General features: G+C 37.7%; 1 protein-coding gene across 1 annotated transcript; it reads right to left on the bottom strand.

Annotated features, from left to right (window-relative positions):
• Positions 1–37,159: 37,159 nt before the first annotated feature.
• On the bottom strand, positions 37,160–208,737 carry HSD17B12 (hydroxysteroid 17-beta dehydrogenase 12). The gene is made up of 11 exons (XM_077114455.1): positions 208,447–208,737; positions 134,716–134,762; positions 123,305–123,380; positions 89,059–89,166; positions 74,500–74,564; positions 73,518–73,562; positions 58,211–58,245; positions 50,498–50,579; positions 48,859–48,924; positions 38,238–38,387; positions 37,160–37,963 (listed from the first exon to the last, which is right to left on the bottom strand). The coding sequence occupies exons 1-11, from the start codon at positions 208,604–208,606 to the stop codon at positions 37,859–37,861; spliced, it is 939 nt and encodes a 312-aa protein (XP_076970570.1). The 5' UTR covers positions 208,607–208,737; the 3' UTR covers positions 37,160–37,858.
• Positions 208,738–214,562: the final 5,825 nt, after the last annotated feature.

Below are 214,562 nucleotides of genomic sequence, written 5' to 3'. Positions count from 1 at the left end.
TCAACTCCCAAAGTAAATCAATCAAGATATTTACTTGCCACGAAGACAGCAGAAGATCACTAAGCATATCACAATGCAGACAGATATAGCCCCGCCTAATGACCAAATTAAAACACCAGAGGAGACACAGATGTTGGAACAACTAATCAAAGATGTTCATACAACACTACTTAATAAAATAAATAGGATAGCAATTTACATAAAGGAGATCAAGAAGACAGTAGAAGAGCATAAAGAGGGATTTGAAAGAATAAATAGAAAAATAGCAGCTATCAATGAGATTAAAGACTCTGTTGGCCAAATAAAGAACATAGAGCACACAACACCAGATCTGAAGAGACAGAAGAAAGAATAAGTGATGTAGAGGACAGGATAACTGACTTCTAAGTCTTAAAAGAGCAAATGGCAAAAAAGATGGAAAAAATTGAAATGGATCTCAGGGACATGATAAACAAAACAAAGTGCACAAATATAAGAATCATTGGTATCCCAGAAGGAGAAGAGAAAATTAAAGGGCTAGGAAGAGTAGTTGAGGATATAATGGGGGAAACTTCCCAACCCTCCTAAATGACATAAATATACAAGTCAAAGAAGCCAAACGAACTCTAAACAGAATAAATTCAAATAGGCCTTCCTCAAGACACATACTAATCAGTCTGTCAAATGTGGAAGAGAAGCAGAAAATCCTGAAAGCAGCAAGAGAAAAACATTCTACTACATATGAGGGAAACCAAATAAGACTGAGTTCAGACTACTCAACTAGCATCCTGGAGGTGAGAAAGCAGTGGTATGATATATTCAACATCCTGAAAGAGAAAGACTTCTAGCCAAGAATTCTGTATCCAGCCAAACTGTCCATTGAGGGAGAGATTAAAGTTTTCACAGACAAAGAAGTCCGGAAGAATTTGTCAACAAGAGACTGGCCCTACAAGAAATACTTAAAGGAGTTCTGCCAGAAGAGAAAAAAAAAGACAGGAGAGGGAGGTCTGGAGGAGGACACAGAATTGAAGAGTACCATTAAGGATGATTTAAAGAATACAAAGAGAAAGAGGGAAAAGAATATATAGATCTGGCAAATAAAATTAAAAAGATAAGATGGTGGATTCAAGAAATGCCTTTTCAGTAATAACTTTGAATGTTAACAGACTAAATTTACCAATTAAAAGATACAATTTGGCAGAATGGATTAAGAAACATAATCCTGCTATATGCTACTTACAAGAGACTCAGATACAAGGATACAAATAGATGGAAAGTGACAGGATGGAAAAAGATTTTCCACTCAGGTTGTAACCAAAAGAAAGCAGGAGTAGCCCTACTAATATTGGACAAAATAGACTTTAAATATAAAGACATCATAAGAAACAAAGTAGGACACTATGTACTAATTAAAGGGTCAATTCACCAAGAAGATATAACAATCGTAAATGTTTATGCTCCCAATCAAGAAGCTCCAAAGTATGTGAGACAGACATTGACAAACTGAAGGGAGTGATAGATGTTTCAATAATAGTAGGAGCCTTCAATACACCACTCTCCTCTATAGATAGAACAACCAGACAGAACAGCAACAATGAAATAGAGAAGTTAATAACTTGATAAATGAATTAGACCTAACAGACATATATAGGTCATTGCACCCCAAAGCACAAGGATATACATTCTTCTCTAGTGCTCATGGAACAATCTCCAGGATAGATCATATACTGGGGCACAAAACAGATCTTTATAAATTTAAAAGCCTTGAAATTATTCAAGGCACTTTCTCTGATCACAATGGGATGAAGCTGGAACTCAATAACCACCAAAAACCAGGAACATTCACAAATATATGGAGATAAAATAACACACTCTTAAACAAGCAGTGTGTCAAGGGAGAAATTGCTAGAGAAATCGGGAGCTATCCGGAGATGAATGAAAATAAGAATACAACTTACCAGAACTTATGGGATGTGGCAAAGGCTGTGCTGAGAGGAAAATTTATTGCCCAAATGCCTATATTAAAAAAGCAAGAAAGAACAAAAATCGAGGACTTAACAGCACACCTGGAGGATTTCAAGAAAGAACAGCAAACTAACCCCAAAGCAAAGAGAAAAAGAGAACTAAAAAACATTAAAGCAGAGTTAAATGAATGGAAGAACAAAAGAATAATAGAGAGAATCAATAAAACCAAAATAGATTTTTTTGAGAAAATCAATAAAATTGATGGGCTACTAGTAAGACTGACAAAGAAAAAAAGAAAGGATGCAAATAAACAAAATCAGAAATGAGAAGGGGTGTGTTACCGCAGACCCTGAAGAAATAAAAGAAATCATAAGAGGATACTATGAACAACCATATGCCAAGAAACTAGACAACTGAGATGAAATGGACAAATTCCTGGAGACACACAAATAAGCTACACTGACTCAGGAAGAAATAGAAGATCTCAACAAATCAATCACAAGTAAAGAGATTCAATCAGTCATCAAAAATCTTCCTACAAAGAAAAGCCCAAGGTCAGATGGCTTCACAGGAGAATTTTTTTTCAACTTTGTTATGTATAGTATAACATATGTACAAAGCAAAGAAATAAAAAAGCAATAGTTTTCAAAGCACTGTTCAACAAGGAGTTACAGGACAGATCCCAGAGTTTGTCATGGGCTACCATACAATCTCTCCTATTTTTCCTTCTAGTTGCTCCAGAATATAGGAGTCTAGAGGGTTTAAATATTTTTTTTTAATCATCACAATTGAATTTTTTTGTGAAAAATAACATGTATACAAAAAAATCTATAAATTTCAAAGCACAGCACCACATTAGTTGTAAAACATATTTCAGAGTTTGACATAGGTTACAATTCCACAATTAGGTTTTTACTTCTAGGTGTTCTAAAATATTGGAGACTAAAAGAGATATCAATTTAATGATTCAGCATTCATATTCATTTGTTAAATCCTATCTTCTCTGTATAACTCCATCATCACTTTTGATTTTTCCATCCCTCTCTTTAGGGGTGCTTGGGCTGTGGCAATTCTAAATTTTTCATATTAGAAGGGTCTGTCATTAACATGGGGTAGGGAGATGGAATGATCTGATGTTCTGGAGAGGCTGGGCCCTCACATTTCAAGACGTATCTGGGCCAGGGACCCATCTGGAGGTTATAGGTTTCTGGAAAGTTACTCTAGTGCTTGGATCCCTTGTGGAATCTTGTATATTCACAGGTGAATTTTACCAAACATTCCAAAAATAACTAACCCCAATCCTGCTCAAACTTTTCCAAAAAATTGAGGAAAAAGGAACACTACCTAACTCATTTTATGAAGCTAATATCATCTTAATACCAAAACCGGGTAAAGACACTATAAGAAAGGAAAACTACAGGTCAATCTCCTTAATGAATAGATGCAAAAATTCTCAATAAAATATTAGCAAATTGAATCCAACAACACATTAAAAGAATTATATACCATGACTAAGTGGGGCTTATACCAGGAATGTAAAGATGGTTCAATACAAGAAAATCAATTAATGTGATACAACACATTAAGAAATCAAAAGAGAAAAATCACATGATCATCTTGATTGATGCTGAAAAAGCATTAGATAAAATTCAGCATCCTTTTCTGTTAAAAAAAAAACACTCTAAAAGATAGGAATCAAAGATAACTACCTCAATATGATAAAGCTAATATATGAAAAACTGATAGTATTGTGCTCAATGGAGAGAGACTAAAAGTTTCCCCCCTAAGAATAGGAACAAGACAAGGATGCCCACTGTCACCACTATTATTCAACATTGTGCTAGAAGTTCTAGCTAGAGCAATCAGGCAGGACAAAGAAATAAAATTGGAAAGGAAGAAGTAAATCTCTCATTATTTGCAGAAGATATGATACTATAGTTGGAAGATCCTGAGAAATCTACAACAAAGTTACTTGAGCTAGTAAATAAATGCAGCGAGGTGGTGGGATAAAAAAGTAATGTGCATAAATCAGTAACATTTCTATACACAAGTAATGACCTAGCTGAGGAGTCAGTTAAGGAAAAAATTCAATTCAAAATAGCAACTAAAAGAATAAAGTACTTAGGAATGAACTTAACTAGGGACATAAAGGAATTGCACACAGAAAACGACATAACATTGCTAAAATAAATCAAAGGAGATCTAAATAGGTGGAAAGACATTCCCTGCTCATGGATAGGAAGGCTAAATATAGTTAAGATGTCAATTCTCCCCCAAAGTGATCTACAGATTCAACACAATACCAATTAAAATTCCACAACCTACTTTGAAGATTCGAAAACTCTAGTTACCAAATTCATCTGGAAGGTCAAATCTGTGGTCAACTGATTTTTGACAAGGCTCCCAAATCCTCTGAAGTGGGACAAAATAGTCTTTTCAATAATTGGACATGGAAGAACTGCCTATCAATAGCCAAAGAATGAAAGAAGACCCCTATCTTACACCCTACACAAAAATTAACTCAAAGTGGATCAAACACCTAAATATAAGAACTAACACCATTAAGCCTCTAGAATAAAATGTAGGGAAATATCTTCAAGACATAGTAATAGGAGGTAGCTTCCTAAACTTTATACCCAAAGCACAAGCAACAAAAGAAAAAATAGATAAATGGAAATTCCTTAAAATAAAATGCTTCTGCACCTCAAAAGACTTTGTCAAAAAGGTGAAGAGAAAAAAAAAAAAAGGTGAAGAGGGAGCCAACTCAATGGGAGAAAATATTTGGAAATCACATATCGGAGAAAGGTTTGATTTCCTGTATATGCAAAGAATTTATACAACTCAACAACAAAAGGGCAAACAATCCAATTATAATATGGGCTAAAGATATAAATAGGTGCTTTTCTGGAGAACAAATACAGATGGCTCAAAAGCTCATGGAAAGATGCTCATTTTCATTGGCTATAAGGGAAATGCAGATCAAGACTACAATGAGGTTCCAGGCAAGATGGTGGCTTAGCAATATACACGTTTTAGTTCGTCCTCCAGAACAGTTACTAAATAACCAGAAACAATACAGAACAGATTCTGGGGCCACATCAGCGACCAGACACACAGTGTACCCCAGTCTAGACCAGCTGGGCCAGATGCGAGTCCCCGAACCGTGAGTGCTCCAAGCCACGGCAGCCAGCACCCTCCCTCCCCCCAGGCAGGCTCCTTCCCAGAGGGGACAGAAAAGGGACCTTACCAGCTGCAGGGGCTGAGCCCAACCAAATGCCAACTGTGGAACTGTAACAAATTCTGACTACTAAAAATAGGCCCCCAGCTCAGTGAACCTGGTCAAAGCAGAGGTCGCTCATTCTTGCTCTCGGCGCCAAAGGGGCAGGGCTGATGGAAAAAGAAAAAAAAAAAAAAGGAAACAGAGATTTTTGTGGCTGTGTTTCTACGGAGGTTTGATTGCCTTTGGATATCAGGCTGCAACTGCCCAGGCATAGGCAGAAATAAGCTCATTTGAGGGCTTGTCTGGAGCCTGTGCCTTCCCCAGGGGAAGCCATTAAAACCAGCCTACAACCTCTCCTCTGTCTCCACCATGCCCCAGCAGGGAGAGTCTGCCAAAGTTAAAGGTACCGCATCATCTTATGCTGGTGGGACCTGCAGGCAGACAAGCACCTCATACTGGGCAGGATAAGAAAAACAGAGTCCAGAGATTCACAGGAAAGTCTTTCAATCTGCTGGGTCTCACCCTCAGGGAAAACCAATGCAGGTGACTCCTTCCTCCTGATAGGAGGCCAGTTTGGTATGGGAAAATCCGGCTGGGGTCTATAATACCTAAGTAGACACTCCTAAGGGCAGGTGTGGGGAAGGTACCATACAGGCAGGGCAAGAAATAAGAAAACAAGAACTGGAAAATTCTCCTCTATTAATCAAAATCTAAGCTAGAGGTCCAGAAAAAGCTGAACTGAATGTTAAATAACAGATAGACAACAAATTCATCCAGCAAGAAAACCCTAGGTTAAAGAAGTGAAAGCAATCTCCAGAATAAACTAATTAAGGTCATTAAATGCCTAGACATTAGCAAAAAATAACAAATCACACTAGGAAAATTGAAGATATGGCGCAGTCAAAGGAACAAACCAACAATTCAAATGAGATACAGGAGATGAAACAATTAATTCAGAATATATAAACAGACATGAAAAGCCTCATCAAAAGCCAAATCAATGAATTGAGGGAGGATATAAAAAAAGGCAAGGAATGAACAAAAAGAAGAAATCGAAAGTCTGAAAAAACAAATCACAGAACTTATGGAAATGAAAGGCACAGTAGAAGAGATGAAAAAGCAATGGAAACCTACAATGGTAGATTTCGAGAGGCAGAACATAGGATTACTGAACTGGAGAATGGAACATCTGAAATCCGACAAGAAAAAGAAAATATAGGGGAAAATATGGAAAAATATGAGCAGGGACTCAGGGAATTGAAGGACAATATAAAGCGCACAAATATACATGTTGTGGGTGTCCCAGAAGGAGAAGAGAAGGGAAAAGGAGAAGAAAAACTAATGGAGGAAATTATCACTGAAAATTTCCAAACTCTTATGAAAGACTTAAAATTATAGATCCAAGAAGTGCAGTCTACCCCAAAGAGAATGGATCCAAATAGACATACTCCAAGATATTTACTGATCAGAATGTCAGAGGTCAAAAGGAAAGAGAGAATCTTGAAAGCAGCAAGAGAAAAGCAATCTATCACATACAAGGGAAGCCCAATAAGACTATGAGCAGATCTCTCAGCAGAAACCATGGAGGCAAGAAGACAGTGGGATGATATATTTAAATTATTAAAAGAGAAAAACTGCCAACCAAGAATTCTATATCCAGCAAAATTGTCCTTCAAAAATGAAGGAGACTTCCTGGAAGATGGCGGCTTAGTAAGACGCGCGGATCTTAGTTTCTTCTCCAGGACACCTACTAGGGGAGTAGAAACGATACAGAAAGCGCCCAAAGCCACAACAGAGATAAAAAAAGACAGCGTACCCCATCCTGGAACGGCTGGCTGGCTGAGAGAAGCAGCTCGGGTGAGATCGCCGAGGCGCGCGGGCCTTACCGGGCAGGGTGGCAAGCGGCCGGAGTTACTCCCTTCCCCCTTCCCGGGCCGGCTGGGAGAATTGGAGAGGCGGTCCCCTGAAACAAAGACGGCTGGCGCCCACACCACGCGCAGCCCCCGGACCAACTGAGAGAATTGGATCGGAAACCCCCAGGCCGCGGAGAACGGTGACGGGTGGGGGAGGCCCCTTCCAAACCCGTGACTCCCGGGGAACGTGCACTCTCTCGGGCGGGCCGCTGCCGCTGGCGCCCTCCCGCCACGCTTGTTGCCCAGGGCCGACTAGGAAATTCGGACGGGCTCTTTCCCTGGCTGCAGCGACCAGCAACCCCCCCTGCGTTCGGACCCCGGGCCGGCTCAAGCCGTTTCGGCTAGCGAACCCCCAGGACGGCGAGAGTTTTCCAAAGTTTAAGGTCCCACAGCACCTTTTACTGGTGGGACCCGCAGACAAACGGGTGCCACGAGCGCCACCTACTGGGCAGGATAAGAAAAACAGAACCCAGAGATTTCACAGAAAAATATTACAACCTTGCTGGGTCCAACACCAAGAGATATCTGAATAAATGCCCAGACGCCAGCAGCAGAAGATAACTGTCCACGCTCAAAAGATTGAGAATATGGCTCAGTCAAAGGAACAAACCAATAGCTCAAATGAGACACAAGAGCTGAGACAACTAATGCTGAATATACGAACAGAAATGGAAAACCTCTTCAAAAATGAAATCGATAAATTGAGGGAGGACATGAAGAGGACATGGGCTGAACATAAAGAAGAAATAGAAAAACTGAAAAAACAAATCGCAGAACTTATGGAAGTGAAGGATAAAGTAGCAAACATAGAAAAAATAATGGATAGCTACAATGATAGATTTAAAGAGACAGAAGATAGAATTAGTGATTTGGAGGATGGAACATCTGAATTCCAAAAAGAAACAGAAACTATAGGGAAAAGAATGGAAAAATTTGAACAGGGTATTAGGGAACTCAAGGACAATATGAACCGCACAAATATACGTGTTGTGGGTGTCCCAGAAGGAGAAGAGAAGGGAAAAGGAGGAGAAAAACTAATGGAAGAAATTATCACTGAAAATTTCCCAACTCTTATGAAAGACCTAAAATTACAGATCCAAGAAGTGCAGCGCACCCCAAAGAGATTAGACCCAAATAGGCGTTCTCCAAGACACTTACTAGTTAGAATGTCAGAGGTCAAAGAGAAAGAGAAGATCTTGAAAGCAGCAAGAGAAAAACAATCCATTACATACAAGGGAAACCCAATAAGATTTTGTGTAGATTTCTCCGCAGAAACCATGGAAGCTAGAAGACAGTGGGATGATATATTTAAAATACTAAAAGAGAAAAACTGCCAACCAAGACTCCTATATCCAGCAAAATTATCCTTCAAAAATGAGGGAGAAATTAAAACATTCTCAGACAAAAAGTCACTGAAAGAATTTGTGACCAAGAGACCAGCTCTGCAAGAAATACTAAAGGGAGCACTAGAGTCAGATACAAAAAGACAGAAGAGAGAGATATGGAAAAGAGTGTAGAAAGAAGGAAAATCAGATATGATATATATAATACAAAAGGCAAAATGGTAGAGGAAAATATTATCCAAACAGTAATAACACTAAATGTCAATGGACTGAATTCCCCAATCAAAAGACATAGATTGGCAGAATGGATTAAAAAACAGGATCCTTCTATATGCTGTCTACAGGAAACACATCTTAGACCCAAAGATAAACATAGGTTGAAAGTGAAAGGTTGGGAAAAGATATTTCATGCAAATAACAACCAGAAAAGAGCAGGAGTGGCTATACTAATATCCAACAAATTAGACTTCAAATGTAAAACAGTTAAAAGAGACAAAGAAGGACACTGTATACTAATAAAAGGAACAATTAAACAAGAAGACATAACAATCATAAATATTTACGCACCGAATCAGAATGCCCCAAAATACGTGAGGAATATACTGCAAATATTGAAAAGGGAAATAGACTCATATACCATAATAGTTGGAGACTTCAACTCACCACTCTCATCAAGGGACAGAACATCTAGACAGAGGATCAACAAAGAAATAGAGAATCTGAATATTACTATAAATGAACTAGACTTAATAGACATTTATAGGACATTACATCCCACAACAGCAGGATACACCTTTTTCTCAAGTGCTCATGGATCATTCTCAAAGATAGACCATATGCTGGGTCACAAAGCAAGTCTTAACAAATTTAAAAAGATTGAAATCTTACACAACACTTTCTCGGACCATAAAGGAATGATGTTGGAAATCAATAATAGGCAGAGTGCCAGAAAATTCACAAATACGTGGAGGCTCAACAACACACTCCTAAACAATGACTGGGTCAAAGAAGAAATTGCAAGGGAAATTAGCAAATACCTCGAGGCGAATGAAAATGAAAACACAACATATCAAAACTTATGGGACGCAGCAAAGGCAGTGCTAAGAGGGAAATTTATTGCTCTAAATGCCTATATCAGAAAAGAAGAAAAGGCAAAAATTCAGGAATTAACTATCCATTTGGAAGAACTGGAGAAAGAACAGCAAGCTAACCCCAAAGCAAGCAAAAGGAAAGAAATAACAAAGATTAGAGCACAAATAAATGAAATTGAAAACATGAAAACAATAGAGAATATCAATAAGGCCAGAAGTTGGTTCTATGAGAAAATCAATAAGATTGATGGGCCCTTAGCAAGATTGACAAAAAGAAGAAGAGAGAGGATGCAAATAAATAAGATCAGAAATGGAAGAGGAGACATAACTACTGACCTCACAGAAATAAAGGAGGTAATAACAGGATACTATGAACAACTTTACGCTAATAAATACAACAATTTAGAGGAAATGGACGGGTTCCTGGAAAGACATGAACAACCAACTTTGACTCAAGAAGACATAGATGACCTCAACAAACCAATCACAAGTAAAGAAATTGAATTAGTCATTCAAAAGCTTCCTAAAAAGAAAAGTCCAGGACCAGATGGCTTCACATGTGAATTCTACCAAACGTTCCAGAAAGAATTAGTACCAATTCTCTTCAAACTCTTCAAAAAAATCAAAGTGGAGGGAAAACTACCTAATTCATTCTATGAAGCCAACATCACCCTCATACCAAAACCAGGCAAAGATATTACAAAAAAAGAAAACTACAGACCAATCTCTCTAATGAATACAGATGCAAAAATCCTCAATAAAATTCTAGCAAATCGTATCCAACAGCACATTAAAAGAATTATACATCATGACCAAGTAGGATTCATCCCAGGTATGCAAGGATGGTTCAACATAAGAAAATCAATTAATGTAATACACCATATCAACAAATCAAAGCAGAAAAATCACATGATCATCTCAATTGATGCAGAGAAGGCATTCGACAAGATTCAACATCCTTTCCTGTTGAAAACACTTCAAAAGATAGGAATACAAGGGAACTTCCTTAAAATGATAGAGGGAATATATGAAAAACCCACAGCTAATATCATCCTCAATGGGGAAAAATTGAAAACTTTCCCCCTAAGATCAGGAACAAGACAAGGATGTCCACTATCACCACTATTATTCAACATTGTGTTGGAGGTTCTAGCCAAAGCAATTAGACAAGAAAAAGAAATACAAGGCATCAAAATTGGAAAGGAAGAAGTAAAACTATCACTGTTTGCAGACGATATGATACTATACGTCGAAAACCCGGAAAAATCCACAACAAAACTACTAGAGCTAATAAATGAGTACAGCAAAGTAGCAGGTTACAAGATCAACATTCAAAAATCTGTAGCATTTCTATACACTAGTAATGAACAAGCTGAGGGGGAAATCAAGAAACGAATCCCATTTACAATTGCAACTAAAAGAATAAAATACCTAGGAATAAATTTAACCAAAGAGACGAAAAACCTATATAAAGAAAACTACAAAAAACTGCTAAAAGAAATCACAGAAGACCTAAATAGATGGAAGGGCATACCGTGTTCATGGATTGGAAGACTAAATATAGTTAAGATGTCAATCCTACCTAAATTGATTTACAGATTCAATGCAATACCAATCAAAATCCCAACAACTTATTTTTCAGAAATAGAAAAACCAATAAGCAAATTTATCTGGAAGGGCAGGGTGCCCCGAATTGCTAAAAACATCTTGAGGAAAAAAAAACGAAGCTGGAGGTCTCGCGCTGCCTGACTTTAAGGCATATTATGAAGCCACAGTGGTCAAAACAGCATGGTATTGGCATAAAGATAGATATATCGACCAATGGAATCGAATAGAGTGCTCAGATATAGACCCTCTCATCTATGGACATTTGATCTTTGATAAGGCAGTCAAGCCAACTCACCTGGGACAGAGCAGTCTCTTCAATAAATGGTGCCTAGAGAACTGGATATCCATATGCAAAAGAATGAAAGAAGACCCATCTCTCACACCCTATACAAAAGTTAACTCAAAATGGATCAAAGATCTAAACATTAGGTCTAAGACCATAAAACAGTTAGAGGAAAATGTTGGGAGATATCTTATGGATCTTACAACTGGAGGCGGTTTTATGGACCTTAAACCTAAAGCAAGAGCACTGAAGAAGGAAATAAATAAATGGGAACTCCTCAAAATTAAACACTTTTGTGCATCAAAGAACTTCATCAAGAAAGTAGAAAGACAGCCTTCACAATGGGAGACAATATTTGGAAATGATATATCAGATAAAGGTCTAGTATCCAGAATTTATAAAGAGATTGTTCATCTCAACAACAAAAAGACAGCCAACCCAATTACAAAATGGGAAAAAGACTTGAACAGACACCTCTCAGAAGAGGAAATACGGATGGCCAAGAGGCACATGAAGAGATGCTCAATGTCCCTGGCCATTAGAGAAATGCAAATCAAAACCACCATGAGATATCATCTCACACCCACCAGAATGGCCATTATCAACAAAACAGAAAATGACAAGTGCTGGAGAGGATGCGGAGAAAGAGGCACACTTATCCACTGTTGGTGGGAATGTCAAAGGGTGCAACCACTGTGGAAGGCAGTTTGGCGGTTCCTCAAAAAGCTGAATATAGAATTGCCATACGACCCAGCAATACCATTGCTAGGTATCTACTCAAAGGACTTAAGGGCAAAGACACAAATGGACATTTGCACACCAATGTTTATAGCAGCATTATTTACAATTGCAAAGAGATGGAAACAGCCAAAATCTCCATCAACAGAAGAGTGGCTAAACAAACTGTGGTATATACATACGATGGAATATTATGCAGCTTTAAGACAAGATAAACTTATGAACCATGTAATAACATGGATGGACCTAGAGAATATTATGCTGAGTGAATCCAGCCAAAAACTAAAGGACAAATACTGTATGGTCCCACTGATGTGAACGGACATTCGAGAATAAACTTGAAATATGTCATTGGTAACAGAGTTCAGCAGGAGTTAGAAACAGGGTAAGACAATGGGTAATTGAAGCTGAAGGGATACAGACTGTGCAACAGGACTAGATACAAAAACTCAAAAATGGACAGCACAATAATACCTAATTGTAAAGTAATCATGTTAAAACACTGAATGAAGCTGCATCTGAGCTATAGGTTTTTGTTTTGTTTTGTGTTGTTTTGTTTTGATTTTACTATTATTACTTTTATTTTTTTCTCTATATTAACATTCTATATCTTTTTCGGTTATGTTGCTAGTTCTTCTAAACCGATGCAAATGTACTAAGAAATGATGATCATGCATCTATGTGATGATGTTAAGAATTAATGATTGCATGTGTAGAATGGTATGATCTCTAAATGTTGGGTTAATTTCTTTTTTTCCGTTAATTAAAAAAAAAAAAAAAAGAGAGAAGGGATAATTGGAGATGAAGGGATACAGACTGTACAACGGGACTGGATATAAAAACTCAGAAATGGACAGCACAATACTACCCAATTGTAATGCAATTATGTTAAAACACTGAATGAAGCTGCATGTGAGGTATAGGTTTTTTGTTTTTGTTTTTTTTGTTTTTTTTCTTTCTATTATTGTTTTAATTCTTATTCTGTTGTCTTTTTATTTCTTTTTCTAAATCGATGCAAATGTACTAAGAAATGATGAATATGCAACTATGTGATGTTATTAAGAATTACTGATTGTACATGTAGATTGGAATGATTTCTAATTGTTTTGTTAATTCTTTTTTTAATTAATAAAAAAAAATGTGCTAAAAAAAAAAAAAAAAGAAGGAGAAATTAAAATATTTTCAGACAAAAGATCACTGAGAGAATTTGTGACCAAGAGACCAGCTCTGCAAGAAATACTAAAGGGAGCACTAGAGACAGATACGAAGACAGAAGAGAGAGGTGTGGAGAAGAGTGTAGAAAGGAAGACTATGAGTAAAGGTAAAAAGAAGGAAAATTAGATATGACATATAAAATCCAAAAGGCAAAATAGTAGAAGAAAGTATTACCCATGCAGTAATAACACTAAATGTTAATGGATTAAATTCCCCAATCAAAAGACATAGACTGGCAGAATGGATTTAAAAACAGGACACATCTATATGCTGTCTCTACTCAAAGGACATGAGGGCAAGGACATAAACGGACATTTGGACACCAATGTTTATAGCAGCATTATTTACAATTACCAAGAGATGGACACAGCCCAAATGTCCATCAATGGACGGGTGCTAAACAAATCATGACACATACATACGATGGAATATTATGCAGCTGTAAGACAGAATAAAGTTATGAAGTATGTAACAACATGCATGGACCTTAAGGACATTATGCTGAGTGAGATTAGCCAAAAACAAAAGAACAAATACTGTATGGTCTCACTGATATGAACTGACATTAGTGAATAAACTTGGAATAATTCATTGGTAACAGAGACTATCAGGAGATAGAAATAGGGTAAGATATTGGGTAATTGGAGCTGAAGGGATACAGATTGTGCAACAGTACTGAATATAAAAACTCAGAAATGAACAGCACAATACTACCTAACTGTAATACAATTATGTTAAAACACTGAATGAAGCTGAATGTGAGAATGATAGAGGGAGGAGGGCTGGGGGCATAAATGAAATAAGAAAGAAAGACGATAAAGATTGAGATGGTATAATCTAGGCATGCCTAGAGTGTATAATGATAGTGACTAAAGGTACAAATTTAAAAAAATTTTTTGCATGAGGAAGAACAAAGGAATGTCATTACTGCAGGGTACTGAAAATAGATGGTAATTAATATTTTAAAATTTCAACTTATGTATGAGACTAAAATAAAAAGTGTTTATTTGGTACAAAATTTATATATTAACAAGTGCATCTCCTAATATAACTTATGTAGATAACTTGGTTTAACAACATAAGTACATGGAACCTTCGGTAGGACATGAGATTTTGTGGGTTTGTCCAGAGTGATGCCCCGATGAATCCCAGAGTGATTTGATCAGTGAGTGGGAAAGTATTTGCAAAGTCCCCTTTGGGGAATGGTGAGAACAGGGGAAAATTCAACTTCCCCAAGTTGAATTCTTGATATTCTCACAAGCAGTGTGGACAACCAGACCTATAGGCTGAGCCCCCAGTCTTGGGGTTTGTTCATATGAAACTTAACCCCACAAAGGACAGGTCAAGCCTACTTAAAATTAGGCCTGAGAGTCACCCCCAAGAGAACCTCTTTTGTTGCTTAGATGTAGCTTCTCTCTCCAGCCAACACAACAAGCAAACTCACCACCCTCCCCCCTGTCTATGTGGGACATGACTCCCAGGGGTGCAGACCTTCCTGGCAACAGGGGACAGACATCCTAGAATGAGCTGTCACTCAGCACCAAGGGATTGAGAAAAACTCTAGAATGAGCTGAGACCCAGCATCAAGGGATTGAGAAAACCATCTCAACCAAAAGGGGGAAGAGTGAAATGAAACAAAGTGTCAACGGCTGAGAGATTCCAAACAGAGTGGAGAGGTTATCCTGGAGGTTATTCTCATGCATTAAGTAGATATCACCTTGTTATCCAAGATGTAATGGAGAGACTGGAGGAAACTGCCTGAAAATGTAGAGCTATGTTCCAGTAGCCATGTTTCTTGATGATAATTGTATAACGATATAACTTTCACAATGTGACTGTGTGATTGTGAAAACCTTGTGTCTGATGCTCCTTTTATCTACCTTGTCAACAGACAAGTAGACCACATGGAATAAAAATAAATAATGGGGGAACAAATGTTAAAATAAATTTAGTTTGAAATGCTAGTGATCAATGAAAGGGAGAGGTAAGGGGTATGGTATGTATAAATTTTTTTTTCCGTTTTCGTTATATTTTTCTGTTGTCTTTTTATTTCTTTTTCTGAATTAATGTCAATGTTCTAAGAAATGATCATGATGATGAATATGCAAATATGTGATGATATTTTGAATTACTGATTATATATGTAGAACGGAATGATCATATGTTAAGAATTTCTTGTAATATTTTTTTAAAAATTTAAAAATTAATTTAAAAAAGGCTACAATGAGATACCACCTCACTCCTATAAGAATGGCTGCTATCAAACAAACAGGAAACTATAAATGCTGGTGAGGATGTGGAGAAATTGGCACACTTATGCACTACTGGTGGGAATGTATAATGGTGCAGCCACTACAGAAGACTGTTTGGCTATTCCTTAGGAAACTAAATATTGAGTTTTCCTATGACCCTGAAATAGCACTACTTGGTATATACCCAGAAGAGCTGAAAGCAGTGACACAAACAGGCATTTGCACACCAGTGTTCATAGCAGCATCATTCACAATCACCAAAAGATGGAAACAAACCAAATGTCCATCAACAGACAAGTGGATCAGCAAAATGTAGTATATATATATATGATGGAATATTATGCAGCAGTAAGACAAAATAATGTCCTGAAGCATATGACAAGATGAATGAGCCATGAGGACATAATGCTGAGTGAAATTAACAAGACACAAAATGATAGATACTGTATGATTCCACTTTTATGACCAGCATAAAGGTATAGTCAGAGGCTTATAATACAGAATATAGGTGACTTAGAGATACATAGAAACTAGAGATGGGTGAACCATTAGCTAATGAGATTAAACTCCAACGTAAGGGAATAGACAGGAGTGAAGGTGATTCTCTAGTGGGTCTAGAAGTAATATTACCAGATTGAAGATGAACAAGATTGAAAGGAGTTGTATAGACCTATGTGCCCCACTAAGTAACACTAGAAATATGAATTAGTTCTCACAAGAATTACTTCAAAGATATGATTCTTGTACAAAAAGTGTTTAAGTCCAGCGTATGGAGGAAAACTGCTATTGTGTGCTATGAGCTATGTTCAAAAGGAAGCCATCAGTGCTACCACAGCAACTGCAGAGGTAAATAATGCGGTCAGGGACAAGAGTTAAGAGGAGATTTAGATTTCCTAATTAGCGAGGGTGTGTTTATTGGTTTTCTTTCTCTTGGGAACATTGAAATTATCAAAAATTGAGAATGTTGATGGACTGTGGACTTTGGGCCCTCTACATAATGCCCAATGAATGCAGGTGGAGAAGTAGATTGGCGAACGATGGTGCGTACTTAAGAACGAAGGTTGTGCTGCTACAAAAAGGAACAAAATGAGTCATGCAACAATGTGAACGAACATGTGGGAAATTTGCTCAGACAAAATAAGCCAGAAACAAAAGAACAAGAATGATATGGTCACCTTTAGAAAATGCTTATAAGAAAACAAGGGCCTAGATTGTAAGCTTTTAGAAGCATTAAGTCCAGAGTGCTGATTATTATTTCTGGATTTTGAGAGGCTGTTATATATATATATATATATATATATATATATATATATATATATATATATATATATATAACCTGATATTTAGAGATGTGAATGAAGCTGAACAGGTTGGTGTTAAAATAATTCAGAACACAGGGGTAAGGAAGACGGTGTCTATACTTTAGAACCACACATACTCTTTGAGACCATTGGAAGAAAGGTTTGTTTGGTCTGGAACTGAAATTTTCTGTAGTGCGTAATCTAATTCAACCTGTCTGTATAGCTCATTTGAACAACTGAAACCCAGGGAGCACAGAATAAAAAAGAGATCATTCAATCCTGTATAGATTATTGTAATGCCTGGATACATCCTACAGTATATTAAGCAGATAATCAAAAAATATTGGCAAAGTCCCCTGAGGGATGGAAGAAAGAATATGGAACTATTAAACCTTATGATCAGGGAATCCCCTGATAAAGTGTCAAACTTTAGGGACACCCAAATTAATAGGCCATGCCCTTAATCATGAGGCTTGCTCTTGTGAAGCTTATGTAGGTAGCAGAGAAGCCTAGACTACTTATAGGCATACCTAAGAAATACTTCTGGAGGACCTCTTTTGTTGCCCCGATGTGCCCTCACTCTCTCTAAGCCCAACTCTGCAACTATGATCATTGCTCTCCCCTCTAAATGGGACATGACATACAGGGGTGAAAATCTCTCTGGCAACGTGGGAGATGACTCCCAGGGATGAAATCAGACCTGGCACCATGGAATCAATAATTCCATCCTGACCAAAAGGGGGAAAAGAAGTGTAATTAATAACATATCATTGGCAAAGAGAGTTCAAATAGAGTTGAGAGGCTACTCTCAAGGCTGCTTTTATGCAAGCTTCAGGTAGACCTTACTACTTATCATAACCTGCCAACCCCCAACCAGGACCATTCCAGCCAATCCTAAAGAACACCTAGGGCAATATATAAGATTCCACAAGGGTTCCATGCACTAGAGTAACTTTCCAGAAACCTATAACCTCCAGATGGGTCCATCTCCAACCCCATATTAGTAACAGGCCCTTCCAATATAAAAAATTTAGAATTGCCACAGCCTAAACACCCCTGAAGAGAGGGATGGAAAGATCAAAGGTAATGGTGGAGTTATACAGAGAAGATAGGATTTAACAAATGCGTATGAATGCTGAATCATTAAATTGATATCTCTTTTAGTCTCCAGTATTTTAGAACACCTAGAAGTAAAAACCTAAAATTGTGGAACTGTAACCCATGTTAAACTGTGAAATATCTTCTACAACCAATTATGGTGCTTTGAAATTTATAGCATTTTTGTATATATGTTATTTTTCACACAAAAAAGGAAAAACGTCGATTGTGATGATAAAAAGATATTTAAGCCCTATAGCCTGACAAACTCTGGGATCTACCCTGCAATTACTTTTTGAAGAGTGCTTTGAAAACTATTGTCTTTTTATTTCTTTGCTTTGTTAAAAAAGTTTAAAAATAAAACAAAACAATTGCCTGCAGTTTTACCAAGTATCCAAGGGGATTCTGATGCACAGAAAGTTCCAAAGCCTCTGGGACACATGTAGGATGATGAATCATCCAGGTTTGTATTGGGCTGATGGGTTTGCTGGGGTGCAGGACATGAATCTCTAAAGCTGGGATAATCCTATCAAACTGGGATGATTGGTCAACCTAGATACATATGAGCATATAGTACTATGAAGATGTTCTTGCTAGGTTTTGGTATCTGAGTTTCCTTATTCTGTTTGCAGTCATTGTATTTTTATGATAGGGATTCTGGAGACCATGTGAGAGAGAATGAAAGCAAGGGTGTATGTCAATTATCAGTCCATTGACTTTCAGCGTCAAGCCCACCCTTCATTGTCCTTCTCACAATACTGGAACATTCCCCTTGCTGTCTGGCCTGATCTTAAGCTTCATCAGTAGAGAGTGTTGGAGGCACACTAGAAAAGGAAGGCACTCTTATTCCCAGCTCCAGTAGGTTCTTGTCTGCTAAGACCTAGCATAGGCTGGCCTGCAATTGCCCTGTGGCAGTTTCCTCATGCAGCAGTTCAGTGAACTTTTCCACCACCTGGTAGCCCTTGGCCACACCTCCAAAAAGTTTGGATCTCAGTTTTAGGGGGCAGGGGCTTTTCCAAATTTGCTTCTTCTTTAGGTGCTCTGCCTCAGCCTAGAAATAGTGGCTGTCCCTATCTGATATACCTGTAGTCTTTAGAGTTCTCTTTTTCTCTCAGTAGGTATTCCCTGTTAATAATTCTTTATATTAATTTTTCCCTATTCAAATACTGAGTGTTTTTTGGTCACCTGATTGGACCCTGACTGATACAGAATTGCTACCAGAAGTGGGGTGGTACAGGGGATATATATACAAATATGAATTTTGAGATTGGTTGGGTTGTGTGTTGGGTTTGTGTGCAGTACTGAGTTCCTTGCCAACGGTGCACAGGTTGCTAGTAATTCATAGTATGCACTGGAATCACAATTAATTAAGCTATCTTTTGTGGTGACTGTGATGATGCGTCAACTAATGCAGGTGCCTTGGGACCCCACATGGATGTTGCACTTAACAATTATGGCGAAAGGATGACTACCAGTATAGGTATATAGAATGGAGTGTTCTGAATGAATTGGAGCAGAAAAAAATTACAAAGTCAAGTCATTTAACTCTCAACTCTAGTTATAGATTGAGAACAAAAGAGTGTCTGTGACAGCTCTAAAGGAATCATTTATTTCTTGTGGCTACCAGGCTGATGTTGCTAAAAATCAAACACAGGCTGCTAAATTACAGTGTTAGTTGAATTTACAGTCTTGCAAAGTTTCACTTGTGAAAGTGAAGGCATTAATTGTGAAAGAATGGGATCTCAGAATTGAAATGGGGACAACTGCTTGGACCTGATTGAAACTGACAATCTTGAACTTTAACCTCACTTTGAGTTTCTTAACAGTGGAAGTTGCTTATCTTCCCATGTCTGAAGAAACTAGTCTTCCTGTCCTTGAAAACCCTGTAAAACTCTTCCCTGAGGAAGATGCCTTAAAAGGGAAGGCTCATTCTCCTTAAGACCCACCATAACCCACTGCCCCTCCCTTTGCCCCATTGTTTCTAGACCCATAACCAGTGCCAAATCCAGAATGCTCCTGAGGGGTAGGTCCATGTTATGAGATAGGATAAAATAGCTTATACACCAGAAGAATTTCAAAGCTTTGCTAATGTATGTCAGCAGAAACCTGGAGAAACTGTTTCTCTAGGCTAAGAAAGACTAAGGAAGACAATATATAATTCTAGATCAGGCCAATGTAGTTTATATGGATGCATTTACTAGAGATTAAAATTTTAATGTGCTAATGCATGCAATTGAAGGCTACTCTAGCAGCTTACTTGGGGGACTTGTAACTGAGAAATCAGGATTTAAGGGATGATTTTGATTGGTGAATCATTATACAGATATTCCTTTTTGTTTTCTGGTATATTAGAATAGATGGAGGGAAATTCCTGAAATCTCTAAATTGTAATCCAGCTGCCTTGATCTCTGATAATGATTGTATAGCTCTTATCTTCTGCCCCTGTGATTGCAAAAACCTTTACCTTAATTGTACCCAGTTATCCAGTTTTTCAAATTCAGAGTCTTGGAATCACTAAAGACACCCCTTAATGTTTATTATTGAGGGCTCTTGAGTCAACCAACAACTAACCCAAAATCTAAAGTTATCTTGATAACTGAGACTGGATCTAAACAAAGTGGAGTGGCCTGAGATGAGCAGTAGCTTAGACTTTAACCTACAAGTCACCTATACCTCATTACGCCATTTTCTTTCATACATTCTGTGACTAAGCATGTAATCAATCTGTGCATGCTCAATAATCAGATCACCCAATTACATCATTTGGGGTCACTGTGCTCGTTATTCTAAACCTGCCCATCTTTTCTCTCATAAAACTATCTGAATTACTGCAGTTCGGGGAGACAGATTTTGGGCTGCTAGGCTATCTACTCTCCTACTATGCACGTAATAATGAACTCTTTCTCTCTTTGAACCCCGGTGTCTTAGAAATTGGTTATTGAGCACATCAGGCAAAAAAAAAAAAAAAAAAAAATCCCTGGCCTCTGTCCGGTAACAGACTGGCTGAAACTTTAACTCAACAGTGGCCTATGGTTAATGCCACTGAGATGTCAAAACTTTCCTGGCATCATGTGGAGGGAACACAATGGCTTAGGGAGGTAGAAATCCAGAAATGACGGGGTTTATCATGTGATCTGCACACACACCAACATACATCCAAACAAAAATGACTTTGTCTCACAAGAAGGCCCAGAAGACACTCCTTCCCTAAGACATTGAGAAATACTTCAGTGGCCAGATCCTTGGAGAGCCGTGGCTCCTTTGTAAGCCAGGTGTGACCATGGGGAATACCACCACTGAGAGGGTTTCTCTGATTTTAGTGGAGATGATGATGCCAAGAGGAGTAACTTAATGTCCAAAGTGGACATGTCACCCTATAGAGCTGCAGGGACATGCCAGTATTCAGAATATCTTGGCCTGCAAAGATCTTTGGTAATGGCTAAGTGATAAAGGTGTTGATGGAAACAAATAGATGGGTAGCCTACTAGAGAACTGCTTAATCTTCATAACAGAAAAAGCTCCTGGTCTGGTAGCCAGAAACCTGACCCAGAAGCATTCTACTTTTATTGGACAGGGGTCAATAGTATCCTTTTAGAGTCTAGTCTCAGGACTACATCAAATCCCATGCTCTATGCCATGCTGTATTTCGACAGGTGTCTTAGTTTTGCCAGAGCTGCTATGAAGAATACCACACAATGGGTTAGCTTAAACAACAAGCATTTATTGTCTCACAGTCTTGAAGGATAGAAGTCCCTTCAAAATCAACGTTGGCCAGTCCATGCTTTGTCACAGAGCTGGTAGTGTTGTGGTGATGATGGCCCGCCATCACATGGCAATCAATCATAATGTCCTCCTGTGGTTTTCTATGACTTCTGCATTTTCTGACTGTATCAACATTTCCTCTCTAAGACTTGCAGTAGTGTGGATTAAGGCCCATCCTCACTCAGTTTGACCGCACTTAAAAATGATCTTCAAAGATCCTATTCACAAATTGTTCTACACCTTGACTCACCTTAACATATTCAAAGATACTATTACTAATGGGTTCACACCTACAGGAATGCACATTAAGACTTGAACATGTCTCTTTTGGGGTACATGATTAAATCCCAACAGGTCATCTTGACATTTGACAAAACATCCCACTAGTACACTGCATTGGTGACATCATGATGATTGGGTGTAATAAGTAACAAGAACTTTAGGTGATTTAATATGACATGTGAACTAGACAGAGGGAGATGAAGCCACAAAAATTCAGTGCCCCCCCCCCCACCTCAATGAAGTCTGGAGCATGTTGGGCTATCCTCTTCAAGGAGAAAGACAAGTTTCTGTAATCACACTGTCAACCACTAAAACAGATGCAACAGCACTTGGTAGTCCATTTTGGATTTGAGGGGTGTGCCAGTTTGAAAGGATTTACGTACCCTAGAAAAACCATGTTTTAATTCTAACCAATCTTGTAGGAGCAATGGTTTCTTCTAATCCCTTTTCAGTACTATAGGTGGGAAACTTGATTAGGTTATCTCCACAGAGATGTACTCAATCAATTATGGGTATTAAACTTGGTTAGATGGAGACATGTCTCCACCCATTCTATCTACATGGGTCTTGATTAGTTTACAGGAATCCTTTAAAAGAGGAGACATTTTGGAGAAAGCCCCTTTCCGAAAATAAGGAGAGGGCTGCAGAAGCACGACAGAAGGCTGAGAGAACCACAGAGTTCATAAGCCAGCAACCTTTGGAGATAAAGAAGGAAAATGCCTCCTGAGGAGTTTCATGAAGCAAGAGCCCTGGAGAGAAAGCTAGCAGATGCCACCATGTTCTCCATGTGCCCTTCCAGCTGAGAGAGAAATGCTGAATGTCATCAGCCTTCTTGAACTATGGTATCTTTCTCTGGATGCCTTAGATTGGACATTTCTATAGACTTGTTTTAACTTGGACAACTTCACAGCCTTAGAACTGTAAACAAGCAACTTATTAAATTCTCCTTTTTAAAAGCTGTTCCTTTTCTGGTATATTGTATTCTTTTTTGTGAGTTTCTTGATGACTGAGTCAATCTCTTTACTTGTGATTGGTTTGTTGAGGTCATTTATTTCTTCTCAAGTCAATGTTGGTTATTCAAGCCTTTCTAGGAAGTTGTCCATTTCATCTACATTGTCTAGTTTATTAGCATATAGTTGCTCATAGTATCCTCTCATTACCTCCTTTTTACTGTGGGATCAGTCATTATGTCTCCTTTTCCATTTCTGATTTTATTTATTTGCATCCTCTCTTTTTCTTTTTGTCAACCTAGCTAAAGGCCCATCAATTTTATTGATTTTCTCAAAGAATCAACTTCTTGTTTTTTTATTTTCTATATTGTTTTCATGTTCTCAACGTCATTTATTTCTGCTCTAATCTTCATTATTTCTTTCCTTTTACTTTGGGATTAGTTTGCTGTTCTTTCTCCAGTTTTTCAAAGTAAACAATTAATTCTTCAATTTTTGCTCTTTCCACTTGTTTAATATGGGCATTTAAGGCAATAAATTTCTCTTTCAGCACTGCTTTCACTCCCATAAATTTTGATATGTTGTGTTTTCATTTTCATTTGCCTCAAGATATTTACTGATTTCCCTTGTAATTTCTTCCTATACTCTTCTCCACACCTCTCTATCCTCCCTTTTCCTATCTGCCTGTAGTGTTCCTTTTAGTATTTTTTGCAGAGCCTGTCTCTTGGTCACAAATGCTGTCAGTTATTGTTTGTCTGAAAATATTTTAATCTCCCCCTCATTTTAAGGACAACTTTTCTGGGTATAGAATTCTTGGTTGGCAGTTTGTCTCTTCTGGAGTCTTAAATATATCCTATCACTGCTTTCTCACCTACATTGTTTCTGCTAAGAAATCCACACATAGTCTTGTTGGGCTTCCCTCATATGTGATGGATTACTTTTCACTTGCTGCTTTCAAAATTCTCTTTCTCCTTGACATCTGACCATCTTATTAGTAAGTCTCTTGGAGTATGTCTATTTTGGATCTATTCTGTTTGGGGTATGCTGCACTTCTTGGATCTATAATTTTATGTCTTTCATAAGAGATGGGAAATTTTCAGTGACTACTTCCTCCATTAGACTTTCTCCTCCTTTTCCCTTCTCTTCTCCTTCTTGGACATCCACGGCATGTATATTTATGTGCTTCATGTTGTCATTCAATTCCCTGAGACCCTGCTCATCTTCTCCCTATATTTTCTTTTGTGTTTTGATTTTCAGATGTCCAGTCCACAAGTTCACTAATCCTCTCTTCTTCCTCTTCAAATCTATCATTGTAGGTTTCCATTGTTTTTCATCTCTTCTACTGTGCCTTTCATTCTCATAAGTTCTGTGATTTGTTTTTTCAAACTTTCTATTTCTCCTTTTTGTTCACCCAAAGCCTTCTTTATATCCTCCCTCAAGTCATTGATTTGATTTTTGATGAGATTTCCATGTCTGTTCAAACATCCTCAATTAGTTGTTTTAACTCCTGCATTTCATTTGAATTATTGGTTTGTTCCTTTGACTGGGCCATATCTTCAATTTTCCTAGTATGACTTGTTATTTTTTTGTTGGCATCTAGGCATTTGATTTCCTTAATTAGTTTATACTGGAGGTTGTTTTCACTCGTTTACCTAGGATTCTCTTACCTTATGGCTTTGTTCTCTATCTGTTCTTTGGCATTCAGTTCAATTTATTCTAGACCTGTAGCATAGGTTCTGTTTAACTGGTCAGAAATTTTCACTAAGGATGCTTATAAAAAAATGAAGAACACACACACAGCCAACCTCAATCGAGATTCAGAGTTGGTAGGTCTGGTACTGGGCCCAGGAACTTGAATTTTTAACAATGCCTTGTCTCATTCGGCAAGACCTGCAAGAGTTCTTTCTATCCTTTCTAGCTGCCTGATTTCTGTAGGTGATTAATTTCCACTCAACAGTTTCTCATCCCCTAGATGGGATACTATATTCAATGGTAGCTTTTAGAAGTGATTGGAGTGAGCTACATACTGCAGCCTATTTTCAGTTGCTGATTTTCACACTGGACTCTTGCCAAATGTTTCCTGTTTCAAACATTCCTGCTATCTTCCCGAGAAAACCAAATCCAAGGAAAATAATGGCTCATCATGCTAATAGCTCTCAGTGAAGGTGTCTCATAGAGAAATTCCCAAACCATGTCACTCTGCCAAAGGCTTAGCACTTCCCAGTTTGAGGGAGGAGGGTGGAAAGGAACACTGCCAATTCTGCAGCATGTTTGCATTGGAGGCTTTCCAAAGTCTTAGCCAAATTTAATCAACAGTGATGGGTAGAGAATGTTCCCCCAGACTCCAGACAGGAACTCCTGCTCAATGCCAGCTAGGATTATAGATGCTTCAGAAGATAAAAAGTAACATCTTCTGAATTAACAAGGAGACTGAACCTAAATCTTCAGGTGAGCCATAGGGTAAACTATGTAAGGTATAATTAAAGAGTAATGTAATCAGATGTTAAATTGTGGATAACAGAAAGAAATCTGGGGACAGGAAAGACCACTAGAGGCTATAAACTTCTGCATAGGCTTTATGGAGAATTGGGAGTATGTCAAGGTTTAAAAATATCTAGCATTCAGATGGCTCAAAGATATTGTGGTAATCACATTGCCCCTTCCAATGAGTAGGCAACATTTACATGGGACTTATTTCTAAGTAATAGCAAATAATATTTGAGAGATTCTTGTGTGCTAAGTACTACTCTACTCACTTTACATGCATACACTTACCTAATTTTCAGAACAACCTTATAGGTAGATACTATTACTGTTAGTTACATTTTCTCAAAGGAGAAAACTGAAGCATAATGCCACATGATTCCACCGTGCCACTTCTCTGCAAATAAATGGCAGAATACATTTCCGAATTAGGCAAGACAACACTATTCCTGGAGTGATATATGGAGCTAATTCCTAGAACCAAATAACTAGTTTCTTTTAGTGACTTAAAAAGCAAATTTGATGTAAGTTGAAATCACAGGGTTGGTGACATAATTCAGCATATCTGAGTTATAAATCATTCTTGATTGCTTTATTGAAATGGCTTAGCAGATTCCTTTTTAGTGGCACAAAGTCCTTAAGCCAAAACAAAACACCATCTGGCTACCAGCCAATTTTTATGGAGTGGGTACTAAGAAAAAAACCTTACCAACATGTTTCTTTTAGTGGGTGTGAGGGGCAGCGATGATAAGCCCTCAGACGCCACCATGGGATCTCAGAGCCATGAGAACTCCGGTATTCCAAATGCGTGAATTGTATGTCAGGCCAACTACTGTTCAAATCTTGACCTCACAGCTTCTCTGGTGGGCAGCTTGAGACAAGTTGCTTAAGCCCTCTGAGACTTAGTGTTCTCTAAGTCTCTATTCATGCACAGTCACTGATTTATTAATTTAATCAACACACTCTGAGTACCGATTATAGCCAGCACAAGGCCAGAGGCTAGGGACAAGAAGTAATAAAGACAGAGCTGGTTCCTGCCCTCACGAAAGCTATGGTCTAGCAGGAGGTAGACATTTTAAAAATAACCAAATATTAGCAGACATATTTCCTATGAGGCTTATTCTGGGGGACCTAACCTAGTGGGATAACATCCCCAGCGTATGTTGAGTCCTTGCTTGGAATTCTGCTGATCTGGGGACCGACCGCTCCAGACCAGCCACAACTCCACAGTCTCTCCATGAGAAAGCTCTCCAGACACGGTCTAATCGTGTTGGCAGGGGTCCAGAAGAGAGAAGAGAGGATGAACACAGGAGCCCTCCTGAGGCCTTGGCTTGGCTCTACATCACTTCTACTTTACTTATTGGCCCAAGCAAACCAGTCCAGACTTGAGGAGTGGGGAAATAAACTCCAGCTCTTAATTGGAGTTGTTATAAAGTCACGCTGCAAAGGGTTCGGATCTGGAAGAAGTGGAGTACTGGAACCGTGTTTGCAGTCAATCTACCACACGAAGTGAGGAGAAGTGTTGAGGAAATGGAACAAAGGCTCCTTCAGGAATAGAGGGAAAGGGTTTTTTCAAATGAGGTAGAAAAGAGCCAGATCATGCAGGCCTTGAGAGGCATAATAAGCATTAAATATTAATTTACAATATGGCATGAAGCACACGATTAAATGCTCATTCTCCCTTCCTTATTTCCATTTCATAGAGTGTTACTTTGCATTGTTGTCAGTCTCTTTTAGTGTACCTTAGGCAGAAGGTGATTTTCTTTTGAATGGTTAGGTCACCAAATAGTCAACAAAGGCTTTTACTGGATAAATTTCAAAGCACTGCAATTTATTAAGTTAATGTCTAGTGGACCATTTCCTCCCATGCCTTAGGCGTAATTATCCATTTTCTAGAAACAAATTCATTAGAGAAGCATGAAAATGAAATCGATTTGCCTAGGTTGTCCTTTGCCAGGAAAAAAAACCAAAGACAGCATGGCTGCCAAACAGAATGTTCAACTGAGATGCCATTCACAGCTTTTCCATAGTTGTATGGTGCTCGATAGCACAACCACTGGTTTGTCCACTTGTTCAGCGCAGCCAACAGCACCACCAGGATGGGTATATGAAAAACACTGTAAGCCCAAATTATTCCTACATATGGAATAACACTCCATATTGAGGATTTTAAAAGGTGGCCTTATATCTTTCAGAAGATTTCTAGTACCACTGGCTGGGCTGAAAACACAGTTATAAGGTGAGTCTGAAAAGACTCTTCGAGGTCTTACATCACTGGTCCTTCCAGGGGCAGAACAGTTGGCTTTGTAGTTATGAACTAATTGCCGGTCCATTAAGTAGGAGAATCTGATCTGATATATCAAAAGCATGTAGAACTCTGATTCTGGAAATGAGGCAGACTGGAGATACTGAAGGTCTTCTGATGCAAGATACCAACAAATAAAAGATAAAATATAAAATATCCTGTCCTAGTTTGCCAGCTGCTGGAATGCAAAATACCAGAAAATGGAATGACTTTTAAAAGGGAAATTTATTAAGTTGCTAATTTACAGTTCTAAGGCCAAGAAAATGTCCCAATTAAAGCAAGTTTATAAAAATGTCCAAATTACAGCACCAACAAGAGGTTACCTTCACTCAAGAAAGGCTGATGATGTTCAGGGTTTCTCTCTCTACTGGAAAGGCACATGGCAAATGTGGTAACATCTGCTAGCTTTCTCTCTAGGCCTCTTGTTTCATGAAGCTCCTCCAGGGACGCATTCCTTTTTCATCTCCAAAGGTCTTGGCTGTGTGGGTTCTATAAGTCTCAAGGCTCTGCCATGGCTCTCTCCTCTTGTGGCTGTGTCGCTCTCAAAAAGAGGGACTCTCTCCAAAATGTTTCCTCTTTTAAAAGATTCCAGTAAACTAATCAAGACCCATCTGGAATGGATGGAGTCACATCTCCCTCTATTCAAAGGTTAATACCCATAATTATGTGTGTCATCTCTGTGGAGATAATTTAATCAAGTTTCCAACATGCAGTACTGAATAGGGTTTAAAAGAAATGGTTGCTCCCACAAGATTGGATCAGGATTAAAACGTGGCTTTTCTAGCTACTAATCCTTTCAAACCAGCACATACCCTTTACGATAAATGAACGAGACTGTGTGAAAGAGATCTCCTCTGAGACCAGGATTAACGTGGGGACATGAGTCCAGAGGAAAGAGTAAGATGGGACATACACATTGCTCTTGGGTGGACTAATCGCTTGGATATTCCCAGAACTGGGCATAGATGGTGTGGGATGGATAGAAGACAAAGCCCTTGCAGGCAAATTGTATCAGAAACCTGCATAAAGCTATAAAACTAAGAACCAGGAAGGGTTACATGCTCAGAGAAAGGATGAACCAGGAAAAGAAAAGAAATCTCACAGAGGCAAACAGTAAAAAACATATCTGCAGGCAGGCCACAATGGCTCAGTGGCAGAGTTCTTGCCTGCCATGCTGGAGACCTGGGTTCGCTTCCTGGTGCCTGCCCATGTTAAAAAAAACAAAACAAAAAAACATATCTGTCTTGGCCTTAACTCAGATTAGAGGGAAAAAGTGTCCCCCGGGAATTCATGGCCACTACCTAACTTTACTTAGTTTTAGGGGATGAATTAATATAATTTGCACAATCCCTTTTCCCCCACCAAATACCAACAACAAAGAAGTGGATACATACAGAAGCATTTAGAAAATAAATACCCTTCTAACACACATATAAAACGTTTTCTAAATTGGCTATACTAGGACATAAAACAGGCTCAAAAATTTCTGAGAATAGGTAATAATAAGAAGTGTTTACATGCATTAGTTTCCTAATGCTGCTATAGCAAACTTTCCAAATGTATGGCTGAAAACAACAGAAATTTATTTGAGAAGTCTGAAAGGTCTCAGCAGGGCCTCTGCAGGCTCTAGAGGAAACTCTTCCTCTCTTCCAGCTTCCTGTGAGTGCCAGCATTCCTTGGCGTGTGGCTGCATCACTCCAATATCTGCCTCTGTAGTCACACTGCCTCTTCCTCTTCTATGCTTAATCTCTCTCTGTTCCTCTTACCGGACACTTATAACTGCATTTATGGTTTACCCAGACAATCCAGGATAATCTCCCCATCTCAAAATTCTTAATTTATTCCCTTGGCAAAGACCCTTTTCCCACATAGGGTTACATTTACGGTTCTAGGGATTAGGATCTTTTATGGTTATTATTCAGCCCACTACAACTTCTATATACATATTTACCTTGCGCCTGGAGGGGTTTCGAATAATTTAAATATATTAAGTTATGCTCACAATAATCTATGCGATAGGTGCTTATTTATTATTACCATTTTTTTTCAAATGGCAAAACTGGGGCAGAACAGTTGATAATTTGGCCAAGCTATATCACAGTCACAGTGTTCTCTGACCCCAATGCAGTTAATTAGAAGTCAGTAATTACTTTTTATTTTGAAATAATTTTTAGATTTACAGAAAATGTGTAATAACAGTAAAAAGAATTCCCATATACCCTTCCTCTAGATTCTCCAAATGTTACTATCTTGCCACAATTGCTTTATCATTTTCCATATATGAAGCGATTCAATTAGTTATTAAAAATATTCCTATAAAGAAAAGTCCAGGATGGCTTCTCAGGGGAAACACTCCAAAAAGAATTAACACCAATTCTTCTCGAAATTTTTTTAAAAACTGAAGAAAAAGGATCATTACTTAACTCATTTTATGAAGCTAATATCACTTTAATACCCAAACCAGACAGAGCCATTACAAGAAAGGAAAATTAGAGACCAATTTCCCTAATGAACATAGATGCAAAAATTCTCAATAAAATTCTAGCAAATCCAATTCAATGATACATTAAAAGAATTATACATCATGACCAAATGGGATTTATACCAGGAATGCAAGGGTGGTTCAAAATAATATTAATATAATATTAATTCTAATTAATTAATACAGCATATTAATAAATTCAACAGGAAAAATCATGAGCATACTGACTGATGCTGAAAAAGCATTTGACAAAATTCAGCATTCTTTTATAGTAAAAACACTACAAAAGGCAGGAAACATAGGAAATACCCTCTACATCATAAAAGGCATATATGAAAAACCCATAGCCAGTATCATTTTCAATGGTGAAAAACTGAAAGCATTTCCCTGATGATTGGGAATGAGACAAGGATGCCTATTGTCACCACTATTATTCAACATTGTACTAGAAGTCCTAGCTAGCCCAATTAGGCAAGAGAAAGAACTAAAAGCATCTAAATAGGCAAGGAAGAAATAAAAGTTTCAGTATTTGCAGATGACATGATCCTACATTTGAAAAATCCTGAGAAATCCACAACAGAGCTACTTGAGTTAATAAACAAATTTAGTATAGAGGTGAGACACAAGATAAATGTACAAAAATCAGAAATGTTTGTATATACAAATAATGACTTAAATATGGAGACAATTAAGGAAAAAAATCCATTCAAAATAGCCATTAAAAGAATTAAATATTTAGGAATAAACTTAACTAGTAAAGTAAAGGACCTGTACACAGAAAACTACAAAACACTGTTTAAAGAAATTAAAGAGGATATAAATCAATGGAAAGACATTCCGTGCTCATGGATAGGAAGGTTGAATGTTGTTAAGATGCCAATCCTACCAAAATTGATCTATAGTTTTGATGCAATACCAATTAAAATTCCAACAACTGGGCGGGCCACGGTGCCTCAGCAGGTAAGAATGCTTGCCTGCCAAGCCCGAGGACCTGAGTTCAATTCCCGGTGCCTGCCCATGTAAAAAAAAAAAAAAAAAAAAAAAAATTCCAACAACCTCTTTTGAAGACTTGGAAAAGCTAGTTCCTCAAATAGCTAAAGATATTCTAAAGAAGAAGAGCAAAGTGGAAGAATTAACACTTCACAATTTTAAAGCTTACTACAAAGCCACAGTCATTAAAACAGCATGGTATTTGCACAAAGATAGAAATAATGATCAATGGAACCAAATCAAGAGTGTGGAGATTGACGACCAAATTTATAGTTAATTGATCTTTGACAAGGCTCCTAAATTTACTGAATTGGGAAAGAATAGTCTTTTCAATAAACGGGCTTGGGAAAACTGGATATCAATAGTCAAAAGAATAAAAGAGGACCCATATCTTACACCTTTATACAAAAATTAACCCCAAATGGATTAAAGACCTAAATATAAGAGGCAGTATTATAACTCCTGGAAGAAGACTTAGGGAAACATCTTCAAGACCTAGTAATAGGAGGTAGCTTCCTGAACTTTAAAGCATAAAGAAACAAAAGAAAAAATAGATAAATGGGAGCTCCTTAGAATCGAACGCTTGTGTGCCTCAAAGGATTTGACAAAATGGTGAAGAGACAGGCAACCAATGAGAAAAAATATTTGGAAACCATACATCAGATAAAAGTTTGATATCCTGAGTACATAAAGAAATTATACAATTTAACAAAAGAATAAACAACCCAATTATAAAATGAGCAAAAGACATGAATAGACATTTTTCTGAAGAATATATACAAATGGGTAAAAAGCACATGAAAAGTTGTTCATCTTCTTTAGCTATTAGGGAAATGCAAATTACAACTACGATGAGATATCACCTTACACCTGTAAGAATGGCTGTCATTAAGCAAACAGAAAACTAAATACTGGAGAGGATGTGGAGAAACTGGAACATTTATTCACTGCTGGTGGGACTACATAATGTTACAACCACAATGGAGGACAGTTAGGCGGTTCCTCAAAAACCCAGCAATATCCCTACTTGGCACATACCCAGAAGAGCTGAAAGAAGTAACACAAACAGAGATTTGCACGCTAATGTTCATAGCAGCACTATTCACAATTGCTAAAAGATGGAAGCAATCCAAGTGCCCATTCAATGAATAAAAAAAATGTGGTAGATATGTACACTGGAATAGCATACAGGAGTTAGACAAAATGACATTCCAAAGCACATGACAATGTGGATGAGCCTTGAGAATGTAACCCTCAGTGAAATAAGCCAGACACAAAAGGACAGATACTGTATAATCTCAATACTATGACTCTGGCAAAGATGACAATGTCAAGGCTCAGGCCAGCCGAATGAATTGCTCTGAATAATAGGCTAAAAAGTGATCAGCTCAGACAAAGCCAAGGCAACTTCCTCTGATATTTTTCTCTAATGTGATCTGGATGAAGATTTTGAGGACAGATGGGGAATGTGGTATTCTCCTGCACAAATTACCCTCCCTCCTTCCCCCTTCTTCTCTCCCTCCTTTCTGCCTTCTCTTCTCTCTCTTTCTCTTGTCTTTCTTCTCTCCTTCCTTCCCAAAAATAAGAAAGTAAAAGAAAAACAAAGGGGAGAGAAGGCCAACAAAACTGAAAGTTGGCTCTTTGAAAAAACTAATAAAATGGACAAACTTCTGGCAAAATGTTAAAAGAAAAAGAGAAGATAAATAATATTAGGAAAGGAACTATGAGTACATATCAAACAGAGGCTTAAAAATAAGAAAATGTTTTGAGCTACTTTATGCTTACTAATGAATTTGAAAAAATATAATGGGCAAATGCCTAGTTTTTTTTTTTCTTTCAAAATTGACTCAAGGAAAAGTAGAAATCTTGAGTAGTTTAATTACCAAGGAAATAAATGCATTAGTAGTTAAAGACCTTCCCACAAATCAACACTTGGGTAGAATGGTTTTCCAATCTTTCAAGGAACAGATCATTCCAATCTTTAAAAACTTCCATAAACAAGTAAAATAAGGCAGTATTCCTCAACTCTCAGTGAAGTTATAATCTTGATTCAAAAATCAGATAAAGCAAGTATGAGAAGGACTGTAGGCCAGTTTCATCAACAGAGATGCAAAAATTCAAAATACTAGCAAACTGAATTCAGCAGTGTATAAAGATAATGCAACATGGGCAAGAATGCAAAGGTTACTTAATACTAGAAAGACATCATTAAACTAAAGACCCCTGAAACATGCATCCTCGGGAAATGAGTATCATGTAGCATGTGCTCTAATACATATAGCACACTGGACTCCATTCCATGTTGTTCTGGGACATGCCAGGTATGCTTTCACTGTAGGCTCTTTGCACTAGCAGGCCTCTCTGCTTCAAATGCCCTTCCCCTAGATAACTAACAGGTCACTCCTCAAGACTGCTTAAACATCACTTCTCACTAAGGCCCACCTTGAAAACTGTTTTAGTTTTAAGCTGCCAGGATGAAATACACCAGAAATGGAACAGCTTTTAAAAAGGGGGATTTATTAAGCTGCAAGTTTACAGTTCTAAAGACATGAAAATGTCCAAACTAAGGCATCGAGGGAAAGATACATTGATTTAAGAAAGGCTGATGGGTCCAGAACACCTCTGTCAGCTGGAAAGGCACACAGCGATGTCTGCTAGCTTTCTCTTCTCATCTCAAAAGGCTTTCCCCGGGGGCGCCTTCCTTCCCCGTCTCTAAAGTTCTCTGGCAGTCTGGCCTCTGTTGGCTCTGAAGCTTTTTCCAAAATGGTTCCTCGTAAAGGGCTCCAGTAAGCAACTCCACCTTGGATGGGTGGAGACACATCTCCATGGAAACCATCTAAGTAAAAGTTACCACCCACAATTGGGTGGATCACATCTCCATGGAAAATATAAAAAAAACCCACTCAGCAATACTGAATGAGGATTAAAGAACTTGGCTTTTTCTGGGGTACACAACCAAATCAAACCAGTATAAACACCTTTTTTTAAAATTGTTGTTCTCCCACTTTCAACATACATTGATTCACTCATCTTTCTTACCCTGCTTCATTTTTTTCCCATAGCACTTACTGGCACTTTTATTAACTATCTTCCTCATTTGCCACCCCAGTTGCCCCCACCCCAGCTCTAATTTGTTTGCTTTGTTCACTATTGTTTCCCCAGGGCTCAGAAGCATAACTGGCACATGGGCACACTCAAACAATGCGCAAAGCAGTGTGTCTGGAAACATTTTTTTTTAACATGGAAAACAAGCCTGCCTTATTTTTTTTTTAGGATTATCATTTGGATTATACATTTTGCTTGTTTTTCAATGATGCATACAAAACGTGAGTGGATAACATTGTAATAGGATATTCATCACTAAAAACGTTCTAATATAATTTTGTGCTCATGTTAGTTATTGCAAGAACAGTATTTCTAGATTTCTCCATATAAATCTCAACAGAATTACATTTCCAAAAGAAAACGTAAATTCTGTCCTTATCTGCTCTGCATCATGAAATGAATGACATAAATATGCTAATCTAAAAAATTAGAATGTCAAAGTAGTGATTCCTTAAATTTTTTTTCTACTAAATTTGTTTTTAAACTATTTTCTAAAAAGGGTTTGAGAATTTGTTTTGACTGGCAAACTATAGCATAAAGGAGCAGAATGCAAGATCAACTAAATTTCAGGTAATTAAAACAGCTTGTTTTGCTCGTCTTCCACACCGAGTCAGCACCGTTTGTATTGGCTCTTACATCAATGTCCATGCCACATACAATTCAGTTCTATTGTATTTTGATGTAATAAATATCAAATGAGAACTCAGAATATACCTCTTTAAGTCAGAACCACATTTGAGGAAAAACCAGTAATATCATTGTGCCAGTTTGAAAAGATTTATGTACCCTAGGAAAGCCATGCTTCAATCCTAATCAATCTTGTGGGAGGAACGGTTTCTTCTAATCCCTATTCAGTACTATAGATTGGAAACTTGATTAGGGTATCTCCAGGGACATGCGACTCAATCAATTGTGGTTATTAAACTTGATTAGATGGAGACGTGTCTCCACCCATTCTACATCAGTCTTGATTGGTTTACTGGGATCCTGTAAAAGAGGAGACATTTTTTTCCATATCCATGTTTTTTTTTTTAATTTATTTTATCTTTTTATATTTAAAGAGGAGACATTTTCGAAGAGAATCTCTTGAAAATGACAAGAAAGCCACAGCAGAGCCGAGCAGAGCCACGAAGCCGAGAGAACCACAAAGTCCAGCAGCCAGCAGCTTTTGGAGATGAAGAAGGAAAATGCCTCCTGGGGAGCTTCATGAAGCAAGAGACCGGGAGAGGAAGCCCTCAGATGCCGCCACGTGCCCTTCCAGCTGAGAGAGAAATGCTGAACGTCATCAGCCTTCTTGAACCAAGGTATCTCTTCTCTGGATGCCAGAGATTGGACATTTCTATAGACTTGTTTTAACTGGGACATTTCCTCAGCCTTAGAATTGTAAACTAGCAATTTATTAAATTCCCCCTTTTAAGAGCTGTTCTATATCGGGTATATTGAATTCCAGCAGCTAGCAAACTAGAACAATCATCTTTAGTATTTATTTATCTATTCTATGAGAGATTGGCAGAGAGGCAAATCGGAACGGCATGCATCATGTGTGTAGGACTCATCTTCTCATCTCTTGTTCTCCTAATGCTGTTTCATTGAAAGATGAAACAAAAAATTAAAATCCAGCTTTCTATGTTGTGACATAAGCTAATTCTACATATATAATCAATACTATCTTCTACTGTACTGTTTTTGGGTTTAAACCTTATCCAGCATGTGTCAAAACATGAAACTAAGCCAACATAAAGTCTAAAAATTATACTTCAATATTATGAGTATTTGAAGTATACTGGTTTCCTTTTTGGTACATTTTTTTTTCGTATGCCTGGACATGTACATTTTCACATCATTGTCTTCCTCATTGGGTGTCAAATACAAAGAGACACTTGTCAAGCTGAAGCACTCAAAGCCATAGCTTAGAAGTTCTGAAATTGTGAAGGGGTTTTCTAGCCAGAATAGAAGTATTTCCTAACTGGCTAAAAGAAAGCAAAGTATTTCGTACCCTCAAAAACTAATCCCTCCCCTATCAACCTTCTCTCCACCCAAATCAACCACCATAACTACAACAATCAATCTATCAACCAATGTGTGAAAGTGGACAAAATACTGCTGAAGATCACTGTGGTGTCTCCATTTCTACACCAAAATAACAAAGGGAAAAAAAGCAATGTTTTTCATGAAGCTAAATTTATTCAATTTAAAATGGCGATCCTTTATTCTGAGATTGTTCTTCCTACTTTTTGGGTGCTAAAATATCTTTTCTTTTACATAATGATGCTGATAGCAGATGGTAATTTCTTTTTTTTCTGTTTCTGTTATATGTCCTAAGTTGGCAAAATTAAAAGCTAGAAACATTTTAAATCTCCCAATCTTTAAAATGCAATTTTATTTTATTTTTGCAAACTTACTGGTCCTGAAAACTCATGAACATGGGAACCACAGCTTAGGTAAAGGTCTATCTACTGTGTTAAATATTTCATAGTCTTGAATTACTTAATAATGACGACTTCCCCATAAAAGTTATGTAGCAGGGTAAAAGTAAGTCCATTTATATGGCCTTAATTTCAAGCACCAAAGCAATATATTTTGAATCAATACCTTTTACTAAAACTAATCATATCAGTACCCATAGTATTTTAAAAGTGTAATGCCAAGTCTATGATACGTTATAGCTGTTAGTGCCTTTTCACACACGTGAGCATTATTGGTGCAGGGCAGAAACAAAGAAGGCAGGTGGTTCCAGCAAGCCACTTTCCTGGGTCAGGGTTTCAGCGGCACTGTAGATGAATGTCAATTTCAATGTACATTTTGGCCCATTTATTTTCATAAATCATAGACACATTTAAACTGAAAAGAAAGATACCTTAGAGAAAAGCATATTTTAGTAAGCTTCACATGTCAGAAACAACTCCGTATTTCATAAATTATTTTTATGCCACCAGCAACCTTTGAGAAAGAATACTTCCATATAAATGCACAATCTGGAACATACTTTTAGAAAACTTTAGAGGGATCTGTGTAAATTCCAATGTGTCTTTCCATAAGGTGAATCAACTAATCTCCATTCCATCAGTGTTAAAAACAAAAAAGAGAAGCAAACCATTACTTTTTAAAGTACGTTTCAGAGAAAAGACAACAAGAAAATGATCATTATCTAGTATTCTGTTGCACATAAAATCGCTGGGTTTCTGACTCTATGATTCAGAGAATTGTTATAACTTCGTCCCTCCCTATTAAGTTGTTCTTGCTAATATTAGTTCCATATTCATCTGATATGACCATTTATACTAAACTTTAAAATAACCTGAGGTAGTATCCCAAATACATATCAGGAAGTTCTTCTAAAAAGCAAACTGGGTTTTCCTCCCAATTCTGACACCACCTAGTCATGTTAGTAGCTATTAAAATGACAATGCGAGATGGAGGAGATGGGCAGGTGCCTTGCAGTGAACATGTGTAGGCTGCTGCACCTGGCCAAATCCCTCAGTGCGGCTAGCATGCTTAGTTCTTCTTTTGCTTTTTCAGCCAGCGATCCCGTGTGGACTTTGAAATCTGTGCTGTCACTTTAAAGTAAACCCAAGAAGGCAGGAGTGAGAATACTGAGGCCTAAGGGAAGAAAAAAAGGGAAGATACAAAAATCACAGGTTACAATCTAGGCTAAATTGAAGCATAGGATCTTATGTTTTATTATACCGTTATTTTATTTATAGGTAGATCTTTAAGTTTTCGGGTACACAGTTTAAACTAAAACTCTTCTTATGTCTTGTTCATATGTCTAAACAATGCATACATGTGAATATATTACAAACTATTTTGTGACTCAGTGGGAAAGAAAACCCAAACCACAGAGCACTGACCTGGGGCTTGGAAATCTACATACCATAAGAGAATGGATGAGGCATCCATTGGTCCGGGACAGCAAACCAACTGTTTTAATAGCAGACCTTACAAATGTTTCTGAAGAGGGCACAGTCAAAGTTGGCTTTCGGATTTTGGCCAGTTTCGTAGCTACGAAGTATGGCAGGACACTCTAGAAAGGCAACACCCCCAAACCCCAACATGTCAGTGGTTAGGAAGGCCACACACTCAGAGTCCACAGTGACGCTCAAGTGCTCTTATCGGTAGGCGCATTCTGATAAAATCTGAAGTTTGCATCTTTAGACAAAAAGAGAAAACAGCTATCCAAAGCCAGAATACAGGGTAGCATAAAACAAATGGTAATAAATCAATCTATCATAAAACAGAATTTCACACTAGGCAAAGTATTAAAAATAAAGAGAGGACAAATATTATATGATCTCACATGAAATAATTAAAACAAGCAAATTCACAGAGTCTGAAATTCAAAGACGGGTTATCAGTGGCTGAGGAGGGGGCACAGACTTAATGCTTAATTGGTAGTTTCTGTTTGGGGTGATGGAAAAGTTTTGGTAATGGATGGTGGTGATGGTAGCACAACAGTGTGAATGCAATTAACCACACTGAATTGTATATTTGAATGTGGTTAAAATGGGAAATTTTAGATTGTATAAGTTACCACAATGAAAAATTTTAAAAACCACAGAACTGTACAACACAAACAGCAAATCCTCATGTAAACTAGGGGCTACATTAATATTATAATAATAACAACTTTGTTTCATCAGGTATAATAAAAGTATCATACTAATGCAAAGTGTGAGTAACAGGGAAACCTGGGTGTGGTGGGGGACGGGGTATGTATATGGGAACTTTTATTTTCTTCCTGATTTTTCTACAAAGCTACAATTTCTCTAATTTAAAAAACAAAAAACATCCATTAATGAAGAGGACCCGATCCAACACATGGTGGTCAAAATAAAAAATTTCATTACAAGAGGTAAACATGAAATTAAGATATCTTCCAGACTATGGATTCCCGTCCTGCTGAATCACTGAAGGAAAGCTACCATGTCTGTTTGTAGGTCCTCTTTGTATGTACCTGGATATGGGGAGGCCATTATTTAGCAGTATTTTTCCCACTCCCACAGGTGAGTCAAGGAATACAACCCGCCATCCCTAGTGGGCTGAAGTTTCAGCATACCTGTTAAGAAGCAAGAACCCAAAGCCTAACAGCTCTTATGCTCTTTCCTTCTCAGCGCCTGCAGCCACAAACCCATACTAAGTAAACTTATTTCCCCAAGTACCTTGAGGTGACTTTCATTTTTTGAGAATTTGCCTATTGGAATTCCTCACTTTATAAGCAAAACTTTTTTTTCCAAAAAGGTCTTATTTTAATTTTAAAACCATTTTGCTATAAGGATACAGTATGTGAGAACATACAGACCACAGAGATACTTCAGTCTAACACAAAGTATGAAATGGAGAATTCAACTGGGTAGGCAAGTAAAAATTTATTCACCAAGTCAAGCTGAGTAGCAAATAAAGCACAACAGTGGTCTCTACTAGTGAAAAATCATAAGCAAAGCTTTTCATATCTTTGTGCCTCAGGTTTCTTGGTTCCAGAAAAGTGGAGATTAAATAATTATTCCTCGGTGGTGTGTATATATATATGATTGAATACTGTGCTGCTATAAAAAGGAACAAAGTTGTGAGGCATGCAACATTGTGAATGAACCTGTGGGACATTGGGTGAGCCAAAATAAGCCAGAAACAAAAGAGTAATTATTGTATGGTCTCCTTTAGAAAATGCTTATAAGAAAACTGGGGTCTAGATTGTAAGCTCTTATAGCTAACACATTTAGTACAGAGTGGTAATTGTTATTTCTGAGTTTATGTATAGAATGGTATTTAGAGAGAAGGATGAAGCCGATCAGGTCGGGATTAAGGTAATTCAGAACACAGGGGTAAGGAAGACAGTGTCCGTATATCAGAACATCACCAACGCTTTGAGACCAAAAGAAGAAAGGTTTATTTTGTCTGGTACATTTTCCGTAGCACATAATCTAACTCAACCTGTCTGCATAGCTCAGTTGAACAACTGAAACACAGGGAGCCCAGAATAAGAATGAGAGCCTTTAATTCTGTATAGATTAATGTAATACCTGGATATATCCTAGAATACAGTAAGCAGATAATCAAAAAGTATTGGCAAAGTCCCTTGAGAGATGGGAGAAAAAATATGGAACTATCAGACTTTACCTTTGGGGAAACCCCTAATCCTGTGCCAAATATTAGGGACACACAAATCAACAGGCCAAGCCCTTGATCTTGAGGCTTGCTCTTGTGAAGCTTATGTAGGTAGCAGAGAAGCTTAGACTACCTATAGGCATGCCTAAGAGTGACTTCTGGAGGACCTCTGTTGTGGCTCAGGTGTGACCTCACTCTCTCTAAACCCAACTCTGCAAGTGAAATCATTGACCGTCCCTCTACATGGGATATGACATCCAGGGGTGAAAGTCTCCCTGGTGGCATGTGAGATGACTCCCAGGGATGAGTCCAGCCCTGACACCATGGGATCAACAATGCCATCCTGATCAAAAGGGGGAAAAGAAGTGTAATCAATAAGGCATCAGTGGCTGACAGAGTTTAAATAGAGTTGAGAGGCTACTCTGGAGGTCACTCTTATCCAAGCTTCAGTTAGACATTGCTACCTATCATAACTTGCCAAACCCCAACCAAAACCATTCCTGCTAATCCTAAAGAACATCTAAGGTGTTATGTAAGATTCAACAAAGGGTCCATGTACTAGGGTAACTTTCCAAAAACCTACAACCTCCAGATAGGTCCCTGGACCAGATAAGTACTGAAACTAGAGGGCCCAGCCTCTCCAGAGCGTCAGCTAGTTTTTTCTCCCTACCCCATACAACTGACAGCCCCTTCCAACATGAAAAAGACAGGATGGGCGTAGTCCAAATCCCTGAAGAATGGGACAGAAAATCAAAGGTGATGGTGGAGTTATACAGGAAAAGAAGGGTTTGAAATAAATGAGTATGATTGTTGAATCATCATATTGATATTTCTTTTAGTGTCCAGTATCTTAGAGCAACTAGAAGTAAAAACCAGAAACTGTGGAATTGTAACCCATACCAAACTCTGAAATATGTTCTACAACTAATTGTTGTGCTTTGCTTTGAAATTGTATATATGTTATTTTTCACAAAAAAAGAAAAAAAGTAGATTGTGATGATAAAAAATATTTATTCCTTCTAGCCTTCTATATTCTGGAGCAGCTAGATGGAAAAATCTGAGAGGATCATATGGTAGCCCATGACAAACTCTGGGATCTGTCCTGTGACTATTTGCTAAAGAATGCTTTGAAAATTTATTGCTTTTTTCTTTCTTTGTTTTGTATATACGTTATATTATACAATAAAAAAATTATTCCTGTATATAAATCACAAATCCATCAAAGGTACTATAAAAGTTTTGAGCTTCTCAAAATAGTTGGTGTGATAACTACACCTTTCATTTACAATGTAATTATCTTTACTTTTCAAATTTATTTCCTTCCTCTCCTCTTCCTTATGTTCCTCACCTCCTTGATATTAAATCACACTACACTGACCGTGTAGCACTACACTGCACTGCCCAACTCAACCACTGGATGGTGCCAAAGGTTAACGCGTCGTTCAGCTAAACCTTCGAGAGTTTAGAAAATCCCTGGCTTTGAGGGTGGGGTCAAGAGATATATACCCATGAGGTGGAAGCATTATTATTTTTTTCCAACTAAGATATGTAAATTTTCTTCTGAATAAGGGTATTTATTTATTTCTACGATGATTTTAAAATCAAGGTTGTTACAAGGCCTTGTGGAAGGTGGGAAGGATTCAGAGATTAAATAACTTTTGAGCTAAGTCTTAAATGAAGTAAAAGGGGTTTGCCAGGTAAACAAATAAGGAAAGAGCATTTTGTCTAATGGGAACAGTAGCAGCAAAGACAAAGGGGACAAAAAGAGCATATTTTCAGGGAATAGCAAGTAGTTCAATATGCTTCAAATATCAGAAATGCGTGAAGCAGTGCCAGGAGAGAAGCTGAACAGCACAGAAAACTGCAACTCATCCTTGAAGGCATAAATTTCTAGAACATAAATCCCATGAAGGCGTGGTCTTACCATTATAATCCTACGGCTCAGAACAGTACCTGGCACTTAGGAGGGTCAATGATCATCTATTGAATAAGCCAACAAAAGCCAACAATGACATAATGCTGTCATTAAGGGACAGCAACAAAGCGCAGCACTAGGGGCCTCTCCTCACTGCTGCAGTCCAGAAAATTAATCATACCAGACAGCTAACAATGTGATAGGAGAGTTTAAGCCAAAATTTTAGCTATTCCAAAACTTAAGCAAGATCAATTATCAAAAAAAAAAAGGGTGTGAACTTATAGGTGTAAGTTAAGACCTAAAAAAAAAGGGGGGGGGGGTATTTCAAGTTATATAAACATAAAGAAATATCTTATATGCCAAAATTTCTTCTATATATATCCGTAAAGGCTTAAGCAAAAACTTGACAGACAGTAGGGCACCTTTGAGGCATTTTAGGAAACCTTTATTTATATCTGTGTATTCGTCTTTCATTTCAGGATCTGATAACCTCCAGAAAATCTGAATAATTTATAACATATACTCTGCCCTTGCAGTTTGTATTATTTTATTTGCAGACCTGGAGATGAGCTTTCCCACAAAAGGGCCTTTGACAGAAACGCTTGCACTTGCTAGAAACCTAGGACAAAGGAATCCTTTCGATGGTGTAGAGATCTTCAGCTGTGTAGCAATTAGCAAAGGCCCCACAGTAACCTTAGGTGTAAGCCTTAGCTTAACTCTACGGCTCCCTCATGAACTGCCACCAGCTTCAAAGGCCAAGATGAAGGAAGCCAAACTGTTGTGCTCTGCCCAAAGAAAATCCTTGATAAATATTGGCTTATATTCCAACAAATGACCTAGCTCCAAATATGTGGAATTTTGTATGTTAACATTCAAGGAACAAAAGGAACAACAATGTAATTTTGCAAAAAGTTTTCATTTAACAATAAATATTTCCTGAGCTCCACTTAGAACAATGTTTTAGGCATTGGGGATTAGCTGTGAACTAAAAGTGTGAACTAGGAGTCCCTTATCTTATAGAGGTTACGTTTCAGCAGGGGGACACAGACTATATACAAATGATCAAAAATGCATACAAGATTGACAGGTGAAGACAAAAAGGAAGAATGAAAACCCACGTGAAGGGCACAGATGATGAAGGCTGTTCCTGAGATGGGCTGATCAATAAAGTCCACTCTGATATGGTGACAGAGAAGCAAAGATCTGAATGGAAGGAGAAGCTATTCCAGAGTATATCTAGGTAGAGGACATCTAGGTAGAGGACCTTACAGACTGAGGGAGCAGCAAGTCCAAGGCCCTGAGATGGGCGTGTGCTCAGTGTCTTTGGGGATGAGCAAGGCCAGTGTGGCTGGAGTGCCTTGGGGTGGGACGGGAGTAGCAGAAGCAAGACATGCAGTTAGAAAAGTAGTGGAGGGTGAGAGTGGGAGGTGGAGAGTGGGGGCGTGGGGTGGGGGGGAGAAGGGGCAGGAAGATCACATAAAATGTTTAAAATCAGAGCATTGTGGCCCATGGTGAGAACTTATGATTTTACTCTGAAAGAGATGGGAGGCCATGGGAGCATACTTAGGATTTTTATTTAAAGACAGCATTCTGGCTTCTCAGAGCAGACTGGAGGGGCTATAATCAAGGATGGGAGATCAGATAGGAGGATATTGCAAAAATCCATGGCCAGAAATACTAGTGGCTCAGATTAGAGTAGGAGTGGAAAAGGTCACAAGAAAAGGTTTATTTTGTTCCTCCCACTGAACATAAATTCTATCACCGCAGGTATCCTGCCTCTCCATTTTACCACTGTATCCTCAAGTACCAGAATAAGAGTTAGCACCTTTTAAAAATGTAGATTTTTTTTCTTAGAGAAGTTGTAGGTTCACAGAAAACACAGTTCCCATATACCTCTCCTATCATAACAGTTTGCACTGACGTGGTACAGTTGATAAAAGAACTATTAACTATCGTCCATAATTTACATTAGGCTTCACTGTTTGTATTATACAGTCCTATGAGTTCATGTAGCATCTTAATACTTTCTGACTGAAGAAATGTGGAAACTATGTATCCCTCTAGTTTTGTACTTACTATCCCCCTCACTGTAATGTGCTTAAATGTCTATTTTCTCTATCTGTGTTGTACCTTGAAGAAAGGGACTGTGCCTTATTCCCCTTTATTTCTCCACTGCCTAGCTAAGGAGCTGGTAAATAGCAGGTACTTTGATAAACTGAACCAACCTTAGGCAAATTTTCCTGCTTATAAAACGGGACTAGGTTAACATCTATCTCAAATGAGATGATAAAATAGTGAGAACATGGGGCATACTGGGGATGGTTCCTAAATAGAGATATTTCTCTCTTTCACACTTACATATCTTTTCATACTTCCCAATGTTTATAGATATATCATTTGGATCATTGCAATTCTAAGGGGTGAACAGAGCAAATAATGTCCCCACTCGCAAAAGGGGAAAACTTAGGCTTCAAAGTGATGCCAAAGCTTCCTGTATATTACAACAGAAAGCTTGGTCTTCTGAGTGTCCTTTTCTCTGAATACCCTGATGACATGGGGTCTGAATAAAACCACAGCCTGGATTAAGGAAGCTGTGACCATGCTATAGCTGTGACTTCTTGTTTTGGAACAACAAAATATTCTAGTTGGGCTGCAGGAACTCTTTAGCACTAGAAATCTCTTCAAAAGGAAGGTTTGTGAAGAATTATCAATGGATGCTAACTAAATCAAGGGAAAAATTATAAAGAGCAGGATATTTACATGGTCTTAAACTGTCTCCTGTGCTTAATAGTAAGAGGGAAAAAATACAAACTGTAGGGTGGAGATTTCATATAGCATCTTGACTAAAAGGTCAAAATCTATATTGATGAGGGACAAATAGATACTGTGTGTATCTGGATGTGCTATCCAAAGAACACAGCATCATGTATGTAATATTTTCGTGAAGAAAGCACAACCTGAATCTAAACATAAAAAAACATCAGATAAACCCCAAATGAGGAATGCTCAATTTAAAAAGTGGGGAGGAGTATGGTACTCTTCAAAAATATCAATGTCACAAAAGCCCAAGAAAGGCTGTGAAGACATTCCAGGTTAAAGGAGAATAAAAGACACGACAACTAAATGTAATACTTGATCCTAGACTGAATTCAATTTTAGGGTCAGAAATTGGAATATAGGTAGTAGATTACATAAAAATATTGTATCCATGCTAAACCTAAAATTGGTAACTGTACTGTGGTTATATAAGAGAACATTCTTATTCTTATTAATTATACACTAAAATATTTTGAGGTAATAGACCATGATGTATGCAATGATAAAACAAATGGGATAAAATAGTAACAGTAAGTGAAGCTGAGTAAAGAGTATTGGGGTATTCTTTGTACTATTTGTGTAACTTCTCAGATTTGAAATTATTTCCAAATACAAAGTTAAGAAAGAAAAAGAAGCCTTGTGGAAGTTGCTCAGAATTAGAGTTCAGGAGGGACAGTCTTAGGAGGGCAGCTCTTTCATACTTGCTTGGCATCAGTGACTAGTTAGCGCAGGGCACACAAAAAGAGCCCAGTACTAGGACCCACTCATCCAATCAATCAGATTATTTATGATTTTGCCCTTTGAAAAATTTAAGCATAATTTGAATGGGCTTTAATTATAAGGCAATCATGAGAACAAATAGTCCTCACCAACAAGCACACTTTTGATAAGGTTTACCCGAGAATGTACTTCTTATCCTCTATTGAAAAGCAATGGAGAAAGATAGGCCAGACAGCGTCAGGCCAAGGTATGTGATAAGGTATAAGAGAGCAGAAGGAAGAGTGAAACTAAATGTGCCAAGGGGCTGAGATCAGATTTCCCAGGGGAAGTAAACTGAGGCCTGAGCCTTGAAAGATGGATAGTGTGTAACGAGGGCCAGGTACAAATGGGCAGGGAAGGAATGTGGAAAGTAGACTGGGAGGGGACTTGGGGAAAGGACATGCAGGGAAAGCAGTCATGGCCACTTCAGAGGGCACAGCATGTAGGGAGACCACAATGTCCAGTCTGGCCTGAACGCAGGGTGGGATGATGAGGTGGCACGAAAAGAGCTGGCTTTGTGGGGTCTGAGTTTAATCCTAAACATTACAGGTAACCACTGAAGGACTATGAAAGAAAGTGACATCATCTGATTCACATTTTAACAAGATCACCCGGGAAACAGTATGTGGGATGGAATGCAAGAAGGTGAAATCAGATAATAAATTTCCCTAATGCAAAAACTGTGCATACCTTAAGCAATACTAAAGAAAAATTAATAATTTTAAAACCTGAGCTTCATTTAGACAAGATTTTTCAACCTCTCTGACTACAATCAATATGAAGATCTCTTTCTATCCTACTGCAGGATTCTGGCATGTGTTCACACAGAAATGACAACCGTACTTTTCCTCACAAACCTGAGTTTCTATTTTCTTCTCAAATTCACTCTAAGCTTAAATCTTGAGTGAATTCAGATGAAGACCATGACTGATGAAATTATGTATTTTATAATTCATTAATAGGGAAAAGTAAAAGTTTATCAAAGTAAAATATTTTAGAAGGCAAGTGTTAATGTGTTTTTTTAAGCAGCTTCTTAGCTCCCAGATCAATAGGCAGTCTTGTCTGTTAACAGAATTTTACAAACTGCTTATCTATGTTCACAAGTTCCAATATCAACCTTGTGTCATCAACATATTTGCAGTTTCCTGTCACGCTGCCTATAGGTCACCCACCAAAGGGGCATTCGGATTCCAGTCTAGTCACAGTAAATATTTAGGAATAAGTAAATTAATAACTTGATCATAAAAGATTCACTAGAATGAGAAAATAGCATAATACTGCAGGTGATGCCTCACTGCCTACAAATGCTTTAGCAGTTTCCGTTTTACCAAATCTATAGAGCAGATTCTTTTAACTAGCTAAGCAGCAGTAAAATGACTAGTGTGAAGGAAGGCAGAAAGAGGAATATGGTAGTTCAGTATAAAATTTAGGATCCTGGAGAGTCCAGACTCCTCTACGCACTCTATGTCTGTTGGAAGCCGCCCATCGAAATAATACCACGTGACTATGACTTCTAAGCTCCCTCAGGCTGAACCTCAGGTGAGGGCTTAGAGAAAGCGGCTCCTAAGCTGACCCTGGAAGATGAGGAAACATTCATCCCACCTTTCTCTCACTATCACTCCCCCTCGCTTCGGGCGATCTAGATACAGTATTTACTCATCGAATAAAAGCTTAGAAGCTAGATTAGGACACCACTTCAGCCCCATCTTGCCTGCCTAAAGATAGAGGAGTAAAGAGAACTGAGGATGAGTCAGCCATAGTTTACATCTCGGCAGATTTGAGTAACTGATGAGAATGCTGTGATTGTATCTGATGTGTACCAGCAAAGGGACACAGCAAAGGGCCCGCAGTTCCCATGGGTCCAACAAGTTTTTAACACTGTCCTTGACGCCAAAGGCCTGCAGGAAGTGGCCTAGATGTTAAAAAGGGCTTTGGTGCCAAACAAACTTGGATTTGAGTCCTGGTTCAACCTGGGCAAGTAGAGTAACCTTTTAAGATTCATTTTTTGCAACTTTAAAAAGGAGATGACAGTCATGCTATCTTATGGGGGCATTATGAGATGCAATGAAACCTACGTGGAAAGTGCTCACTGTTGTGTCTGGAGAAAGCATCCACTCAAATAGTTGCTGTTTCTGCTATGACTGATCATTTGGGGCTCAGGGCACAAAGTGAAATACTAGGCTCACAGTACTGAGAGCTGTAATGTGTGTGTACGTGTGTGCAGAGGGAGCTATAGGTAATGGGCAGGAGTAGGAAAGAGGTAAGAATTGCAATTCTTCCCAAGACATTAAGAAATGTACCCAAGCATGGAAATAATAGAAATACTGTGAGCTATTATTTCCTTATGTTGAACAATAGCTGATTTGTGATAGATAACCACAAAAATCCCTGGATTCGCTTCCTCTCTCCTTTTGTATTGTATTTTCACAGCATTGCACCTCCCAGCTACATAACAGAATCAAAGGCTACTACCACTCCACTAGCAACCTGACGCCTGCAGTCACCCCTACTCTAGTAAAAGGTAGCTTTATTCAGCTCTTAGCCTGCTCATGTAGTTATGAGGCACTGGCTCTGGAAACAGAGTCACAGCATGCACTTACATACCTGGCAGCTAACAGATACTAACATCTAATTCTCTCAAAATAAAACCATAATAATTATGCTCCAACTGCTTACAATGCATTTAGTTCTACTTTAGGTATCCCTACGTAAAAATCCTAGGGGATAATTTTTAAGAATCTAGACTTAAGTGCATGAAAGAAAAAGAAACTCTTCCTTTGATGGTGTGAACGTCACATTCACTTACTTAGGAATGTGATTTTCTTTCGTTGCCAAGACAGCAACAGTTGCTGTGGGAACTACACAAAAACAGGAATACTTAACTGAAACAAAGTCCACTCACCTGCACAAAGATGCCCTTGCTCTTATACTCCTCATGAAGGCACTGAGAGAAGAAATCTACAAAAGCCTGTGAGGGGGTGATGGGGAGAAGAAAACACACACATTATATCAATCTGCTTGATCTGTAACTATGGAAACAAAAAAATAATATAAACTAACTTTTTATTTCAAATGCAGAGGAAATCTTTTAAAAAACAAACTCAAGTTGTCTTTATCTGCTAAGAAATTATGTATTTTGTTACCAAAATAAAATATTCAGATCAAATTTTGACTTAACTGGAAAAAGTTCTTATTCTTCCTTTTAAAAATTTTTTTTCAGAGAATTACTTTCCAAGAAGAAATATGTTTTTTATTATATAAGAAAGGATGCATTCCTTCTTCCCACTTGCCATTCAAAGCAGAAATACAGTATGAATTCTGTTCAACCCTGTTCTTTGGGGATTTTGTTTGTCAGTAAAGAAGAGAAAAGAGCAAGCATCTGCTTGGTCTTTTGGAATGATAAGATCCAGGAGGTGTAAAGATGAATGTGACAGCCCATCTTCTTTTTATAATACAACCTTAAATCTATTTGTAGAATATAACATCCCATTTTGTCAAATATGGTCCCAACTCAGGCTTTAAATGAAAGCACTGATAATGACTCTACAAGGGTCCCAAACAGTAATAGTCCTGTGTCAGTGGAGCAGAGCAGATAAGAAGGCAGAATTCACTAATGCTTCAGGAAACAAGGTGTTTATTTTCTAAATGCCTACTCTAATGTTTCAGAGAGAAAACAGGTAGATTGGAGGGGGAAAGGAGGGCAGTGCCATAATTTTTTAAAACAGTAGCTGCTATTTTAGGTTTTTTCTCTCCAATGGCTATATAGCCAAGTGAAAAAGGCAGGTGTTTTGTTCTTTTCCCTGCTTGATGTAATCCATCATATTTTGCTCATTTTTTCCAAAAAGCTTGCTTAATTCCAACATCTAAATAGTCATTTCTCTTTAAAGAAGTATTTCGGCCTCAACAATACATACAAAGATGATGCCATTGACCGGGTGTCAGTGGGAAATGCACTCTAAATTATTTTCCTACTAGTAATATGAAGAGGTGAATGGTAACATTGTATAAAATTATGACATCTTACAGAGAATTCTGAAAAACTATTGTTTTACCCCAGAGGAGATGCATTGTGTATTCTGGATCATGTGGCAAAATATTCACACTCTATTTCAGTCTATCTTGAGCCTACTGTTTACATTTATGTCCTGACTGGCTGCATTTCTTCTCCAGCCTTGGAACTTACACTGTGTGACGCTAACTCATTCATGTATCAACTTTCCAACATACCCTCATTAATAACATCATGGTCTAATCAACTAACCTAACTGACCTAGACCAGCTCTCCATGGAAATGCTGCCATAAGTAAAGTACAGAGGGGAAAAAGAAATCTGTGGATCTGATATGCTGGTGCCCCATTTGCAAAGTTTATATTAATCAGTATGTCTCCAGATCACGCACTCCTGAAACCAGTGTTGGGTATTCTTTTATTTTCAGTCCAACTGAAAACTGCCAAGAGAGAAACTTCAGGGGAGTTAAATCTATCAGTGAATTATTCTCTGTTCTCATAATGATGTGATTTGCTAAATAAAATATTGTTTACCTTGGTTGCAGAGTAGAGAGCCAGTAGTGGAATTGGGTACATGCCACTGGCAGAGGAGATGTTCAGAATTACCCCTTTAGATCTAAAAAGAAAAGTGTACCAAGTAAATAGAATGAAATTAGACATACAACTGTTTGTAAATTATAGACTGAGATACAGGTTTATTTGAAACAGAACGAGGTGGTTGATTTTTTCACACACATTTCCCCCTTTTTTAGTTAGCAGGTGATATGTTGGTCAATGAATGAGGCATAACTCAATCAACTAAAAATAGCTCTTCATTAGAATTAGCTCAGTCTCTGACTTAGTAATTCGGGGCCTAACCGATCCTATTTAGTCTCCTGGTGTCTCTCTCCGCCCTCTCGGAGTTTTACCCTGGCCACAGCACCAAGAGTTCTCAGAAATACTCATATTCACTGAAGCATCTTTATTTTGGCATATCATCATATGCAACCTTGCTGTAGGATTTTATCATCCTGTATGTTTAAATGTCCCCCATTCCCATCCCCACCCCAACAAAACCATAGGCATGCAGACGACAGAGTCCTGTCTTGCACGTTTCTGTGCCTCACAACACACAGCACAGTACTGAGCATCTCAGAGGTCCATGAGAAAACCTTCTGGCAATGAATGAATTGCCCTCCCACTTTCCCTGCATTATAGATATTCAGGTGCTGAACAAAGAGTTCAGGAGACTAGAATTCTTCAAACCATTGCATTTTGCCAAAGGCAAAGCTCCTTTCTCCCTTAACTTTTTTATGGGGGGTACGTGGTCTGGGAATTGAACCCGGGTCTCCCGCATGAAAGGCGAGCATTCTACCGCGGAGCCACCCGTGCACGGGCACCGTCCTTTTAACTTTTTTTTCCTCCTTTAACTTTTGACGCTATTGAAACTTAAAAGTTAAAACTGACCAGGAATTTCTAACTCTACAAATACATGAAACTTAGTTTGAAAACAATGTTACAAATATGCCAGTTTTAGGGAGCACACATGGTTTAGGTAAAGTGTGGAATTACGGTTTCAGGAGTCTCAGACAGAATTAACACATACAATTCCTCCTCAGATCTGTCCTTCCCAGAGAGGTCCCCTTCTTCAGCCCTGCAACTTGGCATCCTCCATCTCCTCTCTTCCTATCAAGCTCCCATCCACTTGGTTTCTCAGGTTCCTTCTCTGTATTTACTCCCCAGAGGCCTACTTTTTGAGTATGGGGGGGGGGTGGGAAGGAACGGACTATATAGAGCCTATTTATGTAAAATAATAAAAGAAACATGATTAAATGGCAACTAAGTGATTTTAGACATAAATCTGAAAAGAAATAATCCCTAAGGTCACCAGCCCATCTGCCAGCCTTTAGGCAAGATGCCGCTTCAGCCACCAAAGGCAAACGTGGGTCCTCAGCTTCATGCAGGTTACTAGACACAAGCTGCTGCTGTTTAGATTTTTTTGTTGTTCTGTTGGTTTTTAACAGAAGCCCTTATTTATTAGCAATATATACTTTCTGAAGCAATGAAACCCATTAACATTTTGGTGATAGATTTCAAATCTTAAAATGTTACTAGGGTTTTAAAGAAAGCTGGAAATAGTTTAGACAATGTACTAATTTTATCATTCTGGTATTTTGTTTTCCTGTAGTGATTCTCAGGGACAGAAAAGCCTTTTTTTGAAATTTTAAGGTAAGAAGGGAAGTGCTTCATCAGGAGTTAGAACCCAACCACTCTAAGATAAAAACTGGTGAATTAACAGTGAATATCATCTAGTCATTTCATTTCACCAATATTTCTGAGAAATTCCTTAATTGTTAAATATGGAATAAAAACTACTTCTGTTATTGAACATTTTAAATAAAGTACTGATTTATGACATGTAAAAATATACTTATCTTTTTAGGATGTTGAAAATGTTTCAAAATTAGGAAATTGTGGTAATGGCTGCACAGCTCTATGAATGTGCTAAAAACCACTGAACTATACACTTTAAATGGGTGAATTTGATGGTATGTGAAATATACCTCAATAAAGCTATAAAAAAGAGAAAAATGTATTTATGATGTTGGAATGTGTCATGTTTAAAGTGAGAGCAGATCCCAATCAAGAGAAGATTGAAATAATGGAAGAATACTGCATCTTAGGCAATACATATGCTTTCTGAGGAGTAATTCAACGTGACAAATTGTAACCCTGCCTGTGCCCCAAGCATCCTGACAGGTCTGGGTAACACTGGGCAGTGTTACCATTGAACCCTTTCTCATTTAACATCAACTGATGGTTTTCAATCATTCAGACTATCGGGGATTGAATCACACCCCCAACAAAAGGCTTGTTCAGATCCCAACCCCTGGTCCTGTGGGCATGAACCCATTTGTAAACAGGACCTTTGAAGAAGTTATTAGTTAAGGTATGCCCAAACTAAATAGGGTAGGCCTTAATCCAGTATGGCTGAAGTCCATTAGAAGCAAGGGAAACTGGACACAGAAAGAAAAGCCATGAGTGGCACTCAGAAGCTGGAAGTCAATGAAACTCAGAAGAGAAAAGAGAAGACACTGCCATGTGCATTGCCATGTACGGGAAAAGCCAAGGAAACCCAAAGATTGCCAGCCAGCCAGAAGATACCAACCCTGGAAGGAAGCCAGCCTTCTAGTCCCTGAAACCATGAGCCAATAAATTCCTGTTAAACCAACCCATCGTATGGTATTTGTTTTACTAGTTGGGAAACTAAACCTAAAACAATTTTTGATACCAAGAGTGGGGTGAAGAACAGTAAGTCTGAAGTAGATGCAGAACATGATACTTTTTCACTGAGGCTGCACTCTGTCATCACTTTTATCAGCTGGGTTGTGTGCTCCATTATATACAAATTAGCTGGGGAGGTTATGTGTGAACTTGAACAAAAATCTTACATTTTTTATTCCATTCCTCACAAATGAAATACAATCTAAAACTCTTTAAAAGTTAAACTTCATCAAATACATTTTTAAAATTAAATCTCAACCTCACCAAAGCAGACTCTTAGGAACTTCACTTGCCAAAGAAATTAATTCAATATAGGAAAAATTTAGTTAAAGATCATAAAAACGCTTTCTCATTTTTGAAGATAATACAGACAAATAGCCAGGGATGATCCTTTGTTTACTCTTTGAGGCAACTGAGGCTTTGTTTCTCAAATATTCTATTCTAAATAAAAACTTTGCGTGGAACTAGTTTGAATTAGCGAAGTCAGAGTTTTAGTATAACTTATTCAAAACACAATATTCACACTCTAAAATATATTAAAACAAATTTAGGTCCAACAAAGTATAATGTGAGACTTCACCAGACCTAAGCCAATAGAAGGACAGTAGCATTTATACTTGTACCAAAATGACACTGCTCAAGTGGTCCTAGGCTTGCATTTTCAGTAGAGAAAATGCTCCCTCTGCAAATCTCTTCCTGCCATCAAGCACACCAATTGTCAAGCAAATCGCTCCCCCTAGCACTCCCTACACATGACATACAATTCTCTTCCTCCCTTCCTCCCTCTCTTCAAGGATAATAATTTTCTCTGAATCATAAAGAACACACTGGTATAGTCTGTATACCAGTATATGAATATACAGTATCTATGCTCTATGGAAAAATGGGGATGAACATTTGGCACTGCAAGGAACAAAGGACTAGTCCTTAAAATCAACTACTTTGCTTAGCTCTAATCCTCCATCTAAGCAGAATTAGTGACGTCAAACCAGTTTCCATGGCACAGCCAGACTCTTGATTCTGTTACATCAAGCAGAAGGACAAAATGGGCTACACTTAACTGCACACAGAAACAAACATAAAACCAAATCCGGTTTAATTTCTCATTTTCCTGGGGAAACACTTCTAAGATTAGAAGGTACATTAACAATTTTTGCTGAAGTTTTATAATGAAGACTTACGTTACTTAAACTTCAGCTTATTTCCTAATTTGCTATGACAAATATTCAAATAAAGAAATTAAAACAAAATATCCAAATAAACAAAATTAAATTTTCTGTGATGCAACATTCTTAATTCAATACACTGTTTACTTATTAACAGCCACACAATGCTGACTCAGTGGTATAAATTATTGAGGTTTTATTAGAGCTAAAATACTGCAAAAAGAAAAGAGAAAACACCAATTACTAATAAGGAACACCTTTTCTTATAAAAAATATTCTCATCAATTACTAGCTCTCCCACAAACCAAACACTACACTCACCAATCCTTTAAAATTTAGTATTTTGCAATTTTAGCTTTCTATAAGTATATGCCCTAGTAGAATTCCCTCATACCTGTGAAATTCCCATAAGACTCTCCTTAATTGTCACCTGGATAAAAAATTGCCTAGAATCTATTCTTCTATAAATGCCCCACTGTTGTGTCAGAGTGTTGCAGTATCCCTGTCCAAAGCTCTATACAAATACTGGTGTCAAAAAGGAAGTGTTAGGTCTCCCTCCCTCTAAGTCACTCAGTGATTTCTGCCTTATTCACTGCAGATGAGAAGGGGGGAGGACCTGGAACCAAAGGGCCAGTCCTAACGTGGATGGGTGAGTGCATTAGAGTTTGATGGCAAGTGAGGAAGAGTGTGCAAAAAAGATACCAAAACAATTCTTCACATGTCCATTTCTCATCAGGAAGCTCATAAGTGTGCTCTTGGAGGATCATTACTTTTTTTTTTTTTAGCTTAAAACACAATACTGAAATTAGTACAGACAGTTCTCTAACAGACTCTCAAGGAGACTGAGAAACATATCAAGATAGAGATCTATATTAGGAAAGAATCCTGGAACACTGGGGTCAGGCATATAATTAGAACCAACAATCCAAATACTTATATTATACAAATATTGCTTTGTTGAATAAAGTTTGCAAACATTTAGCACATGAAAAAGAATCACCTGCCCTCAAAAACGATAATATGTCATAATTCCACCTTCAGCAATACGGTATGAAAAAAGGCTATTTTTAGCTTTCCCACAGTCGTTATGGCAACCACCTCTTGGCTCCAGCTGTACACAATGTGTATAATTCTAGGGAAGTGGAAAGAGCAAGTTTCCTCTATAATGCAATTACGTACTTTCTACTTCTATGGTAATAATATCTTCGTCTGATTATAGATACTTGTTTAGTGACAGTCAGTTGGCCTTAGGCTATAGTTCTAGAGGGTTAAAAATCTCATACATCAGAGGTAAAATCAGTGAAAGAAAAACAACAACAAAGGATCTCTATAAAGCACTCTGCTATTACACAACGAGATATCAATCCTATGGAAACCAACAATAGGAAATATGCCATTCAGAAGCAGTATAAAGGGCACGTGGTAATGTAATTATTTATAATGTGTAAGTAAGAATGTTTTCAGATGAGGTGGTAATTTAAGAGTTTCTCTTTCCTCTTGCACACACTGCTAATGACATATCTGGCCTCCCTTGCAGTTAGTTACAGCCCATGACTAGTTCTAGAAATGGAATGTGGGCAGCAGTGATGTATACTACTTCCAGACCTGGCCTATTAAACCTCCTGCAAAATTATCCTGATTCCCATTTTCCTCATTTGCAAATTCTCCAGTGAAGAACTCCCGGGCCCTAGGAAGCAACAGAGCCCCTAGATGGAAGGAGATCCCTGAGAGAATGGGCCCCTGTCACCAATCGACACTGGATATGATGTGAGGGAGAAATAAACCTTGATGGTTTATTCTGAGAGTTGTGGTTGTCTGTTACAGTAGTTAGCCTGCTACAATGTATACATCTAGTACCTCCTTTAATTCAAGTGGACATACATGTTCCTTCTCCTAACCAAGTACTGATTCATATAATCCATTCACATTTCCAACTAGTCCTTAGCAAGTGCCACAGGCATCCCATGTTGTCAGTTTTAGTCCAAAGCCTATGTTGGCTTTGCACCAGATCATTTCTCAATCTCAGTTTAAAATCAACTTCATTTCTTAAAGGCAAGGGTCTAATTCATCTTCTGTATACTCTATGATACATCCAAGGTGAATGGACAGGTTCTCTTCTTTGCTTTGCTTTAATTAATGTCTCAGCTATAACTGTGATAATGGCTGATAGGTCGACAGAGACAGCAGTGAAGTTCCTAGCACATTACATTTATACCATTTACTAATTATGTAATTAATTAGTAGCCTTATAGATAAATTATCAATCTCTTTGGGCCTCAGTTTTTTTCAACTGTTAAATGTGGAGGGGCTGGTTTCAATTATTTTAAAGTACTGAAACGCTATGATTCTTTATATCCAATATTTTTATGCTCTGCAAAATGATTTCACAATTACATCTTTTGCTTCAGTTATCACCAACACCCTTAAATATTCATTTTCTAATACCTCTGGGTTTGTAAGCATTTTGTTTTTTAATCGAAACACCTATTATCCTGAATTATACTATATCACTTGCAGATGCCAAAACCAGGATAAAAGTGATGGCCCAAGTTTCATTCTTCCAGGGTTCTACTTTGTCTGCCTCAAATTTCTGCAATCTCCTAGGGCTCTGGTCCAGTTTGATCATTGCTACTTCTATATCTGACCATCAGAGGCATATTCCCATTGTCACAAATAACAAGCGCTTGATGGGTCTAAAGGGAAATTTTACTAAAATAAAGCAATTGAAATATGCAAAACAGTCTATGTAAGAAGGAATTACATACAAAAAGCTGAGAAGCAGATTTTCAACTAATCTCTGTAAATGATAAATAAAATGTATTCCTAAACTCAGTTTGCTCTTCGTGAAACGGTGAAAAGCTACCAAAGTTAACTGAGTTAACACAAATCAAGTTCTCAGTAGAGTGCCTGGTACATGATATATACTCAATAAATATTAGCTGTAATCCCTGACGGGAGCTAGTTTAGAGGTTTCTTAATAGAAGTAGAGTCCTCAGAAGAAGAGTCCCTATTCCAAGCTATGACTCCTTTGGGTCCCTTCCAAACTCACAGCTACTTTTAAGAGAAGGATAACTGTAAAGCTCTAAATTCAGCAAGTGTTCAAGATGCAAGCCCAGCTCTTTTCAACAGGTTATCTTTGAGGGTCTAGCCACTATTAGGGTTTTCCAAGCAACAAGTGAACTTAATTACAATGTTATACTTTATGCTACTTCAAATTTAAAAACACCACAACACCATTAAAACTCTATTTCTCAACAAAAATGAAAACACTGCCAGTGTATCCTAGCAGGAACTGGAATACGGATGGGGTTACCGAGCAGAGTCTTGGCCTCTAAGGCTTGGTTTGCTATCTTATATTCTCTTCATAACATGTTCAGCATCCTTCCATTCTCTCAGAGAGAAACAAGAAGCTAGAGGATGGGGTCTTGCTTCAGTAACTCCACTCATCTTGATTCTGACTGGAGTGTGTACAGCTTTAAGAAGGTATTCCCGGGAACATCCCAGGAACTCTATCTGCCCCCTCAGAATAGCAGGCGATTGAGTTAGTGAGGGTGACTCAGGCAGGCTTTTTAATCCTGATCTAAAGGAACCACCACAACCCTAGAGAGAGAAATAAAAAGGGAATCGAGTGGAAAAGGCCTCCACACCTGATGACTCATGCTCCACCACAGGACTCGTCCAGTATGTTATTCTGTGGTTAAGAGGCAGAGGTTAGGTTCATTAGTCACTTCAGTGAATTTTTCAAAGAGAGGATTCTCCCCTATAAATAATAATGAGCTCTGCCTCTACAGTGTTTGTGTGTAAGCTCATGACTCACCTGTCTCTCATGCCTGGCAGCACCAATTGTGTCATCTGCAAAAGGGAAAAGCAAAACATTTATGACAGCTGAGGGTGCAGGCAAGAGATAAAGCTTGAAGCAAACCCACCACCACAAGGAAGAAAGAAAGCATGACACCAGTCTCTACTTCTATAGACAGCAGTTTATTTTACATTCTCTATATAATTTGGTGGTGTCAAGAATGCATAAAAAGGAATCAGATAAAATTATTGGAGATAACACGGGATCCTTCCAGTGAACTTGGCTAAAATTAGCCTTGCCTGAAGTGTAATCCTGGCACAGAGACTTTCACATAGTAAAGGATTTACAGTGAAATAAAAATATGTATTTTTTAATTGAGAAATCTTCCCACACATACAGTCCATACATGGTATACAATCAGTGACTCACAAAATCATCACATAGTTGTGTATTCATCACCATGATCATTTTCAGAAAATATGCATCACTCCAGAAAAAGAAAAAACTCATTCATCCCATACCCTTATCCCCCTCTCTCACTGACCACTAGTATTTCAATCTACCCAAGACTTAACAGTGAAATTTAAGTCTCCCAAAATGCATTCTCAGAAAAGGATATATATTGTCACAAAAAATATTCTGCCTACCCAGATTATTTTCTAACTTCAAGAATTCAAATAATCTTTTAGAATTTTTTTAAAAAGCCTTTAAAAGAATATCATAAAGTGACTTATTGGCAAATATTAAGTGTATTATCACATTCATTTCTCTTACTGGTCTAGCTAGTCATAAAACTCATACTCCAAAAAAGCTAAGGTTTTCTGTGATCTCCAGGAACCAACAATGAAAAGCTGACATCTGCATTTTTAAAGGACTTTATGATTGCTGACTAAATATATTTAATAGGACAAGAGAGCCTACTTCTAAACTCTGTTTTAAGATACTGTTAATTAAGAAAAGTTAAGGAGCCCAATGGCTTAGTCAAGATCACATATAGTTACATACTGAGGTTGAAACATGATTTTCTGACTCCTAGACATGATCAGTTCTCTAAGAAACAAATGCTGTTTTCTAATAGAAAGGTTTCAATGCATGCCAAACATAGGAATTTCAAGCTTTCTATCTTGAATAATACTATGTATTAATTAAAATACATAGTATTCTGATATAAGAAGGGAAATTTTTTCCTACAAACATCTTGGAGAAAGATGCCAACCAAAAATGCCAACCAAATTTTACCAAGGTACAATCTACTATATGTGGTATTCCCAACCCAGATGTCAACCCCAGAGCTGCTGTACACATTTTCCCTGTAAAACACTGCACCAAAAAGATCAACTGCCACATTAACAACTTCCAAACATACAAAGTGCCTTCAAAGCCTAGGAGAATTATGTCAACAGAAGCATCTGGATTTGGTAGAATCTTCTGGCCCAGATAAACAAGGAGAAACCAGAAGAGAGAGTTTGGCCCAAAGTATTCTATTTCTCCTTTTCTCTTACATTTTACATTTTTCATATTAAACTCATCTTCATAGGATGATTGGGCAGAGAATACTAATTTTCCTCCAACACTTATCCTTTCCTTAATACATACTACTCAAGCTTTCAGTTGGACATGTGGCCTTTGTCTCACACCCACTGTCCACATAAAAATGTCATTCCCTACAACTTCTCGCAGCTGCATGTAGCCTTATGCACCCTATAAAATATGGACAGAAGTAATACATGCAACTTCTTAGTCATGCCCTTAAAGGAGGGAATTTATGACCTCCCCTTCCCTTTTCCTGTTACTGCTGGCCGGAATGTGGATGTGATGGAAGAACCTAAAACAACCATCTCAGACCTCAAGAAGAGGGTGCTACAGGGCAGAACAATGAGACAAAAAGAGATTGGATCCCTAAGGATTACGGAGCTGCCATACCAAACCTTAATTACCTACACCTAGTTTTATTCATCTGGAGAGAAATAAATTTCTATTTTGCTTATGCCACTATTGGATTTATCTGTCACAGCAGCCAAACCAAGGTTTTAACTAATACAATTGACCATTCGTGTTGACAAAAACTGTTCAGTGTTCACAGGTTAAGACTTAACCCTCAATTTTTCCTAGTTTATAAAACATCGTCCTGTATTTTTTCTATCTTCTTTCCTAGGTTAGCATGAACCAATTCAAAATGTGCTCACAAGACTTCAAACCAAACTTTATGGAACCAACTTAAAGAAAAAGCAGATTTCAGAGTTTCTTCTTTCAAAGTCACTTTTTCTATTCTCAGATTAAATACTAAAACATTGCAAATTTCTTTGCACATTTCCTAAGATTTGTCTCTTTATAGGAACACATAGTAACTGCTCAATACACAGCTACTGAAAGTTTAAGGTAAGTGTAGTATGTAAGTGAGGCCAAAGTTCTACTCCGACCCTTCCCCTTGCTAGCTGTGTGACCTTTAAGTTCCTCCTCCCCCTCCTCCTCAGAGGCTCTTATCTAGTAAATGAAGAGAGTATCTATATTAGAGGTAATTGTATTCTGAATCTCAAATGGGGTCCTGTAAGCAGTGGACCTAGCATACAGCCTGGCCTAGAGGACACCTCCAGGAGAAATCAGTGTGCCCTCCATCACTGTGCACTATCCTTTTAGGATGCAGCACCACTAAGGACCTAGGCCTACCTTCAAGCATATTGTGCCCTAGACAGTTCAGAGCCAGAAATGACACATTAGGAAGTCATTTAGTTCAACTCGCCACATGGAAGTTTTTGCCCAGTTCCACCCATACTTAAAAATAAAATAACTCGGTTGGGACCTTCTTGGGGTGATGGAAATGTTCAAAATTGGACTGTATGTTCTGTAGTAGCCAGAAGGAAAAATCTGAGAGGATAGTATGGCAGCCCATAACAAACTCTGGGATCTGTCTTATAACTACTTGTTGAAGAGTACTTTGAAAACTATTGCTTTTTTCTTTCTTCGCTTTGCATATGTTTTATTACACCATAAAAAAAGGTTTTACAAATAGGATTGTGATAAGGTTGCAAAACTACAAATTTACTAAAATCATTTAATTGTTCACATGTAAATTATCCATCAACAGAGCAGGGTATTTTTTTTACCTCAATAATCATGCAGTAAGAATTAAATAACTGAAATCACAAAACACATCTGATATTACTTTATTAAACCCAGGAGATAAAAGAGCAGTTAAAATGCTCCATGGATGGAGACTGATGTCCTGGAGAAACATGAGGCGATAAATAATCATTCTTCTGTTCAGCTCACCACCCATACCAGCAAAATAGATAGACAAATAAATTATTACAAAACAATGCTATGCATGGCACAAGAGAGGCAGAGCCAGAGGGCACCAACTCTTAGCAAAAGGACCAACCACGTCTGGAGAATCAGACAGAGCTCCACAGATTATGTTTCAGTTCAGTTCTGAAAGAATAAATAGGAGTTCACTAGGCAGGATAAAAAGTTCATGTAGAAAGAATAAAATGGAAAAAAGAAAAGAGCTGTGAAAAACTTCAATGCATGTTATAGAAGAGATGCATTTTAAAATCTTTTGGCTGCATGAATTAAAAGAAGAATTAAATTAAATTAAGAAGTAAAAAGCATGTGTATCCTGGTACATGAAGCTTGCATTTTCATTTAACACTACATCTTTGACAACCATCCATGCTAGGACAAACAGATGCACATCAGGCATATTAACAGCTGCAAAGTATTCTATTTGGGATAGATTATATCCTTAACAGTATCTGAAAACATTTTTTATTTAGTGGACATAATGCTTAGCTAACATATAAGGAAGTTCCCAAGCATTTCATGAAGAGAAGCTATTATTCAGTTTCCCAAAGCCCTGAGATCACTAGAAACAGAATAAGGAGAAGACAAGTAATAAAAATGTCCTTACCAGGGGATGCATCTGTGTATACACATGCATACATTTGTAATGAGGGAGGCTTGTTTACTGCCAAGTAACTACGTGGAGTTGAGAAAAGGTAGCCACTGCCTGTTTAGTTCCCCTACTCAAAAAGAGAGGAGAAAGAATGGGATATGGAAGCAGCAATCAATTTGGAGAACTACCAGGAAAGTCCACAAGATCTGCCAATGGACTCTTTTATGCTGACCAGGTATCTCAGTACCATCTGAATATTAATAAGCAGTCACACACCATTTTAAAGTTCAGATTGGACTTTTTCCAAGACTCAAATTTATACATTTAAGTACAGTCCAATAGGAAATACCACTTCTAGTTGGGATGGTGGGGAAATACAACTTCATACACTGAGGGCTGTTTTTATTACATGTCACATATTGCATCTCCTTTCTGAATGGCAAAAGATTAGCCAGAAAATGACCAGAGACAAAAATGAAACCCCACAAGATAGAATAATTATACTTGAAAAACTATACCAACAGCACGATAAACATGAAATGATTTCTTGGTGGTCTTGGAGTTTATGGACATATTCAGAATATATTTTTTATACAGGTAAATTGAAACTCAAGAAGTTGGATTACAGTTGCATCATATTACCCATGAGAAGAAACTTGGTTTAAAAATAACATAACACAAAGAAAGAAGCAACTTAAAACAGAGAAAGAGGCAGTGCTTTCGATGCCTGCCTATAACAGGGGAAGAAATGCTTAATGAATGCTCAGTGACCCAATGGTTCATCAGCAAAGACACAAATCTACTCCTGACAGAGAAGATTCTTTCTTATTCTAATTGGCTTCCCATCTAAAGTTCTGACTCTAAATTATTTTCCTTGCTATAAAACAGAACATGTTTTCTATTTGCCAAATACAGACAACACTGATAAGTCTTGGAAAAGGCAGCCTGAAATATATGCACTTTTATAAAGAAGTCTTGGAAAAGGTTGCCTAAAATATATGTGCTTTTATAAAGTTAATTAATACCTTCATCTATACCTCAATTATCTTTCCTTCTATATTTCAAGTTGTAATTAATTCAATTTCAGGCTTTCTTTGTTTGGGCATGTGTACACAAATAGTTCTTAATATTTCATGTAAAAGTAGAGTGGCTTCTCTGTGTTTAAATCATATTAAAATCTCTTTAATATCAAGTTTCATACAACATATTTTAGCTAAGTTATTAGTAGTCTCTTTTTACTTTATAAGCATTGATCTGTATCTTGATATCTGGTTATTTATACCAATAATCCAGGTTTTCTGTGAAATCTCTCTATCTAACAACCCCATTTCACAGCTCATAAACTGTTTCTGGAGCTAACTCAATATGCTAATCTTAAGCCATCTACAGGTGATAACTGCTACACTATGAAATTTTCTGTTCCTCTTAACATATTTGCAACATAGGATTACCATAACTTGGAATTTCAGTGATTAAGAATATTAGACAAGTAGTAGTAATCATGACTTCTTTACATGTTTTCCTCCATGTTGGAGTTGTTTCTAGAAGTGCACCACAAAACAATTTTAATTTTTTTCTGAAATAAAGTGGCAGTAAGCCACTTTGCTTACTGCTCCGCCCCCTCCTTAAAGAAACCTGATTAGAACAAAAGGGATCTGAATCAAGCAATGAAAACCGAACCCACACAATTTAGAAGAAAACGATTTCTTAGATGCAAATGACTTAAACAAGTTTACAATTGGAATCATTAAAAATAATTTTAAAAATCATAGTATAATAAGGAAAAGAATTACATAAAGTAACAATGATGTTACACAATGTCCGTTTTGAAGAAATTAAATGGTAGCTCTGTTGGAAATCATATTGGAATGACAGAATACACATTTCCTTTGGAAGCTGTATAATTTGAGCTGTATCGTACCAAGAACACACTTAATTAGAAATTCTTAGAACCTCACCTGTATGGCTAACATGGTATTCATTGTGCAAGAGGTGGAAAGCTTAATCAGCTAAAGTTTTAAAAACGCTTTGAGATCTCCAAGTATTATTTGATTCTTTCTTTATAAATGTTTAAATCTTTGTGAAAGCAAAGAGCCCTCCTTACCAGTTTCTCCCCCATCCCATATTACTTAACCTTAAATTCAACTCCATACCATTAAAAAATTTCTTTTGTAATAAATTTTAGTTTGTCTCAAGTTAAAATAATTTAATCAAAGAAAAATAACTTTCTAGAACATAGGGCTACATGCCAGTTAATAATAATGAATCTAAAGCTGTAATTTATAAACACTAAAAAAAAAAATAAAAATAATGTATATATCATCAAACATTTGTTTTTTTGAAGTTTAGTATGCTATGGCATGCTAAGAGTTCCCATTACTTACGTTTTACCAAAATAGGACGGCATTTCAAAAGTGGCACATTTTGGGAAGAGAAATTAATACCTAAAGTTCTCAAAGAGATTTTTACACTTTCACCTAAATATAAGGCATTTATCCTATGAAACATTTTCATTTTCAGCTGGAAAGAACTTTAGATGCAATCTACAACTACTCTCTTTTTTGAAAGAAGAAAACTGCAGGGTGACTGTCATGAAGTTGGGCAAATCCATCATTCTGTAGTTAGACCAGAAACAGCCCATTACTGTGAAACCCTAAGGACTAAATGCAAACAATAATGCAAACATTTTAAAAATAATCTCTCAATTAAATATAATTAAGCCTGCAGAACAGAGGTTCTTCTTGCCAATTTCCACATTAACAGAGGGCTCCCCCTCCTGGTACTCTGTCGCAAACCAGAGTTAAATCCATGTAAGAAAAAGGAAGTAAATGTCACTCCTATGCTTTTCATCCATCTGTCCATCCATACAAACATTTATTATCTACTTCATGGGCATGGCATGGCATGGCATGGCATTAGCCACATATGGATGAGAAGTCTGTACTGAATACATGGTGGTATTAGAAGGAAAAAAATTAGTATTTCAAAAGCATGCAAAAGGCATCATAAACAGAGTGCTATGATTTCAGAGAATCATAGGGATGGGAAGAGATTGACTAAAGTAATCTATTTTAACCCCTCAACTCTACAATGCACTTATTCACTTTGAAGAGACTGAACACTTGGGATCACCTGGGACAGGATAGCTCAAATTCAAATTCTTAAAAGGCCAGGTAGTAAGGTAATGAGTAAAGTCAGTCATTTTTTAATCTATTGAATGAATAGATTCTGTGGTGATATGGAATGTAGGCCTAACCACGAGGCACACTCAGCTGCTATTAAGCTCCAAGCACTTGTTGCCAGGCTGCAGTTTTGGTCTGTATTGCTCCATCTGCAAGGATTTTTACAAGAGAAGCTAGTAACTGGGTGTGAAATTTCCCACTTTTGAAAACACTGTTTGAACCAACCAAAATATGTTGGTATGCTGCATATGGTCCAAAGACCATTGGTCTGCAACCTCTGACCTATAATCAGAAAGAAAAGAAACTTACCTTCAGTCCATTCCCAGTTTTTGGAAGAACCAAAGATTAGGAAGTCTGCACAATTTGCCTCAGTGTAAATGGCAACAACTGATCCAAGTTCAGTCTTGTTGGGGCACATACAACAAACGCAATCTTTATTCCCAAAGACCTGGAATTTTTCAGTTTTTAAATTTATTCATTTATTCAAAAAGCATGTGTGGTACGCCTACCATAAATGAGAACTGTATGTTTCATATTTGTAAAGAACCTGGTACCAGCCCTCATGAGGCTTACAATCTGTAGAGTAAGAGAAATGGTTAACTAAAATGAATTGCTGAGTGAAGGAAAGACATGCAGTGCATGTTATGGAACTGCTTGACTGAGAAACCTAATCTAGTCTGGAGGCATCAGAAAGGCTCCCCACTCAATACCTACTCTCTGAAGTAAAACTTCAGTTGAAAACTGAAGGATGAGCAGAAATAGTAAAGCAGGTAAACAAGGGAGACTTCTGTGGAAAAGAAACAACAGCCCAACAGAACATTAGGTTCAAGAGACCGAAAGAACCAAACTCCATAGAAGGTTAGAGGTAAAGACCTGATATGAAGATGGAGAGGTGTGGCAGGAGCCAGGTCAAGTAGGTCTTTCCCTGTAGGCTACATTCAAGATTCTGGATTCTGGACTTGAAGAAAAGGAGAATTCATTCAAGGATTTAACAGGTGTGTGATATGATCTGATATAACATTTGGTGGCAGCATGAAGACTGGATTGGAGGAAGTCAAACCATATGAAAAAGGCTAGTCAAGCTATTCTAGTAGTCTCTTCTGAAAAACTTAATGGCTTGGAGTTTGGAAGGAATCACTGGGTATGGAAAGAAGACAGTTGATTTGAGAAGTATTTTAAGAGGAAGAACTAACTGGCCTTGATTAGGTGTGTGTGTAGTGTATGTCTGTTATATCATGCTTCCCTTCCCCATACTAAATATCTCTACTTTTTTTAGCCACTCTTAATAAAACATGACTTCAAATCCATACCTTGGTTGAACATTTGATCAAGGACTAAATTCTTTGTTTAAGACTCCTCACCCTCTACTCCCATCCCACCACAGGCAAATAAAGCAAACAAAACTCAATGGTACTACACTATATGTGGAGGTTGTCAATAAATTTTACTTTGGGTCACATCCTCGTTCTGCTCTAAGACAGCTAACAAAGAAGGCTGAAAACCTCAACTTGTTAGAACGATAGCCTGGAAATTCCCTAAGGGGGTCCAGCTTTATGTAGTGCCATTCTCTTTTTTCACTTTATCCACCCAGTGTAGCAGCAGCTTTGGGGTCCAGTATCACCTGAACAAATTGTTTCCCCATCCTTAGGGTAGGAGCTGTGGACAGTTCAGGTAATGTTTGAGCAGTGCTCATCTGAAGAGGAGTGAAAAGTCCAGTATCTTAAGGTCCCCAAATAGTAATTAAAGGAAATAAAGACCAGTCTGGCTCAGAGAAGGAAGGCAATACCAAATTTGCCAAATGTTAAAACAAGTGATCTTAAATCACAAATGATCGGTACAAACAAGATCTGATTCAGGAGCCATCTTTGGATTGACACGGAACTCAAAATACAACCTGTGTGAAACTGGACCCATGTTTGCCTGCCTCTGGAGTTTTGGTACTTCCCCCATTTCCCAAGATTTCTCTTAACTGTAACCAACAGCAGTTCAACAATTTCATTGGCAAACACTCAGTATTCTGGGATGAAACCCCTCCAGGCATAAAAGCCAAACTTTTAGAGGAGTGTGGCTCAACATCTGGAGCTTTAGTTATCTCTAAACTCAGTCATTTCTGGTTTGAAGGTTATCATTCTTGATGAGAAATAAGCTTTATTTGAGATGTTAGTCACAGAGCATCTGAAATTATAAGAGAAAAGCCCAGCTATTAGGACCTTCTCTTTCAGTTTTAGACCTGCTCTACCAGCCATATTGATCACCTAAACAGAATTACAAAGCCATCAATCTTTTTACCTCGGCACTTAACTGTTCTGCCAAGAATAAGAATAAGATCAAATTTAACCCTAAAAGATTTGGGAGCAAAACTGGAAAGACATGCAACAAGGCTTCAATATTCCTAGGGTTGTCTTAACTACCAATATTACGCCTGGTTAAAGCAAAGTCCAGTGAAGTAATTCACCAAGAAGGAACAAAGGAATGAACCTAAATTAGTGGGCAAGATGGAAAAAAAAAAGAGGAATAATTAGATGGTCTGGGAGGGTTAAATTACACTTTATAATTAAACATCAGATGTTTATTGCCAGAATTAGTTGGGTAACTATTTCTTCCCCAGTATTCTTCTGGACCATGACACCACTTCATACGATAATGACCTGCTTTTGGCCTCAGGGTATTTTGCTTTTACCATTCCTCTAGCTGGAATATGAGATTTAGGCAGTTTTCAAAATCATCTGACCTTGGGACAGGAACTGTGGCCCCAAACAACAGCCTTGGATCTGAAGGAATCTAGTAAAGCCAAGTCATTCAAAGCTCACTGGGGACTTAGCAAAAAATGCCAGGCCTTAACCCAGCAAATATTTTCAAATTAAGGGCATGGGCCCAAGATGTCAGGAACAAGCAGATTTCTCCAGCCTCACTCCTATCATGTTATTAGGTGAGGAGATAAAACTTGGTCCAACTGATAGTAAGAAGAGATTTGTTCTCTTTCTTTTGTAAGCCTTTTCTTGAATCATTTATTGTGGTGCTAGGCTGCAGAAATCCATGCCTAGTTCCCCTGATGTCCAGCCATCATAAACTGGAACCAGGCCAGTTTTCATACTTCTTTTAAGTTGCCTCAGGGCTCCAAAGGGTCACTACTACTGAACATACAGCGCTGGCCTTGGCAAAGTAACATAGTCAACTAAAGAAAAACAGGCACAATTCATCAAAATATAGCATTAGGGAAAATCACAACAGCCTGAAAGTACACAGTAAATTTCAGAGTGTCACACAAAAATTCATCAAAGCGAATGCCTAGTTCTCATTCTAAATAAGGTAAACACATATACCATAAAATATATATTGCCATGTCACTCTACCTCTAAAACTGTCTTTCTGAAGTATAGATCGGATTACCCTTAAAGCCTTTGATGGCTCCCCATCCTCTTGAACACAGTGCTCAAATTCCTGCACAATGACATCCTAAGATGTTTTCTGTTCTTCTGGTTAGCTACTATCTATCACTCACTTTCTTATGCTCTAGCCAAACCATTTTCATATGTGAACAGTTACCAGTAAACTGCTACAGAGACAATGCTTAAAGTAAAACAAAATTATTAGGCTGTAGTCCAGATGTTATTAATTCCATAATGTATAATATGACGGTTATGAGTTGATTTTCCATTAAAAGTGCACATCACAAAGGTAGAGGAAAATTCAGATCTACAATAAAGATAAATTAAAGGATGATTATTTGTCTTAAGGAAGAAGTGTTCTAAAAAGCAAACTTCCTGTTTTCTAAAGGAGATGTGGTTTGCAAAAAAAGGCTTACATACAAAAATGTATACACTCAGTTCTTCTGCTGGTGATACCTCACATCAGTACTGCTCACAAGTGTCTAATAAATTAGCATTTGTCTCCATTAACTCATTTCATGAGAACAAATGTATATGCCAATGAGAAAAAGGAAAGTAGAAAAGAAGGAATAGGCAAGAAAAGTTTTTATAATTTGTCAAGATATTAGGACTGCTGCCTCATTTTATGTCATCATTAATTTAAAAGGCTGACTCACTCTACACGGCTGCTGGATCTGCACTGCTCTGTGCACACCCTTCCTCCCGCACTACGAGGTCTCCACGCAGCACAGCACGCTGCCTGCTCTCACATCCCGCACTACTCGTCTCCACGAAGCAACAAGACACGACACGCTGCACGGAGGACGCAGTCTGGTCGTGGAGCACAGCACGCTGCCTGCTCTCACATCCCGCACTACTCGTCTCCACGAAGCAACAAGACACGACACGCTGCGGAAGCACGCAGTCTGGTCGTGGAGCACAGCACGCTGCCTGCTCTCACATCCCGCACTACTCGTCTCCACGCAGCAACAAGACACGACACGCTGCACGGAGGACGCAGTCTGGTCGTGGAGCACAGCATGCTGGCTGTTCTCACAGATCAAGGTTAGGACCGTGGCCTTTTATCATTACTCCGTAGACTACCAGTCAAGAATGCATGTTTTTGGAGACAGAGAGGACCAGGGTTTTACAAACATGTAAGGGCAGACAAGCAGGAAGTGATGAAAGAAAGTAATAACGTTCCTAGAGTAAAAATCCTAGACATTTTATCTGCCATAGGAGTTACAATGATTAGAAGACTATTGTAGCTAGTATTAGCAATTCTATAAAATAAAATTTAACCACTTGAGCATATTTTTCATCACAAATCATTACAATATATCATGAAATATATATAGTTTTAACACTCATTATTTCTAAGCATTCAGCCAAATATAAAATAGGGAAGAAGAGATTATCAAAATAATAGATTCGTTATTTGAAAAGGCAAAACTACAAAACACACAAACTCGAGACTGGAACTGTTATTGAGTTTGATCAAAAAACTATTCACACACACAAAAAAGTTACAACTGTACAGATCTATAACAAATCTTCATCAGCTCTGAGTTTAACCAAATACAATAAAATTAAAACAATAGTTTTGGAGCACTATTCTAAGAGGTTTACATGTATTACCCTATTTAATTCTTCTGACAAGTCTGCGAGAATTATCTTCCTCAATTTATAGATGAAAAACTGAGCATAGAAGTTAAAAAATGCTTACCCATGGTCATATAACTACTAAATGGTGGAGTTATTTAATTAACTTGAAAGCTCATACAGATAATCAAGGAAGGATTATTACAGTTAGAGAAATATGCCAAGGGAAATATTGTTAAACCTATATATATATATTTATACTAAACAAGTTTTTATATACATTAAGTGTATGCTGTGTAGGGCCTGCTCCAAATGTACCTACAAAACCACTTGCTACTCATATTCATGTACCTCACTTAAACTGAATATTACATGAGAACAAAATGTGCTTATAAGAACAAGAATGAATAACAAAGAGTGGGAGTGGTTATTTTAAAAAATAATTTGTCATTTTACAATATAATTCGAGGTGCCTTTAAGTAGCTAGCTACCAAAATTTTATTTGTCGTATCAGAATGAACAGCACTTTTAAACACACATATTATGCAGGAAGAGGCACAGCCATATATTAAAAGTTGGGCAAGGCTTAAGATTAAGGAGTCTTGGATTTGAAATCAACCATGTAGGGTTATGGTTTCTTTCAGGACATGAAGACATGAGGATAATTTTTCTTAAAATACCCAAATAGAGAAAAAGCATAAGACTAAGATGAAAAGTGAAAAATAATAATTAAGTTCTTACTTACATTTATCTGATCAATTCTTTGGTTAAATTATTTTAACATGGGACAAACCAGAATTTATTACAGAGAAGAATCAAATAATACTTGGAGATCTCAAAAGACTTAACATTAATAAATGCTAAAATTTCCCTGCTCCATATTACTTAACTTTTAATTCAACCCCATGCCACAAAAAAAGTATCAAAAATCCAAAGAAATGCCTAAATTGGTGAACTTCAAAGACAAATAGCAAATGAACATGACGTAGAAATATGATGGTAAAAACCAGAAGAAACAGCTAAATGAGTTAAAATACATGTACAACACTTAAACAATGGCAGGCACATAGAAAATAATAACAAAAAAATCAGCTAATATTATCATGGAGAGGGGGAGGAAAGAGATGGCCAGATACAAAATAGGCATTAAAAAATACAAAGAATTTTTTTCTATACGATAACAAAAACAACAAAAAGTGAGAAAGTTTTAATGGGAAAGAGATCTCACTCACAATAATGACCAAAAGTATAAATTATCTAGAACAAACATAAGACATATACAAGATTAAGAAGGAACAAATTCTAAATCTTCCAGGAAGAATATAAAAGACCTGAATAAAGTATAACATTTTTCTAGAAAGATATAATGTAGATGTCAATTCTCTCTCAAATTAATCTATAAATTTAATTCTCATTAAAAAATCTAAATGAAATGATGAAGTGTGTACATATGCATGTGTATGTGGTAAGGGGATATTGATAAGTTGAGTCACAAATTTATCTGGAAGAATAAATAAATAAGAATAATAAACAAATTTTTTTAAATGGAGGGAAGACATATCCGAGCAGATATTAAACAACAGAGTAATTAAAACAGGGCAAAGGAATAGAAAAATAGAAAAATGAAACTAAAAAGATAAAATTTCCATATCTAGCCAGTGGGGAAAGAACAGATTCTTTAAAAGCAAGTCAGTTAATCTATTTGAAAAAAAGATTAGATTAGAAATTAGAACTCTATCTCACATCATTCACAAAAATAAATTCTGCATGGCTGAATGATTCAACCAAACAAAAAATCAAAATAAAAGGTAACTATAAAGTTAAATAAGGAATTAAAGGAAAATATTTTTACAAAATTATCTTATCTTGAAGGTAGGGAAGAGATTCTTACGCCGAACATGAAACCCAGAAACCATAAGGGAAAATATGGAAGTTTTTCCATATGAAAAAATAGAATTTCTATATGACAAGACCGGACGACCAAACTTAAAATACAAAAAATGAGAGACTGGGAGAAAATATTTTAAAAATATGTAGCCAAGTGTTAAGACCCAAAATGCATACTGAGAGAGCTAACACATTTCAAAAGGCAAATAATTTAATAGAATAAACGGTAAAGACATGAAAAATCAATTTACACATATAAACATGGGAAGAATACACAAAAGATATTCAAAGAAAGTAATTAAATAATACATCATTCATTGCCTAAGGTAAATTTTTAAAAATTCATTACATCTAGTATTAAAAAGGATGGAGAAAGCATTCTTGTGTAATTTGGTAAGTATGTAAATCCGAACAAGTGTTTTTGTTCTGTCAAAAGCAATCTGACAACTACCAAAATTTTAAATGCAAAAATCTTTTAGTCAAGCAAATCCACTTCTCTACATTCATCCTATAGAACCACTCACACAAGTGTGCCCAAATACTGGAGAACTGTTTTTAATAGCACAAGAAAAAATACACATACCACAACAGTAAATCTGTCTACATGTTTTTTAAATAGAGGCAGCTAGCATATGAGTGAGCTGGGAGCTTTCACTGTTTACTTCCTACAATGCTGGACTGTTTTAAGATGTTACAATGGATACATGTAAGTTTTATAACTAAAAATCAAAGTTGCTTTTATTTTATTTATTATTATTTTTTTACATGGGCAGGCACCGGGAATCGAACCTGGGTCCTCGGGCTTGGCAGGCAAGCTTTCTTACCTGCTGAGCCACCATGGCCCGCCCAGTTGCTTTTATTTCTGTTGCAGATTGCAAAGAAGTCTCTTGTCTCAAGCCAGAAGTTAATTTTGGGGGTTCATATAAGGGATGACTGAATGGTGTGATGTATCTTCAAATATAAATTAAATTTAACCTATATAGTATTTTTAATCTAATACAGCATTTCATCTAACATGGCATTTTTCTAAATTTAGACTTCTTGCGGATTTGGAAAAATGCATCCTGACCCTTATTCCAAATTTAGTTTGTGCTAATGGGAGGAAAGAAAAACATAAATAATCCAAGTGCCATTTTTATTTGACTTTTGAGTACATCATATGTTAAAACAAAACAGTACCTATCAAATTACTAGGCTTAAATTAGGATTTTAAAACTAACTAAAACTTCTGAGCATTCTCCCAAGAGAATATATGCACCAAATAAGGGGTAACCTAGAATATATATCCATATCTAAATAAGAACTGACTGAAGTGAACAAATTGATTATGCCGATGTTCTTAAATAGAAGGGACAAAAAAGGACAGTATATTTATTTCTAAAGAGGTTGCTTACCTTACAAACACAAACAACATTAATATTTATCAGTTTCTTGATGAGCTGCAAAAAAAATATTGATAATATAAATTTGATAACAGAAGTGACTATATGGATATACGTTGAAGTACCCCAGAGATGCACTGACAATTTCCCCAGATACTACTGAGACCGTGGAAAACGGCTGGAGCTGGGGAGGAGAGGCAGATTTTCTTTTACTCTCGGTATTATAATATTTTCCTATTAACAGCAGCAATTCATGCTAATGTGAAAAATACAAGATATAGTTACAAGTCAAATCTGAAAGTGAAAAGAGGCACTAAATCTAAAATAAATATGAACACTTAGCAATTTCTTCCTTGCCAATATGGAGAGTAGAAATTACTGAATCTAAGACTTTTCAAAAATTTTTAAAAATTTACATATTCTCTCAATAATATGCTTTTCTAGTTTTAATTAAAGGATTATGTATGTATCAAGGATACAGCTTTTAGTTTGGTAGAGCTGGTTCACCTGAATCAACCATAACTCTATGTTAACATATTTGTGATTTTAAATTGACCGCTAAAATCCTAATACTTAAAACAAAGCTGTTTATTGTGAACCATTGATTGTACACTTTGGATGATTTCAAGGAATGTAAATATATAACATATATCAATAAAAACTATAAAAAAACAAAACTGTCTTGATAGCAAGGATAAAAATAATAAGAAAAAACTACAGCGATTATTTCTTGAAACTGGCACTGTATAAATGAAGTTATAAATATTTTCTCCTTCAATCCTGGCAATATCCCCATGAAGCTGCCTACTTTAAGAGGAGGGAACTGATATTGAATGTGGTTGGGACCATCCCTAGAACAATTCGGGGGTAAGCAGAAGAACCAGAGTGCAAATTACAAGCAGTTGGACTTTAAGGCTCACGGTCTTAATCGTTACACTTCACTAATACCTGCCTGCATTCTTTTTCTCACAATAACATACAAAGAAAGACTTACATTGTCCAAGTCAGGAATATTCAAAAAGTATTCAGGATACTCATATGACTTTCCCACGTTGTTCACTGAAATAAGACAGGATCATTAGCCAGCTAAAGATACATTTTAAAGATTTTTTTATTGAAATAATGGGATTTAAAGTATCAAGATTAAAATGAAATATACAATTACATAAAATACTGTCTATGGCTGGAGTAATCTTGAATACATCTTTCTACCCAAAATCTATCCATCCTTAAAAGTCCAATTTAATGTCACCTCCTTCATTAAGCTTTCTGTACCTTCCATCCAACCCCCAACAAAAAGACTCACATTTCCTACTCAATGTCCACATTTGGGATTTGAGTACTCTGACTTTGGTAATATGGTTATCTGTGGATATTGTTTAATCCCTCTTTAGATCTTAAATTTTCATAGTATAGTAGAAAGAGCACAGAATACTGCAGTCTGTGGAGACTGGAAACTTGAGTTCTAGTTACACCTGTTTCAGAAAATGAATGACCTAAGATAAATCACTTAAGACATACATGTAGATTTCCTCATCTCTAAAATGAGAGCACCGACACAAATATGGCACACACAATGTAAGACACGCTAGGAAGTAGGAAAACCATAACGTTTCTGGCATCAGGGAGCATACAATTTACTAGGAAGAAAAAGGCACTAAACAAAAACAATCAAACGATTATTTCATTACAATTACAGAGTGCCATGGGAGCCTATTCGCAGACAGTCTGACATTGTCTGGGAAATGACGGAAGGCTTCTTTGTGGAACCAAGAGAGTGGGTCAGACCAAATGGTCTCCAAGAAACCTTCCATCCCTGCTAGTCCATAAGGCCCTGACAGTAGAGGTCATGTCTTAAGTCTTCCTTGAATCCTCTCCATCATCTAACCAAAGGTTGGAACTATAAGACAATCAAGAAGATATGAATAAATTTAAATATAATTAGGTGAATGATTTTAGTATTCAGATTTCTTTTGGTTTCCTCTGGCTCTGGAATGGCAAAGGCAAACCAATGAACATTTGCAGAAATCACAACTGATAATAATAAAATACCTTGGTATGTATTTTAATTAAATAAATGACTTATGCAACAGATAATCTAAACTTATTTAAACCAAAATATTATGATCTAGCATTCCTTGGCATCCATGTCAGTCAGCTACACCTTTATAACCTATAGTTGATTTATTAATGGTATTCTTTATTCTATTTGGTTTCCTCTCATCCCTTTTCGAATTTACAGAATATAATAATAAAACCAACATTTATCCAGGGTTCCTTTGGTGCCAGAGATGGCTGTAAACAATATGTAGTTTATATATATAGATACATATTTACACACATGTACACATATACACACATACATATACATATGCATATATACATATAAACACACTTAATTAGCACAACAACCCTGTTATGAAGTTCCTATTACTATCTCTCTTTAAAAATTAGGAAGGTGAAATGCACAGAGATTACATAACTTGTCTAAGGTCACAGAGCACAATAAGGCCAGGATTCAAATTCAGAAGCTGGGCTCTTACCCACTATGTTAAAGCTGTCATATGCTTTCAACCAGGATGTGATTCAGAAAGGCATCAGTACTAATTGGACAATGAACGGAAATCTGATAGCAATGTTTAATAAAATTGTGAACAGAAAAACTTCAATAGCAAAAGTATAATGAAGTTATGATCAGTCTGCTAAAGCTTTTAAGGAATTGTGCTAGATAAACCTGATAGTAATAATGGTAACTTTTTCAATCACCTAACAAATTTAGTAGCTCAAAGGAAAACTCAATATAGGACTTATATGTACTATAAGCCAGTTAGTTGCTTGAGCCTGTGATTCTCAAGATTTTATTTGCAAAATTTAGTCAGGATGGCTTGAACAAGATCACTAAAACTTGTCTGAAAATCTGTAAGCCAAGGAAAATGGGAAAGCTAACTGTATTCAATTAGGATTCATGCCTATTTGAAAAAGGGTAGTATCTAAACATAATTAAAAACAGCAAGTCCAAGTTCATTTCTATTTTGTTCAGTAGGGACCCCACCCATAAGGGTCGTGGGAAGCAGTTCTGTAAAAGCTCTATGTAAGCTGAAATTAGCTGAAGTGAGGTTTTACATTCATTTGACTTTGTTTCAACTTGAGAATTATAAATGATGAATAATTTATTTACAGAGTGACTAAGAAAAACAGTAACATGCCTAAATAATCTATACATAAGCAAAATATGCTTTACAAAGTCAATTCACGATAATAGTATCCCCAAAAGAAAGGCTCTGCCAAATTGTAACCATTCTTTAGGATTTAAAAAATTCCATCACATACAGCAAACTCCACTTCTTCTATAGCTAGAAAAGATAAGATTTCTATCTTTAGATTTCTTTTAAGCCAAGTGAAATTTAATACTATATTTCCAAATGCTAAAGAAACTTGAATAGTGTAAATAAATATTTTTTTAAACCAAGATTTTTTTTTTAATCTGGAAACTTTATAAAAGCAGCAGTTAGAACTCTGCAATATTAACATGTACTACAAGTACAAAGTCCAGCTAAGGAAGTCTGTGAATAACTGAGAAGCAGGAAAGTGTCATTCTGGTTAAGGCTCTGTTAAGAATAGAATGGTCTCCATATCTGTCTCTATTAATTGGCCAGAGGAAGCTCTCAAAGTTATCCACTCACACACTGAAAATGTGGAGATCTACTTAACACTGCCCTAAGAGAACACATACTTAACACCTAGAACTTCAGCTCAAAGAAATAAATAGTATCGTGTATAAGGGCTATACTTTTATACCAAAAATATACATCAGGTGGATAAAAACTGCTAAAGCTGGAATAGACCTTTCAAAACAGAGTCCACTTTTATGCAGGGAAGTAACATGCCAGGTCACACTGGCAATTTATCCTAACTAGAGATTGGGACTCCTTCTTTCTAAGACTCTAAGAATCTTTTCTGCTCTATTGGCTCCACATTTTGCCTGTGGAATGCATGCTACTCACTGTTTCTCCACAATCACCAATAACTTCAGACTGCTATAATTTAAGAGTACAGTGAAAAACTGTTGCTCTGAAATATTTATTTCCATAAACTGCAGAACAGTGCAAGTCTTTTGAAAAAGGTAAACGCACTGCAATTCTATGCCAAGACACTAAGTGGCAGCAATAACCAAATGGAAGGCAAAACTTCCTAGGAACTGCAAAGGGAGGAAAACAGGTTTTGGGTAGACGTGAAGGGTGGAAATATTTCCATCATAATTTAATTTCAGTAAGAGTGGGTGCATGCAACACTATCTCTCTATATTACAGGATTCATTATAGGATGCAACGAACCAAACAATGCTACGAGTTGTTTCAACATTATACACGTCATTGAAAATCCTTTGAAGCAATAGTATTTTAAATTAAGCCTAAAAATCTGTTCATTAGTGAGTTTTCTTGAATTCTTAAAGTGAGACAACAGAAACAGATCTTAAAAAAAATTTATTCAGTGACCTGCAAAGCCCTTTTTACTGGTGTAACATACCGTGGCTTTCAGAAAACAAAGGACGGCCACGTAATCTCAGAACTCCCACCTCTAATTCCAATAATCGCTGCAGGACATTGAACCCGGACACATTCTTTCCCATCAGTTTCTCACTTGAGTTCTAAGACCGGGAAAAATTCAACAGCAGAGAAGAGACAAACAGAGATCAAAGATGAAGATAGACCAAGAACAAGGACAAGGTAAGTGGAAAGAGAAGGTAATGGCGGGGAAAGGAGCAAGTCTAATAGAACTGACCTCCCAGGGAAGATCACCCAGTGAGCTGGGCCCCCTAGCTCTCTCCAGAACTTCAGAAAACAGTAATACAGATGATTAGTGTTGTATTTAAAGACTTAGAAAATCCATGGAGCAATTCTAAATGTTATATATGTATATAGTACAATATACCACATTACGTTGTAAAAATCATTTCCACATCTCTTAAAAAAAACTATACATGTAGAAGAAGATCTGTTTTTTCTAAATTCATTTGCTGCTACTGCTGACTTCACTAGACTCAGAATCCTCTATCAAACCAGCTGTCATCGAGGTAATGATGTCATTAGATAATTAGGTTTTGGGTATCTGGGTTGGGTATGAGCAGGGAGCAAACAACAATAACTTACTAGAAAATAAAAATCCGTTTGAACAGCTACCATAATAACCAAAGCAGATAACACAGATCACTTTCAATCTGCTTCTTTTTCCAGATTAATCAAAGATGTAAGAAATTAAGGTACTTTAAAAATATATTCCTTAATGTTTGAGTTTCCCAATACATATCAAATAATGCACAGCATTCTTTTCTTCTCATCATATCAAATTAGAAAATGCTAAGCTGATATTTCTATCACATTAGTAGAAATATTCGCCAATCCAGTTCCAGCAATCAGATTAAAGACTAGAGAGAAAAACCAGTTGGTTAGGAAAAAAATGCTGTCGCCCCATTATATTTCAAAATAAATTTGGAAAATGTATATTTTGGTAATAGTGTCTCCACAAAAAAGGGGAGAAACCCCTGCTGTCTTAAGATTTTGAGCTAAAAATGAATCTTTTAGTCCAATAGCCCCAGGTTTCAGTCCTAGCTCTACTATCACCACCTCTGAACAAGAGACTTCATCCAGGCAAATCTGCTTCCTCATTGTCTTTGTATATAAAATGGGGATAATAATTTAAGAATCAAATGAGATAATATGCATAAAATCTTTAACCCAATACCAGGAACAGATTAATATGTTATTAAATGGAGGAGCAATTGTTATTGTTGTATGGATATTTATTCAACATAAACTTACTGAATTCCCACTGTGTGCCAAGCACTTTTCTAGGTGCTGGGGATGCAGCAGGGAATCAGACAAGGTGCCTGGTTTTATTATATATGACGAACTTTTGCTACATACGACCAGCATCAAAGTGGAAAAACTAACCAAAGTTAGACAGCCTTTTAAAAGACTTCTGGGCTGTAGTTAACTAGAAAAGTTGTTTATACTGATTAAATTAATCTAAATTGCTCCTTAAACCTCTTCATTTCATTCAAGTAGATTAGTCTTCTAGTCTATAAACTTTGGAAAGTGATGCAAAGAAAATTCCTTCTTTGCCTTATTTAACATACTGCTGTAGCTAGTATATGTTCATGCTCTGACAGATGATATTTGGAACACCATGTAAAACATTTTGCAAACTTTACAGTTTTCATACACTTGTGAGAAACTCTTTCTAAATAAAAAGTTTACAGGGCTTTAAATTTGCAGTGGCTTTAATCAGAAATTAAAAATTAAGACTGAGTCAGAAACAACACAATAGGACATTTCATTTCCATTGTTTAATTATAAATTGCTATGTGATGCTCATTACAAAACAAGGTAAGAATTGCCAGGCATAAAACTGGAAGATGGGATGAGGAGAAAAGACATGATTGTTAAATTACAGCTGTCATAAGGGACATTTAGCAATTTCATGAATTACAGTTCTATTTACATTTCTGAAATCACAGCTAATTATCCAGTTTCAAGTTAAAGGTTCTACATAATACCACTAATGGTTTTCAAATAAAGGGAAATACATTTGAATTTTTAAGGTCTTATGCTCACTTTATTATTCCCAATCTCAGTAACTCATCTAACGAAACAATAAGGTACCATACTTAGTCTGATGTTCTTGATGAGTCTCCTTGTTAAAAACAAACAAAAATTCATGTACCTATTCTGCCTGCCATGAATGGATGTACCAGAATCCTGCCTCATTCAACACAATGGAGGCTCTCTTCCAGCAAAGAAGGGCATGTGTGCTCAGAGAGCCAACCATCCACTTTAATCTCCTTTAGATTTCTCAAAGCCTTCTCAATCTTAACCTATCCCCAAAGTGGAGAATCATCATTTTTCTCCAGACTCTGAACCTGATTCAGTTTCTTGTCTTAGGGAAATGGCATCCAGTGGCTCAAGTCAGAACCTGAAAGTGGGTAATTACTAGCTGTATGACCCTACAGAATGTATTTAGCCTAACTCTTTCTCACCTGTAAAATGTGGAAGGACATATTAATATCTTTCAGGGTTGTTGAGGATTCAATGGGATTCATATACGTAAATGTCTTAGTATGGAATCTCACATATAAAAAAATGCCAATGAATGCTGGCAATAACTATCATTACTCTTTATTCCCTTTATCTTAGTCCTGATTCCATTTCCTGAACATCTCTCTTGTAAGACCAATTCCATCCATGCCCACTGCCATTACTCTAATATAAGCCACCATTATCCTATGTTTCTTTGCTGCAACAGTGTCCTTGTGTCCATTCTTTCCCTCTTCAACATAGGAGCCAAAATGATCTCTCTCAAATTCTAATAATGTTAATTTAACTCACTCCTTAAAACTCTACAATGGCTTCCCATTATCCTCCCAATAAAGTCCAAACTTCCTAACCTGGTTTTCTAAGCCTTTCATGATCCGGTCCTACTAATTCTCCAGCTTCATCTCTTCGCATTGTCCCCTTTCTGATCTGTGCCCTGAGTTACGGGTCCTTTGTCAGTTCCTCCAATATGCCAACTGCATTCACCTCAGCACTTCTGTACATGTGCTGTTTCTTCTTCCAGTCTGAATCAGCCTACAGATCTCACTTTTTTCCATGGAGACCATCTCTGAAACTCAGCACACACTCAACTACTTGCTCAATGGCTCTCTTTTGATCTGTTTATTGCTATATCCCTGGAGCCTGATTTGTTAAATCAGTTAGTAAATACTGACTAAATCTGTCAACTATAAGAACTGAAAGGGAAGTTTTTGAAGTATCCTAAACTCCTAGAAGGCACGAAAATCATACCTTGGTATAACAGAGGAAGTTTTTCCCCCTCAAACTATCCTTCTATCAGACTCCTCTAATTCTCTGCTATATCCCTAGGCTGATAGCCTCTGTTCTTTCTTAAACTTAAGTCATTTTACACCTGGGTATGCTGGTTTGAAGCTGTTATGCATCCGAGAAAAGGCCAGGTTTTTAAATTCCATTCCTATGCGTGCAGACCTACTGGGGATGGGACTTTTAGTTAGGTTATTTCAATTGAGATGTGACCATTCAAGGTGGGCATTAGCCCTTTACCGGAGTCTTTAATGGATAAAAGGCAATAACAACAAAAAAAGCTGAGCGCTTACAGAGAAACACCTAGACAGAGCTGAGAGAGAAAAGCCCTAGAGATGCTAAAAGAGGACCCACAGAAGCTCAGAGAGGAAGTCAGTGGGACCAGGAACTGATGGCAACAAAATCTGGAACAGGAGATGCTGTTCATGGGCCTTGCTATCTGAGAGAGGAAACCTGGATGCTAGTGGCCTTTCTTCAGAGAAGGTATTGTCCTGTGATGCCTTGATTAGGACACTTTCATGGCCTTAAAACTGTCAATTTGTAAACTAATAAATCCCCATTGTAAAAGTCAACTCAGTTCTGATATACTGCAATTTGGCAGCTTAAGCAAGCTGAAACACTCGGCTTCAAAAAAAAACATCAAGGGGAATATTTCCAAGCACATGAAGTTTATCTTTGGTGCCTTCTTAACTAAGTTTATTTGCTCTTCCTCCATCTCAGCATTCCTTGATCATGAATCTACCCACTCTAGTTTCCTCCCTAAATCTAACTTTCTCCATTCCAAAATGCCTTCTCCATCTCTTCTTCTAACTAAAATAACCATTTCTTCCAGACTGGTGATCCAGCAGGAAACAAACAGGTTAAAAGCTGAATGTACTAATTTCAACAAGGGGAGAAAATGGATCACAAATGCAAAGAGCTTACCACAATCCATAAGGATTAGTGGGGAAGGTTGCTGCATGGAAAAGGATAACAAAAATTAAAGACATTTTTCCATTCCACTGAGGAGAAAGGAAGGACACTAATAAAAATGATCTATCTACTAACTATATTAGTGGAGTAAATATTCATTTCTGAAGGGCATAGGAGGAAAAGAAAAGAACCTCTATTCCAGTTTTTGCAATCAGCGATTCCTTGGAATCAACTGATTTTTAACACCTATACATAATGTTCTTAAAAATGTCTCTGGGCAATGTGTATGGATGGGACCACAAAATCAAGGAATGACAAATAGTTCTGAATATACTAACCCAGCACAGCATTGCTCCTAATAATTCCAAATAATTCTCTTGATTCTACAACGTATACAAACCATGACAGCATGAACAGAGAGGACCCTGAAAGCATTTGGCATGGAGAAACTTTTGGTGTAGACTACTTTGTTGGTTTGAAATTGTTATGTACTTTAGAAAAGCCATGTTCTTTTAATCCTAATCCAATCTTGTGGGGCCAGACCCATTGTTTAGGGTGAAACCTTTTGATTAACTCGTTTCCATGAAGATGTGACATGCCCAATTATGGAAATGCGATTCTGCCCATTCAAGGTGGAAATGTGAATCCACTCATTCAAGGTAGGTCTTAATTAGTTTACAAAGCGTTTAAGAGAGCTGATAGAGAGAAAAAAGGTTCAGAACAGACACAGACACAGACATTTGGAGATCGAGACAGAAGCTGCCCAAGTGTGAACAAGGACTCACAGAAATAGCCAGAAACTGAAGAGAAGAAATCTCTGACCCAGGAGATGTTAAGCTAAGAGATTAAACCCAGAGCAGCTAAGTGAGACCTACAGATGCTTAGAGAGGAAACCACTGGAATCAGAAGCACAAAGCAACAAACTGGGAGCAAGGACCTCAGATGCCAGCCACGTGCCTTCCCAGCTGATAGAGAAATCCCAATGTCGTCTGGTCTTTCTTAAGAGTCAAGATATCTTTCTCTGGATGCCTTAATTTGAACATTTTTAAGGCCTGAGAACTGTAAACTTGTAACTTAATAAATCCCCTTTATAAAAGTGCTTTCTTTTCTGGTTTAATGAATTCTGGCAGCTTTAGCAAACTAAAACAACTACATCACAAGTATGAATAAAGCTGGTGTTGATTTTTCTAATGAAACACATACTAAGTAACTATGTTTTTCTAAGGAAACCTTAGCATTTATTCCTTCTAGAATACAGAATCTCACTCTTTTTGAAAGTTGAAAAAAAAAGTCATAGTGGAGTTGAAGAAAGTATCATCTGCGGCATACTTCAAATCCAAAGCTAGGACTTTGGCCTTGGTAAATCAGACTTCCCTGCAAAGCACTGTGAAAAGTCCTCCAAACCAGTGTGGTGCACACGTAAGCGCCTCTTTTGAGGAATAAGTAAGCACTGTAGCAATCACATTTTGTTAACCTATTGTTTGCTTACTGAAAGCAGTACTGATGTCATTTTCTTTAAATAGTTGAATTTTTATAAGCATTCTTAAATCTGTGTTTCTTGGCATGTGCCTGAAAGAAGACAGCAGATGCTTACTTATTTTACATAACAGAGTTAAGAATCCAACTTCTCAATCTTGAGCATTTATAGAGTCTCATCAAGTTATGGTGACCTTTCAATATAAATTCACACAATTCATGGCTGTTTTCTTCCCACTTATCTTACTGAAAACTTCATGTTTCTTTCGTGACAAAGGGCATTAGCATTTTCCTTTGCAATTCTGAAAAAAATTAACTTTCTTTATTAAGCACTGATAGTTTAGGGTGCTCAATGCTACTCAAACAGATGAAGTGTACTTTCGTGGTTTATTTTTCCTTTTATTATAAACTAGTTTCATCAATAATAGATAGGAAAATTTTCTTCCTATGAGTTAATAAAGATGCTATATCTTATTGGAAACCAATCTATACAAATTTTATTTTAGGGAATGTTATGAAGGTGAGACTGGAATTCAGCAGAAGAAGAAGGAAAAAAAATAAGATTGTTTTCCCTTTACAAGATAGAGGTGGGGGTGTGTGGGATCTGGATGAGGGGAGAGGGGGAAGAAAGAAGTTGCAGAGGCTACAGACCTAGGTAGATCTCATAAGAGAAAGAAAACATATAATCAGACCCCTCCCCCTCCCTTACCACAAGTTCCAGAAGGCTAAACCCACATTAGAGGAGGACCCTAACATGAAATTTAAGATATGACCTAGTACTATAACATTTAGCTCACAAAGGTGCTTGGAGAATTCCCTTGAGAATCTTGACAAAATGAAATTACAAGGCAATAAGTGAAAATATTTACGAATAACCGGTAATAATAATTATATAAAATTTATGATTAAGGAGGAAGTTGTGGTAGAAAACTAAGGATATAGCCCAGTTAACAAGATAATGTATGTGAAAGTGCTGCCATAAACTCTAAAGGATTACGTAAATGTTAGCTGTAATTATTTTTATTATTGATCTGGAACCAATGAGAAATTAAAAACAAAGTTATATGTGTGTTTTAATAAGTATTCAAGCAGAACTGTTTAATTACAGCGTAAATGTTAAAGTCAGGTTTCTCAGCCTCAGCACTACTGACCTAGGGGACAGTAATTCTGTGCTGTGAGGGGCTTGTCCTGTACATTGCAGGATATTCAGCAACATATTATTAAAGGCCAGAAATACTGCCAGACATTGCCAAATATCGCAAAATTGCCCCCAGTTGAAAATCACTTAAAGGACAAGAAAAATCTAGAAATTGTATTTAGGGCTCTCCCACATAAATTGAGGGTAAGAGAAGGCCAAGATGAACCAGAGCTGGAGTGTCTGATACAGCAGCCACTAGTCAGATGTGAGACGTGCTATAACATACATTAGATTTCAAAGATTTGGTACTAATAAAGAAGGTGAAATGTTTCATTAATTTTCATATTGATTATATATTAACATGGTATGTTAGATGTGATTAAATAAAATACACTATTAAAATGAACTTCGCTGGTTTCTTTTTATTTTTAAAAATATAGCTACTAGAAATATGAAAGTTACATATGTGGCTTACAATATATTTCTATTGGACACAGTTGAACTCAAAGGAGAAAAAAAATCTGCCTTTCATGCTATATATTCCAAGGAGTCTCTAATGACAGGGAAGGAAACTCAGATAAACTTTGTCCTGAGCCTTCTTTTGACATTCTCTACTTTGTCCCTGGATGATCCTCAGTCCCACTGCTACAATGAGATTACTACTCATAGATTATTACTCCCTGTTCTAGTTCGCTAGCTGCCAGAATGCAGTATACCAAAACGGAATGGCTTCTAAAAATGGGAATTTAATAAGCTGCTAGTTTACAGATCTAAGACCGAGAAAATGTCCCAATTAAAACAAGTCTATAGAAATGTCCAATCAAAGGCATCCAGATAAAGATAACTTGCTTCAAGGAGGCCAGTGAAGTTCAGGGTTTCTGTCTCAAGTGAGAAGGCACATGGCAAACATAGTCAGGGTTTCTCTCTCTCAGCTGGAAGGGCAAGTGATGAACACGGCATCATCTGCCAGCTTTTTCTCCTGGTTCCTGTTTCATGAAGCTCCCCAGGAGGCATTTTCCTTCATCTCCAAAGGTCAATGGCTAGTGGACTCTGCTTAGTGGTGCTACAGCATTCTCTACTGTCTCTGAATCTCTCTCATTTTCCAAAATGCTTCCTCTTTTATAGGACTCCAGAAACTAATCAAGACCCACCCAAATGGGTGGAGACATACCTCCACCTAATCCAGCTCAACAACCACTCTTGATTAAATCACATCTCCTGGGAGATGATCTAATTACAGTTTCAAACATACAATGCTAAATAGGGATTGGAATAAACGGCTGCCTTTACAAAATGGGATTAGGATTAAAACATGGCTTTTCTAGGGTACATACATCATTTCAAACCAGCACACTTCCCAAACCTATCTCTGGACCAGAGCTATACTGGAACCTAAACCTATTTATTTCACCTATCAACTGAACCCCACTTAGACATCCTGGTGTAACTCAAACTTTAATGATCCTCATTCCCCAAAAAGCTCCTCCTCAAGGATTTCCTATTTTAATAAATGGCACTACTGACCCAGATGCTTAAGCCAGAACTTTGAAAGTCATCCATGAGTTCTTCCTTCTCCTTCACCCAATTTACAATCTTTCACAAGTCCTGCTTTGTCTACTACCTAAATATTCTCAGGATTCTTCTCTTTCTCCTAATCCTCTTGCTAGGTCAAGTCACCATTATTTCCCCTGAATCAACTCCTCCTTCTCTCTCTTTTTTTTTTCTTTTGTATACTATATTCAGCAACATATTATTAAAGGCCAGAAATGGTGGGGGTCACATTTCATTCTTTTTCCATGTGAGTATCCCCTTATTGCAGCACCATCTGCTGAATTTTTGTTTGGTTTGGTTTTTTCATTTATTTTTTGTTTTGCTTGTACGAGAAGTGCATGGGCTAGGAATCAAACAAAGGTCTCCCACATGGCAGACAAGAATTTATATTGACCATATATTAAGTACCCTCGCAACCCCCTCCTTCCCTTTTATACTCCATTACCCTGCCCTACCCTTCCCAAAACACTTATCCTACAGGTAATTTTGTTCAGTGTTGCTTTATACTACATAAACTCAGGCGCTTGCTTGTTCATTGTAATAGCTCCTGTGCTTAGCTCTGATGGATGTATGGAAGGATAAATGAATTAATGAATGAATGAAGAGGGGTGCAAAATATAAACTCACAGTTTGCAATCTGCTAAGGTGCAACACTAAAAAACAATTGTTGGGTTGGCATACAAGGTTTGGGAAAATACCAACCCTATGTCTAAATATCAGTCCTTATATATTGATAAAAGTCCAAGGATTCTAGAAGTGGGAAAAAGTGCTTGGGAACCATGTGCCCTCTTCTCTCAGCCTTAACAGATTTATCTATCAGGTCTAAACTCACACTGAAGTCTTTCCATATACTAGAGTCAACAGCAGAAGAGTGCTTTTATAACCCTCCATCCCTGCAGCAACCTGATGCTCAAAATTTCAACGGCATATAGTCCAAGAGCAGCAATAGTTTCAAGGTTCAACAGTAAAAGGCAACTAAGGTTCAGGCAAAGCTAAGAACAATTGTGATGAATTAAACTACTTCTGAAAGAAATTTATTCTCTAAGAACGCAAGTTCAAAACAAGTAATAAGACTCTCTCCTGGCCTCTTCTCTTAGAGGGTCTGGGGTCCATCTCCTTGGCTCAATCAGCCTTCATTTCCCAGCCCATCACTGTTTTGAAAAGGGATTAATATGGGTCATTAAGGGTCTGTACTAACTAGTAAGCTGATGCTGCTACTCATTTGGAAGTTAAAAAAAAAGTTAAAAATTTTATAGATGCTAATGGTGTTTTGTGTATTCCAGATCTGAACTAAGGGATCAGATCCCTTAGTGAAAGACTCAAGGCAGTAAACGTATATAAAGAACATATAGACAAAAAGGCAAAATCTAGACTTGTGTTTTCATTCATCTTCTGTCTACTGGTTCTCTTGTAAATGGGGAAATAGTGGTAAGGGTAGATAGAGGTGAAGTGGGATGTGGGATACGAACCAAGTAGAAGTTGAGCAACAAAGCCATGCCAAAACCAGGGTTAACCCCCTTGTGTTAACTATGCAGGGCTATATTTGTTTAACTGTTTTTCTGTTTGCTTGTTTTTTGTCCTATCTGGAAATTATATGAAAGATCATTCTTCTACAGTATGAAGAAGGGAGGTGGGGTCTTGAGTAAAGAAATGTTAGGAAACATTAAAAAAATTTCCCCTTCATTTATCCTTCTTTTATGGTCCAATAAAGAAAAAAATGGTAATTACTTGGTTTACTCATTTTTGGCAGCAAGATAAAGAGATTTAGTAAGGAAGATAAGTTTTTCTGAAATAATGCCCTGTTTCCTTTCAGCAATAACTCTGGATGAATAGTGAGTAACTTTTCAAAGACCCATTTTTTTCCTTAAAACTTCCTGGTGAATCTTTTCCTTAACAAGATCTGATTCTCCCATCTCAGCAAAAGCATTAATTTCTGGCTTAGAGGAGTGCGGTAGCTGGGGTGTAACAAGAGAGAGTAGTAGAAATTTCCAAATTCCAGTCACACCACTCACCCTTTATATGTGACCTTAGGCAAGTTACTAATCTCTTTAAATCACATGGTCCCAAATAGGGCAGGACCACAATTTCCCCCATAGGCTGAAAACTGGGAGAGGGAAGGCAGAAAAAAAATCTTACTTTTTATGTATAACATCCAGACATATATGCAGTATATAGAGAGAGTTACAGTATTTCTGTGATATTAAAATTTCAAGGCCAGGGATACAGGAAGATTAAAAAGGCTCCTTAGGGGGCCAATAATGAACAAAGGGTTGAGAAACACTGCTCTAATCCTTCATTTTCTAAGCATCACTCACCCTAATGGATTATTATAATATCACTATACCTAAATAGAGAGAGAGAATGATAAACTAGAATTAAAGTAGACAGAGACAATAAACAAAATTGTAGAATAGTCATTAATATATACCTGAAACCATAGTCAAATGTATATGGATCAATATCATCTATTCAATTGTATTAACAAAACAATTTCCTTTTCACTAATCATTTTAGCACATGAACATCTAACATTCTAAAGGAAAATGTAAAGTCATAGTAAAATAAACGTAAGGAGAATCTATAAATGTGGAAGAGGACAAACCTAGAACACCAATTTCAAGACCTGCCAAGTCTGCTTCAATTTTGTCATAAACATCTTCTGATTCAAAGTCAACAGCAATGGTCCTTGTCTCCACTTTGAATTTTTCTCCTAGGGAAGGAAACACAAATGGGAAGAGAGAAGGAAAATTAATAATGGCAATTAAGTTGAAACCATCTCTTGGCAATATATGTTCGAGCTCCTTTTGTCCCCCAGTTTGAGATGAAATTTAGTCTAGGTGATTTTAAGCAATCATGAGATCATCCAAAAGATGATATGGAGTCAACATATTAGTTCTGAAACAAAAATTCCAATGTTGTCAAAGAACTAGCTGAAAGTTACTCAATTAGTTCTCCTTCTATATATCAATACTGATATATAATTTTGAAACCTATGAATACAAATAATAAAACTTGACTCAAACCATAATGTTACGTATTCTTCAAATACCACTGGCACTATGACTTTTATTGCAAATGGATGTTTCATAAATAAATCTTTATGATGCAAAATATTTTATAGTATAATATATGAAACAAAAAAATCTGTTATTAAAATAGAAATAAAGTGAGTATGATCTTATTGTACTTTAGAAACTTGGTAAATAGTTAATAAGCCACTATGTTTAAAAATTCACTCAAAATACATGGTAACAAAGCTAAAAAAATGGCATAAGAAGGACCTTGGTGTTCTACTTTGCATAGGACTACTAAAAGTCCAAAACTGATGGAAATACTAACTTCAGAAATTAGTTCCTTGAGAAACAAAATGCATCTGAGATAATGCTAACATAAAGTTTACTTCCCTTTCCACAAGTCCCCTTGGAGGCGACAGCACAGACTTTGAGGTCAAATGGACCTAGGTATGAACTGCTAATTGACTGAAGAAGTCACACATCACTGAGCCTCAGAAACCTCTTGTGAAAATGAACGTAGTACCACTCAACTGGGGATGCAAGGCTCAATGATATTAACTAGCACACAGGACATGCCCCATCAACGTTAAATCACCCCTTCACCTCCCTAATTGCCCTATTCTCCCTTCACTTAGTGAAGTCTAGTAGGCTAGGAATGCCTATCACTTGGAGCTTGAAGAGAAGCCAAAGGAATTCATTTAAAAATCCAGTTTACAAAAATAAATTTTTTTTCAGTCCAAGTCAATGTTGGGTCATCCCAGATTATGCAGCATTAATCCTCATATCTAGTCTTGATCTAAAAGGATTTTTATCTAAAATTAAACAGCTGGTTCACAAGAGATCTGGTTCTTAGACTCAATGAAAAGTATTAGTCCTACATAGAAATTCATGAATTGGAGAGGAGAATAACTGACTTAGAAATACCATACCTGGGGCCACGGTGGCTCAGCAGGCAAGAATGCTTGCCTGCCATACCAGAGGACCCGGGCTCAATTCCTGGTGCCCGTCCGTGTAAAAAAAAAAAGAAAGAAAGAAAATACCGCACCTGGTGTTAAAGTTATACTTATTGTTCCAATATAAACAAATCATATGTGTGTTCATGTAATGGACAGCCAGACACTGACCAGTCATTTTACATGAGCTGTTTCAATATATCTTAATATAAATGGTTCACAGAATTTACCACTGGTAGGTAAAGTATATTTTCTTCAGTACAGCCACAAATTCACAAGGAAAAAAAAGACACGCCCTCCCCAAAGGCTGAAGGATACCTTTTATTAAACCTAAAACTTTATTCAGGAAGAAAATAAGATAAATTTACCTATTTATTTTGAGAAAAGCAAAGTATTTTTCCACACTAGCACTATGTACTGACATTTAGGAAAATTTCTCTGTAGTGATAAAAGCCACCTCACACAATCTCCAAATCACATTTATTTTTATATCATAAAGGATTGGGTCAATGTACTTAAACTATGGAGTCTTTACATAGAAATGCTGCTAAAAAAATTCAGTGACACTTTTGGAAAGAATGTTATTTAATGATGAACCTCCAAGTGAGGTCTCTGTGTTCACATTAGGATAAGTAAAATAGCTTTTGATGCAAGTTTCTCAAGATAATTAAAATTTCTCAACTCATACCTGGACTAGCCTGCATTATGTCCTAGTCCAAAACACTGCCTTTTTCTCTTAACAATTTTTTTTCCACACTGCTTCTATTGTGGGTTTCTTCTCCTTTCACATGGGTCAGGTCAAGTCTCTACCCTCTTCAGAGTAAGGGCTCAAGCCTTTGGCAACACCCTAATACTTCTGAAAATTCATTTTCAGCTCTTCCCTCATAGCTCCCCCAGCTCTAGCTACAGTGGTTCCCTTTAAACACAGAATGCTACCCCACCTATGCTCAGGGCTTTTGAACTCACTGTTTCCTCTGCCTGGAATGCTTTTCCATATCCTTCGTCTCTGTTGGGTCCTTGAGCAAATGTTACTTTCTCAGAGGCCTTCCTTGACCATCTTAAACAACTGAACCACCCCTCCCCCAGCACTCCTTGTCCCTAACTTCCTCGCTTTATTTTATTCCATAGCACTTACCACCTCCTAACATACTATCTACTTTAATAATCTATGTGTTTGTTGTCAGCTGGCTACATGACACACCCCCATTTTACCTTCACCACCTCCCATTCTAAAGTGCTTCATAATATCGCCAGTACACACTCAGCAATGGGCACTGTGGGGGAAGAACTAGAATTTTACCAAACTTTTGGAGGGGTACTTCTTCTGGGCACTCTGATTCCTGTCCTGCCATAAGGCCTAACGAATGACATACCCTTGTCAAATTATGCGGTTAAGTCTTTCACCCAGGGCAGGAGTCATAATAAGTTAAAACCAATACCCTATAGATTGTGTAGGATAAAGATATACAAACAATTAAATTTGGAGGTTTGCAATAAACAAGAGATGAGCCACTAAATCCCCACTTCAAGGAAATTCTTGTTGCCCAGCTACTAGGAGTATCATCAGCAGACAGCCTTCAGGTGGCAGTCCCTTCAGGGACTTCCCTCAGCCACCAAGAGCTGCTTCACCCAAGATGATGCCCTCTCTGTGGAGTCCACATCCAATGACTGATCTTGGTGGAGGAAAAAAGCCATTGGACTGCTTCTATGTACTGGGTTCAGATTCAGGAGTTAGTCTGCTCACTACCCTATTTTTCTGTTCTTTCATTAAAATGACCTGTTTCTAATTATTCAAGCTTTATAATGGGTTTTAATATCTCTAGTAGTGTACAACTCCTTTATTATTCTCCTTTTTCATGAGTTTATTGGCTATCCTCACCTGTTTGGCCTAAGCTTTTATTGATACTCCAATAAACTCTTCAATTAAATTTATGGAGAATGACAATGTGGCATTCCCTCCAGGAGCTCCCTTTTTTACAAGAGTCTTTTTTTTTTTTTAACATCTCACAATAAAATCTTATAGTTGCAAATTCTTTAAAAATTCAAATAATTAAAGAATTCCATTATTAGGATACTACACATCATGTTGCAAAGATATTTAGTACTGTTTGACAGTTCCTATTGAGTTAAACCACTCAGTATTTGAAATGGGATAGGCTGGCATTCTAATACTTAATGTGGTAGCCAAATCTAATCATATCCACCCCCTTTTTTTTTGTTTCAGGTTGAAATGATTCTGAGGTAGTCCTGGTCCCTCTGTCTCTCAGTCTAATGGCTAGAACCAAAAAGTAAGAAGTAACTAAAACACTGACAATTGGTATGAGCATCTCAAGGTAGCCAACTCAATAGAAATGGAGGTAGAAAATTAGCTGTGGCTTAAAAAGCAGGAAGTAAAGCTAAGAAATAGCTGTGCTGATACTATCCATTCTCTTATACTGATCCACTGAAAAACATCTAACCTCAATTATGGGACAATAAAAAGCAAAAACTATTTGTAACTACAGAGCTATATAATTAATGCTCTCACTGGCCTCAAGCCGTGCTATCACCTCCAAGTCCCACTCCTAGCCACATTACTATTTTTGACTCTCTTGTCAATTCCAGGTTCAACCCTGAACTAGTTAGGGTTGAGTCTGGAATTAACAGAGAGGGAACTGCATCTATAAGTAGTCTCACAAAGCTGAAACACCTCTTAAGATTGAAAGCAAAGCCCTCTTAGGTTCAAACATAAAAAGGTTATGAACACATTCATGATGGCCTTATATTTAACATACATCTAGGTCTGGCCATCGTTATTTTCACTTTTTCTCAACAGGTCAACATCTCCTTTTAACATTCTCTCTCTAAGAACAATTTTAGAGTTCCTGAAAGACTTTTCTCACTTTTTTCTTTCCCTAGGTGGATGGGGATATTAGGTCTGAGACTGCTACATACGAAGTCTAATCTGTACAAACTTGTGTATTTATGATTTTTTCATTAATAAAACCCAAAAATATGTTGATTCTCCATTGTCCCTATATCTGCTCCAAATAAACAGTATGTTTTTCATCCTCTCCACTAAGTTTCAGGCACCACCTATTGAGATTCCTGTTATAGTCATCCTTCTCGATTTTCCCATATTATCAAGTCCCATTTTTCTTTAAGATTCAAGTCACGTCACCACCTCTGTGGACATACACATGTTTCCTCTTCCTCCAAGGTAAAGCTCCTTACGCTCTCAGCTGTGTTCCTAAAGACCTTTACACAATCCTATTAAGCACTCACTATAAAATATTATGTAAAGAGTCCAATAAACTGCGATCATTTCTTTGTATTTTTGGCACCTAGCAAAATGCCTGGCACATAGCTGAAGAGATTCAAATGTGTTGGATTTAGAGTAAACACATCTAGGCTGATGCACTGGTTTTTTAAAATCATCTTCTGAACACTTTCTGAATTCTTCCATATAGTAATAAAACTACATGCTGGTAAGAGATGTCTAGGTAAGACATAAGGTACTATTAGGCATTTTTTAGGGTAAGATAAATTGAAAGACAATTCAGTTCTTTCATCTGTCTCACATGGGCTGGACTATCAATTCTCAGAGAAATTCAAAAGTTTTAGTTTTAAGAAATCCTAGAAATCCAGTCTGAGGAATAAAGTGTTCTAAGAGCTGAACTAAGAGGACAGATATGAAGGATGAGGATATTTTAGTCATGGTCCATTCTTCTTATGTCCAATCCTCAGAAAACAATAATGGAGGCGGGGACTTTTGGAGAAACAGTATTATATTCAGTGCTTACTAACTTAAACTTCTTAAATATAAATCACTCTATATATTTCATTTACAACTATAAAAATGTATTGCATATTTTTAAAAACCTCCATTTTCACATAAAATTGGCGCATAATATTTAGAGATGTAAAAGATTTACAGTAAGTCTTTTGCAATTTCTCTAATTTTGAGGGGAAAACAAAAAAGCACCCCCAAATCTAACAAACTCTTTGCCGCTAAGTGCTCTCCTTTTTCTCTGTATGTTTTTCTGAGGTCTTACCATTTCTCCCCCATCCCTTGGGGTGAGACTTTCTCCACATAAATAAAGCTCTCTTTTTGTAGAGCTGGAGGAAAGGTGATTGTGCCCCAGAAGGGAATAATTGATCAGGCTTCACTTTTTAAGGCACATTTCATTATAATTATCACAGATGCTACACAAATAATGGTCCATGTCTTTTTTTACAATGCCCTTGAAAATATATTCATGATAATTTTATCTCATATGAAGAGAGACTCACTTTCAGTCAAACCAGAATATGCATCACAGCTCATCAGGATTTAAAATAATTATTTTAAGCCAAAGTTTTTATATTTTATATAATTTTATATAATATAATTTACTTAAATAGAACAACCATCTGCAATAAATAAAAACCTTATACCACAAAGGAATCTGTCTGTTGGCAGAACATGAATAGGCTCCGTTCTTTTGAAAGCCCTGAGTTCTACCTTTGGTTCAACCATTGTGGACCCTTGGATGAGCCACCCTTGAAAATATTTTAAAATGAGGATTTTTATTTCCCACATTTGTAAAACAATAGAAGTACCTGTATATTTTTTTGGGGGGGGGGGGAGACATATGCAAAAAAACAAAAAAAAACCCCTAAAATCATGGAACTTAAAATACTAATGTAACTATATTCCATATAATAATATGGAAGCAGAGTTTGTTGGAAAGAGCTGGGGACCCAATTAGAAGCCCTACATGTGAGTGCCAGCTCAGTCAACTGTTGGTAGAGAGCCCTTCACTCTAGCCTTTTAATCTTCTGGAATTCCATTTCTTAGCCTATAAACTAGCAGAAATAACACCCACCCCAGAGTTCTTGTGAGAATGACATGATGGCACATGAAAATATACTTTATGAAACTGTAAAGTCTTATCCAAAATTTTCTTCTCTTCTATCTGCCAATATCTACAAAAATGATTTTATGACATATAGTTGTTTTCTCCCTCAATTGGCCACTGTAGGTTATCATCTGTAGCATTATTTAACTGTATTGTTGGCATCAACTGCATAAAATTTTTCAAGTTGGTCAAGCACATTTGACTTAATAGAATGATTTATTTACTGCCATATTATTCATGGACTCAGTGATCAGAATGTACTACTTTTAGCCATGCCTTCGTTTATAATTAGCTATTGACTACTGTATTTTATCTATTCCAAAATGCACAATTTTATTCATTTTTTAAGCATCTTTGAAATTAGGATGTCTTAGAATTGATGGCATGTTAGCCTGGCATTTTTTTCCTTAATGGTTATAAGATGATAATTATTTTATGATCAATGGTGTCTCAGATTTGGGGAAAGAATATATCATAAGCCTGGGACTCTGCAGACATCCAATCTTCTCCTTTATGTCACTAAAAGGATCTATGATAGCTCCTGTATGGGACAGTCCCTCCCATCCCAGTACCTGCAAAACTCTACCATAACTAGTTAAAGAGGCAGAGGATTTCCAATGCTGAACTAACATCCAAAAAGCATGCCTTCATTCTTTTATTCAGGAGTACTGCGTTTGCAAGTAGGCAAAACATCTTACTTGCCCACTTCACTCTAACCTCTGAGGGCGGAGGCCATGTCTGTTTTTATTTTCTTTACTGCTATATACTCATAGACCACAGCACCTATAATATTACCAGAGCTCAAGAAATACTTTCCAACAGAATAAATGCAAGAACACATACTGAATAGTATCCATGTGTCAGAATTTACCTTGAGGACAACTAATAAGTCCACCTCGGTTACAATTTGGTAAAGGAAATATGTGTAAATAGATAACACTACAACACAACTGCTGCTGTAATAAGAGGAAAGCATGCAAAGAGAAAGCAACTTGCTCTTGCAGAGTGGGATTTTAAACAGGAGACGGCGTGTGTTGAGGCTTGGAGGAAAAGGAGGAATCAGCCAATCAGAGGAGGTGGAGAAATAGACAAAGGCACAAATATGAATGGTGTGTATGTTGTACAGGCAGAAGTGGCAAGAGAAAAATTTGTAGAAGGAACGGCAGAGGTTGTATATACAAGTTAACATGCAAAACCAGCTACATAACTTGTAGGGTAAAATGTAAAATAAAAATGTGTGGTCTTTGTTCAAAAATTATTAAGAATTTCAAAACGGCAACAGCAGAGCATTAAAACAAGTGCAGGCCCTTGTGAAACCAGAGCCCTGTGCATGAAGGTGGCCCTAATAAGTTCACATTTCACCCAGTGTGCTATGACTACTTAACAGAGGCTATTAAGGTGGAAAGTGACAAGATCACACTTGTTTTTTTAGGAAGGAAATGCTAGTGGCAGAGTAGAGAACACACAGCCTGTGAAAGAAAGTGGGGTGCGGTGGGGGTGGAGGGCAAAGCAGGGAGCCGGCAAGCAGCAGCTACATCAGTCCAGTGAGAGGAAAGGGCACAAAGAGGGACAGCAACAGAAACGGCAAGGCTGGTGGACTGGAAGAGACTTCTGAGTTTGCAGAATTTTACAACTGATGCAACACAGGGTTTTAGGGACAGAAAGGATACAAAGATTCTACCCATTTGCTTTAGATTTCTGAATAATAACCTTTCATATTTTAGGGCTAAATTAGTCTCAGCATATTCCTTATGTCTCAGCATTTTTTTTTTTTCATATGTAATGTTTACTGCTATTCTCAAGTACAGCAAGTCTTTCCTTTAGTATCAGACTTCGTTTTTGCTGGCTTGGAAAATGACATCACTACCAATGAGATTTGGGCCATAGCTGACCAGTTTCCCATGTAGGATAACTGTTAACTCAAATCAAGTTAGAAATTTAAAAATTTGGTACAAAATTTATATTTTGACTAGTGCATTTCCTAAGATACTTATGTGGACAGCTTAACTGAACACCGTAAGTACATGGAACCTTGAGTAGGACATGAGATTTTGTAGGTTTGTCCAGAGTGATGCCCCCATAAATCCCAGAGTGATTTGAATAGTGAATAAAAAAGCATTTGCAAAGTCCCCTTGGGGGAATGGCAAGAAAGGGGGAAAACTCAACTTCCTCAAGTGGAGAATTCTTGACATTCTCACAAGCAGTGAGGATAACCAAAGCAACAGGCTGAGCCCCCAATCTTGGGGTTTGTTCACATGAAACTTAACCCTACAAAGGACAGGCTAATGTCACAATGTGACTGTGTGATTGTGATAACCTTGTCTCTGATGCTCCTTTTATCTACCTTGTCAAGAAACGAGTAGAACATATGGAATAAAAATAAATAATAGGGGGAGCAAATGTTAAAATAAATTTAGTCTGAAATGCTAGTGATAAATGAAAGTGAGGGGAAGGGGTATGGTATGTATAATCTTTTTTTTTTTCTGTTACTGTTTTATTTCTTTTTCTGTTGTCTTTTTATTTCTTTTTCTGAATTGATGCAAATGTTCTAAGAAATGATGAATATGTAACAATGTGATGATATTGAGAATTACTGACTATATATGTAGAACAGAATTATATGTTAATTTTTTGTTAATTTTTTAAATAACTTTAAAAAAAAAAATAAAGGACAGGCTAAGCTTACTTAAAATTAGGCTGAAGAGTCACCCCCAGAGAACCTCTTTTGTTGCTCTCCCTCTCAGCCAACAGGACAAGCAAACTCACTGCCCTTCCCCCTCTCTACATGGGACCTGACTCCCAGGGGTGTGGATCTTCCTGGCAATGTAGGACAGAAATACTAGAATAAGCTGGGACTCAGCATCAAAGGATTGAGAAAACCTTCTCGAATGAAATGGGAAGAGCAAAATGAGACAAAATAAAATATCAATGGCTGAGAGATTCCAAACAGAGTCAAAAGGTTAACCTGGAGGTTATTCTTACGCATGATATAGATATCACCTTTTTAGTTAAGGTGTAATGGAGAGGCTGGAGGGAACTGCCTGAAAATGTAGAGCTGTGTTCCAGTAGCCATGTTTCTTGAAGATGATTGTATAATGATACAGCTTTCACAATGTAACTGCATGATTGTGAAAGCCTTGTGTCTGATGCTTCTTTTATCTACCTTATCGACAGATGAGTAAAAAAATATGAATTAAAAATAAATAATAGGGGGAACAAATGTTAAAATAAATTTAGTAGTTTGAAATGCTAACGATCAATGAAAGGGAGGGGTAAGGGGTATGATATGTATGAAATTTTGTTTTCTTTTTATTTCTTTTTCTGAATTGATGCAAATGTTCTAAGAAATGATCATGATGATGAATATACAACTATGTGACAATATTCTGAGTTATTGATTATATATCAAGAATGGAAATATCATATGGTAAGAATGTTTGTGTTTTGTATATTGTTATGTTGAATAAAAAAAATAAAAATCAAGTTAGAAGGCAAAAGAGATATTTTTATAATTCTAATATTTCTCTCTTCTTCTTTCAAAGAGAAAGATAGTAAAAATTAGTTCGAAATCAAACATCACATAGCACTTTCTTCTAAAAATGCTGATTGAGCTACTTTCGTTTTTTCTTAAGTAACCTCTTCATTTTAACCTGTCACTCTTGTTTTGGGGACTTTTGATAAAGGAAAAAGTGTTCTTTTCAAGATCTGGGCCTCTTTTATTTCAATTTAGGGGGAAAAAAAACCCTAAACAGCTGCATTTATGCCACATAAAATGAAACTCTTGAAAAGTCCACCATAAAATTTAAATAGCAGCTGTGGAAATGAGTATTTACTCTATGGCAATCAATATTTTTAAGATCAATATAGTTCAACAACATTTTGCCAAGAGTAAAACTATCTTTCGGTTAGACACTGAAAATGCCACTTTCATTTAAATTGTTAAAAAAGCACGTTAAATTGTTAATCGTTTTCACAGATTAAACCAATATAAAACCAGAAGTGATTAATGTAGAGTCTCCTCCTCCTGTACTCTCACACAAACAATAAGACGTAACACAAATCATCCTGACCCTAAGATGCCCCATAGGACACAGAGAAAGCATGTCCACAGAGTAAAATGCAAATTTGCTTTCTTCACTGTATTCACATTTGTACTGATGCCACAAAAGCAATGGTGGGTAAAACTTCTGGAACCTTCAAGGCAGTGGCAGCTAATTACATTGGAAGTCACTGTATTCTTCACACATTTGCAATAAAGAAAAAAAAGATCGGTTCATTTAAGAATGTCCCCTGATGAAGCAATAAAAAAAAATCACTAATTTTATTGAATCTCTACCACTGAATACACATCTGTTTAAATTTTTATATTTTTAATATTTTCTGTGGCTAAATGGGAAAGATGCATAAAGCACTTTTCTGAATGGCTGTCTTGAGGAAAAGCAATTCTGCAATTGAGTCCTGAAGTGAATTAGCCGTTTTTCACCATTTTACCCAATATGTAGTAAAATATGTAAAGCAGAAGTGTCAATTAGAAGACAAAGGAGGAATGCAGAGACCAGGATGCAGGAGAAAATGACTGTCACTGAGGCAGGTCTTGGAAAATTCATGCAAGCATAGGATGGGGGAAACTGGCCAGAAGGCATCAAATGGTCAGGTCTCCTGGCAAGCCTGCTCCTATCAAGGAAACGGAGCTTTCAGGCACTCTTCACTCGATATACCCTTAAACATCTGAACTCTCTGGGTACAGAGGGCATGCCCACAGTAGGAAGGAAAAATGTCCGCAGCCGTCTCGTTCGGCTTCTGATCCCCGGCCGGCGAAGGGAACAGGAGGGGAGAAAGAGACAGGCGCAGGCAAACCGACTCGAGTGATAAACACGGGTTCGAGGCACGCAACGGTTGTGAGCACAGACCTTTACTGGAGTTAAGCTTGCATTCTCTGTTACAGGTTCCACGCGGGACAAGATACCCCGCGGGGGAACAACCTCTATGCGGCCGTCAGGTACGGCTCCCTGTGGGTCGTCTCCACCCACCCTGTCCGGGTAACCTCTTATATACTGTGCCCAAACCCAATAGGTTAGTGCCACGTATACAGAGGTGATTGGAAGATAGGGTTGGTGGGCGCGTGCGTCATACGCGGAAACAGGATGCGGGCGCCATCTTGACTCACTCGATGGGCGGGGGGAACTCTAGAGCAGGCTGCGGCGTGTCCACTAGGCCAGACCCGGGAGGCGGCTCTCCACAGAAAAAGTTTTAGGTTGGCTTCCTGTATAGATCTGGAAACAGGGAGTCGTTCGTTATACTGCTAAGTATTACTGCCTGCACCACAGCTGAGTTCCCTTTTGTAACTTAAACAACTGGGCATTTCAATTAGTCTATCAGTGCATAAATACTAATAAAACACTGAGTGTATGAAAATTTGGAAATAGGGCCCTGGGCACTTTAAGTGGCTAATCTCCTGTGGATGAAGTCATTCAAACCTGAATCATCAGACCATGGTAAAAAGAATATCCTTCAAAGTCTCTTTACAAGGAAATTGACATGATGGACATTTATTCACTCATTCAACAAATATTTACCAAGTGCCTACTGCACACCAGCCACTGTTACCAAACAAAGTCCATGAACCAAACCAAGTCCCTGACTCTTGGAGCTTGAAGTCTATTGGAGAAGACAGCAAAGAATCAAGTAAAAATATAGTATATCAGACTTGGCAATAAATGCCACAGAGGAGGAAAAAAAAGGTTCCTGAGAGGAACAGGGAGTAATAAAACAACTCGTTAGAAAATGAGAATTATTTCAGCAAAGAAACCACCTAGCCCACATTTGTTAAAATGGGTTCAACAATGCCGTTTAAATTCCTATGTCAAATCCCAGTGTGTAACAAACTTGTAGTGTCAGAGGTAAGCTATGGCTCAAATTATATGACAGACTGAATGCGAAGTCCCTTCAAAAGGGATTTTATATGCTTGCTTTGGCTATATATCTTTTTATTATTTCTAAGCAAAACACAAGTATTTGAAATTTTTTTAAATTTGTAAAGCCACACAATTTAATATAAAATCTAAAATACAATGTGTCTACCATTTAAAAATTCTATGTCTATAAATATGTATTTTCAGTCAAATATTTAGGAAGTCTGACTGTTAATTTTAAGGAAACTAATTCACAAATTCTAAAGGCAGTAACTTCTGATCAACCTCCTGTGGTTACCAAATTCATCCCTCAGAGGATATCCTTCTGTAGCAACATATTCTTTTTCCCTTTATAAATTTCAAGAATGACCACAGTGCTGCTCACATGAGAAAAGCTACCCTGAAAACCAAGGGCCAATGTCTTTTTTTCTCCCTTTTATACACTCCCAAACCTAATTATCAATGCCACCAGCAAATAAGAATTAAGACTATATATATAAGAAGATCACCTCATAGGAAGATCACAAAAAGCACTTCTTTGTAAAGTTTTATAGAAAAAAAAGTTTCTGCACATGTAGCTTAGAAAGACTAAGACAACACATGATGATATCCTAAGCAGTCTAAATACAAAAAGAATGTGAGGCAATATGATACACAGTAAAGGAGAGCGGGGAGTGGATGGGGGTAAGAGACAATCATCTGTATCTTGCTACCAACATATCTCATGAAATTTCAGAGATTATAACTTGTATTATTCTGTCAAATATCCAAGTCAATAAAATTATTTTGTAAATGTCAACGAATTACCAACAATTCTTAACAAAATGGTTGCCAATTAGGATCAGAAATGGGGGGGGAAAGCAAGTTTTCTTTATCAGTATGTACTAAAAGACCAGGAGGATGAAAAGAAGAAAAATGAACAAAATCCAGTAACTTTCCTTAAGCACACCCTGCCAAGAGGAAATCAGTAGCAGACTTTGTGGAAGACATTTTACCAACTGTCCAGGGCAGACAGCAGGTATATTTCTCATTTTGCCCCCAAGAAAGCAATTCATATATTGTATTTGGGTTAAATGCAAAGACTTACATTTAAAAATTTCTCAAACATATCATCTCATTTGATCCTGAAAATATCCTCTAAGTTATAAAGAGCAGATATGACCAACATCACAGATGTAAATATAACAAGTTTTAATAGACAGCCAGGTGTCTAAGGCACAATGATTCTCAGTGGAGGGCCCAAGATGGATGCGGGTTTCCTAATGACTAATTCATGCTCACAGCATCACGTTCTGGCAACAGGTTTTAGTATTTACAGCACAATCTGGATAAAAGCAATGTTGCATATTTATCTCCTCTTGTAAAAAAGGACATTTAAAAGAAGTCTGGATTTCACCCACTTACAAATCTTAATAATTCACTAACAATTAATACCTATAACAAGAACTGATAAATGTCTGCTGGATTTTCCTTTGAATTTTTATTGCCCACACAGTATTTTATACTACATGCTCACTTCTGTGAGTAGGTTTCATTTCATATTCACATATTTAAAAGTAAATGAAGGTAAAGTAAAAAACGATAATTCCATCTTGTGATTGTGAAATATAAGGCAAGCAGTTTGACATTCTGAAGGTCAAAAAGTTTGAGATAAACCTTGTTATTTTAAACTATTAAGTTCTAAAATATTCCATCAGCTTTTTAAAACTCTGAATCAAGGAAAATAAACTTTTTCCAATATCTCAAATAGCTTTCAGCAAATACTTTATTTGCACTTTTTAAAATGCTGAGTTTTTACAATTTTATACAAAAAAGGTTAGAAAGGAAATATTAAGATTAGTTCAGGGTGCACACATGGTTCAATGGTAGAATGCTCGCCTGCAATGCAGGAGTCCCAGGTTTGAGTCCCAGGTTCAATTCCCAGTCCTCGTACCCCTGGAAAAAAGTACTGGAGAAAAAATATGGAGTTATTAAACTTGTAGAAGGAAAAACCTAAAATTGTGGAACTGTAACCCATAACTCTGAAATCTGTTCTATAACCAATTGTCGCAGTGTGCTCTGAAATTTACTTTTTTGTATATATGCTATTTTTCACAGTTAAAAAAATTAGTTCACAATACAAAAAATATTACTTGCTAATAAACTAAGTTTTATTAGGGCATATATGTGCATGTGTGTTTATAATAGATATTATACACATAAAGATGCTAATATTTATATATTTGTACACACATATTTATCAGTTTCTTGATTTAGGAGGGGAAAAGTAAAAAAAAAAAACAGAGCACTGATAAATTTCTGAGTTGACAAAAAAAGTGGATTTTTGACGCAGAACTTCACAATGGTCTATACCTCTTGTGTTCATGAAGGACAGAGGGGAAGCGTTAAAAAATATTTTACAGTTATTTGTTCAAAGGGCTCTGGCTGAATCAGGAAACATCAAATGTCACATGAGGATGCATAAACTCTAGCTGGCTACCTGGGCCCAAACCTCAGTTATGCCACTTATCAGCAATGTGACTCTGAGGCCATGTATTGGTTTTCTATTTTTGTGAGACAAATTACTACAAACTTAGCAGTTTAAAACAACATGCACATGACTCACAAGATAAGAGTCCTGTGAGTCAGGAATCCAGGCATGGCTTAGCTGGGTGACCTGCCAAGGCCTCACAAGACTGTGGTCTCATCAGAGGCCCAGGCTCCACTTCCACGCTCACTGGCTGTTAGCAAGTACTCAGTTCCTTAAGGAGGGAGGGAGAGAGCCTCAGCTCGAGAGGCCACCCACCATTCCCTGCCACACACAGTGGCCCTCCACACACAGCGGCTTGCTTCTTCTAGGCCAACAGGAAAGTGGCCGCTGCTTTGAGGTTCTAATGTCCAGCACGATCAGGCCCTCTTTCAAAAGGCTCACCTGATTAGGCTGGGCCCACCCCAAATAATCTCCCATTTGATTCCTTCAAAGTCAACTGATTAGAAACCTTAATTATATTTGCAAAATCCCTTCATCTTCACCATATAGCATAGCCTGATCATAGGTATGACATCCAACATATTCACAAGTCCTGCGCAAATTTAAAGAAGGAGAGGATGATACAGGCATGTTTACCAGGGGGCAGGAAGATGGGGACTGTTTTAGAGTTCTGTCAACCAGATCGTTATTCCTCTGGACCTCACTTGCATCATCTCTAAAATGGGGATAATAATAATACCAATCTCAAATCATTGATGAGTGAGTCAATTTCTGGAAAGCTCTTTTAATAATAACCAAAATAATTGCTACCTTGAAATAAGTAAATGAAAATAGTGCTCCATGGGTTGTTGGGTCTGGTATTGGCTTCCTGAGTAGTGCTACCATAAAAAATTACCAAAACTTTAGAAACCTCTGTGAAGGGCAGGAGACCAAAATCATGACATCAGCAGGACCACACTCTCTCCAAAAGGCTCCAGGGCAGAATCTTTCTTTACCCTTTCCAGGGCCTGGGGCCCCTGGCATTCCTTGGCGTGGTGGCAGCATAAAGTCAGCTTTCGCCTCCATCTTCACACAGTTCTCTTCCCTGTGTATCTCTCTGTATCCTTTCTCTTCTTCTAACGACATACATCATTGAACTTGGTGCCTACCCTAAATCCAGGATGATTTCATCTCAAGACCCTTAATGAAGTACATGTACAAAGACCCTGTTTTCCAAATAAGGTGAAATTCTGAGGCTCTGGGGAGACATGAAGTTTGGGAGAACACCACTCAATCCATTACAGCCCTCAGAGTTATCTGGTCCCCACTAGGGCTAACCTGGTATAAAACTGCGAAGTTTTACATAAAACATCTTGGTTTCCTTTCTAAAATATTTTTAAATAATTGGAAAATATGGGACCTCTGGCTTGCACTGTCACACAGTAACAATGAGCTAGAGCTGATACCTTTACATGGGGCAGGACTTTGCTGGTTCCCCAGGCCTTGACATTCACTCTTTATTTATTTATTTATTTAATTTTAATTTTTTTTATCATCACATAGTTGTATATTCATCATCATGATCATTTCTTAAAACATTTGTGTCAATTCAGAAAAAGAAATAAAAAGAAAACAGAAAAAAAATCATACATACCATAACCCTTGCCCCTACCTTTCATTGATCACTAGCATTTCAATCTACTAATTTATTTTAACACCTGTTCCTCCTATTATTTATTTATTTTTAATCCATATGTTTTACTCATCTGTCCATAAGGTAGATAAAAGAAGCATCAGACACAAGGTTTTCACAATCAAACGGCTTGACACTCACTCTTGCCCACCAGAGTCCACTTAATTCATTGCTATTACCAGCCTGGTCTCAATAACAATGTGCATTTCGGACTTGAGATCTAGACTGATTCCTTTCAGCCTAGGACCACTATAAAATATAGAAACAGAAAAAACAAGCATATAATAAAATTTTTTTGGAAAACATTAAAAATTAAACTTAAAAAAGTAAAAGTGTGAAAAGCAAAAAATATAGTTTCCACGGTTTGTAAAAGGTCAAAGGATGGATAACCTAAGGAATCCAAATGCAGAACATGTAAAAGAAACATTTTGTAGGCAGTATATGAAGCAAAAATTTGAGATTTAAGTTTATTCTTCTAAGGCAATGAAAAACTTACTTTGCACTATTTCCCTAATTTTAAATATGATTATATTCTTCCACGTTTTGTGAAAATCAAATCAATAGTTCCCTTATATAGGTAACTACTATGTGAATAACATAATACTTCTATTAAATGCCTAAAAATGGTTTCACTTAAGTGTTAACTATTAGACAGAATAGTCTACTTTCTAGTTATTTAAATGAATAGCATTTTATTAAAATTAGCATTATTGCTTTAGGACATCAAGGAAGGAAAAAAGCAGTTTTATTTATTTTCTTTTAAATAAGGTATAAAATATTTTAAACATCTAGGAAGACAAAATCTTCTCCATTATACATTCTTTAAGAAATCTGAACATCTTCAAAGTGGCCTGAAAACCTTTTCTTCCCCCTCCCAAATTATTCATGAGCATCTGTCAATTTAAAGAAAGCACATTCACAGTAAATGTGTCCATATTCCATGATGCTTCATATCCCATGATGCTTTTTTCTACTGAAGAATAAATAACCATTGCCATGAATTTATTCTCCACTCATACAGGATCACAAGCTAATATACAGAGCTTAAAAAATATATTAATATTCTGAAATGTCCATGTAGTGTTACTTCAGTTCCTTCATTTACATAAGCAGTTGCACTGTATAAATATCCAGAGGCAATGTTGCTGTGCAAAAGACGATTTAAGAAATATCAAGCACTTCTTGCAGAAATCATCTTGCAATTGTTCCAGTAGAAAAGCCAATTAAATAATGTACATGAAAGGATGATGGAAAGAAGGTAAGGCCAAATTTACTTCATGATTTGGTCAAGATAGTACATGCTAACCTATGAGCCTGTCCTCTAAGATTTTCAAGAATAAGTCTGGGTGCATGACCCAGGAATCGAACCCAGGTCTCCTGCTTGGAAGGCGAGCATTCTACCACCGACCCACCTGTGCACCCTTCAAGAATAAATTTTTAAGAGAAAACAAAAGGAAAGACTTTACAACTGCTTATTTTCCATTTAATGCAGAAATTATAGCATATTCGGTTTCCATCAGCATTAATATGATCTTTAAAGTGTACTTTAAGTACATTTTAACTTGACGTCTCCTTACTATTAATTGCTCACCACTTGGTATCATGCCAAATGAACGCAAACTTCCAAGTGAACCAACTTATAAAACTTCATTCATTGAAAATTTCAATGTATATGGTTTCAACATATATAAACCATATTATATATAATACATATATATTATATATTTTTAGGATTAAAATTCATAAAATGTTCCCAAACTTGAGGCATATACATAAAGAGTTAGATTTGTAATCTCTTTAGATAATGTTTGTTTTTTTAACAATTTATTTTTAAGGTGGCAGTGCACAGGAATTAAGATCTATGTGCTAATTCTGCATCTGCTACTGTATTTGACCTACTGATCTTAAGAACAAATTTGGTCTCTTACCAAAGACCCTAAAAGAAACAGCTATGTTTTATGTAGAAAGAGACTATGAGTATGTCTCAAGAATATGGATCCACTCATTAGATACATATTCAACAGAAAAGCACTGCATGTGCTCCAAAGACAGTTATAAGATTGCTGACAATAGCATTATTGACAGTAGCCCAAAACTAGAAACAACCCCAAATAACTACCAATAATAAAATAGATACCTACTGAGGTATATTCATAAAGGGATGAAAATAAATGAATGATAACTACATGTAAAAATATGAATGAATCACACAAACATAATGTTGAGTTGAAGAAGACAAATCAAACGAATATAAACTGTAGTATGCCATTTATGTAAAGTTCAAAGAAGCCAAAATTAAATAATGATATTGGAAGTTAAGATAATGGTTACCTTTGGGGAGGAAAGAAAGAGGAGTAAATAGGAAGGAGGATGGGGAAGAGGGGCTCCCAGGGTGCTAAGAAAGATGTATTCCTAAACTTGTGGAATGATTTATAGGTATTCACTTTGTGATCACTTGTTAATCTGTACATGTATATTTTTGTAGTTTTCCTACACCCTAAGTTTATCTTGCTTTTAGCATTAACACTTATAGGTACGATTCTGATATGAGGCAAAAAGAAAAAAGGAGAGTATTTATAAACTATAAACACATCATATTAGAAGAAACATATTTCACTGAAAATAAGGCATGTTCAAGTGATAAAATGTTCTACATGTCTTGCAAATGTCTTATTTGCCTTGCAAATAGAACACAACTTCCTTCTAGGTAGGCTGCAAGGCCAATACATTGCGAAGAATAATAGAAGTTGTAAACTTAAATGTCCTCAGGGGTCAAGCAGGTTACTGCAGTGAATGAAGAGGGCCTAATAAATGCGGACATGCACACTCTGCGTGAGTGGTAGGCCTGTGGGGCATGCAACAGGGCAAGAAGTAAGGTGCAAATGGCTTACAACTCCAGCTGACTGCTACCCTAGAAAAATGTTGGACGCAGGGTTGACCCAGCAGGCCAAACAAAACATAACTATAGGGTACCTGTTCAAGACATTTCTGAAAGAGATCACTATGGGAAAAAATCACCAAGGAACCAAGAGATTGGGATCAAGCTACCAGTAAGCAAGGTTAGCTTTCAGAGAAGATGGCATTTCTCACTCTAAGACAAAAAGGAAGGGTAAAAAGCAAGACATACAGAAACACATGCTGAGTAAAATCAGGCCTTTGTTGAAAGGAGACAGTAAGGAAAGGCAGAGAAGGTCTGGGGAGCATTCTACAGCAACAGTTTTCAAATTTCTATTGTAATAGGCCCTTCTATCAAAAGAATGAAAAAAAAAATACACAAAAATGATCAAATGAGAATGGCAAACCTGAAGTAGTAGGAGAGCTGAAGCCCCACCCATGAGAGCACCCCCTACCTAATCAGTCACAAACTATAACTACACAAAAATACAACGCAAAGCCAATAAAGGATAAAGGCTTTCTAGAAATGGATAGTGATAGTAGTATCCTCATAGGAGTCAAAAACATTGATTGTAAATGTACAGAGATTAGAAAATAATAGGGCACACATTCAAGGGGTCCAATACCATAAGGGCTAAATTAGGGGGGGAAATAAATAATCAGAAATATCAACTAGGAGTGGATGGAGACCTAGACCTGCACTGAGATGGCCTGCAACTGGAGCCAGCTTTTCTGCTTACTGTGTGATCTTGGGTAACCAGATCTCAATGTCTTCATACTTGTTTAAGAGTCAACTATGGGGCAGGCTACGGTGGCTCAGGAAGCAGAGTTCTTGCCTGCCATGTCAGAGACCAGAGCTCGATTCCTGGTGCCCACCCATGTTAAAAAAAAAAAAAAGAATCAACTGTGGATGTTTATTTCACTACTTAATAAAAACTATTTAAGAAATCATCCTAAGACTGTTTTTAATCAAAGCTTGTTTAAATATAAATAATTAAATATTTATATTTAGTAATGTTAGGATTTTACTAATTCAAAATCCTCCTTAAATACAGTCAATATCATTTCACTTCATCTTCAAAAATAAGGAATAAATACATCCATTTTGACCAAAATGTTTATATGTCCTTTAAAGGATCCAATGATAACTGTAACAGACAAGTGCATTAAAACACAGTCACATACCCAGGGGTGAAAGTCTCCCTGGCAGCATGGGAGATGACTCCCAGGGATGAGCCTGGCTCTGGTACTGTGAGATCAACAATGCCATCCTGACTAAAAGGGGAAAAAGAAGTGTAACAAATAAGGTATTGATGGCTGAATGAGTTCAAACAGAGTCAAGAGCTACTTTGGAGGCTGCTTTAATGCAAGTTTCATTTAGACATTGCTGCCTATCACAGCTTGCCAAACTGCAACCAAAACCATCCTGCCAATCCTAAAGAACACCCAGAGCACTCGCTATATAAGATTCTACAAGGGTTCCATGCAGTAGGGTGACTTTCCAGAAACCTACAACCTCCAGATGGGTCCCTGGACCAGATAAGTCCTGAAATGCAGAGGAGCCGGCCCTTTCAACATGAAAAAGTTAGAACGGGCATAGCCCAAATAACCTGAAAGTGTAGGAGAAAGATCAAAGGTGATGGTGGAGTTATACAGAGAAGACAGGGTTTGAACAAATGAGTATGATTGCCAAGTCATTATATTGATATATATTTTTTTAATCTCCAGTGTCTTGGAGCAGCTAGTAGTAAAAACCTAAAAATGTGGAATTGTAACTCATACCAAACCTGAAATCTGTTCTACAACTAATCGTTGCAATGTGCTATGAAATTTATATGCTATTTTCCACAAAAAGAAAAAAAACTGATTGTGATGATAAATGTACAGCTATATGATGACACTGTGAACCACAGATCGTACACTTTGGATGACTACATGGTATGCGAATATAAAATATGTATCAATAAAAATAAAACAAAAAAATTTTTTTTAAAAGTCATGCTGCAAATTTAGTTTGTTTTTCATTCTCTTGATTGTACGTAATTTCAGTATTAAGTTTTAGGAATGCACCTTTCAGAAGTTACTATTCAGCTATTCAGCAATAATATTTAAAGTATGTTTAAGAGCATGCGGTAATGGAGAATACAGCAGAGAAGAAAATCTGAACTCTGTCCATCTGTAACACTAACTAGGTATGACTTGATGTTTCAGACTTAATTTCATAGTATGAACCTGATTCTAAGTGTTTCATAAAGGTGAAGACATTTGCGGCTTAATATTTCTATCGGGTATTGCAGAACGATGGCATCTTGGATTCTGTACAGCATTAAACAGAATAGGAGCATAATTGCTGGTTCCGTATCAATATTTTTCTATTACAAACAGCCTGTTATTATTAAAAATTAATTTTATTTTCTTAAATAGCAAGGGAATAAAATAATTCAAAATTTATGAAAATTCCTCTTGGTTTGCTTCCAGTATTAATATAGCACCAGGTTATTAAATCATTTGACAGGTAGTTATTTTAAAGAATGATACATAATATACAGCATACACTTAATAGCTAAATGAGGTTCAAAACAATGAGGTATCAAAACAATGGATAAAAATAAACAAAAAAAATGAAGAACAAAACAATGGATAACTGACAAGATAATATACAACTTCACTTAATGGAAAAATCAAGGTAAAGTAAAATCATCTTTACAATAAATGTTTCAAAGTACTTTCTCTCTGGGATGAAAAAAGATGCAATCCCTACATAAACCTACTGAATTTTTAAATATTTCAAAGAACAGCCTTTCTACAAATTCTTTTATGGCTGAAAAAATTACAATTAGTCATTCAGAACAACCAACAATTTAAAACTGGGAGGAAAAACACCAATCATCAACTTAAATGGGACTCATTTCAGAACACCTTGGTCCCATTTCTTCCCAACCAAAAGAACTTTTTATACAAAAGTCACTGAACCATCAATAATCCAATTTTAAAGACCACTTACTGTTTTAAAGAAACCATACAAACATAGGCAAATGTTTTAATGAAGAGGTAGAACTAGTGTCTGGCCATGGTACAATACACTCCCACGTGCCTAATGCCAGCTGTAGAAAGGCACCATTCAAGCAGCCGCCTTAACTGGAGATACAGACCAACACATGCTAATTTGGCTGGGCCATGTAATTGGTGGGTATGCTACATTTCTAAGAAAATATCCACCCATATTACAGATGTTGTTCTCTATCAGAGTAAACGATTGGTAACAAAGAGTAATGAAATCAAAATAAGCTACACTGGGTGAAATTGTTTCCTCAGCTTTAAAACAGGATTCCACATTAGTTTAGAAAACCACATGGGCCAAAACTGGAACATAAGCTATACTTCAAAAGTATCTTGCTATGCAAGTTTAAGAAACAATAAAATTTCACAAAAGTACATTCAGCGGAATACTAGTTGGTAAATTAAATGGGCACACCCCCGCCAAAACCATGCCAGGCCTGGTGCACACATACAAAAGGACTGAACTGAATTCCTTCTTTTTAGTGTTGATCAACTGCCCTAGACTATTATTGTCCAGAGAGATTTTCTAGGCCATTATGAAGAAAAATTCAAACACAGTCCACCATCCCCTCTGAGTTGAGGAAACAGAATTGAGAATTCGGGGAGGATCAAAAGCCCCTAAACTAGCAGGCGGGGTAGAGAGAGAGTGTTTTGGTGATCTGCAAAGTGTTCTCTGGGAAACTTCAGCTGAGTAATGAACAGATCTGTAGTCAGGGAAAGCATAGGTAGAAAGATTCCCAAAGGGCGTGCGCACGCGCGCACGCACGCGCACACACACACACAGCTGGGATTATTTCATGTTTCCAATGACTAGAAAGGAGAACTCTTGAAATATAAGGCATCAGGCTGGCTACTCAGAAGGGTGTTGCCTGAACAACAGGGTTAAATTAGCCCTTGACAATGGCTGCTCTGGTCCCACCTGACAAAGTTTAAATCAAGACTGGAAAGGATCAAACTGAACACATCACAGAACAAAACTCTAAAAAAGAAAATTTTTTTTTAAAGGCAGGCACCAGGAAAACGAATAAAAATTTTTTTCTATATACACACAAAATCAGCACCAAACAACACAAAAATGCATAAGGCACACGAAGAAGCAGGAAAATACAACCCATGATGAGGAGAAAAATCAAGAATATAAACAAAAGCAGAAACTATACATATGACAAAATAAGCAGACAAGAACACTAAAAACATTAAAACAGCTGTTACAGATAGATTCTATATGTTCAAGAAGGTAGAGGGTAAACATTTTAAGAAGAGACAAGGTATAGAAAATGACCTACATTTTTACAAAGGAAAAACATACAATGTGATAAAAAATATACTCACAAGATTAATGGATTAGACACTGCAGAAGAAAAGGTTACTGAATATGAAAACATAGCAATAGAGACTATCCAAAGTGAAACAGAAAAGCCTGAAAAATATAAACACAGCATCAGTAAGTTAAAGGACAATTGCAATCAAATTAACACACCTGTATTTAAGGTCCCAGAAAAAAGATGAGGACCTAGAAAAAAGGTTCTTCAAAAATATTTGAAGAATTAATGGCCAAAATTGATTTCTTTATAAAAGGATAGGATTTATGAACTTCAGACAATATTGCAAATCATCTGAACTTCATTACTCTTCTCTTCTGTGTAAACTTTCAAATATTTATTTGACCAATTTGGTATCGATAATGATTGTTGCTCTGTAGTTTCAACTTAAATACAATATATGAGTCTTAACTGACTTTTTAGAGACTACATTAATATATTTAAGAGTTTAATAATGAGGAATCTTTTGGTTCCCTGACATTGCTAAAGGTTAAAAATGCATCAAGAATGGTCCAATTACGATAGTAAATTCAATGTTAAAACTAATATATTTGAAGCTAAAACTGAAAGCTTTAACTTGTCATCTAAAGATATGTAGGAATATGTGTAAAATAGAGCCTAAAACCAGTAGTTCTGAAGAAAACTAATTTTTGAGAATACAGTCTTCCCTTAACGAGAAAGCAGTAAAGTTTCTTATCTTCTCAGAATATTCTCATTTCCTAATGATCTGTCAACCTTTTAAGCTTTTGTGTTGACTTTTGTTATGCTCTTGAATGATTTTTTAAGGTAAGTTCCCCAATTCTAAAAAAGCTAGATTTCCTAATAATCACTGTTTTCTCTTGCTACGTTTTATATTAATTACTGTCACTCTAAATCATGGACACTTATGACCATGCTTGTATTCAGCTTATAACGACTAGACTGACAACACTTTTTGATACTGCCTTCCCAAATTCAGGGCTCAAATTAAGAAAAATAAAGATATTAAGATATAGTTAACATCTAAACCATCTTTAGTACTACCCAGATAGCCTGTAGTAGCACTACTGAACAAGGAGGACAGTAAGAATAATTACTTATGTTGCATATTTTCCCTGTATTTAACTAGCTCAAGTTTCCTGTGAGAGCTGTCTTGTTTTTCAAACACATAATAGGGAAGAACTGTAAAATTAGTAAGTTCACCTTCCTGGTCAATTACGTATAGGTAAAGGTGTAACTAACAAACACGTTTCAACATTTGTATATACTTTCAGGGTGGGTAGACATTTATGATCCTATATATAGATTGATACAACTATTAACAAGATGATTTCTAAGATTCTGTTTCTAAATATTTCTAAATATTCTTATTAATTGGTGGTAATTTTTTTTTCTATGTATATTGCAGGGGTCACATTTCATTGTTTTTCCATTTAAGTATCCCCTTATTGCAGCACCATATGCTGAATATTTGTTGGTTTTTCATTTGGTTGTTTGCTTGCTTGTTTGGGAAATCCATGGGCCGGGAATAGGTAGTACTTTTAAAACACATTTTATGCAAGTTTCTAGAGATGTGTCATTGCATTTAGTGTTCAAAATAAGGTTCATACCCTCAGGATAATCTGACAAAAGCAAATGAATTTGTTCTAAACTACACCCCAATCGGAAATTCCACTTTGACACTGTTGATTACACTAAGGTATTAACTAGAGGCCACCAGTCTTTTCAACAGGTTCCTACTTTCCGGTCAAACTTGCTTCAAGGCTCTGGCCACATGCTGCAGGTCAGAAATTGAGTATTTGGGAGGAAGCATCAAAACAGTAATAGCCTTGGTAAAGCTTGTATGGGTACTTTTGACTGTTACTGATGCTGCAGAGGAGCAGCTATTATTACCCTGCAGAGGATAAGCCAGGTCCTTCAGTACGAGCCAGCATTGCCAATGAGAACAAACTAACAGACCGTATCAGGAAACCGAGTCAGCCTTTACAGGATGCTTTTAATCCAAACTCACACATTTTGTAAAAGCATATTACTGGCTCAAGATCCCATGGAACAAGAATTAATCATGCAAGACTGAATGGAAGCGAAGAGGGACATTTTTTTTTTTTTTTAAAGAAAACATTAATTTTTTACTGGGTCAGTTCTGAATTTTCCTTCTTTTCTAACATAATAAAGTAAGAAATGAAAAAGTTAAAAAAAAAACAACAAAACAGTCCAAAGAGGACGTGCAGTCCAAAGGGGCGCACCAAGGCAGAATATATGAGAACTGGACTGACAAGCTCTCTTGGATGAGTGCCGCATCCAGTTACTGGAGATTTGGGTTTGAAAGTGAGAGAAACAGTATCAAGGAGCAGCTCCACTTGAGGGGATAATTGAGAGGATCAGCCACGGGGAGGAATGAACATGAAGGTATCAGAGTTTATGTCCCCATGCTGGTTCTGCTGCCAACACAAAATGAAGATTTGAACTACTTTGATACTTCCTGTTTCCTAACTGAGGTTGAAATATTGATAGATGTTTCCATAGTGCTAATCATGTGTTCTGGGTGTTAGCCTTCTCTCCCCAAGAAGAGAAAAGTGTCTCTTTAAGATATCATCAGGCTTTATTCTTTTTTCTAGTTTCACTACTACCATAAATGTGATGGTGATTTGGTCCTGAAGTTATTAGCATCGTGTTATCTCCAAAATATAGATATTTGAATATTTTATACACTTCAAACCACAGTAATCTTTTTTCTTCTTCTGTCTTGAAGTATAGAAATGAGAAATGTCATCACACATTACCTTTCTCCCAGAGATGAGGGGAAGCCACTTAAACTTCGGCATGCATGTGTACATGGAATCTGCCAGATATTCCAGGAGAATCTCCTCCTGTCAAAATCCATGAATCCTTTCACCATGTAATTTAACATATTCGCCATAGGCTGGGCCCATCCATGTCAGTGCCCCCTTGCCCACAGGGCTCTGGGAAGTGCAGCAGTGCTTGCCTTCTCAGAGAAGAGGGCGGTGGGCATGGGTTACTACTGCACACCTCAGCCAGTCTCACCAGTAGACCTGCCTGAGTCCCTGGAGCCCCCAACTCCTCATCTGGAACGACGGCCTGTCTTGTTGTCCTGTTCACACTGTGCCTTTGGGCTTCACGGTTGCTGTGCTCAGTGGCATCTTGGGCTGGCCCTTGGGTGGCTGAGAACCTTACAGCTCAGGGTTGGGAGTGGAGGGAGCTGTGCCCTGCTGCAGGCTGAGATAGCCACGCATGGGCCTAGGTTGAGTTGTTTCTCTTTCTTGAAAATATTTAATTAGAGATGTTGCAGTTTTACAGAAAAATCATGTAGAAAACATAGCAGTCCCATATACCTCCTCCTGTCCCCCATTATTAACACTTTGTCTTAATATGGTACCTTTGTTACAATTGATGAAAGAATGTAAAAATTGTACTATTAACAGTAGTCCACAGTTGACATTAGGGTATATTTTTTCCACATACCACCCTATTATTCACACCTAGCATTAGTGTAGTATATTTGTTACAATTTTTAAAATAGTGCAGTAATAACTATAGTCCACAGTTTAAGTAGGGTTTCCTGTTTCAACAGTCCTATGCTTTATCTTTTAATTTTTATAACAGCAATATATTTATGACCTACAATTTCCCATTTACCACATTCACATATAAAATTCAGTGCTGTTAATTACACTCACCATTTCATGCTACATTCACTGACACCCATTTCCAAGATTTTATATGTGGGAATATCCATAGGAGGACGTGGGAGAAGAGAACATTGTTGAAGCCTCTAGTACTGAGAAGAAGAGACTTGGACTTGAGGCCCCAGCCAGTCTCAGCCTATAAACAAAGGTCAGGCTGTGTGATCCAGAGCGTGGGCGAGAGCCCCCGCCATTCTGAGCTGATCAGGTGTCACAGTCGTCATAGTTGCTATAACACAACACCTTCAAGATCAGCCCGATCAAGGTTTGTAATAGGTTCAGAAATAAGAGGCCAACTGACTATCACCAAACCTTAGGTTCCCCCTCTGTATATGGTGCAACACTAACAATTGTTTACCAGTGATACTGGGGGAACGCCATTAGAGAGTAATGCTACTACCTGGTACTCGCAGGTACTCTGGAAAGAACAGCCCAGCTGAAAATGAAAGGGCCCAGCAACCAGTGATTCTCAGAAATAAAGAAGCATCATGAGGGATAAGATTCTGCATTTATGTGATAATTCAGTGGGAATAGCAAAGGGTCAGAGGGAGATGGGAATTCATGAGAATGTAGCTTGGGGACATGGGATTAAACTGCATCCTGCACCAGCTCCCCTTAGAGTATATTTTGACCTCTCATTGTACCATTAGAGAGCACACCTTCTGATTAGATTTTGGAGGTTAATCTGTTTCCTTCTTAAACCCTGCCTGAGACTTTCATGCTCTGTTCTAGCTCCTATCTCCTTCTGCTCTATCATCCCCTCTGACTTGGTTGTTGGTGTCCCAAGGGCAGAGCAGTCCATCCCTGCTGCAGGACCATGCTTCAGAAGGATGCCATCATTTTGTATCTATCCCCTCATACAGATGAGCAGTGACAGGGATGCCTACTTCACAGAGGTTCTAGGACCTGGGACATGGTCACAAGAGCTGTGAGTGACCTGGTTCTGCAGGGTGGACATGCAGCAACTGCTACTGCTGTGGCCAGTAGCTGCACAGCCTGTCAGGAACTCAGTCTAGAGGGGTGTGGCTGATGGAGGATCAAGTTCTACCTCACTGACCATCCGAAGAGGGAAATTTAATAGTGGTCTTGAGAAAACATCTTTTCTTCTTTTTGCTAAGCTTCATTCTGGCTGACTATACTAGCAAAAACTGGAATAAACATTCGCTGACATGTTGTTCCTACTGAACTCTCAAAATTTAGGTAACATATTCTCTGGGTAACCTGGAAACACCCACAGTTTATAAACTATGGGCAGACTGCCTTTTCTGGAGATCACCATGATAATATCTCCCATCCTACAAGTTCTTTTACAATGTTACCATGCCACTTCCCCATCTACAGATGGAGTCTATTCCTCTGCCTTTGAATATAGGCAGGTGCGTGACTGCCTTGATCAACAAAATATGGCAGAAATAATACTATCTAAATTTCAACATTAGGTCATAAAACGACATCAACTTCAGCCTAGGGTATTTTTGAACATTCATTCTGGTAGAAAACAGTTACCAGGTAAGAAATTCAACTACTCTGAAAAGACCAACCTAGATAGGCTTGTATGTAGGCCTTCCAGTAGTCAGTCCTAGCTGAGGACAGCTCTGCAGCCATCTCCCACCCTGGCACCAGATATATGAACAAAGCAATCTTGGATGTCACAGACCAGGCATCCACCAGCTGAGTACCAAACGAGTAACCTCTCAAAGCTATGAAAAAGAGTTGTCCACCAGAGTCCTGCCAAAATTCCTGACCAACACAATTTGTGAACACCTAAAATATTTGTTGTTATATATCCTTGAATGACAGCAATAATCACTAGAAACATAAACTAGTAAATCATTAGGTAAATTCAAAGATAATTATGTAGAAAACAACCCATCTTGATTGGTCTTGTCTATAAAACTAATTAAAAGAATGGTCAAATATTATGTCCTTACTGAGTTATTTTACTTTACATGGCAATGTAATTATTTGCATGGACTCAATAAGAACCTAGCCTTATCCCTATCGGGATATAATTAGGTAGAACATATTATAACCATGACCATGCCAGAAATGTCTCATTTAATGCTAAATCTCATTAATTAATCATGACCAGCCCACTGGGAAGGAACAAGGATTGCACTGTCACTTGTGGAAACATATTTCAAAGACTTCCCAGGCAACTATCCTGGGACCTGTTCTATGGCCTGTGGAATCTCAGTGTTATTGATACATAGAATATCACTTTCTGGAAGGCCTGGAATATCCATGAATTTAGGGATCTTGGAGTAAGAGGATACCTCTACCATTGTAGGTACTACAGGCAAAACCAGTAGAGGCAATTTGGATGTTTCTTTATTCCTGGTCCTGGAGTACTCCTCCCTGGAGTAGGTAAACCAGTTTTATTAAACATGTAACAGAAAGGTCTATTAGAGACCTTGTTGCACTTCAGGAAATGAAACAGGCTAAATATAACAAAATGTCTCATTAATGAAAGAAAATTGCTGAAAAAAACGAATGCTTTAACTGTACAAATTTGACTACATGGAAGGACTGAAAAACTCCAACTGACATTTTGACCCCAATCTAGACCTCTATCAGACCACAGACCAGTAAGATTTATGTTTCTTAAAATCTCTGCATCACAAGAGAATCACATGGAATTACAGGGCCATTCTAAAGTTTATTCCCTGAGATAAGTTACTAAAAAGGGGACTACTATATGGGGATTATTATCAAAGAAAGAGTGTGTTTGCTTTTTTAGTATCAAAACTTACTTAGCTGTATCCAATCAGAATTATCAACTACCACATAATAACATGAAGAGTAAATATCATCAACTCTATTTTGCAAGCCAACAGTTGTTCTGAAAGCTAGTCTCCTTCGCATTATGCTTTATTGCAAGTAAAAACTCATCTCAGTGTTCAAGAATTATCTGAGTTTTTTTAAAACAAATTAGCAATACTTATTATATGAATAATCCTGGCTAACAATGACAATAAAATAAGATGATTTTATGTATGATGACTTTCATCTGGTCTTAATTACATGGGCAACAGGTGTGTTTACAAGGAATTGTAATTTCATTTCATCTCAGTGGTGTATCCTGACACTTACACAGCGTTGGTGAAACATTAGTTCCCAACTAAATTACACATAACCCTTTTTAATCTTTTCTGAAGAACTTTGACTTTGATGAGTAGGTGGTCCTCCACATTTAGAAGGAATTACTTCTAAAGGAATGGAATTCTCAAGTTTACATAATGACAATGGAAAGTTAGAAAGTGAAAGGTGCCAAGAGGTCCTCCACTTTCATTCAATTAGCAAGTAGTTTACTCTTCAATCTCCTCCTTTCTTCTTTTCTTCTTTCAATCAATAGAGAAGTGGGAGGGGTAAATTTAACCCACTGGAGTGAGTTTAGGCACTGGATTAGAAGAGACAAATTAGCATACTTAAACTAAATTGTGTGATTTCTGTTTCCTGAATGGACTCTGATTGATTGAGTAATTGGGAAAAGAAATAGATATCACAGACAAGATTTTTTTTTTGCCTTAATTGTGCCAAATCTTAAACACAGTGCTAAATAATTCCTTTCCAGTGGAATGCTGTGATCCATGTTGTAGTAACATCACAATCAAATTGATGCCTACAGCTGATTTAACAAAGCACCTATTAAAGAAGTGCCTTGGGGAACCAAGTGGCTCCTGCATTTGATTTTGGCAGAAGTTATAAGTATAGAGACTGTGGTATGGTATGGCTTTTTCTGAATGTACTGGATTACTTACAGAAAGAAAATGATAAGCTCAAGTCACTAAACTTTTACATCACACCTATGATCAGAGACCCAGCCTAAACTTATTTCTTATAGCCACAGAGCTCATCTTATTGGACATCAGAATTAACTGTGCTAGGTACAGAATTATAATATTAGTTGAATTCCGGAGCCTTGTTATATCTCATGTGTGAAAGTAAAAGCATTCATTGAGGAAGTAGTGAGAGACCCCGAGACTTGGAATAAGGCTACCTGGGTGTACTCAGATGAAGCTGAGAAAATAGCCTGCTCTCCTGTGTCTGAGATTAGCTTCCCCTGGTTGGAAAATTCTGTAACAATCTCATCAGACCTGTAAGGACAGTTTTCTTGCAAGAGGATTCTTTTCTTCTCAAGATCCAAATCAATCATTCCTTATTGTCACCCATAATGAAGGTTAGATCTCAACATTCTCTGGGGAACACATACAAAGTCTAACCAAGAAAGTAACAATTTATATTATACATTGAGGAATATGTGTGGGAATAGATTCTAAGAGTGTTACACCAAATAAAACAGAATATAAGACTAGATCTGGCTAATTTTTTTTTTACATAAACCATTTAACAGAGATCTGAGGATTTAATGATTAGCTCATGTAGATGAAAGGAGTTCTAAGAGTTAACTTGTTTGGCTGGCTGAAACTTGGACTCTGTGAGAGCCTACATTCAATGATATTGGGAAGTCAGAACTTTCCTGGTTTAGTGTAGAAAAAAGGAATCCAAAGTCTTAATGAAATAAAATTGTTGGAGAGGATTTTATCACATGCAATTTGCACATACAATCCCTCCACCACTGTTGCCATCTTAGTTTCCTGGCTGCTGATGCAAACACCATGCAATGGGCTGGCCTAAACGATGGGAATTTACTGGCTCACAGTTTCGAGGTTAGAAGTCCAAAATCAAGATGCCATCAAGGCAACACTTTCTCCCAGAAGACCATGGCATTCTAGGGGTAGCCACCAGCGATCTTTGGTCCTTGGCTTTTCTGTCACGTGGCCATGCATAGAACAGCTGCTCCTGGCTTCTCAGTTCCACTGACTTTCGGCTTCTGGCTGCCTCTGTGGCTTTTTATCTGCCTGTGACTTTCCCTGTAAGGCCTTCAGTAACAGGATTAAGACCCATCCTGACTCAGCTGGGCCACACCTTAACTGAAGTACCTCATCAAATGGTCCTATTTATAAGGATCTGCTCCCACAGGAATGGATTAAGTTTGAGAACATATTTTTCTGGGGTACATAGCTCTAAGTCACACCTAGTGGATACCCCTTTGCTAAGGCTCCACCTTTATCACATCATAAGAGCAAGAGGTTATTATTCTGATCCCTTTAACATCCTGCCAATCATAAAACTTTCCATTTTGCCACAAAATATGTATCCCTCTACTATTCTCTCCCTAGCCTCTTGTTTCTTTTGTGGCAGTTATTACGAACTGTAATTATTCAATTTATTTGTCTATTGCTGGTTGTTTATTTGCTTTCTCTGTTTCTTCCACTAGAACATAAGTTCTATGAGAACAAGGACTGCATCTATTTGGTTCACCACTATATCCTCATGGCCTACCTCAATATATAACTGGCACTCAATAAATACACACTGAACGTATAAAATAAGAAATGCAAAGTCAGTCTATCTTTGTCTGGAATAGATATAGTCATGAAAACATTATCTTATGAAAAAGACGGTTTACATCTGAATTAAAAACTTATTCTAACTTATAAAATTTCTGTGTGTTATTTCTTAAGATTAGAATCTGACAGCATTGTTTGCTGATATCACCCTCCCCATTAAATTTATATTATGCGCAGAAAAAACACTTTTCAAAATTTTCAACAGGGAAGAAAAATAAAAACTTTCCCTATTATAAAGGTCAATTTAGAGCATTCACTATCTGTTTCTTCATGAAAATGTTTGAACAAGATCCTATATTTCTCCAGAATCACATTTCTTCCCACAGTCACAGATCATCTCATACTCATATTACAAGTTAACTAAATTCTCAAATGTTATTAAAGTATATCTTCTGGCTCACCGAGAAATTTTGCATAGGTGGAAGCACTGCTGAAAGAGTATCATAAGGTAGTTTCTCTTGTCTCTGTATTGAGTAGATAGTGGAGTCGTTCAAATCATAGATAGAAGGCATTTCAAGAATGACCATTCCGTTTCATCAAAAGCTTCTATTCCCTACCTATGAATCTTTATTTTCATCACTAACATGAACCAATAACCCCACACACACAAACACACATTGCAAAAACATAGCATTTTTACCACTTGAAGAGTTATTATAGACATGACTACAAGTACCAAAGAACAAACCAATACTAACACCTAGGCAGTATATTAAGTACACCTACCATCTAGCAATTAACTCAGACTCTTTAGCATCACAGTTTAAATCAAATTCACACCTCAGCAAAATTACAAAATCTTGTATGTTTTGGACCTTTTAGAGATGCCTTAAAATAATTTCAGATTTGAATATTAAAATCTTTAAATGCCATCAATTTATTGTATAGAACAAACTAACGAATGTTAGTAGGCAAACAATTTCACATGGGAAGCAGAAGTGCACAAGCATCACACTGAGAAACTCACTAGCTACAAACGACTTACATCCCACAGGTATCAGTATGTTTTACCAAGGAAATTAACAGCACTGGTTTATCCCTGGTTGATTAAGAAGATACTAGTTTAAAGAGTAGTTTCCATACTATAACTCAAATGCCAGGCATAGCTGGCTAAGAAGGAAGTTTAAAATAGTTTCTCTGTTTTATGTGTACACGCTACCTTTTGTGTTTTCCCACAATCATATGTGTTATATATTTAGAGACACTTAAATCAAAAGAGTAAGAACAGTGAAGAATACTGAAATAAAGCACCAGAAAAGGACTTTGGAAGAACGTGATAAAATTCAGCAAATTTGACTTACGACAACAGAAACTACATGAATCCCTAAAACACATGTTAAGCAATTTACAACGCAGATAAATTAATTTTAAATAACTGATGACCTATCTTTAAAACACCCCATTAACAGCATGAAAAAGAAGCTTCTGAACTAACAATCAGTTATGTCAGTACTATAAATCTGGTTGAAAACATTAAACTTAGATTATCTGCATTCATTTTGAACTGTGAGAGGCAGAGAAAGAGGGAGAAAGGAGAGAAAGAGAGAGAAAAAATGGTGATGTGAGAACTTACTTATTTCACTGGAAACCTGGTTCAGCTTATCCTGTGATCGGCTGATAAGGACAACCTTCATTCCACGCTTTGCTAACTGAAACAATAAAAGAAGTAACAAACAGTTCAATTACACCTTTTAAAAAGATTTCATTTTAAAACAGAAATTAAAGAAGACCTAAATAAATGAAAGGACACTCTGCATTCATGGATTACAAGACTGAATGTCATTAAGATGGCAATACTGAACTCTCAATTAGATTCCACTGGTGAATATATATATCTATCCTTATGCCACTACCATGCTGTTTTGACCACTGTAGCTTTGTAATATGCTTTAAAGTCAGGAAGTGTGAGTCCTTCCATTTCATTTTTCTTTCTCAAAATGTTTTTGGCTATTCAGGGCCGGCCTCTTGCCTCTCCAAATAAATCTGATCATTGGTTTTTCCATTTCTGTAAAGTAGGTTGTTGGAATTCTGAGTGAAATAAGCCAGACCCAAAATACCAAATATTAAATGATGTCATTGATATGAAATAATAAGAATAAGCAAATATATAATCAGAAACCAGAATACAGGTATTCAGGGACTGAAAAAACGGTAGGAAATGGGGAGTTAAAGCTTAATTAATACAGAATTTCTGTTGAATGTAATAGAAAAGTTTTGACATTGGCAGCACATTGTGAATGGAATTAATATCACCGAATTCTATATCTGAATGTGGTTAAAGAGTGAAATTTTACATTGTATAATATGTTACTATTATAACAAAATTAAAAACAAAAATGAAAAGTACCTGCAGTTACTCACAGAGTCAGATAACAGAGTGCAGGTTGCCAGGGAAGGGGTGGGGATAGCAAATGGGGACTCAGTGTTTGGCTGGTAAAGAACTTCTGTTTGGGACGATGTAAAAGCTTTCATGATAGATGGTGGTGACGGGAGCATAGAATTGTGAGTGTGATTAACTCTACTGAATTATTTATTTGTATATGTTTAAGGGACAAAATTTTAAGTTGTACATATGTTGCTAGAATAAAAATTTTAATAGAGACTATGGGCCTATACAGCACAGTGGGCCCTGAAACGAACTGCACACTATGGTTAATAATACAGCTACAGCAGCATTCTTTCATCAATTGTGCCAGAGGTGCCACACGGGTACATGTTAATAATGGGGAAAAAAGAAAAAGACTGTGGGTAAACAGTAATATTCATACAGTCTCATGGTATAATCCCATAAATTTCTTATTCGTTACAAAGGGAAAAAAGTACCTTTGTAACGGAGAACTGTGGTGGACACTCTTTTAAAATATGATTTTTCTTATACTATCAATAATGGGGCACATGGACTTCTTATACTTACTGACAGAACAAACTCAGAAGGACATGACATCACCTGTAGCATTTTTGCTAAAAAAAATCTTAAGCTGAATCTACTTAATAAGGAAACAATCATGGAATTCTAAATAGGGAAACCCTTTCTTTACAAAACAACTGGACTGGATTTTTTTAAAAATATCACTGTTGTGAAAGAAAAAAAGGCTATAGAACTCGTCTAGCTTAACAAAGACTAAAAAACATAATATCTAGATACAATGCAGAATCCTTATCTGGATTTTTGGATGGGTAAAAAAGCTATAAAGGACATTATTGGGATAAATGGGATAATTTGCATATGGGCTGTATGTTATATAATGATATGGTATCAAGTTAAATTTTCTATGTGACCACTATATTGTGATTAGAAGGGACGATGTTCCTGTTCTTAGAAGACTAATGCTGAAGTATCTAGGAATAAATTGTCATAATGTCTTCAACTAACTCACAAACAGACCAGTCAAATAACAACAGCAGCAAAAACAAAAAGAAGAATAAAGAAAGTGAGATGTGGCAAAATGTTAACAAATGGTGATTCCACGAGAAAGCTATCTGGATGCTGTGATTGCGGAAACCTTGTGCCTGATGCTCCTTTTATACAGGGTATGGACAGATAAGTTAAAAAATATGAATAAAATTAAATAATGGGGGGGATAAGGGGTAAAATAAATTGGGTAGATTGAAATACTAGTAGTCATTGAGAGGAGGGGTAATGGGTCTGGGATGCATGAGTTTGTTTCTATTTCTTTTTTTGGAGAGACGCAATATGCTAAAAATAATCATGGTGATGATACACATCTATGTGATGATATTGTGAGCCACTGACTGTACATCATGTAGGGATGTATGTGTGTGAAGATTTGTCAATAAAAATCTTAATAAAAAAAAGAAGTCGGGTGCTATGGTTTGCAAATACAAACCATGTTGGAACAACTTTTTAAATGTATAAAAAGAAGATTCTGGAAGAGTTGTGAGGATCTTGATTGAAAAGGCCTAGAGTGCTTTGAAGAGACTGTTGGTAGAAATGTGGACTCTAAAGATATCTCTGATGAGGCATTAGAAATGAGGAATGTCTTATTGCAAACTTGAAGGAACATGACCCTTGCTTTAAAATGGCAGATAATTTGGCCAAAGGAAGTACTGTTGTTGGATGGAAGTAAGAATTTAAAAGCGACACACAGTATACTTAGCTGAGGAAATTTTGAAGCTAAATGTGGAAAATGCAGCCCAGATGCCCCTTGCTGCTTATGCAGTAAAATGCAACAGGAAAGAGGTAAGTTTCATTCTTTTGGATATAGATATCCAATTCTTAAGGCACCATTTGTTAAAGAGGCTGCTCTGCCCCAGTTGAGTCGACTTGACTGCCTTATCAAACATCAAATGTCCGTAGATGAGATGGTCAATTTCTGAACATTCAATTTGATTCCATTGGTCAGTACTTCTATCTTTATGACAGTACCATGCTATTTTGACCACTGTAGCTTTGTAATGTGATTTAAAGACCGTGTGAAAACTCCCACTTTCTTTTTTGTTCTAAATATATCTTTACCTAATTAGAGCACCCTGCCCTTCCAAATAAGTTTGATTATTGGTCTTTCTATTTCTACAAAGGAAGATTTTGGGATTTTAATTGGCATTGCACTGAGAATATAAATCAATTTGGGTAGAAAACATCATAACTATATTTAGTCTTCTACTCGAAGGACATAGGTATATTCTTCCATTTATTCAGATCTTTCATGATTTCTTTTATCAATGTTTGGTACTATTCTCTGTATGTCTTTTATGTACTCCATTAAATTTATAACATAAACATTTGATTCTTTTGGCTGCTATTGTAAATGGAATTGTTTTTCTTGATTTCCTACTCAGATTGCTCATTACTACTGTATAAGTACTAATTTTTGCATGGTGATCTTGTATCCTGCCACTTTGCTGTACTCATTTCTAGTCCCTCAAGGTCATAATTTCTTGATTTTTGCTCTTTCTTCTTTTCTATTATAGGCAGTTAGGGCAATAAATTTCCCTCTCAGCACAGCCTTTGCTGCACCCCATAAGTTTTGGTATACTGTGTTCTCATTTTCATTTATCTCAAGATATTTACAAATTTCTCATGTAATTTCTTACTTGCCCCATTGGATAAGAGTGCTTTGTTTAGTCTCCATTTATTTGTGAAGTTTGCAGACTTCTGCCTGTTACTGACTTCCAACTCCATTCCATTATGATTCGATAAAGTGTTTTGTATAATTTTGATGTTTCTAAATTTATTGAGATCTGCTTTGTGACCCAACATGTGGTCTATCCTAGAGAATGATCCATGAGCACTTGAGAAAAATTTATAGCCTGCTGTCATATAACAAATGTTCTGTAAATGTCTCTTAAGTCTAGTTCATTAATATTATTCAAGAACTCTGTTTCCTTATTGATCTCTGTCTAGATCTTCTATCCACTGATAGACATGGTGGACTGAAGTATCCACCTATTCTTGTAGAGCTTTCTTGTAGAGCTTCCCTCTTCAGTGTTGTCAGTGTTTCCCTCATGCATTTTTGCACATTGGTGCAGTGCTTAAATATTTATGATTATGTCTTCTTGATGAATTGTGCCTTTTATTAAAATATGACGTCCTTCTTTATCTCTTTTAATTGTTTTACATTTGATGTCTAATTTTGTTTGATATTAGTAAAGCTAACTTGCTCTTTTGTGGTTGCTGTTTGCATGAAATATCTTTTTCCAAACTTTCACTTTCAACTCATTCTGGTCCTTGGGTCTACAGTGACTCTCTTAAAGACAGCATATAGATGGTGTCATGGTCAGGGACATGTGTCAACTTGGCTAAGTGGTGGTACCTGTTTATCTGGTTGGGCAAGTGCTGGCCTGTCTGTTGCAATGAGGACATTTCATAGAATTAGATCATGATCACCTCAGCTGCATCCACAGCTAATTCCATTTATAATCAGCCAAAGGGGAGTGTCTTCTACAATGAGTGATGCTTAATCTAATCACGGGAAACCTTTTAAGGAGAGCTCAGAGGAGAGAGGTTCATTCCTGCTTCGGCTGATGAGCCTCTCCTGTGGAATTCATCCAGACCATCCATCAGAGTCGTCGGCTTCACAGCCTGCCCTGTGGATTTTGGACTCTGCGTTCCTGAAATCACACGAGACAATTTTACAAATAGTATATTTGATTCTGTTTCTCTAGAGAACCCTAACTAATACAGATGGATCCTGCTTTTTGTGTTTTTTTTTTTAATGCATTCTGCCAATCTATGTCTTTTGATTGGGGAGATTAATCCATGGCCATTTAATGTTATTACTGTAAAAGCAGTACTTTCTTCAACCATTTCATCTTTTGGATTTTATATGACATATCTTTATTCTATGTGATATCTTTTTTATATCTCATCTTATTTTTCCCCCTCTTATTGATAATCTTCATACCTGCACTCTTCTCCAAATCGCTCCCTCCTGCTTTTATCTCATTGTGATATCCCTTTAGTATTTCTTGTAGAGCACATCTATTGTTCAAAAACTCAGTGTCTGTTTATCTGTAAATACTTTAAACTTGCCCCCATTTTTGAAGGACTGTTTTGCAGGACATAGAATTCTGGTCGGCAATTTTTCTCTTTCATTATCTTAAATGTATCATATCACTGTCTTATCGCTTCTCTGGTTTTTGTTGGGGTACTCTGTGCTTCTTTGAAGTGTAATTTTGTCTTTCATAAGAGTTGGGATATTCTCAGTGATTATTTCCTCCATTATTCTTTCTGCCCCATTTCCCTTCTCCTCTCCTCTGTGACACCCATAACACATATATTTGTGCACTTCATGTAGTCATTCAATTCCCTGAGTTCTTGCTGATACTTTCCCATTCTTTCCCCTATCAGTTCTTCTGTGTGTAGGATTTCAGATGCCTTGTCCTCTAGTTCACTAATCCTATCTTCTGCCTCTTCAAATCTGCTGCTGTATGTCTCCATTGTGTTTTTTATCTCTTCTATTGTGCCTTTCATTCCCATAAGTTCTGCCTTGTTTTTGCAAGCTTCAGAGTTCTTCTGTATGGTCACCCAGAGTCTTCTTTATATACTTCATCTCTTGCCACATTTTCCTTAAACTTATTGAATAGATTTAGAAGATTAGTTTGAACACATTTAATTTGAAGTGTTTTTTCCTTTGACTGGGCCATATCTTCAATCTTACTAGTGTGACTCGTGATTTTTTTGCTGATGTCTAGACGGCTGATTTCCCTGATTAGTTTATTCTGGAAGTCATTTTCTGTCTTTTGCATAGGGTTTTCTTGGTGGTTGGCTTTATTCTGTATCTGTTCTCTGACACTCAGTTCAACTTATTCTAGACTACTCGCATAGCTTCTGTGTAACTCATCAGAACGTTTCAGCTCATTTTTCTGTTTCTTGTCCTGCCTATATGAAGTTTTTGAGATTAAATTCTTTTGAGTGTGTAGTTGATTCACCCCCAGGAAAAAGCTCTCTCTTCCCTCATCCTCTTCAGGAAATGTTGATCTGCTGTTTGTGCCATGTTGGAATTTTTTATTTTCCCTCTGTAACACACCTTTTGTTACCTCTAGCAACTTTTACCTGGAGATCTGTCTCTGGGAGGAGGTTCTCCCCAGATAGGATCAAAACCAATCACATTTTATAAGATAAGACAACCCCAGGACTCAAAAAGAGGGTACAATCAGTATCAGGGTTCCAATCACATTCTATAAGATAAGACAACCCCAAGACTCAAAAAGAGGGTACAATCAGTATCAAGGTTCCTGCAGATGAGACCCATCCAAATGAGACTGTGCCTTTAATTCTTAAGACCTTTCTGTCAGGGGCATGAGTGAAACAGAGGGTGGGGATGAAGGCAAGTATAAACTGAGTCTATATTCCAACTGCTGGAGTCTAAACTCTCTAAGTAACAGTCACCACCTGTGCTGAGCCTTGCTCCCCATCTTTATGGAGGAGGGCAGGGAGCCACTCTTCAGCCCTCTGTTCCCTGCAAGCAGGAAAAATTACAGGTCTCTCCAACAGCTCCCCTTTACTCCCTGCTGGGAACGCGTTTGAGACAAACTGGGTTAACACTTCTTCTTTTTTCTTTATTAATTAAAAAACTTAACAACAAACAAAACTTTAAGGTATCATTCCATTCTACATATACAATCAGTAATTCTAATATCATCACATAGTTCCATATTCATCATTTCTTAGAACATTTGCATCAATTTAGAAAAAGAAATAAAAAGACAACAGAAAAAGAAATAAAATGATAACAGAGAAAAAAAAGATTACACATACCATACCCGTTACCCCTCGCTTTCATTTACCACTAGCATTTCAAACTAAATTTATTTTAACATTTGTTCCCCTTATTATTTATTTTTATTCCATATGTTCTACGCTTCTGTTGATATAGTAGATAAAAGGAGCATCAGACACAAGGTTTTCACATTCACAGAGTCTCATTGTGAAAGCTATATCATTGTTCAATCATTATCAAGAAACATGGCTACTGGAACACAGCTCTACATTTTCAGGCAGTTCCCTGCAGCCTCTCCACTATATCTTGAAAAACAAGGTGATATCTACTTAATGTACAAGAATAACCTCCAGGATAACCTCTCGACTCTGTTTGGAATCTCTCAGCCATTGACACTTTGTCTCATTTCACTCTTCCCCCTTTGGTTGAGAAGGTTCTCTCAATCCCTTGATGCTAAGTCTCAGCTCATTCTAGGGTTTTTCTCAGTCCCTCGATGCTGAGTCTCAGCTCATTCCAGGATCTCTGTCCCACGTTGCCAGGAAGGTCCACACCCCTGGGAGTCATGTCCCACGCAGAGAGGGGGAGGGTGGTGAGACTGCTCGTCATGTTGGCTGGAGAGAGAGGCCACATCTGAGCAACAAAAGAGGCTCTCTGGGGGGTGACTCTTAGGCCTAAATTTTAAGTAGACTTGACCTATCCTTTGTGGGGTTAAGTTTCATATGAACAAACCCCAAGACTGGGGGCTCAGCCTATAGCTTTGGTTGTCCACATTGCTTGTGAGAATATCAAGAACTCAACTTGGGGAAGTTGAATTTCTCCCCACTCTCACCATTCCCCAAAGGGGGCTTGCAAATACTTTTCCAGTCACTGATCAAATCGTTCTGGGATTCATCGGGGGATCACTCTGGACAAACCAACAAAATCTCATGTGCTACCTGAGATTCCAAGTACTTACGACATTCAATCAAACTATCTACATGAGTTATATTAGGAAATGCTCTAGTCAAAATCTAAATTTTGTAACAAATAAACATTTTTTGCTTTAGTCTCACACATAAGGTGACATTTTAAAGTATTAATTATCATCTATTTTCAGCACCCTGCAATAATGACATTCCTTTGTTCTTCTTCATGCAAAAACATTTTTTAAATCTGTACATTGTACATTTCACTATTATTATACACTCTAGGCATTCCTAGATTATACCATCTCGATCTTTACCATCTATCTTTCTTTCTGTCCCCAGCCCTCCTCCCTCTATCATTCTCACATGCAGCTTCATTCAGTGTTTTAACATAATTATATTACAGTTAGGTAGCATTGTGCTGTCCATTTCTGAGTTTTTGTATCCAGTTCTGCTGTACAGTCTGTATCCCTTCAGCTCCAATTACCCAATATCTTACCCTATTTCTATCTCCTTATGGTCTCTGTTAACAATGACATATTCCAAGTTTATTCACTAATGTCAGTTCATATCAGTGAGACCATACAGTATTTGTCCTTTAGTTTTTGGCTAGTCTCACTCAGCATAATGTTCTCAAGATCCATCCATGTTGTTACATACTTCATAAGTTTATTCTGTCTTAAAGCTGCATAATATTCCATCATATGTATATACCACAGTTTTTTTAGCCACTCTTCTGTTGATGGACATTTCAGCTGTTTCCATCTCTTTGCAATTGTAAATAATGCTACTATAAACATTGGTGTGCAAGTGTCCATTTGTGTCTTTGCCCTTAAGTCCTCTGAGTAGATACCTAGCAGGGGTATTGCTGGGTCATATTTTTGAGGAACCACCAAACTGCCTTCCACAGTGGTTGCACCATTTGACATTCCCACCAACAGTGAATAAGTGTGCCTCTTTCTCCACATCCTCTCCAGCACTTGTCGTTTTCTGTTTTGTTGATAATGGCCATTCTGGTGGGTGTGAGATGATATCTCATTGTGGTTTTGATTTGCATTTCTCTAATGAACAGGGGCATTGAGAATCTCTTCATGTGCCTTTTGGCCATTTGTATTTCCTCTTCTGAGAAGTGTCTGTTCAAGTCTTTTTCCCATTTTGTAATTGGATTGGCTGTCTTTTTGTTGTTGAGTTGGACAATCTCTTTATAAATTCTGGATACTAGACCTTTATCTGATATATGTCGTTTCCAAATGTTGTCTCCCATTGTGTAGGCTGTCTTTCTACTTTCTTGATGAAGTTCTTTGATGCACAAAAGTGTTTAATTTTGAGGAGCTCCCATTTCTTTTCTTTCTTCAGTGCTCTTGCTTTAGGTGTAAGGTCCATAAAACCGCCTCCAATTATAAGATTTATAAGATATCTCCCTACATTTTCCTCTAACTGTTTTATGGTCTTAGACCTAATGTTTAGATTTTTGATCCATTTTGAGTTAACTTTTGTATAGGGTGTGAGATACGGGTCCTCTTTCATTCTTTTGCATATGAATATCCAGTTCTCTAGGCACCATTTATTGAAGAGACTGTTCTGTCCCAGCTGAGTTGGCTTGACTGCCTTATCAAAGATCAAATGTCCATAGATGAGAGGGTCTATATCTGAGCACTCTATTCGATTCCATTGGTCAATATATCTATCTTTATGCCAATACCATGCTGTTTTGACCACTGTGGCTTCATAATATGCCTTAAAGTCAGGCTGCATGAGACCTCCAGCTTCGGTTTTTCTCCTCAAGATACTTTCAGCAATTCGGGGCACCCTGCCCTTCCAGATAAATTTGCTTATTGGTTTTTCTATTTCTGAAAAGTAAGTTGTTGGGATTTTGATTGGTATTGTGTTGAATCTGTAAATCAATTTAGGTAGAATTGACATCTTAACTATATCTAGTCTTCCAATCCATGAACATGCGGTATGTCCTTCTATCTATTTAGGTCTTCTGTGATTTCTTTTAACAGTTCCTTGTAGTTTTCTAGGGTTCCACTTTTTATAAGCTGAAACTGTTGTGTGTTTGAGATAGGCTGGTCTCTGCTTTTTGTGGGATAAAACTGCTGCATATATCCCAGTCCCTGGTGTCTAAATTCTCTGAATGAGAATTTAGGCTAGGAAATAGCCAGGAACTGCCTGGAACAAGTGTTTGGGGGACTTCCATGACCAGGCACACATCATATATCAGCCTGGAATGGATGAACTGGCAGAGATCACAGCATCTTGTGCTGGGCCATGCTGGGCCATGCTCCCCTCGTCCCTCTTCTGGGGGAAGATATGCCTTTCAGGAATTTTCTCCTTTACCTGATTACTTTGTCTCTTAGGCATTCCTTAATACCGCCCTTGCATGGGGCAATGCCAAAAACTAAGAATGTTTGCTGCTTTCTTACCGGGGTGCCAAAAAAATCCTTTTCAGGTCAGTCCTCAGTCTCCAGGGATCAACAATGAAGAGCCAGAGTCGGGACCCAGATCTAGGTCCCCCTTTTCCTGGGGCACTGCACTTTTCCCATATTCTGAGTTCAGCCAACTCCAAAATCCTGTTTTTTGTTGTCAGCCCCTCCTCCTCACTGTTGAAGAGGTACTTCCCAATTTCTATCGTGTCTGCCTTGTAGCTTATCTGTGCTTGGAGCATGTATTCAATAGTCTGAATTTGTTCATCTAATCAGCAATTGGATCTTGGTTGAGCTCTCCTTCCCTTACTCTAGTAGAGAGGGCTTCTGTTTCCCATTGGGGAAAGACTCCAAGACAGCCTGCCATGTCAGTGGGGGAGGGCACCAGCCTCCACAACATCGAAGAACATATTTATAGTTTATGTTTGTGCTGTGATCTCTGCCCTTTCATCCATTCCAGGCCGATATACGATGTGTGCCTGGTCATGGAAGTCCCCCAAACACTTGTTCCAGGCAGTTCCTTGCTATTTCCTAGCTACCTTAGTGGACGAACTAAATCCCACACTTGCCTATGCCACTATCTTGCCCTGCTTCCTTTTGTGTAGTTTTGACAGTCTTCAAGATTAAAAGCTGGGAAAATGAAGAATGATTTAAAAAACACAAACACACTTTGGAAATGACAAATGAAGAATCTCAATAGGTCTGAGGGATCCTCATTGCAATCAGGCAGTATCTTAAGCTATGATACCTTCATGTGAACAGGAAGGCATAAAGCTTGCTATAGGCATACTGCCAAGTGGGGTTGAATGCATAATTGTATGATTATATCAACAGCCAGTGAGTGTACAGTTTGGATGGACTGTATCGTGTGTGAAAACTTAAAAAAAAAATTACACATGCACAAAAGAATACTGCCAAGGGTCCTGTTATGTACATTACACTTCCTTATTCTTTAATTATATTAGAGAGGGCTTGAATCTTTTGTCTATGTCTTTCATTATCTTTCTGTTAATCACAGTCCTCCTTATGAAAATGGTTCCACGGGCTGGTCTGGAACCTTAAACACGCAACAACAACAATAATAACAACAATACCAACAACAACAATTCCTATCTTTTGCCAAACAGTTCAAAATAATTAACTTTGAAAATAGTAATCCATTAACAAACTGAGGACTGTGTATATTTTTACAGGTAAACTGAAGAAAGTCCATATAAAATAAAACTACATTAAATTCTTCACTATTCAAATAATCAAAATAGAAACCTTAATACTTATTTTGCACTGAAAGTTAGTTTAAAAAAACTGATAACCCTGGCATTTCTGACAAGGTAGAAACAAAGAATATCACTTGTACCATATAACATTTTAACTGTTTTTATCTTTGAAAAAGAAAACTATGAAGAAAGAGCATGCCATATTTGTTATAAATTTTTTATACCAGAAAGAAATATCTTAAAAATTTCCTACCTCTTCAGCATATGATTTTCCAATTCCATCAGTACTACCTGTGACAACTGAGGAAAGAAAAAAAGTAATAGTTTAGTGTAAGAATTACAAAGAAACAGAATCAACACAATACACATCAAAATTCCAGCAGTCTTCTATACAGAAATAGAAAAGCTGATTCTCAAATCCATAGACTCCCACAAGGAGCCTCAAACAGCTAAATCAATATTACAAAGGAAGAACAAAGTTAGATGTACCACATTTGCCAATATCAAAACTAACTACAAAACCACAGTAATCAAAATATTGTGTTACTGGTATTATGATAGAAATACAGATCAATGGAACAGAATTGAGCTCCAAAATAAACCCACATTATCTATGGCCAACTGAATTTTGACAAGAATGCCAAGTACCTTGCTTGAGGAAAGAATGTCTCTTCAACAAGTGCTGGGAAAACTGAATATCCACTTACAGTTGAACAAAGTTGGACCCCTACATAACACCAAATACACAAATTAACTCTAAATGCACCAAGGACTTAAATGTAAGAGGTAAAACCATGAAACTCTTAAAAGAAAACACAGGAGGAACCTATGTTCATATCCTTGGATTTGGTAGTGATTTCTTAGGTCTGACAAAAAAAACATGAACAATGGAAGAAAAAAATATATAACATGGACTTTGTCAAAGTTAAAAACTTTCGTATGTCAAGTCCCCTTGGGGGAATGGGGAGAACCGGGAAAAATTCAACTTCCCCATTTGGAGAATTCCTGCTATTCTCACAAGCAGTAGGGATAACCAAAGCAACAGGCCAAGCCCTCGATCTTGGGGTTTGTTCATATGAAACTTATCTCCACACAGGATAGGTTAAGGTTACTTAAAATGAGGCCTAAGAGTCACCCCCAGACAACCGCTTTTCTTGCTCAGATGTGGCCTCTCTCTCTCTCTCAGCCAATACGACAAGTGAGTTCACTGTCCTCCCTTTCTCTAGATGGAACATGACTCCTAGGAGTGTAAACCTTCCTGGTAAAGTGGGACAGAAATCCTAGAATGAAGTGGGACTCAGCATCAAGGGATTGAGAAAACCTTCTTGAATGAAAGGGGGAAGAAAGAAATGAGACAAAATAAAGTGTCAGTGGCTGAGAGATTTCAAACAGAATGGAAAAGTTATCCTGGGGGTTATTCTTACACATTACATAGATATCCCCTTCTTAAGTTTATGGTGTATTAGAGTAGCTAGAGGGAAGAGCCTGAAACTGTAGAGCTGTGTTCCAGTGGCCATGTTTCTTAAGATGACTGTATAATGGTACAGCTTTTGGAATGTGACTGTGTGATTATGGAAATCTTGTGTCTGATGCTCCTTTTATCAACAGTATGGACAGATGAGTAAAAAATATGGATAAAAAATAATAGGGGAACAAAAGTTAAAATAAATTTTGTGGACTGAAATACTAGTGAACAATGAAACGGAATGGTAAAGGGCGTGGCATGTATGAATTTTTTCTTTTTTCTTTCTTTTGCTGGAGAGATACATATGCTCAAAAACAATGATCATGGTGACGAACACACAACTATGTGATGATATTGTGAGTCACTGTAACCATGTCAAGAATGTTTGGATGTTAAGAATGTTTGGATGTCTGTTGTTTACAATAAAAATATTTTTTAAAAAAACAAAGTTTTGTATGTCAAAGAATACTATTAAGAAAGTGAAAAGACAACTTACAGAATGGGAGAAAATAATTGAGAATCATATATCTGATAAGGGTTTGTTGGGGACTGAATCATGTCTGTGGTAAAAAGCAGTTTAGGTCTCAACCCCTTGTCCTATGGATGTGAATATATTTGTAAGTGGTATCTTTGAAGATGTTCAGTTAAGGTGTGACCAAATTGAACGATGGTAGCCCTTAATCCAGTATAGTTAAAGTCCTTTACAGGCAAAGGAAACTGAACACAGAAAGAAAGAAGCCATGCGGAACAGCCAGAAACTGGAAGTCAACAGAATCTGGCAAAGAAAGAAGACGTTGCCATGTGCACAGCCATGTGACAGAGAACCAAAGACCAAGCAAGGATCACTGGTAGACAGAACTAGAATGCAAAAAGTATCACCTTGCTGATGCCCTGATCTTGGACTTTTAGCCTCAAAACCATGAGTCAATAAATTTCTACTGTTTAAGCCAACCCATTGTAGAATACTTGTTTTAGTAGCTAGAAAACTAAAACAGGGTTTAATATCCAGAATATAAAAAAGAAATGTTACAACTCAAGAACAGAAATATAAATAACACTTTAAAAATGGGCAAAGAGTATGAGTAGGTATTTCTCTAAAGAAGATATACAAATGAGCCAATAAACACATGAAAGATGTTCAACATCACTGGTCATTAGGAAAATACAAATCAAAACCACAATGAGATACCATATCATATCCATCAGGATGACTATTATTTGAAAAGCAAAAAATAATAAGTGCTGACAAGGATGCAGAAAGATAGGGAGACATATACATTGCTGGTTGCACTGTAGAACGATGCAGCTACTGTGGAAACTAGTTTGGTGCTTCCTCAGAAAACTGAAAACAGAATTATCATAGGAGCAAACAATACCATTTCTTGGTATATATCAAAAGGAATTAAAGCAGGAACTCAAGTAGATACTTATACATCAATGTTCATAACAGCATAATTCATAATAGCCAGTAGGGAGAAGCAACCCAAGTTTTCATCAATAGATGAAAGTATAAACAAAATGTAGTACGTTCACTCAATGGAATATTATTCAGCTGTAAAAAGAATGAAGTTCTGATACATGCAACAAACTGGATGAACCTTGAAGACATCATATTGAGTATGATAAGCCAGATGCAAAAAGACAAATATATTATCTTGCTTATATGAAACACCTAGAAAATAAACTTCATAGAGACAAACAGTAATTTATAGGCTACCAGGGGTGGATGTGTTGGGACAGGAAGAAAGAGTTACAGCTTAATGGTAAAGAGTTTCTGTTTGAGGTGATGAAAAAGTAGGGGTATTGGATACTGGTGATGGTAGCAAAATATTGGGAATGTAATTAATACTCCTGAATCGTATACTTCAATGTGGTTAAAAAGGAGGACTGAGTTTATATCTGTTACTGCAATAAAAAGTTTAAAAATTAAAATAAAAGTCATAAGGAAGAACTGATCACAGTTGGGATCACAAATTATACACACGAGGACTTGTGTAAAAGATGGCATTATATCAGGGGTTAAAATTTGGAGTTGAATACCCACCAAAATGACTAAAATTGAAATACCAAGTGTTGACGAAGATGTAGATCAACTGGAAATATCACGCATTGTTAGTGGCACTATAAATTGATACAATCACTTTGGAAGAAATATTTAGCAGTATGTCTATAACTAAAAAGATGCCTATCCTATGAACCAATAATTCCCAGGAGATACGAACGTATTATGTCCACCAAAACAATGTCATGGCAGCTCTTATTCACAGTAGCCAAACATGCCCAAATGCCAATCTATAATAGAATAAGTAAACACGTTCAGGTACATTTGCTATACTATACAGCAATACAAAGAACAAACTACGAATACATGTTTAACATGGATGAATTTCCCAGACATATACTGAGTAAAAAAAGCCTGGCATAAAAGTGCACAAACCTTGATTCCAGTTGTGGAAGTTCAAAAAAAGGAAAATGCATATGGTGATAAAGTCAGAAGATGCTTAACTCTGGTAGTAGGGTAGATGACAAGGAAGTGACATAAGGAAACCTTCCTGATACTCTGTATCTTGATTTAGGTGGCAGTTACATGTGTTTGTGTGTGAAAATTCTCATTGAATTGTACATGTAAGGAGAGTTCACTGTACAAACTTTATTGTAAATATTTTAATTTATAATAAGGATAGTAAGAATAATTCTAATTCCTCTTTAGGAAAGCATACTTCATAAATTAAAAAACCTTATGTTGCAGAAACATTTAAAAAATTATACTGGTACATTATCTCTGGAAAACTGGAATTGTATTGGTAACAAATTAAGAATATAGTTGTCTCAAAAGGTTAGGGATGCTCCTCCCATTTCTCTAACTATGGCCTTTTCCAAATCGAAACTGTCAGATTGCAGAAAATAAGCTTTGGTGTACAGTAGGATCTTCTTGTACATGATTTTTGTGTACAAAGACAGTCCCTATTTTCCTATTCAGAGAGAGCAAACTGTAGTCTCCTAAACTGCAGCATTCGTAACCTCATAGACTTTCAATGTGTTCCTGCTCAGTTCTCACTTTTCTTGAATTTTTAAAAATGTTTTGTGATGTAAGAATTAAACATAACCAAAAGAAAAGATAACAATATAACAATCCCCCATTTACGTATGACCCAGTTTCACTGATTATCAACTTGAGACTAATCTATCCCATCTACCTCTCTCCAACTCATTATTTTGAAGTGAATTCCAAACATCATATTACTTCCCCATAAATATCTCAGTATGCAGGCATTATTACACATAACCACAATGCCATTACCACATGTCTGAATATGCAAATTATATTTCTTAATATCAAATATCCAATCAACATAAAAATTTCCTCAGTTATAAAAATTTTTATATAGTTTATTAAAATCAGGATCAAATAAGTTGCACACTTAACAACTGGTTGATGTCTCTACTAAATCTTTTTCTCTACAGGTTCTATCAATCTATCTATCTATCTACCATCTCTCCCTCCCACGTACCCCTCCCTCTCAAAATTTATTGAAGATATTAAGGCATATGTTTGTACTTTTCCAGCCTGGCATTTGACTTAATTTCCTTAATGGACTTCAACATGTTCCTCTGTCCCCTAGTGGTTTGAATGCAGAGACTTGATTTCTGAGGTAAGAATACTTCACAAGTGATACTGCATATTTTTATCAGGAGACACATAATAGCCTGGTTCTCTCTTTTTCTTATATTAGCAATCATACATGATCTCTGCCTGGGTGTATTTTTTCATTAGGGGTTGAAAAATGATGATACTTTGATTTTATTCTTCTACCTTCACTGATTATCTGGAAATTTTCCATAGGGAAATTATTCCCTATCAGTTATTTGATTACCATGAAATATAGTTGGCATAGAAACAGAATGGTTGATTACTGCCCCTACTTTATCTACCAGTTTTCAAAACAAACTACTTCCTTGCCATGTTTCAAAGGTAACTGGTGGGTTTTTATCATTCTGGCTTTTGTTTTCAAGGAATTTTTTTTATTGTGAAATATAACATATATACAAAAAAAGCAATAAATTTCCAAGTACATTTTAACAAGTAGTTATAGAAAAGATTTTAAAGCTTGGTATGGGCTACAGTTCCAAGATTTTTTTGGTTTTTGCTTCTAGCTGCTCCAAGACACTGTAGACCAACAGATATATCAATATAAAGAAGAATGTGTATCCTGGTGTTCTGGGGTATAATAACCTATATATGTCTGTTTGGTCTAATTCACTTATCAAGTTGTTTAACTTTTCTATTTCTTTGTTGATCCTCTGTCTGGTTGTTCTATCTACAGAGGACAGTGGTGTATTGAAGTCTCCTACTATTTTTGTTGAAACGTCTACTGCCCCATTCAGTTTTGCCAATGTCTGTCTCACGTACTTTGGATTTCCCTGATTGGTACCATAAACATTTACCAATTGTTCTTTCTTCTTGGTGAATTGTCCATTTTATTAATAGTGTCCTTCTTTGTCTCTTACGATGTCTTTACATTTAAGGTCTATTTTGTCAGGCATTAGTAAAGCTACTCCTGCTTTCCTTTGGTTATAACCTGCGTGGAACATCTTTTTCTATCCTTTCACTTTCAATCTATTTGTATCTTTATGTATAAGATAAGTCTCTTGAAACAGCACATATCTGGATTATATTTCTTAATCTATTCTGCCAATCCATATCTTTTAATTGGTAAGTTTAGTCTGCTAAACATTCAAAGTTAATACTGAAAAGGTGTTTCTTGAATCCACCATCTTATTTTTTGGATTTCGCTTGTCAGATCTATATATCCTTACCCCTATATCTCTTTTTATTCTTTAAGTTACCCTTACCGGTACTGTTCAATTCTGTGCCCTCCTCCAGATCTCCCTCTCTGTCCTTTTTTTCCAACTGGCAGAACTTCCTTCAGTGTTTCTTCTAAGGCCAGTCTCTTGCTGACAAATTCATTCATGATTTGTCTGTGAAAATTTTAATCTCTCCCTCAGTTTTGAAAGACAATTTGGCTGGGTACAGAATTCTTGGCTACAAGTCTTTCTCCTACAGGATCTTAAATAAATCAGCCTTCTTGCCTCCATAGTGCCAGTTGAGTAGTCTGAACTCAGTCTTGTTTGGTTTCCCTTGTGTGATAGTTAGATTCAGTTGTCAACTTGGCCAGGTGAGCATACCTAGTTCTGTTGCTGCGGACATAAGCCAATGGTACGTGAAACTCATCAGTTGCTAATTACATCTGCAGTCGGCTAGGAGGTATGTCTGCTGCAATGACGTTTGACTTAATTGGCTGGTACTTAAATGAGAGATCACAACGTAGCACAGCTAAGCAGCTTGGCATTCATCAGCTAAGCACTTGCAGCTCAACCCAGGCCTTTGGAGATGCAGAAAGAAGTCACCCCGGGGTAAGTTGGTGGAACCCAGAGGCCTGGAGAGAAGACCAGCAGAGACCATCCTGTGCCTTCCACATAAGAAAGAATCTCAGTGGAAAGTTAGCTGCCTTATCTCTGAAGAATTAACAAAATAAACCCCCTTTTATCAAAAGCCAATTTGTCTCTGGTGTGTTGCATTCTGGCAGCTAGCAAACTAGAACACCTTGTATGTAGTAGATCATTTTTCTCTTGCCACTTTGAGAATTTTCTGCTTCTTTTCAACATCTGACAGACTGATTAGTATGTGTCTTGGGTAAGGCCTATTTGAACTTTGTTGGGTGTCTTTGATCTGCATATTTATGTCCTTTATAAGGGTTGGGAAGTTTTCCTCCATTATATCTTCAACTAATCTTCCTAGCCCTTTATTCTTCTCTTCTCCTTCTGGGACACCAGTGATTCTCATATTTGTGTGCTTTGTTTTGTCCGTCATTTCCCTGAGATCCAATTCAAATTTTTCCTTTTTTTTTTGCCATTTGCTGTTTTTTTTTGAATATTCGAAATCAGCTGTCCTGTCCTCTAGTTTGCTTATTCTTTCTTCTGCCTCTTCACATCGGCTATTGTATGTCTCTAGTACATTTTTTTATTTGATTCATAGCATCTTTAATCTGTGATATCTGCAATTTTTCCATTTGTTCTTTCAAATTCCTCTCCATGCTCTTCTAGAGTCTTTTGATCTCCTTTATGTCATAGCTATCCCATTTATTTTATTTAATAGATTTATATGAACATCTTTGACTAGTGGTTCCAAAGTCTGGGTCTCCTCTGGTGTTCTAATTTAGCCATTAGGCTGGACTAATTCTGTATGCTTAGTGATCTTCTGTTGTCTCCGAGCATGTAAATATCTTGACTGATTTACTTTGTAAGTTGATTTTCTTCAGTAGCCTAAAGTTTTGTATTTGAGGGATGGATGTGGAGCAGGATGCAGGGCAGGGCACAACACTGCGGTGATGCACAGCAGCACAGGTATAGGCACAGGATGGGGGACTACGCTGATACCTTTGAGCATGGGGTGCAGGTCAAGGGGTTGTAGAGGTGAAGTACAGGGGCCGTGGGTATGAGGTGCAGCTAAGGCAGACCTTGGAACACAGGAGTAGGGTGCAGGCTGGGGGACACAGAGGTAGAGCATCCCTAGTCCCAATCTCCCTGTCTGTGCATTCCTGAGGGCTCAGGGCTTCAGTCTGGGAAGGGACACATTAGGCTGTTTGCACCAGCTGGACAATCTCTGGTTCTCTACATATCAATTCTTCAGCTTTTCTAACCAGGGCCTCTCTATGGTGTAGAAGAAACTCCCACATCACTTACACCCTGGAATCACCGTCTCAGTTGCCTTCCTGTCCCTTCTCTAGCTGTTCCTTGGAGCAGGGGGAAATTCAACCGATCATATTCCATCACATTCCCAGAACCCTGGTTCTAGCCCTTTTGCAGTATTTTGTGCTGACTCAAAAATCCTCAGGGTTGGTTTTTTTTCCCATCAGCCCCGCCTCCTCTCTGCCGGGCCCAAAACTTCTAGCACCTTTAATGCTTATTCCAGGTTTCTCTGTGCTGGGGCCTATTTTCAGTAATCAGAATTTATTAATTAATTCCTCAAGTGGAGCTTCATTGAGCTAGTAAAGTCTGTTTCCTTTCCTCTCAGGGAACCAAGATGCTGTGCCTATGGGGGACAGGCGTCAGCCTCCACAGCTTGGGGGACTTAAAAGTTCTCTGTGGGGTCTCAGCCTGTCAGGCTTAAACAGACTGGTATATGCTGTGTGTCCAGTCGCTGATGGAGCCCCAGTAGTTGTTCTGTACCATTTCTGGTTGTTTACTAGATGCTATAGAGGACAAACTAAATTCCACAACTCACTAAGCCACCATCTTGCCCCCAATCTCAGAAATCTCAAAATAATGATTCAGCAGGCATACTTATTTGTTAAATCCTACCTTCTGTTATACTCCTCCTCTTTAAATAACATAAGTACATAAAAGCAATAAATTTTGAAATACATTGCAACAATTAGTTGTAGAACAGATTTGAGTTTGGTATGAGTTACAATTCCACAATTTTAGGTTTTTAATTCTAGCTGCTCTAAAGTATTGGAAGTTAAAAGAAATATCAGCATAAAGATTCAGCATTCATACTCGTGTTAAACTGGACATTCTCTGTATAACTTCATCATCACCTTTGATCTTTCTCCTAATCTTTAGGAGTATAAATGGACTATGCCCATTCTAACTTTTTCATGTTGGAAGAGTCTGTCAATAATATGAGATGGGGAATTGAACTAGTTGATATTCTGGAGAAGCTGCCCCTCTGTATTTCAGGATTTATCTGGTCCTGGGACCCATCTGGAGGTTGTAGGTTTTGGAAAGTGACCCTAGTGGATAGACCCTTTATAGAATCCTATATAATGCCCTAGGTATTCTTTAGGATTGACAGGAGTGATTTTTTTTTTTTTTTTTTTTTAAGGAAAGACAGAGAGAAGGAAGGAAGGATAGAAGGAAGGAAGGAAGGAAGAAAGGGAAACATTTTTAAACATTTTCTTGTTTTATTGTATTCTGTTTCTCCGTTTTTGTTACATGGGCTGGGGCCGGGAATCGAACCGAGGTCCTCCGGCATAGCAGGCAAGCACTTTGCCCGCTGAGCCACCGCGGCCCACCCAACAGGAGTGATTTTGATTAGGGTTTGGCAAGTTACAATAGGTAGCAACGTCTGACGCTTCTGTAAGACTGACCTCCAGAGTAGCTTCTCAGCTCTAAGGAAAGGAATGAAGTTGGAAATCAATAATAGGCAGAGTGCCAGAAAATTCACAAATACGTGGAGGCTCAACAATATACTCTTAAACAACCAGTGGGTCCAGGAAGAAATTACAAGAGAAATTAGTAAATATCTCGAGGCGAATGAAAATGAAAACACAACATATCAAAACCTATGGGATGCAGCAAAGGCAGTGCTACGAGGGAAATTTATTGCCCTAAAATTCCTATATCAAAAAAGAAGAAAGGGCAAAAATTCTGGAATTAACTGTCCACTTGGAAGAACTGGAGAAAGAACAGCAAACTAACCCCAAAGCAAGCAAAAGGAAAGAAATAACAAAGATTAGAGCAGAAATAAATGAAATTGAGAACATGAAAACAATAGAGAAAATCAGTAAGACCAGAAGTTGGTTCTATGAGAAAATCAACAAGATTGATGGGCCCTTAGCAAGATAGACAAAAAGAAGAAGAGAGAGGATGCAAATAAATAAGATCAAAAATGGAAGAGGAGACATAATCACTGACCTCACAGAAATAAAGGAGGTAATAAAAGGATACTATGAACAACTTTATGCTAATAAATACAACAATGTAGATGAAATGGACAAGTTCCTAGAAAGGCATGAACAACCAACTTTGACTCAAGAAGAAATAGATGACCTCAACAAACCAATCACAAGTAAAGAAATTGAATCAGTCATTCAAAAGCTTCCCAAAAAGAAAAGTCCAGGACCAGACGGCTTCACATGTGAATTCTATCAAACATTCCAGAAAGAATTAGTACCAATCCTGCTCAAACTCTTCAAAAAAATTGAAGTGGAGGGAAAGCTACCTAATTCATTCTATGAAGCCAACATCACCCTCATACCAAAACCAGGCAAAGATATTACAAAAAAAGAAAACTACAGACCAATCTCTCTAATGAATATAGATGCAAAAATCCTCAACAAAATTCTAGCAAATCGAATCCAACAACACATTAAAAGAATTATACATCATGACCAAGTAGGATTCATCCCAGGTATGCAACGATGGTTCAACATAAGAAAATCAATTAATGTAACACACCATATCAACAAATCAAAGCAGAAAAATCACATCATCATCTCAATTGATGCAGAGAAGGCATTTGACAAGATTCAACAACCTTTCCTGTTGAAAACACTTCAAAGGATAGGACTACAAGGGAACTTCCTTAAAATGATAAAGGGAATATATGAAAAACCCACAGCTAATATCATCCTCAATGGGGAAAAACTGAAAACTTTCCCCCTAAGATCAGGAACAAGACAAGGATGTCCACTATCACCACTGCTATTCAACATCGTGTTGGAAGTTCTAGCCAGAGCAATTAGACTAGAAAAAGAAATACAAGGCATCAAAATTGGAAAGGAAGAAGTAAACCTCTCACTGTTTGCAGATGATATGATACTATACGTCGAAAACCCTGAAAAATCCACAGCAAAACTATTAGAGCTAATAAACGAGTACAGCAAAGTAGCAGGTTACAAGATCAACATTCCAAAATCTGTAGTGTTTCTGTACACTAGCAATGAACAAGCTGAGGGGGAAATCAAGAAATGAATTCCATTTACAATTGCAACTAAAAGAATAAAATACTTAGGAATAAATTTAACTAAAGAGAAAAAAGACCTGTACAAAGAAAACTACAAGAAACTGTTAAAAGAAATCACAGAAGACCTAAATAGATAGAAGGACATACCATGTTCATGGACTGGAAGACTAAATATAGTTACGATGTCAATTCTACCTAAATTAATTTACAGATTCAACGCAATACCAATCAAAATCCCAACAACTTATTTTTCAGAAATAGAAAAACCAATAAGCAAATTTATCTGGAAGGGCAGGGTGCCCCGAATTGCTAAAAGTATCTTGAGGAAAAAAAACGAAGCTGGAGGTCTCACGCTGCCGGACTTTAAGGCATATTATGAAGCCACAGTGGTCAAAACAGCATGGTACTGGCATAAAGATAGATATATCGACCAATGGAATCGAATAGAGTGCTCAGATATAGACCCTCTCATCTATGGACATTTGATCTCTGATAAGGCAGTCAAGCCAACTCACCTGGGACAGAACAGTCTCTTCAATAAATGGTGCCTAGAGAACTGGATATCCATATGCAAAAGAATGAAAGAGGACCCGTGTCTCACACCCTATACAAAAGTTAACTCAAAATGGATCAAACATATAAACATTAGGTCTAAGACCATAAAACAGTTAGAGGAAAACGTAGGGAGATATCTTATGAATCTTATAACTGGAGGCGGTTTTATGGACCTTACACCTAAAGCAAGAGCACTGAAGAAAGAAAGAAAGAAATGGGAGCTCCTCAAAATTAAACACTTTTGTGCATCAAAGAACTTCATCAAGAAAGTAGAAAGACAGCCTACACAATGGGAGATAATATTTGGAAATGACATATCAGATAAAGGTCTAGTATCCAGAATTTATAAAGAGATTGTTCAACTCAACAACAAAAAGACAGCCAATCCAATTACAAAATGGGAAAAAGACTTGAACAGACACCTATCAGAAGAGGAAATACAAATGGCCAAAAGGCACATGAAGAGATGCTCAATGTCCCTGTTCATTAGAGAAATGCAAATCAAAACCACAATGAGATATCATCTCACACCCACCAGAATGGCCATTATCAACAAAACAGAAAATGACAAGTGCTGGAGAGGATGTGGAGAAAGAGGCACACTTATTCACTGTTGGTGGGAATGTCAAATGGTGCAACCACTGTGGAAGGCAGTTTGGCGGTTCCTCAAAAAGCTAAATATAGAATTGCCATATGACCCAGCAATACCATTGCTAGGTATCTACTCAGAGGACTTAAGGGCAAAGACACGAACGGACACTTGCACACCAATGTTTATAGCAGCATTATTTACAATTGCAAAGAGATGGAAACAGCCAAAATGTCCATCAACAGATGAGTGGCTAAACAAACTGTGGTATATACATACGATGGAATATTATGCAGCTCTAAGACAGAAGAAACCTATGAAGCATGTAATAACATAGATGGACCTAGAGAACATTATGCTGAGTGAGACTAGCCAAAAACTAAAGGACAAATACTGTATGGTCTCACTGATATGAACTGACATTAGTGAATAAACTTGGAAAATGTCATTGGTAACAGGGACTATCAGGAGATAGAAATAGGGTAAGATATGGGTAATTGGAGCTGAAGGCATACAGACTGTGCAAGAGGTCTGGATACAAAAACTCAGAAATGGACAGCACAATACTACCTGATTGTAACGTAATTATGTTAAAACATTGAATGAAGCTGCATGTGAGGTATAGTTTTTTTATTTTTATTTTTTCTCTCTATTATCGTTTTATTTCTTTTTCTGTTGTCTTTTTTTTCTTTTTCTAAATCGATGCAAATGTACTAAGAAATTATGAATATGCAACTATGTGATGATATTAAGAATTACTGATTGTATATGTAGAATGGAATGATTTCTAAATGTTTTGTTAGTTAATTTTTTTAATTAATAAAAAAAATTTTTAAAAAAGAGATTTAACCAAGAGAAGTTTAATTTTGTTTACGATGAATCTATAGATACCCATCTTCAAAAGATTCTCAGGTTGTCCTTTAAAAAAGATGATTTTCAGTGCTAGAGAACCACTTCAGTTATGATATGCCAGAGTAGATATGACCTAGCTCAAAACAGCATTAGTTTGTTTTAGCCCTTAGGAAAAGGGGAGGCTTACCCACTTTGGTCTAAATAAAGCATGCTAAATTACCCAAATAGTGACAGTTCAGCATTCCTGTCACTGTAATTTGCTTCTTCAATTAATGCTGAGTGTTCACAGACCGGCTAAGTTAAGACAGATTTCAACAATATACTGAGGGAAAAAACACAGCTATCACCCATAACTCCAGCATAGTCTCAGGTATTATCCACAAGCCTCTGAGCTCGGGTAGTATATTGATGGTCATAAGCAGAACTACATTACAGGAAGCAAAGAAGGGAAGAAGAAAAAAAGAGATAAGAAAGGATTATGTCTTCATAAAAAAATATAGCACCAGAACCCAAATTTGCAAGCCTTGAGAAGATGGAAACTGACAACTATAAAGAATATCCCAACTTGGCATCCAGAAGTGTCTAGCTTATTATAGATTATATAAAATATTGGCAACTGATGAGGGCTCAGCTTCCAGATTTTATACAGTCAACAAAAATACTTTGTTAGTGTAAGTTAAAAATATTCTACACGTTCTGTCCTCAACTTGCTAGGAACGGATATTTTTAGTAAGAATCCAATCAACCTTATCAAAATCAAACATCAAAAATAGACTAGAGGAACACTGGAAGCAAACATGCTATTTTTAGCTTCTCTGTCTATTCTTTGCCACTATCCACCAAATTCTGACTGCAGAGCCCATGCACAAGAGCTTAGGTATTCCAGGCAGGTTTGTTTTCATGAACCTTTTTTTTCTCCCTGAACACCTGAATGCAGAAAACACTCCATTGATTAAAGATTAATACTGCTGCAAACCATGACAGCTGACTTTCCTCTGAGTGCTTTGGGGGTTGGGGAAAACAGAAAATGACAGAGAGCATTCATCAGTAGTTCTCCTGGGCATGTATTTCACAGAAAGAAAATTGCTATTTCAATTCCCTTTTGTTGCTAAAAATAGCAATCTCAATTGATTCAAGTAAATGTATGGCTTAGCAGAACTGAATTTAGAAACCACTGAAGTTTCTAAGAGCAAATGCTAACTAGTCTAACACATGCCAGCTCATATTTAACAAAGAACAAAGAAGATAAGCATATAAGCTGCACGTTCATAAAACAGCAGCAGCAATGTCCTGCATTTTAGAGAATGGTGGAAGTGATGCAAAATAAGAAAAGACAACTAGAGCTTGTTCAGCCAATCATATTTAAATAAAAAATCATTTTACAGGAAAAAAAAAAAGCTATGCATAAATCCATATACTGTGGGCATTTCCCATAAACCCAGGTAGGGGGAACACACATTTTTCAAGCAAGTATATTACTGTAGAAAGAAAATGCCCAGTTTACAAGTGTCCTGTTCCAAAATAGAGTCACCTTTATCCCACTCAGTCCTGTCAGACTTCCCACTGAGCAACCTCTCTCCCATCCTCCCCTCCTCTTCTCTTGATCCAACTGGAGACTGCAGAAAGTTATAGCTTGCCATTTAAACAAATAAATAAAGAAATTCTAAAAACAAAGGAAAACATCCAGGTTCAGAACAGAGAAAAAGAAGAAATTGTGAAAAGCAACATCAGCTTAAGGCTGTAATGCTCTGGGCAGAGTTCCAGGCAAGCCCTTGTGATGTCTTCTGGTGGCATCTCAAGTCCAGAAATATCTTCCTGATTTCTTCACTTTACCTAGTTAGAAGTAAACCTTTCCAAATAGAGATTCATTTTGGTTAATAGCACTTCTTCTTTAAAAATGCAAACCATTGTATAAGAATTAAAAGGCTATATTAAAAGGCTATATCAGTCTTTACACCAGTGTGATTTCCTTGGCTCAAACTGCTTTGTGGCTTTATTTTAGGAATATCCCAATGTGACGACTGCGTGTAAGTAACCTCATGAGTGTATGCATTCGAACTGGGAATGAAGAAGCTACTGACTTATGTATGGATCAAGACACCATAATAGAAAGGGGTCAGGCTTTTGCTATTTTAGCATCAAGATGAATGTGGACTCTAAAATCAGATGGATAGATCCAAATCTATCAGAGTCTAGATAACCTCTGGATCTCTGATTATTTTTTTATAAAGTCAAGACAATACGACAATACTACATGCCTCATGGGGTCATTTGTAAAACGAAGATAATACTATCATATACAGCCACTGTAAAAATCGCATGTTTGCTTCCAGTATTCCCGCTAGTCTATAAAACAATTTTCCCACTGTAATAACAGTCCCGATCATCCTGGACTGTTTAAGGATTAAGCAGAGAAATTTTGTATAATGTACTTAGTACAGTACCAGGCACATAATAAATTCTCAATAAATGTAAATTCTCAATAAATGTTAGACAAGGAATACTAGGAAGTAAAAGGGGTGTACAGAGGAAAATAAGAAGTTACCAAGCAATAACTTTTTATCATGAGCCAGACTAGGAAACGAAAAGAAACTGCTATTTCTCTTGCTGTACATCTCCCCTTGAAGTCAGGAAGTAAAAAATTCAATTAATGCATCATTCAATTTCCATACAGAACACAGAGGAACCTAAATAAGTTTGGATTGTTCCCATGGGCAGAGCAGTCCTTTTACGTGGATACACATGACTGAGAATATACCTTATACTAAATATGGTATCAAGCACTTGACAACAAATCTATCGGGTATAGACAATAACTGTTTTGAGGGTTACTGGAGATAAAACCCAATTAAATATCTAATTTTACATATGAAAACGCAATCTCTGAGGATAAATGACTTGCCAACAGTCACATTACCCTAAATCTAACTGCCAGAACATAAACCTACCACATTATATAACATCACCTTATAACCTTGGAACTACCTGGACAGTCACATTTAGCCAAAGTGTACTTGTTCACACAAATACTCCAGAACTCTGCATGCAAGTCCAAAGGCTATGTGAACATAAAGGAGTTCATATTTTCAAACTTTTACTAGGAAAATCCAAATCTAGAGGAATGCTGAAGGAGTTCAGTCAGCACCTGAAAGAATGGAGCACAGAATATTTCAATAGTAAGAACAGGAAAATAAGGAAGAGTCAATTCTAAGCCCAAGTGACTTTGACTAACTACTAGTTACAAAACTATGCAGGAAAAGGATTAAGAAAATCTGGGCCATGGTTCATAAATGTCATGCCATACATGTCCCAGAATTCCATGGGCAGTGTAATTCATTTATTCATTGATTACACTGATTACATTGTAGTGAACAAGACATTCAGGTTCAAACTTATGGAGAAGTATACAAATAAAAAACAAAATTTGATTTCAATGTATCACTCTTTGCTCAAGAACCCAGAATGATACCTGCACTACCTAATTAATTCCAAAATCCTAAATCTAGCATTCAGTACCCTTTACAATTAGTCTCTTTCTCGTTAGTCCAATAATGCTGAATCCAACTTTATTTTTTACTTTTTCTTAACTAGCCTTTTAACTCTAGCCAGCCAGTCTACTTGGTGTTTCCCAAAAATAACATGTCAGGCAATCAGCTCCATGTCATGCCCAATCTACTCCTCACATTTTCCCTTTACCCCTCAAACCCTATTTGCCACCTTTCAATAAACTTGAACTTTAAGGCTTTACAGACCACAATAAGTTAAGTTTGGTTGGCTATTTCTTTTAAGATGTTAAAGCACTGACCAATCTTCCTATACAGAAGTAATTTAGTGAAAGTAAAATAACATACACAAGTTCAAGATATCTGGAAGCAAAAAAATAGAACCAAAATTTCCTGACTTGGCTGGCTCTTAATTCTAATGAATAATTAGATCATGAAATATGCCAACAGAAAAAGGGTTGATGGTGTAGTTATAAGATTTTTTATCTCTGACACACTATATAATCCTGGCTCTATTTTCTTTTTAACGTGATACAGCTAACATTCAAATGACACTAATTGTCCAGTGGATACAATCACCTAATGTTCAACATTAACCAAAACATTCGCTCTATTCCTATGCAAAAAATTAATATCTAATAAATGTCTACAGGTTTGAAGTTACTTTAACAAGTCAAAACTGGAACAGTTTTATAGCTCAAAATAAAAAATCCTTTTAGTTTTTTACAATTTCATGAACATATACATTTAACTGATACAGCAATAATTAAACATTTCCTTAGCTTACAAACTGTATTCAAACATTCAGTAGAGCACTACGCCTCCTACATGAGTATCCTTGAAATATATAACCCAAACCTGACTGAAGTGAATGAATTATAATGAGGTCTACCTGGTTATTTCAGCAATTAACCTTTTTTCTTTTTAATTAACCTCTTTTGAATAGTCCAAATGTTTATATATCAGGGAGGGTCGGAGTGCACAATATTTGGCTTATTACAACCTAATTCACCCAGCTTAAGAATTTAACACTATTCATCAGATAAAAAAGTGGATACGCTCCCCCAAACAATGAGACTTTGGATTTTATTTACTCTGACAAGTAAGTCCCTCCCCACCAAGGAGCCATTCTGCTTTTAAACCAACTGGCATTTCTCGTGGTTACACTACAAAAAAAAAAAAAAAAAGGACATATTTCAAGCCAGAATCTCTTAGTGAATAATTACTTCTTCAAGGATTTAAGTAGTGTCCTAGAGGCCTAAAAGTTAATGCTGCAGCCAAAGTGGTCTCAGAGACACCCTGTATGTAATTTATACCTACAGGAAATCAAGTCAACCTACTTGTCCTTTCTGACTCAGGCTTGGTCAAGAATTTCAAAACAACTTTGCCGAAAGATTGTTTGGTAAATAATATACATAACTTTAATCTTGAAAAACTGAAAATAAAGAATGGGAGTATCAACAACAAATTTGAGGAACAAGGTAAAGAATGCTGATCTAATTAATCTCTCCTGTAATTTTTTTTTCCTCATTCATGAAGAGGCAAAAACCATGGAACCCCAAAACAAACAGGCTTCCTACCAGAGAACATCAGGCTGGATCTTACCTGCTTTTCAGGAAGGCTCAAGACTGCCAATGAAATGATGCTGGGCAACTCAATGACTATCACACTTTTAAAGTGAACATTCAACGAGATACACTTCTAATTGAATCTTGTAAAGAGGTTCATGTAATCGAACACTAACTACTTTTCTGTTACAGAAGCAATGATATTCTACATAAATAGATTGACTAATAGGAAACCTAAATTTTAGTCCTGGTTCTGCTAGTTAAATGAACCTGGACTAAGTAATAAACATTTCTAAGCCTCAGTTTCATCATCTTTTAACATATAGTCACAAACTAAATGGATGGCCAAGACCCTATGATTCTATTACTACAATGAATATAAAATGGCACCTCTCTCATTTACAATTTCTAAAAAAAAATACGTGCACAAAGTTTTTGGAACAGTATGGGTCAAGCCAGAGTTGTAATTTAAAATAATACAACAAACCTACAGAAATAAAAAGCATATAGAGGAAAGTAACTGAATAAAAAAACTATTTTCAAATTTTCTTCCACAAACCTTTAACCAGAAAAGTAGAAAACTTCAGCCTTGTGATTAAATTGTAGAGCAAAAGCCCTGGGGACCCACCCCTCAGAGCCAAAAAACAAACAAACAAAAACCAAAAAAACCCAATCCCTACTTCCTCTTTGAATTCCCTTTTAACACCTTTTGAAATCTGAACTCCCCCCCAGGGCAGCTGACCCAAATCAAGCCCAAAACAAGCTGACCCAATCAAGCCCAGCCTCTAGTTCATTACGTTTGGTCCAATACAAAATAAAACCCACCTGCTCTAAACCTACCCCTACAGGATGGACAAACCCTGGTCCAATTAATAGACATCAAGTTAACTTCTTTTTTATGATGTTATGATGTGATGTGATATGATGGCCATTCCTATAATGCCAAACATGTAACCCAGTCGCGCAAGTGATCAGGCTTTCTTTGCCGCAGCAAAACTTTAGTGTCCTGAATAAAATGAAGTAGTCTGAAAACTCGACTCTGATTTATCTTTCAATATTTGCTTCTACAACTTTTATTTCTCCTGTGAACTCTTGAGTGGAAGTGCTCAATAACTTTCTACTTGTGCTTGAAGCTTGTCTTATTCAACTTCATGAACAAACCACACGTAATGGTTGAGTAGCATGCACAGCATGTGGGAACATTATGGAGCCAAAGGAAGCATTCACTTCTCCCTTCATGACGTTACCTCTCACAAATATAACTTCTAAACACAAGGCTGATCTAAATACAATCTCACATACTTCTCAATGTTCTCATTTATTTATGTCTACCTCTTTTTATAATACAAAAGATTTTCAGACAATGAAAGTTTGGACAACCTTTTCAAATGTAAATTATTTAACAAAGTTTCCTGTTTGGACTAGAGCTCAAGAAGACAAAAAACAAGATGTCTGATGAATGAAGTTAAAGTTGTGTTTACTGACCCACTCACCCACTTTGGAGGTATGCTGGAAACAACTATCTGCTATTTAATGTTTTAAAATTATCTTCAATTCCTCACAAAATTAGGACATTGCTAAACTTAAATTTCACTATTAGACCCTTTTGTGTACAGTAGTACTGTTTTTCTTAATTGGTAATTAATCCTTAAGATGCAGGAGCATCTAAAGCAATTCTTCAAATGTCACATCTTTGCATGCCATATACTGGCTTCATACTCTACTGTTTTCCTTTTTCGTTTTCGAGAATGAACATGACCTTCAAGGTGCTGATATATTGCAGGATTGCTGATGACAGAAAATAATTGAAAATATCTAAATGTCCAACAATAAGCAACCGCTAAATTATAATATATCAATACAATGGAAAACAACACAGCTATCAAAAATGATTGCACCAAAGAACAGCTAATGACAGTGAAAGATATCAACGATATATTAAGAAAAACTTGGTAAAATTGTGAGAACAAAATTGATTAATTTTAACAATGCATACTTTTCCTGAAGAATTTCTAGTGAACAATATCAAATGACAATTCAAAAGATGCTTACCAACCATATAGTTCATAAATAAGCTAATTTCCAAATGCAGTAATAAAATAACACGTACAGTAGCCATTTTTTGTATAAAAAAGATTTACACACACACATGTATGTGTGTTTATGTGTATGAACTTATACTGGAAAAAGTCTAAAAGGTCATACATATACCAAGAAGTTGGTGGTAGCTTCCTCTAGGCAGAAGACAATAAACAACCTTTTTTTTTTTGACTTGGCTATATCTTCTAGTTTTTCTATAATGAGTAAATGTGTGTCCTGTATGTTTGTATAAAGTTTAAAATTAGATTTAGTAAATGCTTAGTTAAACAGAATTATAACATGGAAGCCCTTGTTTGGTTTATTGCCACAGTGAGATGGTCTGTGTAATTCACTTAGCATCTAAAGTCTAAAATTTAGAAAGCACTTAATAAACCCAGGCTTCGCAGAAATGAAATGAAGCACAGAACCAAAACCACTTCTGGCAGCCACTGACCACTGTACACTTACAGTTTCAGTCCATCTCTCCAGACCTGAGATAGATAGTATACTGAGCAAAGAGCAGAAGAAGGACAGGACTGTTTAAAGACCAAAAAGGATAAAAAGGTGGAAGAGAGAAGGGATAATTGTCATTTTTCTTCTGCTTTACCTTAATGCCAAGTACTTGAAGAAAGAAAGTTATAAAATTCAGCATTAAGACATGGTGGTTTGTTTATAATGATGAGTTACTCCTCTGGCATACCTAAGATTCAGACTCCTTCATACTACACTTCCTCCAAATGGGGTCTTCCTTGGAGCTTGTATGGGGTCACTTTCGATGAGTTAGCTGACATCACATAACACAGGAATATTTAGGGAAACGTCTCCTGAAAATAAATATGACTGCTGTAATATCTTACACTGAAACTGTTGTCTGATGGAATCTACTTATTCATTCCAACAAGTGTTACCCTGTCTAACAGGACCAGCAAGGCCACACCAGGCTTGAGTGGATCTCTTGGTCAGTAGCAGGCCACCATCCTGACCATCACATGCTCTCTCTAACTACACAAGTGTCCCCTCTACTGAGGATGTGCATGACATTGTATAATGGCTGAGTCCTTAGCTGTGACCTCAAAATTATACACTGTAAAAGTAAAATCTATTCTTTGAATCATGATATAAAGCAAACTCCTCCAATATATTTAAAGGAAGCCTCAAGAATCTTTTTGGAATGCAAATACCTCCCCCCTTACCACTTTAGCTACTTTCATAAGCTCATGTTTGCTTATACCATGCTTTCTTAAGAGTGGACCACACCTGCATTCTGACAGTCTTGCAACTGCTGATTTGAGGCAGAACATGTACAAGAAACCAGATGGAAATTTTGCGACAGGACATGTCATAACACTTGTTCTAGAAGAGTTACTCAAATATCACCAAATATGTTTAATCTTGGAAACTCTGTCCATTAGAAGACCAATTCTGAAATTGTGAAATTCCTTTTTCACGTAATTCAAGCAATAACCAAGTGAAGAAGCAAACAAAATTTTGCAAAGGATTCTAGTGGCACCTGCTGGGTCAGGTATAGGAGGAAGTTTAGCACTGAGAAGCCTGTCTCTGAAAGGCGACAGTGCTCTGCACCAAAAAAATCACAACTAAGGTAAGCCTTGATCAGAATTGTGGAAATCAGGGCCACCAGTGTTAATATGAAAGACCTCAGGTTTAACTTGTAACTTGGAGCTTTTAATTTCCCTTTACTTCCTTGGCTCAGCTTCAAGAACCCAACCTATTTACATCCTTTTAACATCACTCTCACTCACTATATCCTCTGGGGTTCTTTAGGTGGAAGACTGGCTACAGAATAAGATGTTACATCTCAGGTTGCTTCTTCCCTTATTGTCTTTAAAGACAAATGACTCTGGTCGAAGTTATTCAACTACCTCTCTTCATTCATCAGAGATTAGAAAATGGATATATCATGTTCTTGGAACAATTCCTGGTACATATGTAGCATTATATAAGTGTTGGTTATAATTACCTTTATTATTATTATCACAAGCTTAGAACAATGTTTGATATAAGTACTATATTTAGTATCATTATTATTACTTAAGTTTTAAGTATCTGATTGTTAATTGTTATATAAAACAAGAATAATAAAAATATTATGGGAAATTAAAATGTTATATTCATGGCTCCTGAGAACTTGGTGACTAGGACTCACTGACTAATGCAGCACTCTCAATGAAAGTCCCCTTTGAAGATGGCACCCTCATCTCCTCCTGCATCTGTTCCTCGGGTATACCTTTCTCTTATCTGACCTTCATTTACTAAAACCCTATCCTTATGGCCTAACTCAAATGGCCCCTTATTTATGAAGTTTTCTCTGAATCCTACTTTCTAACTTATGAATAACTTACATTTTTACTTTGCTTCTCCCCAACCCCAGTCAGAATGTAAGCTTCATGAGGCAAGAGATCTATGTGTTTTATTAATGAATGAATCCCTTGTGCCTAGAAGATTACATAGCATACAGATTTTCAGTAATATTTGATGAATGAAGAATATTCAAGCTGGCCTTCACCCAGACTTCTTGTCAGATAAATAAATCCCTACCTGTTTAAGCCACCATAGTCAGGTATTGTGTTTCTTATAGCTGAACACATTTCTGACTGATAAAGCACTATAGTATACTCAACAGTATATTTATTATTGTCCTTGCCATTGTTATTAGTACTACTATAAATTAACTAGCATTTATTAAGTGCTTACTCTGTTCCATGCATGCTGCTCGATACTTTTAGCATATTGCTAAATAAGCATTGCCTTATTTAACCTTCACAACAACCTCTAAGGTATGTACCAATTTTACAGATGACGAAACCAAGGCTCAGAAAAGTAACACAACTTGCCCAAGTAACACAACTAGGAAATAACAGAGACGAGTTGTATACCCAAAACTCTGACTCCAGTACCCACACTCTTAATAGTATGCTATACTGGCATGTATGTGAAATGTTCATATATAAATCTTCTCGCTTTCAAATAACGATAAATGACTCTAAGTCAGAAATTCTGTCTTCTAAGTATTGGGATCCACCAAAGGATACCCAGGCCTGTTAAGCTCTTAAGTATCTCCTCAATAAATATCTGTTAGAGAGATGGTCAATGCAATAGGCCAAACATGCTTTGGAAATGTGAATTCTTGAAAAAATGAGACATGAATGTAGGTTATTAAAAAATTAATTTACCATATTTATGAGTATGTGCCCATGCCTCCTCTTGATGCTGGAATTTTCTTTTGTTTCTATTGTAGGTGAACTTGCCACTCAAGCATCTGAAGTAAAAAAAAGGCTTCCTGCAAATGACTGGTGTACTATGCATTAAAGATAATGATGGACTTATTTTAAATGCAAGCCAGTAACTTCCTGCCACATATGGTAATCCCTAAGCACTTCGGTAGCTATTCTTCATGCAAAATAATGCTAGTCTCTCTGGTTGAGTTAAACAAAAAACAAATAAACACACACACACACAACATATACACATAAATACATAAAACAACATATTTGGAGAAGGCAGCCAAAAACTGAATGGACCCATGAAGAGAGCCTGCAGTTCATGCATTTCCTTTTCCCTTGCCTTCAGCTCTGTGATCTACAACAGATTCCCATAGTAGATAATAAGTAGAGATGAGTAAGCAGCTGCAGATAGAGAATGAATGAACTGTGTGAAGCTGAATGTGAATTGAAGTATTTAATAAATGAATTAAAATAAAAAACATCCTCCACCCCCAAACAGCTGTAAGAGCAAATCATAAAGGGAAAAGAAAGAGGGGGAAAATGAGACAAAGAACAAAAATCTGGTCTGTGTGACACATTTATAAAACTGATGGCCTGGCAGCAAGACACTGAAGAATATTTTTGCAGGATAAAAATGGCAACCCAGTATCTAAAAATAAACTGCTGCCCAGCAGACCTGTCTGGTTCGGTTATACCACCAGAATACAAACACCCTCACTCACTAATTCATATCTGACTCAAGGTTTCACAAAGAAGGAAAAACTGACATTTTGTTAGCAAGTAAAGATATTTTTACATGGTTTTAAACCACCTATGTTCTGTATATAAAGTACATTTGAATTTAAGCTTAAATGATTTTCATTTTCTAAAAAAGGTAAGGTAAATGGTAAAAGCAAAATACCATTAACTCACTCTGTATAAAAGGTTATTTTCACCCAATCTAATTATAATAAAATAGTGGTGTTATCACCATTTCATGATAATATCCTAAAATAGTAGGGAAAAACAAATTATAAATGATATCTAAGCCACATTGACTGAATGGAAGATGCAGTCAAAATGCTATCTCCAAATGACTCCAGAGATGGGGCAAAAAATCTATTATCTCATATTTTACACCTGAACTTACAAATAAAAAGTTGTTGGCTAAAATACAAAAATGAATTTACTGTCCTTCACAAGCAGCACTTTAATCAAATCTGTTCAACTTACTTAATACTATCTTATACAGTTATGATTCTGATCTTAGCTAAATAGAGCTTTTAACTGAGAGTTACAACCTGAGAGTTATAAACCTCTAGAAGGCTCTTCTAGAACATTTCTACTACTATCATATCACATTTTAATAGTAAAATTAAATAATTGTCCATAATAATAAAATGTGAACTATGAATTAGACTTGATCCTTTATGATCACACCTAAAGGTAATTAAGAGGAAAAAGGAAAGCAGATCAACATTTCAGAGACCAGTGAAGTTCTCACAACACAAAGTATAACAAATGCTGCATAATTCTCGATAGTGTGCAATTGGGCCACTCACTTCACAGTAGAAAGCATTACATCAAAAAATATATATCTTTATAGCTATACCTGCGTGCATTTGTCTATCTATATAATCTCCAATACACATCCACATACTACCTCCACTGCAACATGTGTCTCAATCAAAATAATGGCAAAATTTCCTAATAGGAAAAAAAAAGCCATAAGATAAAAAGTTTCACTTTTAGGAGTTATTATTAATCTTATTTTCATGATAGGCATCATCAACTTAATTATTGTAAAGATAAAACTCTTAACACCCACTTCAAGCCTGCTCCTCTGTCAGAACTCCCCACAGAACCACCCATTCATTCAACTGCTCAAGACAAAAGCCTAGATGTCTACTCTGATTCTTCTCTTTTCCTCCTACCCAAATTCAATTCATCCACAAGACCTGTCTAGTCCATCTCTAAAATGCGTACCTTATATAACCACTTCTCAACCCCGGAAGAACCCACTGTAGCTCAAGCCAGCCTCAGCTCACCTTAATGACTGCAAGGCTCTTTATGTCCATCCTGCTTTCACTCTTAGCCACTACAGTCTATTTGCCACCAAGCAGCCAGTGATCTCTACAGAAAGTGAATGACATCACATCATTACCTTGAAATCCTCCAATGACTTTCTATTAACAGAGAATAAATTCAAAGTCGTTTCTATGACATCTTCCATTACCTCATCCTTTTCCACTACCATTTTCCCTCCTTATTCACATAGCACAGCCACAAGTCTTGCCATTCCTCAAACCCACCAAGCCCAGTGCACCTGTGAGTCTTTCACTCATTCTTCCCTCCACCTGGAACACTCTTACTCTAGAGCTGCACATGATTGGTTCCTTCTAAACACTGAGGTCTCCACACAACCTCATGTCTTCAGAGAGGCTTCCTTCACCCCACTACCTAAAATATCCTCACATAGCTACTCCCACACCAGTTACTTTCTATTCTAGATTCTTGCTTTATTTCTTCAAAGCACTTATGACAACCTGAGATTATATTATTTACTGGTCTAATAAATAATTATTGTAATCTTCCCCTAGTTAAATATAAGTTCTATGTCTGCCATGCTCATTACCATATACCCTAAAAAGGTTAATGTATAAATTAATTACACACAACAGCAAAAGGTGCAAATTCAAATACCCACAGGGGTCAGTAAAACAATAACATCATAATTTCCACTTAATGTGTAAATGTAGACCCAATACAATAGTTTATTATTTTTCAAGAGAAGTTCAAATATACAAACTTCTGGATTAAATCTTCCAGTTCTTAAATGTTGACAACATATTCTTTTTTCTTTTTTTAAATTAAAACTCTATGGGGAAGTAATGGCCAGGGTCACCAAAATGTAAAGAGAAAAAAAAACTCTATGGGGCAGGTCACCTGTCATGAAGAGACCAGGGTTCAATTCCCAGACCATGCACTGCCGCCCCTCAAAAATAAACACTCTATGCAAGCCAAATAAGACAAATCTGTGAGTCAGAAACATACATGGACCACCAGCATTAACTTCTCACCTATGGTAAATCTCCTATTTAGACTTATTGGGTGTGATAGATTATTTCACAGATGACCACAACAATCTAATTCCACATGCCTTTCTGCAATGTGAATTTGCCACTCCTCTCACTAAGACACAGATCTATCTGCCCTTCCCTTGCATATGAGCTGGCCCTGTGACTTCCTTTGTATGTTCACTTAGTTTCAGCCATGTAAGGAAATCCAACCGAAACTACTGAATAATGCAAGGCCACATAAGGGCTACAAAGCCAAAGACATGAGGCCATCTTGGATCCTCAGGCTTCCAACAGCCCTCCAAAAGCAGGACTAAAGCCCCAAACGTGTGTGTTAAGTTATCTTGAATTCTGCAGCCCCAGCTAAATTGTCTCAGTGGACCCTATATGGTACAGAAATAAGACATCACTGTAAGCCCTGTCCAAATTTCTGACATGCAGAATTGTGAGTAATGAAATGACTATTAGTTTCAGCAATTACATTTGTTTCTCGGCGATAAATAACTGAAACAGAATCTGATACTTAAAAGTAAGGTGCCAACCAAGTGACTCACTGCCCTCCCCCCACCCACCCACATGGGACATGACTCCCAGGGGTGTAAATCTCCCTGGCAATATGGGATAAAATCCCGGGATGAGATGAGGAAATCTATCAGGGATTAAGGAAAACCTTCTTGATCAAAAGGGAGAAGAGAGAAATGAGAAAAAATAAAGTGTCAGTGGCTGACAGATTTCAAAGTCAAGAGGTTATCCTGGAGGTTACTTCAACGCATTATATAGATATTCCTTTTTAGTTTATGGTGTATTTGGAATGGCTACAGGTAAGTACCCGAAACTGTAGAGCTGTGTTCCAGTTGCCTTGTTTCTTGACAATGACTGTATGATAAAGCTTTTATAAATAGTGACTGTGAAGACCTTGTGTCTGATGCTCCTTTTATCTAATGTATGGACAGATGAGTTAAAAAAATATGGATAAAAGATAAATAAATAATAGGGAAAACAAAGGTTAAAATAAATTGGGTAGATGGAAATGCTAGTGGTCAATGAGAAGGAGGGATAAAGGGTATGATACGTACAAGTTTTTTCTTTTTTCTTTATTTCTTTTTCTGGAGTGATGCAAATGTTCAAAAAAATGATTATGGTGATGAATATACAACTATGTGAGGATTCTGTGAGTCATTGATTGTATACCATGTATAAAATGTTTGTATGTTAAGAATGTTTGTATATTGTCTTATCAATAAAAATATTATATATATATGGCAGTGCCAACAGTGGCTCAGTGGCAAGAATTCTCACCTGCCAAGCTAGAGACCCAAGTTCGATTCCCGGAGTCTGCCCATGCAAAAAGAAAAATATATATATATATATTTTAATAATAGAATTACAAAAAAAGTGCAATCATCAATTGTTACAATTTTCAAGTGTATGGGAATGCTGTATTTTATGTACGAGTGCTCTGTAAACCCACAACTTCTCTAATAAAAAGCCTTTAAATTAAAAAAAAAAAAAAAAAGTAAGGTGCCACAAGTGAAAAACCCAAAACATGTGGCATTATTTGGGGAACTAAATAGCAGGCAAAGGCTGGAAAACTGGCCAGGAATGTTGTCAGCAAAGGCCAGACGACCAGTGAGGAAGTTACTGTTGTAGGCAAGAGAAAGAGTGAATTGTATTATGTAGTACTGGAATGTTAAAGCAAGATTGATGTTTGCAGCAATGTCAAGATGGAATTAGTACCTAATGAACTTATGGATCTGACCACAGAAACTTCTAGGTAGAGTGTTAAAAGAGCCCAATTAGCTTCAAAAGCAGCTGCATATGATACAATACCAGAGGAGAGAAACTAAAGAACAATCTGTTTAATTTTCAAGCAGAATTTAGAGGAATTTAGAGGAGGGCCCAGGACAGTTCCCTCAATTGACAAAAGATTCTCAAATTAAGAAATGGTTTCAGGGGTAAATATCAAGTCAAGAGTTTGACATAAAATCCTACGTTGAGACCTTAGAAAAATCTAAGGGTTGCCTATTAGACACTTCTCACCTATACAAAAGGGCTTCTAAGACTCTTAAGGACATTCCCACAGCAGAGTTACAGGTCCAAAGTACAGAGGTTGTCTTGGGAAGAAATTATGGATGTAGCTTTTGGGACACGGAATCAACCCCAATAAAATTCATAGAAAGCCCTCAAAAGTTTTTAAAAGAATTACAGTGCTAAAAGTACCACTAGCTTGGACTAAAGGCAGAAATAGTTCAAAATGAAAAAAAGTCTCTGGGGTCCCCAACTTACTTTGGATAGGACACCGGCAAAAAAAAAAAAGACGCTAAAGTGCAAACATGATCCATTCTTACGGAAAAGAATAAAAGATGCATAGGACAAAATTGAGAGCCCAAAGGGTAGAGCCAACATTCTCAGAAAACAATGTATTAGGGACCAACTCCCAGGAAGCGGAACTGGGCATTAATCAAGGAACATTCTCTGTATCCGGAATACGGGAACTGGTGGCATGTGCCCAGGTGAATTACAAAATTGCCAAGCACCAGGAATGACTAAGTTCTTCCCATTCTTCCACTTTTAGAATGGAAGCACCTACTGCAGCTGCCCCGTTCCTGTCTTACCACTGTTTGTTGGGTGTAAGGGCAAGAAGGGGATAAGGCAACTTGTCTTTTTTAGTCTAAGACCTCTAGATCCAGAGATGCCACACAAGGGGGGCAGCTGCACCTGAGGAACCTCAACTGCTTCTGGAACTTTCTTTATATGATAAAATCTGGACTTCAAGTTGATTTTACACGTGGAAGAGACTTGAATTGTTATAACCAGAAAGCAAACTATTTCCAAAGATGGCTGCAACAATATCTCCCATCATACATCTCTTGGCTTCAGGAATTTACTATTCTCCCATAAAAAGGTGGAATTTCCTTCCCATCCTCTTGAATCTGGGCTTGTCCTGTGACTTGTTTTGACCAAAAGAATGTGGTAGAAATGACACTAAATGACTTCTAGGTCAATACCTTAAGATACTGTGTCACTCCTGCTTTTGCCTTCATGGAACTACAGTGCTATACAAAGCAGCTCAACCTGGTCTGGTGAATGAGAGACTATGTAGTAAGGTGACATGGAGGAAAACTGAGGTGCTCAGTTAACAATGAATACCAAGGCCCAACATGGAAGTGAGGTCATCTAGAATTTTCCAGCCCCAGTCAATACCACATGGGGTATAGAACAGCCATTTCCACTGAGACCTGCCCAAATTTCTAACTCACAAAATTGTGAGCAATAAAATGGTTGTCTTTTAAGCCACTTTGTTATATACCAATAAGTAACACATTGGGGAAAAGGACAGACTGAATAATGGAAATGTCTAAATTCTTGAATTTTTTAAAAACACATTTTTTTAAATACTTTTAAGCATTCAAGGTGACTTTTAGGATTATAACTTAAGATTCATCCCTTCAATTAACAAATATTTACTGATCACCTAATATGTGCCAGCTGCTGTTCAAGGCCTTGGGAAAAGGGAATGAAAGTACTTGTTTGTGAAGTTTATATTCTAGTGCGCAGAACAAGGAGAGGCCTTAAAAGAGGTGGTTTAAGAAATAAAATAATTTATAATTAGCACATCAATACTGTAAGCTAGATAATTGAATCTAGTTTTTAACTTTCTTTTTGAAATTGTTACTTGGATGATTTATTGTTCTACCAGGAGATACTCTTAGCCCAGTCATTCTTTAGACTGAGCTAGAAGAAAAACAAGGTCAAAATGATATAAGACCACTAGTAAATTTTGTGCTTCTGAATTTTCAGGTATCTTCTATGCACTAAATTTATGCCCTGATTTAGAATATTAGCACTTCCACTTCTTTGCTAGAGCTACCTCCCCTTCCTAAAATGCTCTTCCTCTGCCTTCTTCATCTGGGGACTCCTGAGCTCCTCATTTTTCAACCCTATTCCAGGAGCTTCTCCTTATTCTCTCATTGCATCCTACGCATACATATAGCATAACACTGGCTGTGCCATATTATAATTTTTTTTGTTCCCTTGCTTAATTCTTCAAACTCCATCATTAGTTCCTAAAGAGCAAGAACTGTTCTTCAATTTTTAACACAGAAACCTACATACAACATAAATTATCAATAAATGTTCGTTGAATTAATAAGTTTAACACCTTGAATAATCATCGTTCTCTTACCTGTAAAACAGACTAATTATCCATAGAACATGGATTTGCAAATATCTGGGAAACTATAAAGGATTATACAAAAAATCGTATCATTATTTACCAGACATGACCATAAACTGCCTCTTTTCAATACTCAAGCTCACCTTATTTAAGTAGGAAGACTAGCTACACTAAAGGATATTCACAAAAGCACACCAACTTCCAATCAAAGTTCTCACACAATTATACGTAAGTACTGGTTTCTGTTCCCTATGCTCTGTTTGATCTATCTCTCCTTTTGCATTCACCTATCATATCCCATCTATCTGGGTTATTTTATTTTTAACTTTTTTTATTGTATAGTATAACATATACAAAGCAAAGAAATAAAAAAGCAACAGTTTTCAAAGCATTCTTCAACAAGTAGTTACAGGACAGATCCCAGAGTTTGTCATGGGCTACCATACAATCCTCTCCTATTTTTCCATCAAGTTCCTCCAGAATATAGAAGGCTAGAGGGCTTAGGTATTTTTTTATCGTCACAATCGACTTTTTTTTTTTTTGCATGGGCAGGCACCAGGAATGGAATCCAGGTCTCCAGCATGGCAAGCAAGAATTCTGCCTGCTGAGCTACCATTGCCCATCCCACAATCGTTTTTTTTTTTCATTCTTTTTTTGTGATAAATAACATATATAACAAAGCTATAAATTTCAAAGCACAGCACCAAAATTAGTTGTAGAACATATTTCACAGGTTAACATGGGTTACAATCCCACAATTTTAGGCTTTTACTTCTAGCTGCTCTAAAATACTGCAGACTAAAAGAGATATCAATTTAATGAATTAGCATTCATGTTTATTTGTTAACTCCTATCTTTTCTGTAAAACTCCACCATCACCTTTGATCCCTCCATTCCTCTCTTTAGGAGTGTTTGGGTTATGGCCATTCTAAATTTTTCATAATGGAATGGTCTGTCACTAATGGGGTAGAGAGATGGAACTACCGGAGTTCTAGGTTTCAGGACTAATCTGGACCAGGGACCAAACTGGAGACCATAAGTTTCTGAAAAGTCACTCTAGTGCATAGAACCCTTGTGGAATCTTATATATTGCCCTAGGTGTTCTTTAGGATTGACTGGGATGGTCCTGGTTGGAGGTTGGCTGGTTATGATAGGCAGTAAGGTCTAACTGAAGCCTGCATAAGAGCAACCTCCAGAGTGGCCTCTTGACTCTATTCAAATGCTCTCTGCCACTGATACTTGATTAATTACACTTCTTTTCCCTCTTTGAGTCAGGACGGAATTGTTGATCCCTTGCCAGATCTGGTGTCATCTCCCACGTTGCCAGGGAGACTTTCACCCCTGGATGTCATGTTCCACATATGGGAGAGGGCAATGCACTTACAGACTTGGGCTTAGAGACAGTGAAGCCACTTCTGAGCAACAAAAGAGGTCCTCCAGAAGTAACTCTTAGGCATGCCTACAGGTAGTCTAAGCTTCTATGCTACCTACATAAACCTCACAAGAGTAAGCCTCCTGATCAAGGGCATGGCCTATTGATTTGGGTGTCCCTAAAGTTTGACACAGTATCAGGGGGATTCCCTGATGGTAAGGTTTAATAGTTCCATATTCTTTCGCCCATCCCTCAGGAGACTTTGCCAATACTTCTGGATTATCTGTGCAATATACTCTAGGATGTATCCAGGCATTACAATAATCTATATAGGATTAAATTACCTCTTACTGATTCTGTGCTCCCTGGGTTTCAGCTGTTCAAATGAGCTATAACAGATAGGCCGAATTAGACTATGCACTAATAGTGAACAAATAATCCTTTCTTCCACTGGTCTCACAGAGCATGTGTGGTTCTAAAGTATAGACAGTGTTTTCCTTACCCCATGTTCTGAATTATTTCAACCCCTATCTGTTCAGTTTCGTTCTTATCTCTAAGTATCATGCCATATATATAAAACAGCCTCTGAAAATACAAAAATAATAATCACTCCAGACCTAATGTGTCTGCTGTAAAACCTTACAATCTAGGCCCCTGTTTTCTAATAAGCACATTCTAAAGGTGACCATGCCATTCTTATGCTCTTGTTTCTGGCTTATTTTGTCTCATCAAATGTCCTACATGTTTATTCAAATCGTAGCATGCCTCACGACTTTGTTCCTTTTTGTAGCAGCACAACCTTCATTCATAAGTATACGCTGTCCTTTGCCAATGTGCTTCTCCGTCAGTGCATCCTTCAGTCAACTGGATTCATTGGACATCACATACAGGGTCTAAAGTCCACAGTCCATCAACATTCTCAATTTTAGATAATTTCATTGTTCCCAACAGAAAGATAACCGATAAACACACCCTCATTGTGCTGGTTTGAAAGGATGTATGAACCCTAGAAAAGCCATGTTTTAATCTAAATCCCATTTCATAAAGGCAGAATAATTCCTATTCAATACTGTATGTTTAAAACTGTAATGAGATCATCTCCCTGGAGATGTGATTTAATCAAGAGTGGTTGTTAAGCTAGATTAGGTGACATGTCTACACCCATTTGGTGGGTCTTGATTAACTTCTGAAGTCCTATAAAAGAGGAAACATTTTGGAGAATGAGAGAGATTCAGAGAGAGAGATTCAGAACAGAGAATGCTGCAGCACCACAAAGCAGAGAATTCACTAGCCAGCGACCTTTGGAGATGAAGGAAAACGCCTCCCAGGGAGCTTCATGAAACCAGAAGCCAGGAGAGAAAGCTAACAGATGACGCCGTGTTCGCCACATGTGCCATTCCAGTTGAGAGAGAAACCCTGAACTTCATCAGCCTTCCTGAACCAAGGTATCTTTCCCTGGATTTTTGATTGGACATTTGCACAGACTTATTTTAATTGGGACATTTTCTCAGCCTTAGAACTGAAAACTTGTAACTTATTAAATTCCCCCTCTTTAAAAGCCATTCTGTTTCTGGTATATTGCATTCCAGCAGCTAGCAAACTGGAACACTCACCAAATAGGAAATCTAAACCTCCTCCTTAACACTTGTCCCTGACCACATTATTTATCTCTGCTGTTGCTGTGGTAGTGTTGATGGTTTCCTTCTGAACATAGCTCATAGCATGCAAGAGCAGTTTTCCCCCGTACTCTGGACCTAAATACTCTTTGTACAAGAATCATATCTTTAAAGTAATTCTTGCAAGAACTAGTTCATATTTCTAGCATTAATCAGTGGGACACAAAGGCCTATACATCCCTTTTCAATCTTGCTCATCTTCAATATGACAATATTATTTATAGACCCACTAGAGAACCACTTCTCTCCTATCTATTTATTCCCTTACATTGGAGTTCAATCTCATTAGCTAATGGTTCACCCATCTCTAGCTTCTATGTATCTATAAGTTCCCCATATTCTGTATTCTAAGCCTCTGATTATACCTTTATACTGGTCATAAAAGTGGAATCATACAGTATCTATCCTTTTGTGTCTCCCTAATTTCACTCAGCATTATATCTTCAAGCATCTATCCTGCCATATTCTTCACTACGCCATTTTGTCTTACTGCTGGATAATAGTCCATCGTGTGTATATACCACATTTTGTTGATCCACTTATCTGCTGATGGGCATTTGGTTTGTTTCCATCTTTTGGCGATTGTGAATAATGTGGCTATAAACACCTGTGTGCAAGTGTCTGTTTGTGTCATTGCTTTCAGCTCTTCCGGGTATATACCAAGTAGTGCTATTGCTGGGTCAAAGGGCAACTTGATATTCAGTTTCCTAAGGAACCTCCAGTCTTCCATAGTAGCTGCATCATTATACATTCCTACCAGCAGTACATAACTGTTCCAGTTTCTCAACATCTTCTCCAACATTTATAGTTTCCTGTTTGTTTGATAGCAGTCATTCTTATAGGTGGAGGTGCTATCTCATTGTAGTCTTGATTGCATTTCCCTTATATCCAATGAAAATGAGCATCTCTTCATGTGCTTTTGAGCCATCTGTATTTGTTCTTCAGAAAAATGCCTATTCATATCTTTAGCCCATTTTATAATTTGGTTGTTTGTTCTTTTGTTATTGAATTGTGTAATTTCTTTGTATATACAGGAAATCAAACCTTTGGCCAACATGTGACTTCCAAATATTTTCTCCCATTGAGTTGGTTGCCTCTTCACCTTTTTGCCAAAGTCTTTTGAAGTGCACAAGTATTTGATTTTGAAGATTCCCCATTTACCTATTTTTTCCTTTGTTGCTTGTGCTTTGGGTGTAAAGATTAAGAAGCTACCTTGTGTTATTAGGTCTTGAAAATGTTTCCTTATATTTTCTTCTAGAAGCTTTACAACGCTAGATCTTACAGTTAGGTGCTTGATTCACTTTGAGTTAAGTTTTGTGTAGGGTGTAAGATAGGGGTCCTTTTTCATTCTTTTGGCTATTGATATCCAGTTCTTCAATGCCCAATTATTGAGAAGACTATTTTGTCCCACTTCAGAGGATTTGGGGGCCTTGTCAAAAATCAGTTGACCACAGATTTGGTAGTCTATTTCTGCACTCTCAATTCAATTTCACTGGTCAATGCTTTTATTTTTGTGCCAGTACCACGCTATTTTGACCACTGTGGATTTATAATAGTTTTAAAGTCAGGGAGTATTAATCCTGCCACTTTGTTCTTTTTTAGGATGCTTTTAGCTATTCAGGGTCTCTTCCTCTTCCAGATGAATTTGGTAATTAGCTTTTCCAAATCTTCAAAGTACATTGCTGGTATTTTAACTGGTACTGTGTTGAATCTGTACATCAATTTGGGTAGAATTGACATCTTACCTATATTTAGCCTTCCTATCCATGAGCAGGGAATGTCTTTCCACCTATTTAGATCTCCTCTGATTTATTTTAGCAATGTTATGTAGTTTTCTATGTACAAATCCTTTGCGTCCCTAGTTAAGTTCATTCCTAAGTACTTGATTCTTCAAGTTGCTATTTTGAATGGAATTTTTTCCTTAACTGACTCCTCAGCTAGGTCATTGTTTCTGCATAGAAATGTCACTGATTTTTCCACATTAATTTTATATCCCGTCACGCTGCTGAATTTGTTTTTAGCTCAAGTAACTTTACCGTACATTTCTCAGGATCTTCCTAGTATCAGATCATCTGCAAATAATGGGAGTTTAACATCTTTCTTTTGAATTTCAATGTCTTTTATTTCTTTGTCCTGCCTGACTGCTCTAATTAGAATTTGTAGCACAATACTGAATAATAGTGGTGACAGTGGGCATCCTTTCTTGTTCTTGATCCTAGGGGGAAAGCCTTCAGTCTCTCTCCATTCAGTATAATGCTGGCTATCGGTTTTTCATATATTCCCTTAATCATAGGGAAGTAGTTACCTTTGATGCCTATCTTTTGGAGTGTTTTTATCTGAAAGGGGTGCTGAATTTTGTCAATTGCTTTTTCAGCATCAATCGAGATGATCATGTGATTTTTTTCCCTTTCAATTTGTCAATGTGCTGCATTACATTAATTGATTTTGTGTTGAACCATCCTTGCATTCCTGGTATAAACCCCACTTGTTCATGGTGTATAATTCTTTTAATATGTTGTTGGATTCAATTTGTTAATATATTATTAAAAACTTTTGCATCTATGTTTATTAGGGAGTTTTCCTTTCTTATAGCATCTTTACCCAGTTTTGGTATTAAAATGATATTAGCTACATAAAATGAGTTAGGTAGAGTTCCTTTTTCCTCAATTTTTTTGAAATATTTGAGTAGGACTGGTGTTAGCTCTTTTTTTGACTGTTTGATAAAATTTCTCTGTGAAACCATCTGGCCCTGGGCTTTTCTTTCTAGGAAGATTTTTGATGACTGATTGAATCTCTTTACTTGAGATTGGTTTGTTGAGATCTTCTATTTCTTCTTCAGTCAGTGTAGCTTGCTGGTGTGTCTCCATGAATTCGTACATTCATCTAAGTTGTCCAGTTTGTTGGCGTATATTTGTTCATAGTATCCTCTTATGATTTCTTTTATTTCTTCAGGGTCGGTGGTAGTGCACCCCTTCACATTTCTGATTTTGTTTATTTGCATCCTCCCTTTTTTTCTTTGTCAGTCTTGCTAGTGGCCCATCAATTTTATTGATTTTTCTCAAAGAACCATTTTTTGGTTTTATTGATTTTTTCAATTTTTTTTGTTCTCCCATTCATTTTCTCTGCTTTAATCTTTGTTATTTCTCTTCTTCTATTTGCTTTGGGGCTAGTTTGCTATTCCTTTTCAAGTTCCTCCAGGGGTGCTGTAAAGTCCTTGATTTTTGCTCTTTCTTATTTTTTAATACAGGCATTTAGGACAAGAAATTTCCCTCTCAGCACAGCTTTTGCCACATCCCATAAGTTCTGATAAGTTGTATCCTCATTTTCATTCATCTCCAGAGTTACTGATTTCTCTAGCAATTTCTTCTTTGACCCATTGGTTGTTTAAGAGTGTGTTATTTAGTCCCCATATATTTGGGGATGTTCTCCTTCTTTGGTGGTTATTGAGATCCAGTTTCGTCCCACTGTGATCATAGAAAGTGCTCTGAATAATATTTCAATGTTTTAAATGTATAAAGACTTGTTTTGTGCCCCAGCATATGATCTATCCTGGAGAATGTTCCATGAGCACTAGAGAAGAATATATATTCTGGTGTTTTTAGGTCCAATGATCTATATATGTCTGTTAGGTCTAATTCATTTATCAGTTTATTTAACTTCTCTATTTTCTTGTTGATCTTCTGTCTAGTTGTTCTATTTATAGAGGAGAGTGGAATATTGAAGTCTCCTACAATTATTGCTGAAACATCTATCGCTCCTTTCAGTTTTGCCAATGTCTGTCTTGTGTACTTCAGAGCTCCTTGACTGGAAGCATAAACATTTATGATTGTTATATCTTCTTGGTGAATTGACCCTTTAATTAGTATATAGTACCCTTTTTGTCTCTTATGATGTCTTTACATTTAAAGTCTATTTTGTCCAATATTAGTACAGCTACTCCCGTTTTCTTTTGGTTACAACATGCATGGAAAATCTTTTTCGATCCTTTCACTTCCAATCTATTTGCATCCTTGTATCTAAATGAGTCTTTCGTAAGCAGCATATAGCAGGATTATATTTCTTAATCCATTCTGCCAATTTGTATCTTTTAATTGGTAAGTTTAGTCCATTAACATTCAAAGTTATTACTGAAAAGGCATTTCTTGAATCTACTATCTTTTATTTGTCAGACCTATATATTCTTTTCCCTCTTTTTCTCTATATTCTTTAAATTATCATTTGTAGTCATCTTCAATTCTGTACCCTCCTCCAGACCTCCCTCTCCCGTCCTTTTTGTGTCAGCTGGCAGAACCCATTTTAGTATTTCTTGTAGGGCCATTCTCTTGCTGACAAATTCTTTCAGGACTTCTTTGCCTGTGAAAACTTTAATCTCTCCCTCAGTTTTGAACACAATTTGGCTGGATACAGAATTCTTGGTTGGAAGTCTTTCTCTTTCAGGATCTTGAACATATCATACCACTGCCTTCTCACCTCCCAGGTGCTAGTTAAGTAGTCTGAACTCAGTCTTATTTGGTTTCCTTTGTACGCAGTAGATTGTTTTACTCTTGCTGCTTTCAGGATTTTCTGCTTCTCTTCAACATTTGACAGACTGATAAGTATGTCTTGGGGAAGGCCTATTTGGATTTATTCTGTTTGGAGTTCGTTTGGCTTCTCTGCTTGTATATTTATGTCCTTTACAAGGGTTGGGAAGTTTTCCCCCATTATATTCTCAACTACTCTTCCTAGTCCTTCAATCCTCTCTTCTCCTTCTGGGACACCAATGATTCTTATATTTGTGGACTCAGTTTTGTCTATCATTTTCCCAAGATGCAAATTCAATTTTTTCCATATTTTTTGCCATTTGCTATTTTGAGTCTTCAAAGTCAGTTATCCTGTTCTTTATATCACTTACTCTTTCTTCTGTCTCTTCAACTCTGGTGTTGTATGCCTCTAGTATGTTTTTTATTTGGTCAACAGCATCTTTTTTTAATCTCCATGATTTCCACTATTTTTCTATTCTTTCAAATTCCTGTTTATGCTCTTCTACTGTCTTCTTGATCTCCTTTATGTCATTTGCTATCTCACTTATTTTATTAAGTAGAGTTGTATGAGCATCTTTGATTAGTTATTCCAGCATCTGGGTGTCCTAATTTGGTCATTAGGCAGGGCTATATCTGTCTGCATTATGATATGCTTAGTGATCTGCTGTCTTCGTTGCATGTAAATATCTTGATTGATTTACTTTGGCTGTTGATTTCTTTCAGTAGTCTAAGGCCTTCTGTTTGTCGGATGGTTGCACAGAAGGTAGGAGGGTATGGGGTGGGGCACTCAGTGCGGTGATTTGTTTCAGGGCAGGTATAGGCACAGGTTGGGGATGTTATGCTGATACTCGTAAATGCGGGCGCCCAGCGGCCAAGGAGGATGTAGATGTGTGAGTGCACTGGTCAGGGGGGTGTAACTCTTGTGTGCGCTGGTCTAAGGCCCAGGACCCTTTGTGCACATGTGAAAAGCTGTGGCCACAGGTCGGCATTATGCCTTTGTGGATTGGGGGCAGATGTGACCTGGCTGTGCAGTTCAGCACTTTCTCAGAGCTGGGAAGTGTGGCTGAGGACCGTGCACATGCACAGTTCTAGGACTGCTATAAAGTGCAAGTCCCAGAGCTGAATGATATGACTGGGGACCTGTGCACATGCATGGGCCTAGGAGTATAAACTGATGCGCAGAGCTCAGGTGGGGCAGGGTGAGGCTGTGCGATACTATGGGCAGGTGGCAGCAGTAGCCTAGGCATGGAGGTTAGTGCCTGCAGCCTATATGCGCTGGCAACTGCCTGCAGGGAACAGGGAGGGGAGGTAGTGCTCAGGAGGGGTGCAGGAGAGGTGGGGTGGACTACACTTGGGGTTGGGGAGTGGGACAGGAACATGCACTGGGGGCTGGTGGGGTGGGGGTGCCTGGAACATGGGGAATGGGAGCAGATGATGGGGTTCAGGTACATGGGGTATGGGGTGAGTCGCCAGTCATGGGGCTGTGCTGGTGAGGGTAGCGTGCCCAAGGAACATAGCCTGGGTTACTTCCTAGTCCTGGGTTCCCATCCTTGCACTTATACTGGCTCTGTAGCTCTGTGTCTCCGCACCAGGCTCCAGTTTTCTGCCTCTCAGTTCCTCGGCCTCTGCAATCAGGGCTGCCTTATGTGGTGCAGAGGCTCTCCCAGGTCAGCTGCACTCCCAAATTGCCACCTCAGTCGCTCTCCTGTCCTTTCTCTAACTTTTCCATGGAGCAAGGCTTATCTCAAGCTACTCTATTCAGCCATCTTCCTGGAAGTCCTCCATCTATCTGTTTTTAACTCTAAAGTACAAAAAAAAAAAAAAAAAAAAAAAAAGATTTTCATGATTTGAGATATATCCATAGGGTGGACATAATTTAGTTTGTGGATTTTAAAAGAGTCACAGGATTCTAGACCTAAATGGACATATCAACTATATAATGATTTCCAGGACACAATTTCTCTTCTCTTCTTAAAAACAAGGTCTTTACATATTATAGTACTCTCAGGTAGGATAATAAAAATGAAGGACTTTTAATATGGATATGCACCATCAGAATCATAATTCAGTCCCTGATATATCCTAGCAAAGACCTTAAATCTATACTGTTCAGCCCAGTAGCCACTAACCACAATGTAATATTAATTTAAAATGAAAATTACGTAAAATTAGAAATTCAGTTCCTCAGTCACACTAGCCAATTTCAAAGGCTCAATAGTCTCATGAAACTGGTGGCTACCAAACTGTACAATGTGAAACATAGTATTTCCAACATCATTCAAAGTTCTATTAGACAACACTACCTTAAATGAAGAAAACACACATGAAATCTCTACGAAAATTAATCTGTAATGATTTTCTACTTGCAATAATGAAAACTGTGTGATATTTCAGAAGGGGAAAAAAAACATTTTCCCATAGGTTGACAGAATGCAAAAGTTTACATTAAAATTCACTCTTCGTAGTGATTTACATTCAAATTAATGACAATTTATTTTGTTTAGCTTACTTTTCGTTCTTTAACATAGACCTTTTACTTAACATACATCTTCGACATCACTTTTGGTATTAAAGTAGTTTACCTGCTAAAATATTTCAAGCTTATATTATTTGGGACCCTAATGGCTAAACGTTAACCCTAAAAAAATCTAACTATAATTTTTAAATAGCCTGCTTCTTTCTCTTTTTTTGTATGCTGCATTGTAGGGTCATATTTCATTATTTTTCCAGGTGAATATCCCGTTATTGCAGCACCATTTGTTGAATTTTTGTTTGCTTATTTGTTTGGGAAGTGCATGGACTGGGAATCAAACCCGAGTCGCTCACATGGCAGGCGAGAATTCTACCACTGAACTACCCTTGCACCCCTAAATACCTTGTTTCTAAAAACAAATAAAGATCTTGTCAAACAACTGAATTTAAAAGATGACAAATTTATCAAGTAATAAGATTTATATATTGTATCCACAAAGGAGGTTCTTTTCTTTTAAAATAATAAACAAGCTTTCAAAAGTAGGAATCAAAGAAGGCTTAGAGAAATCCAGAAGTTCAATGGAATTTTCAAAGAATTTTAAAGTGCAATGGTAAATAAATTATTATTTGCTCCATCGTAAAAAAAAAACAAACACCTAAGTAATTTTACTATATGGAGCCTTCTTGGGAGAACACAATATGTGTTTATTTTCAAGTACTAGAATAAAACTCTAAGGAAACTTCATTTCAATAAAAATAATTTTCAATATAAATTTTTTAACATCTTTGATGCTCAACAGCACCCTCTAGTGTCAGTTACCACAGCTTAGAACAAATTCTATCTTAAAACTAGCAATTCATGATTGAAAATAAAAATATAATACTGGCAAAGAATTTTTAAGGACCTAAATCACATTCATACCACAACTTTACCTCAAAAACCTCAAAATTCCCCTCTAAAAGTCCACATATCATGCTACTTTAAAAAGAAAGAGATCAGTTCAGTTCAGCAGTATTTCTTTAAGATATCTATGTTGATTTGCAAAGGACAGTTAAGTGAAAGATACTATGTCTTAAAGATTTATGACAAAAGGATCCTTAGAAACGTATGTTCTTTTTTATTTCTAATTGTCCTATACATACCTAAATTTTAAGAATCACTCTAAAATGTAAAAAGGTTTACATAATATATACTCCATTAAAGTAAGATCAAGAAGGAAGCTTGTATTTCTTGAATATGTGGGAAACTTCAAATAATTCATTATAGGACAGTTGACGCAGGTTTTTTAAGAGTCAAGAAAAAGGAAGCCCATGTTTACTGTTTCTCAAATATCACACATTAAGTTTTTCAGTGAAAAGAAACCTCCAAATTTCTACCAACACCAACTACTACTATTAAATTTCCTTTTGATGTTTCAGCTGCAATTGAGTGATACAGCTCTCTCCCTACGGGGGCAGAGACACTGCATCAGAGCCCATAAATGCCACGTGGACCACACCGCACTGCATCGTTCAGCTTCCTGCAACCCTCGCTCCAGTCCCCAGTCCACGTTCTGCTCATGTGCCCCCAGGGAGCTCGCTCACATCCACTCACTGCTCACACAGATGTGAAGCCTTTAGGCCCACAGCAGCACTTTCTATTCAGAAAAGGGCAGGGGCACAACTTTCTGAGTACTTTGAATCTGCATAGGAACAGCAGCAAAATGTTTCTCATTTACATCCATTAAATAAGTTTTGGGTTTTCAAATTTTAAAAAATAAAAAGTCATCATCTAAGTTCACTCTAGGAAAAAAAAAATCCAATTGTTCCTACTCTCATCTCCTACTAGACCAGCCTAACGTTTCAAAAACTGAATATGTCATTACAGCGGGGACAAAACATCCGGTATCTTTCCAGAAACCTACAACCTCCAGATGGGTCCCTGCACCAGATAAGTCCTGAAACCTAGAGGGCCCAGCCTCTCCAGAACATCAGATGGTTCCATCTCCCTACCCCATATTACTGACAGCCCCTTCCAACATGAAAAAATTAGAATGGCCATAGCCCAAACACCCCTAAATAGAGGGATAGAAAGATCAAAAGTGATGGCGGAGTTATACAGAGAAGGTAGGATTTAACAAATGAATATGATTGCTGAACCATTAAACTGGTATTTCTCTTATAGTCTCCGGTATCTCAGAGCAACTAGAAGTAAAAACCTAAAATTGTGGAATTGTAACAGATGTCAAACTCTCAAATATGTCCCACAACTAATTGTGGTGCTGTGCTTTGAAATTTATTGTTTTGCATGTACGTCATTTTTCAAGAAAAAGGAAAAAAGGTCAATTGTGGTGATAAAAAAATATTTAAGCCTTCTAGCCTCCTATATTCTGGAGCAGCTAGAAGGAAAAACATGAGAGGACCATATGGTAGCCCGTGACAAACTCTGGGATCTGTCCTGTAATTACCTGCTGAAGAGTGCTTGGAAAACTGTTGCTTTTTTATTTCTTTGCTTTGTATGTATGTTATACTATACAATAAAAAAGTTAAAAACAAAAACACCCTGCATCAATATTTTGTTAAAGACAGTTAAGTCATAGCACTGCTAAAAGAAATCTCTCTTTGGTTAGAGCCCTGAAGCTATGAAAGTCAACATTATCCCATACAGGAATTGTTTAAAACGTCGGAAAACTGAGCAGACTTTGACTAGGGATCTGAATGAAGTTGATCTGGATAGGACTAACACAAGTCAGAATACAGGGTAAAGGATGATATGGTCTGTATTTTAAAACTTCAACTTTTGAGTAAAACCAAAGGGAGAGATATTTATTTGGTGCAAAACTAGTATTTTGGGTAGTGCATTACAGAATTTAACTTGCATGGTCAGTTTAGGTGAACACCATAAGTACCTGGAGTCTTGAATAGGGTGTGAGATCTTGCTGGTTCGTTCAGGATAGTGTGATGCTCTGACATATTCCAGAGAAATTTGGGCAGAGAAAAAATATATATATTTACAAAGACCCTTTGGGGAACTGGGGAGAAAGGAGGAAATATTCAACTTTCCCATTTGGAGAATTCCTGATATTCTCACAAGCAGTGGGGACAAACAAACCAATAGGCCAAGCCCTCAATCTTGGGGTTCACCCCTATGAAACCTATTCCTGAAAAGGACAGGCTAAGCCTACTTAAAATTAGGCCTAAGAGTCACCCCCAGAGAACCTCTTTTGTTGCTTAGATGTGGCCTCTCTCTCTAAGCCAACTTGGCAAGTGAACTCACTGCCCTCGCCCCACTATGCGGGATATGACTCCCAGGGGCGGAAATCTTCTGGTAACATGGGACAGAACTCTCAGGGTGAGCCTAGACCCAGCATCATGGAACTGAGAAAGCCCCCTCCCCTTTACTTTTTAAACTTTTTTTTGTATAATGTAACATATTGTTCTAGTTTGCTAGCTGCTGGAATGCAATATACCAGAAATGGAAAGGCTTTTATAAAGGGGAATTTAATAATTTACTAGTTTACAGTTCTACAGCCAAGAAAATGTCCCAATTAAAACAAGTCTATAGAAATATCCAATCTAGGGCATCCATGGAAAGATACCTTGGTTCAAGAAGTGTAGGAGATAGGATTAACATAAGACCTGCGGAACTACTTGGGAGTAGATGGCATTAGGGTGGTGGCAGCAGAAAACTGTGGAGATTGTTATGTAGAGCAGTCTGGGAGGAAGAGAATGTTTACCCCAAATGGTTAAAAGTATGAAGGAAGAGAGCACTGAAAAATAAGCTCTCTGTTCTTTCAAGAAATGCATGCATGCCTTTTGTCACCCTGCAGTATTTAAGCAGGATCGGATAAGAATAAAGTTGTCTGATGTCTCTGGTCTGTTATCGCTGATCTTCAGGTGCCCTGAACCCATCTTTGTTTGTCTTTTATTCTCTCTTTCATTCTTTCTTTCTTCCTTTCGTTCTCTCTTTCTCATCATTCCTTAATATCCTTCGAGCTCCGTTTCAATAGGAAGCAACAAAGAAGGCAAATGAAGTTCCAGGTTTCTCTCTCAAGTGGAAGGGCACATGGTGAACACAGCCAGAGTTTCTCATCTGGAAGGGCACATGGCAAACAGGGTGTCATCTGCTAGCTTCTTCTCCTGGCTTTCTGTTTCATGAAGCTCCCCAGGAGGCATTTTTCTTCTTCATCTCCAAAGGAAAGGTCACTGGCTGGTGGACTCTGTTCCACGTGACTATGTCGTTCTGCTCTGCTCTCTCTGAATCTCTTTCACTCTCCAAAACGTTTCCTCTTTTATAGGACTCCAGAAACTTATCAAGACCCACCCAAATGGGTAGGAACACACCTCTACCTAATCCAGTTTAACAACCACTCTTGACTAAATCACATCTCTAGGGAGATGATCTGATTATAGTTTCAAACATACAGTATTGAATAGGGATTACTCTGCCTTTACACAATGGGATTTAAAAAATTTTTTTTATTAATTAAAAAAAATTAACAACAAACAAACAAAACATTAAGATATCATTCCATTCTACATATATAATCAGTAATTCTTAATATCATCACATAGTTGCATATTCATCATTTCTTAGAACATTTGCATCAATTTAGAAAAAGAAATAAAAAGATAACAGAAAAAGAAATAAAACAATAACAGAGAAAAAAAAGATTATACATACTATACCCCCTAGCCCTCACTTTCATTTATCACTAGCATTTCAAACTAAATTTATTTTAACATTTGTTCCCCCTATTATTTATTTTTATTCCATATGTTCTACTCTTCTATTGATATGGTAGATAAAAGGAGCATCAGACAAAAGGTTTTCACAATCACAGAGTCACATTTACACAATGGGATTTTGATTAAAACATGCCTTTTCTAGGGTCCATACATTCCTTCAAACCAGCACACATACACACAAAGCAAAAAAAGAAAAAAGCAATAATTTCCAGAATACTCTTCAACAAGTAGTTAGAGGACAGATCCCAGAGTCTGTCATGGGCTACCTTACAATCCTCAGATTTTTCCTTCTATCTGCTGCAGAACAGTGGAGGCTAGATGAGAAAGTCTTCTTGACCAGAAGGGGGAAGAGAGAAATGAGACAAAATAAAGCTTCCACAGCTGGAGTCGAGAGGTTATCATGGAGGTTATTCTTATGCATTATATAGATATCCCTTTTTAGTTTATTGGAGTGGCTAGAGGGAAATACCTGAAACTGTTGAGCTGTTTTCCAGTAGCCTTCATTTTTTAAGACAACTGTATAACTATATGGCTTTTATAATATGACTGTGTGAATGTGAAAACCTTGTGTCTGAAGCTCCTTTTATCCAGGGTATGGACAGATGAGTAAAAAAATAAGGATTAAATAAATAAACAGGGTACACAGGTGTTTCAGTAGTAGAATGCGTGTCTTCCATGTGGGAGATCCGGGTTTGATTCCCAGGCCATGCACCCAAAAATAAGTAAATAAATAAATAGAGTATATAACAAATGAATAGGGGGATAAAGGATAAAAAATTGGGTAGACTGAAATCCTGGTGGTCAATGAGAGGAAGGGATAAGGATAACGTTATGAATTTTTGCTTCTTTATTTCTGTTTCCGGAGTGATGGAAGTGTTCTAAAAAGGACCATGGAGATGAATACAAACTACATAACAATACTGTGAGCCACTGACTGAATACCATGTATGGACTGAATATGTGTGAAGATTTCTCAATAAAAATAGTTGGAAAAAAATCCCTCTTTGGATCTTCAACAAACTCTTGAAATAAACGATTTAGGCTTAATATTCTTGCTTATTAAGGGTAAAAACAATCTCTCTTATGTAGAGATTAGTTACACAGTTTGAATCATACCTGGATGTATTACATTCTCTCCTCCTCCTGCTGTCTGCTGCTTATTAACTGGATTATTTCATTGCCCTATGTTTTCTCCACTGGAGGGCACAGATGGCTAAAAGGACAATTTGGTGAAATCTGATTTGTTCTCTTCCATAGTTCAAAAAACAGTCCAGGTGAAGAAGGTTAAAAAGTGCGATCTTTGGGTGCCTTAGTAATGTTTCTGAATTTCATTTATCTCTGTTCTCCTTGAAAACCAGTATAAAAAATACTCACTAAATGGCCTGCAGCTAGGGCAAAAAAATATGCTCCACACACCACTTTCTATAAAGCATAAATTCAAAATGAGGTGGAGGGGGAATAGAATGTCTGGACAATACTGCCTTTTAACTTAACAGAGTGGGGTTTATGGATTTGTTTTACTAATTTTTCTCTTGATATTGGCAGGCATAGATGTCAGAATATGTACCTTATACTGTCGTTGTGGATTCTGCTTCCATGTGTCCCTCAAATACTGCTCAGGGATATTCACAGAAGAGAGGCATATAGAATATAAAAGTAGAGTTTTTGTGGGGTAGAATGTGAGGCCATAAATCAGAGAAGCCATAAATTCCTAGAAAAGGGGGAAAAAAAGAAAATCCCACCCTATGGGTGGATCTTAAATCACACATGCACATACCTAAGCACCACACGTTATTTGTACTAAAACCACTCCATAAGTAACACATCAGTAACTTCAAAGTCACGTGTCTATGATCTTGCAAATCCTGACCTGGCTCTGGGCCTTCTTTGTTCTTGCCCATATAACCCTGTAATCCCTTGGTGGCAGAGAGCATTACTCTGAACATCCTGTCACCACAGCCCAAGACCAGCTCCAGGTGTGTAAGTTCCCTAATAAACTGTTAGTATTTTGCTTAAAAATAGGGTTCACATTAGGTTCAGTGGTAGAATGCGCGCCTTCCATGCAGGAGACCAGGGTTTGATTTCCTGACCATGTACATTAATTAATTAATTAATTAATTAAACCCTCTGTTACTTTACAGTGGCATAAATCATTCACTCAGCAAAAACAGGGTTTTTTTTTTTTAATTTAAACATTTTGCAGATAAATCTATAAGGGGTGATAGTCAGCAATTCATTCATAGCTGCTCTTTCTTTATAAACCTAATTCCAAAAGTGTAGTACAAAATATTCAGTATGTTTAAGAAAAAAGTTAGTAAAGAGACACACAAATTTTATATTTCTAAGTCATTAATGTAGTTTTTAAAGAAGCTTATAAAACAATAGTGTTTTATTGTCTTAAAACTTTCTTTTAATCTATTATTTGGTTTCAACTTACGAGGAATCTTTCTAAGCTTCTGTGTAGCAGAAAAGCTAAGACAACCAGGCCTAAGAGTTGCTTCCATGAAGCCTCTTTTGTTGCTCAGGTGTGGTCTCTCTCTCTCTAAGACCAGCTCTGCAAGGAAAATCACTGCCCCTCCCCCTACATGGGACATGAAAGTCCCCCTGACAATGTAGTGCATGCCTGCCAGGGATGAATCTGGCCCTGGCACTGCGGAATCAACACACCTTCCTGACCAAAACGGGGAAAATAAGTTTAATAAATAAGGCATCAGTGACTAAGAGAGATCAGACAGAAAGCTATTCTGGAGGCTACTGTTATGCAAGCTTCAGTTGGATAGTGCTAATTGCCATGGTATGCTAAACTCCAATCAACATCACTTCTATTAACTCTTAAGAACACCCAGGGCTCAAACTGAGACTCTGTGGGAGTTTCGTGCAATAAGTTTGCTTTAATGGAACCTATAATTTTCAAAGGGTTCCTAGGCCAGGTAAATCCTGAAACCCAAAAGGACCAGCCTCTCCAGGATTATCACTAGTTATATTCCCTATCCTTAATGTCGACACCCCTACTTCACATCAAAAGGTCAGAACAGGCATTGCCTAAAGATCCCTATAAGTTGGGAGAAGAATCAAAGGAGAAGGAGAAGTTAAAACAGAGAAAAAAGGATTTAACAAAATTAGTATGACTGTTGAATCACTATACTGATATTTGTTCTAGCCTCCAGCATTTTGGAGCAGCTAGGAGGAAAAATCTGAAATAGATTGTATTTCAGAATAGATGGTAATCCATAACAAACTCTGAGGTCTGTTCTGTAACTGCTTGTTGAAGTGTATTTTGAAAAGTATTGCTTTTTCTTTCTTTTCTTTGATATGCTATATTTCACAACAAAAAAAACACTTTTTAAAAAAGTAGTATGACAAAAGAAAAAAAAAAGTTGATAAAGGATAACTCTCTACAGATATTGCCCAAGGCATCATGTTTTATTAGGCCAAAATAACAAAACATTATAACTTAGTTTTTTGTTAGAGATACTTCAAGTTAATTTTCTTTGAAGATATGAATTAGCAAGTGGGGCAAAAATAACCCAGGCAGGAAGTCTTCAAAAAGATCACCAAGACATCATGTAAATTTAAACAAATTGCTCATGTTATTTTAAAATTGACTCACCAAAGAGACCCAAAAGCCCCAGCTTGGGTACTATACAACATCAGCCAAACCCATGGAATTCTCTGAAGTTTGAAGCTCTAAGAGTGGAAGGCATTTTTTTCGCCTGATAACACAACTGATCGCTCCCAAACTTTTTCCCATTTATTTCAATCATGGCTATCCATGGCAGAGAGCTAAGTTAGTATGAAGTTTGTGCTCTAGATGCTCAACAGTTAGGAAATCAGTGTGGTTGGAGTGGTGTTAGACTATTCAGGTTTCAGTTCAAATGTCACCAATATAAGAAAATCTCCCCTACCCACCCAACGTAAAATAGCATGGATACAAATTTCCACTCCATCCTCCTTATGTTATTCTCTATCATGAATCTTGCTTTTTCTTCTTAGTTCCTCTTACCACCAGACTTACTACCCATTCCCCCCCACCCAAATAAAATGCAAGCTCCCTGAAAGCAAAGACGTCACCCATTTTGTTCACTGCTTTGCATACCCCCAGCACATTGCAAAATGTCAGGTACACCAAAGATTAATAAGTAATGTACTGAGTCAATTAAATGAAAGAATAATTATGCAAATATGGAGAGAGCTCAAGAATAGATGATATAAACTCCCTGGCTGATGTGAGACACCAATACAAATTAAGGACAGAAATGATAGTCAAATAAAAATGTAGCAGAAAATTCAGAAGAAACTGAAGCAAAAAACTTTCTAATTAAAATACTGGTAATAATGGTTGTCTTATTCTTGTATTACCTTTAATCTATTATCAAAGACTCAAAGTCCTGTACTGCAAAAAAAAATGCTGTACCTTAAATGGAATAGTCATCTTTCCAAAATCAGTGACTCATCTATAAAATAGACAGGAAAAGAGTACACACAACACACACAGGTACATACAGAACCCCTATTCACACTCAGGGGGCAAAGTTTGTCTAAATTGCTGTATCTCTCTTATTAGAAGGGAGATTTGCAAATAAAGAGGGGTAGCTACCCTTGGCCCTTCAGCAATGGTGTAGCCAATCAAGGTCTTGGCAGACTTGAGATGCATAATTTCTTATTGCACTACAGTTGTTTTGTTTTTTTTTTTTATTAATTAACGGAAAAAAAGAAATTAACCCAACATTTAGAAATCATACCATATGCAATCAGTAATTCTTAACATCATCACATAAACGCATGATCATCGTTTCTTAGTACATTTGCATCGGTTTAGAGGAACTAGCAACACAACAGAAAAAGATATAGAATGTTAATATAGAGAAAAGAAATAAAAGTAGTAATAATAATAAAAAAAAAACTTATAGCTCAGATGCAGCTTCATTCAGTGTTTTAACATGATTACTTTACAATTAGGTATTATTGTGCTGTCCATTTTTGAGTTTTTGTATCTAGTCCTGTTGCACAGTCTGTATCCCTTCAGCTCCAATTATCCATTATCTTACCCTGTTTCTAACTCCTGCTGGACTCTGTTACCAATGACATATTCCAAGTTCATTCTCGAATGTCAGCTCACATCAGTGGGACCACACAGTATTTGTCCTTTAGTTTTTGGCTAGTCTCACTCAGCATAATGTTCTCTAGGTCCATCCATGTTATTACATGCTTCATAAGTTTATCCTGTCTTAAAGCTGCATAATATTCCATCGTATGTTTATACCACAGTTTGTTTAGCCACTCTTCTGTTGATGGACATTTTGGCTGTTTCCATCTCTTTGCAATTGTAAATAACGCTGCTATAAACATTGGTGTGCAAATGTCCGTTTGTGTCTTTGCCCTTAAGTCCTTTGAGTAGATACCTAGCAATGGTATTGCTGGGTCGTATGGCAATTCTATATTCAGCTTTTGGAGGAACCGCCAAACTGCCTTCCACAGTGGTTGCACCATTTGACATTCCCACCAACAGTGGATAAGTGTGCCTCTTTCTCCGCATCCTCTCCAGCACTTGTCATTTTCTGTTTTGTTGATAATGGCCATTCTGGTGGGTGTGAGATGATATCTCATTGTGGTTTTGATTTGCATTTCTCTAATGACCAGGGACACTGAGCATCTCTTCATGTGCCTTTTGGCCATTTGTATTTCCTCTTCTGAGAGGTGTCTGTTCAAGTCTTTTTTCCATTTTGTAATTGGGTTGGCTGTCTTTTTGTTGTTGAGTTGAGCAATCTCTTTATAAATTCTGGATACTAGACCTTTATCTGATATGTCGTTTCCAAATATTGTCTCCCATTGTGTAGGCTGTCTTTCTACTTTCTTGATGAAGTTCTTTGATGCACAAAAGTGTTTAATTTTGAGGAGCTCCCATTTGTTTATTTCCTTCTTCAGTGCTCTTGCTTTAGGTTTAAGGTCCATAAAACCGCCTCCATTTGTAAGATTCATAAGATATCTCCCTACATTTTCCTCTAACTGTTTTATGGTCTTAGACCTAATGTTTAGATCTTTGATCCATTTTGAGTTAACTTTTGTATAGGGTGTGAGATATGGGTCTTCTTTCATTCTTTTGCATATGGATATCCAGTTCTCTAGGCACCATTTATTGAAGAGACTGTTCTGTCCCAGGTGAGTTGGCTTGACTGCCTTATCAAAGATCAAATGTCCATAGATGAGAGGGTCTATATCTGAGCACTCTATTCGATTCCATTGGTCGATATATCTATCTTTATGCCAATACCATGCTGTTTTGACCACTGTGGCTTCATAATATGCCTTAAGGTCAGGCAGCGCGAGACCTCCAGCTTCGTTTTTTTTCCTCAAGATGTTTTTAGCAATTCGGGGCACCCTGCCCTTCCAGATAAATTTGCTTATTGGTTTTTCTATTTCTGAAAAATAAGTTGTTGGGATTTTGATTGGTATTGCATTGAATCTGTAAATCAATTTAGGTAGGATTGACATCTTAACTATATTTAGTCTTCCAATCCATGAACACGGTATGCCCTTCCATCTATTTAGGTCTTCTGTGATTTCTTTTAACAGTTTTTTGTAGTTTTCATTGTATAGGTCTTTTGTCTTCTTTTCCGGATAGTTTCTGTTTCTTTTTGGAATTCAGATGTTCCATCCTCTAAATCACTAATTCTATCTTCTGTCTCTTTAAATCTACCATTGTAGTATCCATTGTTTTTTCCATCTTTTCTACTTTATCCTTCACTTCCATAAGCTCTGTGACTTGTTTTTTCAGTTTTTCTATTTCTTCTTTTTGTTCAGCCCATGTCTTCTTCATGTCCTCCCTCAATTTATCGATTTCGTTTTTGAAGAGGTTTTCCCTTTCTGTTCGTATATTCAGCATTAGTTGTCTCAGCTCCTGTATCTCATTTGAATTATTGGTTTGTTCCTTTGACTGGGCCTTATTTTCAATTTTCTGAGCGTGATCCGTTATCTTCTGCTGGTGTCTGGGCATTTAGTCAGATTTCCCTGCGTGTTGGACCCAACAGGTTGAAAGATTTTTCTGTGAAATCTCTGGGTTCTGTTTTTCTTATCCTGCCCAGTAGGTGGCGCTCGTGGCACACGTTTGTCTGTGGGTCCCACCAGTAAAAGGCGCTGTGGGTCCTTTAACTTTGAAAAACTCTCGCCGTGGGGGAGGTTCGGCAGCCGAAGCGGCTTGGAAGAGTGCCAGCCGGCCCAGGGGTCCGAACGCGGGGAGGGTCGCCGGCCACTGCAGCACGGGAGAGCGCCTGTCCGAATTTCCTAGTCGGCCCGGGGCGCCAAGCAAGGCCGGAGGGCGCAGCTGTCGCAGCCCGGGAGAGTGCACCGTTCCCAGCCGGACCGGGGAGTCACATGTTTGGAAGGGACCCCCCCGGTCACCGTTCTCCACGGCCTGGGGATTTCCGATCCAATTCTCTCAGTTGGTCCGGGGGGCCGCACATGGTGGGGCGCCAGCCGCCGTGGCTTTAGGGGACCGCTTGCCCAATTCTGCCAGCTGGCCCAGGAAGGAGGAGGGGAGGGACTCCGGCTGCTTGCCGCCCCGCCCGGGGAAGCCCGCACCCCTCGGCGATCTCTCCGGAGCGGGTTCTCCCAGCCAGTCAGCCGTTTCAGGATGGGGTACGCTGTCTTTTTTATCTCTCTCGTGGCGCCGGGAGCTGTTCTGTATCGTTTCTACTCTCCTAGTAGCTGTTCTGGAGGAGGAAAGGTGAGGATGGCAAGGCTGTCAAGGACGGTGGCGGAGGAGCCGGTGAAGGCGGAAGAGGTCACGGTGGTGGTTGGAGAGCCGTTGGAGCAGGAGGAGAAAGGGAAGGGCAAGACGGCGGATGGAGAGCCGCCGGAGCAGTAGGGGAAAGGGAAGGGCAAGACGGCGGCGGGTGCGCCGGCGGAGAAGGGGGAAGAGGAGGGCAAGACAGCGGATGGAGAGCCGCCGGAGCAGTAGGGGAAAGGGAAGGGCAAGACGGCGGCGGGAGCGCCGGCGGAGAAGGGGGAAGAGGAGGGCCAGACGGCGGCGGGAGCACCGGCGGAGAAGGGGGCATGCACTACAGTTTTTTTAATACTTGGGCCTTACATTATTGTTGTTCAAGATAAACAATTTCTACCTTATTAAGAAACAAACTCAGCATCAGTAAGGCCATATCCCCACCTGGGATAAAAAGTACAGTCCACTTCTCTAAGTCCCATATAACTTTTGCTCTAGCTTTTCAGTGACCCCAATGGTCCATTTCCCCACCATATGGATTTTTTAAATAAAAGCATATGAATGTCACTGAATTTCTAACCTTATAGTTGATGATCTACCCAAACCAGAAATATCTAAAATGGATTTCACAAATTTATACTTAATATTATTAACCAGAGGAAACAGTAATGCTAAAAGTATACCACCAGATAATGGACACTTTTGACCTCTTAATGGCTTTGGAGCCTGTGCTGGTTTGAATGTGTAGTGACCCTAGAACAGCCAAGTCCGTTAATCCTCATTCAATATTGCTGGCTGGGAGTTTTTTGATTGTTCCCATGGAGATGTGACCCACCCAATTGTGAGTGGTAACTTTTGATTAGATGGCTTCCAGGAAAATGTGACTCTACCCATTCCAGGTGGGTCTTGATTAGTTTACTGGAATCCTTTAAGAGAGAAAGCATTTTGGAGAGCCCCTTTTAGAGCCATGAATAACGAGAGAGCCTGAACCAAACAGCCCATGCAGCCAGAGACCTTTGGAGATGAAGAAGGAATATTGCCCCTGGAGAAGCATCATGAAGCAAGAGGCCTCGAGAGGAAGCTACAGACATCCCCATGCTCCCCATGTGCCTTTCCAGTTGAGAGAGAAACTGTAACTTCATCAGCGTTTCTTTTTTTTTTTTGCCTTTTATATAACAAATTTATTGAGCTATAATTCACATACCATATAATTCACCCATTTAAAATGTAAAAATTAGTGATATTTTACTGTAGTCATAGAGTTTTGCAACCATCACCACAATCAACTTTAGAACATTTTCATTACCACAAAAAGAAACTCTGTATCCATTAGAGGTGGCTTCCCATTTCTCCCCAACTACCCACCACCCCCAGGACTAGGCAATCTTTAAATCTGTCTCTGTAGATTTGCCTATTCTAGACATTTCATATAAATGGAATCATACTGTTCTAGTTTGCTGGCTGCTGGTATGCAATATACCAGAAACAGAATAGCTTTTAAAAAGGGGAATTTAGTAAGTTGCTAGCATACAGTTCTAAGACTGTGAAAAACGACCCAGTTAAAGCAAGGCTATAAAAATGTCCAATCTAAGGCATCAAGGAAAGATACCTTGGTCCACAAAGGCCGGTGCAGTTCAGGGTTCCTCCCTCAACTGGAAAGGCACATGGCAAACATGGTGAGGTCCGCTCACTTTCTCTCCAGGCATCCCGCCCCACGAAGCTCCCCCAGGGGTGTCCTCCTTCTTCATCTCCAAAGGTCTCCGGCTGCATGGGCTCTCATGGTTCTGTCTTGGATCTCAAGCCTTTTCCAAAATGCTTCCTCCTCTAAAGGACCCCAGCAAAGCAACCAAGATCCACCTGGCATGGGGGGAGTCACATCTCCATCCAATCCAAAATCAATACCCAAAATTGGGTGTGTCACATCTCCATGGAGACAATCTAATCTTAGTTTCCAACCTACATTGTTGAATAGGTATTAAAAGAAAACTGCTGCTCCCGCAAGATTGGATTCGGATTAAAATACGGCTTTTCCAGGGGGCACAATCCACCCAAGCCAGCACACATATGTGATCTTTCGTGACTGACTTTGTAAAGGTCGAGTTCATGTGCTAACTTGGCTAAGTTATGGTGTCCAGTTATTTGGTCAAGAAAGCACTGGCCTGATTGTAACTATGAGGGTATCTGCAATCACTGGTTGATTGCATCCATGGCTGATCACATCCACAATCAACTAAGGAGACTGCCTTTAGCAACAAGAGGTGTCTTGTCCAATCAGTTGAAGATCTTAAAGGGAGAACTGATTATTTCAGTAGTGAGAAAGAAGAGTACACAGAAATCTTCATCAGGATTCCCAATTCATGGCCTGCCCTATGGAATTCAGACTTGCCAATCCCCATGGTTACATGAGCCAATTCTTATTACAAATCTAATTATATAATATATATATATATATATCCCACTGGTTTTGTTTCCCTGGAGAAACAGACTAATTCAGACTTCTTTCACTTAGCACAGTGTTTTTTAGTTTGCCCATGTAGAGGCATGTATTAGAACTTCATTCCTTTTTATTGCTGAAAAAATATTCCATTGTACAGATATAGCATATTTTATTTATCCATTCATCAGTTGATGGACATTTGGGTTGTTTCCACCTTTTGGCTATTATGACTAATGCTGCGATGAACATTTGTGTGTCCATTTTTGTTTAAACAGGAGAGGAGGTGTGGGAGGAGGAGGTTTTCTATGCAAAGTTTTGCATTTTAAGTTCTCTTGGGTATACACCTAGGAGTGGTGAGTGTGTTTGTTTTAATTAAAGAGAACATATTTTTAATTTCAAAGGTAACACATTAGAAATCACAAGAGTGACAAATTAGAGACAAGAAAATGTAGCCACATCCCTAATCCCCACAAACAAAGGTAACCAAGTCCGGCCTTGCAGGTCCTTCTTTGCCGCATGTTCAGTTCCCTTGTGGTTTCTTGGGGCGGTGTTTGGTGGAAGCTGTGAGAACTCCGGCCCTCTGCAGGAGGCAGTTTGTACCCAGCACCCTTTGACCCAGCACGTCCCTATCAGTAAAAAAAAAAAACACTGGGGCAGATTAGAAATAAAATCAGCTTTGACTTCAAAAGACAAACAGCTCACAGTCAGTGGAAGAAGGAAGATTTTTAAGTTGCCTGGGGGTGGGGCTTAGATATTCCAGGGATTGGAACCTCTGTCTTTGGCAATTAAAAAGAACAACGGAGGTAAAAACCCCAAACAAAAATGTGGAAAGGGGGGCAGAGGGAGTTGCAGGTGGTTCATTTTCTTTTTTAAAATGTTTTTTGAATTATATTATATTATTACTGTAATGTTTTATCCCTGAAAATGTTCTAAGAAGACTTTGAGAGATTAATGAAAACGAATGTTTTTTTTCCAAACTCAGCAATTCTTAGGAAAATTGTGGCCAAAAAGGCTTTTCTTCCTTCTTCATAGTTTCTTCCAAGAACTGGCTCACGAAGACAGAGGACAAATGAGCAAATAGCTGCAGACTTAGGGAAGCTGTTGCTACCTCATCTCCAAGAATGAGAGAATTGCTTATGAGCACTTAGAAAAAAACAGGTAAGAAAAGGCATTAAAGGTTTCTCCCTTTAAAACTATTGTGAAGAAAAAATAGAAATTCTAAACCATTAATAGTTATTAAGAAGGATATTAGATTGTACCTAAGTGTTTGCTTTCTTAAATATCTCACAGTATATGCATCCATTTGCAAATGGTATATTCTTTATTATGAAAATAATTCTTAGAAACATCCCTAGTTAAACAGTGATTAGTAATTCTAATGTTTATGCTCAAGTGTTTCAAAGAGTTCCATTTATTACAAAAGGTAAAATTAAATAGAGAAACCACTTATCTACTCAGAAACAGTCTAGAGATGGGCAGAATGCCTAGAACAGAAGCTGCCACTTTTCACCCTTGCACCCAGGGTAGACATTGCTAATCGATCACTGCTCTTTTTTCCACCAATCTAGAGAACATCTCTGTAGCCCTTTCAAATATTTCAAAAAGGCAGCTTCTGGGAATGATCAGAGCTGGCACACACTGGGGGAAAAGTCTGTGAAAAACAGCAGCGCCACCTAGTGGCAAAGAGTCCTAATTGCTGGGAAAGTACCTAGAAAGAGGGCAGCTCCCTGAGCCAGCATTGCCAAGCCAGACAAAATGGCAGTACAGGAATGATTCAGGCTAGTCTTGAGTAAATATGGTATCTGTCCTGGCCTGAAAGGATGTATGTCCCTAGAAAAGCCACGTCCCAATCAAAATCCCATTTCATAAAGGCAGAATAATCTGTATTCAATACTGTATGCTTGAGTCGTAATTAGACAATCTCCCTGGAGATGGAACCCAATCAAGAGTGGTTGTTAAACTGGATTGGAGGAGATGTATCTCCACCCATTTGGGTGGGTCCTGATTGTTCCACTGGAGTCCTGCAAAAGAGGGACCATTTTGGAGATTCAGAGACAGCAGAGCGAACGACATAGCCATAAGCAGAGTCCATCAGCCAGTGACCTTTGGAGATGAAGAAGGAAAATGCCTTCCAGGGAACTCCATGAAACAGGAAGCGAGGAGAGAAAGCTAGCAGATGCCATGTGTCTTTCCTGATGAGAGAGAAACCCTGACTGTGTTCGCCATGTACCTTCTCGCCCGAGAGAGAAACCCTGAACTTCATCAGCCTTCTTTTTTTAAAAAAAAAAACCTGGGTACAAAAAACTCTGTGGGCTTAATACGGATAAGAACTCAATGACAAGAATAATCAAGAACGAGACTATTTAATGAAATGTACAATTATATCCCTTGCCAAAGACTGTTTCCTTTCCTCCATTTCAGCAGCCAAATAAATGTCAATAAATTTAGTTCACCCATCACCTACTGGACTTTAAATCAATTATAAAATTTTGTTCAAAATAAGAAAAATCTCTTCTTTTTATACTAAATCAGGGTGCTTTCAGCTGCAAGTAACAGAAACAGTGTTAGAAAAATGGGATTTATGATCTCAAAATAAAAAGTATATGGAGCTCCTAGTGGTAACAGAAACTCTTATTTCTTCTGTACAACAGTCCTTCCAGGATTAGATCCTGGTTAGTAAAACCAATAATCATAACCAATCACTTTTCCAAAGGCATTGTTGTAGTGAAGTGATGGGAAGAGGAAATATTTACTGACCTCTGGAGATGAGAAATGTTTTTTATCTCTGCGGGAATTAGTCATATTTAAAATAAATACTAACCATATAAGAACTTGGGCTGGTGATAATCTTTCAGTATCTGAGTAAAGCCAATTCTAAAACTTAACTTGCCCCTCAGCATTCAGTTACGTGAGCCAATAAACATTCTTCTTCTTTGAACTGATAAAAAAAAAAAAAAAGTATATGGAGGCTGGTTAACTGAACAGCACCAAGACAGCATCAAAGTCCCAGGTGCGGTCCATTTTTCTGCTCCACAATCTGCAGTGTGTTGGTTTTCCTCAGTTTGTTCTCTCTGGCCCCAAAGATAGCTGCAACCATCTCATCCTCGTATACAATACCCTTCCTTCTGCCTTTCTGCCCATCCCCCTTTTTAATTTTTTTTTTTTTACACGAGCAGGCTCCAGGAACCAAACCCAGGTGTCTCCTGCATGGCAGGCTAGACGCAACCTTGTAGAGGTAAAGGCCATGGCTGTCTTGCTCACCACTACATTCTCATACCAAGTATTTTCTCACCTACAACACAAACAGATATTCATCTGTTGAATGAAATGATCCAATTATACCATATAATCACTAAAAATGTCATCCAGATAGCCAACTAAAATCTAAATTTCTTCCCGTCTGAAGTACATTTTCTCTCTTACCTCAGTATTTGGAGAACTTAAAAAAAGACTAATTAGACCCTCTTCAGTCTCTGATCTCTTTAAGAATCATCATCAATGGGCACCATTTCTATTAATTTCACAAGAAAGATGACTTAAAAAGTCTTACTGTGAAGAAAGAAAGCAGACTTAAACCTTTCTTTTCTCTAAACATCATAAAAATAAACTAAGATATGGAGCCACTAAAAAGTCATGAACAAAAGCAGAAAATAAGAATAAAACACTACTCTCTCAATTCTGTTCAATTAAGTTTCCAACACTGGCAGCTATCCTTCTATGGACCTACTTGAATCAAAAGCAAGTGAAATATTCTATTGTTTGCATTCACCAAAAACCATTCTTAGACTCCTCTAGTCTCACTCCTAATCACCAATTGATGAAGACTGACAAGTATTGGATCTGCTCCTTGTGGCTCTCATTGCATAGTAACATACTGAAGTTCCAAGTGTCCTGTTTTATAAAATCTATTTCAAATGCACAAACCTAGAGCTAGCCTATAATAGAATCCCTGTTAAACTGTCAAAATTCTAAGTAAATATTTAGTCAGGAACTCTTTGGAAGTTTTAACACTATTATAAACCAAGCGCTGGTACTGAGAATAAATATTCTTTTAAAAAGTCTGAATGGATCTATCCAATGTCTTCTTCTAGGCCTGGCATTTCCCAACACGCATAACCACAAGAATAATCTTATTTGCTAAAAATACAGTTTCCAGGTTCTTCTCTTGAAGGTTTTGATTCAATAGGTCTGTATGAATCCGTAGAATATACATTTTTAACATGCACATTAAATGATTTTTATGATCCATAGGAGTTTGGATATTAACAAGGTATAAATGGACCTTTCACTTTCAAGCAACATTTGAAGAACTCTCCAACTTATGAGCCTTTGTGCAGGTAGTTTCAAAATTACCTTAAAATCACCTTTATTCAGGAACTTTGGTAGAAAATAAAAAAGAACATGGAGAATGGAGTCAGAAAACCTCAATTCAATTTCCTCTGCCATTTACTAGCTGTGTAACACTTACTCAAGCCACTACATCTCCCTTTGGTCTTGTATAGTACATGGAAATAAGGCAAACCCTAACCTGCCTCACAGGGTGTTGTGGAAATCATGAGAATACTTGGAAATGTACTTTATAAATTAAGATGTCATCATTACAGTAAAATTTCATTCACTCAGCTCTCTCTAATTCGGCATGTGTGAACATTATTTTCTTCCAAGACCTGTAGAGAGATCATCACCTCCTCTCACGTGACAGGCAATGACAGGAATTTAGCCAACCAGATAAGCAGGAGCTCCCTGTACCCCAGCAAAATTATTGATTGAATGTGAAAGATTAAGGAAGCGTGTTTATGAGCACTGCTAATGTGACAGAATTGGAGTTTCAGCAATCATTCAAGTAAGCTTGGCAATATTTCTGCTGGAAGTTAGCTTGGTTCAGAGCAGTTAACGCCAGTCATTACAGTAAAACCAATCTGGAAAATGAGCTTTCTACATACTAGGAATGTTAAGGGAACTTTAAAACTGTATTTAAATTTCCAAAAGATACTTTATGTTTTCCTGACCACCTTGAGGAGTATATACTAAACACAATTATTTCCTTGGCAATTTAGTGCCATCAAAGAATCAGCAGTTTAAGGTATAGGCACAGCTGTGATTATAGGTAAGCAACTTAGCTTGTACAACTACATACAATAAAAAGTTCCCTTAGTCAATGTCCTGGTAGGGTGTATAAAAAGCAAGGTATAATAGTGCCCTCAGGGGTTAACAGGGAGCATGTCATTTCTTAAGGAGTTCAGGGTCTTGTACAGAGAGGGCTGGGTTTTGCCCATACCACTCACACAATTAGTCTACCTTCTTCAATATCAGGAAGGTGGGGTGAAGTCCAGGGCCACCAACAACCTCACTCCTGATCACCTCTGTTCCTCACCTGCTTTCCTCTCTTAATTCATCCCTGGCAAATCTATTCTACTGTGCTGTCAGAATCTGCTGTACATCACTCCTACCACTGTTTTTTATCACTACCACAGAGGCAACCACCACTTTCTACCTTCTGCCACTGCCCTGCCTTACCAGGCTATTCTCAAACTGGATGCATGATCTTGAGCAAATCATTACATATTTCCCTAACAGTTCAACTGAAGAAGTTACCAAAATCTCTTCTAGTTCTTTATTCTACCATCTTCTCTTCTATCTCCCGATAATTTTTATACTTTCTCAAGTCCTTCGCAAAAGTTGGCTGTCAACCAACTGTAATATACATTTCTTTCTATGAAACAAATGAACAATACACTCAATGCTCTGTAGTTAACTTTCCAGAATAACTGGCTATATATATTTAGCATTTAGTGCCTTTACTGCAAAAGAAATTTTCCAGAGACATCAGTTCGGGGTCTCCAACAATTCAAAAAGTCTGAAGATCCTTAGAAGGCTTGGGCTTATTTTATTAGGACTACAAAATAACAAAACCACATTTTATTCAACAGATCCTAGAATTTAATTTTTCATTAATTCATCTCAGACTTACCAATTAGTCATATTAGCAAGGTTTCACTAAAACTTCAGTTGGAAAAGTCTGAGTAAAGGAAAATCTTTTTTTCCTTGCAAAAAAAATCTTGCAAGAATTTTGTAAAGGAGATTTGGGGATGAATAATAAATATAGTGCCAAAATTCTATTACCATTTAAATTTGATGAAATGTGGCAGAACAGTTAGTTCTCTATGACAATTTCCTAAAGCCAAATATGAAGAAAGGTTAGCTTGTTAGCCTGTGCTACTCAAGGACATCTTTTTAATTTCATTTCATTACATGCTTTCAAAACTATTAGTATGGCCCTACTATAGTAACTCTGTAACAAGCCTTTATCTAACTAGCCTTGATTCAATTACACTCTAGCTTTTTAGGTACGTGTCACTTGAGATCTGAAAACAAAGAAGGAAAAGGACATTTTGCAAAACTTAAAAAAAAAAAATTCCACTCCTAATTAAAATATACCAGAACCTCAAGGGAAAAAAAATTCAGTTACTGAATATTGATTGTGCACTTTCAAGGAGCTTGAGTCTAGAAGAAGTGAAGCAAACGTGCACACTTATGCGCACACACAAACACAATAAGGTAAAATGAGGAAAAGCCCCAAAGGAAAGAAGAAGAAGAAACATTTTATCAGAGTTGCAGAGGACATAATTGCTCCCAACTTGGTAGCCTGAAAGGAAAAACAATCTGAACTCTGAAAACTGGGTGGAATTTTACAGAAATGGTGATGAAAGGCATGCGATGGGAAAAGGGCACTAAGGGTAAGAACAGTCAAGGTACTTGATACTTGCACAGACATTAGGAAACCTCAGAAGTTTTTGCATAAGGTATAGGAGTAATTTAGAGTTGTTGTTTCTTTGTTTTTTGAAAGATTAAATTTGCAACAACTCGCAAAATTTGGTGTTGTCTAGAAAGGAAAAGAGTGACTCTAAGAGTTGGGGCCAAGGGAACAAACCGGCTGCTTGCTGCGCACGGCCCACTGACATAACTTAATGGGCCCCCAGAATACACCTGCAGGGTGTGCATCAGCATCACGAAGGTTTTAAATCTGAAAGGACTGGGACGTGCTGAAGGGCAACAAGTGGACAAGTGGCGGGCACTGCAACTAGGCCCCAGGGCTCGGACAGTGGCTCCTCCTGTACCTAGTCCACTTCACTCACTCCTTTACCCTTTACTTGCTGAGGCATCTTGCTGATGAGCAAGATGGTGATATAATTAGCAGAAATGAGGAAGTCCAAAATGGGTTCAGAAAGTGGAAAAATTGAATTTCAAACATTTCAGCACTGCGGCCTTCACTGTCCATCTAGGAGAAGATATGCAATAAGTAATTGGAAATTTGAAAAAGAAGCTTGGGAAAGAAAAGACAGATATAAATGGAAATAAGAATCATCCCCACAGATAAAAGTGACAGCAGATATAACAACGATAATACCAGCTGGCATTTATTAAGCACTTACTATGTGCCAGGTACTGGCTAAGAATTTCATACCCATTAACTCATTTATTACTCAAACCTATTATTATTCCTATTTTATAAAGGAGGAAACTGAGTTGCACAGAGGTTAAGGTGTTATATCAAGTAACTGGCACAGCTAGGATTCAAAAGCAAGTGGTCAAGCTCATTTAGATAACATGAGAACTTCTTCCTGAGGTAATACCAAAATGTTCTATCGTACCTTAGGTTCACTAAGGGAAATCATTTTTAACCACTCAGTAAATTTTTCACAAAGCAAGGAATTCTTCTGCAGTTGCATGAATCATCCCTCATGTGATCTGTTCATAAATTCAGATTTTCATAGCATGTCTGCTGAGTGAACTACAATCATTTCTTGGGTTTCAATAATCTCTTTTCATTAAATAAAAGAAATGTGCACACATAAAAGATGTTTTAAAATATATAGTATGTGAGGGCAGTGCGACAGTGGCAGAATTCACACAATTCACACCTGCCATGCCAGAGACCTGGGTTCGATTCCCGGTGCCTGCCCATGTAAAAAAAAATAAAAAATGTGTACATATATATATATATATATATATATATATATATATATATAGTATGTGACTTTTAGGGGTGATGAAAAAGTTTTGGTAATTGATGGTGGTGATGGTGGCACAAAATTGTGAATGTAAATTAATATCACTGAATTGTACACATGAAAGTGATTAAAATGGGAAATTTTGTTATGCATGTTACAATAAATTATATATACATAAAACAGTACACAAATGACACTAGACCATCATTTACATCTCATTATCATAATTCTATGCAGTATCATCCTCACTGAATAAAGTTGTGCTCAAGGGTTAACTTTACTTGTCCAAAGTCAAACAACTTAATAAGCAGCAAAGCTTGCCCTTGGCCAACAGACTGCAAAGCCAATCGCTTTGTTAGTTATACTATTTTCCAATGTAATCCTCTGGAGACGCACTCATTGTTTAAAATCTTAACTCTTCTAGCCTTTCCCATTCCCCTCAATGACTAGATTATTTAAATACGAATAACTTTACTTAATAGTAGTAAAGATAACTTTTCAGAAACTGGATTGTCTCTCTGGAATTGCTAGTTAGAGACAGAGCAATACATTGCTTAACTACACAAAATCAATTAAAAAAATAAAAAAAACATTGCCACTGATAAGGATGTGGCAGGCTTCTCAACTATCACACATCATGGCATTATAGAGTTACTTCGATAAAGCAACCACCCAGTTTCAAGGTTTATTCAATAACCCTATCACTCAGTCCCTGGAAAGAAAACTTCTCATACCATAGTTGTTAGGTTCCTCTGTCTCCAGGCAGAAATGGTCTCTAAGAAATAATAACCAGGAAGGGCACAAAAGTGACCTCCCTAACTACAGTATGAATGCTTGTTTGTTTGTTTGTTTAAATCAGGCAATCTGATTATCTGAATAATTTCCACTGATCTGTCTTTAGGGCAATGTTTTCTCCAAGAGAACCAACAACTTTGGGGGGGGGGGGTCAAAGAAACAAACTGTTTAAAGCTATAAAAATGACCTTATCACCCTTCTGCTTAAAATCCCTCCTACTGAGGGACTTTCTCCTTCTTAGAACAAAAATTAAATAGCCAGGTTTACAGGCCCCTTCTACCTCTCCAATCTTATCTCACATCATACCTACCCTTCCTTTCTTGGCTCCAGTCCCTCAGGCTTTCTTTCATGAGGGCCACTGCTCTTCTCTGCCTCAGGAAATCGGCACCTGCTCTTTTTGCTACTCTTCACCTCGCTAAGTCACACTCAACCTTCAGACTTCAGCTCAGACATTTCTTCCTCAGAGAAGCCTTCTGATCTTCCTGCAGGTCTCACTGAGCCAAGTACATCATTTTCCCATCATCTACCATGGCACAATTTGTTCCTCTGAGTAGTCTCTGATGTTCCACTGGACTATGGTCGGCACTCAATACTTTTGCTGCAGGATGGAAAAATGAACGCTGTTGTGTCAGACTCTTCCCAAACACAGTGAAGGTTTTGCTCACCCAGTCTCCCCAGCCTTAACCTCAATTGATCCCAGAAGACATGCATGCCAACTGCTACAACATTTTTATTTTTGCTAAGGGTGAGAAGAAGAGAAATGGAATAAAAGATCCATTATTAATTAAAAAAAACTTTAAGAATCTTTACCTGCAAATGGCATTGAACGGCACTGGAAATAATCTATTCAAATCCACTTTCCCAAGTAAACTGATTTTTTGTAAATCTCATTATCTAAATCTTTCAACATTTTTTTTTCTGAAATTGAAAGAAATAAATTCTCAATTCAATCCACAAAAAATAAAGAACAACAAAGATAGTTTGGAAGTGCAACAGTGTCAATTACAAGTACTTTCAGTTTTCTGAAGATGTGTTCACCCAGTGTGCTGATCTGAAACTGCTGTGTATCCCAGAAAAGCCATGTTCTTTTCATCCTAATCCAATATTGTGGGAGCAGCCATGTCTTTTAAGTCTGATCCAGTATCATAGGGTGGGACCTTTTGATTAGGCTGTTCACATGGAAACATAAAACTCCCAAATGTGGGTGTGACCTTTTGATTAGATGGAGATGTGACCCAACCCATTCAAGATGGGTCTTGATTAGTTTACTTGTGTCATTTTTAGAGAGGAATATTTTGAAGAAAGTTCAGATGCAGACATTTGGAGATGCTTAGGGACAGACAGAAGTTCAGAGAAGACAGCAGTGAACCAGGAGCTGAAAGCAAAAAAACCCAGAAGCAAAGGGCCAGCAGATGTTATGTACCTTTCCACATGACAGAGAAACCCCAGACAGGAATTGGCCTTTCTTGAGTGAAGGTATCCTCTTGTTGAGGGCTTAATTTGGACATTTTCATGGCCTCAGAACTGTAAATTTGTAACCTAAAAAAAAAAATCCCCTTTGTAAAAGTCAATCCAATTCTGGTATATTGCATTCCAGGGGCATTAGCAAACCAAAACACCCAGATAATAACTTTTCTTACTACGTTTTATCCAGGCAATTAGCTCAAGCAATTACTGTATAAGGCTAATAATAATATGAAAAAGTTATTAATCATTGTTTGCCAGGCATTCTATTATTTTCTTTACACAAAAGAAGTATTCTCCTTTACCTTTTACAACAATCCTATGGAAAAGTATTATTCCCATTAGCAAACGAGGAAATTGAGGCTCAGAGATGATTACTACCACATTCAATGTCACTCTGCTAATAAGCAGAGGAGCCAGAATTCAAGCCTAGGTTTGAGACTCCAAGGTCTTAGTTCTGACCCCTAAATAAGAAAGTTCATGTTTTACAGAAAAGAAAGGAAAGAACAGGGAAAGGGGGGGACTGGAAGGTATTTCAACTCACAGAGTGCAGAGGCTGAATTTATAATTCCAGGCCAATTTTCTTCTTTGATTTCTTCCCTCAGGTAAGATCAAAGTACACATGTAGGTCTGACTGTCCATGAGCATTTGCTTCCTCTGGCATAGTCCCTAAACTCTACCGCCTTAAGGCTGTCCTGCTCACACCAATCTGGCAATCTCAGTCCATCTGGGAGGCCTGCGGATTGCCATTTGGGGGCTGAAGTGCAGCGTGAATGACAGTCTTCAAAAATAAAGTTTATTTCCAGAAACCTGCAACCTCCAGATGGGTCCCTGGACCAGATAAGTCCGGAAACCTAGAGGGCCCAGCCTCTCTAGAACATCAGATAGTTTCATCTCCTTATCCCATACTACTGACAGCCCCTTCCAAGATAAAAAAGGTAAAATGGGCATAGCCCAAATACCCCTAAAGAGTGGGACAGAAAGATCAAAGGTGATGGTGAAGTTATAGAGAGAAGGTAGGGTTTAACAAATGAGTAGGATTGCTGAATCATTCATATATTGATGTTTCTTTTAGTCTCCGGTATCTTAGAGCAGGTAGAAGTAAAAACCTAAAATTGTGGAATTGTAATGCACATTAAACTCTGAAATCGGCTCTACAAATAACTGTTGTGCTACGCTTTGAAATTTATTGCTTTTTGTATATATGTTATTTTTCACACAAAAAAGTTGATTGTGATGATAAAAAAAATATTTATTCTTTCTAGCCTATGTTCTAGAGCAACTAGAAGGAAATAAAAATAAAAATAAAAAGTTTATTTGCATTTTTTGTCCTCTACCCACCCTGCTTTTTTGCTTAACCATTATATTTACAATGACTACTGTGATCAAAATCAGCTCACCAGCAGGAACAGGTTTCCATACAAAACCTAACACTAGAGTTTCCTGAATGTCAACAGGGAGCAGATTACATTTATTAGGCTGGGTTTTCAGGGAGGCGCTAAAGCCACTCAAAAATGGCAGAGTAGTAAACAGAGAATAGCACATGAGGTCAGATCCAGTGCTTCTAATGACAGTCAAACCCTTTTTGACTTTCCAATATTTTGCCATGCAGTAACATGATTTATGGTTGCAAACATGAAGAAAATCCTGAACTACCAGATTCTAAATGTACAAACTATTCTGCGATGTTTGCATAAATACCACGCATCTGCAAATGCAAAAGTTTACCTTCAGTCAGGAAGCAAAAAATTCCCTAGGAACTTTGTTAAGTGTTAAGAAATTCACTCCCCAAGTATTCATCCAGACTATAAGCTAATCACCAATACACAGTGTGGAGATGTTGGAAAACAGACAAGTTTTCTTTATAACCCGACTCCACAAATCACCAGCTATGCAATCACAGAAAAGCAATGTAATCTACCCAAGCGTCCATTTCCTCATCTATACACTGGGGAAATAGGGCACTGATAAAAGAGACTAAAGATAATCCATGTCAAATTCCTTACACGCTACAAGCATTCAATAATGGGTAGTTATTATTTCTTCAGGGTTTATAATTTAAATAATTAACATTTCATCCATAATTTTTCAAATCCTGTGATGCCTCAAAGCTTAGTTAAGGAAAGGCACCCACTGTCAACAGACTCGGGTTACCCAACCATTTGAGCAGCTATTATCAATCCTGAGCAGTATCCAATGTGAAAACAGAAACTGTGAGCCATACCATTGCTTTTGAGAATCCTCTGATTCTTGGAGTTTGACTAAAGAAAGCCAGTTTTGATGAATGGGTCTTCTACAGAAGCCCCCTCCTCATTTGTCCCCTGAATTTGGAAAAACCTGGAATATTACAGAGCTAAATGAGTTTCATCAGTACCCAAAGCTGCAAAGTCTTATGGATTTGGAAATACAGAGGCACAAAGGACAAAATGCAGAAGTGAAGGCCTTTTGCAAAAACTAAAGTAACTCCATACAATAGAATATTAGTTGGCAAAAAAACAAAAAAGTATTGATAAATGCTGTAAGTGGATGAACCTTGAAAACATTATGTGAAGTGAAAGAAATCAATCACAAAAGACCACTTACTGTATGAGTCCACTCATATGAAATACATAGAATAGGCAATTCTATAGTTTGAAAGTAGATTAGTGACAGCCCAGGGCTGGGGGGTGGGAGAGGAAAGGAGTGTGAACCTTAATGGATACATGGATTCTTTTAAGGGGAAGGAAAATGTTCAAAATTAGACTGCGATGACATTGCACAACCCTGTGAATATAAGAAAAACTTGACTCACATATTTTAAATGAATTGCATGGTATGTGAACCATACCTCAATAACCTACTAACCATCTTAGATTAATTCCAGTGATATAAATTGCTCAAATGATTGTAAAATTTACCTAAACTCAAGTCAAATTCTGCAGATTACACTTACTGTTGCTGCACAGCAACAACTGCCCTCTCCTTTAGTTCAAACCGACCATTTTTAACATTCTTCTTTTAATTACTTGTGAACTGGTACTTTCAGATAACTGAACATTCCACAAATACAATACTGCAATAGCTGGCAAATAAATTGCCACCTCCAAACGAGTTTTAGCAACTGGACTGGCTATCACTAGGGCCTAGTGATAACCAGCATGATTCACAGGAATACAGAATGCTACTGGAGAACACTGGAGAAAAGAGAAGGCCTAGCTCTTGATAAGGAGATAAAGGTAGAGTATGGGCCAAGTAATGGATGGCATTAAAAATCTAACGAAATCAGAATCTGAAATCTGGAGTACTTTTACCAATTGTGAAGCACACACACATTTGAGGTTTTTTCCAAGATTTGTTTTCAAGTTCAGTAAAGCTTACATCTCATCAATGCTACAGCAAAAAAAAAAAATTAAAAATAAGCCTTAGTCCCTACCCCTCAGATCCTAAAATTTGAACAGGAAAAATCACATTTTAACATGAAGAGACTTAAGAATAACAAAGAACAAAAAATACACTATCAACTCAACACAAACTACTATGGAACAGTTAAAACGTTTAATTGAATGAGGAAGAAAAAAGGAATGTCATTACTGCAGGGTGCTGAAAATTGATGGTAATTAATATTTTAAAATTTCAACTTCTGCATGAGACTAAAGCAAAAAATGTTTATTTGGTACAAAATTTATATTTTGACTAGTGCATCTCCTCATATAACTTATGTAGATTGTTGGTTGAACAACATAAGTACATGGAACATTGAGTAGGACATGAGATTTTGTTGGTTTGTCCAGAGTGATGTCCCGATGAATCCCAGAGTGAATTGATCAGTGAGTGGAAAATATTTGCAAAGTCCCCTTCTGGGAATGGTGAGAACGGGGAAAATTCAACCTTCCCAAGTTGAATTCTTGATATTCTCACAAGCAGTGTGGACAACCAAAGCTATAGGGTGAGCCCCCAGTCTTGGGGTTTGTTCATATGAAACTTAACCACACAAAGGATAGGTCAAGCCTACTTAAAGTTAGTCCTAATAGTCACCCCCAAGAGGGCCTCTTTTGTTGCTCAGATGTGGCCTCTCTCTTACACAACAAGCAAACTCACCACCCTCCCCCTGTCTACATGGGACATGACTCCCAGGAGTGTGGACCTTCCTGGCAACATGGGACAGAAATACAAGAATGAGCGGAGACTCAGCATCAAGGAACTGAGAAAAACCCTAGAATGAGCTGAGACTCAGCATCAAGGGATTGAGAAAACCTTCTCCACCAAAAAGGAGAAGAGTGAAATGAGACAAAGTGTCAATGGCTGAGAGATTCCAAACAGAGTCAGAGGCTATCCTGGAGGTTATTCTTATGCATTAAAAAAAAACACTTTAATTGATTATGGAGATTACATTGGTTTGCTAACGCTGCCAGAATGCAATTGTGCTGGTTTTAAAATATTATGCACCCCAAAAAAGCCATGTTTTAATCCTGTGGGGAGGAGCTGTTTCTTTTAATCCTGATTCAATACTGTACATTGGAAGCTCTTGATTAGATTATTACCACAAAACCGTGACACACCCAATTGTGGGTATGATCTTTTGATTAGATGGAGACATGATCCCACCCATTCCAGATGGGTCTTGATTAGATTACTAAAAACCTTTAAAAGGGGCAACATTTTAGAGAAATGACAGAGTTGACATACTTCAGAGCAGAGCTGACGCAGATGCCAACACTTGGAGATAGAGAGGCATGGGTGTTTGGAGAGGCTTAGAGCCCAGATGTTGTCATGAGATGTTAAGCAAGCCAGAACCTGGAAAAAGCAAGGGAAGCCAAGAGATGAAAGCCAGCCCCAGAGAAGCAAAGTGAGGAACCCCCACAGGAACAAAGGCTGAAAGCAACTGACCCCAAGAGCAGGGGGCCAGCAGATGCCCAGAGCAAGGGGCCAGCAGATGCTAGCCACACGACTATCCCACTGAAAGAGGTGTTCCTGACCCATCAACCTTCCTTGAATTAAGGTATTTTTCATGGGATGCCTTAGTTTGGACATTTTTACAGGCTTAGAACTATAAACTTGTAACTTATTAAACTCCCCTTTTTAAAAGCCATTTTAGTTCTGGTATATCGCATTCTGGCAGCTTGCAAACTAAAACAGCAATATACCAGAAATGCAATGGCTTTTAAAAAGGGAATTTATCTAGTGGGTCAATCTCTCCGCCCTACAACATTAAATCAGGATTAAAGGACATGGCTTTTCTGAGGTATATAACACCTTCAAATGAGCACAGAGACTAAGATGTTAAACATTAGTTCTGGAAAGAAGGCAATGCCTCTCTAATACTGCCTCCTACTAATATTTATTTGACAAGGTTCACAGGAATAAACAGAGAGCTGTTTAAGATAGCTCTGCAAAATGTGTTCTCCACTGCTTTTCTCTTTCTGTCATGATAGTTATAAAGAGTTGTAGAAGGATACACTTATTCAAATTCCTGCCTGCAAAAAAGAACAAAATGTGGTGTGAGTGACTATTTTATCTTAAGTTTACTGACAATTTCAGATAATAAAATATTTAATGATTTTTCAGAAATTAACAAAAAATAATAACTGAATGATTCCTTCCTTTAACTTCCTAGTTAAGACCCTCAGAACTAAACTGGCACATGGATTAGTCACTTTTCTAAAAATACCTGAAGAAAAATAAAAGGTCTAACATGTTGTTATAAATGTTATCATAAGATTAAAACAAATACATTAATCACAAGCTGACTTAGATTTTAAAATGGGATTCTGACTAACATTGTTTAAAAATCACACATAAAATATTTTATTTTCACTCAGGCCAGCACATATAAGTAATGTTAACAAATAACCACTCTCTTCCACTTTTGCGCTTAAAAAAAGAGATTTTTCAACAAACCAGTATAAATCAAATTGATAATATTTCAGTTTAATTATAAACATTATGATTCTAATATTCCAATGATCTAATTCATTTCTAATTGTTATATAAACACTTTCCTTAATTTATCAAATATTCCTCTACTGGGGGCAAAATCTCTCCAATACAAATCTTAATTAAGAAATGACAACATCACATCACTTGACTTTTATCTAACTCATATATAAATAATCAGCACTTACCATTTGTATTAAGCCACTATGGTCAATTTTAGATTTTTTTTTTTAAACTTAATCTTTTTAACACTTGTGGTGGTTTGGAGTTGTATGTACCCCAGAAAAACATGTTCTTAAACTTAATACATTTCTGTGAGTGTGAACCCACTGTAAGTAGAACCTTTTGATGAGGTTACTTCATTAAGATGTGGCCTAATTACTGGAGTCCTTTACGAGCAGAATGAAACTCAGTGAGAGCAAGAAGCTAAAAGTCAGCCTAACCAGAAGAGAAGAGGCCAGGAGAGGGGCCACCACATGACAGAAGAGTCAAGGACCAAAGACCACCAGCAGCCAGAACCAGTTTTCAGGACTAAAGTGTCCCCTGGATAATGTCATCTTGATTTGCACTTTTTCCCAATTACAAAACTGTAAGACAACAGTTCCCACTATTTAAGCCAATCCATTGCATGGCATCTATTTATGCAACCAAGGAAATCGAAAAGAACTTGAGTCATTGCGAATTACAAAATTTCACCGTGATATGGATTGCCTAAGACATCATGTCTTCTGTAAATTGCAAAAGGAGTTTTCTGAAACTGACAATCAAGAATTTGGGTACATCAGTTGTGAAAATCTACCATAATCAAGTTGAGCACTTCATTTTCCTTTTCTATGAATATCAAAAGACAGTGAAAAAGAATCGTTATAGTATTGTTGCCTCACATCATGGACAGAGCTCTCACATACATACACAATCCTACTTGACATGTTTTCTCTAAATATTTAGGTTGCTGTCTTAAAAATGTTAACTACGTTTTTCCTGCAAAGTTATTCAAATGTTTTTAAGTGGATAAAGCAAAGAATACAGAGTAGGGAGGGCCACGGTGGCTCAGCAGGCAAGAATGCTTGCCTGCCATGCCAGAGGACCCGGGTTCAATTCCCAGTGCCTGCCCATGTAAAAAGAAAAGAATACAGAGTAATGTTATTTTTGCATTTTACTTGAGTCTAGTCTGAAAGCAACCCCCACCACTCCAAAATTCAATAAAAGGCTTGGTGAAGTGAATACCTAAATTCCAAAACGTCAAGATGAATAATTAGACCAGAGAGGGTCTATGAGAACAGCATAGGCAATCACTCGGTTGGAAAAAAAAAAAAAAAAGCAAAAAAAAGTAATGGCACAAAAAGAAAAACAACCAGCGCAAAACGTCCCTGTGGGTAAGTTTTTCGCGTTCTCCCATCTGATCTTTGCCTCCATTTTAAAGATCTCCGGATAGACGGAACGAGATTTGCTTTCTCTCCTACAAATGTCCCGCAAAAGTATTTCTGATGTCGACAGACAAGGGTAACCGTTTTACAGAAACGGTACTTTTTGCTACTGTCATTGTGATTCCAGAACAGCTTAGCGAGAAGTGATTTTTTTAAGTGTTTTTCAAAAATTTTATGGAACAAGCTGAATCCAAGTAACTGGAGAGAAAAGATTCCAAAGAGAGAGAAAGAGAAAAAAAGAAAAAGACTTCTGAAATTCAGTGTCCCGACACTCCGTCCTCATCCCCCAAAAGTCAACAGAATACTTTTCACCCTTGGCACAGGGCCCGTCCTCAGTAAACTTCGGTTTAAATACACTCAGGAGGGGAGACCGGGCGGGGCAGCCGGGGTCTGAGGACCCTCCCGGACCCGGCGCTCATCCGGGCTGCCCCCTGCCCGCCCCCGGCCCACCCTGGGACCCCGGGCGGCGCCGGCAATGCTGGGCCTTGTAGTAACTGACACACCCAAACTCGACGCGTCCGAGGGGCCGGGCCGCAGGAGCCTCGGGGAAGAGGAGGGGAGCGGAGGAGAACAGGCCCGCGCGGCGGCGGGGAGGCGGCGCTGGGGTCACTCACCTGCCCATTCGCCGAGGCCCGGTCCGATCCCCTTCTCGTTGCCCAGCCCCCAGACCCGAACGGCCGTGAAGAGCCAGTACGAGATGCGCAGGACCAGGTAGGCCACGGTGCCCGCGCCCACCCAGTACAGGAAGCCGGCGGCTGGGGCGACGCTCTCCATCGCTGCCGGCAGGACTCACGACGTGCGAAGTGAAAAAACAAATGAATGGACCCGAGAGGGTCGCCGGCCGGGACCGGGAGGGCCACGCTCATTGGCGCGCGGCTCCTCAGGACAAGGGCCTAGGCCCCGCCCACGGCGCGATAAGCGTGCCGCCATTGGTAAGCATGCCTTCCCTCTGAGGGCGACGCGTCAGCCATTGGCTAACTCCTGGATCAAGCCCCCTTCCGTCTCCCGCGCGCCGACCACACAGCATTTGCGATGTAAGGAGGCGGATCTCGCGCGTCCGCCAATCAGGACTCAGCCCCACCCAGCCCTCGTGGCCGCGTCCTCCAGGATTGACCGTGCGGGGGCGAGTATGGCGCGAGCGCCGGGCTCTGCGTTCCGATTGGCCGGTCAGACCCAGGCTGTTAGAAGTGCGTCAAAAGCCGCTCCGGAAGCGGGAGAGAGTAGTGCGAGGTGCGCGTGGGGGCCCGGGCCGGGTTCTTCCCTCTCTTCTCTGTATGAAGCACTTCAGGGCATTGCTAAGAGGGTGGGGGTTGTCCCCATATATATATATATATATATATATATATGGCCCTATGCTAGTTTAAAGGATCATGTACCCTAGAAAAGCCTTGTTTTAATGCCGATGCAACTTGTGGAGGCAGCCTTTCCTTTTAATTCCTCTTCAGTAATGTAGGTTGGAACCTTGAATAGATTATCTCCGCAGACAGGTACTCGCCCAATGGTGGGTATCAACCTTTGATTAGAGGGAGATGTGACTCTACCCATTCCAGGTGGGTCTTGATTCATCTACTGGAATTCTTTAAAAGAGGAAACATTTGGAGAGAGCAGTGAGAGAGCCATGGGAACCACTAAAAGCCCGTGCAGCCAGGAATCTTTGGAGATGAAGAAGGAAAATACCCCCGGGGACCTTAATGAAACAAGAAGCCTGGAGAGAAAGCTAGTAGATGTCACCATGTGTGCCATGTGGTTTTCCAGTTGAGAGAGAAACCCTGAATGTCCCTGGCCTTCTTGTATCTTTCCCTGATGACTTAGATTGGACATTTCTATAACATTGCTTAATTGGAACATTTTTGTGGCATTAGAACCATAAACATGCAACTTAATAAATCCCCTTTTTAAAAGCCATTCTGTTTCTGGTATATTGCATTTCTGCAGCTAGCAAACTAGAACAGACCCCAACAAAAAATCATGATTACTGGGTATGGTGGACTGTGAATCCATAGGACCTAGGACAGTGACTGGAACCTAAAGACACTAAACAAATATCTGACAAATAAGTAAGAGTCATTCATTCAGCAAACATCATTGTGCTCTGGTTGTGTGCCAGTCACAGAGCTAGATATGGGTTTCTAATAGATGGTCAAGTTTCAGTCCTCATCCTACTCTTCCATTCAATAGTGGCGGCCACTGTTCTCCTCAGGAGCCATGAGCTGCTCCATTCCAGAGTTGCCCTCTGCTGGCTCCTCTTCCTGGCCTCTAAATGATGTAATGCCCTTGAGCTTGATCCCAACTTTCTCCACATCTCTTACACAGTGTTCCTATGTCAATTTACCCAGTCCCTTAGATTTAAATATCAACTGTGAACTGATGACTTCTGAATTTTTCTCTTCAGGCATGCAACTATTGCTTAGAGGTCCAGAGTCTCTACCTATTTCCCTACTCAACATCTCCACTCAGTTATAAAATAAATATTGCAAATTTTGCTTATTCAAAAGAGAACTCTACCAACAAACACAGACCCACCCATGCAGGAACTCACTCATCCTCCCACAGTCTTCCCATCTCTGTTAATGGAACCAACCGACACTTAACCCCTTTTTAAGCACCAAAACCTAGGGCTCAACAGTGATTCCTTTATTCTCGTTACATTCTCATATCCATTTCCTTAGCAAGTCTTGTTCACTATGCCCCAAAATAATCTGGACTGACCATTTCTCCCCACCTCTTTCTCTTAATCCACCCTTAATCCAACATACACTCAAATGGCAATAGCCTCTGATCTCCCTTAAGTCTGTCTTGGGGTTTCTTCTCCACACAGCAACTAGAATGTTTTTTTAAAAAATAAATTAGAGGGCCCATATGCTGCCAAAACAAAAAAAAAGAAAAGAAAACCAAATTAGAGGGAGGCAGGGCAAGTTGGCTGCTTAGTGAGGTGTGGAACTTAGATCCTCCTCCAGAGTGCATAGTAAATAGCCAGGAACAGTACAGAGCTGCTGGGGCCACATCAGCGACTGGGCACACAGTGTACAGCAGTCTGAATCAGGTGGACTGGCTGAGACACCCCCCCCTCGCAGAACTCTAAGCCCCCCAAGCCGTGGAAGCCAGTGCCCCTCCCCCATGGGCACAGCAGGCAGCTTCCCTGAGGAGAAAGGAAACAGACCTGACTAGCAGCAAAGGCTTAACTCAACCAAGCTTCACTTGCAGAATTAATTAACAAATTCTAATGACTAAAAATAAGCTTCAGCACAGGTAAACCTGAAATAAGCAATTAAGGTACTAGGAGTTTTGCCCCAACAGAGAAAGAGTGGGGCTGATGGAAAAAACAAACTAACTAACTAAAAAAAAAACCCAGGCTTTTTGAGTTGGACAGCACAAAATACTGGAAAAGGGCTGGGCCCCAATAAGAGGGGGTGCAGAGAACCTGGAGAAACAGAGAACTATGAACCAACATAAGCTCTTGATGACACACACAAGGAGCTGTAGAGGCTTTTTCTCCTACCCCTTAACAGCTCATTAGATAGAATTGTAAGTCTTCTCTGGCTCCAGCACCACTTCAGGCAAGGGCTGAATTAAGCTTGTCTGAGAGACAAAGTAACTGGTAAGGTGAAAGGAGTTAATTTCCTAAAGGCTGTACCTTCCCCAAGAGAAACATAGGGCTCAGCTCAAATAGAATCCCTCCTTCAAGGAATTCAGGCCCCAGGGACAGGAAAATTAAAGCAATTAATGGCAACCAACTACCTCACCTCTGTCTCAACCATTCCCTGGGCAGGGAGATTCTAATGAAGTTAAAGGCACCACATTACTTTAAAGTGGTGGGAAGCCACAGGCAGACAAGGGCCACATGCTGGACAGGATAGGAAAAGCAGAGAGTCTAGAGGCTTCATAGGAATGTCTGGCAACCTGCTGGGTCTTACCCTCAGGTAAAAAACTGATGCTGGCTACACTTTCATCCTGAGATGTGATCTGTCTGGTCAGGGAAAATCTGACTGGGGCCTATAATATCTGAGGAGATCCTCCTCAAAAAAAGGGGGGGGGGGTCTCAATATAGGGAAGGCAAGAAACAGAAAAAAAAAAGCACTGAAAAATTCTGATCAGTTAAACAGAACCTATGCTAGACGTCTACAATAAGTAGAATTAAATGTCAAAAAACAGATAGAGAACAAAGCCATCCTGCAAGAAAGTCATAGGTAAAAGAGTGAAAACAACCTCCAGAATAAACCAACTGAGGAAATCAACTGCCTAGATGCCAGCAAAAAATAATGAGTCATAGTAGGAGAATTGAAGATATGGCCCAGTCAAGGAAACAAACCAAACTTCAAATGAGATACAAGACTTGAAACAACTAATTCAGGATGTCTGAACAGACATGGAAAATCTCATCAAAAGCAAATCAATGAGTTGAGGAAGATATAAAGACAATGGGCAAACAAAAAGAAGAAATTGAAAGCTTGGAAAAAACAATCTCAGAATTTATGGGAATGAAAGGCACAACAGAAGAGATGGGGGAAAAATGGAAAACTACAACAATAGATTTGAAGAGGCAGAAGAAAGAATTAGTGAACTAGAGGACTGGACATCTGAAATCCAACACACAAAAGAAAATATAGCAAAAAGAATAGAAAAATATAACCAGGGTGTCAGAGAATTGATGACAATATGAAGACCATGAATATACATGTTCTGGATGTTCCAGAAGGAGAAGAGAAGGGGAAAAGGAGGAGAAAGACTAATAGAGGAAATAATCACTGAAAATTTCCCATCTCTTATGAAAGATATAAAATTACAGATCCAAGAAGTGCACAATACCCAAAAAGAATAGATCCAAATAGACATACTTCAAGACACTTATTAATTGTCAAATGTCAAAGACAAAGAGAGAATTTTGAAAGCAGCAAAAGCAACACATCACATACAAGGGAAGCCCAATAAGACTATGTGTAGATTTTTCAGAGAAACCATGGAAGTAAGAAGGCAATGGTATGATATATTTAAGATTGTAAAAGAGAAAAACTGCCAACCAAGAATGCTATATCCAGCAAAATTGTCCTTCAAAAATGAGGTAGAGGTAAAAATATCTTCAGACTAGTGAACAATGAGAGAATTTGTGACCAAGAGACCAGCTCTGCAAGAAATACTAAAGGGAGCACTTCAGGCAGATATGAAAAGGCAGGTGAGAGAGGTCTGGAGAAGAGTGCAGAAATGAAGATTATCAGTAAAGGTAAAAAGAGAAAAAAGTTAGATATGAAATATAAAATCCAAAAGACAAAATGGTGGTAGAAAGTACTGCCTTTACAGTTAAAACATTAAATGTTAATGGTTTAAACTAACCAATCAGAAGATATAGACTGGCAAAATGAATTTAAAAATAGGACCTATCTATATGTGTCTACAGGATACTCATCTTAGGCCCAAGGACAAAAACAGGTTGAAAGTGAAAGGTTGGGAAAAGATATTTCATGCAAATGACAATCAAAAAAGAGCTGGAGTGGTTATACTAATATCAGACAAATTAGACTTCAGATGTAAAACAATTAAAAGAGAACAGAAGGGCCCGCGCCTGCCAGCCAGCCAGCCCGGCCGCCCTCCTCTCCCTTTTTGTCCGCCGGCCCGGCGCGCGGCGCCCGCGCCCCGCCAGCCAGCCAGCCCGCCCACCCTCCTCTCCCTCTTCCCCCTTCTGCTCTGGTGGCGCTCCATCCGCCATCTTATCCTTCCCTTTCTCCTCCTGCTCCGGCGGCTCTCCAACCACCACCGTGCCCTCTTCCGCCTTCACCGGCTCCTCCGCCACCGGCCTCGACAGCCTTGCCACCCTCAACTTTGCTCCTCCAGAACAGCTACTGGGGGAGTGGAGACAATACAGAGCAGCTCCCAGAGCCACGACAGAGATCAAAGGGACGGTGTACCCCATACTGGAACGGCTGACTGTCTGGGAGAACCAGCTCTGGTGAGATCGCCGAGAGGCGCGGGCTTTCCCTGGCGGGACGGCAAGTGGCCGGAGTCCCTCCCTTCCTCCTTCCCAGGCCAGCTGGCAGAATTGGGCAGGCGGGCCCCGCGGGCTGCGGCGGCTGGCGCCCCCACCACGTGAGGCCCCCCGGACCAACTGAGAGAGTTGGGTCGAAAATCCCCAGACTGCAGAGAACAGTGACCGGGGGGTCCCTTCCAAACATGTGACTCCCCGGTCCGGCTGGGAACAGTGCACTCTCCCGGGCTGCGGCAGCTGGCGCCCTCCCGCTATGCTTGGTGCCCCGGGCCAAGTAGGAAATTCAGTCGGGCGCTCTCCCGTGCTGCGGTGGCCGGCGACCCTCCCCGCGTTCGGATCCCTGGGCCAGCTGGCACTCTTCTAAGATGCTTCGGCTGCCGAAACACCCCTACGGCGAGAGTTTTCCAAAGTTAAAGGACCCACAGCACCTTTTACTGGTGGAACCCGTAGACAAACGTGTGCCACGAGCGCCACCTACTGGGCAGGATAAGAAAAACAGAACCCAGAGATTTCACAGAAAAATCTTTCAACCTGTGGGGTCCAACACCCAGGGAAATCTGACTAAATGCCCAGACGCCAGCAGAAGATAACGGATCATGCTCAGAAAATTGAAAATATGGCCCAGTCAAAGGAACAAACGAATAGTTCAAATGAGATACAGGAGCTGAAACAACTAATGCTGAATATACGAACAGAAATGGAAAACCTCTTCAAAAAAGAAATCGATAAATTGAGGGAGGACATGAAGAAGAC

Source organism: Tamandua tetradactyla, chromosome 8 (genome assembly GCF_023851605.1).
Source record: "Tamandua tetradactyla isolate mTamTet1 chromosome 8, mTamTet1.pri, whole genome shotgun sequence".
Classification (NCBI taxonomy): Eukaryota; Metazoa; Chordata; class Mammalia; order Pilosa; family Myrmecophagidae; genus Tamandua; species Tamandua tetradactyla.
The sequence above is the reverse complement of the archived record's forward strand: the minus strand, read 5'-3'. Positions and strand labels throughout refer to the sequence as shown.

Excerpts from the sequence above, each read along its gene's own strand:
- HSD17B12 (XM_077114455.1), bottom strand. The coding sequence starts at position 208,606 with ATGGAGAGCGTCGCCCCAGCCGCCGGCTTCCTGTACTGGGTGGGCGCG. Across the intron at positions 134,763-208,446 it reads GGGCCTCGGCGAATGGGCAG|TTGTCACAGGTAGTACTGAT; the intron begins GTGAGTGACCCC and ends TTCTTTCCTCAG. Across the intron at positions 38,388-48,858 it reads GCAAGGGCATCTTTGTGCAG|AGTGTCCTGCCATACTTCGT; the intron begins GTGAGTGGACTT and ends TTGCCTTTCTAG.